At 47.8% G+C, this 234,991-nt stretch overlaps 6 protein-coding genes and 1 long non-coding RNA gene across 11 annotated transcripts; all 7 read right to left on the reverse strand.

Annotated features, from left to right (window-relative positions):
- Nucleotides 1-10,526: 10,526 nt before the first annotated feature.
- On the reverse strand, nucleotides 10,527-90,845 carry LOC149359165 (uncharacterized). 3 transcript variants are annotated; one of them, XM_089568987.1, is made up of 7 exons: nucleotides 90,786-90,845; nucleotides 57,336-57,579; nucleotides 18,322-18,368; nucleotides 18,135-18,175; nucleotides 16,208-16,472; nucleotides 13,989-14,281; nucleotides 10,527-13,103 (listed from the first exon to the last, which is right to left on the reverse strand). In XM_089568987.1, exons 3-7 carry the CDS (start codon nucleotides 18,350-18,352, stop codon nucleotides 12,144-12,146), a joined length of 1,590 nt encoding a protein of 529 aa, XP_089425113.1. In that variant the 5' UTR covers nucleotides 18,353-18,368; nucleotides 57,336-57,579; nucleotides 90,786-90,845; the 3' UTR covers nucleotides 10,527-12,143. The 3 variants fall into 3 exon arrangements, with proteins under 3 accessions (XP_089425113.1, XP_089425112.1, XP_089425114.1); XM_089568986.1 differs by lacking the exon at nucleotides 57,336-57,579 and having other exon boundaries at nucleotides 90,786-90,825; XM_089568988.1 differs by lacking the exons at nucleotides 57,336-57,579; nucleotides 90,786-90,845 and adding an exon at nucleotides 46,939-47,058.
- LOC149359166 (uncharacterized) lies at nucleotides 25,209-35,735 on the reverse strand. 2 transcript variants are annotated; one of them, XR_016288760.1, is made up of 4 exons: nucleotides 35,168-35,735; nucleotides 31,915-32,067; nucleotides 28,080-28,202; nucleotides 25,209-25,290 (listed from the first exon to the last, which is right to left on the reverse strand). It is a non-coding gene; the product is annotated as an uncharacterized LOC149359166 (long non-coding RNA). The 2 variants fall into 2 exon arrangements; XR_016288761.1 differs by lacking the exon at nucleotides 25,209-25,290 and adding an exon at nucleotides 25,377-25,818.
- A 3,427-nt stretch (nucleotides 90,846-94,272) lies between the features above and the next one.
- Nucleotides 94,273-103,242, reverse strand: LOC149359167 (uncharacterized). Its single transcript, XM_089571416.1, has 3 exons — nucleotides 99,884-103,242; nucleotides 95,337-95,656; nucleotides 94,273-94,537 (listed from the first exon to the last, which is right to left on the reverse strand). The coding sequence occupies exons 1-3, from the start codon at nucleotides 99,951-99,953 to the stop codon at nucleotides 94,310-94,312; spliced, it is 618 nt and encodes a 205-aa protein (XP_089427542.1). The 5' UTR covers nucleotides 99,954-103,242; the 3' UTR covers nucleotides 94,273-94,309.
- Nucleotides 103,243-103,354: 112 nt separating this feature from the next.
- Nucleotides 103,355-115,687, reverse strand: LOC149359168 (uncharacterized). Its single transcript, XM_089571414.1, has 3 exons — nucleotides 115,385-115,687; nucleotides 108,127-108,308; nucleotides 103,355-104,377 (listed from the first exon to the last, which is right to left on the reverse strand). Exons 1-3 carry the CDS (start codon nucleotides 115,685-115,687, stop codon nucleotides 103,528-103,530), a joined length of 1,335 nt encoding a protein of 444 aa, XP_089427540.1. The 3' UTR covers nucleotides 103,355-103,527.
- LOC149359169 (uncharacterized) lies at nucleotides 115,676-150,568 on the reverse strand. Of its 2 annotated transcripts, none has more exons than XM_089571413.1 (4): nucleotides 150,466-150,568; nucleotides 127,663-127,865; nucleotides 122,234-123,751; nucleotides 115,676-115,819 (listed from the first exon to the last, which is right to left on the reverse strand). In XM_089571413.1, the coding sequence occupies exons 2-4, from the start codon at nucleotides 127,785-127,787 to the stop codon at nucleotides 115,774-115,776; spliced, it is 1,689 nt and encodes a 562-aa protein (XP_089427539.1). In that variant the 5' UTR covers nucleotides 127,788-127,865; nucleotides 150,466-150,568; the 3' UTR covers nucleotides 115,676-115,773. The 2 variants fall into 2 exon arrangements, with proteins under 2 accessions (XP_089427539.1, XP_089427538.1); XM_089571412.1 differs by lacking the exon at nucleotides 150,466-150,568 and adding an exon at nucleotides 129,278-132,820.
- LOC149359170 (uncharacterized) lies at nucleotides 132,958-143,320 on the reverse strand. Its single transcript, XM_089567616.1, has 4 exons — nucleotides 143,231-143,320; nucleotides 143,019-143,189; nucleotides 138,848-139,032; nucleotides 132,958-136,360 (listed from the first exon to the last, which is right to left on the reverse strand). Exons 1-4 carry the CDS (start codon nucleotides 143,318-143,320, stop codon nucleotides 135,238-135,240), a joined length of 1,569 nt encoding a protein of 522 aa, XP_089423742.1. The 3' UTR covers nucleotides 132,958-135,237.
- On the reverse strand, nucleotides 144,718-162,585 carry LOC149359171 (uncharacterized). Its single transcript, XM_089571415.1, has 3 exons — nucleotides 162,177-162,585; nucleotides 158,690-158,865; nucleotides 144,718-151,288 (listed from the first exon to the last, which is right to left on the reverse strand). The coding sequence occupies exons 1-3, from the start codon at nucleotides 162,492-162,494 to the stop codon at nucleotides 150,484-150,486; spliced, it is 1,299 nt and encodes a 432-aa protein (XP_089427541.1). The 5' UTR covers nucleotides 162,495-162,585; the 3' UTR covers nucleotides 144,718-150,483.
- Nucleotides 162,586-234,991: the final 72,406 nt, after the last annotated feature.

Consider the following 234,991-nt stretch of genomic DNA (forward strand, 5'->3'; position numbering starts at 1 on the left):
ATTAATTACAATGAAGATTCGCCTAGGCGCATCCATGAGGCTTCAATGTCCTAGAATATTTCTATGGAGTAAAGTTGCATAGCTTGCATAGCTAAAGTTGCTTTTCTAGCCGTATGGCTGAGCTAAGTCATTTTCATGTCAGGAAGAAGAAAAAAAAGCATTTGCTGCAAGGCATAATAATGCCGCCGCCTTGTGAAGGATAAGCGCCCGAGCCGTACAATTTTCAAACGTGGTGTCTGTTGCTATTCCCTGCGATGCTTCATCAACTGGCTCGGGATTTTAGACTTCAAAAAATATTTTTTCTTCCGGAATGCTGATGCCTAAAAGTTGTTGATTTTTATAGAACCACCGTTGGCGCTTGCGGGCCAGATTCCTTCCGCAGCTCGCCGGCTTTGTAAATGTGCACCGAATTTTGTAACAATGGGCCCCATTTGCAAAGACGTTTTGCTAGAAAACAGAGGAATACTAGTTGGGTGTCCAACTTTCAAATATTGAATCTACGTTGATTTCTAAATTTGGTCTAAAAACAGTCGAGCATTGCTCTCTCTCTCTCTCTGTCTCTCTCTCTCTCTCTCTCTCTCTATATATATATATATATATATATATATATATATATATATACGAAGTATACGCTTCGTTAAAGGAAACATATTCGACTCGACGTTTCGATCGCAAGACCGATCTTCTTCAGGAGTGATTTTACTTTGTTAATGCATCCCCTTTTATAGGGGTGGGCACAGTACGGGTAAGTGAGAAACACAAAGCACATAGCAGAAAAATACACATAAAAAAAAATTATTAAAGGGAGTGCGGCCCACACGAGAAAAAAAAAAGAGAGTGTGAGGAACAGGTATACTCAGTAAGAAAATACAATAGTTTGGACAGAAACCGAGGACGAACTCATCCATTTTATCTCCTCATTCAACAAAATACATGCCAATATCTCTTTCACACACAGCTACTCAAACAATTAAATTAACTTCCCGGATGTTCTGGTTCGAGTAGAAGGAAGTACATTAATCACTAGTGTCTATAAAAACCCACAGACAGACAACAGTATCTTCATTTCAACAGCTGCCACCCACGCCACTGCAAAACTTCATTTCCATACTCACAGGCCATCAGATTCAAACGAATTTGCTCACGATCGGAAGATTTTCACGAAAATGCTAATCGCATGCGGGACACTGGATGGATAGGAGCGCCCCCTTTGAAACGGGGTGGTGGCAAATGCCACCATGTTCAGCTTTTCTTCTTTATTTTTTTTTGTTTACTGTGTTGGTAATTCTCATTAAGAATCGCCACCATCTTTACCTACGGTTTCCTACAATTCTAACCTTATGCCACATCTCTGCTTTTCAGCCACCAATCCTCCAATCGCTTTTTGCTGACTTCCACTGCAGATTTATTTACATGACCATTGTTATCTTTAAACCCTAGGGCCTCAGGAAGAGTGACTCCCGCGCGACGTGCGCGCCACTGGCGGCGGCGCGCGCGTCCCTGTCAGGAAGGCGGCGGCAGCCTGACAGCTCCCGCTGTGTTGCGCGCGTCGTCGCGAAGCAGTTGTGCGCCTCCTTCCCGAGCACAAAATGGCACATAACAACAGCAGGACACATTGCTGGGTTGTAGGATGCAATAATACATATATAAATTCGCCTCGGACAAGGTTTTATGGATTTCCAACGCGACATTCGGAGACGTACGGTCCACCCTTCGCGACGTGCAACACGCGCGTGCGGTTTCTGGTCAAACAATGGCCAAACCCGTGAGGAAGACGCTTACTTGACTCAAGCATTACCTCTTAGACAGGTTTTTGACTCATGGCAAATTCAGCGGACTCGGAGGAATGCTAATGGTTGTCTGGGAACCCTTCCCTTTTCTTACACCCACGATTTCCGGTCATTGACTTGGCTGTAAACAATATGTGGGCTTAAAAAGCCACGCCGAAACTCGCCCGCGGTCACACCTTAGGAAGGAGCCCAAATTTTGCGCTGCAAAGAATCGTTTACCTTATTTCCAGTTATGCGCGGAATCCTTGCTCGCTTCCACTGCGCCTTGTCGTCCAGCGTATTTTTCGACAGTAAAGGCACGTTTTCAGCGGCATTGGCAACACGCTCCTGATAATTATTTGCCTCCACGTCTGAACGACTGGGTGATAATTTAGTGCAATAATCACATATCCTAATGTCGAAGAGTCAGGGCACTTGTACTAAATACGTAGTAATTAAACAAACCTTGCAATGAAATTCCGTTTTTTTGAGCACAAGCATTCTGCAAGAATCCTGCATGAAATAGCCGGGATACTCCTTTTTTGCAGAATCGCAGTAAAAAAGTTTTATGTTTTCCGCAGGAGTTTCAGTGCGCAAAGGGGCTTCGCCGCACCTTGCATTCTCTTCTGCTTGCAAAAGCTCGTTCATTGGACATCACATATCACCAAAATACTGACGCGCGTGTTGTAGCGATAATGGCCTGGCAGTTGCTGAAAAAAAGAGAAAATATGAGTGGCAGATTACGCAATGGGCACATCATTGCAAGGCGTAGTTTGGACAGGGTATTCCACATCGAACACCGAAGGTGCGGCAAACGAGAATGTTATGAAGTCAGGTTTGCGCCGTTCGCTCAGAAACTGGAGTTTTCTAATTACCTTCAATGCTATGCCGCCTGGTCGTCTTTGAAAGTTCAGCGTAAGCTTTTCTAAATGCAAGAACACCCCAGGTTTGCGGATGGCTCGTTTTGGAGAGCGTTTCACACCGCTCCAAAAACACGGTAATGGCAGAACTTGATTACTTTTGTATTTTGTAAATAGTGTACAAAGCTCTCCCCTGTCCTTTCTTGCTGTCGCTCCTCTCTATACTTCTCCTCACTATCCTCTCCCTTTCCCTTTCGTTTCCGCCGGCTGCAGCTCGGGTGCTTAAGATATTAGATAGCAATTGCCGCGGCCGGCAACACTCTTTTGCTTCACTTTTTATTTTTTTTAAATAAACCACTACCACCACCACAAGCAGCGTGTTTACATTTGCCTGCCTTGCAACTGCAGCTCGCGGCTACAAGCTGTCTATTGGAAGATAGCTGCATAAAAAAAAATTGAGTGAGAGTGCAGCGCTGACAGGCATTAGATAGAAATGCTTCTTAGCGTTGATTTGATCGTTTTCGGTGGCGCAACGATGCTTGTCTGCGCAATGCACCGGGCTGCTACTTCGCTCCCGTCGCACGACACCACCTCTTTCACATTGTGTACATGACCTGCTGCAAGAAGCTTCGTTCCTTTCCTGACGTTCGCTCCTCGAAAGAATTTTTCCGACTCATGAATGAATAGGCCGAAATCCCGCCGCTACGAACAGCGGCAGCCGCTAGCAGACGCCATCCCTTCGCAGTCGCGGGGCAAGCCTTCCTGACAGGGACGAGGAACTGGCCGCGCGGGGGAGCAGAACGCAGCCTCTACGGTGGCGGTGCCTGGCGGGTGCAGGGAACCAATAATCAACGATGCCATTAAAAAGGCGGAAGCAACTAATATTAATCACGTCATTAAGGAATCTCAGCCATATCACAGCGCTCTCATACTAACCTTCTCAAGTAACCTCCCAAACATTAACAAAATCCTAAAAAAAACACTTTAATATCATAGAACAGAGTGACTGGCCTTCAAAAATTTTCGCAACGGTCCCCCAGGTAACATATAGAAGACCAAAAAATCTACAAAACCATGTCAATAAACCGAGAGCTGTAGGTTGCACACCATGCGGAAAAAGCCGATGCCAAGTCTGCAAACACATGGAAACCACGGCACTGGCTAAAAGCACCCATTCAAATTTCAAGCATTCTATCCGGGAAGACCTAAATTGCGATTCCAGCAACGTGGTTTACATGCTCGAGTTTGACTGTCGAATGCAATACATAGGCCAAACAGACAATTCCTTCCTATTCAGATTTAATAACCACCGTTCACATACTCAATCCCTCCCGAACCTCCCTCTTTCGAAACACCTCCGCGAGAAAGGCCACGAGTTTGACAAACTTAAAGTAACGGTACTACAGAGTGGCTTCAAAAACACTCGTGAGCGTGAGCAACGAGAATCATATTTTATTTTTAAATTTAACACAGTGCAAAATGGCATTAATTAAACTTACGGTACCCTCGCCTCTCTTCCGAGGTCAGAGGCCTACGAAATTAAACAAAGCACCACTGACTATGTCTTCTGCATGCCACATTTGTGCCGTTCCTTCTCCTCCCGGGTGTGCTCACCTTGTGGTCCCGCGAACGCCACATAATTTTTCTTTTTTCCTTTTTAATTTTACAATGTAAGCTTACATTTTTTACATTCCTTCCGATACTGCCGCTCAACCGGGGGTGGGTGCATTATTGCGGAGTGCGAAGAAAAAGCAGTGCTTTTTTTTTTTCCTTTTTTCGATGTTCTTTCCCTGCTTTTTTCTCTTCCCTGCTCTCTCTGTGGGGGGGTCAGATATATTTTTTTCCTGCCCTCGCGGCCAGGAGAAGGGACAAGTCCCCGCATTTTTCCACGAAAGTTGCCGCACGTCCACGCATCCTGCCGAGCATCTCGGAGCTGGACACGCCTGTCAATAAGCAAGCCTGGGGTGCTTAACAAAGCAGAGGCCGCATCTGGACGTTGTATTTTCTTACTGAGTACCTGTTCATCGCTCTCTCTCTCTCTCTTTTTCCGTGTGGGTCGCACTCCCTCTATTTTTTTTTATGTGTATTTCTGTGCTATGTGCTTTGTGTTTCTCACTTACCTGCTCTGTGCCCACCCCTATAAAAGGGGATGCATTAACAAAATAAAATCACTCCTGAAGAAGATCGGCCTCCGATTGAAACGTCGAGTTGAATAAATATTCAGGAGAATAAAATTTGTTGGAAGTTAGCGCTCGTGCTGTTCGTTTCTCGTCTCTTGTGTCCTCGTCTTTTGCTGCGCTACAGTATATTGAAACTATGTACCAACAAGCCCAAAAAGCCACGCTACTGAATAAATATGTATAAATATGTTTCCTTTAACGAAGCGTATACTTCGCTATATACTCCTGTAAGCAGTCAAGTACTTCATGCTCTCGCAATCTCTCTCTCTCTCTCTCTATATATATATATATATATATATATATATATATATATATGCTACCTACATTGCTTGTGTTTTCCTTCCCACCCCCGCATTTTTTTTTCGCTTCAGTCGTATCGAAAGTTGTCCTTTAATTAATTACGGCAACAGTTGAATGGACATTGCTGGTCACGTATCCTTGGCAGCAACCTCTTTGGGCGCTCATATCCAACCCTATACGCGCTTAAATATTTATTGCGATGCGGTGCTGTCGCAGTCTTACCGCATCGATCACTACCGTCGAAGTCATACAAATGACTTCATCGATTCGTTACGCGCTCCGCACTGGGCTACCAGATCCCTTCGACGCCCTATCAGCCCGTGTGGCCACATTCGGCAGTCGACGCAATGCGCGAAGAGGGAACACGCGAACAATCCGTTGCAGTTGCCGCACGGGGGCACCATCAGCGGGCCCAGCGAAACACCGCCGCGGCGAACCATAATAGCGCTTCCCCGATGCTATTCATTCGTCGCTCCCCATCATTAGGCCGCACCGGAGAAATCCGCTCGGCGTTTCACGCCGCGGGTCATGCGAGTTGTATACGGCACGTTGAGCCGTGAGAAAGAGGCCGGGATGGCCGGATACGCAGTGCGAGTACGAGGGCGATTTTTGGCTCGAGCGCCTCCTCGGGAGTCATCAGCGAGCGAAGGTGGCGCAGGCCGCCACCATACGCACGTTTGCGGAAGTGCATTGTCCCGCGTTGAGTCATGGCCTTGTTGAGTGGTGTACAGTGGAGTTTAATACGACAGGAAGCATCTGAATAGTTTGTATTCAAGGACCATAACTGAACTTACTCCTGCATGCGTCGGTAGAGTTATCAAGCCATAGGTAGTAATCACTGGCGCACGGAGTACCACTCGGGTGCTTCCGAACACCGTCGCATCTGACAGCACTTACAAGATAGTGCAGCGACGGGGCATTCACACGGCATGATACCATTACTGTGTGATAGCAGCTGTACTTTAGTTGAATACCTAGTAATTTCTGCCTAATTTAAAGTATAGCGAAATACCCAAAATCAATTATAAAGCCTAATGTGGTCGTCCTCCGAGTTGTTCATGAATAGTACGAACTGCCCATAAGTACACGTACCGTTTCTGTCAAAAGTGACGAGGTTATTCTCGCCCTCTTCTCATGCTATCAAGACTTGAATATCATCCAGAAAATGAGTGTTGACGCAGGTTCATGTCACAAAGTTTATCCTCGCAGTCGACGAGGGTTGGCGACCGCAACTGGCGACTGCTGCGGCACCGCTGCTTTTTCTGCGTTCATGGCAGCCTGGCTACTTTTGGCAAATGCAGCACGTATCGTTTTCACCCGCATTCTTTAGTGCTGTTGTCATTGTGAAAGAAATGACACAGCAGGCATTGTCATGTAGTTCAGCCCGTTCGCTTCCTAATTTATGCCCATGGTGCATGTACATATTCCGGAGTACCAGTTCTAATGCCTTGGCACGCTTGATTTTTCAGCTCTAACTCCATATTATATTGCTGTTCTTTCTGCCTTTACTATCGAGCATAAGTGTCCAGTAGAGCCTGATTTTTCTTTGTGAGCTTACCACTCGACGGGTGTAAAGGTGATCAATCGACAAAAAAAAAAAAAAGAGCTTACACACGCGTCAGAACCATCCTTTAGAGCTTACATGTCCGAGCTCTGCTTTCCTCGACGCGATCAATCGACAAAAAAAAAAAAAAGGAGCTTACACACGCGTCAGAACCATCCTTTAGAGCTTACATGTCCGAGCTCTGCTTTCCTCGACGCACTGCATTTACTCGTCTGAACAATGCGACTGAAAGAGCAAGACGCTATTTTGCTTCACCTTCACTCTCAGCACAACTATGCATAGGGTCCTCTACAATTCAACATCCCAGCTGGAAACTTTGCTTGATGTGGGTGGCTGATGAACGGCAGTAAAGCAAGCTACATCATGGTGGGACTAGCCCCCGTCCCTGGCATCATTACTCTATATGATCCATGAGTGAGCACATCTGCGACGCGCAAATTCCTCACCAAGGAACCGCCCGCCCACACAAAACGTGCGCGCTTGCATTTTGTCCTGCCTACGCCCATTCTCAGTATGTATCCGACAAGCTCAAACGCCTTCCAGCGCTCTCAGCCTTTCCACCGCAATGTAGGCAAAGCAGGCAGACAACGCCAGTGCCCCGGATACCGAAACTGCGGGCTCGCAATTTAGAGCACGCAGTTTCGGTATCCGAGCACGCAGTTTAGGGCACGGGGTTTAGCGCTGCTTGTTGGCCTTCTGTTCTTGAGGTTCCCTCTTATGCCTTCTCACAGCTGAACGCTTTCCAGGAGTTGGATTCACCTGCAGAACACCCGCGCATGCTTTTGTGCTCACCCTGTGCTCACCACGTGTGAAACGTCCCAACGTTTTTGGCCCATGGGTGCACAACCGTGGTCATGGGTGGTCACCCGTGAACTTTTCGTGCTTTAAGATGTAAAATTAGGTCAGGAATATATAATAATGATCTTCCTCTCGACGCTATTAATGATTGTCTTTGTCTATTTGCTTGTAATTCGCTATTTTAGCTCACGGCGCTCCCGAAAGAGTCATTGAGGAAAACAAAGGCTCATAACTGCCGCAGTCGAGGAGGGAATTAAAGAAGGAAGAAAGAAACAACAGCTAGCGCCGGGCTCCTGGCCTGGCAAAGCTTTGCTGGTCCGGGTGCCCTCTCTTTTTCTAAATGTTTTTTTTTTCGCATTTTCTGAGAGAAGCAATAAAAAGGTCAAAGGGATTCTTTACGCCCACACTCATCGCACAACACGCAGACCCCTTTTGCGTTTCGCCTCAACCAAAACGCAGCCACTGCGCCGAAATTTGATCCCGCGTCCCCTGGCTCAGCAGCCGAAAGCCGTAACCGTGCAGTGAGTCGCGAGTGTTTTCGCAGCCCGCTTGCTTTTCGGGACTAAGAAGGGCGCACTCCTTTGTTAAAGCAGTGTACGTTTGTGTATAGTTGAAGGAAGGAAGGAAGGAAGGAAGGAAGGAAGGAAGGAAGGAAGGAAGGAAGGAAGGAAGGAAGGAAGGAAGGAAGGAAGGAAGGAAGGAAGGAAGGAATGGAGAGAGAGAGAGAGGGAGGGAGGATTAAAAAATGAATAAATGCAACAGCGAGCATGCGGTGGTTCTTACCGTATCGATGCTTCCGAAGACGCCGACGAAACTATAAATGAACGAGTTACAAAACTAACGGCAGAGGAGGAGTTACACGGAGGTGGTACGACAGCACGCAGCGAGGAAAAAACAAGAGGACAGCGCCCTGTCTTGGCACCTGTGCCACAGAGCCCGCCCTAAAATTCAATCACAGAAAACGCCACAAAGAGCAACGTTGGTGGGCCGGCGTGCCGATTTGGCGCAGCGAGGCTACAGGAGCGAATAATAATAGCTCGTCATTATCCGGCGCTCCGAACAACCGCCTCGTGATTGAAAGTTTTGTGCAGGCCATATAGGCACCAGTGATGATCGGATCACAAGAATAGCCCTCTGCGTTCCACACATGCGGAGCGCAGCGGCCACACGCTTTAAGTCGAGGTAATTAATGTTTCACCACGTCTCCTCTCCACGCCGTCCGTGTCGCGTACGCTCGTGACAGAGACGAGGCCTGGTCGGGGAAGGAGGTGTAATGAGAGCTGCGGCGGTGGGATGAGCTGCGGAGAGGAGGACGGCTGCAGTCTGAGCTTGTCGCGGCTTCCTGTTCCTTTGTCATTCCGTCTTTCGCGGGACCAGCTCCGTGACAAAAGCAGAGGGGGAGGGAGGCGAGCACTGGCTGGGCCGCAACAAAAAGCGCAATTATTCGCACGACGACCCCGCCGGGGTTAATCAAGCTCGTTGAAACGCGCGCGCTCGAAAGTAGAACGGCGAAAGTGCCCCGTAGACGGCCTTTGTCGTCGCTGTCCACGCACGGGTCCGTCCCCGTGACGCTATGCGCTGCCCTCCCTCGCAGGCACCTTAATTTTTGAAGGCGAGCGAGAGCGAAGATATGCTACTGGAGCGTCCGTCGCCCACTCGCCGGTGTTGGCGACGGGGTCTCCGTCGCCTCCGGGAAGTTTCAGGAAGTGCGCATCACTCGAGCCGAATGCGGTGGACCCCTCGCCAGGCCCGCAACGGGGCTGTTTAGTAGGGCGCGAGCGGGCCCACACGTGGTCCCGCAAAGAAAGAGCTCGCTCTAGTTGGTTGCGGGCGTGATGTCATGGCGAGTGATTACAGCGCCTGCGTGACTGTATACGCTGGCTGAGTACGTGTCAGCGGAAGCGCTCGTCGACAAGTGGGATACACGTTCGCGCCCTCCTGTAGGAGCTGTGTACTGACAGCGTTTGGCTGTTGGCACGCAGCGTGAGAGCGAACGGCCAAGGGGCTGAGTGAATACGACGCTGAGTTCGCTGGGCTAATGTACTACTTGGATTGTGTAGTAGTGTATTAGGCTCAGTGTGCTATACTCTCGCCTTTCGAGTGTTTTTTTTTTTTTCTGCAGATGCCGCACAGATAGCGGATACTAGCCTGTTGGAACTTAACTGATGTGTAGCAAGTCTTTGGTTCATAGAATAGCAACGTCCATTATCAATAAGCGCAGAAAAGGAAGCTCTAATGCTGCACGCCACTTCCTAATACGTGTCCTGAAATAGGATGATGTTATCAGTGCAATTTCGGAGACAAATTTTAAGCGAAGGCCCGTAGACTTCGTCTTCGGGCAGAAACGACAGCTTGTTCGCATGTTCTCAGTTGTGGAAGAGGACTATAGTGGGATACAATTCAAAGACGAAGCGGCTTTTCCCAGTCGAAGGATCTCCTTCCCGCCAGTGGCGTCGGCTGGTTTCAAGACCCTGCTAACGTCACAATGAAGGGTGTGGCAGATGAAAGGGCATAGTCTCTTCGCTCCATCGTCGAGGATAGTTCCCGCCCTCCATCGTCACGCTAGCAGGGTCATGAGGATCAGCCGCTGCCATTGGCTTGAAGGGGATCCTTTGACGGGGAAAAACAGCTTCGCTCTGGAGTTGGTTGGTTGGTTGGTTGGTTGGTTTAAAGCGACTAAGGCTATGAGAGACGCCGTAGTGGAGGGCTCCGGAAATTTCGACCACCTGGGGTTCACTAACATCGCACAGTACACGGGCCTCTAGAATTTCTCCTCCAAAGAAATTCGGCCGCCGCGGCCGGGATCGAACCCGCGTCTTTCGGGTCAGCAGCCGAGCACCATAACCACTGAGCCACCGCGGCGGCTCTGTAGTTGTATCCGACTATAGCCTGAGTGGGCTTGGCACTCACCCACAAGCATGACAAAAACACGTTCCTCGTAACTGAATGAACACGCTGTGTGAAATTCTTGTCTCACAATGATACAATCTCACCATCTGTTAGCTCAGTACCACCTGTCAGTTAAGCACACACGAAAAGACGAGAAGATTTTCGCTTTATTCACAACACATATGAACAGAAGACCGAGGACACGATTTTTCCTTACCGCTCATTTTTAAACTTTTTTTTTTTTGCAGGAAACTCACAAACGCAAAAAACGAAGAAACCGCGGAGATCTCAGCAGTAGCGCGTCTTATGGCTTGACAGAGTAACCGCGACGAGAAAATCCACAAGAGAAGGCAACGAGATGATATTACACAATGTTATGACGGAAACGCACAGACACATTCGCACACGCACAATATACACTGTGCAGTCGAACAGCACTGACGACCGCACCAGAGAAAGAGTCTATTTCGGAAAACGCACTACCGCTCTAAAACTGATCCATACAAAGCATGCTCTCCTCATTAGCCGGGGGTAAAGATACTGGGATGAGTTTTTACACCAAACCAACGGCCGGCTTGGTCCGGTTGACAACAGCTTGGCGACTCGAGACAGCGAGGGGCGGAGGACATGTACAAGCAGATAAAATATTCGAACACGTAACAATTAAATACTGTTAGTAAAGGATTAGTAACGAAAATAAACAGAGAAGATTTTTTAACATTACGTAAACTCTGAAAATCTGGGGAGCAGATTTGAGTAAAATCTGCCCAGCGTCGCTGGCTGGCGCTGTTGAAAGACTATAAACATGAACAAACAAAACAGAAAAAAAAGAAAACAAAGAAAAGAGAAGGGGTTGGGTATCTACTTTTGGTCAGCACACAGGAATGGAGTGTTCCAAGCAGCACACAACAATGCGGGAAGGTAAAACTACACAGGTGCGACGTCAGCTGACCCGCAAGCCTGAACTACGCTGCCTGCGGACATTCGTGTTACTGTGACGCAAAAAAAAAAATGAGTGACATCGTCTCCACACATCACAAGAACATCAACGCTTAAGAGGGTTACCAAGCAAGCCCTTCGGTGCGGAACGCTTCGAAGGACTAAGCCATGGCGGCAACGCGAGTCGTTTACAGGAAGTCATGCAGTGATTTACGCGTAAATCGACAAAGTTGCGCTTTCGCTCTTTTACATGTGAACAACGATCAGGCAGAACAAGTGATATTGCAGCGGAACAAGGGATGAAGGGGCGCGGTTTTGGGCGACTGGGAGGACCAACCTGAACAGATACACGTTGGCACTCGCACCATTAACAACCACACATGAGACAAATGTAAAAAAAGACCCTTCTTGACCCAACAGGTGCGTGTTATTAGAGAAGCAGGTTGCGAAGTTTTCATTCTTCTTATTCCGATATCTGTTTATTGACTTCCGTAACTTTCGGGACTTCGAACGTTGTGAAGAGAAATTGATTTGTTAATCGAACCTGTTCCGTTAATTCTTTGCTCTTACTGGCCATAATCGATTCAATGCACACAGCCCGACGCGGAGCAAAAGCTTTCCATGGAAGCTCAGTTCGCCCATGGGAACCGCTGACACCCCAGCCGGAGTATCCTCGGTAACCTCCATCACAACGGCCTCACATTTAGCTGGACTACCCCGTAATGTGCGGTAAGGGGCACTGGTCACTTGCAGAGGAAGCCAAGGCTGTCAAACCCTGAGGGTTCTGCCATTCTCCGAGCCCCTGGACGCGACCTTCAGCGAGAGCTTTGAATTCGGTTCTATCCTACGGCTGATACTCTCGTTCCACGCTGTGTTGATGATCGCTAGCCGCACTGTGGTGCTGCTCAGGAGCCGCGCTGTGGTGCTGTTCGCTAGTTACGCTGTGATGCGGCTCGCTTGCTGCGCTCTGAGGGTACTCGCTGGCCTCAATGTGGTGTTGCTGCTCGGTGGCCGCGCTGTGGGCGTGCTCAGTGGCCGTCCTGTGGGCGTGCTCGGTGGCCGCGCTTGGGTGATGTTCACTGGCAGCGCTTTGGTGGTAATCTTGTTCCACGCTGTGGGTCTGCTCGGTAGGCGCACTTTGGTACCGTTCGTTGGTCACACTGTGCTGCGGCTCGCTGGCCGCGCTGTGGTACTGTTCGTTGGCCTCGGAGCTGCGCTGTTCGCTGGTCTCAACGCTATGCTGTTCACTGGCTTCGGCGCGCTCTTGTTCGGGTTGGTCGTAGTAGTACACAGCGTTCCAGTCGCTGGCCTGAGCCAGGTTGGCGCGCCGCCTTCCTCCTCCACCTCCGTAACCCCTGGCCGGAACGTCGTAGTCTTCCTGGTCGTAGTCTCCTGGCGCCGGCGCTGGTGCTGGTCCTGGACCTGGTGCAGGTCCCGGACCCGGCGCAGGTCCTGGACCTGGTGCCGGTCCTGGACCCGGCGCTGGTCCCGGACCCGGTGCTGGTCCTGGACCCGGTGCAGGTCCTGGACCAGGAGCAGGCCCAGGAGCGGGACCATAGCCTCCGGGTCCCGGAGCGGGCGCCGGAGCTACTGGTCCGTAGTCTTGGCCGGGTGGTGCGCCGCCATGGGGGCTCCACGACGGGCCCGGCTTATAGAGGTCGCCGTTGAGATTGTAATAACTGGGCGCCTCGTCGCAGTTGACGTTCTGCCACCAGTCGCAGACGAAGTATCGTTGGTTGAAGATGGTGCCCACGGGACATAGGAACGCATCGCGGCGTCCGTCCGACTGGCAGATGTGGAACACCTACGCACGTGCAGTGTGTTAGGAAAGAGTAGAGAGTTATTTCGCACGTCAGACAAGGCTATGATCATGACGCTTGAGCATTACTGCGTCCTTTAGCTGCTTAAAGAAAGTATGGGTCAATAACAGTCCTTGGTTTGAAAGCGAACGGCTCTACGTCCTAATCAGATGACCAAGGCTCAGGAGATGAGTTCAGATTCGATGCCCGATCTAGTGGTAATGAGTCCTTGCTGGCGATTCGATGACGGCGAGGAATAGCATACAAAGAAACTTGCGGTACTGTTTTAGGATTACAGCTACTAGCGCATGTAAGCACTTCTCTGGTGTTTAGATGCCGTTACAAGATCGGCACATGACATTTAATATCTATAGTGGAAAATGGCATGCGACCGTTGCTGAGAAGCGCGCTTTCTTCATTTTAAATACTGCAGACAATGTATGGTCCCAGCAGGAGGGGAACATTCAAACATTTTACGAGCAAGAAATTACAAGCTTATGCAGATAATATTGGCAGAGAAAAACAAGTAAAAAAACATTAAAGGGGGAAAAAATAAAGACAGGCATCGTAATATAAACTAAGAACAGATGAACAAGAAACTCATGAAATAAGGAGGTGACGCTCCGATTCCGTTGCAAAATTACCAGTCAGGAAAATGTGAGATGGTAAGGCACTCCATTCGGATACAGTTCTGGGAAAGAAGCATGCATTTCTGGCGCAAGCGGTTATTTCTGACCAGGATGTAAGACGGCGCGAAAGACGAACGAATGCACAGGGGACCAGTCGGCGCCCGTCTATTCTCATTTGCTTGTTCGTATTCGTCTTTTGTACCATTCTGCATTCTGTTCACAACGCAGCAGCAAGCCCGAAACCAACTTCTCGTCGTGTACCTGGCAGCGCGCCTCTACGTCGGCGTAGTATCCGGCCGGGAACTCCTGCGCGCTGCAGTCGAAGCTCGTCTGGGGTATGGTGGTGAAGGTCGGGTAGTCCGTCTCGGGCGTGCCAGGGATGGCGTCCTCGAGGCGCCACTCGCCGTGGTCGTCGTGGCCGTGGTACTGACCGTCGTCATGGCCTCCTCCTCCGCCTCCTCCTCCGCCACCGCCGCTGGGACCAGGACCGCCCGGTGCGGGACGCGCAGGGCCCGGTCCGGGTGCAGGTCCCGGAGCGGGGCCCGGCGCCGGCCCTGCGTATTGCCGGCTTGCTATCGCACCAGTTGCAGAAGCTCAGCGGACGCGGCGTTTCATTAAGCTTAACTTCTGTCAACGGGAGGGTATGTTAGTTAGAATCCTCAAAGAAGAGTTAGCTGTGAGTAGCGACTGTCCAAAGTCGTCTTGTTCTAGGGCCCTTGTAAAGTATTGCGTCGTTCCCAATGGTTTCACGAAGCGACACACTGACTAAGCAGTAATTCGAAGATCTATAGCTCTTCAAGAATGGCGAGAAGCGTTCCAGGAGTCATACGAATCCCCACCTTCCCTTTTCGTTGGCTCAGGAGTATGGCGTACTCTCACTGAACATGAGGTCACAGTTCCGTTCCTGGCTTCGAATTGCGAAAATGTGCTCACATTTTCGATGCATGTAAAAAAAAAAAAATGTATGCGGCGCTGGCTCTGGATCCGGTGCAGGTCCTGGACCGGCGCCATTCTCTGTCCACTCCCTCCACTACGTTGTCGATCCCTCGACTTTAGCACTTCAAGACCTCATTAATTATTATTACAACGGCACATTCATATTTCATCCACAGTAAAGGTTCGATAAAACAAACGTCCGGAGCACCGCTTAGCAAATAATAAAGTTATTAACATTGCTTTTCTTTTCAGAACAATTAAGGTCAACACATCTTCTGCCGATGACTGGCGCGTACGCCTGCATGCTAGTTATGCAATATATGCAAAGGGGAGCTGCCGCGCAGTTTGAAACGAAGCTCCTGTTCTGAAAAGCTGACGGCAGCGCCTTCCACTTCTTTGAGCAAGATTAGTCTTCAGTCCTCGTTGTACACGACACCACTGAAGCAGAGAGCAGCCAGACTGAAGTTTGGAAAGCGAACTTTCATCCATTCCGCCAACACGTGGAAAGATGCCATGTGACTTCACGTGTGCATGCTATCTGTACGTATCACCAGCATCAAGTGAAACGCGATTACGAGTACTCAAATGCTAACGATGAAAGGAAAACTTTTAGCACCTGGAGAAGAAATGCAAGCCAGGTTGATTAACGCTCCTAAAGGAGTCTCCGCGCTTTCGAAGCCAAATTAGCCTGCGCTGGTATGGGCTTCACCTGGTTAAGTTATTTTCATTTTGCTGTTCGTGCTTCAATTGTCTTGTTCTCATTTCATTTTATGCTGATAGTACGCTGCTGTGCACGCAAAGTGCAAGTGCCATTGCATTGCACTCCACTGCATTGCAAAGTATTTATGCGAACAAGTTCTTCGTTCTGTGTCAGGACCAGAAAAATGTATAAGGTCACTGACGAAGAGGAGGACAAAAAAATCATGTTTTCGTGCCTTCTGAATGCTTTGTATTGTCCATGCCCTTATCTTAATGAAGAAAGGCTGCAAATGCCTCATCGGAGTCATCAATGTTACTCGTTTTCTGATATCGCTTTAAAAGAGGGAAACAGCTGAAAGGAGAGGTTAAAGGGACGCTTAGGAGAAATAGAAGTTCGCTTGTATCGATCGGGTACGCGTTTTAATCACAAAGAGACCACCCTCATCGAAAACGGAGCTTTTATAAGATAGAAACTGCCAAAAAAATTAATACAAGTGCCGCCGTCACCAGCTCATTTCGCAAGTAAAATGCCTGCGCTGAAACGATTTTTTTTTTTTGGGGGGGGGGGGGGTTCCGAGGTTACGCTGTACTGTCCTTCGCTTCTCAACAGTGGCAACCCGCCCTTTTCGGTAACGGCGCCGCGGGTTGTGTTCGACTGGAGGGACGATTTTTAATTCCAGTTCTCTCGGACGTAAATGCGTCCATTGTTGCCAGGCAAACGTCAAAGCTGCCAGAAAGAGTCGAAGAATAAGTTTTTGCTGAGAGCAATAGTTCTATAGAGTAGCCCTCATTTTAACCAGTCATACATGTCGACAGCAAGCTGGCGGTAAATGTTAGTTACGTACCAGGTCCCGGAGCGGGTCCCGGACCGGGCGCTGGCTGGTAGCCCGGACCTGGAGCGGGTCCCGGACCGGGCGCTGGTTGGTATCCGGGGCCCGGACCGCCACCCGGCGCAGGTAGGTCTACGTCCGGTCCAACGTTGTCGTCAAAGATGACACCGGGTCCTGGGCCGTAGTCGGTGCCGCCGATGTCGCCTCCGCCCCCACCTCCGGCGTCGGGGCGCGCGTAGCTGCTCCCGCCGCCGCCACGGCCGCGCGACTGGCGGGCTATCTGCGATGCGCGATACCGGGCCGGCCTGTGACTAACGTAATCTAACGTAGCACATCCTCTATTTGCAGCGCTGTCAGACGTCACTTTCGGCCTGTGCCCTTTTGAGGAAACATGTGCAGAGCACTGCCGGCCCATCGGAAAGCAGAGCCCTTGCTACGCGTAGAGTCCATTGGGCACGAAGCGAAAGCTGGCGCCAAATGATGCAGTGCGGTTTTCGTTGTGTGCCGGGGCTCCATGTCTTTACGGACTGACTAGGTCATCCTTGTGGATCATCCAGACGTTAGTCACATCATATCAACCCTGCAGCACTGCTGACATCAGCTCCGGTTGGTGAGCGGTGTTTGACAAAAACTGCGCCTGACGGGATAACTTGCTAATGACGCAGAAGGTACTCATGAAGCGCCGTTTACAAAAACAGCGTGAAATTATGCCGCCCTTGTAAGCTTGCTCGGTTTGCTTGTTTCATGGCAAGGGAGCGTCTGGTCTTCACGGTCTTTTGCACAGGCTGCTTGGTTGAGGCTTTGAAAACAATTTTTTTTTCGGGCTTTCTCAAGGGAAATACAAAAACCTCTTGACTAATCGAGGTATATAGAATTCATTGTTTTGTGTAGATTTCGTTGTGTAGACTCGACAAGTTGCTGTCGACGTTCCAGCAATTTTCTTGACTGTTTCGCTTCAAATGCTTGCATTGGGGTTATCAGTTCTAAAGTATTGGCATATCCACGCCGTTAGGTGCCCCTTTGCTCGAATAAAGTTGTTATAAAAGAACTTAGCCCAGCGCAACATATTTCAGAGCCTTCGCGCCTCCTTAACATAAAAGAGCTTTTCACCAGCCCTAGCGACCCGCCAACCTGCGGATGTTGCTTTGTGGGTGACCTGTTTTTTTTTTTTTTAAACGTGACAACGTTATTTCTTTTTCCTCTGACCACTGTGACCGCGTTACCAGCAGTTAACCCCCCCTCATTTTAACCTTATGTTTTAGACACCTCTCCTTCCGGTCTTTCTTCCGCGTAGTATTTGCCCCAGCGCATACTTGCGTGCAACAAAGCCATCTTTCCAGGCAGTGTCAAACAAAGTACTCTTGTGGACAAAATAGTTCAACATCTACGTATGGTTGCACCCACTGTATTTTGAATTCCGGGGCCGTAGTGTGTTGGCGCGCACATGCCGCATTAAAGTGGAACACCCTAATTTAAGATACCGTGCCTCCATTACTCCACATGCTCACGGTTCACCAAATACACCGCGCTAGTTGCAGCCCAATAACTGGACCAAAAAACGCACTAATTACGCGTATCTGACGCTGCTTTTGTGCACGCGCGTTTTATATTCATATAATGGGTTCTGCTTCAATAACGTCAGTGCTGATGCTTTTAATATCTTCAGCTCCTCAAAGTATCAGCGCGATTGTTTTTAACATACCATTTTTTTCTTCACTTACTTTATGTGTTAGCTCTACAAATCTGAGAGATGCATGTTGGTAAAATTGAACATGGAAATATGACAAGAAGATGTGACCTCTTTTCTTAATTCACTCAGCGCTGCTCTACCGTCGTACAGTCACACCGTGGGCGCTTCACGAAGCTCAGAGTACTGCAACTTCTGCTCGAACGCGATTGAAGTGCTAGACGTTTCTAGAAGTGCACCGAAATCAGTCATTACCCTCCTTGGTGGCCGCGCGGAGAGGTGGACAGCCAGCGAAGCTGATGAAAAAAAAGAACAAAACGGGCGCAAAAACAGGTTTAGTGAGGATAACTGCCAAGTCAGTGGGAAATGGCTCTCAGAGAGCAGCGAATGTTAAAGAAGTCAGAAATAAGCGACAATAATGGACGAACGCACAGTTACTCACCAAAGAGGATCACACTCAACCAGAGTCTCATGTTGAGTGCGTGCACACTGAAAGTAAAAAGAAAAACAAAAGCAACCGTTAGTAACACAATATGCGCCCGTTCGCAGTACTTGAGGGAGATGATAAAGTGAGAGCGCACACTGCTAGTGCTCTCAATCCTTAGGCTTAACAGCAATTGTGTATTAAATGAGCATGTAATAAGAGTGAAACTGGACCTGCAACTTCACCATCTTTTACTAGCCATCGGTGCGTTGCATTCGGTGTACGGAAAAGATCGCCATCTTGTAAGTGCGTCATAAAATTTTGCAGACGTTCGTTTTTGCTGAGAGTTAATGCTATTGCCCTTTCAATATTTTAATTTGCATGCACAAAGAGATGGAAACAGTTTCTTCAGGCGGCTGCCTCGATTCAAAAGTGAACTGTGAAACGAAGTAGGATGGGAGAAACGCCGTCTTTCACTCTATGCTAGCGGACGACGGGGTCTGCAGACAGCACAGCTCGACAAAACGTGACGCTTTAATGCAATTTAATGCAATTAATGCAGCGACTCATCCATGTATCACCACACTAGCCTACAGAAATGTGAGTGAGTGAGTGAGTGAGTGAGTGAGTGAGTGAGCGAGTGAGTGAGTGAGTGAGTGAGTGAGTGAGTGAGTGAGTGAGTGAGTGAGAGAGTGAGTGAGTGAGAGAGTGTGAGAGAGAATGAGAGAGAGAGTGAGAATCCCAGAGAAACAACATTAGCGTTTTAAACATCGGTTATTTTACATCAAATCGCACGACTCAAATCGCACGACTCAAATCAAATCACCCATGCTTCTATGCGGAAGAATACTTCCGCAGTCATGCGAAAGGTGTTGGGCCAGCACTGATTCCTTGTGGAGTACGGAAAGCTGTGCGAGTTGATTATGAATTGCCATATTGAAAAACAGCGTGAAAAAGGACGGACGAGAAGAGGCGAGACAAACACAGCGCTGACTAACAACTCCGAATCCTTGGCTTCGTACCTTCACCGTGGATGACCTTTGCGGGAAACAATAGGAATAATAAGCCCCGCGAAGTCATACTCTCGGAAGTTACGTAAACAAGAAGCGCACTGGTGATCGCAGTGTTTCCTACGGTCAACACTGCGCGAACAATGATATGCGCTGGTGAGTGCACGGAGCGCACAAGACACGGTAAACAACAATAACGGCGATAGCGATCCTGCTTAAAATTTTCCACACGTTGAGCCGCAGTTTTCGCAGAGCTCACCATGGTCCTTTACGCGTTCCTCTAACACGTCCTCTTTTCCTCTCTCTGTCTTCTATCTTCACGTTATCTGGCGTTTAGCGTAAAGAAAAGAAGCACCGCCGACGACGCGCCTGGCCCAGAGGTGAAGGCTGCGGCCGCTCATTGCATGACAAGGGAAGGGTTACGCAACGACCGCGCCACCCCGCGAGTGGGCTTGGAAGCGCGAAAACGCTCTCGCGATGAGGGCAGGCATCTCTAATGACCCGCGTCCGGGGTGGCCTGGACTGCGGACAGTATTGTGCACGACCCCGGCGGGGCTGGCGGAAGTGGACAGCCGGAAACCCTGTCCGGCCGCGGGGACTTCTGTGCGCGCGTACGCGACGCGTCGCGCTTTTTCGCGGCTCTTTTGTCGTCCCCGTGTGCTCTTGTGTCGGGGCGGCGGCGATTGGGAAACAAAAGGGGACCTCCCTTTCCCCCTCCTGTGGTCCCCTCCTCATGTGCATCACAATGGCGGTCGCCTATGATAATCTTGACCCGATTCCGGCACTTTTGGGCCGTCCGCAGACGATTTGTACGGGCACGTCTGCTCGTCGGCGCTGGGGACCCGCTGGCGTCCGCTCGACAACGGGCACTCACTCTCGTCATTAACTTTTCTTTTTTTTTGTTTTCTCATAAGCTCTCGCGTTCTCTCAGATGGCAGATAAGAACAGGGAAAGTGCAATGGTTCATCTTGATGTCCTTGACAAACGGAGAGGGAATGGTTGATAGCGAAACTATGCGCAAATCATTCTTTGGTTCAAGGTAGGAATAGAGAGGTGCAAGCAGTAGTATAAACTGCGAGAAAATGTCGGTAATGATTTTTATAAAGGAGGTTTAGTTTAGTTTATGGGGTTTAACCTCCCAAAGCGACTCAGGCTATGAGGGACGCCGTAGTGAAGGGCTCCGGAAATTTCGATCACCTGGGGTTCTTTAACGTGCACTGACACCGCACAGTACACAGACCTATAGAATTTTGCCTCCATAGAAATTTATCCGCCTCGGCCGGGATCGAAACCGCGTCTTTCGGGTCAGCAGTCGAGCGCCATAACCACTGAGCCACCAAGTGGCATTTTCTAAAGGAGGGTTTGTCCCAAATTGCTGACTTGTCTTTATGGAAGTGCATTTATTAATGAGGGCTGTCTCTTCCGTGAAAGAAATCGTTCATCTGAAAAAAAAGAAAGCTCGCGATGGCTCAGTGATTACGGTGCTGGGCTGCTGATCCGAAAGACGCTGCCGGTTCAATCTCGGCCGCGGCGGTCGCTTTTCGATGGAGGCGAAATGCTTAGAGGCCCGCGTACTGTGCGACGTCAGTGCACGTTAAAGAGCGGCAGGTGTTAAAAATTATACGGATTCCTCCACTACGGAGTCCCCCGTAGCCTGAGTCGCTTTGTTAGGTTAAAACCCATAATACCAACACTGAAAAAAAAAAATCATAGGGAAGAACACCTTCAACGCTCCAAATGAATGCTCTCAACGTAGTGCCTGTTCATCAGTGGCGGTGTGCAGTCGTTTTCATTGCCTTTTTCGAGACACAGGAACATGTGCAGAGAAACACCTCCAGGCCTCGAGATTGGATCTTTTTAGCCTTGTGGTGGGGCACTTACTACAATTCTGAAGTCATAATCTTTGCAAGGTTTGGAGAAGGCTCGTCCTCAGTCGTGAGGACGTTGGTAGCCTCATGGGTGCCGCTTGTGCCAAAATATGCTAATCGAAAACAGACCCTGCGGCATCGGGACTTTTGACGTATCCTGTCCCTTTAATCTGCAGATTCATTTGTTTCTAGCTACATCCCTGTTTCGTCTATAGCATTCTGGATTGATGTCTAGCTTCAACTTCTGCGTCCAACCGCGGTGCCTTCAACAAAATGCAGAGGTACCGAACAACGAAGCATGAAAAAAAAAAAAAATGAGAAGGGTGCTCATGTAACAAAAAACACCTTAAAAAATCCGTACGTGATGAAACAAACGTGCAGTATATCTGGGTTTAGTCCCATCAGTTGTGAGGAATATCCTGAGGTGAATTATATTTTAAAGGAGGGAGATCTTACTGTCAACACATGCGGGATTGAAGCCACATGGGCCGAATGAAAGTCAATCTTGTCTTCTATACAGAAAAAAAAAAAAAAACAACCCTGGCCTGATAACCGAACCCCCGCAACCATCAAAAGAGTGGAGCTGATTTGCCACCTGATATTATCATTGTAAACCAGCATCGCTTCAATAACGCCTTATCGCCAAGGTTTCTACAGTAAGTAGGCTGGTTATTCGTGTCAGGGGAGGATCTGCGCAGGATCCTCGGACGAATGTGATTTTTTCAACTCCGGACGCCTAAAAAAGCTGCTCGGTTCTCCCTATAGTATTCGTATAACTGCACTCAAGCTGCTTTTATTGCAGTTACACCCTATAGTTAACGAACACCAATAAAATAGCTGCCAATCGAAGCTTGCAGAAGTGCCGAAGTGTCAGTTCCAATGCCAGTGAAACAAAAACAAACACATATTTCTTATCGGCCCCAATACACCTTTGTTCTTGCACGTACGAGCGAGGATTGCTCACTGGTCGTCACTTTTAAGCCACTGCGCACTCAGACGACGTGCTTCGCGTCAACAAGTGATGACAGGCTTGGGGAACACGGCAATTAACCGAAAACCCAATGAGGACGTTGGCACTTTTGTCACGTTCGAGATAGGAATTCCAAGTGCGCTTTGGCCGGGTAGCCGTGTGCATATATTTAGGAGCCCTGACAAAGACACCCGGAAGCCCCACTGTTTTTTGTGGCATTGTATACCGTGAGAAACTGAGACTTTTAACTCATTTGCAACGGCATCGCACGAACCGACCGCCTATTGCAATCTTTCGAGCATTCGAGCAGCGTGTTGAAAGGAAAAGCAGATCTCTGCATCTTAAGCACTTCACTTCTGTTACCGAGCGAGCGGAGGTCCCGAGGTTTCAGTGAGAAAGGCGCGTTTTTGCATTCACCGTGTGAAAGGACAGAAATATATATGTGCCATGTCCACCCAATGTGAGCAAAATTTTTTACACAGCTGCCTCATAGTCAAGCGTTTGGTACAATGATGTCAACAGCAAACCGCCTGCTTTATTCGCTCTGTGCTGCCAGTGGGATTTGCCCAAACCATGCAAGCACAAACCAACAGCAGTAATTGCTGGCAGAGCTCTATGACCACACCAGTGGAGGAGTTCCCTATAAAATCCGGCACTATGACTGGACCAAAACTCGGATATTAACAAGCTGTCACTCCACTTGCGGCGTTCAGACGCACTGTCTGGTGTGGTCAGGAGTGGATTGTTTATTGTTAAAGCATTCTGTACTCTTTATTGGGAATGTCAGGAAAAACAAGAGAAAAACGGCCCATTCCAGACGTCGACCAAACCTTACAATTTTTTTAGGCAGTCTATAAACTGTCCATAGACTTCTGTCTATAATGTCTGTAGACTCTCTACAAACAAATTCTAGAGAACAGTCTATAGGCAACACAAATACTGTGGAGAGTCTATAGACAATCTATAGATTTATGGCCATACACTTTCAGTAGACTTGTCTATAGGCAGTCAATAGACTATGATTAGACAAAAAGAAAGCTATAGGAAGGCAATTGAGTCTATAAGAAGTGTATAGACTGCCTATAGATCATTTTTATAAGGGAACACCACTTTAAATTTTAAAGTGCACTTCGCAGTCTCCTTAGTTAATGTCTCAACTGTTCGCGTCCAGGATGGGAGCCAGTAAGTATAAAAGAAGACGTGGCCTTCATCGAGTTAACATGTCAAACTGCTGTAGGCGGTCTGCGACTAGGTTTTATTCATCGAGGCAGTACGATGAACTTCGTCATGCATGGAAACCTCGAAATGGTACTGAGTAGCAGAACGCCACAGTCACTGAGCCGCCGCGGTGGTATCGAATGAAGGAAATGTAGACGTTTTTCAAAGTTGTATGTCGAATAAAATAATAAGGATCTATTCCTACATAACTCCTTGCTAAAGGTTACATTACGGGGTCACTTTTCTCTGCACAATGACAAAGCAAAGTGTATCACGTGGCGCGAATCCGCATATATTTCCCCGAATGTTCGCGTTTATCTACAGAGATGTAGCTACCGGCGTGTGCTCCTTTCGTATGCGCACTCAGTTTGAAATTTAGGAATGGGATGCGTTGTATATTCATCCGTAGACGCCTATCATGCAGCTGTCGTACTACCATTTTGTGATCCCCTAAAATGGAGTGCAAAAGACCAAATTAAAAAAAGAGGTTAATTGTTATCTTTCATTATCCGTTCCTATAGTTACAATTCGTCTTAAGTGACCGAAGAAGCTGTTCGAACGAGCCAGGCAGTTGTTAAGCGCTTTCATTACGTCTTGCGACCACTCGTGACACCGCCGATTGTGCATACCGCTGCCGTACAGAGGAGCCTGGCTTACGCAAACCGTTCACTCTACCATTAGACACAATGGCCGGTCGTTAACATTCAGCAACACCGCTTTTGCGGGTAAAACATGAAACGGGCTAATTGAATCCTCTTTGTATGGGATCGTGTCTTCTTTCTTCCTCGAGGAAATCCTCAGTGATGGAGCACCTCTCCTCGTTCCTTTCAACGCTCACGCCCGTCTCATCAAGTGGCGGGAAGCGATCCAACTCGCAATCCTTCTAAGCGATCGTCGTGCAAAGAAATTAACGAACAAGCCTAGCCAGCGGCGCGAGGATGCCTCGTTCTCACATTTTTCAGCGCCGCATTTCATCGTCCGCGGAATCGTGCGCCGCAGGATGATGAACGAGAGTGAAATGAAGCGACAGTGGACGTGAGCGCCAGCTAGGCAGCAACAGCAATAATAAGGACAGCGTACAGCTTGTTGGCGCCTTCTCCATCCCCGTGTGACGACAGCTCCGGAGACGACGTACACTGTAAAAAAAAATGCTCCTCAGTACAGAGAAACCCGCTGGTAATGCGTTGCCGGAGGGTTTTCCGCAACATGAATACAGCGACTCCGTCCGACGGTTGTCACATTCTTGGTAACGGAAAGTTACGCTATGCTATGAACGAGAATGAAATCGTTTCTTTGCAACGAATGCTTCTGTTGTGTTCTTATTAAAGGTCCCGTAATGTGTATGCATACTTCCTCCGTTCACTTGGAAGTCATCTGATCTAGAACGGAAATAATCTGCATTGTAATTATGTACTATCGAGAGCAAAAATAACAGACCCCTGCCAGCGCGTGCCGATCCGCGCCAAACTGCATGTGAGCACCGCCTGACGAAGCGCTCCTAGTGCCGAGACCAGCGCAGTGGCGTGCGCCCATCTCGAGGAGCGCTACGCATTGCGTGCCACTGCGCTCGTCTCAGCATCTGGAGTGCTTCGTCAAGCGGCGCTTGCATGCAGTTTGGCACAGATCGGCCCGCGCTGGCAGGGGTCTGTTATTTTTGCTCTCTATAATACTTTCAGTAGTACATGCACATGCATCTGTGTATAGCTTCTGCCCAGAACGTTCACTGCAGATATAGCAGTCCAGAGGCCGAGGAAATAAGTATTATGTACAAGACTTTCATGCATTTTATGTATTGCACACGTACAAAGAATGCAACTTAGAATGAAAGAGTGGCAAGTGTTTGGTTGAGTACAAGTACATACGTTTTATTTTCATGACAAATTGCACAGATTGTACCTCTAAAAATTGCTTTCGGATCCATCTGAAAAGATAAAAAAATCCTCATTTAGTAGCCACACAACACCTATTATAAATTTCACAAATACATTTGAACCATCCGCTAATGAGCAATCGGCTTTCGTAGAAGCTTGTAAAAGCCATTTACTGAGAACCAAACCAACATGATTCATTGCCTAAAATTTATTTCTCATAACAGTAAACAGCAGAAACCACAGGGCCAGGAAGAAGCAGACAAAATGCGCTTACTCGGACACCACTGTGTGCATGAAAGTCTTTACGGTTGTCTACAATTTTGTGCAAATATAAAGTAGCTAAGGATGGGTGCCAAATACAATTCAATGCAGATGCCTTTCATTACATAGTACCCAATGCACAACTTAGTGAGCAAGGAACATTGGTAACATCTGAAAAAGGCCAGACACTTGCCCACAAGCATGATGATGATTGATTTTTGATGGCGCGAGGGAATCTGAGGACAAAGAGCACCATGGCACAAGGTATTTTCTTCATCTCAAGGTGGGGCAACGAACCATTTGGCAGGCATTTCACCCTAAAGGAGACGAGCACCAGGTGAGGAGAAAGCTTGTACCCATTGGATTGGTGGTTACCCAGCACTTCCCCACAAGCAATCAGGAAGCATACTTCCCCGAAACCTTATGCTTTCAGTCATAGTTTCCATTATCTCAGCATCTGCACGAAAATGTACTAATCTCTGATGTCAGTGAAAATGCAGCCACAGGTGCTGGTTGCAGCTCACTAAGGTATTCAAATATCTCTGCAGTGCGCCTCACGAGGAACAGATGCTTAAGTTTCCACAAAGGGCTCCTTGCAGAAATTTAACCGAAGGCCGCTGCCATGTTAACCTTTTCAAAATGATGGCCCAGAAAGACAAAGTGTAGTCATGTGTCTGATGTAGAAAAAGGATGAAGGCATGAATCTTTCAGCTTCTTCAACAGCTGTGATGTGTTTGTAACTGGTATCGCTTGGTTTGGTTATTAGGGTTTAACGTCCCAAAGCAACTCAGGCTATGAGGGACGCCGTGTTGAAGGGCTCCGGAAATTTCGACCACCTGGGGTTTTTTAACGTGCACTGACATCGCACAGCACACGGGCCTCTAGAATTTCTCCTCCATCGAAACTTGGCCGCCGCGGCCGGGATCGAACCCACGTCTTTCGGGTCAGCAGCCGGGCGCCGTAACCACTGAGCCACCGCGGCAGGGCTGTTGCTGGTATTGCTTCGCACAGCTTCAGTCTTCCCTTTGACATTTCGTGAAATCATTCCATATCTGTGAAAGATCTCGCTCGCAAACATTTTGGTTCTAATGAAGGAGCAAAAAAGACCCATGTCCTAGGCCTTTTTTTGTGACACTAAAGGAAGGCTCGCTTTTAGGGTCATTATTACGAAGAGGTCCATGTGGCAACAAACTTTGAAGCAATTTCTGCAAGAGCTGAGTGTTCTGAAGCCTAAGAATTTCTCATGAGGCGCCCTGTAGATTGAGTGCTCTGAAGCCTAAGAATCTCTCATGAGGTGCCCTGTAGATGCATCAGAACACCTCAGTAAGCTGTTACTGGGTCCTGTAAGTGCTATGTCATTTGACATTAAGGGTATGTACTTTTCCTCGACACATGCAGTGATGATGTATATGTCGAGTGAAAGCATAAAAGCCTTCGAAGAGTTGCGCTTCCAGATTGCTTGCGGAGGAAAGCACAAGAGTCTGGCCATGCTCAGCTGTTACCTTTGCTTCTTTTTTGTTGAGTTCTGCAGTGAGTACTACGTAATGACAGAAGGTATCTGCATCGACTCATGTTTAACATCTGTCTGTGCGACCTCCATCTTGCACGACACGACAGGCAACTTCATAATGCCCTTCATGCACCGAGTGTCAGTGTGTTCTGTCAGCTTCCTGGTCCTGTATTTTCTGTTCTTAAAGTTATTACTGCCTTCATTCTCCACTCCATGAAGCCTGAATGTGCTACACTGGGTTGCTCCACGCGTCATGCAGTAACCTGGCCATTTTTTTCATACATCGGAGGCACTCAGGTCGCAAGCCATGCTTACTATATTCAGCAGATAAGTGTACATGTGAGACATATCATTTATAACCAATTTTAACAGTGGTATTTTGTGCAAGAATATCTAAATGCTACTCAATTTTTGCTCAAATTTTCAGATACACACTCTTATTCAGATTAAAAACATAATTTGGCTACTGTGCTCTCGTGATGCCACGTCTTGAGTTTGCATCAGTAGCTTAGAATAGTGCCTCTGTTACCTCTGGCGATGAAATCGAAAATGTTCAGCAGAAGATTGTATGCATCCTTTGTGATAGATATATTGAGCGCTGTCGTTTCTAAGACCACGACTTTCTTCTAGCAGACCTTGGTATGTCTACTCTTTATGACATGGATTTTCTACATAAAGTTGTGCTCGGCTCTATTGACTGTGAGCCGTTATTGATGTCACTGCAATTTCGTGTGCCTCAGGGAAAAACCACCAAATGCTATGATAGATTTTATCCTGACATGCATGCCATTTCACCAATGACTCGTTTGCAAATAACACAATTCAACTTTTTATGACACAGAAATATTTGCCTAATTTGCTGTTTTCATTGTTTATTCATTATGCTTGTTTTTCTTTACTATTATTATCATCGTATTTGTGACCATTTTTCTGTATTATGTCTGTTCACGTCATGGTGTTTGTATTGACTTAGTGTGCACTCGTTTAGGCCAATTGGCTGTTCAGGCACATTTAAAATAAAATATCTACCTATCTATTTAAGCAGAAGCACAGCACCAAGGTACTCACCAACTGTTTGAAGCACTGTGCGCAAGCTCTCGTGCCGACATGAATACAGGTACTTTGGAATGCACATTGTCCAAGTCTTCATCATGCCATGCCGCTCCGACTCTCTGGTAGCAAAATTTTCCACTAAAAAAAAGAGCAATTTTGTTCATGTTAGACTAGTAATATTAAATTTTACTATATACTAGGTACTTCTCATCATTCTACCCCAGACTAAACCATACACCAGTGATCATCATGTTTTAATTTTGTTGTATATGATCACAAAATGTGGTATAATTAGCATGTTAGAAATTCTGGTCAAAATAAATCTGACAAAGTATTGTTTAAAAAAATCTGGGCACAAGGAAGAAGAAAGCTAGCCAGATAGCCTGGACGAATGTTTTCAGTTTCATGCAAGCATCAGTACCCTTGCATACAAAATGTACAATTTAGTGGGTTTACCCTTCCAGAATGGAATTTCATGCTGCAACCATCTAGCAATGCGAAAAAAATTTTTAACTTCCATTCCAGACAAAGGAAAGAAAATTCCTCTGGTTTTTCTTCACAAACCTCTGCAAGTATACAATTCAGTGAATCTACTCTGCAAGTACGTGAACCTACCAGCACGAGACAATGACAAGAAAGGAGACAAAGCAGGCGCTGACTCGCAATTGAAGTTTATTGAAGTAAACAGGGAGTACATAGAAAAGCCAAACAACACCACAAACCACGCAGTTACAGATATGCTATACCACAACATGAGTAAAAGATCGCTCTTAACTTTCCTCTCATCTAGATAGTCCAACTCGTTGCATATGAACACGATGGACAGCACACTCACAGATTTGTCACCGAGTCATAAGATGTGTCTAGCCTCGATAATTTTCCGGTTAATCTGCTCCGAATGTATCGCCAAAATGAGTGTTGCCAAAAGGAATGGCTAGCAGCCTTCACATTCCTTGCGATGTACAGATAAGTTAGAACCCCTACCAATCTCCAAATATCTCTTGTGCTCCCGTAGTCTTACATTCACACACCTTCGAGTTTGACCAACATAAACCCAACCCCAAGATAACAGTATCCGATACACCACATACATTTTACAAGGCACATATGCTTTTCCCGGACCAAATTCACAAAATTATTCTTAACAATTTTACAGTTTGTAGACAACTTATTAGGGGCCAAAAGCACCATTTCTGCGTCATACATTCTGACCACATTTTTCAAATTGTGCGACAATCTACGTATGTACAGTAACACAGTCGATCTTTTGGTATCTCGATGGCTGGCCCCGGCCGTATCCTGCCAATCCCTGTGAAAGGGTTTCAGCTTTAACATGCTAAAGAGAAGAATGGCGCAGCATCAAGTAATAAGGTCAGCAGGACAACAAGCACACGCACAAGTGCCAACCTTGGAGTGTATACAGAATCCAAGAGCACGTGCTTGACAATCAGCACTAGCAGTCAAGGAAATGAGAAAACACTGATTTGAACATTCAAGATTGAATGAGCCCGACCCTTGACTGCCAACGCTGAATGTCAAGCACATGCTCTTGGATTCTGTATCTGCTCCAAGGTTGGCACTAATGCGTGTGTGCTCTCCTGCTGTCCTCGTTACATGATGCTATGCCATTCTTACCTTTAGCATGTCTGACCAACTTGATCAATCTTATATGCTCAGCTTTAACAATTTATCACACACTCCTGCAATAGCATGGTTGGGGAATAATGCTTTCGTAAGCCTTAAAATCTGCTCATGGAGACCACTTGTCATGCTGTGAAAGCATCACTTCATCAATACCGAGCCTAGCCTAGATGACGCAATGCTATCTTTCACTAGCTTAGAATAGTTCGGCCAATAGTCAAGTAGCTGCTTGACACTCCTGGGTGAATATCGGCAGCATACATGGCATGTGCAGAACATCAAGGTGAAGCCCAGAAACCACAGCTCTTTTTGATGGGACATTTCCTCTAAGGAAATGCTAAGTTAAAGAAAGGCCTTGCTCCTTAAACAACTTGACAATATGTACAGGTCCCACACTATCGCAACCTTTTGTAAAAGACCAGAAAATCAGACGCAGTGAAAGATTTTCCCCCAGCCCATGCAAGTTCTTGGCAATCACTCCATCCACCCTGCTTAAGAGAATATTACTTAGCCCAGAGGCATTCAATCGATACATATACTAGACTTTTGAACATATGCCGCACAGCCATACTCCAGAAACATGCTCTTCAAATAAAAGGAAGTAAGTCCAAAAAAAGACTACTACGCACCTGTTCCTAAACACAAGCTCATCATTGTGCTCCGATATACACATTCACAAGCTTTTCATAAGGTCCTCATACGGGATGGAATAAAATAGTTCTACATCGACACTAACCACCAGACAATCTGCTGGATTGCCATTCTTCAGATACTCAACCACGCTGCGAATTGAGTACAAGAAACCGATCTTCAAGATGCGAAGTAGACAAATGCTTTTGCAAATAACCAGACAAAATTTTGCAAGAACCCTTTTCTGAAATTCATCTGAAGAGCATGCTAGTGAATAGCATTTATTTTAAGAGCATGGCTGTAGAGTACTGCAGTGTGGTATGTGTTCAAAAATCTGGTATATGTAGTGGTTCGAAGATGGACCTTGTGCTAAGAGATATTTTAAGTAGGGTGTATAGAATGATTGTCAAGGACTTGCATGGACTGGGGGAAAAAATCTTTTGCTATGTTGATGATTTTCTGGTCTTTTACAAATGTTCTGATAATTTGGGATGTGAACATATTCTCAATCTGTTTAAGGAGCAAGGCCTTTGTCTTAGGTTTACCTTGGAGCAAATGTCGCCACAAAAGGAGCTGCGGTTTCTGGACCTTACCTTGATAAGTTGATCTGCACACACCATGTGTGCTGGTGATATTCACCCAGGAGTGTTAAGCTGCTACTTGGACACAGGTTGGCTATTACAAGCTAGTGAATGATAGCATTGGACTGTCAAGCCTGGACTCAGAATTGATGAAGTCATGCTTTCTTAGCATGACGACTAGTTTCCAAGAGTACATTTTAGGTTAATGAACGCAGGATTTCCTAACCATGTTATTTGCAAGAGCATACAATAAATTGTTAAGGAAGCCGAAAGCTTTTCACGGCGACCGGCGCAATCAGGCCGGGGCCAGCCAGCGAGATGCCAAAAGACCGGTTGTGTTACCGTACATACTTAGATTGTCGCACAAATTGAAAAATGCGGCCAGAAGGTATGATGGAAAAGCGATTTTCTTGGCCCCTAATAAGTTGTTTTAAATGTGTAAAATTGTTAAGAATAATTCTGTGAATGTGGCTAGAGAAAAGTACACATATGGAGTGAAATGTATATGTACCCTGTAAAATGAACATGGTATCAGACCCTGTATCTTGTGGTCGGGTCTATATAGGTCAAACTGGAAGGTGTATCAATGTAAGATTACAGGAGCACAAGAGGGTAGGGGTTCTAACTTTTCTGTATATTGCAAGGGATGTGAAGGCTGCTACCCTTTTCTTTTGGCAGCACACATTTTGGCAGTAAATTCAGAGAAGATTAAATGGTAGATTATTGAGGCTAGACAAACCTTAAGACTCGGTGACTAATGTGCAAGTGTGTTGTCTATCGCACTAACACGCAATGAATTGGACTATCTCGATCAGGGGAATGTTCAGGGGCATTGACTCATGTTGTCATGTATGCTTATTTGTAATTGTGTGGTTTGTGGTGTTGCTTGGCTTCTTCATGTATTCCCTATTCACTTCAATAAACTATGGCCGCGACTCAGCGGCTGTCTTGTCTCTTGTCTAGTCTTTCGCACTGGTAGATTCACCATGATGTCTCACCTGTGCAGAAATCCAACACGACATTTTCCTCTTCACACTTGAGGTTCAGTGCATAATAAGGCCAACGCCAGTCATCCGCAAGAAAAGTTCATGGCTCCATTAACACCGCCTCCTGCTTACAAGACACAGTGCGGCATTCATTGTAGATTCTACCTGCAACACAGAACGCAAAGTTTTAGTTTGAGTGGACTAAGCTAGGAAAGCAGCACAAAATATCGACAGCCAAACGGCCGAGCTGAAAGAAATAGAGGGTAGCGTAATAGTGAATATACTGATATAGTTTTGTGTAACATCTTCTATTCATATAAAATGTACACTTTTTTTTCTTATGTTGACGCCTGGGTACACTATATTGTGCACTTATTGCATGGGCCCGAACTAGCAGCTTGCTAAGGGCCCAGATGCTTTTATCACCCTGTTTGTATAACCTTCATCCAAAGTGAATAAACTGATACTGATATTGCATGCAAGATATATGCATGATATATTGTGATATTCAACACTGCTACCATTGGCTTAGCCAACTATTTATGCATAACAAAAAATGCAGTATCACATAAATACTGATACAGTACTATTAGCGTTAATATTAGCAGTGCAGGTTCAATGAAAAAAAAGGGGGCCTAGTGCTAGCTGCCATTCCCACAGTAGGCTTGTGACCAATCGCCAGTTTAAAGGAAAAAGGAATGACTGAAAAGGGAGAGAGCCAGTAGGAAGGAAGACGGGCATAAAAGGACTTAGGATACAATAGGCAGGCAAAGTTATTTAGACAGCAACCACAAAAGAAACATTAACACCCAAGTAAAGATGTACAAGACCAACCATACCATTGTGCACAGTGGATAACTTGTTAACCTCATTTAGCCCAAAATATATTTTCATATATACTTGTCCTATAAAGTGATTACATTCATTAATAGCATAACTGACCGACTGAAACCAAAACAGGGGTGAAGGGTGGTGAATGAGCCCTAGGCGTGATGCTTTTGCCTTCCTAGTGGGACACAGAAGGATCATTCAGTCGAACATCGGGTCTTTGAGATTAATATGTAGTTTAATATTAGCAGAAAAATAGAACAACAAAGCAAGCAATGTAGCTGATCACTGTTCTATGCACACGAGAAAAAAAAGCATTATGAATAACCAAGTATGCAATGTTTGTAGCTGCACATTTCTTCACACACGTGTCTAAAACATATGCGCATGATTTGCCACAAGACAGTGTCTCGTTTAGATAGGGTACCTGCTATGGCAGTAGTGCACAATCAGGCTGGAATGAAATGCAAACAGCGCCTATGAACAAGACAAAATATTTCACCTGTGTGATTTCAGCTTGAGTATGCAGCTAGCCTGATTCCTGTTTCTGGTTAAGAGATCTACCTAATACACATATATGAACCCTTTCTAAATGTATACCTCGCTGCAAAGTAGAAAAGTACTGCACATGTATGTTCGCATTTCGTTCCGGCCTAACTGTAAATGCATAATGTGTGTCTAATGCTCATCATTATCAGTCAAGGCTGTCACTTCCAACACCAAGCAGATACATGAAACCTGCAAAAACTCCTTGAAGGCAAGAGTCTGGAGACAAGCTTCTAGACCCACTCTGAAGGATGTAGATTTGGTGTTTAGTGTGGCATATAATTACTTCTGCATTAATAGCGAGCATGTAAGGCCAATACAAGGTGCTTCTGAATTTGGTCGCCTAAAATTTGCTTGGGAGAACGCAAAATAATGCTAAAGAGCAATCTATAGACACAATATTGCATGCTGAATAAACAACAAGAAAAAAAGAAGGCAATGCTCTGGAAGCACCTTCAGTCATTCAAGACAAAAATGATGAGGCATGCTGACACTGCTGCTTGAACAATAGAAAAAAGCCACTACTGCTTACTTACAATAAACGCTTTCTCTGAGCAAGCAATGAAAGAGAGCTGTAACTCATCAAACCTCTCGTCATTCTTTTTACAAAAAAGGAATTTAAAAGGTTGCAATGCAAGAATCCCTGCCATAATAGTATTCTCCTCACACTTGGGTTACACAAGCCGAGGCTTTTAACAGCATGGGTTTTTGCATGTGTTCATTCTGAAGCATTACCCGGTTGAAGCGACACAAAATATTTACTTCCCCATGAACCTGTGCGTGTAGCATAATCACAGAAAATATTTTTTACACTGGACAGAAATACAACAGCATAGTGGCGTAACTGACACACAACAGGCTTCGGGGACAGTGCAAGACAATGACCTGAAATCCTACACAACAGACCTGCGACATTACAATGGCTAAATCCTTGATAGTAGTATTTAACAGCCATCTAAATGCTCGTGCGCAACAGGTGGGAGCACTATACTGCGAAGCAACAGTAAACCTTTGCCACTAGTCTAAACAAAAGTGCGCCTCATTGCGACTTCCACTAAACTTTTTTGCTCGCAGTGCAACAAAGCAAGTACACAGGGGGCTCGAATGGCAACGATACGATGTGTTAGGCTATCATGTCATCATCTTAACATAAACAATGCATGTGGTCTCTGTTCCGGACTGCCAATCAGCCTCGAGAAGACAAAGATGCTTATAAAAAAAGAACAAAGCAACAAGCTCTCAAACCTCACAGTGAACATAGAAGTAGCAGAACCATGTAACCTAGCCAGTAGTTCGAAGCTAAGCAGCAGAAGAAAATATGTTAAGGCCAGGACTGAGCAAACAGAAAATCATGGAGGAAACCTAAAAGCAGCAATAAGCAATGAGAGTGGAGTTGCCTTGATGTTCATTGTCAATACCTACTGCTCAAAGTAAAGGAAACCAGGGTATAAGAAATACAAGATTTCATATTATGCTTTGAGCAAATGCAGTGAGAATGAAACAGGGTAGAGATTTGTCTTACAACATTTTCATACTTTACTTTGCACCTGAGGAAAATAAATTTGTGTGCAGTTCACCTACTGCTTGGCACTGTCCTAGAAGGAATGAATCCAGGTCTCGAAAAGTCTACAGAGAGAATACTGATGCTGCATGTGCATTTCTCTCTAGACTCCCTCGTTTATTCCTTCCCTTAGGTTCAGGAGTCCACCGAGAGAAGTGAGACAGCTACTGCCCCATTTTCTTTCCTCAAAAACCAATTTTCATTTCATTTCTCTGAACTGTCCTGAAATGTGTATAAGTTACCAATTTTTTTAGTGCCCAATTACATACTGTAATTTTTGCAAGGAATATGAGGTTGATGAACAGAAAAAAAAAATGTCTGGAATGGTACCTTTGGTAACTTGGCACCTGGACAAACAGCTGACCCACTGGGCGTCCCCAGGGGCTCTGCTGCGAGGCGTCCCTTGCAACAGTAGCCGGTAGTCCAGATCCAAAGGAACCATGCGAATGATTACCGAAAAGTTTAAGGACAGCAGATGCATGAACACAAAACAGCTTTTCAGCACTGTTGCAGTGGGATGAACGGTTCCAAATCTCTAGACTATACCTGGTAATAAATAAATTACCAGAAGACCATCTCGAGCGCAGAATGATCTCAAATAGAGTTCAGTAAAGCAGAAAGTTGGGCTAGTTGGTATCGATCCATCTAAAAACGGAGCACAGAAAAACACGCAGAACACAGGGAGAGCGGACAGGACAAGCACATTCAACACGCACTACCAACATGGACAGCTTGTGCTTAATTGAATCGAAAAGTTTACGCTGACCGACCAATGTTACTTCAAATAGAGACAGAAAGCGCATGCACGTTGTGCTGATGTTACAGTGAACATAACATGCGACGAGACACAGGGTTACAATACAAACAAAAAACCGCTTTCAAAATTTGAGACCAAATTGCTCACCTTCTCACAAGTTCACGAAACCGGAGACGATGCCGTGTGGCTGCCGCCAGTCACTCGTGATGCAATGCAATGCCGCTGACTTTCCTTGAGCAATTTTCAGTCGATTAAACTTCGAACTGTTCGCACCGACCACCGTTCACCTCACCAAGCATGTGTGCACGGAGGAAGTAAAATTCATGCGGGCAAGTCAGCCGCGCAAAACTCCGAGCACGATGCCATTTGCAGAGCTATGGTGTCTAGCAGAGCTGCACGGGAAATTCATAGCCCCATTCGCGTATTCGCGTCCGCAAAAGCGCACCACCTTGAAAACATATCAGATGTATTTAATTTTACCGTAGCTTTTTTAGCTGACAACTTGAATCGTTTTACATATTAAAATTTTCTTTTCGTTTCATGAGCGTTGTTACCACAAGAGCGCAGGGCATGCAGCTTGGCCATGACGAGTCGAAGCTCTAGCCAAGCCCGCAGTCGGAACCATGCGCGGAATTGCGGAGTATGTGTGGTGTTGAGTGAACAGGTGCTTTAGAACGGTTTTTGTTCTTCCGTGTTCGCTGCGTGCGTCCGGCGCGCTGTATTGTCGTTACGGTGTGTGTATGTGTGCGGCCCGGTGTTGAGTGAACAGGTGCTTTAGAACGGTTTTTGTTATTCCGTGTTCGCTGCGTGCGTCCTGCGCGCTGTATTGTCGTTACGGTGTGTGTATGTGTGCGGCCCGTACGCCGCATTGGAGTGTACGACCGCTTGCTGTCCCATGCGGCATCGATGCATAGTAAAACGACCGTGCAGAATGTGCGTCACAATGACAGTGGCCCTGCACTAAAGAGGAGACGAAGCCGGCGGAAAAGCTGCTCACCCTCGTGGGACTGCAAGAATCTGGCGAGGAACGGTCGACACGCGTTTCGGTGGATGATTTCGTTTATCAAGCTAAAAAATTCAGCACTGGCCAATAGCACTGATGAGCTGCTGCTGCGTCATGATAAACACCTGTCTAATGTTTATTACAAGCTTGTTGGATGTGAACGTGGCCATGAGTGGTATTCGTCGAGCAGCGGCCCTCAGGAGGTGGAACCAGTCGACACCTGAAGACGATTACTGTTTGCCCGCGCCCTGGCGCCTCGCTTCCAACCGCATGCGTTGGCGTTATTTATATCTGATTTTCACACGTAGTGGAACTGTCGCAAACATTACAGCCGCATCTTTCAAACGTGCCGTGTGAAGAGGACCATTTTTCATATTTTTTTGAGGGAGGGGGTGGGGGGAATGAGCGGCGGCTCAAATGTCATTCTTTATTATTTTGAGCTTATTTTCCATAAATGTGCCAGGTTGTCCCATTCTTGCCTCTTAGTTGCATGTAAGCAGTGCATTTATTGGGCATAAATTTCTTTGCTGTTGTATTTGCACAGGGTTAATGATTCTCATTGTATTGTGGTGACACATCATTGTATACACTCCTTGCAGAATGTCTAAGGGGGTAATAAATTACTGAGCAGAGAGTATGCCCTGTGATAAATGCGAGGAACATTACTGATTTACTTCACACTTGGCATGTTCTGTTGTCGTTAGTGGTTATGTATGCCTTGCCTGCTGCTTTCCAGTGCAGGGGCGAGAGGCATGTCAAGCTCCACTTAGCAGCTTTTTTCCGTCCACTCTTTACTGGTAAACATGGTAAAATAAACTGAACATAATGCATGCTTGCTGAGACTTAGCTTAGACTACAATTCATTTATTTACTCTCAGGGCCTATCAGCGCCAGATAGAGGAGTGGGTGGCTAACAAAAATACATGTGTAATAGGCAGATTAGTTAAGGTGATTATACACAGCATACTTGAAGGCGTCGGATGCAGTGATGGACATGACAAAGGCAGAGAAGACGTGACAGTTGGAAACGTAGAAAAGTAGAGATCTGCGTGAGCTTACACATGACTTAAGGTGAACACTAGCAAAAAATTAAGAAGGTGCAAAAGACTGAGGCCAGAGTTAAAGCTAGTTTAACAAAGAAAAGAATCTCTCAGCAAGCCAAAATGAGCACATGCAAGCAGTTACGTAAACATGGAACATAAAACTTTTTGGATGGAAGAAAAGCCAAGGCACATTGCTCATTGTGACGTTGCTTAAAAAGTGGGTGTCTAGTTGTTCACCGTCATATCTGGTCCTTCCACACCTAGCAACTGAAATGCCATCAATGAGGAGCATCTCCAATCACTCTAATTGCATGGGAGGTACACATCTCCAGATGTCAGAGGCTTGTTGTCTCATTTTAGTCTAGATAGTTTGGTAGATATAAACATTGCCACATCTAAGAGGCATGTGGTAGCCTTGTAGGGGGTGTATTTTGTAAGTCTTACAGCATGTTGTGCAATGCTGGCATGTTTCATTATTTACATTGCAGTAATATGTTAGCACAGGCGAGAAAGTTTGTAACTGAGCAGAAAAAAACAATATTCATGCCATGTCTTAGCCGCATTCTTAGTACCATATAAAACATAGTGCGTGTAAGGAACTACTCATTTTTTTATAATTTTTCTTTCTGAGCACTGGTTTTTTTGTAAGTTAGCAGGGTTCTACAGTCTTCTGTGGCTGTCGACTGGCCCGCATGTTTGTCAAAGCTGCAGAGTTCATGATGGGTCGTGTCAGTGCAAGCTAAATAAAGGTGGATAGGAAATTCATGCTTCCAGAGTACATTCCAGAAAAAACAGCTATTATTTCCTAGTCAGGATGAGGGAACAGCACCAACGGTGCACATCCTCCTTGTCACTGCAGCAATTATGGCTGCTCACTGCTTTTTTGCAGCGTTTCATTTATCCGCAGGAAGACCAGGCATGAATGGCCGGCTATAGGTACCTAATAAATTGAACATTGCAATTAGCAATATTTTGTTGCGCCTGTGCTTTTGTTATCCGTGAAGGAGTTAGCGTTTTTGATTGATGGTTGCGTAGCAAAGATGTGACTGCTACATTGCACTGCATTCACAAATTTGTTTGCCCATGCTTTGGGCTTTCTCAGTGGTTCGTTTCCTTATCAAACGGCAGACGGAAATTCGGCTTTCACCTTGTGCACTTTCATCATGTTTGTAATGTATTTTCAGCTGGTGTTCAGTTTCAGTTTAGAGAAGTTGTCTAACCATTGTCTGTGTCTAAATTTTTTTTAATCTCTTGACCTCATTAAGCTGCATTTCTAAATTATTTATTAATTGCATTTATTAATTGTTACCCTGTCATGTGGTTAGCAACATGGTGAAAATATTTTTTTATGAAGTCAACGTTCTTCTTTTAAAGTTATAGCAAAGTAAGTCCTTTGTTATTTAATGTTGCTTACAATTTGTAGCAATCCCTCAACGTTGAAACAACATTATGCGTCACTTGGGTGTCATTTGATTATCACCCCCCCTCGGATCTTCACCTTTGCACATGGGGTTAATCTCATTTTCGCCATGCTAGTTTGTGGACATTGTTGAACAAGAGTAAACCACACAGATTGGAAATGGGACGTCATGTGGTGCCTAGTCCGGGGGCCAACAGTTACGGCGAGTAATACGTTTCAGAAAATGCATAATACGGCCAGCCACCTTCACGAATGTGTTACGGATGGACCCTCCATTTCAGATGCAACAGAGCAAGCGTTCGTTCTGTTATGGAGAGTTTGTACGTAACATTCACGGAATTTTTTTGCAGTGTACGCTCGTTCCTGCAGCGTGAAGCTATTTAGTTCCTCGCATTTTTCACCACGCGCGTGGCGTCTACAGCCTCCGGCATGAGTCGTGTAGTGGGCGGAAGAAAATGAAGACGCAGAGAGAAAAAAAAATCGTCGCGCGTGACTGCGAAAGGAATTCGCTGTAAAGAGGGATTGCGACAAGTGGGATACGTTCTATTTATTTTTCTTTCTTTCTCAGAAACAGTGCGCAAAAAGAGGAAGAGGAACCGGAGAGATAGAGAGAAAGAGAGAGAGAGATACGTGGCTGCGAGTCGTACGTTAATTCGCGTCACATGCGTGCAGTGCAAAACGTGCAAAACAACGCACGAGGGACAGCCGCCTCTCCAGACACGCTTCTTTCACTACTGTCCGCAGCGCTACACTGCATGTACAACGACGGCGTTAAAAATTGTCTTCCGCACCAGTAGTGTTCCCCCCTCCCCCCCTCCATTATTCTTTGCTGTTCTTTAAAACTTTGTTTTGCCTGGCTCTACCTGTTCCGCGTTCTCTTGGAGAGCACGCAGACGTTTAGTCAAGCCCGACCTTCCACCCCACAATGCATGCATTGTCGCGAAACATGGCTTTCGCGACCCGATTCCGTGTTTTCAAGAAATCGTCGACCGCGTCATACAGACCTCCTAGCCCCCACCTCATCGCTCAGTTTCAACAATGCTGCCGCAGAGTGTTATGCACACTGCCTGACATTTGCCTAACGACCTGTGGCGAGAAGAGCCCAGTCGGAGTAGGGCAGTGGTGCGTTTGCCGGAACGTCGGCCGATTCGAACCGCACTGCTGCTTTCCGCGTCCAAATGAGTGTGAAACCACATACACTGCAATGGCACCAGACAACGACAAAGCGATGCATACTGTCCCTTGCCGCGAAGCTATATCGAACTGGCTGAGGCAGGAAAGGTAAGAAAAAAATCCATCTCCTGTTCTCCACCACCTGTCCTTCGCTCCCCTCCACTTTTTTACTGCCACATGATGCCATGTGCGATGTCCTCCTGAAATTGAGCAATCGGGCGTTTTCCTGTTTTAAAGTCATCCATAAACTGTGCTGTCTAATCGAAACCATGACTTCAGTTTCAGGACCAGACCACAGTAATCTGTCTTTTCTCCGTGCTAGAGTCTATAAGTGGATAACCCGCCAAACAGCAGAATTTAAGGTCCTTTAAACGAACTTCAGTAGTGGCAGGTGTCCGTACAGCAGGAGAGAGCACCCTTTTTAAACTTCTAATAACGGCGCCGTTTGTAGCTTTTATTATTTGTCAGCTATAGCTCGAGTATCCATGACAGCAGCGATGTGACCTAGGTACACCTATTGACGCGTGATCAAAGTGTACGCTATTTGACTATAAACGACGAATTTTTGTAGGATTTCAACTTGTCATTAGTATGTACAGCACAGCCTAATTTGGTTCATCGGTCTCAGATACAAAGCAATGCTTCTTCCAGGCCAACTTGCGTGACTTAAGTGTCAAATTCTAGTTTACAAAAGCCATATGGACGTTTCGAAAACAAGAACATTGTGCTTTTGGAAGTGCACCTTATTTTTGACCGGATGTATTCGCACTAGGGACACTCTCTCGGAGCACTTTTTTTCTCTCCAAATCCCTGACCTCTTTTTTCTAAACGGGGCAACGGCTGGCAACGCAGCTCGGCTGTGCGGCTCTAGCCACCTGCACGTCGACGTCATGCAGCTTCACGCCTGTCCGGACGCGCAGCCAGCAGGCAGTTCCTGTAGGCCTTCCTCTACGTAAAAGCAACCACCATGCGGTGTGCTCCAGTGAGTCGAGAATAGGCGCAGCATTGTTCCTCGACATTTCATCTACACGCCAGAGTCCCATCTGCCGAGTCGGCCGGCCTGTGCATACAAGCAGCACCGATAACGGGATCATCGCAGGCGGCCGCATGAGCAGATGCAAATGCCAAGGAGTCCACACAAAGGCACAGAGGCGACAACGCGCGAACGAGGACTAAGGCCCACTATATGGCTCTGCCTACACGCGTACGATATGAACAAGCCGCTATACGCTTCAAACGGCGTGCAAGTAGCGCTCATACTGATTGACGCCTGCATGCTTCCCAACAGGGCTGGCAGCTGCCCACAAAAGAGAGAGAGGAAAGCTTATCACATCATGGTTGCTCTGTTATCAGTGGGATGTGACAGAGCACTAGTCACACTGCCCACAAGCCAATTTTCTTCTTGTACTCCCGGCAGAAGCGTGGGCAGAGTCCGGCAAAAATAGAACGCGGCAGGGCTGCTATAATTCTCCCACAATATGCGCCCATGACGTTCGAATAGCGATGCGGCAATCATCCGGACCATAAGCGTCTGACGCCACGCTTACACGGTCACTGCCTCATTTATTCTTTGTCTTCAGTAAAGGAACATATGACGTGACGCTTTGTGACACACAAGCGTTGTTTAGTCCTTTGGTAACGATAATCTCGAGACGATAAAACTTAACAACAGCAGCGTGACAGTTGCATGGTTAATCGGGGAGGAGCAGGCACTGACGCGCACTTACGGCGAGCTACTGAGAAAGCGCACTCCACCGAGGTCCTGTCGAGCATTCTGAATACCGGCGTCATGCTCCGTGAAAACGGCCTCAGCTCCGCTTGAGGTCTACGTGAATAAAACGCCCACAAAAAAGTAAAGAAATGCGTGCTACGAAGGCCTCCATATACGAGCGTGGAAGAGGCCTCTGTATGCTTCTCGAGCACGCCGCGACCTTTCTAAACCTGTTAGCACGTTGTCGACGGCGCTGGCCTGTGTGCCGATCTTATCGCGCCTGCAGGGCTTTTACACGGGTCACCGGCCGTGTGATCGACATGAATGGGCTATTCTGAGTACATGTGATGGACGTTGACGCCGCCGCGCTGAGAAACGCTTTGTTTGCAGTGAAGGTATAACGTATACATGCAGAGCTGTGGTAAAAAGGAGAAAGCCTGACGCGCTTTTGCGAGCTCGCATCAATTAAACGCGTTTCCTTCTCCATGAAGTAAGCCTTCTTGTTCTGCGCACATGTATGGCGAGAGGTGTGAACACTCAAGGATGCGTACAAGGAGTTCCTTTCATCTTAACTTTCTCCTCTCTACCATTGTACTAGCAAGGTTCCTGTTGTCGGTCGTGCGACGGGAGAGATATTCTTGTGTTCACCTTTATCTTTGTACGTCTAATTCTAAGGAAGCGTATTCGCAAGCAAAAAGAAACGCTGTGAAGAAATATCAGTCAAGTTCGCGCTCTACAAAAGCTCTCACTCCCCCTCGCACCTTTCAGTAAGGGTGACAAGGTGACCTCTACACAACAGGACGGTAAGGAAAAGGGCGCATACGTTGATCATCCTCTAGAAACGTATCGATGCGAGGAGTTGTGAAAGCAGCGACAAATTATCCGAGAGCTTACCGAGCTGCACTGAAGAGTTCGTCAGGTAGGTAGGTAGGTAGGAAAGACTTTAATTGCTCTAGAAAGGCGCTAGTAGCAGACGAGAAAGAAGAGGTCCATCTTCCTTCTTCTCACAGGGTCGGTGCCCCTATTCCAGGGCTCCGCTGAGCTTCGCTGCTCGTTGGGCGTGCTGGATTAGACCTTGTTGGCAACCCAGATCGCCGCTGGAGAGCCGGCTCTCCCACTGTTCTGCACTCGGGTCTTTGCGAAAGTTGTCGTTTTTACTGCATTCCCACGTGATGTGGTACAACGATGGTTTGCTACCACACCACGGGCAAGTGTCCCGATATTGCGTCGGGTAAATCTTGCTAAGGATATGCAGGTTTGGGAATGTTCCTGTCTGCAATCTTCGCCAATACACTGCCTCTAGTTGATTTAGATCAGGATGAGGCGGCGGATAGCGGATCCGTACCCCCTTATAGTAGTTCAGAATGTGACTGTCAAGTGGTTACGACACTCGCGACGCAAATATATGGAACACTTCAATTCAATTCAAATGAAGTTGACAAGCTTTACCAGGTCTTCATCACTGCGACTGCACAAATTTTACAATGTGGAGTTGCTGTTTTACAATGCCGTGTTCGGCTGCACTACGAAGCGATTTTATTGGATACAGTGTCCAAATAGAATATGCAAGGTTGTCAGCTTGAGCTGCGAAGTGTTATGCGAAGTATAATGTGACCACCTTCAAGGCATCGCTCTTGCTCTGATTTGTTTTCTGCTCAAGGAACCTTTCTCCGACACGCATTACACTGAGGCTCCCGGCTAGGCACTGACAATTAGGGGTGAAATTAAGGAAGCTCATGGTTTTGACGTCTGTTGCTTCTCTTTTCATATATTTTACGATACAGATGGCGCATCTTCCGGCTCATCCACTTCCGGCGCATCACTTTTGTTCAAAATTTCACAAATAAAAAAATGACGTGGCAAAGGGGGACATGAGAAGCGAAGGCAAATTGAATGGAGATAAATATAGCGGCAAACACTGCAATAAATCTCCACAGGGACCAATCCACCATTATGCTTTCACCAGAAAAGGGCAGCTGAGAGCAAGAGTTCATTTATAGACGTTTTCCTAAAAAATTATTTTTAGGGAAATGGTGATGGAGGCGGAATATACGATCATTCAAAAGGTCAACCTAAGCAAGACTTCTCCGGCTGGCTACTATTCACTGGCTGAATGCGTGAAAGAAAAAAGTAAAAAAAAAACAGAATTAGAATAGGTATGAAATGGTAATAACTTGGCGGAACAATAAGAACACTATTTTTCGCAAGTCAATAATTCTTCAGTTTCTACACTCTCGGCCTATGCAGTGTTTCTACGGCATAGTTCTTAATTTATCTTTTTTTTTTTTTTTTTTTTTGCAGCGTGCCATGAACACTAGTCCCCTGTCGCGGTTCGTTTATCCGTACGTTCCTTCGCACGTCCATCTTAATGAGGTAAAATTTATCTCCGAGAGAAGGAACGTCTAATTGCATACATGTAGCTCCATACATACATGCAATACATGTAGCTCCATGTATACCTGGCCAGTTCTTTTGCAGTATCACCTCAGTGTCAAAGAAACAGCCGCCAAGTGGCTCGTGGAGAAACGAAGCAGCGAAACGGGTGAAAGTACGCACATGCGCGTAAAGTGCGTGCCGGTTACGGCTGTTTATTCGACAGTCGGGTGGTATTGCGGTGTACTTATGACCGCATGAAAGACCACCGCTGTAATGCCGAACTGAAGTGGCATCGTGGGCAGTGAATCTTGTCCTCGTACAGCTTTCCACGTGTGGATGCGCTCGACGCCTCTGCACTAACGAGACTCAGGTATTTCTTGCATATAGCGCATGCGCATTGGCAAATGGAACGTACGTATCCAAGGAAGTACGTGCACGCCGTACCGGAGCATTATTCAGACCCATCTGCCGGACCCCTCTATTTATCTAGCGTGTTTCCTTCCGGCCACCTCACCTTCTTCCGGCACGCTTTGATCTCTCCCGTGGGGCGTTTGCTGTACACCGATAAACACACACATGAACACCCAAACACGCGCACCTGTGGTGATTGCTGGTCCGTTCGGTTTTCTTCTGGCACCAACCAGCGCGCGGGGAAGCCAATTGAGAAGAAGACGTCCTTTTCCTGGCCGGCCGAATGCGCGTCGCTTATGGGAAGCGGAGGCAGCGGCGCGGCTTTTTTTCGTGTCCATCGCGCGGGGTCGCCGCCAAATTGCGGCGCGTACGCGGAGGAAGCGGCCGCTCCGAGGAGGACGCGCGGCATCGTTGAGGGGGGTGGCTTCCCTGAGGGGCGAAGGCTAAATTAGGGTCAGCGGCGGCCAGCTGTAGGCTAGGCCATTGTTGCTGCCTGCCGCGAATGTGAGGCGCGCGCGGAACGCGCGCTTATATACACGCTGACCGCGGATAATATACGGCGCCCCGTTTGCCTGCGAGGGGAAGAGGGCGCGCTGTTTGTGGCTGCGCACTACGTCGTGGTGGAGTCGTGTCCCGAGGTGCCTCCTCTTCCGCGATTCGCGTTGTCAGCTGACGCGCGGAACCTCAGCGAGAGGGCGTTGCGGACGTTTCAGGAACACAGAAAGGAAGAGGAGAACGCGCTATGCGGTTGTTTTTGAGCAGCGCATCAACTCGAGCGCGGACGCCTTGTCGACGAAGTTTCGTTATTAGTGAAGCTCGAAAGCATTCCCAAGAAGCTTGCAGGCATAGAGCATTTTCTTTTCATTCTCAAGATGATTAACGCACGTCGCCTCATAATTCCGAAACTTTGCGCGTCTGGAACTGGAGTCCCGGTCTGCGCTTGCGCTCTCATTTCTTTTAGGAAACCAGGCCGGTGTCCGTTTGCGTGCATGCCTTGTTAGTGTTTGCAGAACGGAGCTGCCGATGTGCACAGCGTACGGCCGGCATTATTTTCGCGTTTTGTTAATATATTTTGCCCTGGACACAAAAGCTACCGGAGATCCGACCTGAGCTGTGGTCCAGTTCCCTGGCAGTCTAGCGCTTCACTGTTCCACGAAAAATGAGAAAATGACTCATAATTAGTTGCGAATTGTTCAATTTTCGTTGTTCCATACGAGAATTCGTACTCACTGGCCCCATACCTCATAATGTCTCCCTGGCATTAAGTCTAATGCGTTCAGCTTTCTTAAAAGACGAGGCTGCACATAGGTGAACGCTGCTCAGCTTTTCTATAGTTGTCAACCGGGAGAATTACACAAAATTACACAAAAATACACAAGACACACTTCTGACCACAAGAAAAAGCAGATACTAAAAATTTTCGCTTCAGCTCTCTTTGTGAGCGATGCCACATTGAGTGCTTTAAACTTCAACTCAAACCAACTAGCCTACTCCTCGCGTCGTACTACTGCAACTGTATCCGCCACTGGTGCTGTCTACAAGAATCAGACGCAGATATCATTCCTTACTGCTCACGCACTGATGCCTTCAAGTAAAGCTTTCTGTTCCCCGAACAACTGAATATCGGAACCAATCTTGCCGGTGAAACCCAGCCTCGAATTCCATCAAACCAGAGACTGCTGTCGCCCCTGCCCTCCGTAACTGCTACATCCGATGTTCATTATATCAATGCTCTTAGGCTGTCAAACTTGTTTACCTCGCTGCTGTTATCACACTGTTACTGCAGTCTTTTTCTCTCCCACTCCTGGGATAGCTCTTTTCGAGTCCCCGTAGGTAAAATGAAGTATATTTCACTTCAAGATATATTAGTTGCGGCCGGCATGGTGCTAGATTATTCTCCGCCTACGTCCTTCCCCTGCCAAGCCCGTAGTGTGCCGTTCGTGGCCACCGCAGCACTCCCAAAAGCCGTCGACTCGAAGCCGCACGGGTGACCGAGGCACTTCCAAATCCCGTATCCACGAGAGCGGGACAGGGCGCGAACCGTCGCATGTCCGGTCGAGCGAAAGGGAGAAGGCGTCGCGTGCGATATCCAAACCGGCGCTGTTGCGTGGACGAAGGGAGGGGGGCGTGTGTGAGTTTTCGCGTATCCTGGAGCTTCCTTGCACACCACGTGTCCTCGGAGCGGGCCCGGACAGACCGGGACTCACCTGGAGCCGCTGGCGACGGTGGACTACGAAGGAGGCGCACGTTGGGGGGGAGTCCGCTGCGCGTCAGAGCCAAAGAGCTCCGCGTTCGTCGCCACCACAGAGGAGAAGATGAAGATGCGCCCGAGGATGGCTAAAAGAGAACTGAGGTGTCAAGCGGGGGCCATGGGCGGTTTTATACGAGGTGGGTGCCGGCACGGCCTTCTCCCTCGCCGGGTCATCACCGGTGCCATCACTCGTTCGAGAGGGAAGCGGCGTGGCATTGTTTTATTCACTCACGCTGGCGCCACGCACTGGAGAGCGAAAGGAGGGGGGAGGTCTGCTCGCTACCTGCGTTCCGAGGAGGTGGGAGAAGAGGCCGGCGAATGGTGAGCGAGTATGGTTGGCCAAAGCGTTGCGGCAGCCGGCCGGCGGTAGCTGCGGCACTTTCTCCGGCATTGTCTCTGGCCGGCGACCGGGCTTTCCTCAGGGAAACAGGCCACGCGGCGAGCCCGTCCGAAGCTGACGCAGCGTCCTTTCCGCCGGCGCTCACAGCCGCCGCTCCCGCGACCGCTTGTCACTCGTCGTCGTTTCTCGACGGTTGCCGCCACGCCGGCTGGCAGAAAAATAAAAAGTGAGAAACGCGAGTACACGTGCTCGGTGCGAAACGATTCGCCGCGGCAGTATGGATGCGCAGGACGCGCCTCTTTGAGGAGCTGGCCGGGGCGGACGTTTGCCGCGTGAGATGACCCGACAGATTGCGATGGGACAGGCGTGGAAGCGGCGCCGCTGCTATGTTGTGGCCCACTCGAAGTACCACGCGCGGAGTTAACAACAACCTGCGGCATGTCGCGGGAGCGACTGTGCGTCAGATGTGGTTCGGTAATTTCGACTGGCTGGCGGTATACTGTTTTGCGTGGAGAGTGGTGGCTGCCTGCTTAGACGTCGGCTTCCGCCTTATTTACAATCTGCAGGCGGATCATGGGTTTCCACCGCGTGCGTTCGGCAGTTGTAACCACGCACTGCTAGGGAAGGTGGCGTGGGTAAGTGAATGCCTCCGTTTTATTGGACGTATATACCAGCTAATGCGCTCACCGTGTTTATTTACTCTGTCACGTACAATCTCGAGGCGCCTCTACTGCTGTTTCCTGCAGTTTTTTTACTGCGTTAGCTGCTAAAAGACTTTGTTCCGGTTTTACGGCGTAGGTCACTCGAAAAAAAACACATTCCCCGCCCTCCCCTGGAAATCTCCAATTTCATTCCTCCAACATATGACTCTAAAAAATCTATGCAAAATCAACGAAATAGTAACCGAGCTGTACCTAAGTAAAATCAACGAAATAGTAACCCAGCTGTTATGAGCACCACGGCATAAATAAGAGGCAGTGGGTCGGAGCCACTGCAGATGATTGTGGTAGCCCAGTTTGCCGAAAAGGACATCGAACACATGAGCACTCTCCACCTCCCGCATGCAAAATATTTTTTTTAAAATGCCTTCCTTCCCCCAAGTCAGCCAGTGTTGAACATTCGCATTGCGGACTCGTAGCCGTGCTGTGAGCTTGTTCGTTTTTTTTTTTTCGCAGCTTCATCGTGCGTCAGTATCACTTGCTGGCTAGAGAAACATGTCGAAACACTGAAGTATATCAACACACATTTAAGATCGGGTCGTCTTTGCCCACAGTGGAGCGCGAAATCTGAGAAATGAAAAAAAAAAACAACCAGGAGTGCAAAAGCAAAAAATAGAAGTTAGCTCTTAACAGAATCAGATTAAAGCGCTTATTCCACAGCATATTAGTGCACCGTTGCTTGTGTTTGCTACTGAGCCACGAGGTCGTGGAATGGATTCTCGGCCGCGCAGACAGGATTTCGACGTAGACGGAAAGCGGGAACGCAATGTGAGCGCACGTTAGAAAACCCCGGATGTGGTTGATATAAATCCCGAACCCTCCACTATGACGCCTTTCATAGACCACGCGAAGCTTTGGGACGCTATGCTCCCCATGCCACGCGCACCGGAAACATGCCTTTGTTGCGTGCTGCCCAATCGACACACCAGTGCAGCTGTGAGTTTTCACTTCACTTCACTTCACTTCACTTCACTTCACTCTATTCACCTTAAAGACCCCCTTCAGGTGGTATTACATAAGAGGTGGGTTATATTATTCAACAATAATAAATACATGCCATTGCAGTACGACACCAGTGGTTTCAGCAGATGAGAATGTAGATGGGCACGTGATGGCGGCAACATCGGCGGGGAGGGCATTCCAGTCAACAATGTTGCGGGGAAAAAAGGAACCTGAAAAAGTTGCAGTACGCGATAGAGGCCGGGCGATCTGAAACGGGTGTGCAGTGCGGTGAGATATGCGGGTCGGATGAGAAAGGTAAGGTGTTTGCTTCAGAGTGCTATGGAAAAACTTGTGGAGCAAACACATGCAGGCGACGCGACAGCGAGCTTCGAGGCTTTCGAGACCGGAATTATTCTTTAGAAATGAAACGCTGATCGTATATGAAAATGCAGAATGAACGAAGCGAATGGCGTGGTTTTGAACTGATTCGAGTGCATTTGTTAGGTATATTTGACGTGGATTCCAGATGGGACTGGCGTACTCGAGTTTAGGTCTAATATTTCTATTAGACCTAACCTTGCGTAACCTTAGACCTTGCCCGGTTTCAGCCATAATTTTTTGCTTTTAATGTATGTTCTGAATAGCACTCGTACTCAGTGTTTTCAAAATTACGCGGAAGAAGAACATGAACGTAAGAGGGAAAACAAATATGTAATAAACACATTTCAAAAGAGGCCCAACATGACTTAATTCGTAGTTTGTGTAGAAGGACGCATAACGGGCTCTAACCAAATTTGCGACACATCCTTTTGGAGTCAGGTTCAGTTTTCACGCCATTGTCCAAAGTCGCGCATGAAGGCGCACTGCGGTACTTTTTTCTTGACCGCCTGGAGCCGTGCTCGCTGAGGAACGTAACTGGAGTCGATGTTACTCTCATATTACAGAGAGCGACTCGAAGCTGTTCAACACATTTCATTCCGTAACTAATCGCGAGCAATCACGTCACCCGGCGTGAAGCTCGATGTGGGCTAATTCCAGATTCCGTTGGGTGAAAAGAAATGTGCTATCTTGACTTTTTTACGAGTGCCTTTCATCCTGCCAAGGGTCTGAATCAGCTGCGAATCTCGATCGAATATGGGATGTCCCGCTTGAACAATTAACTCATCTGTCCCTTGCCAACTGCCTCAAGCAACGTAGAATAAACAGGGCTGTGTCTTGTCCCTACATCTTCGACTCCTTATCGTAATTGTTCGGTGCGTGCAATGTGCAGAGCGCTAACCTGCCGTATCTCCGAGCAAAATAGGTCAAAATTTAGTTCGTCTTTTTTTTTTTCTCTCCAACCACGACTTAATTCACGCTAAGGAAGGTCCCGAAAAGGTATGCAGTGGTTAAGACGTTCTGCTGTGGAACGAGAGAGAAGTCGATTTCTGTTCTGACTGAAAACGAAATTTTAAAAAGGCTCGTGCGGTGTCAACCCACTTTAAAGAAGCCCCACGGTCGAAATTAATCCCGAACCCTCTATTGCGCTGTTTCTCATAACCCACGCTCAGCTTCAGAACGATAAACCCTGCATATCGTACCAACACCAAATCTAAGTCAAAAACAATGTTTCTCTATGAATAGCATAAGCCCATTGAGAATGTTTCGAGTTAAATACCTAGGTGTCATCTTCTGATTTAACATGGAGGAACCATCTCGATGCATTCGTAAGAAAAAATCATTTAGCATACTTGGTTTGATCAGATGTTAACTGCACCAAGCTAACCCTACCACTAAACTTTTTAGCATCCTTGATAAACAGAATATGGTTGGTTTGTGTCGTGTCCGGTCGCTGTGTTGAATGCAGCGAAAGACGCACACGGTACTTTAAGACTTCGTTTATTTAAAGCCGATGAGGGTGCGACCAGCGTCGACCGAGGCAGGAGCCGAACTGGCCGCCCGAAGAAAGGAGGGAGCTGAGAAGCGTCCACGGGAGGGAGTGGCTTCCCAGAACAGGAGGAGGGTGCGGGGGCGCACCGTGGGGGGGCATCTGGTGACAGCGTGCGACGAGGGGCAAGTGTCGTTAGGAGGAGGATTGAGTGGTCGTTAGGAGGAGGATGCGAACTGTCGTTAGGAGGGGAATGCGAGTGGTCGTTAGGAGGGGGCGCACACACACAAAAGCAATAAGGGGACACAACACTTCCTTCCCCCTTAGAAAGTTGCCTGGTATCGTGCAGGGGGTCGGCGCTCACGCGTGGAGGCGCGCTGGCTTTGTGCGCTCGGGGGAGAAACACTTGTAGGCTGGCTGTTGTTCGCTGTGTCTCCTGGGTCTGTCCTGGGCGAAGTCTCTTCTTCCGGGAAGGGGTGCCAGGCTATGTGGGAAGATGGTGCACGTGCTCTCTCCGCTGGCGGACAGCTCTCAGACGGCGTCGTAAATCTACGCAGCTGGTTGAGATGTCGGCGTGCTACTGTGCCATGTATGTTGACGAGCCAAGAGCGCAGGCCTACGCGTCTGACAATTGTAGCTTCCTCCCAGCGTGGCTTTTTCAGAAACTGTCGGGCGAGGACGCGCTGCCCCTCATTAAGCGTGCCGCAGCGCGGAATTGCTTTTTCTTCCCGGAACGTCTCTGCCTTTGGCTCGGGGAGGATGGCTGTGAGCTGGGTTCGCATTTCACGCTCGAACATCATTTTCGAGGGGGTCTCGCCTGTTGTGCTCTGAACCGTCGTGTGCTGCTTGAAGAGAAAGCGCGCAAGGCGGCGCTGCAGCGAGCCTGTCTGATCTCTTTCAAGGGCGCGTTTTAGCTCGGCTACGTAGCGCTCGGCTTGTCCGTTTGTCGCTGGGTGGTAGGGGGCCGATGTAACTGATGAGATCCCGTTGTCGCGATAAAACTTGAGGATCTCCGCAGACACAAACGGTGTTCCGTTGTCCGACACTACCTTGCGCGGCAGGCCGAACGTTGCAAATAGTGATCGGAGGTTGTCAATGACTGCTGCCGAAGTCGTCTGTCCCATTTGCCTTATCTCAAGCCACTTTGTGTAGGCATCTACGACCACAAGGAAAGTGCAGCCCTCAATTGGTCCTGCAAAATCAATGTGCAGTGTGTGCCATGGTGTGTCTGGCTTTTCCCATTCTGGGACAGGAGCTTTCGGCGGGGCGCTCCGGCTGCTCTGGCAAGGCTTGCATTCTCGCACCACTGTTTCGATGTCGTTGTCAATGCCAGGCCACCACATGTAGCTTCTGGCACACTTTTTCATTGCAACGATGCCCCGATGTCCGGCGTGGATGAGAGACATAGCTTGTGCGCGTAGTTCTCTCGGCATCACAACTCGGGACCCAAATATGATGCAGCCGCGATGGGTGCTCAACTCTGTAGCTCGCCTGCGGTAAGCGTCGAAGTTGTCCCCTTTGAGTTTATGCACGTTGCCTTGTTGAACAGCTGTGTAAACTAGCCGGAGAGCTGCGCACTTCTGCGTAGATGCTGCAACTGTGCCTGCTGTAAGCGGAGGTTCTGGCAGTGCTTCGAACATCAGAACGTCTCCTGGTGGAAATGGTTCGTCAACAGTTGCGTCTAGTGGCAGACGGCTTAGCGCATCGGCGTTTTGATGTTTACCAACCATGTTCTGGCTCGGCGTCTGGTGTATGCCGCATATCATCACGCCTAGTGGAGAAAACCAGTTTCTCCCAAGAAGGCTTGATCCTGTGCCCTTCACAACAAGCAGAGGTAGCGTATGGGTCTGGCCGTTGTAGTTAACCTGCACGTTGGCAGAGCCCAATAGTGGCAGATTCTGTCCTGACCACGTTCGCAGGTGCGTGTCGTCTTGTTGCAGGGCGGGTGCGTCAGATGGCCATGAAGTTCGGAACGTGTCCTCACTGATCAGAGTACAGGCTGCGCCGGAGTCCACCTCGAACTTAATCAGCTGGTGATGTACGCTTACTTCTGTAAAAATCTTCGGTCGCGTGCCGAGATTCATGGTGTTCAGGTCGTACAACACAGATGGTGTTGCTGATGTTGCTCCATGGAGATCAGATAGCGGCGTATTCTCTGAGGCGTTGACGCTGTGATTAGGCTGGGAAGGTGACTTTATCTTGGCAAGTCTCCGTTTCGTAATGCATGCTCTTTCGATATGCCCTCGCTTGTGGCAAAAATTACACGTGGCTGACTGGAATCGACATCCCTGGGGGTTGTGTTGGTCGTCACACCGCCAGCAGCGTTGTGCCTTTTTGACCGATTTTACAACAACAGAAGGCTTGCGCACCTGGTTGCTTGTCTGGTGTACCGGCTCGGTGTTCCGGCGAATCCCTCTCTGCTGGTGACCGGCGCTCTCCGCTCGAACGGCGATGTCGTAAGCTTTGCTGAATGTGAGGTCCTTCTCAGCGAACAGGCGCTGCTGCAGTGACTCGTCACTCAGTCCGCACACAAATCTGTCGCGTAACATCACGTCCAAGGGAAGCATGGTGGTGTTAGCAGAAGAAGCTGCGTCTCCCTCCTGCCCGGTAGCTGTTGTCGACAGCGTTCCAAAATTGCAGTCGGCAGCGAGCTTCTTGAGCGCGGCTACGTAGGCGCTCACAGTTTCTCCTCCCAGTTGATCTCGTCGTTGGAAGCGAGCCCGGCTGTAGACCTCGGATGGCCTTGGGTCGTAGTGCTTTTGCAGCGCTTTTACGATGTCGTCGTAAGACACTGCCGCTGGTGTGCTTGGCTGAATAAGGGCGTAGACAGTATCGTAGGTCTGCTCCCCGCACAGCGTCAGCAGGTTGGCCCTCTTCAAGGCTGGGTCTGTGATGTTGTTAGCTTCAAAGTAGAACTGAAGGCGTCCAACCCACGATGACCACGATGAGCCGTTGAACTCTGGTATCTGATTGGGAAACCCTCGCGTAGCCATGGCTTGTCAATAGCGTTGCGTAGCGCGGGTCGAATCCACTTTCTCGTCGCCACTGTCGTGTCCGGTCGCTGTGTTGAATGCAGCGAAAGACGCACACGGTACTTTAAGACTTCGTTTATTTAAAGCCGATGAGGGTGCGACCAGCGTCGACCGAGGCAGGAGCCGAACTGGCCGCCCGAAGAAAGGAGGGAGCGGAGAAGCGTCCACGGGAGGGAGTGGCTTCCCAAAACAGGAGGAGGGTGCGGGGGCGCACCGTGGGGGGGCATCTGGTGACAGCGTGCGACGAGGGGCAAGTGTCGTTAGGAGGAGGATTGAGTGGTCGTTAGGAGGAGGATGCGAACTGTCGTTAGGAGGGGAATGCGAGTGGTCGTTAGGAGGGGGCGCACACACACAAAAGCAATAAGGGGACACAACAGTTTGTTTATGGGGTTTAACGTCCCAAAGCGACTAAGGCTATGAGAGACGCCGTAGTGGAGGGCTCCGGAAATTTCGACCACCTGGGGTTCTTTAACGTGCACTGACATCGCACAGTACACGGGCCTCTAGAATTTCTCCTCCAAAGAAATTCTAGCCGCCGCGGCCGGGATCGAACCCGCGTCTTTTGGGTCAGCAGCCGAGCACCATAACCGCTGAGCCACTGCGGCGGCGATAAACAGAATATGCACCTTTAATTTGGAATCCGTATCAAATGCACTACAAACTGTAGTTGCAGCGGAATAAAACAGCTAGATTTATAACTATAAACTACTCACGTCATTCAAGCATAACTGTCATCAAAGCATTGCTAAGCTTATAATCACTTGAAAAGAGGTTACTATTGAATAACACCATCTGCCGGGCTAGGTTACTATTGTCGGATAGAACTCAAGAACAACGGCAGACGCCCCCCAGAAGAGCCCCTCCAGCCAATGGCGTCGACCGATTCTCCACCTTGACCGATCCCCTTGGGCCAGCTAGCATGAAGTCGCAGGGAGTATGAAATGAAAGGGGAATGACCTCGTACTAATCGGATTAACCACCGCGTCGTGAAAATCGATCGAGGTCATTCGCTGGAGGGCATCCTTTGTGGGGCACCTGCGGCTTCGTTCTTTAGCTCTATTATCCCATTCTCGCAGACCGTATACAATCACTCCTCATTCGCTTCATGCGCTATCAGCCCAGCCCACCGTATATTTCCCTGTTTAGAAGATCCCTTCAAAATTGAGCCCACGTTTGCACGTAGCTACCTTTTACTCATTCACCGTTATTTCTCGCGATCCATCACTGAAACAAATTACCAGAAGACATCATTCCCACATAAAACCATGACGCCTTAAATAAGAAACTGAAGTTTTCTTTTTTTTTTGCAAATTATCACTAGGGAAGGCCAATTTGTGCGTAGGATCGATTTTGCATTTTTGTTGTTACTTTTAAGCAAGTTTGTTTCTTCATATTTTTGTAATCTGCTTTTGTATATGTATTACATTTCTATGTTCAGGGCGGTAAATTTGCTTCCTGCACAACCCCCTTCCATGTAATGCTCGAAAAGGGCCTCAGTGTATGTGAATAAAAAATAAAAAGCGAGGCATGGCTCTTCCTATGCATGCCAACAACAATATGCGCAAACATAAACACACACAGGCGATGACGTCGGTGGGACGAGCACAAACTTTGATTTTATTGCCTTCAAGTAAGAGCTTATATAGGCAGCGATAAAAAGGCCCCGACAGGAGGGATGGCAAGTCAAGCCTGTCAAGTGAAGCGCTGCAGAATTTTGTTCTCCAAATTATTCAAAGAAACTGATGTTTCACTGACGCAAGCATCACTGGTTTTCTTTTCTCCTTGTTTAATAGTTTCAGCTCACAGCCCTTCTGTGAATGTATTTTTTTGAGCAGACGGATAAAGCCAGCTACCCAGGAGCTCTTTGTAGAGTGAAGCGTCGACAACGGCAAAACTCGTTCGTGGTACACGTTGTCGCGGTAAGAACGACGTAATGGCGGGACACGGGGCGTCATCATCAAGGCAGGCGCCGTCGTGATCCTCTTGTCTCGGAAACAGGAACACAGCGGGAAGCGGGGGCCGTTGCCCGCTCATTCTCTTGGCCCAGACAGCGCAGGAAAAGTCTGCTTATAGGCACGTGTCTGGGCTGCTCACACTCGTGAGCTGTTATCTTCGTGCATGTAACTTCGCTGTGCCTCCTCTAGGGACACTGACCATAGAGAAATGCCATACATTTCTCTGCAAATTTGTCGCTGCTCGCCCGTAATGTTTCCAACACCAACGTTCATGTTAAGTCACAAATAGGCAGCCCTCTTCCTACGCACGTTTTATTCAGTACTTTGTGTAATGAAAAAAAAAAACGGAGAAAGCTAGAACTATCGGCTGATCTGCGTAGTTGGTGTGTGAGAATATTGGGAGCCTTCTTTTATGAAAGTTTCCAAGCTAACAATTGGGATGACTCAAGGGCGCCCTTAGAGATAAACTGTGATGCCACTTTGCATCATTTAAATTATTGAGTTTTTTTTTTTAGGGGGGGGGGGGGGGGGTGATGGGAAGGCGATGGGGTTGTGGGAGCGTGCAAAAAACTGCTAGAAGCAGGGGTGCATTTCACGGAGCGAAGAACAATGCCCAGCCTCCTTTGTATGCGATACTGCTCGAAAAATGCATATCTCTTCGCAACTTCTGTTTTACGATTTTTAGTGAGTGCGCGCACGCACGCACGCACGCACGCCACATGTGCAGGGAAAAACGTGGGGTATCTCCTTGAACAAGGCACAGCTTCAAGATGTGCCTCTGCCTTTGTATGGAAGTTATAAGAAAATATGACCGGCCTATTTATTGGGATCGGTGTACTCACTCTAGTATAAATTCTACCACGAGTTAATATTCCGTGCGGTACGCCAGGCTTGAGAATTTCGCGTTGAAATCCATCATTTAGGTTTTCCTGATGTGTAGTGTAGCCTCTGTTAACACAAAACAAATTGAACAAGGGCGGGGGAAGACTCAGGGTGCTTAGCCAACGTTTCGAAAAAGGACTTGTCTTCGTCTGTACAAGACATGTCCTTTTGTCGAAACGCTGGCTAAGCACCCTGAGTCTTCCCCCTCCCTTGTTCAGTTTGCGTTGTCAAGAGACATATTCCTGCCATGTCTCTACCATGGACTCAACACAGGGCGTTTTTTTAGCTGTAACAAATTTTAATAAATATACGGCTTTCATTAGCACATTTTTTATTTTGTAGTTAGCTTGAAGGGCATGGAAGCAACTTGAAACACGTGTGCTTGTACACTGACGTGGCTGATTAACAAACACATTATAATGATTTTAATTACTGGCTTTGAAGGGAACGGTGAAATACCGAAATTCAAGGGAAGCCTGCGTATGCGCTAGTTGCCCAGTGAAATGAGAGGGAAAGATTGTTGCGGGTTCTGCAGGTGAATTATTTCACCCACCCATCCCCCTCTTCAAACCGAAACTGGTCGGCAAGAAAGCGACGGTGACGTCGATGTACTCACCTTCAGTGGTGACGCAGCACGGCGTCACCGCCGGCGCTGTCAACCTGTGCTCCCCTCTCCTCTCCTGTCTTCTTTCGGCGGCAGCTTTCGATCTGCGGTCAACGCTAGCCCTGCGCGAAACTTCGCTTGCACTCATCGTGAGCACGTTTCTCGGTTACACAGCTGCTCATGAGAGGTGTCGTGCACATAGCTCACTCAGATGAACCGTTCTTCAGCAATATCGCTGAGACGAGTGCGACGTTTCCTGAATCAGCAAACAAGGGAAGGGGATGAGGAGCTCGTTATAAATATGACAGAAGGCAACAGCCACAGAAACCAAGGGGCACAGGGGATATTTTTTAAGTTATTTATTTTGTGGTGTTGATCAATTTAGAATATTACTGAATATGTTATCGTTTAAAGATAACTGATTAGAAAAGCAGAAGAAAAAACAACCACCTGCCGCCGGTGGGATCCGAACCCACGACCTCCGAATTACGCGTCCGGTGCTCTACCTCTGAGCTACGGCGACGGCTGTCAATTCTTCTGCTTTCGGGGGTATTTTATGTTTACAAGTAACCTAACCTTGAGAGTGTTCATCAGCGCCACCCACGTTCATAAGCGGCGGACGTAGAACGTCCTGGGTTACCGCAGGTGTGACGTAGAACGTCATCGAACGGAGAGGGTGGAAGCTGCGTGAGAACCCTCTTATGCTTCCTAAGGCGTCAAGGCTGCCAGAATCGAGGCCCTCGCTAAGCAAATAAGCAGGACGTTCTACGTCCGCCGCTTATGAACGTGGGTGGCGCTGATGAACACTCTCAAGGTTAGGTTACTTGTAAACATAAAATACCCCCGAAAGCAGAAGAATTGACAGCCGTCGCTGTAGCTCAGAGGTAGAGCACCGGACGCGTAATTCGGAGGTCGTGGGTTCGGATCCCACCGGCGGCAGGTGGTTGTTTTTTCTTCTGCTTTTCTAATCAGTTATCTTTAAACGATAACATATTCAGTAATATTCTAAATTGATCAACACCACAAAATAAATAACTTAAAAAATATCCCCTGTGCCCCTTGGTTTCTGTGGCTGTTGCCTTCTGTCATGTTTCCTGAATCAGGCATTCAATGAGGCACAGACTGCCATCTGTAGTGGACATTCTTGGCCGGTCAGATCGTTGCGAATTTTGCACATCTATTCTACAAGAATCAAGCTCAGTGTGCAGAACTCAAGCGTTGTCTCCCTGGCGCATGACATCAGCACCGTATGCCCGAAAATGCTGGCGATTAATTTCTTCTGCTGAGCTGCCCTCGCAGCAGCCTCGGCAGCACGACAGCTCCGGCAGCGTTGTGCGCGTCGTCACGAAGTTGCTGCGTGCCTTCTTCTTGGACATCTATCGCCCCCAGAAATAGCAGGACCCATTACTCTATTATCAGTTGCTTGGTGTGGTTTGGATTGGTTTATGGGGTTTAACGTCCCAAAGCGACTGAGGCTATGAGAGACGCCGTAGTGGAGGGCTCCGGAAATTTCGACCACCTGGGATTCTTTAACGTGCACTGACATCGCACAGTACACGGGCCTCTAGAATTTCTCCTCCAAAGAAATTCAGCCGCCGCGGCCGGGATCGAACCCGCGTATTTCGGGCCGGCAGCCGAGCACCATAGCCACTGAGCCACCGCGGCGGCTTTATTATCAGTTGCAACCACATCTTCAGAAATTCTCCAAGAAGCATTTATACGGGTTACTATGCGCGACAGTAGAAGACACATGCGAGGGCTGCATTCTACTCGTTTATCGTCAGAAGCAGTTTTTCGCTCCAATTTAATCCTTCATATCCTTTAAAGACATAGCTCTTTTGCTAGACATCTAAAATTTTCAATAAACAAGCTTCTTAAATAAACTTTTGTGGCACTACAAGGGGGAAGGGGCAACGTATCCTGGTGAGGAAGGGGGGGGGGGGGTGTAAAAGAGCGCGCAACGTTAGTTTTCAGCTGTATGCAGACAGCTTGTGCGCTGGATCCTCGATCCTTGCCCACAGGGATATCCGAAGGCAACATAAACCATTTTCTATATTCCCATTTTTTGTTCCCTTCTTTCGTTGTCGTGTTTTTCTTGCTCCGTATTTATACCGAGCGTGTGAACAAAGGCCACTGTTCTCGTCCCTTTTTTTGCGCTGTCCTTCCATCAAAATGAAACAATACCAACATGCCCAACTTTTCGCTCTGCTTCTAAATATCAAAAGTCAGCCTTCCGAGCATAGCGAAAAAGCAGCTTGACACAACTGCTTTTTTTCCCCCTTCGTCGCGGCTGCCATTCGGGGCCTAATCCCTTTACTAGACTACAATGCGCGGCAGGGATTTGCGTGAAATACGCGAAGCATATTGTTGCGACTCCAGAAGGATTCAACGCTGCCGCCATGATTTCCTCTTCCCAAAACAGGCGAGGTAGCCACGGTGAAGAAATGAAAAGATGGTGGCTCATATTGTAAGAAATGAGCATTGCAATATCCAAGAAAGGAGGATTTATAATTTGAATTTGACATTGAAAAATGCATAAAAAGCCATCTTGCGCTGAAACTCGCCATTATCGGTGTATCCCACCGGGTGACTACTTCTCGGTAATATATCGCAGATGTTGTTCAAGTGCACAGTTTATTTTTCAAGACTGTTTGTCATGTTTAATTATAGTTTGCACTCTCCAGTGCGCCCTTCGATGAAAAGCAACGCTCCCTTCCCATCGTCGACTACGTGCTGTTAGCTTTTGGCACTAGATGCATTTGTTGGATAAAAAAAATGGCTGAGGCTTAACTTGGTTAAGCCTGGAGAATGCGAAGCATCATCGTGTCGCGTAATTTGGAGGCGCACAACCACAGCGACGGCGCGAGGTGGGCCCCCGTTTCTCCACTGTCGTGACGTCATCGTGTCACGTGGTGTGACGTCATGTATCACGTGATTTGGAGGCTCACAACCACAGCGACGGCGCGAGGTGGGCCCCCGTTTCTCCACTGTCGTGACGTCATCGTGTCACGTGGTGTGACGTCATGTATCACGTGATTTGGAGGCGCACAACCACAGCGACGGCGCGAGGTGGGCCCCCGTTTCTCTAGTGTCGTGACGTCATCGTGTCACGTGGTGTGACGTCATGTATCACGTGATTTGGAGGCGCATAACCACGGTGAAGGGCTGAAGTGGTTGCTAAAGTAGTATGCTTCGCATAAAAGGCAGCCACAGTGCACTAAAACTTTCGTCAGCGGGGCGTACATCACTGTGCCGTAACAGCTCTGAGTGTGGAAACTAGAATGAACGCTTCTCTTTACTAAAAATGTCTAATTGCTGTGTGGCGGGTGATTTATTTTAGTTTTTGGTACAGAACTTTCGCCGACGTACAATCGCCATCGCACTCGTTGATCATGGTTTCCAGCTTTGGGACACATAAATAAGGGCACGTGCACTGACTCAAAAGTTCTCGTTAAAAATCTTCTGCGGTGTTTCTAACAAAACTGCTGTGGAATCCAACACGTAAGAGAGCAAGCTTTCCGTTGTTGCCAAAAAAAAAATAATAAGATGCTTAAATTTCAACGTTATTTAGTATTCCCTTTAAAAGCCCAGCTTCAGCACACCTACATTCCTACATTTCCAGCCGCGAAACACTGGAAGCCACGGCTATTTCGTCAACCGGGCAGGGAGCTCGCCTATTCATCCAGGGTTTACGAGAGACGGCATGACCTCTTTTCATGACATTACCCACCATCATACCCTGGGCAGGCGAGTTTATCCTCCTCCGGCTAAAACTTTGTCCAGAGCACAAGAAACCACGTGGAGACGGCTTCAGACGCGCTCCCTGAGGAACCCCGCTCAACTGTCACTCATGTACCCTTCGCAATACGAACCCCAATGTTTCCGCTGTGGCAAACGCGCTACATACGACCACATCTTATGGAATTGTAGGGAAGAGCCGCCTCCGGCGAAGCTATAGTACGAACCCCTTCTCTCGAGCGGTGAGAGGCTGTGCTGGCCAGCTCAGACCCGAAGACGCAAGTCCGGGCCGTCGAGTGGGCCAACCAGGTCGCCAACAGTCATGGACTAGCGGCCACCTAACACGGCCCTCCTATCACCAAGCTATTTTTGACGAAATAAAATGTTTCTTAATCCAACCCAATTGCCTCAGCACCGGAGAAACGACGGCTTTACAATTTTCGCATGAGATGCGAAAATATTCTCTTGAGAACCTCGAATAAACAGCCTGTGCTCCATCAAAGAAGCTCTTGCAGCGGAGAGAAAGCTATCCAAATGCGACGCAACAGGTGAGGTAAACACGACTCGGTGATGCAAGACGCAAGAGTGGACAGGACGAACGAAGAACGAATACGGACAAGGCGCTTCGTCCTGTCCACCCTTGCGCCTTGTATCACCGAGCCATGCACCAGCTCGCCCAACAGTCGATTCTTCTGAGGTAAACACGAATCAGCTATACTTCTCGAAGCAGGCGGCTTGTGCCGGCTTGCATATATTTCGCTGCCGAGCAAGAACTGGTTGGTTGGAGATTAAAGTGCCTGCAGAGGAGTAGATACGCAAATTTATAACTAGAGCGTATGAGCGCCTAAACACTGGCTATAAGACCTTTGTTGCAGTGAACTAACAGTCTTCGAAGTCACACTGTTGCGTGTTTCCACGACACAAATCGGACACATCACTCAAATCGCTCGATATAGCCTTTTTAAGGTCGCTAATATGGTTCATTTAAAAATGCCTTGCGCCTCTGGCAGTGTTTCACTTCCAAGCGGAACCTTGAACATCATATATAGGCTAATATCCCGCAACTATGAGCGCCGGAACGCCACTGATTGACGCCTTTCTTTCCGGCTCACCAGCGCGGAGGCGGGGAAGCTTTCCTGACAGGGACGCAGAACTGGCCGCAAGCCGACGGCGGAGGGGCCTGGCGGGAATTTCCACATTTTAAGATGTGTCTACAAGCGCAGCCGTCTTGTAAGTGATAAGCGCATGACGCAGCATACGCAGTATATAGCGGCTGTGCAGTAAATCTGTGGCTGGTATTCTGTTGCTGCCCCGGAAGGAAATTAGATCTGGAAGAGTATCACGACACGCGTGATGGCTTCTACTTATTTGCTTGTTTGTTTGATCTATTTTGATATTACTGGCGTGCACAGAAAGCAAGAATGCAGGTCGCAGGGGCAGCTTACTGGTATCAACGAAGAGGGAAAATGCGCTTTGGACGCCTGACCAGGCCTCGTATCCGAAAGCATTGAACCGCTGAATACATTATCGGCCGTTCGCGCGACGACCACCCAATATATACGACTTGTGCCAGTTGCATAACATCCTCTGGATCATTTAGCGAATTAGAAGCAACGACGTCAGAATACATTGGAAGGAGACTCTAGATACGTATCATGTATCGCAACAAAGTCAAAAGGACTATAAGGTACTTCATCTAGGAAAAGATGTTCTAATTCCATTTTATAGTTTGTTACTGATTTAGTATCAGAAGCCATTCCAACTAATACCCGAAACGTAGCGCAGAAATTTGAGAGTTAATTGATTGCAATCAGTAAGATGTTCGGAGCTTTTTGCAATGAACGTTAATGCCCTTCACACCGCCATCTAAATACGGCCTTGGACATATCAGGAGCATGGTATCAGCTCTCCAGAGCTGTGGCGGGCAGCAAACCGTTGTATCCGCTCAACCGTAACCACTCCTCGGTGCATCGTAGTCACCTATCGATGCACCGCCGCCTATCGTGCTCGGGCCGACCCTATGACGCACCGTTCTCCGTCGGGGCACGCGCCGTTCCCGCTCGCAGTGTCCACGACGAACTCACCGCCCATTGCTCAACAAACTGCGCGCCTCGCGAACAACGGTTGTTAAGGGGAGGAGTGTGAAGGTCGTTTGTCGTATCCGTGCGGCTCTTGCTGTTGACGGGTCTGCTTGCGAAAGTCACACAGCGCGCGACCCGTCGAAGAAAGAAGAGAGCTCTGAGAGCTTTGTGGAACGCACAATAGTCCCCGTGATTGCACGCTGGGAGACAGAAAAAGAAAGAAACGTGGAATGCGGATCAACAGTTCACGGCGCGACAGTGTAGCCGTTCCGCTCACGCTAATGCCTGCGCTTTCAAGGATTTCTGTGGAAAAAAAGAACTGCCAGTGAAGACGACGAGGATCTCATTCGTGGGGGCTGCAATCCGGCTTTCGATGGCTGCAGTGGCGAGGGAGCACACGGCTGGCTGCCTCATCCATTAGTCGCGAGACCGAGCCCCTTACGAAGAAGGCGCATTACTGGCGACTCCACCAATGCAAGGCACAAGTACGCGCTCATCGCGCTGAAGGCATTCATTTCTGCGCGTCGCTCTGCCAACGGAAGCTATTGGGATGAGCTGCTAACGGCCGTTCCTCAATCACAGAGCGCGCTTTGTTCGGGAGCGCTCAAGTGTATATTTAGTAACGAGACAACGATTACTATAGGCCTCTCTCGTCTGGACGCACGACATCCACCGCCGGTAATAGCTGCAAGTCCTTGGACACTTTTTCTTTTTGTTTAACAAAAATCAAAAACTTGGTGCAGGTGGCTTGCATCGATGATCAAATTGCGCAATTACTTGCGGGGAGGGGGTCCCTGTCTCATGCAGGCATATTCACTGAGGCAGGTGCAAAGGTGCAATGCTTTCATGCTTATAACGCAATGACAACAACAACAACAACAACAACAACAAAAGCTGCCTCAATGGCTGTGGTGCCCTGCTAACGAATATGGATTATCGATTTAGCTCTGGCTTACTAATATGGGGTCAAGTATCTTTGGGAAAAACGCAAGAACGACCGTCTATTCCAAGAGCGGCTTCTAAAAGGCTTACTGCGGGCCGTCAGCGGGCATGCGCAGATTCTCTCGGAACGGAAGGTTTGCACATAGCTGCCCGGCACCCTGTGCCTCGAAGCGATCTGCTCATGCGTGTTGGTGGCTGGTAGTAAGTAGTAGTGGTGGCGGTATACATGCTATGTTAAAATTCTGTGGCATTTCAGAATACATTCCAGGTGCCCCGATCTGCTCATGCGTGTTGGTGGCTGGTAGTAAGTAGTAGTGGTGGCGGTATACATGCTATGTTAAAATTCTGTGGCATTTCAGAATACATTCCAGATGCCCCGATCTGCTCATGCGTGTTGGTGGCTGGTAGTAAGTAGTAGTGGTGGCGGTATACATGCTATGTTAAAATTCTGTTGCATTTCAGAATACATTCCAGGTGCAAACAATCTGATCCGCCGCCTTTCTCTGCGCCTTATTTCTTATTCCCACTGTCGCTTCGGGGCTTTAAATTCTTGATACAATAGAGAGCACCGACGAAGGAACCCTGACAGAACGTACGACTTGCTAAACACACAATTGAAACTGCATAATGCTACCATGATAGAGGAACTTTAAAGTGCGCACTAGACGGCTGCTCACATTATTATTTAGGATTTAAAAGCACCCCAAGACAAAAGGCACTTACAGACAAGTTCCCTTCAACTGCTCTTAGTTCATGCTTCCATGGAAAAGTGTAACTCAGCAGGTCCTGTCCGCAAATGTCCTTTGTGCAGACATGTGTAAGATGTCGATGACGATGATGATGATTTATTATGGGGCAAGGGCATCTGTGGCCAAAGAGAGCCACGGCACAAGGTTTTTTTCTTTTACTCAAAGTGGGGTCAAAAACCCATTTCCCAAGCATTTCACCCTAAAGAAGCCGTGCACGAAGGGGGGGGGGGGGGGGGGGGGGAGCTTGTAACCATTGTATCACCGGTGGGTACCAGGTGGCAATGGAGATCGAACCCCGCACCTCCCGCATGAGAGGCGGATGCTCAAACGACTATAGCCCATGTGCTGCGATGGCCACATGTTTACATGCACAAACATGTGTGCAGTGTAGACATGTGTAAAGCTTCGGAAATCAAGGAAGCGCACCAAATATCTCAACTTCGAGTTCTCCTAGGATTTCCAGACAAGAAAATTACTAAAGGTTGCCTTTGCACAATTCCACGGCTTGCTGGCAACCTTTCCCTTTCTCTGCGCCAGTCCTTAGCAACTGATAGAGGCTGCTGACAGGTTTTGCGCCTACTGAAGAGTAGTGCGAACATCGCGACTGTCGTTGAAATGAACAGAGCACCCTTAGAAGTGCGCACCGGCTCTTCAAGAAACGCTCTTTCAGTTAAAAATTACAACGCTGCTTTTTTTGTTTTTTGCTGCGCTAAGCTAGATCACCGATACATTTATAAAGTCGTAGTGGCGGTCAAGCTTGAAGCAACACCGACGATCTGAACGCGTAAAGACGGAAAGGAAAGATAATACCCTTGAGGAAAGAGTCGCAAAGCGCCGGAGCTTGCTATCTGTTTTAAATGGAAAGTAAACAATTTTCGCACCGTTGCGTGGTGAGGTTGGCTATATTTAACGTGCAGCTGTTTCTCATCTCAGAATAAGAGTGCAACCAGGAGCGGAACTAACAATTTACATAAGAGACACTGGACAGTAATGCTGGGTGAACGGCGAAGAGGCCGACTGAGGGCTTGCAACGGTGCGAAGGATTTTGGCACCTGTTCACGAGCCTAATCCACGAAGCTGTTCGGTTGGTTAGTGCCAGGTTCCGTACATCGGACAGTAACCGCAGCTAATGACTCATGAGGTTGCCACGATGCAAGCGAATCGCTACCTTCTTTTGCACTTGTACAGCTTCGCAAATTCGTCGTCTGACGGTAAGGTTTGGTTTGGTTTTATAGGGTTTGACCTCCGAAAGTGACTCAGCCTATGAGGGACGCCGTACTAGAGGGCTCTGGATAATTTCTACCATCTGGGGTTCTTTAACGTGCACTGACATCGCACAGTGCACGAGTCTTCAGCACTTCACCTCAATCGAATTGCGACCGCCGCGGCCGGGATCGAACCCGCGTCTTTCGAGTCAGCAGCCGAGCACCCACTGAGCTACCGCGGCGGATGCCTGAAGATTACATTTTCTGCGAGATCGAGCTTATACATCCACGTGGACTATGTTAGACTGCAGCTCACAACCAGAGTAAACAATCGATGCGGCAGCAGAAGGTCGTCCCTAATCACAACCGCGAGGCCTGCGGTCAGCTCAGGAGCCTGTAGCATTCGGACCTTCCAAGAAGGCTTTGAATAGCCGTGCGCTGCCTCAATTTGAGACGACCATGCCACTTTACGAAAGAAATCTACGAGCACAACTGAGTCTTCTCTGTTCATTTAATACGCACGTGAAACCATCCGCGCAGAACCCTGAAATTCGAAGCAACACCACAATTAGGCCGCCATTGCCATTTCCTCAATTCCGCCCGTGCGGAATCTGTATTTGAGCGAGGGTAGCAGTCATACGGTCAATCCGTCAGCACCAGTCGTCGGAGGCCGAAAAGGGAAGGGAATGCGAGATTCGGCGAAAGCCTTGGAGGCATCGAGCAATTTCTGGACATCGTGCGGAGCCTTCGAATGCCAGATGGTGGCTGCCTCCGTCGAAGGTCAAGCGTAGCACGGTGAGTGAACATAACAACTTCCGCACACACGTTGCCCCGATCCATTCATCGTACCATTCGTACCACTGTTGCAGTTCGGTGCGCAAGAGGGGGCTCTTCCTTCAGTGTTCGATCGAGTGACTGGCTCCCCCAAATGACACCGTCTGCCGCCGGTAAGGACACAGAGCAGACAAGCACGCACACACGAGCTTCCGATATTTGCACACGGTCAGCAAGTTTAACAATGCGGAACCAGCAATCTTTACCACCTGAACGCAGTAAAAAAAAAAAATCACAAGGACCAGTCAAAGAATCAAGCTTCGTGTACTGTACCACAACGACTAGGGACTACGGAGGACGGAGTCGAGGCCATTAATTTGTTTACGAGAGTTGAAGAACAAAAAGCAGAATTGTTGAACGTTGTCAGCTAAAAAAAAAAGCTAGCGAACGGCGGCGATCGCTGCGTCGTCCTTCGTACAGTGACAAGTGCGGTGGCCTGTCAACTGTGAGGTTATTTTATTCCACTTCATTTCATAAACAATTTGTTTCTGTACAGAGCGTTTGTGATTAGGCGCCTCCGTTTCCGTTCACGTTCGATGTAGCGTTGGTGCTAAGTCATGGAATTCTTGAAAAGTCACAGTAATACTACGCAAGTGTCAAACACAGAGGAAATGATCAACGGTATTAGTGTGGATATTTACGAAACGATGTTGGCAAGATATTACCGAGAAACAGCCCCCCCCCCCCCCCCCCCCCCCCCCTGCTTGTAAAAATTGGCTACAGACTACATTACCCCGCTTTAGGTCATTTTTTTTTTGCATGTAGTTAATCTACAGGCTACCAGAAGATCAAGTTGATAGAAAAATCAGTTCCTTTCTTACTATTTAAGCGCTGCAATTTGTTTGCTTTTCTTCACTCGTGATAGATAGGCTAACTATAAACGCTTGTCATTCAAAGGGACGTTTGCTCAGTGCGTTTCCCACGGTCTCTCGATCTTCAAAACACAGACTTTAGATGAAATCGAGCTACGCACACCACAACGCGTGCAAACATGTGCCACTCCGTATCACCCTTTTCTCTTACGCTATCGCTCCCAAGGAGTCGGCAGACAGGCGAATTTCGCGGAAGGACCCGGGCCTCACGTACACACAGCCAAAAGACCAGACTCAATTTCGGCCAGGACAGGCACAATGCGGGCATTGTGTCCAGCTGCGTAGTCTGGTGAAGAACCTGCCACTAGGCATGCTGCCGCAGCCCGCGCGAGCCAAGTGGAAGTGGCCGGCATCATTACAAGAGGAAACGGCTTCCTCTCCCTCCTGCAACGCGCCACGGAAAGAGACTCGAGAGAAGACCTCCGGGTCGTCGCCGTCGCTTCCTCGAAGCTTCCCCCCCCCTCCCCCCTTTTATATAGAAGCAGCCCGGACGCACCGCACGTTGCGCTAATGAAAGCGCCAGACCAGACGACTCGTGTCGCATACGCGTCGTGGGCTGGGAGCCGCCTGGAGTACACGCAGACTCGCTAGCCTACATGAGCGTCCAGATGCCAAGGATGGCCGCTGTTTGTCGCTGCTGCTGACGCCAACGCTGGTCGCGAGAGGATAATTTCGTGAGCGGCACCGCGAGTTAGGCGCTGCACGGTGCAAGGGCAAATAGCGGGGATCGCCTCGGCCCTTTTTTTGGCAAGGTCTCGCCGACGCCGCTTCACAAGATTGAGGATGGAGTCGGCAGAAGGCGCTGACCATGGCGGCACTGCGCGAGGAATCATAGCAGTGTTCTGCTCTGGCAAGAGTAGCCTACGGGAGACCTTTATGCGCTCTACATAACGGGCGTAACCTGTCACGTGCTCCTTTAGGTCTCGAAACAAAGCAAAGGGGTCAAGGAGCGTGGAAAATGCCGAAGGGAAAAATCGCGTGTCACATGTTCGAGTGATTCGAAGGTCATTTAATTTTGTTCACATGAAATAAACTTCGATGACCATTTGGATGACGATGCTCAATAAAGGGGCCAAGGAGGGGAAGGTTGTATCCTCCAGTATTGTAAGCATGCTCTGGTCGGTAAAAAGTGCACATTTTTTCTTTTTCAGTGGAAATTGTAAAGATTGCTAAATTTTTCTAAAATATTTTGTAATGATGGTAGTGCAGTAAATTGTCGGTTTGATTTTTTTTCCTTTTAAACAATCTCTCAGTCGCAAACTGCTGTACTCTTTGCACCATATGCAAATTTCTCTTCACGTATATATTTTTCGAGTTTATAAAATACTGCCAACTTCTCACCACCCCTCCCCCCCTTGCAATGCCAAAATGGGCCCATAAGGTATGTTAAACATGCATGCAGTTTTACACAAGATTACACAAGTGTGTGTTTTACACAGGTCTCCCCATTTCCTCTAAAAAAACTTGTCTCGTCTGAAGTTTAGGAGTTGTAACGAGACTGGGACACTCTGCGCGCCTGTCAGACACCTAAAATACTTTATTAATTGTCTTTTGAATTTCGACGCATGTTTGATGTTGCCAACATATGAACAGCCAGCTATGTAGCTCCCTGCAGCTCTTAACGCTAGACGGTTAACCAAATTCTCTGCCAACAACAACGCGCAGTTATCGCAGCTGTCGCGCCAAGCAGCCCAATTTAGGCCTTAAGGTACACTAAAGAGTATCTTATCAGTGACGAGCTCCAGCAAGTGAATCCTGTGGATTTAGTCGACACCTGTAGCTCAGAACTAGAGATGAGTTGTTTTCATAAACATACATTGTAGAGCAGATATTTTTATCCGCCAAACAACACGATTTGTAGTGATATACTTCATGCGTCCTCTCGTTCGTGCGTGAAGGTGGCCCCAATTAAACCCGTCTATAAAATGCAAAAGGGTGGGAATCTGGGCGAGTTGGTAAGGATCCATAATGCTGTGGCACCAGAAGACATACGGGCCGAAGAAGGAAGGTCAGGACGAAGTGCTCTCTATAACTGAGCAAACTTTATCAGACGCGCATACAGTATATACCCAAAGCGTTACGTGCGCAGTCCGCGCCATGGTGCAAGAATAGACAAGCAAAAGTGCAGGTGATGCAGCGCTACGAGTCGAAAAGCGATCACAAGGGTAGGGCGTTTTATTGCGAAAGCAATACTACTAGCACTTCCAAGCCTTCGCGTGACCCGGCCGCAGTTATGTTTTACCTTTAGCGAAGTGAATATGGGCGACCAACTCGCTCCTTCAGATAGCCCGGCTGCAGTTACGCCGCGCCGCGCACCTGTGACGCTACTGCCGCTGTGACGTCATACCAGCTGTAGATTTTGGGCGGCCAACTCGCTCCTTCAGAGAGCCCGGCTGCAGTTACGGTGCGTGTTTGCCGCGCTGCGCACCTGTGGCGCTACTGCCGCTGTGACGTCATACCAGCTGTAGATTGTTTTCTTTCTCTCAGTCGCAACAACATCAAAAACAAAATAGAAAAAAATTACCGAAGACACTTTGAGTTGTCGCTCAGCGGCGGCCGGTAGCCACGCGTGACCTGTAGACGCGGCTCACTGCGTTCCTTCAATTGGAGGCGCTGCGCTTTTGCTTTCGCAACCTACCAGGCTTACCCAAAGCTAAGGCCCCGCCAATTTTTTGTTCTCTATTTTGGTCGTCTAACTCACCATCCTCCCTACTTTAATTGTTAATATAAACTCTTCATCATCATCATCACCATCATCATAAATTTTACTGCCTGTATTTTATGAACAAGTATGGCATTGAAGGAAACCTCATGAAAGCGCACTTTTTTAGTGATATCTTGCGTCACAAAAATGTCTCGAAAGCGTGGGCTTTTACTGCCAAGGCACTTAAAGCCGCACGGTTGAATTATCTCTGCCATCATTATTGGAGGTACTGGCCAAATGCGGAGACTGTGGTAGACCTCAATCGGCTTTCCTCCAGACGTAAGACCATGGCGCCATATGACTTGGGCGTCAGCCGTTATCGCGCCTGTCATCAGCAGAAAAGCCACATTGTTACAAACGCGCGGGCAGCTAGCTCCGGCCCCGTTTGCATCATCACCGTGTCGCTCCACGTTCGGAGTGTTGCCACCGGACAATGCGGCTTACATGGACACGCATTACCACCCTAAGTGTTCGCGGAAGTCTTCTCGCGTCCCTCCGACCCCATCGAAATGTGTCCTCCTGAGACGTGATTGCACTGACCACTGTGATTCCCGAAGAATTTGTTCTTGCTCTGCTTGTGAGCGCACTTTTTTATGACGACCGTTTGCCGGCCACATCGCTAACTCAGAAACGGCCGGGCAGCTCCCAACGCGACCTTTGTTTTGACAAGCGAAATACTCTTGCCTGACTCGCAGCTGAAAGTGAACAGCGATCCTGTGTGACAGGGAACGAGAGCTATAGAATTCAACCAACTACTCTCCACTATCCCTTATAAAAATGGTCTATAGACTTTCTATAGACTTTTTATAGACTCTATAGCCATCCTATAGACTTTTCTTTTTGTTTATAGACAGTCTATAGAAAATCTATGGACTAAAGTCTACAGCTGCTTCAATTTCCTTTTGTCTATAGACGGTCTATAGACTCTCTATAGACTAAGGTCTATAGCTGCCTCAATTTTCTTTCGTCTATAGACTGTCTATAGACCCTCTATAGACGAAGGTCTATAGCTGCCTCAATTTCCTTTCGTCTATAGACTGTCTATAGACTCTCTATAGACTAAGGTCTATAGCTGTCTCAATTTCCTTTTGTCTATAGACTGTCTATAGACACTTTATAGACTAAAGTCTATAGCTGCCTCAATTTCCTTTTGTCTATAGACGGTCTATAGACTCTCTATAGACTGAAGCCTATAACTACCTCCATTTCCTTTCATCTATAGACTAAAGTCTATAATTGCTTGAATTTCCTTTCGTCTATAGACGGTCTATAGACTCGCTATAGACTAAGGTCTATAGCTGCCTCAATTTTCTTTTGTCTATAGACTCTCTATAGACTAAAGTCTATAACTGCTTCAATTTCCTTTCGTCTATAGACGGTCTATAGACTAAGGTCTATAACTGCCACAATATCCTTTCGTCTATAGACGGTCTATAGACTCTCTATAGACCAAGGTCTATAGCTGCCTCAATTTCTTTTCGTCTATAGACGGTCTATAGACTCTCTATAGACTACAGTCTATAGCTGCTTCAATTTCCTTTCGTCTATAGACGGTCTATAGACTCTCTATAGCCTACGGTCTATAGCTGCTTCAATTTCCTTTTGTCTCTAGACGGTCTATAGACTCTCTATAGACTGCAGTCTACCTCAATTTCCTTTCGTCTATAGACAGTACACTATAGATAGTCTACTGCCTATAGACCAGTCTATAACAATCGTAATTTTATCTAACAATGTTCGATACACAGACTTTCGACTAAGTCCAGAACAATGTCAATTTCTTTTTGCACTGCATGTTGAGGGGACCTGCATCTAGTGACCGCAACTATGTCTGGAGTCCCCCACCTCCTTCGCTATTACGGAAATTAAAAAGTATTGCGTAAGGCCATTACAACACCCTCCTATATATTGTTTTCAGGAGCCTTGACAAGCTCCTTTTCGTTATACCGTGATATATTGTCAGTACAATTAGATATTGAATGCTAACAAGTAAGCCGAGGAAAGGCAGCCGTTCTTGAAGTAAGGGCGCCCGCAAACTGTACTACATCGAACGAATACGCTTTCCCTTAAAGGAATCGCTCTACACAATTCCATTCCATCTTTCGATCGTTACTGTCCAACGCGCTGAAATCAGAAACATTTCATCAACGGTTCTACATTTCTCTTTAAAACGTCCTGAAAATAAAGGGGGAAATACGGGTGTGAGAGTTCAAGGAAGCGCCCATCCTGTAGAAACATCTTAGATTAATCTTGAAGAGCCTGGTCCTTTGTGCGATTAACAACTGCCATTTCTACCTTTGCAGTTTGTATTCACGTGAATAAGTGCTGCGACGCAACAATCACAAAGCCAGTATTTTTTCGTTCCTACCCTTGCACCTGTTGCTTCGGAGCCGATGACACGCTGATGTGGCGCATATCAGTGTTCTAAACACGAACACACGCAAAAAGGACGTTATGCTGGTTGGTTGGTTTATGGGGTTTAACGTCCCAAAGCGACTAAGGCTATGAGAGACGCCGTAGTGGAGGGCTCCGGAAATTTCGACCACCTGGGGTTCTTTAACGTGCACTGACATCGCACAGTACACGGGCCTCGAATTTTCTCCTCCAAAGAAATTCAACCGCCGCGGCCGGGATCGAACCCGCGTCTTTCGGGCCAGCAGCCGAGCACCATAGCCACTGAGCCACCGCGGCGGCGGACGTTATGCTATGCAACCTTATAATTATTATTTGAGAATTGTACCACATACTATTCGGTGGGAGATGCGGCGCGTATACCGACAAGAAGTCAGATTTCGGTTCTGTTTTCACGAAAACAATAAGATTTTTAGAGGGTAAGCGAAGAACTTAACCTTATAAACCAATTGGCTTCTGTGGACTTGGATATCAGATCAAGCTGCACACGGCAAGAGTGCGAGCGATAAAGATACAACCGTGAAATGGTTTTCTGTTTCACGTTTTACCCATTTTACCGCGAGACGGCGGAAAATCATTCGGGCTGCAAACGACCCTGTGCGTGGCTGCAGCAATGGCGTTGGTGTGTGTTTCGCAGATTACGTTTTCTTCAAAATCCAGCTTCATCGTCCGCTTACGGTAAGTTTACACGTTTATATTTTATTAATTTGGTCTCCTAAACCACTCTAAGCAGAGCTGTGTGTGCAGAACAGATTATGTGCGCAGTTACAAACGTCCTATCTTCGTTTCTAAGGCGGAAGCCATCGGGTTCTCGACTAATGCCGCTTATCTCTGTCCCGCTGTCTTTACTAACGCGCGGAAAGGCAGTCTGTGCGATGCCCTTGATACGCCGCTCCTAGAGAGCTGTCTACTAGATTTTTCGTGTTTCAAAGTAGATGCGCGGCTAGAAATGTCGTTTAGCCTGTGAATGACGGCCGAAATGGAACTGTATGTTAGTTAGCGCCATGTGAGCTCAATTTACTTTGCACCTCCGAAAACGTACTTACATACAGTCTCGTTCAGTGGTGGATTACGTTAATTTTCTTATCTTTGTGTTATCGCCTGTCCGGACCATGGAGTGCTGTTCTTTTTGAGGTGTGCATTTCTTGCTACGTATGGACGCTCGCTTGGTGCGCGTCGTGGACGCCGACGTTTCAGCAAAGGTGCCTTGTAACGCTATAGACTGGAGCGCGAGACGTTTGTCAAAGTTGTATTCAAGCGGCGCTGGAGGAATGCTTGTAGTGTGATGGGTGAATAAAATTCGTTGCCGGCGCGAATGGCCGGCGTGCTCAAACACCGCGAAGAACCCACGAGCTCCATCCCATCTCCCCTTCTTTGCACACGTATGGATTCGTCCGTGTCTGTCATCAGAGCCGTTGGCCGCCGCCGCTGGCTTGCGGGCACTTCGTTTTCAAATCTGGGTAAAGGTCGGCTCGACAAGAGGTGGCTTACATTTCGTTCCGAGCGGTTCGTTCATGAATCCCACTCACGCGTGCACAGATTTCTAGAATACCATTTGCGCGAGAGGCAAAGTATGTGTTTCTGATTTCAGACTGCTATGTTACGAACGCGCCGATGTGACTCGCCGCTTATTAAATTAAGCTCTCATGTTATTATAGCTGCGCCTGTTGAAGGCGTTAATTGTTTCATTGAAATACTTCCTACTTTGAGCACGTTCAATGCTTTCGCTGATTTTTTTAGCAGCGTTGGGTTAGGCTGCCTCCATGCAAGAAACACCTGTTTACTGCGCTGTTGGAGCTGCACTTGAAGGAAAAACTAAGCGAATTTCAGACGGTATTTTATCGTGACAGTAATTTGCTTTCTCAACCTCGCGACTGCTTTTGAAACGGCGCAGCTGCAGCCTCTGTGTCCTGTATTAGTTTTCTAAATAATGAGCGCGGCATGGAAGCGCTGCAACCCGCTTGTTTCTAAGAGCGCGCGCAGATGTATGAGTATGCTGTTCCGTCTTTGTGCTTCAAGTTATGGGTGCAAATCTGTGATGAACTGGTTGCTTCTGCCTGCTGGTTTTGTATAGCTTGTGCCCGTTTGGGTATCGGCTTACGTACACTCGGCCAAATCTTTAACTGGCTTAGGTGTTGCATCGCTAAATGCACCTTGGAAAAAGGTGCCTTTTGGCTACACTGCTGGCATATTCATGTTGTAATTTGACGCGTGAGATGGCATTTCATAGTTTCTTTTTGTTAATATAATGTTTGAGTGGAGTACTTGCATGTTTAGATCAAAGTTATCAGAAATATTCATCGTCTGCCGCTACGAAGAGCCGAAACAAGCGGAATACGCAGCAATGGTTCTGGTGGCGCATTTGCACTAATCTGGGTAAACGACTTGTCCGCCTTGAAAGGAGTGGTATTTTACCCAGAGGATGAGGCCATATGGACCAGATCCATTGCTGCGTATGCCGCTTGTTTCAGCTGTTCGTAGTGGTAGACGAATGTTTCTGATAACGTTGATCTAAACACGCAAGTACTGCACTCAAAAATTATATGAACAAAAAGGAACCACGAAATCACATTTCACTCGTTAAATTACAGCATGAATATGCCAGCAGTGTAGCCGAAAGGCACCTTTTTTACAAGGTGCATTTAGCGATGCAACACCCGAGCCAGTTAAGAATTTGGCCGGGTGTACCAGGCTTAATTCACGCAGGGTATTCTGAAGCGCTTCTTCTATAGCGGTTATAAGAATAAATGCTGCAATATCTCCTTTTTGGATCCCTGTGTAAGGTGCACTGAATCTGTATTTTATGGAGATGGCATTCTTAACAGCTGCTTGCGAGTCAATGCAGATATGTGGCACAATTTTTCGAAGTCTTCTGTTACAAATAATGTAAAAGGATTGCCATAAAGAGATCAGTATTCGCTGTAACAGTATTGCCATACAGAAATCAGTATCAGTACTGGATTTAGAGTTAGAGTGCTCCAGGGATTAGGGGTCTTTGTTACAATGTTTTATGACGACGCTTACAATCTGTCGTGTATTTACTGAAATGATTGAGCCGTCGTGATAGCTCAGTGGCTATCATGTTCGTATGGCGACCTGAAAGATGCAGGTTCGATTCCGGCCTAGGCGGTCGCATTTTAATAGAGGCAAAATGCTAAAGGCCTGTGTACTCTGCACAGGTGACCGAAATTATTCCCCAGCCTTTCACTTCAGCGTCTCGTAGCCTTTGTCGCCTTGGGTCTTTGAGCACCATAAAACCAAACCAAAAGATCAAGATTGTCTTTCTAGAATGGCATAGCCAGGATATGCCTTGCATTGTAAAGCACATGTGTAGAGATGGAATGGGAATTTTTTTTTCAGTTCCTCATATTATTTTTTTCCTTTGTGCTGTACAGGTGAACATGCCCGGATGATTTACTGCAGACAACAGGCCACAAGAATGCTTCTGAGGAAACTAGCCGGACTGTTACTTTCAACTTTTATGTTACTGTGGTGCATTCTTATGGTGCATGTATAGCATATTCCCAGCCTGGATAGCTTGGAAATAAACTAAATTTGTAAGTATATTGATTGTTTCATGTGTGAACTCTGTCTGGTGACCTTTTTCAGTTATTGTAGACAGTCTATAGGCAGTCTATAGATAATGGTCTACTAATAGTTTAGTAGACAGAGGTCTATAGACTGTCTATAGACAAAGGTCTATAGCACTGCCAGGCCACACACCTATGGAATGTCTATAGAGAGTCTATAGACATATGTCTACTGGACCAGTAGACTTTTGTCTGTAGACTGTCTATAGACAGTAATCGACAGGAAGTCTAGGGCCATAAGTCTATAGTCCGTCTATAGACAAGTGTCTATAGACGGACCATAGACGACCTATAGGAAATGTATGACCATAAGTCTATAGATCGTCTATAGACTGTCTATAGACCTGTGTCTATAGACTTCCTATAGACCTATAGACTTTCAGTAGACATTTGTCTATAGACTGTCTATAGACAAAAGTCTACTAGAAGTGTATGGCCATAAATCTATAGACTGTCTATAGACCAGTCTAAAGGATTTGTCTATAGACAGTCTATAGACTTCATAGACTAAAGTCTGTAGACAGTCTATGGACTGTCTATAGAAATTTTTATAAGGGATAATTTGTGTGCAAACATCCCTTATCGACGTCTGGAGGTTTTTGCAAAATAATAATAATAAGAAAAAGTGGCGCTAGTTTTCTGTAGGCACGGCACAAAAGAAAGGACGACTTTAGCTCTTCATTGCCAGCTGTGTAGTTGTTTCCTGACTTTTTTGATCGGTCTATGTTATTGGTTTATTTGTTTGGTTTATTGGGGTTTAACGTCCCAAAGCAACTCAGGCTATGAGGGACGCCGTAGTGAAGGGCTCCGGAAATTGCGACCACCTGGGGTTCTTTAACGTGCACTGATATCGCACAGTACACGGGCCTCTAGAATTTCGCCTCCATCGAAATTCGGCTGCCGCGGTCGGGATCGAACCCGTGTCTTTTCGGGTCAGTAGCCGAGCGCCGTAACCACTGAGCCACCGCGGCGGGGCGGTCTGTGTTATTGAAGCAAACCAAAGGACGAGACGACCACGCGCTGGAGTGGGAGGATTCAGGTTGATAGAGAATAAATAGCAGTGAACTTAATTGTCACCGACGTTTTGAGCCACCTGTCTCTATAATGTCCAGTATACTGCACTATTAAACCTTCCTTTTAAGAAAATCTCGACTTTCGTTTTGCCTTTTCATCGGCGTTCGTCTCCTTCACATCGTTTGCCAAAGCTAGCACGTGCGCAGAAAGGCTGCAGGGTGGGTGTATGCTCGTCATCGTGTGAGGCCGACTGCGAAACACGAGCTTCGGCTCTTAATGAGTTGATCGGTCGGTCTGTCATGCGGGTCTTTGTTCCAGTACGGCGCCGCCACCATCTGAGCAAAGCGGTGGGGAGACGTGCCTCTGCAGACCCGGAGAGATGCTGCCTGCCCTGGTTTCCGGGGACTCTCACCATGCGCGCGCTATCAATCCGGCAGTCTCACGCTGCGCGACTGATTAATGTCCGCCGGCAGAGACCATTCGGCCACGCTTGTCTCATTTATGCGCACTCTCTCGCTCATTACACGCGACCCCGTTTTGCGGGTCCTAATCGCCGCGATGCTCGGGTTGCCACCTGCTCGTCGTGGCGATAGCGAACGGACGAGTTCATCTCGTGAAGACTCTCGACCCGCGGAAGAAGGGGTCACCGGGCGACAACTGGCGTCGTCAGAGCCGCGCAATCAGAGCGTGCAGGGTTGGACTCGAGAACCGCAGCGCCCCATGCGGACTCAGGCTGTGTACCCCACAGCCAGCGGGCGTGAACTGAGTGGAGTGAAAGCTGGGATCCACGCTTTCGCATCACCTTTGTGGTTTTGGGAACAGCTCGGCACGTACGTGGGCGAAAGGAAGACAAAAGTGCTGACAGGGGGACCAGAGTTCGTTTATTGCTAACGACAAAAACGTAAGATATTCACATCACGCAGAGGACGATGGGATTCACAACCACGCAGTGACTCAAGTAAAAATAAAAAGCCAAGGTTACCTCGTTTACGGAACAGTGTTACATAGGGCATTATATCGCTTAACGTAAGACATGCGTGCTTAACTTGAATAAAAAAAACATGGCACATGCTGCAGGACTGGAGCTAATGTACCGTACTTAACAGCGCCTGAAAACAGTCGAAGTATTTTACTTTATGAACCTTGTAAGTAACTGGTTAAAATTGACATTTTACCTCAGTGGTGGCCTATAGACAAGCGTCATGTTTGTAAACAAAGGTGGCGCTGCGGTCGGCAGCGACGCGGGGTGTAGGCAAAAACGCAGCATGCCTACCCCGCGCCAAGCGATGCTGCCTTCGAAACCAACTCGCGTGCGCGCATATTTCAAAGCGTGCGCGTCGCTTGTGGTTAGAAACATTTCTGTTGGTGACCGGACAGCAGTTCAGCACTTTGTCAACCTGTTCGCCAGACGGAATTATCTGGCGAAGCGCTGCATAGACTTCCTTCTGCGCTCCTATGTTAGGCAGCAACGGCGCGGCTACGGCGGTCGACTAGGTTGACTTATTAAATGAAACCGAGAAATCACGAGGTATACAGGTCTGCAGTATGAACATTTGGGGCGATACAGCATACCCGATCGCTAAGTGCAAGAAGGACGACGGGAGGCAGCTTTTTCCTATGACGAACCTTTGTGATGTGCCTGCTCTCGTCCAGCCACTTCAGTGCGGAGAACGCTGAACTCTACTGGACACTGAAGCCATGCAGTTACTTTAAATGAGTCATGCAAATGCGATCTCCACGGGTAATGTCTGAAAAAATGCTTTTTTATTCGCTTTGTTTTAAGAGAGGTGCACAGGCGAATGAATAGAAGTTTACCTCGACCTACAACGAAGTTACGTTTGCTCTGCAGAGCTAAATATTTTAAAGGTGCCCTGCGACGTAGATAAAGCATGGGGTCTTTATTCTTTGTATGCAGAGTAAGGGACATTGTGAGTCCCGAACGCGCAATGAGATCACCGAAATCATAATTGAGGAAGAGTTGAAATCTGGGTTAGTTGGTACATTATACTTAAGAAAAACCAGCCAAAAAGACGGGGACAAAGGAGAGACGAGGCACACACAACGACTGGACTATCAACTGTGCTTTATTGAAAAAACAGCCAGTCTCCAAGAAAACCCAACAGAGCATGCGCAACTCAACGGCACCGCAAAACCAGCACAAAGAACAACAACAGCGATCTCGTAAGATAGTCAAACTGCGGTGTCAACGGGACAAGTAACCTAATTCTTTCTGCATCAACGTGATAGAAGCCGTGCTGACACAGTTATCTCCATGATTGCTAATGTGAAATGCTTCGAGGATTTCCCGCTCAACCTTACCCTTGCCTCTACCGAGAAAAGTGACGTTGGAAAACAACGGGTAGCACCCGCAATCGCGGCAATGGCGAGGCAAGTTTGCTCCGTCAGCCGGAGTCAGAGAGTTATGGTGCTCTCGTAGCCTTTCATTTATACACCGGCCAGTTTGGCCGATGCCATGAGCTGGATTGCCATGAGCTGTTTTCGCAATGCTCTGCAGAAGAGTTGCCACCATAGCATGAAGTCAAGTTTCGACAACCAGGTTAAGCGTTTGCAAGAGGCCGGTTTCCCAAAACCGCTTTTGAATGCTGTGGCAGAGTCGTTGCTGCAAAGAATTAAGAGCCGTGACGAAAAGGTGGCTGACCCTACTAGGGCTGAAAGAAGGAAATTTGAGGTGATGCCTTATGTGCATGGGGCTTCCCACAATATCAAAAAAGTTGCTGCAAGACAAGTGGCAGAGTCGTTGCTGCAAAGAATTAAGAGCCGTGACGAAAAGGTGGCTGACCCTACTAGGGCTGAAAGAAGGAAATTTGAGGTGATGCCTTATGTGCATGGGGCTTCCCACAATATCAAAAAAGTTGCTGCAAGACAAGGTGTCAATGTTGTCTTTTCTGCTCCTTGCAAACTTTCAGGCCTTTGTTCACGTGTCGCGCGTGGCAGAACTAGACCACCTGTTTGTTCGACGCGGCATCAAAACTGCTATGTTCCTTGTGCGATACGGGTGGTTTATAAGATTCCGCTGACATGCGAAAAAGTTTACATCGGCCAAACTGGCCGGTGTATAAATGAAAGGCTACGAGAGCACCATAACTCTCTGACTCCGGCTGACGGAGCAAACTTGCCTCGCCATTGCCGCGATTGCGGGTGCTACCCGTTGTTTTCCAACGTCACTTTTCTCGGTAGAGGCAAGGGTAAGGTTGAGCGGGAAATCCTCGAAGCATTTCACATTAGCAATCATGGAGATAACTGTGTCAGCACGGCTTCTATCACGTTGATGCAGAAAGAATTAGGTTACTTGTCCCGTTGACACCGCAGTTTGACTATCTTACGAGATCGCTGTTGTTGTTCTTTGTGCTGGTTTTGCGGTGCCGTTGAGTTGCGCATGCTCTGTTGGGTTTTCTTTGAGACTGGCTGTTTTTTCAATAAAGCACAGTTGATAGTCCAGTCGTTGTGTGTGCCTCGTCTCTCCTTTGTCCCCGTCTTTTTGGCTGGTTTTTCTTAAGTAGAAATCATAATATTTGATATTTTAATCTTCGCTAGAAATGCTTGTTTCGAGCCGATGGTGTCGCAACGTGGCGGCCATTTGCGGCAGCGGAAATGAGGCGGCATCCAGATAGGGCGCTGCCTTTCTCATTGGTTGGGCGCCCAGTTTGCATATTGTTCCTTTATACTTGCGAAATGAATCCAAAATATTATGTCTCTGAGTACTGAAAGCTTTTCGCATGCCACAAAAACTGGAAAGAAGCAGGGAAAGCGAATGAAAACTAACAAGAATACAGCTAGGGGCGACACTTTCCATTCCGCTTCAAACCTTCGTGGCAGCCAGCGCTGTTCAAAAAACCTTGGCTCAAACCAGAAAGCGTGCGCGTCGAGACCGGCCGTGACCATACCAAGACGGCAGCGAAAAAAAAAGCCAGTCGACAAGAAAGGCCGGACAGGAGACCGGAGTCGAGTTTGGGGGGGAGGAGGGCTACTGCCCACCGCCTTCCAGCTTCCAGTCCGACTAAAAAAGAAACTTCGGGGAGCTTCCTTTGTTGTTTGTCACCCCTGCCCTGAGTACGGCGTCGCGTACACGGGGGGAAGACGCCGTCAAAATGAGCGGATGTCTACAGCCCCGACAAAGCAACAACTGCATGCACGCTTCCGCTGCATGTGCGCCAGGCGCGGTTCTGATTGGTAGCGCCCAATCTCGGTACTGGGTGAGTGAAATGGGCGAGTGAAGTGCGTTTTCGTCTTAGCTTTTCATTTCGAATTTTCAGAGTGGAATAACTTTCGTTTGCATGCTCCGATTTCAATAATTTTTTGCTCTGGTCTCTGGAAAGCATGATGAATCTATTTAATGATATTAACTGGTACCGAGGAAATCATCGCGGTGCCCCTTTAAGTCATGCTGATTACAGGCCTTATTCGGCATGATAACTGTTTTTTGGTCTGGTATTTGCTGTTTTCGCCAGGTTCTGATTGGCCAGTAATTGTAAAATTCAGGTAAAATGGGAAATAACTGCATGATTTTGCAAACACCTTAGCGACGTTTAATCGTTTTCTAGGATGGTGAAAAAACGTACAATTAAGTTGAAGCTCGTGGAAGCGAAAATAGAGAAAAACCTATGCGTCGTATATTCCTACTACCGGACTTACAGTGCTGCTTCAAACGTCGCGCTTAGTGGCCCGATGAATGCTGAAGGCGACTGGCAGCAGCTGTTTTTTTTTTTTTTTAAGCGCGAAGAGATTCCCGGGACATAGTCCGGGTGATTGTCGCCTGAAAACGGTTCCCTGCGTTCAATTTACGGTCACACCCACATGGAATGTCGAGTCCAGGCTTCTCATAATGAGAGCACGACAGAACGCAAACAAGCTGCAGACTTTGATTCTTGCACTGTTCGCCGCGCGACTGAAGAGCAAACATGCGGATTAAGAGACGAAAACTATCATATTTCGATGCAGAAATGCAATACTAGCCGCGCAGCCGATCCGTCACCGAACTTTTCCCGCTCCATGGCCGCTGCGCATCGCTTTGGCCCATATCTAAATGCGATAAACTTGTGGAAACTTGTGCCGCTGCCTTTCTTCAGCATTGCGGTTCTACCACCCGCACCACAGCTCGACGGAATATTGCAAAATGCGTTCAAGAACGCTCAAGCATGGCATACCCAAGGCACACGGTACCGGCTTTCGCCTACACAACGAAAGTCACTGCTGACTCCAGCGCCGCCGCATCTCCGTGACGTCACGGCCTGACGCTTGTGAATCCGGCTCGTGTGCGGGGCGACGGATGCCCACTGGTTTCCAATGGGCACAAGCTTTCTCCTGGCCTAGTGTTCGGCTTCTGCGGGTGAAATGCATGGAAAATTGAACCTTACCTTGTGTAGACCAAATTACTTTCTGTCATAGTGCTCTTTGGCCAACCTGCCCTTGCCCCCCTCCCCCATAAAAGTCATCATCATCATCATCGCAATAAAGCAGCTTTTGAGTCATTTCAGGTACATCAGAAGTGCCAATTAACTGAGAATTGCAAAACAGATGCCGTTATTTTTCACAACAGCTTCATAGCACCAGGAGGCTCGTGTGCTGAATAAAGCGAGGGACACAGGAAATGTGCCTGCAAGAGCGCAAACTTTGAATGCTCCGCCGCCCTTGGTAGCAGTCCTGTACTGGCCACAGACATGGCATATCAGACCGGTGCAACCGCAGTCGCTATCAGCACACAAGTGGCTCTAATCTCATCCGGTGTTTCGTACGACTCCTCCAGTGGGCGGGAAAAGCGATCGCATGATCACAAAAAACCCGCAAGATAACCAGAAATATTCTTGCCGCTTTCGACGTCGCATTGCAAAAATGAGCATTGATATAGAAATTTCTGCCTCATATGCTGGAAAGTAAGAGCAAAGAACTTTAAAAAGTAAGAACACTGGCTGTGACAAGTACGTGCATATGTTGCATCCGCACAGCAGTCATAGCTTGAGCAGTGACGAGGAGAAATGGAAGAGTCGAAGGAGCTCAGTCATCATTGTCTGCTCTTTTACTTTAAGGTAGGCCTGTCAGCAACCGAATCAAGCCAGGGAACACGCCAAACCTTTAGGAATGATGCTGTGATTGAATGCACTGCCATAAAATGGTTACAAGAGTTCAGCTTAGGAGATCTGCTTCTTTGTTATGCACCATGCAGCCGCGTGTTGGATGACGAGGTCCTGAAGACGGCCATAAACGAAGACAGCCGCCAAACATGTGCCTAGCTTGCCACACGCTTTTTTTGTTTGTGAAACCTTCAGAACTCATGTGCAAAGCATTGAGAAGGCGTTTGAGTTATGCAGCTGGGTACGCAACTGACTACCGGGTTGCCTATAAACAACGACGCGTGATAACACCCTATTTGTAGCTGCGCTTGCGGCACTGAAATGCATCTATATTTGATGAAGTGCTCACAAGTGGCGAAAAGTGCATCCTTTATTAAAGTTCCAAGCGTGCATATTGGCTGTCATCGCAAAACCCTGAGCCTCACAAGTGGGAAACCCCCTCTGCACGCTGTAAAGGGCCCCGTTCTCGCTATGAACGCTGTTAAGGTGCACCACGTGTGCAATAGTCGGATCGGGATCAATGTTTCTACGCACAGTCAAGCGCTTATAGGACGCCCGCGACACAGTTATCACCGTATCAATGTTAATTTTCTAACCCTTTCAGTCACTCATGTTCTGGCGTCGAGAAAAATTTGAAACCTTTTGTGTGTAAATATTTAAGAGCAGAAAACACTGCGCTACACACCAGGCGAGAAAAGAACAGCTGTTAGTCAGAAAACAGAACAGAAAAGAACAGTTGTTACTCAGCGCCCGTCCTGTCGTCAGTGTTTCTTCTCTTGTCTCCTGTTTTCGCGCTGGTCATTTCGAATCATGTCCCACCAACTCGCTCAATCAGCAATTTTGATTGTTCCGCCTATTCTTTTCTCGTCCCATGTGTTGAGCTTTGTTTTATATTTGCATCCAAAAACGTTCTTGTCGTTACTGATGTCCCGGTTAAAACATTTTTGTATCACCTTGCATATTGCAAGTAATCACCCTTTTTGGTTTCAGTTAACGCCCTAAAACTTTATAACTGAAAAATTCTTGCCCTGCTGCTGCGCTTTAAAGTTAATTGGATGATGTTACCGACCTGATCGCACTAGCAGGGCAGAAACGTTTCTGTTCCACGTACGCGGCGCAACGGCGACACCTCGCGGTAGCGAAGCGAGGGCCTCGTTCTCTCGGTAACATTGGGTGAGCGCCGCATAGCCTTGCATCGCGTGCCGGCTTTTGCCGCGCCAAAAAAAGGGTGCGAAGCGCTCTGCTCACTTCCCCTGCTATTTGGCTAGACGATGCATAGAGCCGCGTGCCAGTCGGTAACTGCTTGCAAATAAGTAGGACAGTTCGAAGCGGGGCCATAAATCAGACCCAACACAGGAAATAGCAGAAAGGGCCAGCCAAACGGCGCGATGTTGCGCAATTGGCGGCCCGACTAAATGGTCGATCGACGAGTATGTAACAAGCGTGTTCACGGGCCATCCATAGAGCTGCAGAGCGGAAGCTGAAAACCCAAACAGGTTCCAGAGTTGCCTCGACTGGAGAGTCTAGGTGCGCCTGGCAGTTACGATCGCCAGAGAAGCGATATCCTCGTATCATAATATGCAACGTAACGAAACACCCGCCGCGGCGGCTGGATTGCTTTTATTATTTATTTTATTTTATTTAAGCGCACTGCTGTGGTTTGGGTTTTGGCGCATTGCTGGTGAGGTCAAGGTCACATGATCGAATCCTGGGCACAGTGGCCGCATTTCGTGGCATAAAGCAAACATGCCCATGTACTGTGCAATGCCAGCGCTCGAACCACAGGTGGTCGAAATTAATCCGGCGCCCTCCGTAACCCATATACAAGCCCGGGACTTTAAACCGAGCAACTAACAAATCACTTTATGAAACGTCCTCTGTGATACAGACCCCGCCGTACTGAAATCGTATATGTCGTGAACTGGTTTCAGGGTTTGGTTTATCGGGATTAAGCGTCCCAAAGCGACTAAGGCTATAAGGGACGCCGTAGTGAAGGGCTCCGGAAATTTCCATCACCTGGGGTTCTTTAACGTGCACTGGCATCACAATGCTAGTACACGGGCCTCTAGAATTTCGCATTCATCGAAATTCGACCGCCACGTCCGGGATGGAACCCGCGTCTTTCGGGTCAGCAGCCGAGCGCCATAACCACTGAGCCACCGTCATGACTATATTCATATATCGTCATACTGTGACTGTATGCTCGGCCTGTAAATTTTGGCCGAATAAACGTCTTCTACTACTACTACTACTACTACTACTACTACTACTATATGAATATATGACTATAGTCCTATAGTCATATATATTCATTTTGTATGACTATAGTCATACAGAAAAGGAAACATTCGCACTGCTTCTTCAGCAATAAACGGTGAATTAGAAATAAAGCGGTTAAACAGGCACCTGAGGCATGGTGACGTGGCTGCTAAGAAAAATGTCAGTACGAAAAGAAGCGGACACCAAGCTAAATAAGACCGGAGTTTCAAATGTTCGGTTATTTCTATTTTGCTTGGGGATTACTATTGTTCTTCGTGTAGTAAGCGACCCACATGATTTTCCCGATCCAGTCCACCGTTGTTCAACAGGATGCGTTGTTGTAAAGTTGGTTCGCATTGAATACAGCGACATGGGTTGAGCAAAAGAGGCGCGCACAAGAAAGACAAGACGTCTTCCATCGCGCAGTCCGACCTTGTCGACTCCAACTGTTGCCCAAGAGCGTAAAATGCTAGTCTAGTTGGTTCACAATGCACAGAATGCGGAACCAGCGGAAACGGACGCAGGACAAGAGAGAGTAGGCACATACGCAGCATCACTTGACCTAATTATTTATCAGTCTACCCACAGCGCCAGTTCGGCATTACTATGAGGTGGGAGGTGTAAAATAAAGTTAAAAAAAAAACAGATGCAGGTGGAAAACATCAACAAATAGAATATGTTAAGATAAATCAATTCAACATATAAACAAATGAATCATTTGATACAAGTGCAACCGCACTATGGTGCCAATAGAAACCCCTGGTAGTTCGGTGAAAAAAATGACATTTTTAAGAAATCTGTTCTACGACATATTTTTTTCGCCTTGTTTATGTGATCCATACGTGACGAAATGTAATTGGGACTCAGCATGTGCCGACCGGGTACTATACCTCTATCGGAATGAACTATATTGTGCGAAATTTTCAGACGAAGGATTTTCTCCCGCTTTTCCCGCGTAACCCAGCCGAGACTGTCCTTTGCAGTTGTCACACTGAAATTATTCGAGTAGTTATTAAAAACAAAACGGGCTGGCATGTTCTGTATTCTTTTTAATTTACGAATATTACTCATTGCCCAGCGATCCCACAATGTGCACCCATATTCAAGCACACCTCACAGAAATCTGGTACAACAATGCTCTTGTTTCGGCAGGAAACCATCTCGTGTTTCTGCAGATGAACCCTAAAGCTCTGCAGGTTTTAGGTGCAGTAAAATCAATATGTCGATTACATTTGAGATTGGCTGTTACGTAAACGCCGAGATATTTGTGCTGAGTGAAAGATTATAAGTTCATTTCATTAATATTATAGGCACATTCATGTGATGTCTTTTTGCTAGTGAAGCACTTGCGTACCGCTTTGTTTAAGTTAATTTGCACATCCCGCATATCGCACCATGAAGCAACCTTGATTAATTCTTTTTGTAATTGGGTACAGTCGTTCAAATTACAAATTGGCCTGTACAACGCATAGTCGTCTACAAATAGTCCTAAAAAGAGCGCGTACCATCACAAATATCATTAATAAAAATACAAAAAACAGGAGCGGGCTCAGAACGGATCCTTGCGGTATACCTGAATACACATCTACACCATTTTGCTGTTCTCCATTTATAATCACCTGTTGACTTCTTAAATTAAAATGCTCTTTTTTTTCTATTAACAGCCGATGCATTTATGTTGTACCACAACAGCTTTTCGGTCAACAGTCAATGGAAACAACATCAAAAGCTGTTTAACGTCTAAGAACACAGTCAACAGCAATCCCTTGATCCAAAACACCTGCTATATAATGTACAAGAAACACCCCTACGAAAAACATGTTCTTGAAGACTGAGTAATGAGTTTATAGAAGTATTGTGTGGTTTTAGTGTAAAACACGTGCCCGAGAGCTTTACAAGCGACACTTTTCAAAGAGACTGGATGGTAATTGCTATCCGCATTGCGAGGTCCTGACTTGTCCAGTGGTACAACATTGGCAAAGCATTCCCTTGAGTCAAAGCGAAGGGTCAATCCCATCTGCCCACTGACGTCATCGGTGTATATAGGGACGCGCGGTGAGGTGTGTCGCCCTAATCGGTTGCGAGCTACTGCGAGCAGCGTTTTTAAAACTTATTTATAAATTATAGGGCCCACGCAGAGCTTTCAAATTTGACTCGAATAACCACAAAGACCACCTCTACAGGTCTGTCGCACTAGAATGTGCCCGTCGAAATCATTTCAGGGTCCCTTTAAGGAAACACTGAGGAGAAATTGAGGTTGTATCTATAGAATACCAGCTCCTAGCCACAAAAGCAACTCTTACTGAAAACAAAGCTCCTGTAAGGTAGAAAAGGGCAAGACAGGTATCGCCGCCACAGGCCAATCTCGCAAGTGCAAGCGTGATGACAACATAGGAGAAAGGACACCACAGATCTCCGAGTCTGACAAACTTGTATCAATATTACGCGTTTGATCAGTATTGAAGTATACAAGTTTTGTCTTCAAACCGCTAGTCCACTTTTATCATACGAGGAAGTCGAAAAAAAAACAACAATCTGAATGTTAGAAGCCAATGAAAACCTGTAACTGGCGGTGCAACACGCAGCCAGTTCAGTTTCGGTATGTTTTGGGGTGCTTCGCGGCTATGCGTTTTGCGTGCCCGCATGGTTTCGTTACGCGCGTCGATTTACAAAGGCGGAGCAGCAGAGGACCTCGAAATGCCTCTCTAAGCACTCATCGGACGAAGTTCGTGCAACCGCACACACCAGTAATCGCACGCACCAGTAACCGCACGCACCAGTAATCGCACACACCAGTAATCGCACACACCTGTAACCGCGCACACCTGTAACCGCGCACACCTGTAACCGCGCAGACCTGTAACCGCGCAGACCTGTAACCGCGCAGACCTGTAACCGCACACACCTGTAACCGCACACACCTGTAACCGCACACACCTGTAACCGCATACACCTATTATTACAAAATTTAAATATGCCCGCACGTACCAGTCTCTGTACATCAGTCGTTATGGTGGCTCGGCGGTGACATGTACGCGGCCGACTCCTCGGAGCTAGGACTTTCTTGCCAGACTCGCCACCTCAGCCCTCAAAAGCATCGCATGCTGTGTGGGGTTGAGGTCGCTAAGTGCAGGCCGCTGTTCTTTACGAACACTTCTTTGTCGGAATGAATCGGGAATGGGACCCAACGTAATGTTGGTGCAAACGTAAAAGAAGCGACGACGGCTGAGAGAGGCCTTCCACGTCCGGCCGGCGGTATAGTTTACATTTCGACTCCAGCTATAGACGGCAGCGCAGCGGTCACCGACAGCAATCACGGAGTCCCCGTTTCCGCCACTTTATGCCACTTTTCTCCTATTTCATCGTCACATAGTCAGAGTTTGAATCGGAGCGACGGGAAAAAAGTTTTTCAACTTTTAGTTCAAATTCCTTAGCAATAAATGCACCTTTCGCTGCCGGACAAGTTGCAACAAAGTCACGAAATGCCAAAGTATCTAATCTTGCTAACAAAAAAAAAAATGATAGCGTTGTCCTCAGTGTCTCTTTAAACTGTAAGGCGCGCGGAAGTGAAGGTAATGTGCGCCTAATTCCGGGCTCTTGATTCGTAGAAACCTGTGACATTCCTAAGATTGGAAGTATGCGCACCTCGGCAGTGACCAGTTCGATAACGTGCTTGAGCTGGTCTTCATCTAAGTGTACCGTGCGCGAGCGATCTTTTGCCAGATGCGTTTCTGCGCTGTGTTGAGTAGCACGGACAGTTTAGCATAAGACAGATGTATGCTTGCTTGCTTTGATGCAGTAGCAGGATGCTCAGAAGATGTCGTTACGGATAAAGAAGTGGCATTCCTTCGACTAATGCTCTCAGATTGAGTGCAGCGTTTGTGCGCATCTTGTCATTTAGTTTTATGTTCTTTGCCTCGTGCATTCGGTAAAGGCTGACTTTGTATTGGAGGGAAGTCCCCATTAACAAGCACAATTGGTTCCGAGGCTGGTTGCTGTGTACTGGCAGGGCTGTTGTGCGCAGTCGTCGACAACGTTTGGTTAACACGTAAAAGCTCGGTTTGTTGCTTGCGCTCCTTTCGTCGCGATACTCGGATACTGCCTACAATGCCCTTCCTCGGGGCTTGGGTAGCCTGTCGCCGAGCAGGGCACTTCGGGTCTGTGGCTACATGGTGACCTCTGCAGTTTCGGCACAGTGGTTCTGTCGGACAATTCTCGAGGTTGCCATGTGCGCGGCGACCGCAGAGCGAACATCGACGTTGGTCGACTAGTGAACACGAATTTGTCCTGCGTCCGATTTTGTGACAGCTATAGGCCTCACATATGAGCGATTTCGGATGATAAGGCAGGAGTATAATGTACAGATGAATTTTGCGGGTAAGTCTGGTGCTCTCAAACCTGATGAGAGCTGCTCCGTTCTTACCCATGGGCCTGGCGTTAATTATCTTACACGAGTAGCATATGCCATGAGCTGTTCGCTTGTTAACCCGTTGGCACGATATATGTCAGCGCGGATCTGGCCGAGGCGATTGGCTTCATAAGCCTGCATATGTGTCGCGTTTCCTGAAATTTAGATCGGCAATGGCTCCGTGCAGCTGCAGTGTGCAGGGAGTGTGCCTAGTTGTCCAGGTGAGGTTAGCGTAATTAGCACAGTTGGTTGAACACTGATTTGATCGGCAGCTATAGCTTTGTTCTTTCGCCTAACAACCTGGCAATCATCCTGCTCAGAATGGTCATAATCAGCAACGTGATCGATTCTGCCCAAAGTGGTGACCATGGGCGGCGAGGCAGAGCCCCGCGATCGAAAATACGCATCCGCGTGGCGAGCATTTTTAGCTGTCTTCGAGCGGCCAAGTTTTACGCCGTGCCGTTTGCTCACAAAGCGAGCGTTTTCTTGAGCTAATCTTAGAAGTGCCGAACCCCATCCTAGGCAGCTTAGGAAATTTCGAAAATGGAAAAGTGCAAGATCCTACCTGAGAAGGGCCATTTCCAGGCATGTTGTCAGTGCCTGCACAGAACAGAGAAGGGACTGGAGAAGGTATCGCCGCAACCACTTGGTTGGATTCGTCATCAGTCATGCTTGCGTCGGTCGCGAGCACAGCGATATAGATTGCGCTGCGTTATCTGCGCCGCTGCGGAGCGATGTTCTGGCTGCGTCTCGAAAACACTGCCCGGGAGCCATGTTGGCGGCGTCGGCGGCAGGCGTATCCTATGTATCCGGATGGTTTCCGGGGGTAGCCTCCGAGGCGGAAGCGTTGAAATAGTTGTCCACAGGTGGCGAGGAACACGATGGTGGTGATCCATCTATTTTTGGGAGCCTAGCACAAAAACGTTCCCGGGCCAAAAAGCTTCAAAAGGTCGGAGCGATACGAAAGTGCGTCTAGTCGAGACGGCTGCTTGCAGCGCCCCGTGAGACGTGAGCGTGGCCTGCTGGAAGCGTTTTTAGTCATAAAACTGCACAGAATGCTTACTGCATTCGAATAAGTGCGAAAGCACAGATTTTTGCTAGGTAGAAGACGACGATGAGCTGGCATTGCCGCGGGACGGAGAGCTCGCGCTAGCCGGGCAGACAACGCAACAACGGACGATTCTGCTCGGGGTTGGGACCCATAGGATTACGGCTTAGGCACTAAAATAATAAGCAGACATGCATTAGCAATCCTTCAGATTTTATCATCGTAAATGTATTTCCTTCACCTTGACCTGAAAGTGCGCTTGCGCAGAAAAAACAAAAGAATGTTGTTTTCTTCATCGGAATAAGTCCCACTGTGTTGTGTGTGTGCCTTCTCAGTTTTGTCCTGCGTATATTTTCGCTGGTTGCACCTTCTGTGCCTTCTGGTGTCAACGGTGGCAGTTATTTCTGAATCATTCAAATAATTTTTTTTTTTTTTTACTTCTTCTTGCCCAAAACTGTCACAGTGGAACAGCGTTCCAGCTTCCATTGCTTGCATCAAATACGTGCCATCTTCTGAGACGGCCATCGATGAGTGCCTCGTCAACAATAATGTACAGAATATAAATGTAAAATCGGGTTGCTTCTGCTGTTTGAAATGTGCTATTGTATTTTTGTTTAATTTTATTTTTCTCTTTACATTGGCCCTACCTTGAATGCTCACTGGGTACTGAAATAATTAAACAAATGAAGTGGTTCATATCTGACACCTGATATTCTCAAACTCATTCGCATTGTGATCTCAGTACTTTAGAAGCTGCAGCATCGCTTAAATTTAAGTGTTAGTCTAGTTAGTAAATAAACCCCCTGCTCCTCTCCCGGAGGCCTGCGTGCCGGTTGAAATAATAAAGTTATTCTGAATCTGAGCCTTAGTCAGTACTTAAAACAAAATATATAAAAAAATTATTCGCTTCAGAACAAGGTGACAAAGGTATCTGCGATGCAAGCTGCGCCTTTTCTTTTTATGCGAAGCGCTTGCACAAGCTCACGCGCAGTCGTATCCTTGATTCGCCTGGAATTATGATCTCGTGCATGAAGTCGAGGCTCATGCAAACGTACCATGCAACGCCCGGGCAAATGCGTGATGTCCTTGCTTTTTAACGACAGGTCATTCTCGCGCCGTCGTTGACACATCGTCTGCTCTGGCCTATATAGGAGTTCCCACGGGACAGGCAGGTTTCACAAACTACACCGGCTGCATGTTCCACTTAGGCCCTGCAGTGCACGCCACTGATGCAGCTCTTAAAAGTTCCATTTTTTCTCTAACCGGCGATGCCACAACAAACTTTAGTCACCACTCTAGCACTAGACTGTGGGAGATAGCAGCAGTGTTAGACGTGGTAGTTTCGGACAACTAGAGTCCACGCGTATGAAGTATGTTCTTGAGGCTATTATGTAGCAGAATTTGCGCCGAACATTAAAGGGACCTACCACTGTCCAAAACGTGTCATGATATTATGGCGGAAATGAAATACTCTAATGTCGAAGAAACGGGGGTTTACAATCTGACATTGAAAATTGCTTAAAAAGACATCTTGCGGTGAAACTCGCAATTATCGGTGTCACCCACCTCGTGACCGCATCTCGGTAAAATATCGCTTAATTGTGTTAAGTGTGCAGTGTCTTTCTTTCAGGAGCGTTCATGTTTTATAATAGTTTACACTCTCTCCATTGTGCTTTAAGATGAAAAGCCGCGCTGCCTTTGCATCGTCGACCATACGCTTGTTAGCTTTTGTATCTAGATAGCGCCACTGCATTTTGAGTTTTTGGATGAAGTGACAGCGCAGTTCTGCTCAAGCTTTCTTCTACGAGGCGTATATCCTTATGCCGTGTTGATGTGGAAACTACAATGGGCGCTACTCTATACCACCAATTCTTATTACTGTCTGGCGGCTGAGATTTATATTAGTTGTTCACACCCAACAGTTCTGGACCAAAACATTTTTCAACTGGAAATAGTGTGTCTGTGTGATTGCAATTTTTTTTCACCTTTTGTGAGATGTTACTGTAACAATGAATATATCCGCAGATATTCCGTCAGCAGGCTTGTATTTTTTTTTTGCTATTAACTTTTCTTTTATCATCATTAATGTTCCCCGTTGGTTCTTTAAGACAGTCTTAACTGCTCGATGCTAGCAACTGAAAACTTCACTGATCATGGTTTCCAGCACCAGGATACATAAAAACACTTGGTAAAAATTTTCTACATCCTTTAAATAAAAAAAAAAAACAATTGCGGAATCTAACCTAGAAAGCAAGCTTTTCTTACTGCTGAAAAAAAAAAACGAACCCTCAAAACTTAATATACGCTACCTTTAAGTCATTATGTCACAAAGGATAGGGTTGATTGGAGATAAAAGAGGCGCCTTTGCCCTGCAGTGGGCGTAATCAGGCCGTTGTTTATGATGACGAACCTAAATCCTACCATCACCTGTGGTTGCTTCCTTGAAGTTAATAAATGCCGGCACCACCCTGAAACCTTTATTCTCACGACATCCATGTTATGAGCAGCCCTGAACAGTTCTAAATGTCGTGAGTGGCGCGACAATCGGCCAACTTTCAATACATAGCCAATCAGAGTGCGCAAATTCCGATACATGAGCCCCTTGGATATATTCGCAGCTGGTATGATCGAACTGCGGTTAATAATAATAACACACTATATTTGTCGACGCCTTGAAAGTCCTGCTAATGATAATACAAAAAAAGTGAATGCTTGGCAAGTTTTCAGCTAGAAAAAATTTAATGACATGTTAATCCCGATCTCTTTATGCTATGACATGGGGTGTGGCGTTCCTTACAAAATCGCGCTCGCCTAATTATCTGCGACTCAGAATACGGCTACATAGGAATGATGATCACTAGCATACACCCGAGCGCAGCCGTATAGCTGCGTTTATTGGAATACGAATTGTATCCGTGTTTGGACACGCTTCACCTTCGGGGAGTTCCCCCATAGAGATGAACAATGTACACGCATCGTAGAATATACAACACTGGGGTTCGTTTATTGCGCATAAATATAATGGTTAGAGAGCACATCCGCTAGTCAACGAAAGGCAAGGATCTTCGCAGCGGCGAGTAGGCACACTCGGAGAACAGCAGGTGGCACCCGCGTCCGCTGAGACCCCCGAGCACGGCCTCCACGTAGGGACCTCCGGCGCTGCCCATCACGCTGACGACGCGCAGCACGAGCGCGAACATGTGGTCCCTCTCGATGGCCTTCTCGGAGACCTCGCACACGAAACGAAGCCGGCACTCGGGCTCTTGCACCTTGAGGAAGGATTAAAACAGGATGTTTATTTGATGCTAATTAAATTAACATCAGTGCAAACTGAAACGTAAATGCTAGGTCACATAGGATAAGGAAGCACACAACGAACTCCACCTGTGTGAAACCCGATTTCGGAGAATGAAAGATATAGTGACACCAAGGACGTTTTACAAGTAATTGTCTGCAGTCTTCGTACTTGATACACGCACCTCGCACAGAGCTTCATGCGCACAAAATAGGACAACCCCGTATGCGAAGCGCGTGGAGACTAGCATACACTAAATCACATACTACATGCATGCGCAAAAAAAAAAAAAAACAAGTACTTCACTCCATTTTACGTCCAACACATTTCCTTCACCGCAGCTTACAAGAGTGGAAGAGCGGGCTAGTTGGTAGTTCATCTTGGGGAAAAACAGCGCACTCCTAAGACAGACGAAGAAAGACAAGACGATACAGCGCTGTATCGTCTTGTCTTTCTTCGTCTTAGGAGTGCGCTGTGTTTTTCCCCCAAAATGAACCCCAGCTACACTTGGAAGAAAATCCCAAGTCTTTAAGTTTGCCAAAAAATAATTTTTTTAATAAATTGCAAGTTTTCTAACCTTTCAGTCATTGAGCACAATAACAGGGATTTATAGCCATTTGCTTGGCTGGTTTGGTTTATGGGGTTTAACGTCCCAAAGCGACTAAGGCTATGAGGGACGCCGTAGTGGAGGGCTCCGGAAATTTCGACCACCCGGGGTTCATTAACGTGCACTGACATGTCTCAAGCGGCACAAAATTGAAACACCGGCCTACCTTGATGTAGGAAAAGGCCGAGTCTGAGACGTCGGTCAGCGACACGCTGTCGACGAGCGCGCCCAGCGTTCGCACGCGGCCGGCGACGGTGCCGCTGAGGCCCAGGAAGAGGTAGGCGAGCCCGCAGAAGACCAGGTACAGCGCCGCGTACACCAGCACCAGGGGAAAGAGGAACCGCCGCGAGCGGCCGTCGCCGAACACGATGAACACCACGGCGCACGCGTTGATGGTGAAGGCGCCCACGAAGACGGCCAGGAAGGCGCGCATCATGCTGGTGGCCGAGTCCACCTGGTCGTGCAGCAGGCCCAGGAGTTCGTCCACTGCGCGGCAAGAAGCGGGCCGGTTAGCACAGCGGGCTAGGGGGTTAGCGCACCAACAGGACAAACACCGTTGTGAAAGGATAAGCGCTCACCCCATGTTCTTCCGCAGTATTTTTACCCTGTGTGCGCTTTACCACTGTTTAAAATTAGTGTTTAACTAGGCCGCGTGTGGACAGCATATGCAAATTTTCCTGAAGTCTGACAGCTGTCAACAGTCTGAACCCACGCAATTTGGTGAAAGTTACAGCTGATGTACAGGTGCGCACGATATGAAAGGGAACGCGCGAGTCTGCGCCGATACGGGCCGGCAGCGAGTATATAGCTCTTCTAAATGCTGAAGGCACACCTCGTTGTATGTACGATATGGGGATTGCTTCCAGTTTTATAAAATGGTAGTGCGCATCGAAAAACCGTTCCGGTGAATAAAGCCGTTCTGCTTTCCCATGACACACCGGCACGCAGGGACTCCACTACTTGGAACAGCCACAAGCGCACAACTGGCCTATGAAGCCGTACGCTCGCGTGTTCACATTTTGTATTGCTTACATGTATACGAAACCGCTCGCAGAGGAACAGTTGCTGACCGACCGTCGTGAAATTATTCGTCGAATAGGACACATTGTAGCAGGCCGCTTTGAACTACTTTACGGAGCGGCCCAAGCGCGCAAAGCGGATAGAAACTGGGGAAACATTTCAAGGGAAACATCAACATCAAGCGTAAGAAACTCATGGCATAGCCATCAGGTATTTCGTGTTAAATCTGTGTGCTGCATATACAGATACCGGATCAAGAGTACGTCAAGCCCTCAATGTCAGAGCCTGGCAAATATATGTTGCGTCATTGACCGCTGTTTTCCAAACCCCGTAACAAAAGGAACGCTTGCAGTCAGCTTAGGAAAGGCGGGAACTGCGGTTGAATATCTGAATGCCGTTTTAGCTCAGCGGAAACGAACTAATGTTACGTACAGCTCAAGAATAGAGAGTCAAATCCCCTCAAAGGACACCGTTCATCCAATGCCATGGACCAATTGCCATGACGTCCTGGTTTTACACCTTCAAACGCCGCTGGCAGCTGGGCCCCTCGTGGCCATCTGCGCTCTGCTGAAGTAGGCCATCTGCTGAAGTAGATCGCGCTATGCTATAACTTGCTGGTGCGGTATTCCGCAAATCAGATGTGCTATAGCGATGGCTTGACGTAACCTTGACGCCCTGTTGCGCATATTTGCTTCGGATAAACTCCTTAGAGGGTCCCGCCGCCTTGGATAAACTCGAGACCCTTGCTAGCAAGACTTTTCCAAATTCTATCAATTCGAATTTCTCGTCTTCGGATTACACCTGGCTACGGCCGACGCGCATGGCAGCCGTATTAATGCCGGTGCCGATACCCAGTTCCCACTTGCAACGCCTGCTGTCGCAATACTTCACCTCGCGCTAGAGCAGCCGTACGAAGGGAAGCAACTCTTATGCCTGCAAGATATCTTTCTCACATCATATGCCTCGGTTGAGGGCCGACTCTATTTGGTTTGGTTTATGGCGGTTTAACGTCCCAAAGCGACTCAGGCTACGAGGGACGCCGTAGTGAAAGGCTCCGGAAATTTCGACCACCTCGGGTTCTTTCACGTGTACTGCTTTTACGTGCACGGGCTTCTAGAATTTCGCCTTCATCGAGCTTCGACATATTGCCGCGCGAGAAGGTGGTCGGCGCATTATCACTGTCACCTGCAAAAATTCCGGTTTTATGAAAAAAGGTACCCAATGACACTTTTGCTCGATCCACGATAGCATTGAAAAGCAGCGTGTAATCTCAATTCAGTGAGCGCATGGTGGACCTGGATGGCTGTAAGAATGATGTGTTTCAAATTCCTGTTGCAGGAAATGAATGTGACTCTAAAAACGCCCATGGCGTGCCTGTAGCCCTTTATCCAGCACGTAGACCTTCTGCACTCCATAACTGCATCCCTTCACACAGATAGGCTGTTTTTTGTTGTTTAATCTTAAATAGAATGGTTATTATTTAAAAATTTCGGCTTTACCGTCCCCAATTGGCCCATGAGGTAAGAGGGACGCCGTAGTGGAGGGCTCCGAATAATTTCGACCACCTGGGATATTTTAACGCGACGTGATATCGCGGTTGAAATGAATACGAAACCTTTCGCTGCGAAGTCCCTCATGGCTAGGCTTCCGACCTTTATTTCTTTTCTTGGCAATTTCTTCCTACCAATTAATGCCAACTGTCTTGGTATTCATTTAGAACTTCCATTTTCTGTGCTTTTCGGCGAACATTATTTTGAACTGATGAATTCTCATTTTACTTTTTCGGTAAAATATGTGGTGCCTATCTACGGCCAAAGGTGGCGTAGAGTAATCGTTGCGTAATTTGAGCACGGCGAGCTCGTGAACCAGTAACTAACATACGAATTGCAGTGTTGAGAGCTGTCCTTGATGATGTAAACCGTACGAACGTATTAAAAGTAAGAATGTTGGAGCCAAATGATCGGAACGTCATGTAAAAGCGTAACTGGAGGATCGGTTTTCATGCTCTGGTTTGAGTACGCGTACAGTATGTGTCATACTTAAAAGAAACACAGTAACGCGTGGCTGCCGCGTTTCGCGAAACGCTGCCGGCGCCATCTGACGAAAATCGACCGCAAATGCACACGTGCAGTAAGCCCATTCTCGCCGGCTGTCGAGGGGCGCGCTTGTAGAAGCGCGGCGACCATGCGTTGCCGTGTTCCCTCTAACTATGGCGCATACTGTACGTGCTGGAGGCAGCGATGGACCAACCACTTAATAATCGCTGCGTAAGGCAAAATATGACCGTTTTCCGCCCCGCTATGCATGGTGTAACATTGACGGTTGCTTATTACGTTTATATATCCTTACATATAGTTTTGTTTACTTTACTATTATGAGACTTATTAAAACAAACAAAAATAAAGCGTCCTAGAAGGGGATGGCTAAAAGAAAACAGAATTGTGCACAACAGAAAACAGAGAAAAATAGCAAAAAGGTGATTGTAGATGATGGAAGGTAGGAACAGTTAAAGGGGACTCTAAGGGAATACGTAAGAAGAATATGTAGTAGTGAACAGGCTATTGAACAAAAAAAAAAAAAGACTTCTACTCCTGTCACATGGTCATTTCGAAAACCTTCCGAATTTTCTTCTGTTACCTACTGTGACTGGTACTGAACAGCCAGCTAACTGTAGCATTTGTACCAGAAAGAGCCTCCTCTTTCAGCTAAAATCGAATATTGAAAAATAGATTCCGGCGTACTTTCATCCACATTTTTCGGCTTAAACCGAACATCCCACTCATAGCCCAAGTGGCGCTATGAGTGAGTGGGCTCACGTACCCCACAATTTCTATAATAACCGCCGCATTAAATATTACAAGATGTAGAATTATCAGACTATGATAGAGCATCAGCACTCTTACTGGAGTGTGCGGACAAAATGCATTCAAGCTACAGCGAACAAATGGCTCGACATGCTACTTTGGCATCAGCCAGACCATTACAGGTGGAACCTGCAATGCGTCGCGTCAGAAAGTCACGAATTTATGTAACGTAGTAAATAAAAAGTTACGAAAACCTAATAGTACACACGTGTACAGACACTAGCCGGTGCAAAATTGGCACGTTTGAAAGGAATGGTCCAGAAGGGGCCGCGGTGGCAGCTCAACATGTCGGACACGAAACGTCAGTTGCGCCAAAGCTTCCACACTGAACAGCCGATTATATATTTCATTTATAGTCTGATGTACACGTATGATACACTGAGAACTAATTGATAACTCCAGCCAATACTGAGCTGCAGTCGCTTACATAACTGTCGTTTTCCCGTACGAAGGCGAGAATGCGATAACTGCGCACGCTACCCGGTTTGCTGGTTTTAGCGCTGTCTGCCTGGCTATGTGCGTGTTTAGCGCGATAACTGTTTGTGGCCGATGGTATCGCACGAGCAGAGACACTCGGCAAAAACCTTGTTACGGCTTAAAAGCATAACATACCACGTTAGGAAGACAAAAAGTGAGCGTGCTGTGTTCGCTTGCTCACTGACTGGCCAGAGTAGAATGAGAGCGCGCGCTCGTTAACGCAAGAATCCTACTCACGATACGGAAAAGGCCCGTATCACATGCTGTGATAGCTCATCGGTATCGCAGCTATATCAGTGAAGCGACTTGATAATACATGAGCGCAAAAGAAAGGCGAAAAAAGGGTACTCACTCCCAAAAGCAGCGTCGAAAAATCCTAGAAGCAAGACGACAAAAACGACGAGCACTGTCTGGATTCTCATGGCGCCGAGGGCCGAAGGCACGAGTACGAGCAACCGAGTCGCTCAGCGGAATGTGACTGCGCTGGTTTCACGTGCGTCGCCGTCCTCGTCACTCTCCAGGAGTCTCCGGAGCCCGAAGCACAAACACTGATGTGGAGATAAACGCACGAAGGCTTCGGCGGGAAAGGAGGGAAGGGGTGTTACGGAGAAGCGTACCGAATCGTCAAGTGGGGAGGGGCGACTCCTTCTCGGAATGAGGTCCAGGGAACGGTAGGGCGAAGTAGCAGGTGGCGGGGGAACAAGGCCTTTCACTCCTCCCCTTGTGCCCCGCTGCCCTGAGTCAATCCTCTTTATTCCGGAGCGGGGGACAGGTCCGGTTCGTTGTCCAGAGTACAATACAAGAAAGCAGAGAGAGGGAAGTGTTCGGTGTAGACGCCGCGCCTTTACCTCGCGCGGGGAGAAGAAAAGCGTCCGCAGGGCCCACTCTACTCTTTTTCTCAGTTACAAGGAGGCGTTTTTTACCCAACTTAGGAATGTGCATCGCAGAGCACAGCTGCGACAAAATTTCACCTTTTTTTCTTTTTTTTTTTAGTGCGTGAGCCGGCAAGCCAAATTCAGGGGCTGCTTTTCTGAGGCCAGCCGTGGAATGCGAGCGGGCGCCAGGCAGACTGCAAGTCACTTCATCGGACCTTTCCGCCGGTACGAGCCTAGTCGCCCAATCACAAGTAGATCTCGGAAACAATTTATCTTGTCCACCTAGGAAAGTTTCGTTAGTAACACACACAGAGATATGGCTGAAGAATTCAGCCCTACAGAAGCAGATAAAATGTGGCCAGGAAAAAACAATAAAAGAAACAAACATGCCATAACCTGCAAATATTTCCAAGCTCTTACGAAAGTTAGCGCAAGTAACGAGACGGTTTTTTTTGGTAGCAGGGCAACCAGCTTGAAAAGAGAAATGAGTGCTTGACACATACAATTACGAAGTAATTAACACAATGCTGAAACGTAAAAATATTGGAGGCGTCTGTACAGAAGAGACAACACGAGCGCTACTAGCAACCGAAGATCTATTACAAGCGGAGCAATAGATAAGAAGCGTTAAAAACAAATGCGAAGGTATCAGGTAGCAGATCAAAACGTTTTGAAACGTTAAACAAATTATCTAGGTAGGCAATATCAAAGACCAGCTAAAAACAGACAAAGGACCAACCAAAAAGAAGATGACACGGGCGCTGTGTAGTAAGCAGTGTGTGCATGCGCTGACGCAATCTGCGTCTTTTGTGCGATTGCAAGGGCTAACTTTTTTCGGGCGTGACGTGTCCCCAATGTATCCAGATGGACTGGCCAGTTTGGTTTTAAGACTTCCGGTTTGAAGATAAGCACTGAGAGCTGGCGCGTCACCTGCACCGTATCAAACACTGCCCGATTTGCTTTGTTTGTCGGGCTGCCTTTTCCAAACCAAGGCGACACATATCGTCTGCGCCAGCACTTATTCAATCGCTGCGTCACACCCGTTGTCTGCATCGGCGCAAACGTTTTCACAAGGCAGCGTCATCGGTACCGGAAGCCCTTTGGGGCTAGTGTCACCATCAGCACCCATGTTAGCTTAGAAACGACAAAGCTGATTCACGGCATCAATCCTGAAAAAGTGCTGCTGGTGCTAGCGCGGTGCTAAACCAGTTCCATGGTACAGCACGTCAGCAGTGCCACACCTTATGTGCGGAAATTTTCAATCGAGAGCGTTCAGTCACAGGTCTTTTCGTGTTAGCGGCTGTCTCATTTCGCAGAATTCTTCTACGTTCTACAGGTTGGTAGATACACGAGTACAATTCGTAGTGATAGTCTAGGCATCGTGGTCCTGCTGTTCCCCAACCGCTGTCTTGCCTTGGTACCGACGCGGCGACGACGGCGGTGTCATTGACCTGTGGACATCAACCTCATTGGGGCGGCAAGGAGCCACTCATTCATGTCTTTACCCCACAAGGGGACACAGAGACGCCAGCGAGGGGATCATCCCTTCTGTTGGCTTGACAAGGAGCGCTGACCAGCTGCTTTGTCGGAGGGTACCGAGGGCGGGACAAAGCCCCTTCCGCGAACTGAGTAATGAAGGCCGCTAACCCCGCTCGTGAAATGTCCGGGCAGGGGCTTTGACTTTCCTGGACACGCCATGGCGGGATATCTTAGCAGACGACCACTTTTCTCCCACTATCGAAATGAATATTGCTCACGTAAGCGTTAACATTCAAAGCATGAGTTATGGTAAACATATGTATCGTTCGCTAATTATTTTTCAATAACATAGCGCACAACTGTTGTAGAAGTAAAATACAAATAAAAACCGTTGTTTATTTTTTTGGTATACGGAAGTCTGTCCGCCACCCCTAGAACCAGTCCCCGGGGGCGCAACTGCTTCAGCTGGGATGAACCACAGCCATTTTTTTTCGACTCACCGGAAAGGGCACCCACAAACCCCCGCCGGGAACCCGCCTCGTTCATTTGACTCTTCATAACTAGTGATTAAAGGAGAAAAACAGTCCTCCGGCAGCTCCGGAGGGCTTCCTCGCTATCTAGCGCTGGACAAGACGTTGTACAAAGCCTGGGATGAAATTTCCTGTGTTGATCGGTGCGCCGTGACCAGAACGAATTGTTCTTCAACTACGGGTTTATTTGGAAGCTCTATAGGTTTACTTTGAAGCCGTATTGTTACGCTAAGGTGGATGTCACGTGAGTGATCAGTCCCTTACTGCAAGTAAACATACCGATGCTGAAGCGTGTGTGTCGAACTTTATTTCGTATTCTGTTGTAGCGATCGACGCGTTGTGGTCGGTAAAAGCACGCTACCAGTCGCGGTCTCCTAAATTTGTATATACGAGCTACGCTAACACTCCTCGAGTAATTCGGGCGAACGCTTGTCATCCTGTAGCTGTGCTCACTTTCCTTCATTAGCTAGGCGATTGCGCAGCAGGCGAAAAGTGGTGGTAATTGGGCTTTAACGACTCACATTTGCACATATAGACTGAGAGACGCCATAGTTGAGGGCTCCGGATTAATTTCAACCCCCTGGTCTCCTTTCATGTGCACTGAGATCACATAGTACACGACCGTTCCTCAGTTTCGCCTTCATCAAAATGCGACGCCGGCGCGGTCGAGATTCGGTCCCGCGAACTTAGGCTGAGCAGCCAAAGAGCACGGCCAGCACAGCTACTTGAGATACCGCGGCGGGTTGGTTCCAAGTTGAGCAGTGAGCAAATATCTGAACTGGCTTGTCGTGAAAAGTTTTATTGTCCCTTTTGGGCCTATCAAGTTTCGGTGCAGAATGCTTTTGTGTGATTTGTGTGATGTGTATGATACCGTTAGCCCGGCCGCCGGATCCGAACTGGACTGACACGGTGATATTAAAGAGGATGCATTACGACAACTCCATATGTTGCAACTTTATTGCTTTAGAAGACTTCCTCTCAGCACTTCCGGTGCACGGGGTCAATGCCGAGCGCGAGCTTCGCTTCGTTGCAAGGTATTCCTTCTTCCTGTGACGGTGCAGCATGCATTCAGGGCTGAAGCGACCTGGTCGCTATAGCCTATACAGCTCAGGCTAGACTCGTTCTTTCTTCACGAAGAAGTCATCAAGGCGGCGCCTGAGTAGACTTCCGCGAAGAACTTCAGTTTGTATCCTTTCTCTGACCAGATTCGTCTCGGCGTCAATGAGGCGGCGCATCTGGTCTAGGACGCCAGCTCGCACGTCCCTCTCGTTACTGTCGCACTTGCCGCAGCAGGTCATCTTCAACACCTCTGCGGGACGCACGTGGCGGCCGCTGCTCGGTATTACATGACTCCGGTCGAAGAAGACACTGTCGGCGACCTTGTACGACAACATCGCGGGGGTCTCGCCGAAGTTGGCGCCTGCAACTGACTTCTTTTCCCCGGTCTCGTTCATGTCTTCCTCTTCGGAGTCGGACAGATCAATGCAGACGGTTCCTCTAAAAAAGGGAGAAGCCTTGATTGGCTCTCGGCTCAGGCAGTCGAGATGGCTGTCAGCGCGACGGGTGGGACTTCCATGACGTATTTGGCCTCTGGCAGACACCGGATGCCTCGCCCACGACCGGTGCTTGCTCTCTGCATCTTTGCCGGTAGTGACGTCACCGACCTTGTCCGTGGTTGCAGATTCCGGACGGAAAGGTGGCGGTGGATCCGGCTCGGCGTCGGGCTCCTGCTTGACTGTTACAGTACTCATGGTGCCGTCTTCGTGCTGCTGTTCCAGCCGCTCTTCATTCTCCTTATTGGGCTCAATAAGGTGCTGGTATCTCTCCTGCCCCTCCTTCTGATGAAGAGGCATCATCCCAGTGGTAATTTGCACGCCTTCGCTCGCATCTGGCCGACGCGGTTCGAGGCCGAGTAGCTGATCGAGCTCCATGGTGCTGGACGAGTCACCGAGATTACCAACCCTGCCAGAAAAGAGGGAATCATTCACAATGCGTAACTCGTGCACAGTGCTCCGCTTTTTTTTTTCAAACAGCTAAAAACAAACACCGAGAACCGCTAACGCGTTTCAAAGCGAAGCCACGAAGCACCCGGCAGAAACTAACGAATTGCGCTTCAGAGCCGTTGGTGCTGTGGTGGGCATTGAGCGACGTCCCATGAGACTGAAAGGTACTTAACTCCACGCATATGTGGAAAAGCCTTTTTCTGGTCCCCTTGTAGTTTGTGTGGAACATTCGGCTATGAGCGGGCATCTGAGCGGAAGAAATGCTGAGGCACATTAAATGTTTGGTTTGGTTTATTGGGGTTTAACCTCCCAAAGCGACTGAGGCTATGAGAGACGCCGTAGTGAAGGGCTCCGGAAATTTCGACCACCTGGGGTTCTTTAACGTGCACTGACAACGCGCAGTACACGAGCCTCTAGAATTTCGCCTTCAAGAAATTCAGCCGCCGCGGCCGGGATCGAACCCGCGTCTTTCGGGTCAGCAGCCGAGCGCCGTAACCACTGGGCCACCGCGGCGGGGTGCACATTAAATGTGTTTTGCCATAGCGGCATGTAATGTGGGTAGCAGTAACCAACTTGGAGTGGATTCAAGCTTAAAGGACTATACGAGCAGACACCTAATTTTAGCTCCATGTAATCTTTCTAATCCTGATATGAACAGGTCCTCGGTGGCCGCGCTTCGATGGGCGCGAGACGCAAAGGGTGTTAGTGTGCTGTACGATGTCACTGCACGTTAAAGATCCTCAGGCGGTCGAAATGGTTCCGGAGTCTTGCACTCCCTGCTTCATCCGTCTCGCTTACGGCGTGGTTGAGGTGTCCATCGAGAAGTGAGACAGTTACTGCGCCCTTACCTTTGCTCAAAAACCAATCGTTATTTTAAATGGTGAGTTAGATATTAGAACACACTGATCACCACGTGGTATTCGCAGCTACGTTCGCTAAACAACTTAGGATTGAATTTCTTCTGGCAAGCTTTTTCGGTATCATCAACCGAACAATGGCTAGCTGTGACGTGTCAGAAGTATTAAGTTATGTGAAGCGCAAAAAAAAATTGCGATATAATTGGTGATACGTAGTTCTAATTCATCATAACGATTAAGCCAACCTGTTTCAAGAGCTAAAAGGAGAACAAGCGATGTATGGGCGGTTATATTGCGGTTGTTTTCATGTCTCGGATCACTGAAGCTTGCATCAAGGTGCTTGCCGATTTTTCGACAAGACTTGCCTTCGTCTGGGCGAAGAGTTCATAATTGTAAGGGCTTAAATAGGGCCGGTGAGAGGGAGGAGGGATCAGTGTTGAGATGGGGATAGTGAATCTTGTCCAGGCATGAAGGCATGCCAGGCATGAAGCGGCGCGAACTTGATTACTTTTGTATTTTGTAAATAGTGTACAAAGCTCTCCCCTTTCTTGCTGTCGCTCCCCTCTATACTTCTCCTCACTATCCTCTCCCTTTCCTTTTTGTTTCCGCCGGCTGCAGCTCGGGTGCTTAAGATATTAGATAGCAATTGCCGCGGCCGGCAACACTCTTTTGCTTCACTTTTTTATTTATTTATTTATTTATTATTATTATTATTATTTTAAATAAACCACTACCACCTAACTGGCTGACCTGCAAAAAGTGTGAAAAGATATAGGTCAACTCAGTAGAAAGGAATCCGGATGTGCCGAGTGTGGAGGGTTGAAAAGCAGTGTGTCTAGCTGTGAGAGGTGGCTTGGTATGACTACAGCTGCGTTGACCTGGAAAACTAGGATAAAGGAATTAGGCAGCACAGCAGAAGGAAATACCAGGAACAAAAAACAACAACAAGAAATTACAGGAAAAAGAGAAAACGGACCGGGTTCGGAGAAAGCGCGAAATGAAAGGAAGGGGGAAGGAGTCAAAAGCCAAAGATTCTTGGGAAATGGTGGCAGGAGTGGCAGGGCATGAGGTAAAAGTAGAATGATAAATTAAACAAAAACGAACAAAATTGAACAATGAATTAAAGAAATAAAAACTCGGTTTTCCCAGTATTTCATATCGCTGCTTTATCGCTACTTTCACCACAACCACTCGCCCCTTTCCGTCCTCTTTTTCCCTCTCCCTTCCGTTCCCTCTTTTTTCCTCTTTGTTTAATTTATCATTCTTGTACCATGTACCCTGGGGTATAAGGGGTATAGGGACCCTGGGCTTCCACACTCCTCCCTTTCCTTTCCTGATTTCTCCGAACCCACCCCCAATCTCTCTTTTGCCCTTAATTTTTTTTGTCATCGGTATTTCGTTCTGCTATGCAGCTGAATTCCTCTCGCCTAGTTTTTGAGGTCAACGCAGGCAGTCATACCAAGCCCCTTGGCGCACACAAAGCCTATAAATGCCATGTTCGCTACCACTCCCCACCCCGGATTCCTTTCTACTGAGCTGGCGTATTCCTTTCGCATTTTTGCAGGTCAACCGGCTAATCCCTTTTGGCAGCCATCATGCCTGTCAAGATCCACCCTCCCCATCCAAACACAGCTCCCACTTGACGCCCTCCTCCCCCTCACCGGGCCTTCCTCCTCGGAGATGAATGCGCTTTGCCCAGATAAAGGCAAACTCCGTGAGGCTTTCGGCTCCCTTGTTAGCTTTGTGTGTATCGAAGGATGGATGGGCGGATAGGAGCGCTTCCTTTGAAACGGGGTGGTGCCCATTGCCTCCATGCTCAGCTTTTCTTTCTTTATTTTTGTTCAACTGTGTTGTTAATTCTCATTAAAATTAGCCATATTTTTTAACTACGGTTTCCTACACTTCTAATTTTATGTCGCCTCTGCTTTTCAGCTACCAATCCTCCGATCGCTTTTTGCTAACTTCCCCTGCAGATTTATTTACATGACCATTGTTATCTTTAAACCCTAGGGCCTCGGGAAGAGTGACTGTGCCTGCATCGACATCCGGATGGATAACATCACATTTGAGTATCAAGAAACCACCTGCCTGCCCTCTCTCTGCCATAACTTAAGCACGCCTTACACGTCACAGCCATGTGACGGCGAAACCTAAACTGCGCCAAGAACAACGTTAGTTCCAAATTATTGATCTGTCGTACGCGAAAGCATGTTGATCCGTGTTTTTTATAATGTCTAATGTATAATTTGAAAGAAATAACCTGTAAGCAAAAATGTGGTGTCTAATACTTTAATTATCGTTCCGGAGACTCTGAGCCGAGCAGCAAGTTGGAGGAAAGTAAACAAAAACAAAAAACTGATGCGGTGTGGTTCAGTAAGAGGGATCAGAACAAAGACGACGGACAAGTGAAAGGAAAGATGATGAAGCAGCACTGAATGTGTCCGCCGTCTCTATCTGTGTGCTGTAGCAGACGTGAAGCTATCACGTGTCCCGTCTGCCGCAGCACTGTGCACCACCACGAATTCGTCACTGCAAAATGGCCGTCAAGGGCCACGGCTGTCGACGCGCAATTGCGCAGTGTAGCGAGCAAACAGAGACGACGCTCGGTCGATACTCTGTACGACAGCCATAAGCGCTATAGCTCTGTGTAAGTAAGTAAACGCTGATGTGCATGTGTGCGTACACTGTATTTATTCCGCTTGTGCGGAAAACGTCAGCGTTTTGACGTTGATAAACAATTGGGATCGAAAGCATATGTGACACCATGAAAGGCTCTGCAGAGGGAGTGTTCGTACGGGAATGCACCCGCGTCTTCTCGCAATACCCCGCAAACACCTATGTTTATACGCACGTGTCTGGCCGGCCTGCTTGGCCGTGCAGTTCCTTGAGGTGGTGCGATGGGCCGGCAACCAGGCGGAGATCAGGGGTGGTGCGACACCGTCCGGGGCAGCTCACGTACTCGCAGCGCCAGAAAAGCATGCTCCCCACCCGGTTCTCCAGCACGTAGCCGAATTCGCCGATCTTTGTCACGGCCTGCACCAGAGCGCACACGCGACCTTTGAAAGGGAACCCCGCTGCATGGCGCGAGCTTCTCAGATACGTACTGGGACTTTGCGAAAGAGAGCGCTGCTCATGCAAAGACGAGTACGAAGGCCGGGCTTTAACCACTTGAACAAGGCTTTTTTATCTGGTTGCCTTCATGTCGGAATCACTTGATCTGACGCTGATAAATTCGCGCCCATTACGTGGTTGAAGCTAGCTGCTTCGTTCATGGACAAAACTGTGATCGCAGAGAACACTTCACAAAATCAAAGGAAACTTTGTCGCAACAGAAATTCATAAGCAGACAGAGAGCAGCGTATCACATGGTCTGCGTGATCACTGAACCGTTGCGGTTCATGGTTTCACGTTAATGGTATCTTGCTGTGGTAACAAACTTTTCAGGGTCCCTGCACGCACTGGAAAACGGCGAGAGAACACCAAGCTTGAGGTGGAGGTGGCAACTCCAAATCTGCACCGCCGTGTGTCTGATATAACGGAGCAATGTCTCAAAATGTACAACCGTATACGGACTTCGGCAGCGGTCGCACAAAAGCTGTAAATAAAATAAGTCACACGTAGAACCGTGGCATATTGTCCAAATATCCCACTGTCTCGCCACAGTCCAGTCTTCCGGAGCTTTTTAATTTTCTGTTGAGACTGATTGCAACTCGCGCTGAATAGACAACAAGCAGTGGCTTGTCATCACAAGGGCACGCACCGTTTTTCGCCAAAACCGAATTTCAAAATGGAATTCGACGTACCGTTATCGGCATAAATACGAAAAGTTCAACCTCTCCATACATATACCGCAGACCGTTCTCGGACCCATGCAGAAGCGAATGCAGGATGAAAAATAATGAGAAAAGTACAGAGATAAAATCACATGGAAGGTGCACTGCGTAAATGTCCAGCATGGGACAGGACAACATGGCGTCGCACTTTGTTCATGAAACAACGCGACGCCAGGTCAGTATAAGTAACTGCGAGAAATCTACATGTAACTTTTCCGGCAAATATTTCTGCAGAATGAATGCTGTTGGAAACGTTGTAAGGTTAACTGTGGGAATGAAAAATTGCAAAAGAAAAAATTGCGATCTAAACTGTTCTACGCCTAGATTACCCCAAGGAGTGCAACATAAGGAAGGTTATCACTGAAAAAAAAAAAAAACTTCATGTACTCTTTTCGTTACCTCACTTGTAAGCACTAAAGGGGCAGCAGCGATGACGTAGCATGTACGGCATATTTACTTTGAATTCTCCCCTCTATCGGCGTCTTGGCACAGTAATTTGTTTTTGAAGAGAAAAGCTTCACTACCCGCACCACAGCCGCGCTTCGAGTGAGCCGTCAGAGCCAAGATTTCCCACAGCTGCGCATGCGCGAAACCAAGTGACGTCACGCGCAGCGCAGGTGGCCGCCGCCGCGCAGACTCCGCCGCTTGACCTTTCGGCGCAGCCGCGCGCTACTGCGCATGTGCGCCGCCTCCTCACCACCGCTACAACTGTACGCTCACCTCCTCGCCACCGATTGACCTTTCGTTGCAGCAGCGTGTTTACAACAGTTACTAAGCATGCGCAAGGAAGGCTATATAAAGCGCTTGCGTACACCGTTATCGTGGTGCTCCTAGTGCATTGTGCGCGAACTGCGACCGCCATGGCGTCAAACAAAGCATAACTGCAGCCTTTAGCTTCTATATCCAAGCTTAACTAGAGCTAAGCCACTGCCAATTTTTATTTCATTTACTTTCCAGTGGTGTCACGCGTTCCAGGTGAGGTCGGTCTGGCTGATACAGAAACGAGGACGCTGGCATTGGCATTGGCATATTTACAGGCGTTTTATGCACGCAACGAGCCAACCAAACACACAGCAAGTATCACACACGGAGAGGACAAAGTCAGATACTACAAGCACGTGCGACCGCGGACAAGAGCACGCTTGAGGGACGATAATTCACTAAGTAACTACTAACCATATCCTTGTCCCTCAAACCACTACCTTCTTCATAACTAGAGATAGCAAAAGTAGAACTATGGAATGTTACTACTTCAAGAAGCTAGAGAAGAGCATTATAATCACAAACAATGAGGTAGCAGTATTTGTCCATTGCATCCTTAGTACCCATTTCATGGCCGCATTTTATCTTCGTTTTTTTTTTACCTCTTCCACTCCGCTCTCCTTCTGTCTTTATCTCCCAAATTCCCCTCCCTACGCAGAGTAGCATGCCAGCGATTTTTAAACGCCGGCTAAATTCTCTGCTCTTCATTAAAGAGTCTCTCTCTCTCTCTCTTAAGAGAAGGATAGAACCGTTTCCGTATGCGTTGCTATGTTCTTAGTACGTTGTGTTGTGTCGGGTTTAGTGGCGCATAAGCAGGCTATCATGCGTCAAGCTTAAGGTATAGGAAAGTTGTTTTCTGCACAACTTTACAAACATGTGGAAAATTCAGGGGGCACATTGACTGTCTAAAGTGCGTAGAGGCGAAAGCGTTTTCCGCACCACTTTGGCTGCTTCTGTGGCACTGGTGGCGTCACATATAATTGAGCACTAATTACTAAGTGATGACAAATCACTAATTAATGGTTAATTACTGATTAATGCCTAAATATTAATTAACTACTAATTAATGACGCTTAAGCTTCGCCTTTAGGAGTGGAACGCGACAGCGTGTTGTAGCGCTGCCAAGCAGATCACGGAATGCCACCACCCGTTCAGCGCAGTGCCTTGCCCTTTGAACGCAACGCTTTTTGAGGAAAGGAAATGGCGCAGTAATTCTCTGTCATCTCGGTGCACACCTGAACCGTACCGTACAGGTAGGGAGCAAGTGGGAGTGAAAAAAGACAAAGAGGGCCCGTAATGAAGAAAATGAAAATTGTATTTGAGGAAAGGAAATTACGCAGTAACTGTCTGACATATCTCCGTCAAAATTCAGGGGGGGGGGGGCACTTTTTTGACCTAAAGTGTGGTCACTGATGTGTGGTTAAAGCTTCACCTCTAAGAACGCAACAGCGTCTTGCAACGCTGCCAGGGAGTCCATAGAACGCCATCGCCCATTCGGTTCTACGCCTCGCTCGTCGGTAAATTGGTTTTTGAGGAAAGGAAATGTATCTGTCTCTCATATCTCGGTGTACACCTAAACCTCGCCGGAAGGGAAGGGAGGAGTATGAGAGTGCGCGAAGAGACCATATTCACTAGACGCGCCTTTGTTCATTCCAAACCATCGAGCTGGCATGGCGGAGTGGATAGCATGCTCGTCTCGCACGCCGAAGACGTGGGTTCGATTCCCGAGTTCGACGAATTTCCTACTCGGTTTTATTTATATGCCTGACTAGAAAAGTTAATTAGACTAATTAGGTAATTAAGCATTAAACTAAGCTCAGTCCCACTTATTTGGAGCATCACTATACGATCCCTTCAATTGGTTGCATGGTTACTAGCCAAAGTACAATTAACCCCGTTTGAAATTCGCGCACTGTGACGTCACGACCGTTTCGACCAATTGAAAAGCGTGACATTTCTGTCGACAACTGCTCCTTACAACGATGAGACATTAAAGGCTTCCGCCTTAAAAAAACATCAGTGGTGTACAGGGCCTGAAACGTTCGTTCGTATTACTTAGTAATGACTAAGGAAAGAAACGTTAAAAATGGTTATTAGTATTTAAAAAGGTCAGATAACCTCCGCGACCATTCCTGGCTGGGCAAGGATCTCGAGGCTCAATTAATCAAATAAAAGTCTCAGCCTTCTTGTCAGGCATGAGAAAGTGGCTGAGGTTTGGTTTGGTTTATAGGGGCCTAAAGTCCCAAAGCGACTCAGGCTATGAGGGACGCCGTAGTGAAGGGCTCCGGAAATTTCGACCACCTGGGGTTCTGCACTGACATAGCCCCAGTCCACGGGCTTCGAGAATTGCGCCTCCATTGAAATTCTAATGCTACTGCCGGGATCGTACCCGCGTCTTTCGGGTCAGCAACCGAGCACCATAACCGCGGCGGCAAGTGGCTGAAGTGTATCGCCGTATGTAGCAAGGCGCAGGGTCAGAATTTAGAGCTTTTCAAGGACACCTGCTTCCCTTAAAAAAAGATAAAAACCTACGGCATATCAACAAGCGCATCTCCACCTAAAATCAAGGCTGGATGAAAAGGAATGTGTTCGTTGTAAAATGAAGATATTTTTTTCCTCACTGATTCAAGTTTTGTGCATTAGAATAAGTTGTGGTTTATTGTAAGTTCACCTCCGCATTTTTCACACATGGACTTGTCTTCTTTTGTTTGTAGGAAGTTGTGTGCAAGATGCGTATGTTCAATGCGGAGACTACATAAAATTACTTCTATGAAACGTTCCTGCTGCCTACAGGTTTTCCAATCACCAAGTATGGGCTTTACAGAGTAGTTTCTTATTCACTTCCCAAGTTTCTACTGTCCCAAGTTTCCTGCCATTTAGCCATCAAATTACTGTGTATTAAATTCATCGTCTCTATGAGGCATTTTCACTTTCTCGATTTCATGAGTGTGCGCTTGTGCACCACAGAAGTCGGCTATTTTATTTCCATCTATTCCACCATGGCTCGGCACAGGCAGAACTTTATCGTGTGTTCCGGTATTGTGGCTTTTTCTATGTTGTGTATTATGCTTCCTACTAATGGTCCGGCTGCATTTCTAGAATTTAATGTCGTGAGTAGGCTAAGTGAATCCGTGCAGATTATGCTGTTTTTATTACTGTTATTTACAGCTACAGAGACTTCATAACTTCCGACACTAAATATGGACGCACAGTTTGGCAGCCCTTTGCCAATTCCCTTGTACTACCAGGCTTCCGACGTAATTGCTGTTTTTGTGCCGTCAGAGTAAAATTCGGCGCAGTTCCCATATTTATCTTGAAGTGCAGGTATTCCTGCAATATGTGTTCGTGTGGTGTTTTTTTTTTTTCGAAAGTGTGTTAATGTAAAGTCAAATACAGTGGGAAGGCTTTACCATGGGGGCAGCGGGTCGTGCCTTGAGGTGACATCAGGAAGGGTGTCCAATATTTCTAAGTTTTGGCAACTATCCTCGAAGCGGGGATGTGAAAGTCTGATCGATTGAAGTTTGCTGTTGAAGAGTGTTCTGGAGGCAACGTTGTCTGGAGGTGCACTTCGTAACTATGTAGTCAAGAGTTCGACGAAACATCATTTGGTCAGGTGGAGGCATAATAAAAAATACAGGGTCACTGACCAAGTCAAAGTTTAATTAAACGTACTGACGTTTCGGAAGCCCTACGGCTTCCGTGTTCACAGTGGGGAAACCAGGCAAAAAGCATGCGTTTATGTCTTCTTCAAAATGCATCGTAATGATCTTGCGTAATCAGATGGCAGATTTCCTTGCGTCCGATTTAGTGTGCCGGGAGTGGTCTGAATCATCAAAGACTCTAGGTATACAAGCGTCTAGAAGTGATCCGTTCTCTGGCAAGCGCACGTGCTTGCCAGAGAACTATGGGATAACAGTGATGTCTCTGCAGTGAACGGATTTTCAGGACATATGTGCATGTGAGCATGGTTCTTCTGTCTGTAAAGGATGGTTCATTGGTTTCGACATAAAGAGAATTTATGAGGGATATTTAGGGGAGGGCTTAGAGGAGAATCGGTTTGTTGGCAGTAATAGTTCCGGTACTGACAAACAGATGGCGTAACTAGGCTGAGCTTATCATTGCGTGTCTGTTTGCATACGCTGTACGCTCGGGTCCGCGGTGATGCACTGCTCACCAACACCCCCTGCAGAGATGTCACTGCGGGTATTATGTAAACCATGGTGTCGAAACTCACCATCACCTGCATGTTGCAGATGCCCCACCAGTTCTTAGTACGGTGCGTTGGTGTGGCTGCCGGGGCATGCTGCGCCAGGAGCGGTATGAGGACTCCTCGCGAGCTATGGATGTAAAGCGGAGAATGACCAATTCTGCACATATGTACCTATCAACGCTTTCGCGTCATATCCTTAAGGCGGAGCTCCAAGGGCCACCTAGCACGGACTCAAGACCATCCACACCAGCTCCACAGGCTGACGAAATAATATCATCCTCCCTCTTCCCTGCCCTGATACTCATCTCTAGGATGAAATGCTAGGGAAAACGGGTCTCCGACATCAGCTCATACAAAATGAACATAGTGCATGGAATAGAAAAACCTAAGGAAGGGGCATCAGGCTAGAATTTTGAAACCTACTTGTAAAATATTAATCCGGTCCCATAAAACAGCCCAAAGGGAGGCTCGATTGACCAGGGCTTTCTCAGACTTTCTCGGAGGCCACTGGGACCGACTTTGGCGTGCCCGAGATGGAAAAAGGAAAGGGAGCAGCTTGGTCATAAGGAGCAGCTTCAAGAGCGATAGCGCAGGCCGCATGGCCGTATGATGCAACGCTCCCCTCAAACCAGCTTTTTCTTTTCATTCTAAAAACAAGAAAAACAGACATTATGATGATGATGATGACGATGATGTAGCCTTCCCTTTGTAACGGGTGGGCGCCTACCAAAGGTGCCCTGGCCATGTGACGCTGGCGCCATCTAACGCACAGAGAGAGAAATAAGGCGATCAGTCTCAAGCCACAGCCGCTTGAGGGCGAAACTGACTGTTCTGTTCTGAAGACCCTTATTCTTTTTCGGGGCACTGACTCTAAAGCTCGGACTGTTGTGTTTTCTTTAGGAGTCACTGGCTCTATGTTGTTTGCAAGATATTCAACGCTCGTAATGCGGTTAACCCATGGAGCAAGGAATCCGTGGGTTCGCCATGCCGATGTTGTTGATCTGAACGAGCAACTATACCGGGTTCGTCGCGCACGGCTACAGTGCGTAGAGCGCCTAGATACACTCAAGTGGCTGCCAGCAACGCACTAGCCCATAAAAACGACACTACAACAGAGGGCACGTATGCAAGGCGGTGCCCGTATGTTGCTGCGACGTTAGTGTATCTTTACAGGCCGTGGGCTGAAATCGAACACGAATTAAGAGGCGCTAGGATGCAGAACGGCGCAGCGGTTATGCTCGGGCCACCCACACACGCTGATTAGATAGAGCAGGGACAAAGCACCAGACCGCTCGCGTACCCACCTGCTTGAAAGTTGCCTCGGAGCGCCTCTTTTTCCTGGCTGCTTCTCGAAGGTGGACGTCTTCGTCGTGGGGACGGAAGGCGTACACCATGTGTACCTTGCCGTACGCGTCGGTGGTGAGCCGCGACCTGCACGGGCGTACGTCGCATCTCCAGCGGTAGCGTATGCCGTTGTCCGTCTCCAGAGTGAAGGTCCGGCCGCCGTACTTGGCCTTCGTGCCGCCGCGCACCGACCGCACCAGCTCGACGGGGCCTAGCTGGGCCGGTGGTGAGCCATCGCCGGTGGTCCCCATGCCGTGCACCATCTCGACGACTCGTTCTCTCACTGGGCGGTGTTCACCGAGTGCCGTCTCATCGGCACGTGCAGCGTGGTCTGGCTGCTATCCTCTTATCATGCCCGGAGAGAGAGATTAGAGTGCGGCCGCGGTATGTGGCCCCTGTACAGACAACGAACGTCACTTCCGGCTGAGCTGTCGGGATGCAGCGAGTTATCGTGCAGCTCTGCATGCGCATTGAGATATCATTGGAAGCAAAGAGCAAAAAATGCGCTCATTCTCCTTAGGAAATTCCAATAAATTTCTAGCCATAGGTAATGTGGGGAGCAGCAGATGAGAGGATTTAGCTATATACTGCAATGCATTTTTTTTGCCAAATCTTACTACGGTGAACACAAAAGTATACCATATCATAAACGAAGTGTCTGGAGACACATCTGACGTTTCCAGTCGATTTCCGCAGTCAGTTTCCGATTTCCGCTGGTACAGCAGCGATTAACAGGCCGGAGAGCCTGCCGAGGCGAATATGTGCTCCACTGCAATGTGCGGAGGACTGACCGGAAAGCCAGTAGCGTGAACGATCCGCTTCCGGATAAACACTGAAGCGTTGTGTAGTTTGGGAAAGTTTCTAGTGCGTGGAGTTTAAATTCCCCCGCGGGTTCGAAGTTAGCGCAAGCGAAACGGACTCCGTTCAGCCGTTGCAGACGCGAGCAGGGATGCGGCATGCGCCTACTCAAGATTCACTGGTGAACACGGCTCGCGAACAAGGAAAATCTGAGCGTTTATGAAGCAGACTTTGGGACACAGCAGAAAATCCCATGTGCCTCACGAGTTTGCATGAAAATAGCCAGGAGTAATTTTGCAGCTCGCACGCTGCAACCAAAGACACGTACCATATCCGGAAGCTTGTCCGCTTGTCATGAATTAAACCATCGACATGAACGAAGAATCCGCGATAATAAATGCACACGATTATGTTCTGCCATAGTGAAAGATTCGCAGCTCTCTCAAAAATCGCACACATTGGCGTCTTCACGCCATGTCGCTTGCAAGCGGCGGCGACCATGTCACACCTACAACACACGCCGAAGCAGTGGCCTTAGGCGTGTTCGGATAGTTTTGTTCCTTGGACGGAAAATTACAGTTTGTTTTATTTGCATTTACTTTTAAGCAATTCTTTTCAGAGAATTCGCGTAAATATTAAATAAACTGGTTGCTTTGCGGCAATAAATCGCGATCATTTTTACCCGACAGCAGCACCGTGAGATCGTCGGCGTAAGCCATTAATAGTGACAGGCAAGGATGAGTAATAAGGTTATTAATATAGACAATGAACAATACAGGACTTCAAGTGCTATCCTGTAGTAATCCAGACAAAATAAGTAGTGAGCCGGTTTACCTATGGTTACTAATCCCCATCTGCATACGCTGTTTCAGATAAGATTCTATTAATGATTTTGATAAGAGAGCTAGTCGCAAAGTGAGTATGTGGGAAGAACTAAAAAAAAAAAAAAAGTTACCCGCCGCGGTGGCTCAGTGGTAAGGCGCTCGTCTACCGAGCCGGAGTACCCGGGTTCGAACCCGACCGCGGCGGCCGCGTTTCGATGGAGGCGAAACGCAAGAGGCGCCCGTGTGCTGTGCGATGTCAGTGCACGTTAAAGATCCCCAGGTGGTCGAAATTATTCCGGAGACCTCCACTACGGCACCTCTTTCTCTCTTTCTTCTTTCACTCCCACCTTCCTCCCTTCCCTTACGGCGCGGTTCAGGTGTCCGCCGAGATATGTGAGACAGTTACTGCGCCATTTCCTTTCCTCAAAAACCAATTTACATTTTTTTTACTAAAAAGAGCGCTCTAGAACTATGCAGTCATGAATTCACTCTGATATTCTGTGCCAACACATGTCATAGAATACAAATACCTTAACAGCTGTCACTGAATCTCGCGTTAACCAGTGGTCACCATCCTGATAATCTTCTTTTTATAATTATAATTTTTCAAGTAATTTTTTGCAAGGTCCCGAGATTTCAGAAACTTCAGGAATATTTCAGTAACTCTATTTCACCATCGTACGCCCCTTATCATGCCTTTTTTTTTATCTTGGCATCCACTTTGACTTTACAGTATACCAGTGGTTGTCGACTCGGTGCAAACCACACGATTCTTAATTGCCTGCTGTGTTCTCTCTTGCAATTGACTGTCGCCTTTAGTCTCGAGTCAGGAGATTCCGGTCGGTAATGTTGTTACAGCCATATTATTTTACTCAGCCATGCATGGTGGCCTCGTGGCTAAGTGCAAGCAAAAGTCATTCATGCCTCTTATAAATGTTGAAAGGAAACATTGGCCACTTTTATCTAACAAACGCATTGAAAACGTGCTAGCCTGTTAGCAGTTTTCGCGAACAAAACCGTAAATATTTCATGCTCAAAGTTCGCTCGCTGTGAAAGAAGATCTCAGAGAGCTCAAAGAGCCCACCAAAAACCAAGCCCTGCCCAAAGCAGGCAGTCCTGATATACACTTTGGGGTAACCTTGTACGTTCATGCTGTCTACCTTAAAAAAATAAAAATGAAATAGGTGACCCGGTGAACCAGCTTGCGTTAAACTAATGTGTCCTATCTGGAACGGCTTAGTGACAGCGCAGACTGATGGATGTTACCAATCCATCACTCCTAAGCGGACGGAAACAATATATGATTGATAAATGTGTAAAAAAATTCCAAGGACGATTACAGTTCTCCCTAATGCGAAATTTGTGCGCAGCTCTGTCGAAGTCACAGACCCTCTAGGCTCATTGTTTTGATTTGCTTGGTCGTCGGCACGTCTGGCGACGATGTTAGTTCGATAGTATAGTATTAGTGGAAGAAGACGACAATGTGCAATGCACAGCGCAATAATGTGTTGCAGTTTAACACAACAGGAGTGATTGGCAGCGCCGTTAGCCAGTGCTCGCAGTCTCTGTAGGCTCACTGTTATGCTTTGTTGCGGCTTCGGCCCGTCTGGCGACGATATTATTTCGATAGTAGCATTTGTTGATGGAGACAAAGATGTGCAATGCTCAGCGCGCCTGAATGTGTATATTGGTGCGGTATCAGTATCAGTTGAAGAAGACGATGCCGTGCAATGCACAGCACGAGAATGTGCCGCAGGTTGAGCTTTGAAGATTCAATCCTTAGAGTGGCAATATGTGCCTGCTCTTTGATTTTGTCCAGTCATATTTTGGGCGCTTCTGTCTTAGAGACAAGCCTCCATAGGTTAACGGAAACCGTATGGGATGTAAGCAGAGACACCATCTGACATGCATAACCTGAGGTTGGTGGAAGCATGTGCCGGAAAAAAGGTAAGGTTACATGGACCGCACAGGAACCATTACTTACATGAGAAAGCAATCAGGGCTCCAGGCTGGCGAAACAACCCTCTCGGTGTTATTCACCACTGTGGGGACGCACTTGTCCCCTGTGGTTCGCTTTCCCGCATTGCACCCTCAACTCGTTCTTTGCGGTTAGCTTCCCCGCAATGCACCTCCCTTTGTGTTACTTTCGCTAACAGGGGAGGGCGCTCGCGTCGCGGCGACACCAGCGCCAGGGATGGCGTGTTTGCTGCTCGCGCGCGGGGGAGAGGCCGTTCTCTTCTGCTCGGGAACGGAGAAGCGCGTGGACGTTCACGCGCAAGGCTCCGCTCTTCGCCGGCGGGCGACCTCGTGTGGAAACATGTTCCCAACACCTCGTCCGGTCCGGCCTCGGAGCTTCCCTCTTGCCCTAGCGTGGGGGAACGTTCGCTCGTAACCGTGCTGGTGAGTCGGACGTCCTAGATTATTCAGCGAATTTTGTTGCTAGCTGGCGTTATTGTTGTTGTAGCAATAAATGCCTTGTTTGTGTCAGCCAGTGTGTCGTTCCTTTGTTCCCTCAGAGCAAGGCCCGCCGTGGTCGGCGTGCGCTCGGTAGCGTACGCGATCACGGGGTGGGGTCCGCGTGGTTCTGAGCTGTGTCAGCTGCGCTTAAGCGGCGAAAACGTGTTTATCTCGCCTATTAAAACCCCACACCACATGTCTAGAAGAAATGTTCAGGGGGTTGGATTTGAAATAACGAAGTATGAGCGTTAATGGTGGACATCTCAGCAACCTTTGAATCGCTTATATCATCGACTACAAAAAAACTCAGAGGATGAATTGCAGCAGGTTTCTCAGGATCTATAACGGAAAAAACACAGCGGTCATCATTATCAACCTAACTACGTCCACACCAGGACAAAGGCCTCTCCCAGTGTTTTTCATTAACCCTCCCATGCGCCAGCTACAGGCAACTTATCCTCGCAAACATCCTAATTTCATCCGCCCACCTGTCTCTCTGCCGCAGCTTGCAACTTTCGCCTTCTCTTGGAATCACTACGTTACCTTAACTGTCCACTGCATTACATACCCTGTCCATGTTCATTTCCGGATAATCTGCTTGCTTTTAGCGAGAATATGAATCACTTGCACCGATTCCCTAAAGAGTTCTACTCTATATTCCTTATTCTTTAGCTCCGTGCACTGTCCATAGTAGCCAGTCAAGAGGAGGAAATGCACTTGGGTAGAGAACGTAGTGCGAAGAGAAGATAATCGATGGTCCCTTATCGTAACAGACTAAAATTAAAAAAAATTGGGTGGATGAGATTAGGAAGTTTAGGGGGATAATAAGGGGGCAGTAGCTGGCGCAAGCACTTGAAAAATTACAGGCCGATCAGCTTGCTGTCCGTTGCATATAAGGTATTTGTTAATGTAATCGCTAATGTAGTCAGGACAACCTTAGACTTCAATAAACCAGATAATCAGAGAGGCTTTCGTAAAGGCTACTCGACAATAGACCATATTCACACTATCAATCAGGTGACAGCGAAATGAGCAGAGTACAATAAATCCCTATAGAGCCGTTATTGATTAAGAAAAATAATTTCACTCAGTCGAAACTTTAGCAGCCATGTAGACATTGCGTAATCAGAATGCAGAAGAGCATCACGTAAAAATACTGGTAGGTACCTATAGCGGGTGCAAAACTACCATACTCCTCCATAAAATCAGCAATGAAATTCCAATAAGAAAGGTTGTCAGACAGGAAGACACCATCACGCCAATACTATTCACCGCTTGTTTACAGGAGGTATTCCGGGGCTTGAAATGGGAACAGTTAGGGATAAGAGTTAATGGAGAATACCTAAATAGACTGCGATTCGTTGGTGACATTGCCTTCCTGAGTCAGTCTGGAGATGAACTGCAAAGCATGATCAATGAGTTAGACAGGCAGAGCAGAACTGTGGGGCTAAAGATTAACACGCAGAAAGCCAAAGTAATGTACACCACTCTAGCAAGAGAACAGCAGCTCGCAATTTGTAGCGAGGTGCTGGAAGTAGTAAGAGAATATGTTTACTTAGGGCAGGTAATGACCGCTGATCCGGATCATGAGAGGGAAATAATTAGAAGAATAAGAATGGGGTGGAGCGCATATGGCAGGTTCTCTCAGATCATGAGTGGCAGTTTACCAGTATCCCTCAAGAGAAAAGTATATAACAGCTGTATCTTACCGGTACTCTCCTGGGGGCTAACGTGGAGGCTAACAAAGCGGGTTCAGCTTAAGTTAAGGACAGCGTAGCGAGCTACGGAAAGAAAAATGATAGGTGTAACTTAAAGCACCGGAAAGGGCAGAGTGGGTGAGGGATAAAACACGGGTTAATGGCATCCTAGTCGAAATCAAGAGGAAGAAATGGGCTTGGGTAGGGCATGTAATGCAAAGGCAAGATAACCGATGGTATGTGATTCTGAATAATTTTTGGGGTCGCGCAGGGGGCAGGGAGTATGGGGGGCGCAGCGCGGTTATAATCGATGGTCCTTCAAAGTAACGGAGTGGATACCAAGGGAAGGCAAGCATAGCAGGGGGCGGCATAAAGTTAGGCGGGCGGATGAGATTCAGAGCTTTGTGGGCATAGGGTGGCCGCAACTGGCACAGGACAGGGATATGGGAGATGCTTTTGTCTTGCATTGGGCATACTCAGGCTGATGATGAGCTCGCGCAAAACAGGGTTAACTGGAGGTCAATGAAAGAGGCCTTTGTCCTGCAGTGGACGTAGTTAGGCTGATGACGATTACGATATCTATGACAGAGACACTTCATGCGAGTGGACTTCATCCGCTCGTTGGTGATCATGTCTGAAACGTGAACCACATTTGAAAGGTGATTAATCTGAAATGATGAGTGCGTCATGTGTGAAATATTATTGCGTTAAGCTGGTAGTATTTACAAGCAGCAGGTGTGTGTTCGATGACACAAAAACTTTCATGATCTAGGAAGAACTTTGTATTCAAAATACCCGAAAATGGAGTACGTGAAAATGGTAAGACATTCTGATGATTCAGGATTCCCCAGCAACAGCTAGGTATTTCTCGTTAGAGTGGAACACGAGCGACGCAATGCAGGGTGTTCTGCTCTGTTGTGGATGTAGCTCCCGGGAAGCCTGTGACATCGGATTCTGCATCGAGTGCGTAGTACAAGTGCTGGCCCACATGGGTTGGGGTGTATACAAGAAAGGCAGCTGGGATTTGACTCACGGGAGGATCCCTGTGAGCTGTTCCTCGATCAGCATCGCGCGTATAGCTTCATTACGCCGCTCTTGGTTCGCCAGTTGCGTCTCAGCCTCGAGAAGAAGGTGCATCCTGATCAGGATATCGGCTCGCAGCTCCCGCTCGCGGCTCTCGCACGTGACACACCCCCTGCGTGATGGTTGCGCGCGGTGCCACCCGTGACTGCTGCTCATCGCGGGGTACCGGAGGCCAGAGAACCAGCGGCGGGAGCTTTTGCGAGGCCTCTTGTCGTCACCATTTCTGCGTGTTTGAGCTTCGAGGATAGCTATCGTTCCAGACCTGTTCTGGTCGCCGTTGTCCCCAGATCTGCTCTCGCAGTTGGCGCGCGCCTGAGCCGCTTTCTGGTCGACCTTGAAGAAGCTACCGGCGCTAGCATGGGGTCGCCTGTCGAAATATTTGCCTCTTGTTTTGCCGCCGTCTTCAGTCTTTTCACATGCCCGCTCCTCAACGGCCTCGTCCGCGTTATTGGCTGTGGCCTCCGGGCCTGAGGTAGATCCTTTGCCCACGTTGTTCCCTTCCCTTTCCACGCTTACAGTAGAACAATCGTCGTGACTTTCAAACGCGTTGTCTTCTTCGCAGTCAGAGGACTCCATGTCGTTTTCTTTTTTAATGGCACTGGAAGCCTCATATGACTTTGGAGGTGAAGCGGGTGGTAAGGATTCTTTGAGGGGGCTATCGGTACGAAGGCCTCCTCCCGCCACCATGTTTCCCGGAGATTCCGCGTGAGCAGTGCCGGTCCGTTGATTCTTTTGGGCATCGTTGTAACTGCGGCTGTCATTGGTGTCATGCGTGACCGCAGACACGCGAAGGGATGGAGACGACGGCGCCTGCTTGACCAGCCGATCCGGCGAGACATACGGATCGGCATTGCTCAGACAGACGGCCGACTGCTTCCTGACAGGGCTGCTGAATAGGCGATCCCGCTGCTGCTCTCCCAGCCTTTCTGTCTGCACCTCCTCATGATGTTGCTTCCGCTTCTTACCACTTCCTTCTTGGACCTGTCCCAGCTCCTGATGGGCGGGCATCCTTCCAATGGTTTCTTGCTTACTCGCTTCGATGTTTACACGCATCCATTGTTCGACGAGATCCGAAATTCTAGAACGTTGCGTCTTCTGGTTGCCAATGTAACTGGGGGCTTTACTGATGTCATTCGTGGCCCCAGGTGCCTGAGTGGACGGAGACGGCGGCTCCTGCTCGGAAAGCTGGCCCGACGGGACATCGGCGACAGTTGCCGCTGTGGACGGCTGCAACTTGACAGGGCTTCCAAATCGGTCATCACTCGGTCGCTGCCCTCCAGATTTCTCTTTCAGCGAATCCTCATGGTGCAGCTTCTGCTTCTTCTGGCGACATTTCTGCTCCTGCTCTTGTATCTGATGAGCATGCACGTTCTGAATGGTGCCTTGCGTGCCCCTTTCGATGTCTGCATGGTCGGTGTTTGTGCTGTCGAGCTGCATAGCAGTCAAACCGTCGGCGCTATTACAGGCCCTGTTAAAAAAAAAAAAGGTTTGGTTTGGTTTGGTTTATGGGGTTTAACGTCCCAAAGCGACTAAGGCTATGAGAGACGCCGTAGTGGAGGGCTCCGGAAATTTCGACCACCTAGGGTTCTTTAACGTGCACTGACATCGCACAGTATACGGGCCTCTAGGATTTCTCCTCCGAAGAAATTCAACCGCCACGACCGGGTTCGAACCCGCGTCTTTCGGGTCAGCAGCCGACCACCATAACCACTGAGCCACCGCGGCGGCAAAACAAAAAAATAAGGAGGCACAATAGAAGGTTCCACATTAATGTTGGTAACTGATCTAGGCGCATGCAAAAAACCAAAAGACCAAACACGAAGCGAACTTCGGTACTGCCACGTAGCGCATGACAATAAACTATCGGCGGTATTTTTTCTTTAAAGGGGTGGAGACACCAAATTTGTGGTTCGCGCGTTCTTAGTTTCAAACGTTTCTTATGGCTCCAGGAAGCATGATACACACTCAAAGATTCATATATTCACAGTGAATAATTTATTATAGCATTTTTAGGTGAACGATTTTCGGTTTCGGTTTCGGAACGCCGAGTTGTACAGTGACGTCACAGAGGGGGAAGATCAACTGCTTCGCTTGGTCACGTGGGCCCACAAAAGTTGTGACGCACCTACTGCTGCATCGTCTGCTTTCCCACACACGTGCTGACCAGCGCATATGAAAACAAACAACTGCACGTCTAGTCCCAGCAGCTCGGATTCTGACAGATCTGATTCCAACGAGTGAGGACATCGACTTTTTTTTTTGTTCGCACGCTAATATCGCCTTCGCGGGTTCGCGTGAGGATGCGAAAGGAAGGAAAGAGACTTTAATGGATAATGGAGAGGTCTGCCTGGTTATAGGCCTGGCATGCTACTCCAGGAGGATGCGAAACACTTTGCAAAATGCCAGTAAGCATCGCTGCGCCGCTCTACCCAAGCTGCGCCCACAACCGGTGTCACACTTCGCTGCCGTGCAGCAGTACCTGAGCGCTGTTTGGGATGGTGTACAAATATCACAAGAAAAGACAAGATCGCCTTGTTATCAGAACTGCCAGCTATACTCGAGCAGAGACAAAGCATGTCTGCTTATGTTGGGAGCTTTCGGCAACGGCACCGCTCGCGGGCGCTCCAGGCGACGAGCTCTGCTGCTGCCTGGCTGCCGTGGTCGTCGCTAGGCCTATAGCCTTAGCAAGCGGCCGGCGCTTCGGAAGTCGCCTGCGCTATAATAAAAGGCCTACTTTTCACAAATAGCTGTAGTGTTAACAGCATCATCTCACAATAAAATAATAGTATGGTCAATCTCCTCGACGCCTTCGGCAGCGGAGCTAGCGGGCGCCAGGCGAGCCGGACCCTGACGTCGCGCCAGCGGCAGCTGCTAGGCGCGGTTGTGAGAAATTTGCTCGTATCACAGTTGTTACCTCTACTAGCAGCTCAGTATTGGTCAGCGATCCTCAAAAATGACACTTTTTTCACAGTTCTTGTCCCATGGTTTATTATTTACGTCAAGAACACTCTTTAGCTCGCTTTTATGACGTCGGCAGACGGTATCCAGGCTGACCTACCGGCCGGCAGACTCGGCGTACTTCACGTCAGCACAAGAAAATACAAAACAGCCATGCTACCAGAAAGGATGCTTTCTAGATTCGAGATACGACAGCATGACTGTGCTAAAAGTGGATCTTTCGGCAGCGACACTGCCTGCGGCAACGCCGGCCGACGACCTGCGTGCTGGTCCCAGACTGCCCTAGTCGTCGCTAGGCCTAGCTGCTTTCGCATATCGACTCCGCAGCTGAGGGCGCTTCGGGACTGGCCAGCGCTCAGAAACGTGCTCCGCTCGGCACCCCTTTACTGTGAACTCGTCCCATAATAAAAGATATGCTCGATTTCCACGACGTCTTCAGCAACAGAGCTAGCAGACGGCAGGCGAACCGCACCAGGTAGCAGCAGCACAAAACCGGCTATGGGATGAAATTTGCTTGCATCGCAGTCATCACTTCTACCAGGAACTCGGTATTTGCCAACGATCGTCAGAAACGATGCATTTTTGATATTCATATATCACAGGGTTTGCTATGAACGTGAACAAACAATACTATCGCGTTCTTCAGATGCCGGCGTTCGACACGAAGACTGGCGCAGGCCGCCCGGCTCCGAGTGCGCCCTATGTCATCATGACGCTGCCGCTCTCCGCGCTCGCATTGGCTGCCGCTTCCCGTCGTTGTTGCCGCGAGCGGCCCGCCGTTGACATCTAGCAGGCCGGACGCAGGCAACGAGCTGCAATCGGACGTTGCGACGCTGTTCGCAACGACGCGCCGCAAACCGAGCGAGTGGCGGTTAGCAGCAAACGCGGCTCGCTGGTGCGTCGACTGCGCTCACGCGGCTGTGCCCCGATCATCGTACGTCACTGTATTTTGGTATGACGTCACTAAAACTTTATTTTTCTACACCCCTTGTGACGTCATGGTTGATGGCGCTAGCGATGGGTCTAGATGGTGAGAGTGAGCATTTAGGTAATCTTTGGAACCGAATTAAAATATTTTTTAAACGTTTGTTGCGTCCAACACTTGGCTGTGACTGCCCTTGCATACATAGGAATCCCATAGCAGGCTTTTTATAGCTTCAAAATTTGGTGTCTCCACCCCTTTAAGCAATACTTTAATAAAGATACTTCTCCTTCAGAAAACTTGCATGGTAGTTGCGATGCTTCGATTTAAAATAATCTTTACCTGTGCAGTACAGCATGGCGCACTCGGCACCGGTGCGACACATTCCTACTTGTGGACGAGCCCTGCAGCGTGAGATGGGGTAACCGTGTTGTGAAAATACCAGTTTTGGACCTTTTCCTGTCAGTTTATGTAATATCGAATAAAAAAACACCGACTATCTCGTCGTCCAGAGTACAACACATGTAAGCATGAAATGCACTGCAGGAAAGGCGTACTGTTTTCTAGGACGGCTCATAGATACCGACAGCAGCACACAATCGAGTATAGGGGAGATTCACCAGCCCATTTCTTTCTTTTAGCTTTTATTCACGAACGACTGCGCGCCCGGCTTTCTTTGCCGCTTTTATGTATGGCGTCCTGCACGACCAGCGCTCGTCACGTGCCGAAGAAGGTAGAATGGTCCTGATGAGCCGGGGACCAAATCAGTTAAATTTGCTCGGCTGGTACTTGCCCTTCTCACAGAATTTTGGCGGCTGCAAGAGAGGTTTTGCCCATATCATGTGTGTGCTGCCCACTACCGCTGATAGCAAGGCAGCAATAGCAAGAATACGATAGCAAGAATACGCTGATAGCAAGAATACGATAGCAAGGCAGCACACACTTTGCCCACTACCGCTGTGTGTGCTGCCTTGCTATCGTATTCGGCTGCGTCCGTGTAGAGCACATCGGATCTACCTTCAAATTTGACCTGTAGGGCCACTTCCCTATCGTTGCGTCTGCCTTCGTGAAAATCTGTCCGCTTTGAACACTCCGAGGGTTCGAACCCCAGGCGCTCTATGATTTTTTTTTTGATGCAAAAAAGTCTTTGATGCAAAAAAGAAAAGTATGATAAATTTGCGAACGCTTCTTAAGAAAGGAGAGGTTCGAAAGAAGGCGTATATGCGTAAGTATTGTTTTGTTTAAACAGGAGGACAATGCTGGCTGGAGAGCGGCAACCGTTAATAGTGGTAATCTAACAGTAATTCTTAAATCATTATATCTGTTCTCATTGATCGGCATCGGCACCTTGACGTACCGCTGATTGCCGCGCCCAAATAATGAGCCCTCCCGAAACGAGAACGACTGGGTGAATGAATGATTTCCAACGGGTATCCTGACTCCTGAACAACATTCAACGCCAGCTCCCCACAAAAAGGAGACGGCTAACGGAGGCGTACTTAGTTCCATATGAAGCCGCTGAGCAGAGCGGGTCCGTCTCAGAGTGGAGCTCTTGAAGGTGGTACGAAAGCACTGCCACCACTCGGGAGTCGTAGTCGGTGCGGCAGCATCCTGGGCAGCTCATGTATTCGCAGCGCCAGTGCAGCAGGTTGTCAGCCTCTTTGTCCAGCACGTACCAGAAGTTGCCGATCTTCCTCGTAGACTGCACGGACGCAGAACCACACATCGCTTGATAAACGTCACACACACTGTCCCGTAGCGGAAAGCTCGCTATTTGCACACACTGCGGGACATCATCATTTGTGAATGCAACGGCGCACTCCCGCATAGACATGCCTGCAGGCGTATTTACAAAACTTGGCACATCTCCATAACGTGTGCCCTTGCAGCTGCCGGAGTGCTCAAATGTTCCAGCTCAACAGATCACGAGCTGGGACGCAAAGAACACTACACGCACAAATAATATCTTTATTTAGCAATTTTAGTACAATTAAAGCAGGCCTGACCCATATTCGTTTAAGCGTAACTCCGCTCCTCACCAATAGTTTGGGCAGCTCAGCGCTTCTCTCTGGCAGCTCATTCGGGCGTTTTGAGCGTTAAAACTCTTTACTTGCGCTACATTCCACTGCCACTCCGCTGGGGGGCTCCCAGAAGAGCGGAACGTAAATCCGCTCAGCTAAAATTCTCCAATACCTTCCTTGAAGTGCTTCCTTTCACTCCGCTGAGGCGCTCCACTCCAGCGAACTACCGTAATTTATGGTATACAGTCCGCATACGTGTGTAATCCGCTGGGCTCAGTTCTCGTTGAAAAAATAAATAAAGAAAGAAATCAATAGGTTGTACGCAGCTGGTATGAAGACCGCAGCGTTAAAGTTTTAGTCCGCAAAGCTGCAAAGACGCCCAAATACCAACAATTTTCTTGCTTCCTTTCGGGACTGTGCTTATTTTTTTTGTTTCAATTTACTAAAAAAAACTACGCAGTCTAACAACTCGCCATGATTTGCATCATCCTGGACGTTAGAGCAAACGCTGGCTGCCATTTCTGTATTTACGGACTAGTTCTTCTTCGCTTAGATTTAGTTTTGAGCAGAATCTGTAATCCTGACTTCACGAACTTCTTCCTTGCGAGGCGAGACGAAGCAGAGCATTGAGATGGTCGCTTGCGATACCGCGCATTCCTTACGAGGTAAAGCACCGATGATTAGTCATGTGCTGCATTTTTCACAGCGGGTGAGGACAACCGATACTGTTCGAAAGGAGGTAACTGCTGCTGCTAGTTATCACGAGTAAAACTCGTGCGCTCCTCTGTAAAAAGCAACATAAACGCAGCGTAAGTAAGACCGTAGGAAAATTTTCGATAGCGCGAATTACGATATGATCGGCACAATATAGCACGCACAGCGTAAAATTGACGTTTCGACATTTACGGTTTGCGGGCTGTAAGCAGGGTTTACGACAAATGGTCACCACGCAGCATGGTCGAAATTAATCGGCAGCTCTCTACTACGCCGTCTTTTGCGGCCTATTAACAGATTTGAAACGTTAAACCCCGGGTAACCCCGAAGAACATAACTTTAAAGCGACACAGCGGCAGCTGTCGGGAGCAGGACGCACCTGGTTCCCGTCGACTGCATCGTGGTGCCTCTTCATCGTGTTGTTCCTCTGCGAGTCTTCACTGTTCACCTTCCGATGTTCCTCTTCGTCATGTTCCTTGAACTGAAACACCACGTGCTGGTGCTCGATGACAGTAGTGGAGAGCCGCGAAGGACAAGCTCTCACAACGCAGCGCCACATGTGGCGCGGGTAGCTTTTGTGCTGTAGCCTGAACGAATGACCGCGGTACACGGCATGCAGCGTGCCATGGTGGTCCTGCAGAACGTCGACGACGAATGAATCTTCGCCTTCAGTGGCTGCCGACGTGCCAACAGGGGCCTCCCTCGCGGTCCCCATTACACTCACTGGGGCACAGCCGCCCGGCAGAGCCTGTCACTTGCCCAGCAAAGCGTCGTCGGCGCATTGGATCCCTCCGGTACAGAAAAGCAGAGTGAAGCTTGGAGTAACTGAGCTTCCGCATACGTAACTGCGTCAAAGAATGCGTTTTCAGGTGTCCCTCGCGAGATAAAAGGAACACGACGGTATGAGGGCTCCGCCCACTTTGTAAAGCAAACCTCCTTTCCCTCTCCCCACACCCTCTCAACGTACTTACGCCGGACGAGTCAAGGCCATCAAGATAAACTCTACGCCGAGCCGCCTGCGCCACTGATGGGCCGGCAAACCGAAACTTTTCGCCCCGCTGCAAGGAGTGCCGAGGAACATCCAGATTGGAAGCGAGCACTAAACGAATGGGCCCGCCCAGCCGCGGTAAAGACAGCCTGCGCTCAATGCGCTGTAAGCGACGGTAGGCCGATTCACCTCAGGAGGACCAGCCAGAGCAAGAAACCAGCTTGAGCTCCGTGCGCTAGGACAGCGTTTCTGATGTCTCCGTGCTTCAGTAGATGGTTCACTATAGGCAACTTTTTCACTGCGAACGTGAAGCGCAACGTCGCCGCATTTCTGTAGCAACAGAATTGGCCACTTGCACCAAGAGCATTTTTCAGTTTGCTGCCTGTGGCGGTTGCTGACGTGAGCACAGGAAATATCAGGCTGAAACCATATGCATGGAGAGACATCCAAACACATGTGGACAGCTTCCGATGATTTAAGACGAGCGAACGTGGTCGCCAACAAAGGGCAAGAAAGAACGGCAAACATGGCGGCCTGAATTCCAAAAAAAAAGAACAATGGATTTGTGTCACATGCTCCTATGGACGTCCACGGTATTATCCCAGATCGGACAATCATGAAATCCTTGATATTACCCTTTCTTCCAGAAGCAATCCGTGATGAAAAACATCGACCTGCGTGTCCGTCTTTGCCTTGGAATTAATCATACAATGAAAAAGCTTGTCCACTTTCTCAATTCTTTGTTCGTTGTTGCACTTCCTCAAAAACCTCAGCGAATAATTAAGAAATCATAACATCCTAAGTGCGAATTATGCACTCTCAATAAATTGGACTTGCTCTGGAACAAACGTGCTTCGGATGGCGCAGCATATCTTTCAATCGACAGGCTATATATTGCCATTTTTCTTTCATTTTTAAAAGGAGCAGCTATCAAGAACTTTGCCACTTATGCACAGTGCGTGCAATGCAGTGTAGGACTTCGTCTAGAGTGTCGCCCATGCCGCTTATCTCTGTTTATTCTTTTCCTTTGTTTATCTCTGTTCTCGCTCCCCTCAGGTCGAGGCAAGCACTAATCTCTGGCAACGCTGATGTACTTGCACACTTAGACAAAAGATCGATAGGCAAGCGCTAATCTCTGGCAACGCTGATGTACTTGCACACTTACACAGAAATTTCCTGTTGATAAGGCACAATTGAAATGAACGGATTCTGAATCTGCCAGCCTGATCTACTGCTATCACATCAGGACTTGGTCTGGTTTTGCGTTCAGATCTTGAGCTCCTTTGGCTATCTGGACAGTATTCGAATAGGCAGCTATAGGGCCCAGCCTCAAATAGTGTCGCCAATGTCGTTTCTCTCCGTTCATCATTTCCGTTTGTTCATCTCTATTCTTGCTAGCCCCAGGTAGATAGGCATGCTCTGATCTCCGGAAACACCGACAGGTTCACACAAAAGCCTGCCTATTGATAAGGCATGATTGAAAACAAAAGATTCTGAATCTACCAGCACTATCTATTGCTATCAGGGGTGCTGCTGACGCGCGCGGAAGACTCGTATGCGAAAACTACTTGATTTCGCCGTTACGGAAACATGGCCGCCACGGCCGGGAATCGAACACGCAAACATGAAGCCGGGAGCATAGAGCTGTAGTCACCGAATTATGCGATCAGCCCATTAGAAACCGATGTTATATTTGCCCGCAGGAGAGATGTTTGTAAGTACAGTTTTTAGCACTTATTTGGAACGGGTATAGGCCGCGGCGCTCACAGCTGGTGGCGTGACGCTGTCATCTGATGATGATGATGATGTCCTCAGGTTTAATGGCACATACCCACGGCTGGGGATTGCCCAAAGTGCATAGCGGCGCGCAAAGGAGATTATATATGATTTCGCCATCTTCTACTTCAGAGAGCGCTGCCTGTCCCCTGCATAGCTCGGACAGGAGAGGTGCCACCAGAACAGCCGCTGCGAGTTCAACGCCACACTACGTTCGAAGCCTTGGGGTTTCCAGCTGCCTCGAGCACTCATAATAACCTAGCCGCGTTCGCCCAACGTCTCCAGGGTGCATTGTATGAGTGCTTGATCAAACAGCCCTTTCCATTAGAGTGGGGTCCGGTCTTGTTCCAGAAAGCAACAGCGCGACTTTTGAAAGGGACTAAAGGAAAGACACACGAGGACAGGTGCTGACTTGCAACAAAAGTCTTATTTCTTGGAACGAGGAAATATATAGGACGCTCCAAACGAGGACGGCCGACGTGTGGAATCCGCGGGAGTTGATCCCACACGTTGTAGCATGCAGTAGAAGAGGAGCGCTCTTGTGTTAAAGTAGACACACTCAAGACTCCGCAGACGAAGGTTAAAAATTGGAGGGGGCACTTAGCTCCGCCTTAAAGGTATGACGTAATAGCGTTAATTCTCATAGATGCGGAATTGGTCATTCTCAACTTAACATTCGTAATCCCTGGGAGTTCACATACCCTTCCTGGCGCAGTGGTGCAGCGGTTAAGCGATGCGCCACTGCCCTGCGATGGCAGGTGCTCCCAGAGGTGGGGCCTTGTGCGGCCCAAGTTGCTCTTCCCGAACGGCCAATCATTCATTCAAATGCCACGTACCTGCCACGGTGGCCAGTTTGCTCACTATCCGGTGGGCAGGTTTTGACGACCTAGGTAGCCCATGTAGTCGCTATTACGGGAATTTTTCGTTCACAACGCCGGCGCAGACGACGACGCCGGGTTTTATGTCGAAAGGGAGCAAAGGGAAAAGCGGCGCGCAAGTGCGCACGCGCAGGACAATAACCGGACAGGCGTTATTGCCCTGCGAACTGACGCGCTGCTATTCCCCTAACCGATAGAATCATCCTACCTTAAATGTCTCGAATATAGCTAGCTGCGCCGCGAAGCGCAGCTCTACTGGCCGGCCTCAATGACTGAATAATAACTGTAGCACACTAATTCTTTCGTTCAGTTTTATTTTTAAGACGTAAGCCTTTCTTGGCTCATGAGTGGCGTGGACAGAAGTTGCCCGCACGAACTGTCAATCATAAGTTGTGCGGTAAGTAAAATAAAATGTAAAAGTTGATATAAGCAACAGTTGATAAGCAACATATATGTAATGAAATAAAAAAAAGCAGATATGGGAAAAAATCAAAAAAGCAAAAACAACAACAAAAAGAAAAATGCAGGGAGAAAGAGAGGATGGCGAAAGGCTTTCGTATTTCCGTTCTTAAGCAGACGTAAGTGCGATTGTGCAATTTTTTTCTTGTATAGCCTCGGCATTGCAAGCGCCTCTGACGTCCGCATGACGGCGCACAGCGGTCCGATGCGAACTATTCGGCCGTATGCTACAACACCGCGCTAGGGCTGTCTTGCATACCGCTTCATCTGTAGAATCCGCTACGTTGAACTGTTGTAACGCGCAGTCCCGCCCGAAACCTTCGTAGCATCAGCCTATTCGGGATACGACAAGATGCTTGGTTTGGTTAATTGGTTTATTGGGGGTTAACATCCCAAAGCGACTCAGGCTATGAGGGACGCCGTAGTGAAAGGCTCCGGAAATTTCGACCACCTGGGGTTCTTTAACGTCCACTGACATCGCACAGTACACGAGCCTCTTGAATTTCGCCTCCATCGAAATTCGGCCGCCGCGGCCGCGATCGGACCTGCGTTTTTCGGGTCAGCAGTCGAGCGCCGTAACCACTGAGCCACCGCGGCGGGGCACAAGATGCACTCGTGCAGATGACACAGCGCAGCGTGAAGAGAGCCAGGTTGGAGATTGTTAGGCGGGCGGGTATAGTTGGTTGTTCATAACAGCTGAACAGCGCAGAACCCCAACGGGGTAAGACACAGAACACACAGCGATGCGAGCGCTGCTTCCCGCTGGTATTTCTTTTTATTCCTTTATTAATGGCGAAACTGAGAGATGTTCACCTCTTGCCGATGCACGCTATACATAAGAGCATGAAATGTACCTACAGAAATGTGAAGGGCATACAGAAAAACACAGAGTAATGGAAGGAGTGCGAGGATCAATTATCCGTTAATAGCTATTCATTAAAAAATATGTCCACTCTTCTGCATAATGCCAGCGATGTCTCACCGGCTCGATGATTTTTGGAATGCTGTGGTGGGCGATAACATCATTCAAATTCACGCATGCATCGCCTTGACCGACTCACGCATTTACGGCAATGCATGCTGAGGTGATCGTAATTGCCGCTATTAACATCACACTCCCTTAACCTGCTGTTTACGTATGTGCTTGTCTGACTGATATATTAGTTTCCACAAGACAACAGTACACGATTAAAGGACAACGTCATCACAAGGGACAATTCGTTTTTCGTGGTCAAATTTACCTGATTTTTTTAATCGTTTTTAATCAGTAATTTTAGCATCGCCGAAAAAAAAAAAACATTTAAAGCCTACGCATTTTTTAATCTGTTTGTTCCCAATATCCAATTTTTCCCGATTCTCCTTTAGTAAATGAATGGAAAGCGATAATGCGAGCGCTTTGCCTTGGGTAAATTCTGCACTTGATAAAGCCTACATGCTTTCGAAGACGACCAGAAGCATTCCAGTGTAAACATTGTCTACAATTGTCACCTAGCATTAAATACGTTTAGCGGACGCTTAGCCAAGTATTTCGGTCGTTTGCCTCTAGCGGTGCCACGTGCCCACCCTGCCTAACAATATTTTGTAGTCTAGACCAAGGAAAACTGCTTTGAAAAGCGCCACGAAAATATGCAGCAATGTTCTATAGAAACGACAGCGATACGCAGTAATGAAGCGATTTCCTTACAAACCGAAACACGAGTGGCAGCGAACGGCGACTCATTACGACCTGGCGACTGCTTCAAATATTTTCGATATTATATAAAAAAAAGTGCAAATCACAGGAGAGATATTAAAGCGAAATGTGGTGTAACTCTGCTCCCCTCTCTTAATCGTGCTGCTGGTCGACTTGAGAACAAAATAGCGTCTACGATGCCTTTTGTGAGTATTGCCTTGAGGTTCATGTCAGAGTGCACCGGCAACGGACGTTGCTTATATCTCGAAGCAAACGCCGAGGAAAGCGAATTCACTTTGACACGACAGCGATGAAACGTACGGCGAGCGGCGGGTGCGGCCGGCCCCTTCTGTTATATTGTACTTCGCAATACCACCACCAAAGGGCGGTCTTGTTTCCGGGGCGGCACTAATAAGGTGACGGCTAGTACCGCATTCTGGGAGCATTCCTTTTCCGGGCCATTGCTTCGCCTCTTTCCCGTTGGTCAACCTCGCCTTGATGCCAGAACATCCGAACGGCTTTGTTGGCTAGCAGATGAAAAGAATGAATGGGGAAATAAATAGTTACTAAATACGGCCTCTAAGAAGCCTTAAGCGCAGTTCACTGTTCAACCTATCGTTCGCCAGCTTCCGTTTAGCCTCGAGTAGACGACGCATCTGGACGAGGACATCGACTCGCAGTTCCTGCTCGCGTCCGTCGCACGCAGTTCTTGTCGGGTGCAGCAAGTCTGCCCAGTGGCTGCTACCTGTCACCTGAACGTTGTGGTCCTGGACGTTGTCGTCCTGGACGTTGGCACTGCCCTGGAACGGCTTGTCGTAGGCCTCTTTCACTTTCCAGCTGTTGAAGCCTGCGAGTACGCGAGACCTTGCTTCAGCATCGTCGTCCGTTCCTATGGCTTCGGAGTTGGGAATTGCTTCTAAGAACTTCGGCCTCGTCTTGTAAATGCTTTGCAGTGTGTGATCCGCGTTTACATTTGAGGATTTTTCATCTCCGCCGTCCGAGCTTCTGCTTTCACGCCCGTCGCTTACATCTGTATACCTCCATTCTGTCTCACCCATGTTCGGGTACCTCAGGCTTAGTGTAGAACGCCCGCCATGGCTGTCAACCGTAGGGTCGTCTTGGCGGTAGGACAGCTCGTTGCCTTCTTCTGCTTTGATGCTACTGGTGGCCTCGCACGGCTCCCACAGTTGCCAGGGTCTTTTCGGTTTTATGAGGGGACTGTCAAGGTATAACGACGGGCCTCCTGACGCTGCCAGTTTGCCTATCGTTCCTCCGTGTCCTTTGTCAGAGAGATGCGTCCTCTGGTCACGACCGTAGTTATCGAGAACGCAGAAGTACTCCGTGGCCAGTGGTGCCTCTGGAAACGGTGGCTTTGGTTCCCGCTTGAGATGTCGGTAGGCAGCCAGTTCTTCTTTGGTTGACGACGGCGAACTGACAGTGTTGCTGGAGAGCCAGCTCATGTGTTGTGCAGCTGTCGATGTTAACCTCAGCTGAAATGGCGCGTACCGTGTCGTACTGTCCGCTTCTCTTCGCGCTGCAACTTGCTCCTCTTCTACTCTTGGCTCATTTGTTCCTTGCTCTGATTCCACTGTGCGAACAACTCTCGGCTCGTTCTTTGCATCTTGGAAATTTGGTTGCACCTTGACCAGGCGTTGAACCTCACTCGATGTGTCGTTGTCTTGACAGGTCCTGTTAAAACAGAACGCAAATAATAATACTCGTATAAAAAAATAATTAACAGAAATCATTTAATGTAGGCCACAGCAGCCATATAGGAAGCACTTAGAACAGAGCAAACTGGGAATCGCCATCCGGGAGACTAACACCCATGTTCCTGGCAGATGCGGTTATCGTTGCGTGTTTCAGGCCTTTTTAAGGATGAATAAAAGCGCCATTGAATAGATTCAGGCAAATTCTAAGCAATAATTCATCACAGGTTAGGCAAAAGTGCACGTGGAGTAGCCCCAATGGTGAGACTAAAAATGAAACGTACTTCATACCGTACGCTTACCCTGACATCGTTCAGGATTAGGCGGTCCTTGCAAATGTGCGTTGTAGCGAACACAGGTCTCGAATTAACCGCGTTGCGGCTATGGTAAGGCAGTAGCGTGGCTTTAAGGCCTCGGATTAACCTAGACTTGAAGAGGGAATGAAAGAAATTAGTGCAGTAAGTTAGCAGTAAGAGGAAAAAGAGAGAAACTGAGGATATCGCTGCAGAACAGATATTCGCCCTTAACTTTGGGCCTTTACGTTCAAGCAAATAACGGTAATCTCAAAGCTACAATCACGGAGTGCGCTGTAGAAATAGGCGGTTGGATGGTTGGACAGGATACCGGCAAGCACTCTCAGAAGACTAAAGATCTGATTAAGAAACGCCAAATCATGACAGACGCTAACCCCACAAACAGAATAGAACTGGCAGAGGTATAAAAACTAATCAATAAGCGTAAGGTAACCGAAATAAGGGGGTATAACATAAAAAGGATTGAGCATGCTCTAATGAACGGAGGTAGTCGAAAAGCAGCGAAAAACAAGAAACTAGGCATAGGCAAATATCGTATGTATGCGCTAAGAGAAAAAGAAAGCAATGCCATTAGCAATATGGGTAAGACTGTTAAAGCGACCGAAGAGTTCTACACAAATCTATATAATCGCCGATGTAATCAGTACGTTAATGAGAGAGGCAGTAGGGCACAGCAATGGGACATCTCGCCAGTAACGAAAGAGGAAGTAAAGAAAGCTTTAGGAGCAATGCGAAGGAGGAAAGCAGCTGATGAGGATCAGGTAACGGCAGATCTGTTGAAGGACGGAAGGGAGACCGTGCTAGAAAAATTAGCCACCCTGTGTACGCAGGCAGTGCCTTGTGACCTTGAGCGTACCAGAAGCTTGGAAGAACGCTAACATTATCTTAATTCATAAGAATGGGGACGTCAATGACTTGAAAAATTACGGACCGATCAGCTTACTGTCCTTTGCGCTGAGAGAGTAGGACAATCTTAGATTTTAATCAATCAGATTATCAGGCAGGCTATCGTAAAAGCTTTTCAACATAGACCATATTCAAACTGTCAATCAGGTGATAGAGAAGTGCGCAGATTATAACCAACCCCTATATATGATTGGTTACGAGAAACCATTTGACCTCGACTAAACCGCAGCAGTGATGCGGTCATTACGGGATCAGGGTGTAGATGACCCTAATGTAAAAATACTGGAATATATCTAAACCGCCTACACAGCCACCACAGTCCTCCATAAAGTCAGCAATAAAATTAAATTAAGGAAGGGTGTCGGGCAGGGAGACATGATTTCACCAGCGCTATCCATCGCCTCTTTACAGGAGGTATTCAAGAGCCTAGACTGGGAACAGTGGGGGATAAGAGTTAATGGAGAATGTCTTAGTTGTCTGCTATTCGCTGACAATACTACCTTGCTAAGTCACTCATAGGATGAATTGCAAAGCATGATCAATGACTAGACAGGCAGAGCAGTACAGCTTCGGAAGAAAATAGCAGTTTACGACTGGTAGCGCGGCCGTGAAAGTGGTGCAGGAATGCGTGAACTTAGCGTAGATACTGACTGCAGATCCAGGTCACGAGAATGAGCTAACTGAAATAATATGATTTGTGTGGAGCAGGTTCTCTCAGACCATGAATTGCAGTTTACAAATATTCCTAAAGAGCAAATTATTTAACAGCTGTATCGCACCGGTACACATCTATGGGCAGAAACGTGGAGGCTAACAAAGAGGGCTCAACTTAAATTGAGGACAACACAGCGAGCTATGGAACTGAAAATAGGAACCTATGGAAAATAGGTGCAACCCGAAGAGACAAGAAGAGGGCAGAGTGGGTTAGGAAGCAAACGTGGCTTAAAGACATTCTATTCAAGATCAAGAAAGAGAAATTGACATGGGCAGGGCAGAACATATAATGGGAACGCAAGATAACCGACGGTAGTTCAGGGCAACGTACTGGATTCCAATCGAAGGCAAGCGTAGTAGAGGGCGGCAGAAAGGTGAACGGATGACGTTAAGAAGTTTGCGGCGATAGCGTGGACGCAGCTGGCACAAGGCAGAGTTATTTGGAGAGATATGGGGGAGGCCTTTGTTCTGCAGTGGGCCTCGGATAGCTGTAGCCCCGCCAGAGAAGGAGAAATGACGTCTTCTCAACGAACCTGTCCGGCTGCTGCTCCCTCTCGCCGTGCAGCTGGGGCAGGTGCGGCGAAGGCCCGGCCGCCAGCTTAAAGTCGGGCGTGGTGCGGCACCTTCCGGGGCACCTCACAAACTCGCAGCGCCAGAACAGCAGCCTCTCGGTGCTTCTCTCCAGCACATAGCGGAAGTCTCCAATCTTCCTCACGGCCTGCGAGAATGAACGCGTCGATGGCCATACTTCGTGTCGGGCACCGCTGCGTACCAGGCGCTCCATATGTGCATACTAAATGGCACTCGTAGTGGGTGCACTCGAAGACGCATTTTAGTAAGAGAGTGCGTGCAAGCAATGTCTCGCAGATTCGAAATTATATTACTTAGCATCTCAGCAGTTGATGTAAAGGGCTCGTGGCCACGTTTGTATGTCATAAAAAAAGGCTCATTACGTGTATCGGGAGGTTACAAACCTCTTCGCAAAATATTCGCACCATTCGCACAACTAAAGACAGTAAAATTCCACATCTAAGTCCGCTCGCGCTCACTGTGGGCACAGCTCTTTTCCTTCGTTGGTGGGAGCAAACGCGAATCCAAGCTGCGTGTTAGGCCCCGGAAATTTCATTGGCCGGCCATCCTGACCAATAAATGACGAGCTTCTCTGATGCCTGGTGCCCTGCGCTCTGCCTCCCGTGCTTTTCCTTCCCGCTGCATTTTTTCGAGCTCAGAGGCTATTATCTTCATTACAATCATCGGTACCGTCGTTATCAGTCCAGCGCGGGTTTAAGTACAAGACTGACGCTGAAATACGCAGCAATTTGGATGCTCAGCTGTTAATTTTTGTATCGGAGCTTCATCGGGCTTGCTAGCTCAAGGCTGTGGCGAGCACTGCATTCTGATTCTTGGCTTGCTCTTTACCATGCCCTATACAGGTCTGTTGGTGCAATCGTGTAACAGCACAGCGCGGAGCACCGTTGTGATTTGCCGCGTCCAGTCGCCGGGTGTAGATGCGCACCTTCCATAGCGTATACAAGGATTGCGCACCTTCCATAGCGTATAAGATCATACGAAGTATAGACGTGCGCCGTTGCTTCGGGCATCCTGCTCGAGAGGAGGAGAAGGGGAAATTTCGGCTGTGGAGGCTAATGATTACAGCGTGCGGGAGAAGTGACATTCGGACAGGTCATCGCTTACAGGACAGCGGGCAAAATTGTTGACTACGATTAATCAGTACTTGCAGGAGACTTTTGCGGCAGCTCGTTCCTTGCATGATGCCTCACAGCTACAGGAGTACGGCAAATTTTCGACTATGGGATGATCAGCGGCTCTTTCAAGAAAAAGACGCACTGCAGATGAATTGTGGCCGCGTGTATATACCAGGTTATTTATTTCACGTCTGGGTTTTTATTTAAAAAAAAAGTGAGAGATACGTCGGTGTGGTCTATGCAACTGGACTGTACAGCTAGGCGGGCATTATGAACGTGACAGGGCTGAACTGAAAGACTGTCCGAAATTTAGGGATCGGCCTATACGCGGAGCGGGTCTATCATTTTCGCCTGAGCCGCGGGTGGTATACGCCCGGTGCTGGCGCCCGGAAGGATGCAGAGAGCTCCATGGCTACCCCCCCCCCCCCCCCCCCCCCCCCCCTGTTCTCTAATTCGTCATTAAACTGTTGTCGCTAAAGAAAATGCGAATTACATACAGTTTATTTACCACGCTCGCTCGCGCCGCGTGTGTCGCGCCGGAATCCGATAATAGCGAACCGCTGGCTGTTCGGTTTTGCCGTTATATTAGCTACTTTCCCTCTCCGATAAATAGGCCTTCGTGCCAACCCCATTTCAATACAGTATTACTCTCTCACTCACCAGCCAGGCCGCACGCGAGGGCGCCGTTTTACCGCCTTTGATCTCCATTTGCCTCTGACTCATCGATGCGCGTTAATTGCTTTGAGCTTGGCCCACACGGTCATGCCATCCCACGGGGAACTATGTGCGGAGATGATGCAGGACGGGGTAAGTATTTGTCGACTTATATTTGCAGCACTTTTTTCTTGGCCAGCGAAGGGTGTGAGTTTTGAGGTAGACTTACATTCTGAGCCGACTTATACGCGGTGATATACGGTAATCAACTTTTAACCTTTTGTTTTAGGGCTCAGGATTATATTGCGAAATTGAAGGCTGTCAACATCGCCTACGAGTCAAGTTTTTAAATAATTTTCTGAGTCGACATTGAGGCTCGATGTACTGAGTGACAAAATGCTCTTTTGTAAGTTTTTTAGCTCGCTTTCCTGCATTGTATGTTTACAAAATGGCGCCACTCGCACTAGTAATACGACAGATACAGACGTAGTTCGTGCATTTTATGATGTAGAAGAAAAAAACGAGATTTCGGCGAAGGTATCACGCGGAACAACGCCATTTTGTAAATGTGCAATGCGCAAAATCCAGCTCCGCGAGTTGATAAAAGCGTGTATTTGACGCTCGATATTTCGAATTACAATATCCAATCAGCAAATACTAGGTTTGCTTTCGATGCTAATATCCTTCGATTTCGCCCTACAGTCTTGCGTCTTGGAATCACATATTCAAAAATTCATTAATTAATCGTCTCTTAGTTGTCTATCACGTACTGTCACGAGGAGATTTCGACGCCAGGAGTACATTATCAGGTGACGTCCGCATACAGTGCGGCACGACTCTGATCTTGTAGGGGCAGGGGTCAGTTTTGTCCCTAGTAGTACGCAATGTCCTTGCTATTCAGTCCAACTTCAGAGTCAGCAGCCATGGATCTCTAATTTTTTTTTTTTTCAAAATAAAAATCCGTAAGCGTAAAGAAAAAAGAACACCGGGCATACCCGCCGGATCCTATGCATCTGCCCGCAGACGCTTTGAAAACACAGGTGATACAAAATAGCGTTTCCTCATTACAAGCACAAACGAGAACCTTACATACACCACTCACACAGCTATGTTAGATTCTCTGCAGAGCCAACCGCCAACATGTAAGGTTTGCATTGAACTGCCCTCCACATCACATACTTCATAGGATTGGCCGGAGTTAGCAAAAGTTAATCGCTGTAAGTAGGAAAGGAAAACGAAACATCTGTATCCTTTAGAACCTGTGTGAGCGACTCATGCCACAATTTTAGCAGAACAGCAAAGATAAGAGAAAATAAGCGTAGCAGGCGGTGACTCAGAGGACGGTGCGCTGGTGAAATTAGGAAGTCTGCGGGGATACGGTGCTGCTGCAGCTGGCACACGACAGGGTTAAATGGGGGCTGACGGGAGAAACCTTTGTCCACCAGTGCAGTACGTAGCTAGGCTGAAGACGCGGATGGCGGTGATAAAAAGAGGCAGTGCAAAGTTAAAACATTACCTTGGCACCAATTTACCTTCTTTTGGTTCTCCTCACTGAACCCTGGCCCATCCTTCGTCGTGGTTATGTGCCATGCCACCAAGCCAACAATAACAACTACATCGAGGCTAAAACTGCGGGACGGAGGGTATAATTTGCCTTAACGTCTCTAATATGCAATGCGGCCTTTTAATTTGAGCACTCAGTCGGCGTTACTATATACAACAATACTATATACAACACATAATGCATGGTTAGCGGGCCCCCGCGGCCATGCAGCATTTGCAGGAAATGAGCTGATCTCACGACAACACGCACAAGGCATACACGTAATTCACTGGCCTCTCCCACCGACATGACATGGAACCCTTTCGCACAAAGGCAAGATTAGCACCTTCTATGAAAAGTTCAGGTAGGCCCTCCAAACACTTTATTCCCACAATCTCTCGCACCATCACTCTTTCGTGCTGCAAAATACAACGAAATATAGTTACACAGAACACCCGGCCGTACCTATGTCACTTCCGAACTATCCCAGCCTACCCGAACCACCGTTAATCCTACGAAACATTGAACATTGCCTTTCACATGCTCAGTCGCCATACCATTCCCTCACTTTCTTTGCCCATGCCTTCTCTCTTGGAGAGCCTGATTGATCTCGGGCCAGTTCGAACTTGGAATGGCCCTGGTGGGACAAGCTCGTTCCCTTCTCGTCCACCAAAACAAGTTTGCCAGACTACGTGCTTTTCCCGCTTTCCTTTTCTCAGACAAGTGGACTGCACAGGCGGCGCACTCGACTGCAGTCTGTGCCACACGACTGCTCCCCAATGGCTCAGACGGCCGGTTTACCTGCTTCTTGTAGACGCGGTCTGTGCGCTTCCCTCTGTCGTCGGCCGCCGGCTGGTGCGCGCGCTCGTCGTGCTCGCTGAAGGCGTACACATATGCACGCTGCCGAATTTGTCGGTGGTCAGTCGAGACTTGCAGGTCCGCACGTCGCAGCGCCACCGGTACCGCTGGCCGCTGCACGATTCCAGGGTGAAAGCGCGCCCATGGTGGAGCACCTTCGGCCGGCCACGGCGCGACGACACCAGCTCGAGGGGACTGGCGAAGACCGCAGCCGCGCGCTCGTCCACAGCCGAGTCAGCGGACATTTGATTCACGCACCTCCCTGCGACCGTACGTAAAGCCACGCACTGATCGGGCGCGACCTCAGCGCGAGATGAGAGTGGATGGGAGGAGATAACGGAAATGTAGAGAGGGTAACCCGATGCGATTCTGGTTGGCAACCCTGGCTGCGGGAAGGGAAACTTGGGCAAACATGCGAACGAGGAAGAAGGATAGTAGTTGGATTGTTCTAGGCTTATCTGCACACTAGCGGAAGGGGAGTCGAAGCAAAGCGTTCCTTGGTGCAAGCTAGCTGAGATCAGTTCAGCCGTACGGAGCGGTTATATATCCGACGGAAATAGCGGTGTAACCGTGACATCGTGACGGCTCGTCCGTTCTTGAGAAACGAGCAAAAATGGAGGCTGCAGGAACAGCAGCCACATTTATTTGCATTCCTTGCTGGGTAGGAACATAAAGCAATGAAGAAAGTCTATGCGAAAACATCATGCGTGAAAGTCCAGGTTCAACAAGGGAAAACCAAGGAAGGTCAATAAATGGCAAAAACGTGTGCTTGCCGTACCTTTGCCTGCTGGGTTCCCGCTACAGGGTCTATGCGCGTCGACACCCGCGACGAATTCCAGCTCCCGTGCAGAAGGATGGATGCAAATTTTAGATTTTCGTTGACGACAACAAAGATCATGCCACAATGGAAATGCGACGCGTAAGACTTTCGCTGCTCCGTCGCGCTCACACCGAGAATTTTTCTGAGGAAATATGTTTTCAATAGAAATTGTTCGCGATACAAAATTCGATAGGGCGTCATGCAAGATCGACGCTAAATACAACGTCAGAGGGAGAGCTGGAAATTTAGCGCCAAAACAGTGAAGACAACCTCCCAGTTCGTTTTGGGTCCAGATTATATACGAATGATTGAAGCGAAATGTTTCTTAATTTCGTGTACGGACGCCGTACTTATGCTTCTACTGTCGTGCTTAATGTTTCTCGCAGAACTAAGATGGCAGCAAGCAAAAGTAGTGCATCGATAAGACTTTCAGTGCTTCAGAACGCGAGAGGTTTGTAAGCAGAACAAATCAGCTTAAGAAAAATAGTAGTATATATGCTGTTTTGTCTGAATTACTTTGGGTCTTCGGCATAACTCTAAATTTTTTTTTGCATCCTCAACGTATGACATAACGTATTTTCGAAGATTAATAAGTTCGTAGTGTGGCATGCCCAACATTCTTGCACATATTTGAAAATTGTAAGGTGCTACAAATAGAAATATTTAAAGTAATGATCCATTCTTCCGATGTGTCGCAAAAGATTTTAATCTTTTTTTCCATCGCTGTCATCGAGCAGTCTATACTGGCATAAAAAAGCAATAGGCAACGGTTTTATCGATAAAAAAACGTTAATAGCAAAAAAATGCTGCCCAGCACCTCCACCAAGTGAACAGTGGATTTATTAGTGGGTCACGGCGACCAGCGCACGAAGCGGTCAGGTCGTAGCAGGACGGCAGAACCAGCCGAAGGAAGCAGCTCCAGCACGAGACTCGCACCCGAACCACCAGCGATGAAGACGAAGTGCGCCACTGCGGAGTCGTCCTCTTCTTCTTCTTACAGCTTGTTGATGGGAGATTTCAGAGTATATTTATTGCTATAGTGAAATATTACAATATATGCAAAACTTGGGTTCATAGACTACTTGTCATTCAAGAATGCTTTTGTCCAGAATTGTTAGCATGCTGGCGCTATAATTGCCTTCACTTGCCGTTTGTTAACGCCATGAGTACATAAAATGTGGGTATCAGTGAAAGTACCCGGTCACTACACAAGTCCAAGCCCGGCCCAGCAACCCAAAGCCAGGGACTCGGCCAGGCACGACAAAAAATTGCTGCCCCCCCCCCCCACCCCCTTCCCTTTACTTACGCGGGCCGCGTCGGGCCTGTCCCGGGCTCACAGATCACTTTACTGATTACCAATCACCAATCATAATTATAGAGCGTCTCTCATAGTCGCTTTGGGACGTTAAACCCCATAAACCAAACCAAACCATAATTATAGATTACAGAAAGAGAGATAGAGAGAGAGAGAGAGAAGCCCTTTAATGAAAAATCAGATAATTTAGCCGGCGTCTGAAATTCGCTCTCATGTACTCAGCGTGGGGAAGGGAATTTGGGAGGTGAAGGTGGAAGGAGAGCGGTGCGGAAAAGTTAAAATGAAAACAAATAAAATGGGGAGAAGATAAAATCCGGCCATTAAATGCGTACTAGTGCGCATCGGCAATTAATGATGTTTCGTATGAAATGATGAAGTGCAGTGTCCGACATATGAGCTAACAAAGCTTACTGCGTGAAGAATGGTGAGAATAACGTGCAAGGTGAATTTAGAGCTTGTCAGTATGTTCCATTTCCTTTAAATATACAAATAAAAAGTTCACTGCACGTCTCTGTTGCCTCGGCCAGGCTAGGGGACCCAAAACACTGTCCACTGTTAAGAGGCAGAGCTTCTCTATGCAATGCTCATAGTGCGCACGCCCGTCAGCATACGCAGGCCACTCAAGCAGGATATGACCGACAGTTTCGATCTGGCAGCTATCGCAAGGCGTTTGTAAATGCAACATTCAGGTGAAGTGCATGATAAAATGTTTCAAGATGGCGAGGAATTCTGGGTGGGAGTCTTGATCTGAGGTGTGGGTCGACTGCATACAGAAATTGCTAGTGATGTGTCGGCAAGCTCCTGAGCCGAGACGCTTCTCCGGAAGCAAATATTTTAGCCATTTGGGACGCATCAGATTTCGTGAAGAGAGCCCAATTATATCTCCGATGTTGGTAATCTTTACGGGCTGCTTCATATGGTTTTTCATTGGCCAGAATGCCATAGTGTGCTGGTATCCACTGAAATGTTATGCAGTGTCCTGCGACAATAGCCAAATGATGTAGATACCCGATGTCAAGGGAAAGGGGCTGACGATTGGTGTTCTTCACCAGGTTCGACAGGATCTGCAGAGGTGCTTTGGAGTCGGTAAAGATAATCCATCGGTCGGGGGTTCGGCGCAGGATATAGGAAACAGCCTCTTAATGCCGTGAAGCTCAGCTGTCGAAGAAAATCTTCCGCTGCAGCCGGTAAGTAAGCCCATGGCTTGTTGAGGGCATGTAAATGCCACAGGAAGAGGTTTCTTGAGTGGTTTAACCATCGGTGAAGATGAGGGTATGCTGCGTATATTCCTCGTTTAAGTAGTCTAACGTAGCTTGCAAAAGAGCTGCCTGTGGCATGCGCCTCTTTGCATTCACACCTGGAATAAACTGCTTCACCTTTAGAGGCAAGAGTGTCCGGAGGGGGTGGGGGGGAGGGGGGAAAGGACAGAGGTACTAGTTTCTGTGGCTGATTATTAGCGGGGAGGGGCAGGAGCTGCACAACTTGGCCAAAGCCAGAGTTGCAGTGAGTTAGGTGGACATGGTGTAGGAAGTGCTACTTCCCTTGGATGACATGGCGGAGGTGGGTACGCACAGTTTCCTGGGCGGCAATCACATCTAGTGGGAGACAGCCTGTTTCCGCTACTGTTCCTGATGCAGAGGATTCATTTGGGAGGCCAAGGCATATCCACAGGCAGTTGTTCCGCGCGACCTGAAGAATCTTCTTGCTAGTTGGAGATAATCTTTGAAGCACCGGAAGACAGTAGCGCAAGGTTCCTTCAACGTAGGCTTTTCGAAGCAGAACTATTGAACGGCAGTTGCCGCCCCACCGTGTTCCCGCCATGAACCTCAAAACTTTCTATGCTGCACTCATCCTCTCGCGAAGTTTCTTGATCTGAGGTCACCACGAGAGATTACTGTTCACCGCAACACCTAGGAATAGCTTTGACCGTACATGAGGTAGTGGCCATCCACCTAGGAGGAGCGGATATCGAGTCATCGTTTTCTTGTAAAAGCCAATGCAACACTCTTTTCTGGCGAGAGACGAAGACGTTGGGGGCAGGTATATTGAGGTGTGCAGTAGCGCTCTCTGAAAACATTGCTGTGCAATATAGCGCGAACGTGACGCGTTCCAGACGCAGATGCCATCTAGATAAATCGTTATGCATACTCCTCGCGGCAGGTTTCTTGCTATGTGTATAAGGGTAATATTGAACAGGTGAGGGCTGAGCACCACTCCCTGAGGTACGCCGCTCACCACTGCGTGAAAGTGTTGGACCATTTGGATGGGTCAAAAAATTTTACGTTGTTTTAATAGTGTACAATCCATTTGTACAGCCTTCCGTCGAGGCAAAGGCTCGCCAAGGCTGCGAGAATGGTATGGTGATAAACAGAGTCAAAAGCGGCGTTGATACCAAGGAAAACGACTATCGGGATGCACCCAGCGTGAAAGTACTTTTCAAGTGATGAGACGAGGCCAATGACATTATCAGTCGCAGGCATATTTTGACAGAACCCGTTCATTTCTAGGGGGAACTCATTTCGGCTTTCGAGATACCAAGTGATGCGTTTGCAGATCGTTCGCTCTGTAAGTTTACCTACGCAATTCAGGGCGACGGGCCGGAAGGATGCGTAGCTTGTTGGCTGCTTACAAGGCTTCAAAACAGGCACAATTTTCGCCAACTTCTATCCTGTGGGGACCTCACCAGCCAGCCAGGAAGAATGGTAATATTCCAGGAGTCGAAGACGCGAGTTGTGAGGTAGCTTTGCGATGGCGTCATAGGCCACTTCATCATGACCAGGAGACGTGCGCCTGTATGACTCAGCAATAGCTGTGGATAGCACTTCAGTTGTGAAAGGCAGGTCCAACGCTGGCACAGCCGCCTGTGGGATGCCTGACTGACCATCTGCGGAGAGTGTCGAAGGCGCTGCCCCGCTGACAGTAGCCTGCAGTATTCGTCCAAGACTTCTTTAAGGAATTTTCGTTCATGTAGAGACTGCAGCGAAGGGGTGAAGCTGTTGGAGTGGCGTATACTCATACCTCGAACAATCCGCCAAATTTTTGATGCTGGTTGGGGTACATCCAGCGTAGAACAAAAGACGCGCCACCTTTGCCGACTGAGTTTGTCAAGATAGCGCCGAATGTGACGTTGCGCCCGTCAGCAGGCACGGAGGTCTTCAATGTTTTTTGTGCGTATAGCTTTCCTTTCAGCTCGCCTGCGAATAGCGCACCGCCTTTGAAATGCCTCATGATTTGAAGGTTGCCTATCATTTTTAACTGCAATTTGTTCTCTCCGGCAATGAGTTATTGTTGATGCTAATTCTTCATTGAGGGTTGCGGCAGCAATTTCTCTGCTTGTAGCGTCCTTTTATGCATCCCAGCCTGTAGATTTTACAAGAATTTCTTTCGCGTCGGCTGCGCGGGACAGCTGATATGAGAACTGGGTAATGGTGACTTCCACGTGTTTCCAAATGAATGCACCAGGCAAAGTTGTGGGCAACTGAACTTGTTAAAAAGGTCGCGTCGATGCTGTGTCGTCCTGTGGTCCTTACTATAACTTAATTTACTATAATTCCCTCTCCATTGTCAGGCGCCATTGTCTCAGAAAAAAGAGTATTAAACTTATAACGGCCGCAGTTAAAAGGAACGCTCACTTGTTACGGACGAAGGCGAATCTGCTGTCAAAATGTGTATTAGGGCAATGGCATTGCACCTCAGATGCAACAGACAAGTTCCCTCATAACCTGAGTCGCTTTGGGACGTTAAACCCGATAAGCAATGAACAAGTGTGGCCGCAAAACTCGGTTACACCGAACGAGGAGGCGCTGTAAACTCGGGCCTAGCAAGGCGCGCTGGCCACCGAGGCACCCTGGTCCCTGGAGTAGAAAATACCCGTTTCTCACAGAAGCGAGAGCGAAGAGCATCTCCAAGCCTCCGTGAGACCGCCTAGTCCCATTTCTAAGAAAAAAAACGCGAGCTATAGACCAACCGTGTGTTTAGAAACAAACCGGGGGTTTTCGGCAGGCAGTTCCGAGTGAGGGTGAAAAGTAGGCTTAATGGACATCATGGAAGCAAAAATTTTCAAACAAGTTTTCTTATTTCACAGTGCACCTTTGATGTCGTCCCTTCGTGAAGAACAACGGAATTCATCCTAGAATAGGTTCTGAAAGTATGAAGCATCATTTCAATGCGATGTATTTTTGAAACACCACGTCAAGTTGGCGCAGGTTGTCGGATTTAGGAGCGCCTCCTAGGCAGCTGGGCAGCTCATGTTCCCCAAGGTTGAAAGCAGAAAAACCGTGCACGCGTAGTGTTCAGGCAATGTATAAAAAACGCTCCTCTCGTGTAAAAGAAAAAGCTGCCGGTACAAAAGTGTACGCCTTGTCCGATTATCCACAATTACTAATGCTTGAGAATTAGCTGGTCGTTCTCAATAAAAACGTACATTGCATTGTGCGGTTCGACCTTTACGGCTTTTTTTTTTTTTGTTTTCCGCCGAAGATATCCGCCATTTTTATTGTGCTACCCATACTGAAAAAATTTGCGCAGAAAAAACGAAATTGTGCTCATCCAATGATTATGTGGTTTTGAGAACGCCCTCGACATTTGAAATGTCTAACAAAATTGCATAATCAGCCCTCCGCGGGGCCGTGAGTTATTCTGGACTTTCTGCTGTATTCATCGGACTTTATATTAGATCTCATATCAAGACAACGTAAAAGGTATTTGAGGAAGAAACCAGCAGACGGCACCCTGCAAGCGATCATTTGCCAGAGAACATAGAGCCGAAACAAGGCGACTGCAATTTATGACCTCGTCCTGGTTCAAACTGAAATATTTCGGCACTGCTCAGCTTCCAATAAAAAAAAAGAAATATCTGTGGTGGCGTGAACTAGCTGATGATCCGGCCATCAGAAAAGCACTGAAATAAGGTATGCTTTATGGCTCATCTCGGCACACACATATATACAGGCCATTTGAGCAAAGCGATCGAGCCTTGCATCTCATTCTATGACCAACAACTTTACCGTTTTATGTTGTTATTTTCGTCCCGTTTTCCCATTCCTTAAGTGCCCAGTGTGAAGCATAGTGCTCTTACAGACAGTCTCGCGGACGTAGAATGGACAATTGGGCTAGTGCGTAATGACTATCGCAAGCCTTCTCGCTATGACATTTTCGCGTTCTCCTGGTGGTCACAAGTGCACAGCGATGAGTGCTAGGTGGTGGTCCCTGAAGGGTGCAGATCAGGAAGACGCTGCATAACCATGGGGCCGTACCACGACACCTGCCGTGCGTCATGTGCTCGGCGACATGTGAGGTTCCCTCTTCGGCACGTGTTCCCTCAACTGCCGCTCGAGCAGCTCGCCTCGTCGAGCCTCGTTGCGCAACTGTTGCCTCAGCAGCTCCGCTTCCAGTCTGAGTATTTCGGAGAGCTGGTCGTGGATTCGGCGCCTCTGTTCGCAGCACGTGCACGTACCGGAGATTGAATTCAGTGCGTCTGCGAAGGTGACTCTTCTCGCACTCGGCGCGTTGCTCGCACCACCGCCGTCGGAGTCCATGCGAGAGCGCTGTATTTCGCCCGCGCCGCTGCTTTGGTGTTCAGCGTACGTGGCTGAATGGTCGTCTTCAGTGTTGTCCATGGAGCTGTCTTCGTACTGAGTGAGATCAATTGAGTTCGCGTCCTCCATGGTGGAGTTAGCCGCGTGCTCTTTTAGTGGCTGCTTGCGCTGGTCCGCACTTTTCAGGGGGCTGCTGGTCCTACAGGCGTTGCCCATTCCCTCGTGCCCCGGATTAGGCCCACGTGTTGCCTGGCTACTGCTGTCGGCAGCACTTATACCATTCGAGCTAGCAGGTGCATCACATTCCTGAGACGACGATTCTTCCAAGATGACCTCAGGGATGATGTGATATTCTTCTTCCAGTTGCTCGACCCTCCCTTCGTCGTAGCTCTCGTCTTGACGCTGCTCCTGTAGATGCTGCGACATAAGTCCTTGGCTGGCGCTACCTTTAATGACGTCTCGAGCATCCTGCCGCATCGCTTCACTGTCGAGCAGGTGGCCTCGCTTCTCAGGAGCGGGAGCATCGTCACCGTCCTGCGCCCTGCCGAGAAAGAAGCACTGTGTCCTTAATGGCTCTAAGAAATTCGTTTTGGGATGGCACGAAGCCCAACGACAAGCCGAAGAGAAAACTATGTGTCAGAGGGACGACGATGAGCTTCACGGAAACAGAAGGCAAAGGGAAGCGACTAACTGCGACGTGGTACTGTACGGCCAGAGCTGCAGCCGGGCGCGAAGCTCCATTTTTAGCCTTGTTTAATCCCCGCAGAGACGATACTGAACAACTGCATGTGCAGAAGACAAAGGCAGCCTGTGGGACGCTCGTGGCGTGGCTAGGTTTTGTTTGGAGAGAGCGCTGAATGCGTGAGACGCGAAGCGCAGAAAGCGCCGTGAAGCAGCAGCCGTTCAGAGACTTTGTTGGCAAGGGAGGCTACACAAACCCGAACAGCGCCCATGAATCGCAGCAGCTGCAGCTTCATGCGGCTGTTCCTGCTCACGACCGCAGCGGCGCGCTCTGCGGAATGAGTGCCACCCGGCTTGGCCATAATTCGATGGATGCATATGCTCAAGGTCAAGTTGACTTGCACTGCATCGCCATCGTATTATGCCGTAACCGAAATTAATCGTCTTCACCTGCTTGTACTGAGGTGAACGAGGACGTGCCCCGTGTTGCACGTTGTTGTACCGTAATTTGAGTTGTAACGCAGTTGTTAATACTAAAGAAGTCGGAGCGCAAGCGGAAAAAGAAAAATTTGCATTTAGAAACATTTAGTAGCAATTAGCACTGAACGCACCAGTCATGTATAGATCCGAGGCCTGCTTGCAGGCACATTTGACCTTGATGCTTAGTAATTTTGGAGTACCGAATGCAATCTTCTGGAAACAGGCGGATCTTATTAGTTGCCTACTTGAATTAGCATACCGTGGATGGCATGTTCGTTAATGACACTGATCGGTTATTTAATGGCGATGACTAGTCACCAGATTCAAAACATCCCTGTAATATTTTCGATTTTCCATTCGGGCGGCTAATGACATGTCGCTAGCCATTACGCGTGCAGCAGTGTAAGGGTACCCCCGGTTATTTTTATATTTCGCCGTTAATATTGCTAGCACTAGCATTTGCCGATAGCCTCATGTTGATGTTTATGATTGCTGTTAATCGTGGTTAAATTAACTGCTGCCTCATTGCAATGGCTATTTAATCTGCGGTGAACGTACTCCGAAAAATTGCCATGGTTCCTGTTCAGCACGCTTGCGAGGGTTGTTTCAAAGAATTCTCGCTCTGCTGTTCGAAACAATTCGACGCCTTTTTATGGGCTTGCCACAAGGTGAGTGTGCTTCTGATTTACGCTATCTTGAATAGGCGCTTTTTCTGACTGCTCAGGAACGCCGCAATGCTACCAGGCGAAGGCAACGCGCCGAAGAATCGCCAGAAGAACGCGCACACCATTGCTTACGCAATTTACCCGGTTTAACCACAGCTAAACCACTGCCAATTTTCTCTTTTCTACATCTAATTACTTTGTAAAACCGCGGAGCACATTCGTTAATTTTAAGCGTAATTGTTGGCATAAATTTTTCGGTAAGCTCACCTAGCTTGTTGTTGAACATAAACCAATCCTGAATTGCCTGGTAGTAAAATTCGCCTTAGCGGAACTGACGCGATGACTTTTTTAACCTTTAAAGATTTTTTATATTAAGAACTGATAGAGGTACGTCGCTGCGCTCTGTTGAGCTGGATTTTATAGCAAGGTGGCCATTATGTACCCCCATATGATTCAATAAGTAAATGGTTGAGTAATGAAAATTAAATTATTAACTTTTTATTTTTGGTTTTAGGGGGAAGTATATATATTGAAACAATTATGGCCGAGAACATCGAAGGTGGCCTGCATTCTTTATTTTCTTAATCGGCAACGTGGTTTGAAATATCGCGTATCATAAATACGCATTAGAAAGCTCCTTGAGCTGGCTTTCTTGCATTGTATACAGTCGAGCCTAGTTATAAAGTACCTGACGATCACGCGGATTCCGTTCGTTATATCCGTAGTTCATAATAGATGGACTTGCTGTATTATATCTAAAAGGTACAGTCAGACAAAAGGGGAGTTCATTCCTCTAAACAAGCCCATTATGCAGGTCTGTTTAATCCAAGCAAGCGTTATAAAACCTCTTCCTAAGTTCTCCAGCGCAGTCATGTGCTCCTGGCTGAGACCCGTGCTGCGGTAGAGCTTTTTCAGGGACGCGATAATACAAATAGCGATTGAGGTGTTCACAACAGCTGCTGTTAAGTGAGCACACAAGGTTTTCGATCCGCGACAAAAATGTAAGGATGCAGTGGTGAAGCTCCCACATCACATGTGAGCGCAGAACATAAGTACAGTTGCGCTACCCTTGTGTAAATTGTGCTCGAGCAGCGCACTGGGCTTCAAATAAAGCGACACTTCGCCGCAGCTACTATAGGTTCTTGAAGCAATCTTCGCGCAGGTGGGAAATCAGGTGGGAACTAGCGCTTTACTCGAAAACCACAGGTTGCAGTTTGATTTGAGTTCTCATTGATTTGTGCGCACTGCCCCACTGCACCACACTGGTGTGACGTAGACTGTCTGCCCTATGCGCTCTGCCTGCACGCGACGGCAGTCCCGAAGGCGAAGTTTGGATTGAGCAGGCGACGCACTCCACGTGACCGAATCGGTCAGCAAGACTTGAGTCCTGACTGGTGTTCAAACTCCTCGGATCGGTGCAACAGGTTGATCACCGGCAGTGTACATTATAGTTTCACTTTCGAAGTTGCCGCTCTCATGCTTGACATATGGTTCTGCTTCCATTTAAGACGTTTTCCCAGCCAGCACATATGCGCGATGCGATTGAACTTGCAACCTGTCGAGGTGTCCATGACCGGCGGCAAATTTCAGTTTTAATTCCAGCCGCCGCGGTGGCTCAGTGGCTATGGTGCCCGGCTGCTGGCCCAAAAGACGCGGGTTCGATCCCGGCCGTGGCGGTTGAATTTCTTTGGAGGAGAAATTCTAGAGGCCCGTGTACTGTGCGATGTCAGTGCACGTTAAAGAACCCCAGGTGGTCGAAATTTCCGGAGCCCTTCACTACGGCGTCTCTCATAGCCTTAGTCGCTTTGGGACGTTAAATCCCACAAACCAAACCAAACCAGTTTTAATTCCGCTGTTTTTATTGTTTTTGAGGCATTGGCGCCTTCTTCGACATGGGAACTGGGAGACGCACTTTCGCCACCGCCCTGGCGGGGAGCGCGGCTTTTTCGATTACGGGGGCGCGAGTTTATAGCGCCTCTCCGTTCGCTATAACCGAGTGGTACGGTCATGGTTGTTCATTTATCTGAGAAGCAGGGCCATAGCCCTAGAACATATTTTGACGTTAGCTCCCCCTTGTTCGTATTAAGCGCGCGTTCGTTATAAATCAAGCCATTATAAATGGGCCCGACTATTTTTAAAATAGCGTCTCTCGCTTTCCTTATGCGTCAAACAGACGCAACTGGTGTAATTGATGACATAGAAGAAGTTAACTTGACTTCTGTGGCAATACGTCACGCAGCGGCGTCATTTTATAATTAGGTAATGCGGAAAAGCTAACTTAGTAAACTATCAAATGCGTATATTTGACATTCGGTATTTCAAACTACACTGCCAGTTAACAAAATGTATAAAGGGGCCCACCTTCGTAGTTGACCGCCATTAAGTTTGCAATAGAACCTTGTCCCTAAAAAATAAAATGTTCATTAGTTGAAGTTAATTAATCGTCTAATTAATGATCCATGTGAGGTATATAATGTCCACCTTGCTGTACAATTCAGCTCGACAGACCGCACCAACGTGTCTTTCACAGTTTTAAAAATAAAAATCTGTAAAGGTAAAAAAAAAATCACCGGGTATATTGTCAAGCGCACTGTCCACTGCCACGGTCGTACAGTTTGATTTTCAGCCACGATCTTCAGTGACTACCCAAACTCATGATGCGCACCTTATATCTTAATTCATAAAAAAAGAAGACGTCAAAGATTTCAAAAACTACCGGCTGATCATCTTACTGTCCATTGCCTACAAAGTATTTACTAAGGTGGAGTCAGACAACCTTAGACTTCAATCTACCAAATCATCGGGGAGGCTTTCGTAAAGGATACTCGACAATAGAACATACGAGGTCTGTTAGAAAAGTATCCGACCTTATTTTTTTTTGCGAACACCTGATGGATATGAAACAAGCGCGCTTGCACCAGCAGACCTTGAACCGTCGTGCGCATGCACGAATTTTTTTCCCGCCTGCCGATAGCGTCAGTCGCTGGCAGGCAGCGTTTGAGTGAAGTAGTGCGCAGTGCTATCGTCGGTTTTTTAGTGCAAGCAAAATGGCGGTGCGACAGGAGCAGCGCTAATGCATTAAATTTTGCCAGGAACGGGGCGACAGCCAAGTGGAAACCATTCGGAATATTCAGACGGTTTTCGGTGACGATGCTTAGAGCAGCACACAAATTAAGCAATAGTACAACTGGTTTAAAGATGGCCGCACATAGGTGGAGAGTGAGCCACGCTCCGGTCGGCCATCAACATGCCGAAATGGCCAGGTCACCGCCGAAGTGAACGCTCTGGTGATGCGGGACCGTCGTGTGACTATCCGAGAAATTGCGGAAGAGGTGGACATCAGTAGTTTTTCTGCACATTCCATTATCACCGAAGATTTGGCCATGAAGAGAGTTGCGGCGAAATTCGCGCCGAAGCTGCTCACGGTGGAGCAAAAGCAGCTTCGTGCTGAAGTCTCACGACACGCACAAACAGTGACCCCGACTTCATCAACACCACAATCACTGGTGACGAGTCTTGGGTGTACGGGTACGACGCGGAAACCAAATCCCAGTCGTCACAGTAAAAACATTCCACGTCCCCAAGACCAAAGAAGGCCTGCCAAATGCTCAGCAACGTCTAAGTGATGCTGACTGCTTTCTTGGACTCTCGCTGTGTGGCACACCACGAGAACAAACGCCCCAGGGTCAAACAATGACCGAAGAGTAACAGAGATGTCCTCCATCGCCTACGTGGTGCTGTGTGGCGCAAGAGGCCGAAGTTGAGGTCAACAGGAAATTGGCGCATCCATCACGACAATGCGCCTGAACATTCTTCGCACTTGATTCAGACTTTTTTGGCGAAAAACCAGATCCCTGTGGTTCAATAGGCTTCTTAATCTTTTGATATGGCCCCCTGCGACTTCTGGTTGTTTCCCAAAATTAAGAGGCCATTGAAAGGGGCGCGATTTCAGACAAGAGAGGACATTATGGCTGCAACGACAGCTGAGCTAAACTCCATTCCGAAAAAGGCCTTTTCGGAATACTTCCGACAGTGGCAGCACATCTGGGAGAAGTGTGTGGAGTCCCAAGGAGACTACTTTGAAGGTGATTAGGTTTCCAACGCTCCAGTTATGTCATTTTTTTTTCTTCGGCCAAAGGTCGGATACTCTTCTAACAGACCTCGTATTTACACTATCAGTCAAGTGATAGAAAAATGCGCGTAATATAACCGACACCTATATATAGCATTCATTGATTACGAGGAAGCATTTGACTCAGAGGAAACCTCAGCTGTCATGCAAGATTGTGTAATCAGGGTGTAGAGGAGTGTTATGTGCAAATATTGGAAGATATCTATAACGACTGCACAGCTAGTATAGTTCTCTATAAAGTCAGCAATAAAATTCCAATAAGGAAGGGTGTCAGGTAGGGAGACATGATCTCGCCAATGCTTTTCACCGCCTGTTTACAGGAGGTGTTCCGAGGCCTGAATTGGAAACAGTTGGGGATAAGAGTTAATGCAGATTACTTAAGCAATCTGCGATTCGCTGATGACATTACCTTGCTAAGTCAGTCAGGACATGAACTGCAAAGTATGATCAATGAGTTAGACAGGCTGAGAAAGCCAAAGTAATGTCCAACTGTCCTCCAAGAGAACAGCAGCTCATTATGGCTAGCAAGGTGCTGGAAGTGGTAAGGGAATACGTGTACTTAGGGCAGAGGTAACCGCTGAACCAGACCATGAGAGGGAAATACCTAGATGGATACGAATAGGGTGGAGTGCATATGGCAGGTTCTCTCACATCATGAATAGTAGTTTACCGATATCCCTCAAGAGAAAAGTATACAACTGTATCTTACCGGTACTCACATATGGGTTAGAAACGCGGAGGCTTACGAAGAGGGTACAGCTTAAGTTAAGGACAACGCAGCGAGCTATGGAATGAAAAAATGATAGGTGTAACGTTAAGAGATCGGAAGCGGGTGGAGTGGGTGTGGGTACAAAAGCGGGCTAACGAGATACTAGCCGAAATCAAAACGAAGAAATGGGCTTTGGGGGGAGGCATGTGACGCGAACGCAAGATAACCGCAGGTCCTTAAAGGAACCCTGAAAAGCTCTTTGCCAAGGTTAGCAAAAGCCCACGAGAGATCGGTATTCCATCGCTTGTCACCGCACCGCAAAAATTGTTAAGCGAACTTCATCAACACTGAAGATATCGCCGATTAAAAATGATGTTCCTCCTCTCTCCCACATACCACCCTCAACTCATACACGCGGGGCTCACCGAAAAAAAAAAGAAGAAAAGACGGACCGATGCTCCGCCCATGCATACGTCAAGCAATGGCGCTCTGCTTGTTTACTTCCGGTGGTCGCAGACACATGTGCGAAAAGTGAGTGCGATTCACTGCGGTGCGCTGTTGCGAACGGCGTCGCAACGTCCGATCAGCTCGTCGCCTGCGTACAACTTGCTAGATGTCAACGACGAGCCGCGCGCGGCAAACGCAACGACGGGAAGCAGGAGCCAAAGCGAGCGCGGAGAGCGGCAGCGTCGTGCACGACGTAAAGCGCGCTCGATCCTCAGGGCGCTCGGGCCCTAGCCACGCCGGGCCGGCCTGCCAGCCTTGATGCCGGCCGCCGGCGACTGAAAAACGAGCTAGTATAATTCGTTCACGTTTATAGCAAGCCCTGGGATAGATGCAGTGGAATCCAAGAGAAGGCAAGCGTAGCAGGGGGCGACAGAAAGTTAGGTCGGCGGATATGGTTAAGAAGTTTGCGGGGACATGATGGGCGCAGCTGGCAAAGGACAGGGTTAATAGGAGAGACATGGGAGAGGCCTTTGCCCTCCAGTGGGCGTAGTCGGGCTGATGATGATGATGACGTTTTCCGCGATTCTGGCCACATGTGACATGTGACTACACGTCTCAATTAAAAGCGACTTCATGCGCACTTTCCACGGCGCTCTACGGAGACCCGTTCGTCGAAATTTCAATATTTTACAACGCGCGGGGTTTGCTCTCAGCTATGGCGAACGGGCAGTACACACGCCGATTATTACAGCAGGATTCAACACACGGCTTCGAATAATCTCCCAAGGTTAACGCAGTGAGCAAAGCAAAAAAACGAGGACAGCGCACCTGGAGTCCTTCTTGGCGTGCAGTTCTTGCAGGTGCTGCGTAGGTCCAGCCGTCACCCGGAGGTCGCGGTCGGTGCGGCACCGTCCAGGGCAGCTCACGAACTCGCACCGCCAGCAGAGGTCGTTCCCGTCAGATGGCTCCGGCACGTAACGGTAGTCGCCGATCTGCTGCACGATCTGTGCGAAGTTGCGGCAGTCAGGCATCCGGACCGCGTCAACCGGGGCTGCGCGTCCAGGGAGATTGCAAGCCCAGGAGAGAAACTTCATAAAACCACTCGGTTGCTTGAGGCAACCATTAGATATAGAGACGCTTGGCTGCGAACGCATTCAAACGGCGCACCGAGGATCCCCTGATAGTTTCTTTACGTACCCGTGCTTCTTTTTAGTTTCCGGCAATTCTTCTGTATAACCAACGGCCTCTGGGGCGAGTTGGTGTATGATGGAACGAATGGCGGCGGAACACGACAGCACAAGAAAAGGACAGCCCATGCGCACACTACCGACTGTTTATTACACGGAAAGGAGGCATATTTATAATACACTGCTCAATCATGTCACACAGCGCATTATCGCTCCGAACCCAACCAGTCACAGGATAACAGCATGAAATTGTCTCCTGCCCATAAATTACAGCTCCTGATAAATGGTTTCCGAAACCAAAGAGAGGGAAAAAAAAATTGTTAGCAAAAGCAGCGTCGAGCATTCGTAGCAAAAGCAGTGCCATACATTTTAAGCAAGAGCAGTCAAACGAAGCACTAAAATCAAACCACCAAATTCAAAACTAATAACCGCCCTCCCCCCTCTCCCCACAAGGAAACAGCAAAAACAGCCATTATTTAACGCCCAAAACGCTAGACATTTAAGAAATCTCGAGCGGTACATGCCTTCATAAAAACTTTTAGGGTAGAAAATTCTATTTCTTCGAAGCGCTACAGAGGCGTCGACGTATGATTTCTTTCTTTTTAATCAAAAAGGCCTCAAGTATCTCATGTGCCACCTGATCGCGACTCCTGCATAGGGTCCTAATACTGCTAAGCTCTGGCTCACACTTGCATTCTTTACAGTCCTTACAGTGGGGTGGCAAATTCCACGCCCTCCATTTCCTAGCGATTTCTCATGCTCCCGTGCACTGTGATTGAAGCAGCGACTAGTATGGCCTATGCAGACCCTTCCACACGTCAGTGGGATAACGTATATCACACAAACGGCGCAGGAAACGAAAGGCCTGTCATTCCTCTTTTCGCACTGATCTCTTTTCCTTTTTCTGCCCTATCCGCGAGCATAACCCGCTCAGCTTTCTGGGCGTGGAGAACACGACATCTATGTCGCCTGAAGAAGGTTGCCTGAAGAAGGCTGCAAGCCGATACGACGCAGTACTAGCGCACTGAAACGGCTGAAAGCAGCTGGGGAGGGCGTGCACGCTGCCCCGGTCGCAGAAAAAAATTGCGTCTCTCCCGTAACCGAGAGTAGAGTAAGCATGAAATGTTTACGGGCCTAACACAGGCTCCATTGCTCGGCTTAAGCAGCTGTGACGTTGGCGGCATTGAAATCCTTGGGGAGGGAGCGAAAGTTTTCCGCCGAAAGCCCTTCTCGCCCTCGAGCTCCCCTCTTTCTCTAAGCGGCCTTCTCTCAAAGCCCCTAACAGATCACGTATGACAACGAAGTGTATTGTGGCATGTATGTGCTTTTTCCACGCGTTATTAGAAATCGGAAATTATAATTCCGTGCGTTATCAAATGCACAGCTCGACTGATATCTTGATAAACATTGAGAAGACACTGGCAGCAGTTATTTTTTTTTACTCGTTTGGCGAGCAACCGGCGCTTGTATGCCGGTCCCGTAGGAGGGCTTAGAGAGCCTCGTTGAATCTCGTTCAGTCTCGTACGGTGCCCGGATGTTCTCGTTTCAGAGCCCGGATGAGTGGAATTCAGTGCCCGGATGAGTGGATTTCAGTGCCCGGATGCTGGCTCTCGGTCTAGGCGTGACGTCACCACACTGCCGACAACGGGAGCTAAAAGCATTTCATGCTTAAAAGCAGGCGAAGGAGGTGACCCATACCGCAGCTAATACATCAGTCAGACAGGATGTCGCTACGTCGCACAGGGAAGTTCGTATGGCTTGGTTAAAGCGGGGCTTTATACATATGTTGCATTGCCTCAAACATAACGATTGTGACTGTGAAAGAGGGAACAGTGTGCGTGTCTGCGTGGGCAAGAGGAACCGCTGTGCCCCCGGACGGAAGAGAGGGAGATTCCCAAGGATAAAATGTGGAGCAAGACTCGCCGTCAGTCTCCCCAAAACGGCGTTTTTAATCGCGCAGTTTGAGTGATGGAGCAGTGACTGGCTGGAATTGACACTTGGAAAGTCGTGCCGGCAGCCCGAACACAAGGCATCGCGCGCCCAGTAAGCCGAACCCATAATTTCCTACGAAAGGTATAAAAGGGAAGCCTGCGTACTCTACCTGCAACCAGAGAGCTTTCTGACTAAAATTTTCCACTGTTGTGGCTAAATTTTTCTCTTTTTTTTCCTTAATCACTGCACTGTCGGCGTGAAGTGTATCCAGCCCTTCCCGAAAAGCTTATCTGGCTACGCCACAGCATCATTGCATTTCATGGTTGCACCTACTCCCGGAAACGATGTCGACTACAAGTTTTGTCTGTTTTTATTTACAGTGCTGCTAATTCCATCCCGGGTTACGGAAGAAAGTTGATATGACGGCTTGACAGGTACACACAGTACAGAGAAATCAGGCAAGCTTAGCAACATGTTTAGTGTTATTAACAAATTGCAGCGTATATAGACACGTAGTAATGAAATGCAATAAGGAAGATGTTTACTAAGATGCACGTCATATCCATAATTCGCCTTGTTGCCAATAAAACTCACCTGCTACCCTCCCGTCTTAGGGCCGTTTCACATGCTGCGACTAGAACGAAAATAGTCGGCCTAGTCGGTGACGCCGCAGCGCGATTTTCGCACAGTGCTTTCACATGCAACGCGTACCCAGCGAATTCGGTCGGAGGGACACGCAAGGTTGCTCGATGTTCGCATAGGCAACCCACGATTAAACGCGACAGAAACGCTGCATGGAATGTGTTGATGACGTTATGACCAGCGTGTTTTTAGATGCAAGGCAATATGTCGTATGCTTTGATTAGAATAAGTAGTTTTGCTTACGCCGCGGCAGCAGCTCCCACGTGACGTCACTTCACGTGCCGTGTCGGCGCTGCCCATTGGTCAGTCGCAGAGCGAACACACCGACGCTGCGACTGAATTCCAACCGGACGGAACTTGGTCGAAGACCGTCTGCGGCTAGACCGACGGCCCTCCCCAGTTGCAGACCGACAGAATTCGCATGCGAGAATCGCATACATGTGAGACGGCCCTACGGCGGTTTTCATGCGTCGCCCGCAGGCTCCATTCCCGTTACATAATTCACACACTCTGCTTGCTGCGGCAGTGGCGGCCGCTGTCGGAAACACACGCACCTGATTCCTGTAGACTGCGTCGGAGCGCCTTTTTCCGAGGGTGACCGTGGCATGCTCTTCCTCGTTGTGCTCTGCGATCTTGAACACCAAGTGCTCGCCGTCGTATTCGTCCGTGATGAGCTTCGATGGGCAATTTTTCAGTGCACAGCGCCACCAGTACCGCGAGCGGTTCTTCCGAATCAGCAGGAATCGACGGTCACCGTACCTGGCGCGCAGGACGCCTCGCTCGTTCCTTGCCACGTCGACCTTGTTCGAGAATAGCTGCGCGCCTTCACTGTCAGCTGACATGGCATAGTTCGCAGCAGCCATTTCACTCATCAGGCTCGAGTTCCATGCGTCTGCACGTCACTCGCCCCGCTCAGCCTCGTCGCCGTGTGCCGACGGCGGACAGAATAGCGTCGCACCTTATCTCCGGTATCGCACGCTCCGAGAGATTAGGCCCCGCCGCGGTCGGCTTGCTCCAGGCGCAAACTACGTCGGCGAGGGCAAGATGTAGACACCTACCGCCGGGAAGGCATATATATATATATATATATGGATTATGGTTTATGGGGTTTAACGTCCCAAAGCGACTAAGGCTATGAGAGACGCCGTAGTGGAGGGCTCCGGAAATTTCGACCACCTGGGGTTCTTTAACGTGCACTGACATCGCACAGTACACGGGCCTCGAATTTCTCCTCCAAAGAAATTCAGCCGCTGCGGCCGGCTTAATATATATATATATATCGAAACGTCGAGTCGAGTAAATATGTTTCCTTTAACGAAGCGTATACTTCGCTATATACTCTTGTAAGCAGTCAAGTGCTTCATGCTTTCGCAACCCATATACATATAAAGTCACCACAAATTGAAAAACATAACAGGATATAATTCACAACGTTTCGGCTGTAGGACCAGCATTTTTCGAGTGTATTACAGTATTCGAAACAAACAGCTTTTATAGCATTCGCGAGGTACAGGGAAAAGCGTAAAGCACAAATGTAAACAATGGTGAGGGGGGGATGAAAAAAGAGACGAGAGAAAAAAAATCGGTTACTACTTGAAAAGGCGATCCCCTAACGTGGATGCAGGTGTTCGGAAGGAGGGAACGAAAGAAAATAAAAGCGGGGGAAAGGAAAATTTCTTTCCCCACCACCTCATGCTTTCTCAGAAAGACAAGGGAGTGCCCCTCGAGGTGTCGCTCATTACCCCATGTCGGTGACAAGCGCGACGCGCTTGACACCTGCACAGCGAGGAGGCAACACTTCAGGAGAAATTAGTAGGGATGGGGGTCAGCAGGAATGCCAAAGAAACACCTCCGAAAAGAAAAAAGAAAGAAAAAATTGCTGAGGCTCAGCTTGGCTAAGCCTTGGGAATGGGAAGCATCCCACGGCGACGGCGCGAGGTGGAGGCCGGCTCTCTCATCCGATGTCACGTGGTGTGACGTCACGGTGTCACGTGGTGTGACGTCACGGTGTCACGTGGTGTGACGTCACGGTGTCACGTGGTGTGAGGGCTAGGGGTCCCACGGCGACGGCGCGAGGTGGAGGCCGGCTCTCTCATCCGATGTCACGTGGTGTGACGTCACGGTGTCACGTGGTTTCACGGCTAGGGGTCCCACGGCGACGGCGTGAGTGGTAGCTCTAGCAATATGCTTCGCATAAAAAAGGCTACAGCACAAGACCTTGCAAAATCGCACTCGGAGACGGGTTGTGGCAGGTCATTACGCATTTCGGCGACAAGCGTGAAGCGCTTGGCAGCCGCACAGCGAGGAGGCAACATTTCACGAGAAAGTAGGAGGCATGGGGGTCCACAGGAATTTGAAAGAAACACCTCCGAAAAAAGAAAAAAGAAAAAACGCTACTGCACAAGAATTTGCAAAATCCCACTCAGAGAAGGATTGTGGCAGCACAACACGATACAAAATAGCGAAGTATACGCTTCTTTAAAGGAAAGATATTTATTCGACTCGACGTTTCGATCGGAAAACCGATCTTCTTCATTAGGGCTCCTGAAGAAGATCGGTCTTCCGATCGAAACGTCGAGTCGAATAAATATGTTTCCTTTAACGAAGCGTATACTTCGCTATATACTCCTGTAAGCAGTCAAGTACTTCATGCTCTCGCAACCTATATATATATATATATATATATATATATATATATATATATATGTAAAGGTAGAAGTAGTGTACCTACTATATATGGGCCTGTGTAGTAACTCAAAATGGAGGAATGTGATGACATCTGGAGGACGAGAATTGGAGTTTGCCGGGATGCGACGTAAAAAGAAGTGCCTTCACAAATACGTACGACTGGCGCGTACTATGAAATGCATTTTACAATACACTATGCTCGGACCTACAAACCGCCCATCAGGTTGCTTTTCAAAGTAAGGCCCGTTCTCGCGCTCTAGCTCACATAAACGAGCTTGTCGCAGTCTAGGGTTGACTGAACGCCGCTGGAAACATTTGCAAATAGAGCAATGAAATTTCCGCGATAACTGGGACCCGTTGCAAGCGGAAACCAGCTGTTACCAATTACTACGGGAAACCAAACAATACCGGACGGCGACGCTGGAAGAGAACGCGGAATATAAAAGCTATTAAATTGCGGCGATAGAGGAGAAACCAGAGAGCTAGACGAAAGCTTCTGAACTGTTGAATTTCATCACACATGAACTGAATTTGCCCACTTCTCGAATGTTACACTTGATGACGGCTGCACGCACCACATGCAACAGCATCAAGGACTGAAAGCTCGCACTAACAATGCAGAGGTGATTGTAGACGGGAACTGCGTAAAATTAATGAAAAGAGAGAATCTTTGAACATATGAACAACATGCACATGTCCAGTTAAAGCTCTATGTTGCCTAAATTGTGTAATAAGCAGTAATTGTAATTTAATAATTTTACAGTTTGGTTTTTGAGCCCTCTGCTAGTCATGTTTCCTTGGCACAGTTTCCAGGCTTCCGCCACTGTCAGGACTCGGGAGTGTGTGCACTGCATTAGGGAGTGGGTGGTAGTGGTTTATTTTGAAAATAAAAATAAAAAAGTGAAGCAAAAGGGTGTTGCCGGACGCGGCAATTGCTATCTAATATCTTAAGCACCCGAGCTGCAGCCGGTGGAAATGAAAGGGAAAGGGAGGTGATAGTGAGAACATGGGGTTATTTAACGTGCATTGACATCGCACGGTACACGGGCCTCTAGAATTTCGCCTCCATTCAAATTAGAACTCCGTGGCTGAGATAGAATCCCGGTCTTTCGGTTCAGTATCAGAGTGCCATAACTACTGAGCCACCACGGCGGTGGTAAGGTAAGGGTAGGGTAAGGTACGGTAAGGTACGGTAAGGTACGGTATGGTACGGTATGGTACGGTATGGCATGGTATGGTATGGTGTGCGATTTAAAGTCCCCAAGCTGCACGTGGAGCGGAATGCTATACGCATTAATTTCGACTACCTGGGGATTAAGGTTGGTTTATGGGGTTTAACGTCCCAAAGCGACTAAGGCTATGAGAGACGCCGTAGTGGAGGGCTCCGAAAATTTCGACCACCTGGGGTTCTTTAACGTGCACTGACATCGCACAGTACACGGGCCTCTAGAATTTCTCCTCTAAAGAAATTCTAGCCGCCGCGGCCGGGATCGAACCCGCGTCTTTTGGGTCAGCAGCCGAGCACCATAACCGCTGAGCCACCGCGGCGGCTGGGGATTAAGGTTTACTCAGGTCACGCAGCACGCGGACATTTTTTGCATTCTGCTTCCATTGAAATGCGGCCGCCGGTGCCGGAATTCGAGCCCCTGACCTAGGGATCAGGCCGAGAGTGCCATGATCACTAAACAGTTCCAATGAAGATTCTTAAGGGCAGATAGCAAGGATACGAATATTAAGGAGAAGTAGGCTTCGAGCGGGTGTAATGGCTTCCATATTTGCGTCATAATTTCGTTTCATTCTGGTGCCCTTTCCATCGGCTTTGTCCATATTGCATGTGTATGTAGATCATGGTACCAGTATTGTTTAGAAACGGAGTCCCAGATTTCTGAACATCTTCGCTTGCACTGCGAGCTTGAGGAGAGGATACACTTCCTCAGCAGGTGGACTCCTCCTTCCTTGGGGGTTGCAGTGCCCGAAGAGGTACACCTGACGGCGCGGCCGGACATGACTCCCGAGAAGCTGCCGGACTTCGGCGATGTGCCCGCGGTGCTCACGTGTGCCCAGTGCTTCCGGCGGGTCAAGACCAGGGTGGAGCTCGAGAACGGCCGCTTCGCCAAGTGCATGGCCTGCGCCACCTGAGCCTCCACCGTGTGGTGAGCGAGAGTAGTCGATGCTGCCCCTACGGCGACAGACGCGTATACTACGCGTGCAATTTTATGGCGAGCAATGTAGCTGGCCCGCTTCACTGATCCGGGGAGAGTGAAACGGTGATGCAGTGAGAATTGATGCGACCAGCTGGGCTCTGGGTGAGACATGCCGTCGGTTAATTGCATTGGTTTGGTGGCGGGAAGGCGCGAAAGCGGGGCTTTGACAAATACCCTGCGTTCATCTGGCTTTTAATGGACTCTTAAGTTGTTTATTTATTCATTTGCAAATACTGCACGCAGCAGTGCTGCCCTGGCAGGCGAGGGCTACAAAGAATGAGTTTGCAAAGAACGCTCAAAAATATTAATGTTAGCACATTGAACAATCAAAGCAGGCAAGTGGTTTCCATTGTTCGATTGTGTAAGGAAAAAAATGATTTCTGAAATTGTTCTGTCCTGGCTTAATATGGCCGTATAACTTTAGTGTGGGTCAATCTTGGTGATTGTTGATATGCAGAAAAGACGTATGATCCGCATTGCGATCCTGTTTTGTTGTCGTACAGCAAGTGAAAGAATTTTAACCTGGCGATATGTCGGCGCAACTGTAGCGGCTTCAACTTATGCTGCCTCAACATATTAGTTCTATGGCAAGCACATTGCTCGTGTAACTTTTTTATCCATGACATAAATGCATATGCGAATTTTTTTATACCCATTAAGTTGGACTCCTAAAAGGAAGTAAAAATAAAAGTTCCTGGCCCGCACAGCCATAGGACACTTTTTGACTAAACAGCCCGTGAAGCTGGTGGTTGCCTAAAGCTGCGCTGCAGACTCGTAGTGCTTGCTATAATGCTTGATGCGGCCCCGTTTTAAAAAGAAGAGGAAGGCGTTTAAGACGTTCCAAAACCCCTATACCATGGCTTCCCAAAAGTGCACATGAAATAAACGTCTTAATTGGTATCAGTTTTAATATCTCGTCGAGCACGTGCCTTGCATTTGGCAAAGACTGGGCAAAAAGACGCAAGTTGCAAAAACTGGGCTTCAAAAACACGCAAGTGCAAATGCACTTTCGCGTTATACGGTTTGCGTTGGCATTGTGTGAAATTCTAAAAACGCTCAAGGCCACACTAGTAGTGGTGTGCAAGCTACGCAATGCGAAGTAAAATACATACATGCAAATCTGCAAGAACGCCAGGCGGCCAAGTAGTCCGTGTAATACTGTTTTATTCATGAACACAGCGCTGACGTAGCACTTCGTACTTTAGAATTAAACCAAATTATTTAAGCTGCAACATGCAGTACGTCGCAGTGACACGAACTGCTTGTTTCGTTACAGGTGATACTTTTGTAGCTGTTCTTCTGCCTGCGAGGCACTGATCTTGACGTACTGCTTAGCGGACCTGACATCCTGAGTTGTTTACTTTGTCCAACGAAGTCTGTATTAAGGCGAAAGCCTGTAATGCCTCATGCTGTCGTGGCCAAGACGTGTTAGCAAATGTGTCCGCGTTTCGGATGGGTGCCTTATATGGGCATATGCCAATCAATAGCCAATCGATACTTAATCGGGTGCAATCGAAAGACATCGGAACATGATATAAAGTGATTTCATGATTATATCACTGTACTTAATGACTAATTAAATAATTGGTAATTAGTAGTAGTTAAGAAGTGGCGTGTCTGACTGTGCACTGTTCCTGTACCTTAACTAACACTAATTAATCAGTGTATTATTTAAGGTCACGTTAACTATCACTAACTGTACATTAACTAGTACCACGAAGTGTGCAAGTTATGCTTAACTATAACTAACCATCATTAATTGTTCGACGTTTCTAGACGTTTCATAGACATTATGTCGAACATTCTAGAAAGTTCCATCACTTGACAGGTGAGTGACAGGACATGATGGATGGCATTAGAATAATGATAAAGACCAATTAGCCTAATGAAAATTTCTAGTCAGACCCCGTAAATAAATAAAACCGAGTAGGAAATTGGTAGAGTTGGGGAATCGAACCAGGGTCTCCGGAGTGCGAGACGTGCACGCTAACCACTCCGCAATGCCAGCTCGATGGTTTGGAAGGAACAAAGGCGCGTCTAGCTAAGGAAGGAAGGGGGAAGGGAAAACTTTATTTACACTAATGGTTTTTCCTGCGGTTTGGGGGCATCTTCAGAGACGTCTTGGTTCTAGCCCCAGGAGCCTTCTCTGTCGAAGTCGTCCGCCTCTAATCAGTGGTCGGTTGCCCTCAGTCCAGGGCTCCGCTGGCCACTGCCGCCCGTTGAGCTCGCTGTACCAGACCTTGTTGGTCTTCGCAGCGGTCGCTGGACAGCAGAGTCTCCCACTGCTCCGCACTCGGGTTTTGTATTTTGGGGACCACGTCTATGTTTTGGCAGGCCCATGTGATGTGGTATAGTGTAGGTTTTTCGTCGCACCAGGGACATTTGTTCGTGTATATCGTAGGGTGCCTTTTGTTTAGTATATGTAGGTTTGGGAAGAGCCTGTTTGTAATTGTCTCCAAGTGACAGCTTCCTCTCTGCTGAGAGATTTGTGCGGTGGGGGATATCGCATTCTTCTGCCTCTATAGTTTTGTAGTATGACCGAGTAATCCCTGGGTGCTGGCGCGAGTTCCGCGGTCTCGCCGGAAGCTCGGAAAGTAATGTATCCTCGAGCTATCCTGTCGGCCTCTCGGTTCCCTGCCACCCCCGTGTGCCCCGGTACCCACACAATTTTGTGTCGGATCTTGTCGTTTTCTTCTTCCCGGTTTTTAATTCTGTCACTCGCTGCGAGGAGTATACGGAGCGCGTGACGACCTATCCTGCCATTCATGTAATTTCGGCAGGCTGTTTGAGAGTCCGTAAGTATTGTTAGTGACCGCCCGGTTCTATAGCCCTCCGCCACCGCTAGAGCAACGGCTACTTCCTCGGACTCTGCAGCTGTGCAGCCTCGGAGAGACGCGCTGGTCATTTCGCGTAAAGACGAATCGACCACCGCCGCTACAGCGATTTTGGTATCTCCTCCTCTCCAAGACGCGTCTGTATACACGGTCGTGGCTTGAGGAGCGTATGTTTTCTCGATGAATTCGGCCCTCGCTTCTCTTCTGCCTCGATGGAGGTTGGGATCCATGTTTTTTGGTATTGGCGCTACCTTGAGGGTCTTGCGAAGCTCGTCGGGGATCGTTGCCGTCCTCGACATTTCTCGCATCTGCTCGCGGTATCCGAGCCTCTGCAGGAGCGCACGTCTAGCTAATACGACGTCTTCGTTCACTCCCGTCTTCCTCCCTTCCCTTACGGCGAGGTTCAGGTGTCCACCGAGATATGCGAGAGAGATACATTTCCTTTCCTCAAAAACCAATTTACCGTCGAGCAAGGAGTAGAGCCGAATGGGCGATGGCGTTCTGTGGACTCCCTGGCAGCGTTACAAGACGCTGTCGCATTCCACTCTTAGGGGTGAAGCTTAACATCTTAACCACACATCAGTGACACAGGCAGCAACACTGCGCTTCAGGCTTTCGCCTCACCGCACTTTAGGTCAACAAAGTGCTCCCCTGAATTTTTTTTAACTGAGACGTAGTCTACCGAGCGGATCGTGTTTTAACACTGTTCCCACTTCGAGTTATTGATCAATTCGCTCTCGCCCTAGCATCAGCTTGCCGTCCCGGTTAGCTCAGTTGGTAGAGCGACTGCTCCGGTGAAGCGGCGGTCCCGTGTTCGAACCCCGGACCAGGACGAATTTTTCTTTAACTACGAAGTTTCTGAGAAAGCTGTATAGCTTTCCTTTATAGCCGTATGGCTGCGCTTGGGTGGATGCCAATGAGTAATTACTCCCTTATTACAAATTTACTCCACCTTGGGGGTTTCCCCTAAACATCTGACCAATACGATGCATCTCAACAGTGGACCGCCGTTATAATGACCAAGCCAATCGTAAAATTAACCTACCGTGAATGAGACAGTTTGGAGGCTGTCATTTTAACATTCTTATCGTGTCAACGCACTGAGCCCAATACATAGCTGGCTGTCTGCGATACGGCGTATCCTGTCACTTTGGTTTGGTTTGGTTTATGGGGTTTAACGTCCCAAAGCGACTAAGGCTATGAGAGACGCCGTAGTGGAGGGCTCCGGAAATTTCGACCACCTGGGGTTCTTTAACGTGCACTGACATCGCACAGTACACGGGCCTCTAGAATTTCTCCTCCAAAGAAATTCTAGCCGCCGCGGCCGGGATCGAACCCGCGTCTTTTGGGTCAGCAGCCGAGCACCATAACCGCTGAGCCACCGCGGCGGCTCCTGTCACTTTGGCAATAGCTACCGGCCGCATCTGATACCTCTGGGCGAATTTTAAACGAGCGTTTCATTTGAACCGCGCTTTGAGGCTCAACAAGACAGCAATAGATGGCGTTAGCGGTGCACGCGCAGCAAGCAGGTCTTTAATAAGGAACAAACGTTCGAAGCGAAAATTACTGTTTTGCTTTTTATTCCATCTTAGGCGTCTTAGGGAGAGAGGTTAAGCACCGGATTTACAAAATACGAGCGTTCGTAACAGATTTGAGCCACGCTTCATTTTCAAGAGTTCGCGCAGAACATAGCGAGGTAGGAAAGATGCTTTAATTGAATTAGGAGTGATGCAAGACAACATGAATTTACTAATCTCAATGAAAAATGGGTCAAACACAATGTTTTTCGTGGAGCTCCTCAGAGCACAGTCGAGTGCGGAAGCAGACGCACAGCCTGCTCGGGGATAACAGTTTAACTGGTAGGGCATGTATAAAAGTAACGGTCTGTTTTAATGGTTGCTTTCTTTGGGTACAGAGCTTTACTGCCATGATTATTACTACTGTACTAAAACTGAAATTACTGCAGCGCTTTGAACATTTATATGTGCTGCAGTAGTAACCGAGAAAAATTCTTTCAGGGCGCTCTTTGGGCATCACGAAATGGCACGCGCAAGCATTAAATGTAAGTGCCATTTGGAGATATGCAGTGTTAAAATCGCTTGTGGCACAAACTTCGAGCTACGTTTTAAATGGTTGTGTCGGCGACGAGCAGCAGCAAGGTAATCCCGCGCGTTTCCTCCTAAAATGGTTCAATTCCTAAAAAACGCACCTTCCTGACACAAATCCTTGTAATAGATGTCTGTGCTTTTCTGGAATCATCGGCTACTTGCGTCAATCGGCAATGGAGGCTACAAAGAGAGTAACGACGCGACCTCCTCTTCGTATGACAGCGGATAGAAAACAGTTTTATTTAAAGAATGAATTGTACGCGTTTGACAACTGCGTGCAGCTGATGGCAGGTTGAAAAGTGTTGCAAAAGACAGTGGCATGACTTCATCCTGAACCGTTATTTTTTTTTTTTTGCTAGTTTCATCCTGAAGTTAAACTGCAACATTCTGGTTCAGTTAAATTCCGCGAGAGAATAGCAGTTTCTTCTCTAATGGTTCTGTTCCAGTCCGACCAGGGAATAACTTACGCTATAAGCTTACTACGGAACAGAATAATTTCACACCAAATCTGCATCCTTAGGCTCCGTAGTACTGCAATGCATTAAACAGGTTTTAGTCCACGCCTCACAAGTGTGCATGCGTCTCCACGTTTCTTCACGTGTAAACTCATGTACAGACCACGCTAGGGCAATACGGATTTCAATTCTCGATCGGTAGGACACCGCTGCAGTCTTTTAACAAATGACTGTAATGCACGCAGCGGCAACGAAGCACTGAGATGCATTTTATGCCGTTTTTCAAGATTGCACTTAAGTTCTACAAGGAGGCATTCTGACTGAGCCTTTTGCTGTCAATCAGACTTCCAAGTAAACACAAAACAAAACGAACAAGGGGCGAATACGGAGTCCGCTAGCCTGAGACTTCCGTGTTTGTTGACTCAGACTATTAACCCGGCCTGTACACTCGATACGTCGCCAGGGAGACGGGAACTACACTTCCGACTTCATTCAGGACAAGACCGCTGCGCGTTGCCCCCCTTCTGCCGGGCATGTCACCATTATTAAGCCGAGCGACACCGCCTTCCAGGCAGGGCTGACGAAGGATTGTATACTTTCGCTTTTATACAGGATACATGCACACAGGCTTAATGAAAAAGGAAAAAAGACTGCACGATAATGACAAAATGCACAAACGAACGCGACACCACGGCCGCATTCACTTCTTCACCTCAAGGCTTGCTAGACTCAGATTCCCGCCAGCAGATAAAACGCTCTCCAAACGACAGACCAAAGGCGTAAACTTCAAACTAACACCTATCCAAATCCCAAATTGTGTAGATTCTATTAGGAAGGACTGTACTCAGACAAATGCAGTAATTGTAATAGCAAAGCTAATCTAAATTATACGATCTGGAACAGCCGTCAGTCCATACCCGCGAGTCACTTCGTTACCGACTCTGATCACTGGGAGGCTCTAATGCTCAGCCCCGACCCGGAGACACAGATCAAGCTCCTCCAGCTGGAAATAAAGTTCCACCACCACCACCCAAGTCTTTGTGTCATATTCGCGCAGTCCTAACTTTCCTCGAAATGAACCTACTGTACACGCACAAAACGTTCTACCAAAGAAAAAGGGCCGCGTGTGCTAAATACGAGCGTTCTCGAAGCGATTAGGGCACGCCCAAACGCTTTTACTGCGCAGTGGACAAACTCTGCTAAGCGAAATGCCCTCGGCAAAGCCTTTCATCCTAAGCTATAACGGTCTAGCCTGATGCGCGTAATACAAACCGTTGCCCCCGCCATGGGCCCATCTTTCGCTGCTGCCACTACGTCTTTTTGTCTTTACTAGGATGATCGGAAGGCTGAAGACCGTTAAGTGCCGCTGCGCATGTCCGCCTTGAACGGCCCAAGAGCACGCAACGTGCCGCTTTTCTTCGCCGCTTGCGCTTTGTCATTCGCCCCGGATCTTGTACTGAGCCTTCCTCCTGGACGACCATGTCCCGTCGTTGTGGGTCTCCCTAAATGTCCCAGGGCACAAACAACATAAGTGGAGAGCGCTTGGCACCAAAAAGAACAATTACGGATGTACTCCCAAGGATATTGATCCGAGTGTTTGGACGCTTAAATTGCTGAATCTTCAAATCGCGAATGCCGTAATCTGAGATTTCTCATTTGTCGTCATGCTTCTCTTGTTTCGCTTCTATTTGACTCATTCGGAGTGCGCCAAGTGTGTACAGAGGGCAAACAAGTGCTCGAAACTAAGCTACTTACAAGAAGCTACTTGACCATTAGCCGAAACTTACACCAAAGCTGTTTTTTTTTGTCTTTAAACATGGCTTCCGAGTAAGCTGACATGCTGCCATGGCTCATGTATTTCGTTCCTATTCCGCTATTCGTACCGTCTTTGACAAAAGTAACCAGGAAGCATGGTTCCATATGAGCACTGAGCTCTAAATCTATGTGAGGTAAGGAGAACCATTGCCCACACCTCTCAATACCGTTTGATCTTAAGGGAAACCATAAGGGCTCTTACATACGAGTGAGAAGCCAACCATGCAGTCTGGTTACTTTTGAAGTGCTAGCTTCACTCTGATAGGTAAAGCCGGGTATTGCCGTGTGTGAAACATCACGAGCATGGCTGGCAGACGGCGCCAAGAGAGCAACCCTGGAGGCAGGTTGGCCACCTAGGTCACGTGACCTTGAAGCGCCATCACAAACTGCCCGTCGGATAGTGAGAAAACTGCTCACCGTTGTAGGTGACCATTAAATTAATGATTGGTCGCTCGGGAAGAGCAACATGGACCCCACAAAGCACACCGCTATAAACGCCTGCCATCCCCTGGCAGTGGAGCATCGTTAAACCGCTGCAACACTGCGCCAGGAAGAGTATGAGGACTCGCAGGGATCTATGAATGTATAAAATAGAGAATGACCTGCTGCATATACGGAAATAACCCCAGTACGCTACCGCGTCATGCATTTAAGGCGGAGCTTTGACATTTGCACGTATGCACGCATGCTTGCAGATACTAAACTGCAAGCGTGGCCTCTGAGAAATGGCTATGCTTACAATGCGTTGCTCGCCGTATGTTTGCCAGCTTGGTGCCTGTGTGAAAATCCTCTCAGTGCGCGTGTGTGCTATTTCCACAGCATCGTCTCCGGTAAAGCACATGAGAAGAGCGCATGCACTCATGTGGCGCAGGTGGCGTTATCCCGGCGGCGCGATTTAGCATGTACGAGCGCGTGATGTGCGGGTATTATTTAGATGCCTGCGATTGTGAGGCCTGCAGCATGGCTCGTTATGCATCCTCGGCGACAGTAATCCTTTGAAAGAGGAATGGCTTTGTGTACTCAATCCTCCCAAGGTTTGGGCTGCTTGATGTGCTAGGGAGCACCGCTAGACAGCTTAGAAGCAAACCCCTTGGGCTGTATACTTTTGACAGGGACTGTACCTCTTTTTTTTTATGCGCTCATAGCTAGAGCTATGGCAGATGCAGGAGGCGCATTGTGATAGAAGTGAAAAACAGGACAAACAGGATATAACATCAGGACACGCACTTAAGCGAGACTAGGAGTAAGAGCAGGAAAATTCTTTCAGCTGTTTGACACTATAATGTAGTTCAAATTGTAGTTCAGTATTGTAGTTCAACGGCTGGAGCAGCAATTTCCGCAAGCGTGTTCGCTCGCGTATGCCTAAGAACTCTTAACGCTGTCAGGAGAGTGCACCCTGGCTTTCCGAAGATGACTGGAAAGATACTTTCTGTCCCAAAGGATGTCGCTATAACGTCAATATCTCTGGCCAGCAACTCCTGTCAATAACGCTACAACGTTGATCTGATAGAGAAAGCGAGCAATTCCTTAGCTTCGTCACAACATGGAGCGGGTCTTAACACATGGCCTTGCCGTTTACAATTCAGCACCGCGCATCACACTTACAGTAATCGCTGCGGGTTCAGTGTCTTTGGCGTTCAGCTGCTGATTCCATGGCCGTGGGATCCAGCCTGTCCACGGCGGCCGTATTTCGAAGAAGGCGAAATACAAAAACATCTAGCGCGATGTCAGTGCACGTTAAAGAACCGCAGGTGGTCTAAAAAACTATTCCGGAACCCTCGACTATACGGCGCACCTATTAGCCTTTGGGACGCCTCAGGACAATGAACTTCAATATTTTTTTTTTTTAGGTGTTGATAGGAAGATTATAGACCGGCTGTACTCAAGTGCTAAGCAACGGTGTTTTCGTTTCATAAATCACAGGTCGACTCTCGTTACACCGTTGCCCGTCAAAGTACGGCCACTCACAGGCGCCTTGTCGAGACAGGCGACCACGGACAGCACAACCTTGAAAACTCCCGCGTTGTCGTTACGGTTACGCTCCACGCGCGAAACGCTATAGGCGGACATCGCTGCAGCCAGTACGGTAACGCGTTGCCTCAGCCGTGCTTGCACAGCCAAATCTGGCATACGGTCGTATTTGCCGCACAGTTAGCGTATTAAAAACTCGTATTAAAAAAGCGTATTAAGTTAGCGGCTCTAAAACTCTCTATTTCTGGTCATCAGGGAACATCTGCGGTTAGGACATATGCCGACACCGTTTACTCTCGAAAATCTCTACTTGGAAAATGCACTCGAATCATGTTTCCGTTTTCTGCCCTGAAATATGGGTATTTAGCGAGAAGGTTAAGCGCGTCATTGTGATTGATGCTTGTGGGCTGTTACTATTCGTCGTTTCCACTGTTACAGCATGATTGCGCATTGTTGTGCAACTGTGATATTTTTCACCTAAATATTTTTCATTGCTTCTGCCGGCAGGCATCGATTTGCAGTTTAAAGCCACGGGTAGTCAGTATTTTCTTGGCTCTCTAGCGATTTCTGAAGTTATAGTGGGTTACTTTCACTGTTCAAAACGTTGCTGCGTCCGTCTCTATAAGCAAGCTAGGTTTAATAAAAAAGTGGAATCCGGGGCCGTTTCCCTCAATTATGATCGAATGCTGCTGTTCCTTGTACTCGTACAATCTTCAGTGATGTATATATCATAGTTTAAGAGGGAGCGCTGTTTGGCGAGTCGGTCAGACATTTCAACAAGGGGTACTGCGCGCATGCAAAAAAGGACGAGAAGGTTAGCACAACAAGAGCTTGTTGTGTTAACCTTCTCGTCTTTGTTTGCATGTACGCAGTACTCTTTGTTGAAATGCATGAATCACGTGATTGACCGGGCCTCTCTCTCTACAGTTCTGTCCACAACAGTTGTGGAACATGCATTTGGCGCCAGGCAGCGCGTTAGCTGCTTGCGTGTCATAAATTCCAACACAACAAAGCACAACTCCTGCGGCCGGTGCGGGACGAATGTTTACGAGTGAAGAAATAAAGCTGACTGCCGCAACTAAAAGATACATATTTTTTTTCATTTTCAGAACGTATCGGCGCTGTGTACGTAACGTGAAGTTTTCTCTTTTTCGGGAGCATCATCGGGCAAAGCTTCTCGGCCCTCGCGATGTCCCGCAATCTCAAAGGAGCCCCTTTTTTCTATCTTGCTGGGCAAGTCAGTTGTTTGACCCGATGCCTTCAGACCCCAGACGGCTTATGGCCCCAGGCACTCGCGCATTTTTCAAAGACTGTTGACTTGCAGGGATATGTTTTCACTGCAAACCACCAAACATGTTGCTGACCGAGCACTCATGCGCGACCGTGGTTTCGTTCTGCTTGCCACCCCCTTCCCCCTCTCATGCGCACGCACGCACGCACGCAAAAAACAAGCGAACAAACAAACAAACAAACAAACAAACAAACAAACAAACAAACAAACACGAACAGACTGACAGACAAACAGACAGACACAAACACGGGTAATTTTTTCGTAGTGCATTCAGTTTTCTTTTGCCTAACTATACGTAGCCATCCTGGCAGCAACAGCCTAGAGAAATATTTTTTTTGCGTGTGTGTAAGCGCAGGAAACGACCCGGTTGTACAGAGCTGCCTTCGCTTTCGCTGAGCGAGCCTCTCACTGTGTGGTCGTGTGTTCAGCGAAGAGGCAAAGCTCGCCAACCAAAGAGCTGGAACCTCTCAAAAAACAAAACAAAGGCAGGAAACTAAACGGCATTCCCAAGACACGTCGACAGGGTCGCAATTGTTTTCCGGTAGAGAAGCCCGTAGATACGTGACAATCCGGTCTCTCTGCTTTTCATTTTCTCGTTTCATTCTTTCTGTCCTTCTTAGATCTTTCTTGTTCACCACGAAAATATACCGGTGCGGTTGGGGTCGCAATGCGACCCATGTGGTCTTTAGGCCTTTCGCATCCACCTTTATTTACTTTGTTGTGGGATTTTCGTCCTCGGAAATCCGCCTTTAAGCTTCCTGTAGGGAATTCGTTTGATCAGGCGATACACTACGCGGTTTTGCTTGCGGTGTTTTTTGTTACTGGTTGTAGCTTCCCCTTCAAAAGAACTTGGCCTTTAATGACATATTTGCTGCTAATCATTCTGTGCAAGGCTTTTTTTCTTTTGTGTTTATCGTTTGGAGGATGCTCGCTTTCATTCGTGCATGTTGTGCGCATTAAAAGTTTGGTTTGATTTACATGTTTAATGTTTCAAAGCGACTCAGTCCATGAGGGATGCCGTAGGGGAGGGCTGCGGGTAATTTCGATCATCGGGGGATCTTTAACGTGCACTCACACCACACAGCACACGGGTTTCTATCATTTTGCCTCCATCGAAATGCGATCGCCGCGGCCAGGATCGAACCCGCGTCTTTCGGGTCAGCAGCCGAGCACCACAACCACAGCCACCGCGGCGGCTACATTAAAGGTAGCCGCATCCTTTCGTTTCTTCCTTCCTCCACTATTCGACTTTTTAGCATTATGGGCATCTTTGCTTAATCTTTCCCGATGCTGAACGCTGTCTCCTGATCGCTGTTACGACACGCTTACGCCGTCAAGATGTACAAATATTTTACAGAAATTTTATGATGTCTAGTCGTCGAGAGTACATGCATGCATGGAATGCATTGCCCGAAATGCATAGCACGTGGCAATAGTTGCACTCGGGTATTGGCCACTTCCTTTGGTTGCTGGGCATGCGGCTGCTTTCGCCCGCTTTTATTATCCTCTACAATGTTCTATTCAGCATAGGGCATGGTTTCCCCGGCTGCTTTCATGGCTTGAGGAGCCGCTGCTATCAGCCGCTCCTCATCCTGCTGCAGAGCGCACTCGGATTGATCGCCACTTGTGCTTTACGTGCCGCCGCGTTCAGCCGCTTATACTTTTCCAGCCAAAGAACATGCTTAGCGTTTCTCGCTTCTTTCGCTGCTTGACGAGACGGAGAACCAACCCTCTTTGACCTTAACGACGTGTTCGGCCGCTTTCTCACCTTCATGTGCGGGAACGGCCGCTTTATGTCGCACCTAACGATGCCGTTGCGCTCAAAATCGAGCCTTTCCCTGCTCTTTTGCCAAGTACGCATAGATTCCTCTGATTAGAAGACGCTTCCAGTCACTCGACTCATCGAGGTTCATTCTATAGTTGCAGCACTACGCTACCGAACATCCAGAAGGGAGGAACGAACGGATGAAAGACGACGGTGACATTGATGACGGTCCGTGAGATTACGTTTTGTGTCAATGTGGTGGGTATGCCATCACTAGTACTTTCACGCACCAAAGTAATGAACGAGAACAACGTCCCCATTGCGTGCCAGAGCATTTAATGTGCCACCATCTGTTAGATACACGGCAAAAATTTAGCCGCTTACAAGGCGCCGTTCGTGTCTCACTAGAGTCAGTTGTTCTAGCAATAGCCGAGTGGTCTGAGGAGCCGGGAAGTACTGGTGCTTCGAAACCTTAAACGGGCGCTGAGACAGTTTTTTTTGCTGGAATATTCGTCAGGATTTTCTGCCAGACGAAAATTCGCCTTTGGAAGATGTTGGTTCGAGCGCTGGTGTCAGTTTCGACATTACGGCAACTACAGGACAAAGTTCAAGTGGGTATGCCTAGAATGCAAGCTTAATAAATGTTTGGAAGAAATAATATCGTGTGACAGCAGGAAATATGAGAGGTACGACATGCTGTGATAGAAAATTTCGAAAGCAAGATAATCTTATGCTTCGCAAAATGCAAAAAGAATGCATAGTTCACTGTCTGTAATCCGGAAAATAAGGCTAATTACTGCTGCATGCCAGGCACAGTTTAAAAACTCAATGACAAAGCATTCCCAGGCTTTTAACGTTCCTTGTGAACACAGCCGGATTTCTTTTCCTCGGTGGAAATACATTTCATGTTTTGCGGCTGCATAGAGTACAGTCTGGCGGCCATTTGCGTCTTCTCCCCCCCCCCCCCCCCCCCCCTCCGCTCCTCTCCTCTCCCCTACCGCCCTGCCGCGTCAACTCTAAATGGAAACACAAAACTGTAATTTTACTTCAGATTAGTGCTTTTCGTTTGTCCTTTAATTTTTTCTTTGGATCCGTCGTAAAGAAACGCAGAACCGTGGCGTAGGCAATCCCAGATAGCGCGCCATATAAAGGTTGTACCCTAGCCTCAAAAAAAGTTGGCCAGGAAAGGCAAGAAGGAACAAGGAAGAAGCAGAGGAGCAGAGCAACGCTCGGAATCTCTTCTTAGCGCAATCTGGCAATGCTGTTTTGCTTCCCACAGAGGTCGGCGGGTAACGAAGTGTTGTCGGCTGTCTTGCCTATCACTGTCCTTCACCTCTCGTTGCCTTCGATGGCATGCGCGGACTGCGGTCATTTGGTGAGGATTAACCGGAGCGAGCTCGAACCATCATTTGTGCGGAATCCGAGGACCAATGGTCGGAAATAAGGGCAGAGTTCCTGTCTGCGTCTTTCGCTCGACAGCGATCGCTTTCACGTCTTGTTTGCTTTCGCTGCAGTTTATTCTTGACACATGTGTTGGTCTATCGGGGCTCTCGGTTTATTCGAGGTCTTCCGCCTTTGACCACATATATGACTCGGCAACACGATACGGTAAGCCACGAGGAAGGCACGGTGTGAAGTAGTACCTTCTAGCACGTAGCGGCAAAAGTCTGTAGAGTTAACTATTCTTCCACCTTGGAAACGTTTTCGAGGGTGGTTCCATGGAATGTGAGCTGCTTCAGAGAAACGTGAGCAAGCATGCACATAAACAAGCCACGTACACACACTGGAGGATTTAAAGCGGAAAGTGTGGCGGGATATCCACGCGGTGTTGCCTAATGTTGGAAGTGTTACCTTTAGAAATACGCAGCTTTCGCTAGTGTTGTGGTTGAGGAATCCTTTTTGAGCGTATTGTGGTCGTCTTAAATTCGTCATGGACGGCGATAAAACATAATCTTCGTTTACTTTTCGATTTCGGTCGGTATGGTTAATCTTAAAACGTACTTTGGGGGGGGGGGGGGGGGGGGAAGCTCCCGTACGATAGGATATACCATGTTAAGTACATTTCCGTCAGTATGGCTTGTATTTGGTGACATATAAGTTTCTCTTTCACAGCAGTTTGCAATTTCATCTCAAGCAGCTTATCATTACAAGTGATTTTTCACTGAGAAGCTGTCATTAGGACAACCGAACCCTTTCCATCTTTTTCCCACCTCTCCTGTCGTGCACTTCTACTGATTTATCATTATGGCTTTCGGGTTATGTCTCTCGACTAGCCACCACCGCTGTTCAATTATAGAACGAGGTCAGCTTGAGTGCGGGGCTTAAGAGGAACCGTAATTACTCCCTTTGCAATCCGTCGACCGAGCTTGACGACCGAAATTGCCAGGCCGCTTCAGTTCATAGACCCGATGGATCTATAAATGGGGATCTAGTGGTACGGGTGCCGCTGAAAACCCCTAGTTGCTCGTCAGACACAGGGGACACGATGGGAGATCGCGGCTAGAAAAGTGGGAAGCACGGGGTGAAGAGCCCAGTGCGACTTCCGCACTTCCCATCCTGCAATCAGAACCTCAGGGTGTGAAACCCTGAGCGCTCACAGACGCAGGGAATTGGTGGTGCTTGGAAATGTCTTTCCGAGTTATTGGAGTTTAGTCTAGGTGTATATCCTCAACAGCAGCAGGTAATCCGAGTCTAGTTCGTTGTCCCTTAAATACAACGCGAATGGCGCCATCCGTGATGACACTCACCACCATCGTAGCGCAAGAGGTTGCGGTGACGTTCGAGTGGTCTAAGACGCCGGAGAAAGAAGCTGCTCTGGATGGGCGGCCGCTGGTTGAAATATCGCTTGGAGCTATGGTAGGGTAAATTTTTTTTTTTTGTAGTGGATTCAATTCGAACGGCAAGTTTTGGAGTGGTTCGGATGAGGTCACTTGCGTGTTTGGCTTCAGGCTCGCAGTGTTTTCCGTACGATTTCCGCTTGAGGTTGTCAAGAAAGCATTTAACTAAATAGTCCTCCTTAACCGCCTACACAGGCCCGATCGCAAAACAGTATAACGTCCCGCACTCATTAGTTCAGCTGGGGAAATGAACAGATAGCTCCGGCACGGAGCACTTAGGAGAAAAATTAACTCTCCGAAAAATAAAAACAAACGAAATGAAGAAAGAGAAAACGAGGGAATCAGAACTAGATACTGGAGTCATCTTTCAAATCGGTTTCGCGCCAATTTTTACGGGTGCGACGAAGAAAATGCGTTCGTATATGTTCGCGCGTGCGTGTACGCAGGAAATAAATTACCCGTGCGATCATTTGAGAGCCATCGCGGCAGAGGTGCCGACAGCGAGCCGCGAGAATGTGTGCGCATGAGATATTGCGGAGCGCGCAAACGAATGGTCATCGAAGAGCAGCTGCACGGTACGGCGAAGTCTTTATCAAAAAAGTCTTCTGTGCGGCGACTGCTACAGTTCGCTGCCTTCGAGTAGGATTAATTGGGTGCTTGCGCTTTTGTTGGACAAATTTTGTCGTGATGACTCCTCTTAATGAATGGCCAATGCTACCGGACTGATAGGAGCACCCAAAGCGCCTGTGGGAAGCACAGTCAGCGCAGCGTTCACGGTATGCGAACATTACTGAAAGCATCTTTGAGCGAGACTGATTAGCGTTGACTCTATATGAATGGAACCTGATAGACAGAAAGATCGCTAATTCTTTGCTGTCAGTTTGTTATGCTTTTTTTTTTTTTGCATAGGTAAGACAATTTGCTACAACCAGGATATTGCGTGTGAGCATTTTGTGCACTAAAAGCTTTAAAATTCACATCCCACACAGCGGCTAAATCTCCTCTAAGCTGTCCACCTACCCGTACGGAAACCAGCATTGCGGGGGGCGAGGTATCCTGTATGCTCAGCGCCGTGGCCGGGCCTTGCCGGAACCTAGGTAGGGCCCTCGCATGCAGTGTCTTCATATATTCTTCGAGAGCCTTGTGCTTTGAGTAAGTTTTGCCGTCGTGAAGAGTGACCGTCACTGCATCGAGCCTGTGGTGAGTCACTTAGGCGCACGAGGAGAGCACTAGAAATGCGATGGAGTAAAGGGCGAGTGTAAGCTGCTCAAACAAGGACTAGAAATCAGCGAATGCTATTCAAGCACGCCCGTGCTCTGTGTACAAATCCAGCGCTCGCGAGAAAAGTACTTCTAGGTGTGAACGACCTCCGAAGTCTTCAGAGAAAAGATTTGCGTTCGCAGTCTGCGTGCACAAAGTATGTGTAAGGAAGGCCAAGGTGCAAGCGAATTTCTGGCTCCGCGACAATGAAAATCATACTGAGAAATTCTGAACCTCATTTTTTTTTTCAACGGGAAGTTGCTTATTAACGGCGGTTTTCTGCGTATTGTAAGATCACAAAATAATGAGTATATCCCCAGATGTCTCCTCGGGTCGCTTGTAGTTGTCTGCAATTTATTGTTCAAAATGCATCCCAATTTTTTTCTAAGGCAGCCTTAACTATTCTGTGGGATCGCAGGACATACCTTAAAAGAGACGAGCTTTTGCTACGCTTCGAAAGGTAGACCATTCCCATCAATATGTTCACAACAGTGTCTTACAATATTCCACAGTTGCCTCACAATTAAAAGTGGTGGCCAAGAAACCTGGACTCTAAGCGAAGAGCGGAGCATTGTCGAAGATCATTGATGCCTCAATACGGCCTGGGCGGCACTCAGATCTGGTCCTTTGTCGGCATGTTTTTTACAGCTATATTCGTTAATACAATTCGGGTGTCCCACTTGACAGTTTGCTACTGTGTTCGCGCGTAAAAGGGGGAGGGGGGAAGTAGCGGCATTGGCGAAGTATTTCTACTTGACCAAGTCCTCGATCAATAGCAGTCTGCTGTGTAATGCTTCAATTCGACAGCACTGTTTGCTTTATTGCAACACAAAAATCAAACTTGCTGTGTAGCTGTGATGCCGGTAGCGGTAAAGCATCGCACCTGCATGGCTCAGCGCATCAGCGTGTACACATCTCGAGGTCTGAAGCCTTAGTTCCAAGGGAGAGAGAGAGAGAGAGAGAGAGAGAGAGAGAGAGAGAGAGAGAGAGAGAGAGTATTTCGCAGAGTTCGCGGTGGAAATGTTTGCTGTTTTGCTTACTGTTTTACTTATATTTGTCTTTACTGGGCGGCTCCTGCAGTAATGAGAGTTGCATTGGGGTTACATCACGAGGTGCGGCTACTTTTGTCATAGCAAAACCCCACTACTGATGCAACTTTTCTTGAAATTATTCCTTTGGTACTGATATGCACCGAATGAGAAAATCTAATTGATTAATCAGCAATATTGCTCACTTCTCGCGATGTGCTTTTCGTCGGCCAAGGACTGAACGACTATGCGCTAAGGTTTGCCACTGACACGTTGGAAAAATTAAGCAGCGTAGAGCAATGGAGCCGCCGTTTCTTATTGGTAAACTACGTCATTATAATATTTCACAGCTACTTGCAGGATTCTTTCTTAGGGCACATGTGAAGGGCTTTCAATTTTCTAAGCCTTCTAGATCTAAGAGCAGTATTGTCTGACCACCTCACAAGCAACTAATCTGACCCGTAGCCGCAATACACTCTAGGATACCCTGAAGTCGGCTACGCCGTCTTAATGATTGTTCCTATCGAGCTTCTTTCTAACCTTAAATTCGTCATTATGTCTGGCTATTCCTACAAGTGTGCCGTTTGAACGCTCGTTTCGTGATTTGCTTTGGCTTTATGATTTTCTACAACTCCGTTCCAGTATAGTTACATGCGCCGAATTCAAGAAAAGAGCTGGGTTTGAAGGAAATGTTCCTAAAAGGAACGACGCTAGATGTTTCTGGGACAGCCGACCGACGACATCCCTTCATGAGCTGCTCGTTGCGATTCGAGCCGCCGTTCGCTCTGTTCGGCGGTCTGTGAAGCCATCTGTGCACGCCTCTCGTCTACACATTCCTCCGGCGACTTCGTAAGTCGCCTCTTCTTTCGCGCTTTTCTTCGAATCTCTCATTCTTTGTCTATTTCTGCATCCCGTTTAGCAAGGCTATACTGCCTTCGGCGCTCTGCTTCGGCCTGCCGCCCCGCTATATCCACTAGATCGGTTGACTCAAGTTGGCACTTTATTATTTTTCGTTGCTGTTCAGCTCGCAGTGCACGTCGTTCGGCTTCGGAATCTGTCAAAGAAGCGGCTTCATCCATTATTTAACATTTTCTGCACTGCACGTTACTCCGGCGACTGCATCCATCGCCTTAGCCGCCGCGGTGGCTCAGTGGTTATGGCGCTCGGCTGCTGACCCGAAAGACGCGGGTTCGATCCCGGCCGCGGCGGTCGCACTTTGGAGGCGAAATGGAGGCGAAATTCTAGAGGTTCGCGTACTTTTTGATGTCAGTGCATGTTAAAGAACCCGAAGTGGTCGAGATTTCCGGAGCCCTTCACTGCGGCGCCCCTCATAGCCCGAGTCCTTTCGGGACGTTAAACCCCCATAAACTAAATTAACCTTCTTTCTGCTATTTGCATGTGCACGAAACCACGTTTCTCTGTCTTCATCTTGACACCCTCTGGCTGCATCTGGCGCGATGCTCCTCCGAGCTTACCCGAGTGACTTCGAGGCTTCATTCGCACGTCACGATTTCGTCGCTAGTGACCCATTTAGTGCTGCGCACTAAGAGAGGTAATCGATGGAAAATGACATAAAGAGGTCGAGGCGGAGAGACACTCCATCAAAAGTGTTGTTTCTCAAACTGCCTATCACGAGTGAGCAGCTGGCCGGTGTCGATATCGTAACAGGAAAGAAAAAGTGCCGCCTGCCATCAACGACTTTGCGTCATAAAGTGCGTCACAGCCGCAAACTGTCTTGACTTCCCCGCGGAGCAGCGAGAAACAATGGCATATATTTGAATCGAAAAGTCGATTTTTCATTTTGGAATGTAGGAAGGGTTGGCTATCTGAATTCTTACCGGACGTCACAGAAGCGACTGCACGGCAAGCGACGGCGGTATTGTTTGGTCAACACACCCAAGTGGCCCTTAACACGCACGCACACGGTGGGGACCTTACTTTGGTCGGCTTCAAAATGTTCACAGCGGCACGAAGTTGCTCAGAAAGGGTTGCAAAAAACGTTAGCAGGAGAAAACGTGGTTGTGAAGCAACGGAAGTGCTCGCGGTAGGCACTTGAAACGAACGTTGTCTCGATGGGCCCATGCGAGGCTCTCGGGACTGCCTGATGCCTGTCATCGATGTCTCACGCAACCCAGAGCGCGCCTGCTGTTGGTGTCCAGAGGAGAGTTTGATCGACGGCCGCCGACGCGGAGCACAGCGTACAGGGTCTTCGCCAATATGAGCGTTATTGCCGGACCATGCCTCACAGCGTCAGAGAGAGAGGAAAAAGAGCATAAAAATTACGCTCTGCTTCCTATTTTTCTTTTTGCACGAATCACAAGCACATTTCTCTGCCTCCCGGGTGCAGTCCATTCTTCAACATATTTTCCTTTCTCCGCCGTTTTGTACTTTCGTGCGTGACATTTCTCCAATTTTGTTCAGAGTGATGGCCGTCAAAGCCAATACACTTCTCTCTCACACTGATCCGTTGACTAGAGCTTCGTTTGATGCTCCTCACGCATTATTGCGTTGCCCTCGGCCTCTCATTGCTTACCCTGTATGCGTTTCTTCGTTCTGAAAGCATGTCGCCGGCAATCCGCCTTGTCCCGACGACCATTTAGAGCGTGTCGCCGAGAGCCCATATCGTGGAGGGGCGCCCATGTCGCCCGTCGACGAAAAGACGATATTTCACCCCATGCTGACACTGTGCCGGCCCGACCTGACCCAACTCAACTCAGTGCAAGAAGCCAACTACGCTAAAGCTATAGTGCGCGGCATTTGGGAGTAGGGATGGGCCTACTAGCGGCAAGGCAATAACGACCACGCGAGCCTATTCATTCGGGAAACCTGCATTGTTGGCTGTAATACGGCACTGCTCTGGCGACACTGCTGATTATTTCTCATTATTCAATTCATGGACTGCAAGTACTTGCGTAGGCACTCGTTTACGATTTATGTTGTGATTGCAAGTACTTGCAGTGCAAGTACTTACGTAGGCACTGGTTTACGATTTATGTTGTGATTGAGCAACGCCGTGGCTTCGTTTTTAGTGGAAGAGCTGCCGTGAAAGTGCAATGTTGATGCGCGTTCTTGTTATTACGGCGTGTTGGAGTTAATATTGACCATAAAAGATAAAAGTGCGCGAATAGGAAAGGAGAAAAGACCAGTAGGGTAGCAAAAAAAAAAAAAACTGAAAGCCCAAACGCAGCCGACGTCACGTTCGTCAGCAAGGAGATGAGCCCCACAGGGGTTCTTCTGGTCATGCGGCAAGTCGACCACGATGGCCACATGGTTGTTGTGCCAAAGGAAACAGAATATGACCCGTTACCGGGACTTTATCTATGCAGTATAGCGACAATATGACGCGCAGAATATGTCGTCGCTATCGCTACACGCACAACTTATGCTCGGACATACACAGTGGGAGCCACTGTCACCCGTGTATAAAGCGAAATTAAGCCCTCTTATTCACCCTTTTAGCAGCTGAAAATCTTCAGCAGCGTTGGTGAGCGAGTTGGGGAGTTTTAGTTTGTGGGCTTGTTGGTGCATGACCATGGCGAGAGAATATAGCGCAGAGTAGGACAGGACACAAGAAGACACGAACAACACGAGCGCTAACTTCCAACACATTTTATTTCACACATGCAACATATTTATACGCCAAAAACACGTCAGCACTTGTGCTAACAGTAACGCTGCCTGAGAAACGAGAGTTTTTGGTGTATAATTATCTTTCATGTGTGAAATAAAATTTGTTGGAAGCTAGCGCTCGTGTTGTTCGTGTCTTCTTGTGTCCTGTCCTACTCTGCGCTATATTCTCTCGCTACATATGGCTGCTGTGCGGTCACGTGATGCAGACCTCGATACCTTGGATTGGTTGCTATGGTGGACGGGAAAGTAAGGCGCGGCATTTTTTCGTTCCTATGTGAAGGCGAGAACTTTTCGATCATGCGTATACCCGAGAACTCGTTCGAAAGCGGGCAAGATTCGCCCGCTCGGTGCGCCTAGACTAGACGACATGATAGCAAATAGACAAGACAGGAATTAGCAACCAGACGAGATAACGACAGCATGTGATAGTACGGTAATCTAACTGAACCGAGAAACCGCAGCACTGCCACATCAAGTGTTCTGCAGTTGGACTCCTCATTCGGCTCCGAAGATGGCACTCTGAAAGTAGATGCTAATAATTTCATGCCTCAGAAAAACACACTCCCAGAATACGGACCCATGAGTCATTCTGTACCCGTTGAAATAAAATTAATCGAGTAAAACTGTTCCCTGGGTTACATGACGCATTTTTAAAACATAGGCTTATTTTACGTACGCAAGTAAATGCAAACAAACGTAACACAGAAAGCATGTATAACATACACGCTCAATGAAGACATACGCAACTAGCGCGAACTTACTTGCGGGTATTTGATGCAACATTCCTGGAACGATAGGAACTTACGTGCAGGTATTTGATGCAACACTCTTGGAAGGATAAAAATAGCAGGATTTACCAATCTGAGGGGTTACGTGACGTATGCAACGAGAATAGCGGTTTGATGGCTTTAAGCTGACGAGTGTACTGTTCTGTTGTGCGTATTCATCGAACGCCTAGCTACGCCACTGCATGACAAAGGCCTCTCCTATATCCCACCAATTAACCTGGGCCTGTGCCAGCTGCTGCCCCCGTATCTCCGCAAGCTTCCTAATCTCATCCGCGCGCATTATTCTCTACCGCCACTTGCTATGCTTGCTTTCTCTTGAAATCCAGTCCGCTGCCATTCGTGATTATCGAGTTATTTTGCCGTCTACCAGCTCTTCTCTTTTCCTGTCATCTGCGTTGTCCTAGCTCCATTCATCTTCAACCGTTTTCGTTAGCCTCTACGCTTCTGCCCCATAAATTAGATACAGCTGTTGTATACAGCTGTTGTCTTGGGGAATACTGGTAAAATGAGACGCATGGTCTGAGAGTACCTGCCCATCGCATTGTTATTCTTATAGTTATTTCACTCTCTTGGTAGAAATTTGCGATGCTGAGGAGAGGTATTTCGCAATGCTACGATTTGTTTGCTTCATTACATTTTCAGAAGACCACTGACCTTGCACGCATGGCTTTATTTTCTGCCGCCGCCTTTATTGCTGGTCGTTGGCAAGCACTTAATGGCTTGTGTATTCCCGAGCAGCTTCGCTGTTCAGGGTGGAGCCTTTATTAATATGAAGCTGCCTCTATGGCTTAGTCAAGGCAGGGTTCGCTGCTATGCAATAACACTAGGCGTACAATTATCTATTTTAACCATGCAAACATTTGCATTGGCATTTAAAGCTAGGCATTATGTGAAACGCGAAATGTTTTCGCAGTTCTCTTGGGCAAAATCTGCTCACTGCTGGGGTGCAGCGGATGCGCAATAGCCTTCATGTAAATTCCTTACATGTACTATGAGCAACAAATGAAACGTGAACAAGAGAATTGAAATGCCAACACAGGAACACAAACATACTCGCTCTCGGAGAAAAAATAAAAGCGAGGTTGATTAACAGTTTGAAAGGGCAGTGTTCACGCCTTTTGACTGAAATTTCTGTGCTTATGTAGTTTTAAGGTTCTTCCAGCTAAGGTATTATCATTTCGCTGTCCACGAATCATTTGTTGCTGATAGTATGTTTAAAAATCGTTTAATGTAGCGAGAAGAAATTATCCAAACAACTTCATCATGCATACAGGGGTCCAAGAGAATAGCCCATTCAAATCGCATTCTGTTTGGCAGCAGTCTTCAAGCCGACTTGTGTGTCACTACCTATCGGATCCCAAACAAGCGACGAAAATAAACAACCGCTGGGCGGCTGCATTAATTTTGCGTTGACACGGCACCTAACGCCATCATAGCTATGTTTGAGTCACCGCGCGGCAAATAATATGAAGTGCCGAAGATCGACAGGGAATGTCGATCCAGCATGACATACTCGATATGGATAATTATATTGTCTTAATTGGAGCCTAGGATGATAGCGTGTTCACATTTCTTTCGTGAGATGCAGTCAAGTAAATAGGCACGCACTGAAACCGCGATACGCCAATACGTAGTGTCTGATTACGTCCTAAATACATGACACAATTCCCTCATGAAATTAGTCTTCCCATCTTTCGTTTTTTTTTTTTTATCGCATGGTCAATCGGTGCTTTTCCGTGTCCACTGGTTTGTCGTATCGGGTGCTGCTCCACGTGATCCTTTTATAGGTTCTCGTCCTGACTCAGTCATCCGAACCAAGCCATGGCGAACCTTGCCGTTTTGGTGTTAAATACCTCGCTCTCTCCGCCTCGTACCAAGTGACCAGTTCTTCGTCATAGCGGACCAATATCGGGAGAAAAATGCTACGACGCCTCCACTGAGCTTCACTAAAACCAGCCAGCACTGCCGAAGCTACCGACAGCGCCACTAAATCAGGGGCCGACTTACACAGACGCACATTATGAAGCTGCTCGTTATTCACCGGCGCGAGTCACCGTTCTCCAGTGTGAAGAACATTGAGTTATCGGCCGCTAATTTGCTGGCGCCAGCTCGAGTGTTGCCAGATATTAATGAGACGGGGCAGGCGACGCTTCCGCTCCGTTAATCAACCTGCTTGGTCCGTGCGGAGGCACTTTGTCCTTCAATAATTTCTGCAACAGCTGTGCCCTTAGCTCAGAGCGGTAATGGTCACTATACATCTACGTCCGACACCATGTCAAACTACTCTCTAGACGCCCCCTCTCCCTCTACTTGACATCTTGCTGCGGTGCTGGCCTGCGCATGCTGCAGTAAGGCTGAGCATTTTTATAATTTCGTCTGTTGCTGTATCTTTGCGTTGCATCGCGAAGAGAGATTAATGCGGAGTAGGCATAGTTTCGAAATGTGTTGGGTCGCCGCCGTTTTTCCGCGTGAGTGGCTGACTGAGCGCAGCCTAAATAAAGCATTTTAGGCTAAGCCTTTATATACTTTTTGTTCTGTTTAGCTTGAGGACAATTATCGTGCAGTGTCGCTGGACAGTACTCGTTGGTGGTAGGTGGGAATGGTGCCATAATTCTAAGAAAAAGGAAAAATTGTTTACATATTTCAATAGTATCACAAGCCCGGCAACACTTCAAATTTGGATTTCTATTGGAACACCTATCTAGGATATGTCCATGCAAATTGGGCAAACTGAATTTTAAGGTTTTTAAGGAAGTCAAGATCACACGTTTACAAAGGCGTCTCCTTAACAGTGACTTACAGCCACTTTTGAATGACGGTGTATATGTGAGCGAGAAAAACGCGGAAACTCAAAAACTACCATGCTCGACGCGCCCTCCGTCTCCTCCACCTTAACCTATAGAAGCTAAAGATGGAGAGAGTATATAAGAACCTAGGAGAGGCCTGCGCATTCGAATATCTAGGCATATGCCCAATAATGACCGAACTTGGCAGAAGTAAATGGCGTTACGAGCGACCCAGCGTGGTCCTTAGATTTCGCTGTAGAATGCCAGCAAGAATACTAATTCAGCACAACTAATCATCCAAATGAAACTCTCACCATCGCAAAATCAGGCACTCCTTCAAGTGCAATCAATTTGCTTGTGTGCACGTGTGTTAAGGAGTGTACCAGGCGAAAATTTGCATGCATCGTGTTCAATGGCTGGGTGGAGCTGCACGAGTCGCGCGTGCACTATTCGCGAATGTTTGTGCTGCCGAGTGGGTCCTCATTAGACTTTTTCGAACTAGCTGCTATCCGATATATGCCAGCGGCTTGCTGTGAAAACTGCTCCAGCACGTCGCTACCAAGTAGGAAAAATTTCGCTCGATCGAGCCCGAATTGCCGAACAGAAACTGGAGCAGCAGTTGCTGATTGTCAAAAAAAAAAAAAGCTATTTCAGGATTCAAAGGATTTTCACGTGCCGTGTAGTATCTGCCACTATAAAGGCGAAGTGTGGCTTGTCATGTTTTCGTTTGCTATTCGGGAACTCCAAAATAATAGAGGATTATGATTGCCCTCGGAAGTTTCTCTCTCGAAAAAAAAAAAGACTATGAAAATGCGTGATCTGGCTAGAGAGTTCGAATGATGTATAGGCACGCCATTACGAGAGGATTACGCTTACGATGACAACGTTGTTCCGGCAGATTTTTGTTTCTATCACCAATATGCATGCCCGCAACACCGCGGGAACACAGGATTACTGTGTGGATGTTGCATCATAACGGGCTGTCTCTTTTGATGTATGTCCTGAAGCCGTTATAAATAACGTCATTTTCAGCAAGTCGTATCTTCGAGTTGTGTAAACAATCCGGGAAAAAGGGAGCGAGCAACTGAAAGATTACTTGAGCGACTTAAAGGGTTTGTACACGGTCGTGGTTATAGCGCCAAGGTACTGTCTTTTCCAAAAGTAACCAGAAAATAGGTTTGTTATTCCTGTATTGGAGCCCTCATGGCACCCTTAAGGTCTAAATCTGCATGTAGTAACAAGAACCCTTGCGCTCCAAAGAACGCACACCAGGCAACGGTCTTCTTCGACGGAATACACGCATTGTCTTCTTCGCTTAGGCTGCCCTTGTGGTTATGTATCTCGCTAAAAAAGCGAGCGAAAGAAGAGAACAAAACGCGCTGGTTTTAATAAAAACACCTTGTGGCTGTACCGGTGGAGAATCCACGACGTTCGACAAAGCAACACTTTAAATGGACGCGAAATGGCCTCTGCATCCCCCTTTTATGTCTCTCTCTCTCTCTCTTTCTCACTGTATCATTTCACGCCTCAAAGCGATCTCGAAATGCATAGTTACCGAGGGATCTCAATCCCTAAGAAGACGGCATTTTTTTCAAAGCGGCGTCCTCTGTACGTACTTTTTCCCATTTCGTCCCGACCTCCTAAAGCCGTTGGACGTCTCTGCGAAAGTGAGTGACCCAAAATCGCAACCATCGTGCGGCAATACTCTTTCGAATCCGGCGACGCGCATTGTAGCCAGCCTAGAAAGACGGAAGCGCAGCGTTGATTTTCGTTTTCTCTGCACATGAATTCAATAGAAAGTTCTACGAGAGCAAAGAAGGGGAAAAAGTAAGCGAAAAAATGAACACACATCTGCTTTTTAAGGCGATGAGTATTTCGGTGCTCTGGAAAGTGTAAGAACTTCCTATTCTACCTTTTTAATGCTTATTTTTTGCTGAAAGAAAAGCAGAGCTTAGCATGTTATGCAGTGTTCTCGTCTGCATTTTGTCTTCAATTTTCGTAACATTCATAATTAAGGCTTGAAGTTTGTTAGTTGTCCAACGGTTCGTCTTCTAAATTTTTCTTTTAATTACACTCAGAGCCTAACGATGTTGCACAGAAAAGTGGACAAAAGACAATATACCTACATGTGCACCAGTACACGTGGGCATCGGTTCCGACACACGTTTTGGCTACCTAAACCACTGACATTATTTTCCCCTTGTATTGGCAGCGGATCTTGCTTGTACGCACCCTGATATTATCGTCACTGCCACATTCGATAAATAACTTAATTTTTAAAGCCATTTAGTAAATCCAGCATGCCATTCAGTACACTGACTGTCAGCTGTACTCGATGCTTTATCACGCGAAGTCTACTTCTGTTATATATAGTTAGGTAGTTATATGGGGTTTTATGGCGCATAAGCAACTGTGGCTACCATGCGCCAAACATAAGCGCGGCTAACAAGAAAACCACAGGAACAAAGAAAAAGAAAACACACAGGGCTTGTGCTGACATCCGCACAAGCTCGCTGTATCATTCGGCGTTACGAACAGGGCACTATTATTTTTCTTTGTTTTCCTAGCCCTTCCTGTCGCGTTTGTTTGAACAAGCTTAAGTTTAAGTTGAATAAAAACTTAAGGGGCCATCTCTTGAGCCAAACCTCTCACCTCTCGAAACAAGACACCGGCCCGCAAACTGAGAGCCAGATCCAGGCCACAGCTCGGCGAGACTTCCTTATCTGCATCGCATGTTTTTCTTCTGTTTGGCTCCTTTGAAACTGAATAAGCAATTCGCGTTTCAGTACCGAGCCGTATCTTTTTTTGACACGAAAGCGACTGTTTACGAGACGCAGATGAGCACAGAAAAGACGCCGCCTATCGAGTGAACGACGGATCGAAGAAAAGGGGATGGTCGCTCTCAAGCGCTTCTCCGCATCGCCTTTTGGATCCTTGGTTTCAGTAGGTCGAGAAATATCCACAAGCACTAGACGCACTTTTGCAGAGAATATGCCCCACGAGGTAGCCGTTTTTTTTTTCATTTCATCTTTTATTTTATTCCTTTAATAAAATATGGCTTCAAGTTAAATTCCTCTTCGTCGAGCCGTCTTTTGGGCGCGGAAGAACGTTTCTTCCAGGCGGGGCCAAGAAACGAAGAAAAGGTAAAAGACAGGAACCGAGAAAACGATGTCCTTGCTTTGTGTTTCCGGCCGTCGCTTTTCAAACTTCTGTGGCACTCTTCTTGTTCTCTTTCATTCACTCCGAAAGCGACTCGTCCGCCGTCTTCAGACATCTTGCTTCTGTTACCCGCAAGACATTTTCAATAACGTCCTCCCTCAAGAAAACGCACGCACGCCGCTTCCTACGGGCGATTGCCCCTTAATATTAACGATGCAATAACAACTGAAGCGAGCTTTTAGTGCGCCTGTCCCTTTAGGGAGTTTTTGTTTTCGTAGGTGTTGATGATTTTTTCAATCGGACGGCACAGGTTAAATTTCTGATCCGAACGGCAGCTGCGGTTTGCGAATGAATCTCGTTTTCAGGAAACATTTCCCTGCGACCTGGCACTGCATTGAACATTCAGAGCCAACTCGTTAGCGACCTGCAAAAAGATGTGCGGTAGTGTCGTCGAAGAGACACTGTCTGATGAATTCTATGTATGAAATCGAGAATCGAGTCTACGTGCGCATCTGTTCTTTCCGGTGTAGCATGTTCGACGAGAAAGCACAACTGTGTCGATATTCAACTCAGTCTTGGCATCTGAAGGTTCAAAATGTCATTTTGTGTACGAGGACGCACATACGAGTGCTTCATCAAAGGAGCATAACAAGATCTTTGTTGCAATGTGCTGCCTACTCTGGCTAAACGCTCCTATTTCAATTGACCGACTGTGTGTTGGCCACTCCCTCGTAGTGGGCATGTGCCATCTTTATTTGCGACCGACCGACCGGTCGACCGACCTCGCCCGACCCGACCCGACCCGACCCGACCCGACCCGACCCGACCCGACCCGACCCGACCCGACCCGACCCGATCCGACCCGACCCGATCCGATCCGATCCGATCCGACCGATCCGACCGATCCGACCGATCCGACCGATCCGACCGATCCGACCGATCCGACCGATCCGACCGATCCGACCGATCCGACCGACCCGACCCGACCCGACCGGACCGACCATTCATACAGGGGCTCTCTTAAGCAGTACCATCGCTGTGTCTCAGAGCTGTCTAGAGCCGGAATGGAAACCCCAGATCGGAACCGAGCTCTCGACGCTGCTAGAGTTTACAACGGGCCGTTACCAGCTGGAAGCTCAGCTACCGTACGCCATGACATTAGGAATGCCGGAGGTATAGGCTTGAGATAGCCACGAGTTTTTTTGTTTTTTTTTTGCTAGCGCGTCGCTTTTAAAAATCCGATCCCTGATTCGAAAATTATAAAGCAGGCTGGAGTAATCGCCTAGTCTTAAAACGAGTGAAGTCTGCGAAGCGAAGCAGCTGGAAGACAAAATATACACTATAGAATTATCTAGGTCTTCGCGCCACTGCATTGTGGTTTTTCTATGCTGTCAAAAAATGAGCATTGCGCCATAGTATGGTCTTGGTACTGGAGTTGCTATTAACAGCATCGTTTATTAATGTTTGCTTAATAACAGCTAAACAAGGATAGTAGTCAGAACGACAGTGACGTGAAAACGACATCCTCGCAGCGTTGTGTTTGTCGTCAGCCACGTGCTTTCATTCTGCGTGCGGTTTTCATCGAGCACCTTTCTTCGTCGGGGCATGCCAGAGCAACTAGCCCAGGCTTTTACGCCTTAAGGCAGGTAATCATCTAAAAAAATTGGCTGTGGCTTAGCTTGGTTAAGTCCGGTAATTGGGAAAGCAATATCCGTAGCTACGCCATGGTTCAGCTGGTAGTGTAGCTGGTGGTGGGGCTTGTGGTTAGACTTGTGGTGATAATACAACATTCATTATTACAGCGCAAAGACGGCACAGAACAAGAAGGGGACACAACAGCGCTGCGGTGATGCATCGGTTGTGGTGATGCATCGGTTATACAATCCAATCCAATCCAATCCAATCCAATTCAATCCAATCCAATCCCGTATGCTAATATGGTAGCTACCAGCCTCGCTACGCGACGGGCTGAAAGTGCAACTAGTATTGCTTTCGCAATAAAAACGCGCATGCATACTGTTGTGCAGTTTTGTAGTAATAACTGGATCACTGCTGGATCGAGAGCAGTAGCGCTGCATTTCACCAGACCCAGTTATTCGCGTTTAGGTGACGACGCAGTAGTGATGCATATCAGCTTTGTATGACCAAAACTAATGAAGACGATCATACTGTCATGGTAAATTATTATTCGTTAAAAAAAGTAAAAATGGTAAATACCATCAAGGAATAAATTTCAAGCCATGAAAACTAAAAGCTGCTTTCTGCCGCTGGACTTTTCACCCTGGATTCTTGGCTGGTGTAGTGTAGAAATTGTACACTGTGACATTCGGGATGCAAAAAAAGCCAAATAGAGGCGAACATAGGCGACAAGGCTCAGTGGAATACGTTTTCTTAGAGGCTTCCAGAAGCAGAAATCTTGTTCAGGGCTTCGCATTATTGCATGCGTTAAAAGAAACGGAGAAGTCGTCGGAGCACCACGCAAGGTAAGGGCTAAACTCATTACCCGACACTGTGAACTTTTCCCGGACTCAAAGGTTGGCAATAAAGTTTTCATGCACAGACGAGGCAGTTTCTAGTCCAGCCTACCCTCGACGTTGGAGAAGGGATAAATGTGCAAGTGGAGTATTCTCTTTTCCTTTTTTCAAACGAACTTGAACGGATTCGCCTACAGTCTCAACGTAGAAACTGCGTCGTCGCATTAAAATAAATTAATAGTGCACGAGGAACCTGGAAGAGACACGTATTCAGGCCACCATAATGTAGTTTTCCTATCCAAGGGCCTTCTGGAACAGAACGCGTTGAATTTTAAACGGGCGCCAGGCTCAAAATCTTTCATATTTAATTAAACATGTGCTTAAAAATACAGAAAAGACGCGAACCCCACCACACTCATTTGAGCTGTGAACACAGGGCTGGCGTACCCACAAATTATTTACGCATAAAAAGGGAGCTTACTCATAAAAATCACTGCTTGTTAGAATAGCGAGAATTTCTTGCTATTCCCGCAGACACCTTTTTAGCTATTTTGGCTTAAACGGACAGCTTGAAAGACGTGGACACGGAAAAGATAGTACAAAAAGGAAAAAAGTTTTTCTGGTCTCAGACCGAACCTTGTGTCAGACCGACCGAGAAAAGAGACTTAATATCCCGGCTTTAGCTGCGGATCGCGAGCAAGGGTGACAAATCAGGATCCCAGGTGGACTCGAGTTCGTGGTCCCTTGAAACCACTAGGGCTGAAATTTCGGCTTCGCGAAGAGTGATAGCATCGCTCTGAGCCCTGCGTTACTGCATTGGAATGGACGTTGCTGCGTTTCTCATATTATTTTCTATAAAGTTTACAATGCATTTCTCCGGACGAGTACAGTTAACATTTGCCACTGTCTTCTTGTTGATCTGCTTTTCCTTGAGATGATGACGTTCATCTTCCTGCAGAGTGTACAGCTCGAAGGGTACACACAAGTTTCCTGGCTGCCACTTAAAACTGCAGAACAAGAATTTTGGAACCATCACGCACAAGTATACCCTGAAAGCGGCCAGTTAGTGTAATCAGGGGCAGTAACCAGTCGATTTCGAAACGGCATATCTTCCGTAACTGGTGCTGTGCATATAATTCCAAACCTGGCTCGCACTTGGAATGGTTAGTGTTTTGGTACTGCTCTCTTTAAGATTATGTCAACTGCATATTATGCTGCTCTCAGCCCGGCTCAATAAGACCTTGTTTTTATCAGCTGTCTGCTCTCATCGCGTTGCTTTGATACGGTCGCGTCTGCTCTGCATTCCGTTTCCATTTACCGACTTCGTGCCTGTATAGAAAGTGAGGCCTCAATTTTGCTGAAGCTTTAACCATCAGCTCTAAATTGCAGCACGTTCATTTCACGCATAAAAGCGAATTTCATCCCGCTAAGACCACAGGCGGAGCTGCTAAAACAGCTCCGTTTGCGAGAAGTCGGAGGAGAGATTATCGGAGAGCCATGTAGGACCAAGGGTCTCAGAAGATCCCAGGCCACTATACTACATCCATTTCGAACGGACTCTGCTCGTACTCCTGTCTGGATGAACAAGACGGGCGCGGCATCGTCTACGCTATGTACTGTATGGGGTGTGTGCGGGGATATAGAACATTATATTATGTACTGCCCAGAGTGCAACGCGGAAAAGTCTGTGATGTTCGCTTCCTTCAAGAGGACAGCAGCCCTTCACAGTACAGTTCAGGACATTGTCTACCCGAGTGGAAACCAGACATGCAGAAGAGGGGCTTCACGCCTTCTTTTAACATCCCTGCAGGACACTGATCTTCACTGTTGACAGCAGGGACGGCCTCTTCTGTGATTTATAGTGTGCGTACATGGTGCCTTTTGGAGTGGTCTATGTTATTCTCTGAGTGAGTGTGTGCATGGATGGTGGCTCTGCTATGGACTATGTTCTATTGTGAATGAATATGTGTATAAATGGTGTCTTCTGGAGTGGATAATGTTATACTGTGAGTGACTGTGTGCATCGATAATGACGGCGGGAGTGGGCTATGTTCTATTATAAGCGACTGTGTGCATAGCGGGGAAGATTTGACTGGTTTTAGGACATTTTTATCATATAAGTGAAGCTAAGGTGGAGCAATTGCCGGCAGAATAACCAAGGCTAATTCCACCTGTAGCTTAAAACAACTCAACGCAACTCAGAGATTATTTTGGTAGACGTTCTTGCGGTCTAGTTGGTTCGTGTCGAAGGAAGCTAATACTGCTCGAATATGACAATGACAAAAGGCAAAGCATCTGTGGTGTTGTATTCATTTCTATGCCGCTTGTCTTGGTCCTTTTCGCGCAGTCATAACTTCTCTCGAGATTGTTTTATTCCGTGAGTTAAGTTGAAACTGTGATCCTCCTGATCACGGCACCAGTTAATTTTCTCCTCCGGATCGTCGTCGGAATGGCCGGTTCGTCTATTATCGTACGTGGTTAGCAGTTCGAAGGGCACTTCGCACCTTCGTCCACTCGTCCGGCGACACGTTGCCGGTTAGGGCAGCAACTCCAAACTTCTTGAGAAGCAAAACTAGTTTATTCAAGACGAGACCAAGAATAAAGGCAACAGGAGAAAAAGGCAGTTAAAAGAAAGGCTGTCTAAAAGAAGGGATGTAGAAAAGCGGCCGAGACTGAGACGCGCTGTCACCATTCCTAACCCCTTCAGACTTCCGACGGACACGGTAGTTACTGCCGAGAGGGGGGAAAGGAGCAACTGGCGCCGTAGGCTTCTACCTTAACCAAAGCGGAAAGTTGGGCAAGTTGGATAAAGTTCATGATGTAAAAATAGCGCACAGGGAACACAAGGGACGGAAAGTAAACGACGCAGCGCTTGTCTGCGTCGTTTACTTTCCGTCCCTTGTGTTCCCTGTGCGCTATTTTTACATCATTCTACCTTAACACCGTGCGACTACCCCAAAGGACACTCTATTGCTGGCTCTTGTACGGAAGACAGATATAAAATATCCGGCCACGAAAACTGCTATTCATGCGAGACTAAATGTTATTCATGATGACGCTTCCTGCATATTTTACTCTGGCTATAAAATACGGAACAACGCACACTGAAGTGTGTTAAAAATAAATTTAAAAAGTAGACTGCTGGCAGCCGGCGCACAAAATCGCCTTCTTGCGCAGCAGCCACGATTATATTTAAAGTACTTGATTTGACACTGAGTACTTTTTGTGCCGACAGCTGGTGGCTCAGACATCACGCTACGCCATCTCAGCAGTTTTAATGACCCTTAACACGACCAAAATGAGCCGGAGCAATGGATCCACATTCATAACGACGAACACGCGATGATTGCGATAATGTGACACTCACCGTGTACGGAACAAGCGCGATGGAATCATCCACTTTCAATGAGGCCATCATTAGCACTGGAAAAAGAAAAGAAAAAGCCAGGTGCGCCCACCTATTTATGACGACACGCGAATGAAAGGCTATACAATGCCGCCGAGCGCTGCATTGAGTTACGCGTTCCGTGACTCACGGTGTCAACCAGAAAGAAGGGAGTAGGGAAATAAAGTTTAGCTCTGGCTAAAGGGGCGTGACCAAAAAGAACTCGGTTGTGAATTTCCGCTGTTTCTCAAAAAGGGGCATGTAAGGAATCTTCGCGCTAATTGACTCCCTGCTTGCATATCGATCACTCAGCTTGCTGTGAAACAACATCTAAATGAGGAAAGGCATAACGGGCTTCACACAGCAGGCAGTTGGGAGTAGAGGCAATTGAAGGTCAAAGTGGTAAAATGCTTAACGCGTAAGAAGACAGGGCCGCCGCTTAAATGAACGGCTGTGCCAATGAACCAAGTTCCAACGACGGTGGCCGGTTCAAAAATAGTGTCGTTTATTTCAACAGAACCTACAAAGAATAGAAAGGGAGCGATAGTGGATCTTTCGGCGTCTGTTAGCAAACATATACATCACCATCATCATAACCATCATAGGCATAATATAAATCAGTCCTCTTATGTCTATTAGAGGGTTAAGTTAGCCCCCATGTTTCTTTAACGAAGCGTGTTTTGTGCCAGCTGCGGCCATTTTATTGCTGCACAGTTATTAATCTCACCCGCCCACCTCACCCTCTGCCGCATTTTTACCTCCGCCTCGAATCCACTCCGGTTAGCTGAACAAACATCGAATGCCTGTTTTTCGCGTTAGGTGCCCTACCTATGCCCATTTCTGCTCATTTATTTTATCAGAGTCTTTCAATAGCGCTTTATGATCATGATCGAAACTCTATCGGAAGACTCCGCGCCCACGCGGAGGCGCTGGCGTCAATCGATATATGATAAATATGGATATATGATATCTGTTAAATATGTATATATATGGTAGATGATAAATATGGAACGAAGGCTACAGGAAAGCAATTCAGGTTACAATTTGTCGCACAGACTAGGCGGAAAGTCATAGAGCAGCTGCTACCCGGTTTCATGCATGCGGACAATATTGCACCGTTAGCTGATAGCTAGGGAGATTTGCAAAACTCTGGTTAATTCTTGTGGAGACGAATGAGACGCTCTAGGTTTCAGTTTTAGCGCAACTAAGTCAGGTGTGATGATTTTCAACGATTCATCGAATCAAGCGCTTACAATACAAGGCCATGAAATACCCAGGACAGAATACAAATATCTCGGGGTATAGGTAAACGAAATATATACGTGAAAAAGCACGAACAGTCTGCTAGGGCGAAAAGACGAAAAGGTTCCGCGATAATGAAATATAGGGCATTATGGGGGTACAAAAGTATGAAGTACTGAGAGGTATTTGGAAAAGAATAATCATGCCAGAGCCTACTTTCGAGAATGCGGTTTTGCGCCCAAGGGCAGAAGTTCTATCGCGATTAGAAGTAAAACAGAAAGCTGCTGGAAGATTTGCACTAGGTACCCACGGAAAGACCACAAACAAGGCAACACATGGGGACATGGGCTGGGCATCATTCGAAGCACGGGAAGTTCAGAGATGCACACTCTGCGCTCTTCTCATCTCTTAACGTTATCTTTATTACTTCCTATTCCGTTGCTCACTGCATTCTCCGCAGTTTATTACAATTTTTTTCGTTGGCCTGTACCTTCGTAGTGATTGGTTTTATGGGCTTTAACGTCCCAAACCAACTCAGGCTATGACGGATGCCTTAGGGGAGGGCTCCGGATAATTCTAACCGCCTGGAGTTCTTTGACGTGCACCTACATCGCACAGTACACGGGCCTCTAGAATTTCGCCTCCACCGAAATGTGGCCACCGCGGCCGCGATTGAACCCATGTCTTTGCGTTCATCAACCAAACACCATAGCCACTGAGCCAAGAATAGCTGCAAACCGCTACTAATGATGTGAGAGCGGCTGTAAACTGCAAACCAACCGCATTGAGTTGAGTTGAAAGTCTTTTATTAGGTAAGGAAGGCGCATAGCCATGGGAGGGGGTGACAAGAGTAAGCAGAACATACAATGATTGCACGGTCGTAAGTCATCTCGCATTGCTCTAATCAGGTCAGTAAGGAAGCCATATCTTGCAAACACCATTGGGACATTAGAATCCCTTGCTGGAAGAAGGCTGTAGTTCAAACGGTAGGGTGCGATCTCGGAGTCCCGCAGAAGGGGGGATATTGCGCCGCGCGTTAGCATCTTACAGTGAGGGCACGTAACCATTTCCTCTGCGCAGCGACCCCAGCGAGCCAGAATACGGGGCGTATAAGCCGCATAAGCGTTGAATACATGCACACAACGCGTCGTGCGTGCATTAAACGTATTGTGAGACAGCTCCGTTGCACGCAAGGAGACCCGGAGGTGTAATTGCGCGCTGAGCCAGTGTACTAATTGCTCTCCTTGTCTCCACTGTAATCACGCATGCAGCGCTCCGAAGTGACGACAGAACTTGGACGTTTCGGGCTGAGCTGCTTAACGAGGACTCACTCGATCCGGAACGCCCTGCGAGGAACCACCGCGACAGCTGTGCTAATGCGTTACCTCGTCTAGAAAAGTTATCGTCTAACTTTCGATCAAAATTTAAGTTTAGAAAAGTTAGTTCCTTGAAGTATAACCATGCAATGCATTCTTTGCAGCATACGGTGCTACAGTTGGTAGTCACCTCCCGTGGTGTGTTGTGCGCCTTCTTGAAGCGCGATGCGCTGTAGCCAGGGGCTCATAAGCGAAGATGTGGAGAGCCGAAAAAGCGTCAGAAGGACGGAAAAAAACTCCGAGGGCACTGAAGTGTGCTTACGTGGAGGAATGCGAATGCATGCGTTTTGAGGAAAGGAAAGAACGCAGTAGCTTTGAAATCTCCACATCTTGGTGCGCACCACAACCGCGCGCGCCTTAAAGCATGCAATTGAAGGTGCATATGTAATCGGTCCGAGCCCCTGTCGGAAGCTAGCCTTCAACTTGACTACAACATGTAAGCTATATGCAAAGAGAAATGCTATGACATCCCTGAATGGTGCACAACAAACGGTTGCTCAAAATTTTGGTGAATGTATTCGGGAACACTGCCCCCACATTGAGGTCAACCAGTGATTACATCGCTGACACTTCGCTAACCAACCAACCATTTCTTCGGCACCTACGATGGGTTGTCTGTTTTAACATAAATACTTGAGTGCAGTGGGGTCGTGCGGGGACCCTGGGGCGTGCCCCGAATTCCTGTTACATTAAAGTTTTTCTCTCTTTCTCAGCCAGCGTCCGCTTCGGCGGATGCGGTTGTTGCGACGCGCGTCTTTTTTTTTTCTTTTCTTTCTTTCCACTTATCTTTGAACTCTCTTCTATCTGCACGTGGCCGCGGTGGTGGCTCGGCTTCAGCCAGTCGGCAGGCCTGTGCACTTTCTTTTTCATCCTTCTCTCAGTCGCAACAACAACAACAACACACCTACGACACCTGCTGCTCAAACCAGCGTCGTCGCTTCGGCGCACGCGGTTTTGCGCCCCGCGTTTCTATCATTCCTCCTCTGTGCCGTCTGCACGTGGCAGCGATTGTGAATCAGGTCGGGTGTGACGTCATCACTGACTAAATTTTGCTTCATCGTGTCACGTCATCACGCTCGCCGGCGGCTCGGGTTCGATTTCCACTTATACCCCAACTTTATTCTTATTATTATTCTAATGACTCACGACTTCTAATGACCGATGGCGTCACAGGGGCCAACTTCCAGCGAGACATTTTGCGGACACTTCCGTCGTCAACATAGCCTCTAAAACTCGCGATCACACAGAGAATTTAACACGCTGCCGTTTATTCTTTAACTTCGGACGGCTAGGTCAATTTCCCTTGGAGAGATTAGGTTATAAATGTTAGGCAATGTTCAGTCAGTTCTTTTTTCACTGTGCGAACGTCTGGCTTTGATATGGGCCGGTCATAAATCATTCCAGCTGAATTTTTTTTAATGCATCCGAACAGCGCTCTTCGCATCAGGCGGCCCGATTGAATTAGCAAGCCGGGATTTCAAAACAAGAAAAGCGGGCCACTTGTTGGCTTTTCGGAACGTAATCACTCTATTGCGGACAAAATGGCCGTCGAAAGAAAAAAATGCCCCGAGACATTTCTTTTTCGCAAGTAAGCTAAAACAGGTTGCTTGGCGGCGCGAGGGCTCATCGGCCGCGTCCCTCCGGTTCCCCCCGCTATCGAGTACAAGGATCAATTATTCACCTACAACGAGCTCACTAAGCACTTTTATCTAGGCAGACGAGCGTTTCCCCTCCCGGATAAGAAATTAACCCGCAGCCAGTCGGTCACGTTACGCTTGCTCCAAACGAACTCATACCCCAACCCCTGGCGCATGAAGCACACCGACCCAGACTACGACGGACACCATGTGTGTGACCAGTGCAGTGAACGTGTAGACTTGACCCACATGCTGTGTGGTTGTGCATCAAGTGACGCCTACGCCCAGAACAAGGAACATTGGGACAAAGTACTAAAAAGTGCTTCACTTCACGACCAGCTTCGGGCTGTCCAGGAGGCCCGCGCGGCGGCGGAGAGCTTCGGGCTCTCTGTGCCTACGTGGGAGCTGCCCTCTACACCCGGCGCCTAGCCGAGTGTCCTTCAGGACCCCTGCTATGGGAAATAAAGTTTTACCACCACCACCACCACTGTGCCATGTGATTGAATGTGGTGGTAGAAAGAAATCGTAATGTATCAGAAAAAAGGAACCATGAAAACTGATTTTAGAAATGTGCAGTTGGTGTTGCATATCCGGTTCCGTTGACGTGACGGAAAGTGAGCACCGGCCAAACAGGATTAAGCATTAATGCCGGCTTGAGAGAACATCAACTAAAAATGCAGAATGGCACGGCGTAGCATTTACCGCACTGTATGGAATGCGTTAAGGAAGAAAAGAAAAAAATGAACCTGTGATTACTTCGTTAAACTAAATTCGACGTAGATGGGATAGCACAATATGTATGGACCCTTAGCACAGGTTACATTTGACGGTCTTAGAGGCAATGTAAGCGGCAGCTGGCGCGACGCGGCTTCGGCCTTTGCACTTAGCTGCAGCTGGCGTGCAAGGGTTTCGTCCTATCCACATGGCTGCAGGTGCAGCGAAACCGGTTTTCTCGTTTCACCAGGACGCCACCAGGCTTCACCAGGACACACAACGGTGTCTTCGTTAGTGACCCACCTGGTGCTAGTGCACGAAAAGGAAAAGAGAATTTCCCCCTTTGCTTTTCGTGGCCCAAGCATTATAGCTTGTGGCTATGTGCTGTTTAGGAGAAAGATTTCTTCCCGAGTAAGCGCCACTGACTAATGTCTACTGCAAAAAGAGGCTAACTACGAGAAGTAACCGGTTTCCTATCCTGCACTGAGTGAAAGAGATGGACATGAAAAGGGAAAAGCCTGAGTTAAAAAAATATTTTACTTTTTGTTTCATGCCAAGTACGTAGTAAGTTTTAAGCAGTGTAAGTATACTCTGAGCGCAGTAAAACCAAACGATTCTATGACGTGATTTACAGCTGTTATCTAACTCTTCTCCCACAGAACGGAATTCAATTTTCATCTCCGCTTATCCGCGAGCAAAAAACTACACGGTATTTTTCATTTTTTTTTTCGCATTGATTTTCTGCTTCGTCCGATCTCCCGCGGAGACTTTTGACGCGTGGCGGAGCGCTGGCAGTTTCGACATAGCTGTAGGATCGATAGAAAGTCGGTGCGGTGGTTTTAAACTAGGAGCCCATGGTTTCCTCCCGAGTCAATATCTGAACAGAGGGTCGCCCCAGGAGAACTGCGGTAAACGCTTCAGTGGTCTGCGCTGTGATGCGATGAACACCAAGTGAAAACTGACGCAAGTGAAAATATGAACACAGGGGATTTGCGTCAAACAGATTTGGTTGAGTTCTGGTTACCAGGGATTAATCCCTCCAACCCTGAAATTTGTTTTTAGAAAAATATACGTAAATCATGTCCACCTAAATACGAAATGGTGCGGATATGGGTGATGTGGTTCTGCAGAACTCCCTGTTAGATGCACCTTTTACAGTATGGCTCTTGACTCTTAATTGCCCGAATTATAACAGAATCCAAGAAGAAATTATTACCTCCACATTAATTTACCTAACGTGCCCATATCCAGAAGCCAAATTCATTATTTTTAGCGCGGCTTCTGCATGGGGCAAATGAGCGACATTTGCCATTTGGTTCATTTTTTTTTTAAACAAAATTAGAGCTATCAACATAAAAAAATTTTTCATCAAACAAAATGTCAAATGTCTTCTTACATTCCTCGAAACATATGTCTGAAAATGAGACAGGGAATTTCTGGATGAGGGCTAGAAGTCTCACTTTTGACTCCCCTTTTTTATCGCACACATTGTTCACAGTAGTACCAAACAATCTGAGAGTAAAAGGCTGGCTGCTGATTGTGAGCCTGAAACTATCCAAGCTCTCTCCCCGATGACTGCGGCGACTCGTTGAACTACGAGCGCCCCACTTCAAGACAACCGCGCTGATGAAAGAAGATGAAAAAGAAGTCACAAGAGGCGAAAAGAGCTTCTTGGAGTTAATGGACGCAAGGACTACGCAACAGCGGGTCAGAACTGCAGTTGCGAAGCGATAGTTAGTTCCCTTAAACTTTGGGTGAGAGCCAAGAAGCGATGAAGATCTTACTGAGTGGTGTGACAGCAACGTGGATTTCTCGAATTGGCCTCCAGCAAGCGACCATGCCTACAACACGCTGCGCAGTCTTTTTACGGCACCAACCATTTTGCGCCACTTCGACCCGCAAGCTCCAACCGAAGTACACAGGGACGCCAGAGGTATTGGCCTCGGCCCAGTGCTCGCCCAACTCAAGCCTGGATTCCACGAATATGTAGTTTACACCAGCCGCACCCTCACAAATGCCTAATTCAATTACTACGTGAGCGAAAAAGAATGGGTCCTTGCCAAGTTTCTCTCTTACCTCTATGGGCGTCCTTTTGACGTGGTCACGGACCGCCATGCCCTTTATTGGCTTTCTTCATTAAAAGACCCTTCCGGTCGCCTGGCCCTGTCTACAAGAATATTGCATAAGCGTATTCTGCCGGTCGAACCGCAAGCATCAGGACGCTGATGCCCCGTGCTCCGCTCTCCCGGCCAAGATTGCCAGTCTCTCCGCCCTCGAATCGGCTGCGGCCTTCGCCCATCACCAGCGACATGCTTTCCAAGCAGCGTAAAGATGCATGGATTGTCTCTCTCCTAGACTGTCCTCCAACCCACCTGCTGTTCCAGCACACCGCCCTCTATGCAGCGAAGCTTCACATTTTTCACTTCGCGATAATCTCTTTTATCGGCGTCGGACAGAAATGGCTTCTCGTCATTCCATGACATCTACGGTCCCAAATCTGCACCTATTTCCACGCTTACTCCCAATGTAGTCACGCAGGAGTGTTCGATACGTACACTCGCATCCGCCTTGGGTACTACTGGCGCGTCATGTACATGATTTATCCTCAAGTACGTCCGCTCGTATCCGGTCGGCCAATGCCGTAAGCAACTGCTTCATCGCGCCGCTGGCGAATTGCAGCCACTACTTTGTCCTCCTCTCCCTTTCGACCACATTGGAATCGATTTATACGGCTCTGTGCCGTACACCGTTGCTGGCAACCGCGACGTAATTGTTGCCATTGATCCTTTTGCCAGGTATGCTGTAACCGCCGCTGTCTCGGCTGCTACAATTTGCGATGCGGTATCCTTCATTTTGCAGCGCTTCATTCTTCGACACTGTGCTACTCGTGAACTCCTCAATGACAGAGTACGCGCCTTCTTGTCTGACGTCGTTAAACCTTTGTTCGCCAAGTAAAATATAATTAATCGGACTTGTACAGCCTACCATCTTCAAACAAATGGTCTAGCCGAACGATTTACTCGCACCCTGGCCTATAGATATTACGTACGCCTACATCACAGCTACCCAATCCGCGACAGGCTTCTCGACATTTTTTTCTGCTTTACGGCGGCATCTATCCGCTCCCATTGACGCAGTTCACTGCGGCCTGCCCTGCCTCATCCGAGTGTACAACTGTTTCTGAAGCTGCCCAGCACGCAGAAGACTAATGCCGGATTGCAGGGTCGCTCACGACACACATTCAGGGGTGCCACAAACATCGTCTTGAAGGTCGGCTTGGGTGGCTGTGGATCTGCTCCAGTACTGTGGCTTCTGCAAGAAACTTCTTCCCAAATACCAGGGTACCTATCGCGTCCTGGAGCGCTCATCTCCAGTCAGCTACATTACTGAGCCACTCACGCTGTCTGCCCATCTCCGCCGACGTGGCCGCGAGACTGTGCATGCCCAACGCCTCAAGCCGTACTATGATACGGTTGTGTTCTTCTCGGTGCCATTGTGAAGAAGATGTACATGTCCCTGTTACAATTGTGTCTGTGTGTTCCTTGGCAGTGCATGATGTTCTGGACAACTCACGCCTCTTTGCCCTTTTCTTCCCGGCAATATTTTCTTCAGTGTCTTCGCCTTAAGCCCAACCGTTGCTTATTCGGATAAGACGATCACCACTTCACACATACAAGAAACAAGCAAACACATATTTCATTCTGCTTTTCTTGACGTTTCTCCACTTTTAGAATACTTGCCTGAGTTGCGTGCCGACCAAATTGTCGCGAAAATTACAACTTTGCAAAATGTTGGCAGTGTCCGCGCTCATCTGACGCAAGAACTCGAACACTCTTGCAATGGTCCCAAATCCCTATCGCTGGCGACACGAATCCCCAGCTTACAATTCCAGATGATCGCCGCACGTAGTCGGTTCAGGCCTTTATCTGGCCATTGTGTTCTTGCTACGGGTCTTTTCTCTGAGGGTAGGGAGAAAAGGGGGGATGCATTTGCATTGCTTTCAAGATGTCTCCACGCTGGAGAGGCGTCAGCTGTAATACGTGTGGAGGCTGTATAGAGAGGAGCCCATCTGTCGCACCGAGCACGCACAACCCTCAAGAAAGTTTGTGCTTGTTTTGTAGCACGCTACGCATCACTAAGCTTGATTTTAGTTGGCGCTGCTCAACCCCCGTAAGCGCCATCCGAGATTTTTCAGCGACCTTTCTCCGAGGCTTTTATGGCTTCGTGTCTGGCCCTTTGTTATTGCCGCATACTTCCCAAGCGAAAAAAATGGAGACTTATTTTTCTTCACCATGTTTCACTGAATGCTTCATTCTGTAGCTTTCGTTTCACGGTGGATGCTGTGTTACGCAATTATTGTCAACAATGTATACCGCTGGGTTGCGTACCGAGCGGCAGCGACAGCTTGAAGCGGGCCGACGTTGCTCTCTTGCGAAAGAGTATACGAGCTTCTAGGAGGCAAAAAAAAGCTCTTGCGTTGCACATCCCTGCCAGTATGCGACGCCCCGCTGTTTAACACAATGCCTGTTGAGTAGCTCTTCGGCACAGGGGACGAGTTTACAGCACTGTGACGTAAAGCGGCAGCAACACTAACACTGCTGAGTTTTAACTTTTCCCTCCTCCTTTTCTCTCCTGCCTTGCTGCACACTGAAACATCGCTTCCCCTCAAAGAACAATGAGCTCATATTCGCAGTAGACAACGCCGGGACAAGATAGTGACACCGCATGTTCATTAGGGCATCTATCTGTGAGACGTAGAGACTTCGTCGAAAGTTGAAGATTCGGCTGAAAACATCGGACAGCCAGTGTGTATATTGTTTTGGGCACGCGTAAAAAAATAAAACGCGGCTTAATCGTCTGCATGCTCATTTCTAGCATTCTTTTACTCTATGTTGCTTCTTTAGTGCTTGCTGCGCGGTCGGGACGCCTCGTGTTTAGATACGTACGCACAAGAACATGAATAAACTCAGAAAAGGCTCGATTGAACAGCCAAAATGAACAGAAAATGCCTGGTCTTCACTGCTGCGAGGCGTATGTCTAAAAAAAAAAAAAGACACGCAAGACACTTCGCATACTTTCTGGCGGGTTACCCTTCACAAAGACAATAATAGATACGGTTTCCTCGAAACACCATGATCCCACACCTCCCGTTTCATCGTGGTTCAGCGGCTTCTCTTAGAAGCACAATACACGATGCCAACAAATGCGAGGAATAAGAACGAAATGAAATGTTTTTTTTTCTTTCCCGTGTCACTCTGTTTGTCTCCCTGTATCCGTGTCTGTTTAGCGCTATGTGTCAAGTGAGCATATTTTCCCCCTTCGATTGCACTCGAAAAAAGCATTTTCCTCTCTTCTTGGAGAAAAGACCCAATTTGTCACAATGAAAATGTAGTAGACCCCATCGCATTTCAAGCTATGCTTTGCTCACTCTTCTTTCTGCACAAGAAAAGAGGATATTTATTATCCTTTTGCCATTTTAAAGTATCGTCTGTGATTAGATACGTAAAAATGCTATCCACATTACTATCCACAAAGCTGTGCTTTAGGACTTCCTGCTGAATATCTGTAACAACGTCTCTATTATTATGTAACAATTCTGTTTGCTTGACTGACTGAGTGATTGACTGACTGCTTGTTGATTGATTGCTTGCTGATTGATTACTTGATTGATTGCGTGATTATTTGATTGATTGATTGATCTATTGACTGATTGATATGCTTATAGGCTTGTCGTCGACAGAGAAGTAATGCAAGACACTAACCGGAATGTTGGCATACTACGCCAGCGTGTCTGCCTACACTAAATTGAATTCAATTTATTTATTTCTCAGAAACTATATAGTAGGTAAATTCTACGAAAAGCTCTTTGGAGAAAGCTGTATCTAACAGCTTGGCGGGGCCTGTAGAAACTCAACCAACATTCGCTTGTTGCTGAAATTCTCCGAGTTCGTAGTATTTTTTCAGCTCCACGCTTTTTCAAGAATCAAGGCGGAAAGCTGGGCTAGTTGGTGTGTCATCGTTAGTTAAAAGACTAGCGCATAAAACTAGGACAAAGACATAGAAGGAGACAGGACGAGCGCTTTCAAGAAACTGATAATGTGGCGCACGAATCACTGATGGCAAACCTCCTGCTAGCCCTGAAATTGCGAGAATGTTTCCTACAATGATTGTTCTCTGGCTTGCAGCAGACTTTCATTACGCCTGTATTGAGAGTTAGACGAATTCCGGCGAACGATGTAGTGGAAGCTGCGGCTCCTCGTTGTTTATTTGCATTCTACGAACCAACTGGAGGCTTGTGGTCTTTTTTTTTCTTTCCTATTCTTTCTCACTCAGACTGGATTTTGTTGTAGAAGTATCCAGACTTCTGAGACCTGCGAAACGAGAAGAGCACCGTCGTTTTCCAGGAAATGAATGTGTGATGTTTTGCGACGCTGTTTTGGGGTGCTGTTTCTCACGTCACCGCATAACGAACACCGGACGGCTATAGCTTGCGCACGTTCAGTAAAGAGTGTAAGAAATGTACATAGCAGGAAAGAAGATTACACACAGCATATCCAGGTTTCTTAAAAAGCTCTTCGTACACAATGGGAGTGCCGGGAAATGTGAACTTGACATTTCTGCTTCGCTAGGTTTTGGCTCAACACTTGGACTAGGCGATACAAATATTGCTGCGAAGCGATCGAGCTGATCGCAGATTTTGAAGTTCTATGAATCAGAAAGTACGAATACTTTTCTCGCCTCCACAACGCATGTAATTTATGGGTGCAGGTTCGCGAATATAGCGGAAAGGCGAAGCAGACCTGATATTGTGTACGAGTTACATATCTTGATTGGTGCCTGTTTTACCACTTAATCGCACTTCGTGCATGAAAAATCTCGCTCTTGGGTATGCTTAAAACACCTTTAACCACCCAAAAATGTTTTCCTTAAAAAATGCGATACTTCTACAGGTCAGTTCTCGCTAATCCTGCGCTTTTTGAAATATCGCAATTTCATTTGTTTCTGCGGGCAGCTGAATGGACTCTGTTATTGTGAGCAAGGAGTCAAAGCAGCGTTTGCGACAGCGACTGAAATGCCATCATGGCTGTAGTTAGAGCGTTTTTAGTTAATCGTGTGGTGAAGCCGGAAACGGATGCTTGAACTATAGCTTTTTCGCCACGCGATGAAAATCTCTTGAAGGTGAACGGGCTCTCAGTGACAGGAAAGCAAAACGAGGCTACCTGCCAAGTGAAAAAAAAAAAAAAACAAGCAGAGAAGAAATAATGTAAGTGTTCAAGAAGAAAGGCGGCGCAGAAAAATGGTCACTCATAAGCGCATGGAAAATAAACGCAACACTGTGGTCATATTTTTGTTTCCTGTAACGGCGAAATTTTCAGTCCTTAATCTATGCTCACGCTATTGCTAATACATGTCTGTTTTGTCATTTTCTGTGATAACGACTCTGCTGGGTGATTTCGTTATGCAATGCTATTTGAGTGTGCAGAGATACCACTGGCAACCCAGAAGCACATTCTATATTTCGCGAATATTACAAGCTACATTATTTTTTGTTGAAATCATTCGTGTTTTCAGAGCATAGTAGAGCTCAGGTGTGCTTTACAGATGCGCAGAACTTTTGAATTCGAGTACTTAAAATAGTGTCAGAGTCACGGTTAACGGCTTTCAAGATCCTGACTCTCGCAAAAACTATTTTCTGGAAAAGATGCCGAGTTGACTCCCTACAGAAACGAAAAGCAGTCCAGATGTGCTTTTCAAGCACTTATTTTTTCCTCGAAGGAAGATTGGAAGCAAAGTAAATCGACGCGTTAGGCATGTGAGAATCATTTTTTTTTGTATTACTAGGATTGTGCTTTTACAGTCCGTGATAACTATTTCAACATTTTGTATCCTCCAAGATTTATGTTGCAAGCGTTAATGGTGCAAGCATAATTGCGCTTCGCTCTAAGAGATAATACTGGAAACAGTTGTATCACCAACGAAGGATAGCGGTCAGTGGCTTTTCAGAGCTGTGGGAGTGAGTCGAGTATTACAGTCGGAAAAATATTAGATACAAATCTAGTATTCAATTTGTTTCTTGTTGTCCGTTTGCACTATTAAGAATTGTGCAGTTTGTCTTGATCTCTTTGTTTTCTAGAACTGCTTTTTGTTACTACTTGTAGTATTTACAACAAAACCACGTGTGGTCTGCATGCGCATGATACTTTCTTGTAATTTTTGTAGTCGCAGGGAAGGAGCTCGCAGTAACGTACTTTGATTTGTACTGGTTGCTATATAAGTATAATGCTTCGAGCTGTATAAAGTGCACTGAAGACGATGCTTGTGGCAATCATTAGATCTTTCGAATAACCCTTCACGTTGCCATATCCTCTTCAGCTATTGGAGAAACCGGTGTGTCTTTCCTCTCTGTGACACTGGAGTCTCGCAGTACAGTGACACTCCACTGCTCATTATAAAGTCTAATTTTTGCACTGCAGAAACAACGCCAGTCTCCAAGTGGGGCCCGTTGAAATGTGGCGGCTATGTCTGAATCGACAAAAAAAAAAAAATTACCTGATTGTGAAACGCGTACGGAAAGTGGCCATTTTACAATTTTTCCTTCTGTATAGAGTTGAACGTACTCAGGTCCTCGCCTGCTGTGTATTGGCAAGCGCAAAGTAGTCAAGACACCAGCCAATCATAAGTAGACCTAAACTACGACTGCATTTGAGAATGTGGCCCCTCGTTTACTGGGGCAAGTTGTGGCTTCCACTGCACTTGACATCTTTCACTGAGACATTGTTCGGTACCATTCGGCCATTTCGGCTGCGCCGGATGAGGCCATTCCTAGCTATAGGCACGTTTTACGAAAACTACCCGCAAGCGAAGCAATGCGAAGTGGAGATTTGACGCCGAGGTCCGGAGCAATCCACTTTCGCCTGCATTGGTGTAGCTTCAAAAAAATGCCGCCTCCTGGTTTTTGACTGCTTCTTGCTATCCTTACCGAACCCTGGGCCTAACCCGCGCATTGGTTCAAGTGCACGTTGCCTGTGCGGAACGCATCCACCGTTTTTCTCGCACGATGTGATTTCCGGTGGCAAATGGCAAAGTGCGATTTATTGCAGAGACTTGGATTCGGCAACACTTCCGGCTGCAGGTCCCGCCACGTATACGGTCACTACAGCGATTACGTTTACTGTTTACCTGCAGCAAACGTCTAAATAATATACGCGGCGCAAAAAAGTTAAGGTGAGCGATGCTGTTCCATGTTATGGAAGCGAGAACTTAACAAGCAGAGATTGAGTGCGTGAGTAGATAACGGTGGTCACCGCAACAATGATAAAAAAAAAAAGAAAGCGAAACAGAGTAGAGCGGCAGTCGGTTTCTCGCTTCCTCCAGCATCTCTTAGACAAGAGAAAAAGGAACAGATATAAAAGATAAGGAATGGTGGTATGTTTGCAGAGGTTTCTCTCCACGCAGCTCGCGCACTTACACCACGCGTATAGCGGCGCGAACGAACATATATCTTAGCGGATAATGGTGACATTATTTATTCGTGTTGGCCTGAGGAAAGTGCACCCGATTCTGCGTTTCCCCTGCACTTACACTCTTGTGTCGATGCGTCGCCTCAGAGCTCCAGAATCCGCGCTCTCTCCGGGGGAAGTGCAGGTGATCTCAGTTGGCGTCTTTTTCGCATCGCTTGAGAGGTAACGCGATAGAAGCTTCTTTGCCCTCTCAACCGATCTTGCGGCAGCTTATAAGCTGCGTTTACGCAAGGGCTATATGTAAACGTCCACAGCGGTTTCTCGCGGAAACGGAGAGCTTCGTGGGCACACATGCTTTTGTTTTTTTCGTTTTTTTTTCTGTTTGCCCACGCATCCAGGACATGATCTTAGTACGATCGCCTCATGAAAAAAATTTTCCACATCTCGATGCCGTTACTTTTTGGCGCCCTTTTCTGAGCTTGTATGTCCTTTCGCATGGTTCTCAAGAACTTCCGAAGCCACGGAAGCTCCGCGTCAGCTACCGTCAGATTGCGATCCTCTTACCTTGCATTCGTTTCTTTTATAGACAGACTCTGCGCAACAATTTTGGGTGCACGGTATTTTGCGAAACCGCAACAATAAATGAACAGGAATTTTTGCAACTAGAATATCTAGTTTATTTTCCTGGCTTTATATCCTCGCATTTCGTTTCATGATTTTCGCCTGTTTGGTCATGTGTGCAGTACTGCATCTCGGTGCAGGATGGCAAAAAGGTTCTATCGTGACCAGTCATCCTAACTTGCACCTGCTTTCATCTCGTCCCGCCAGGTTCATATTGCAACGTAACGTCAGATTTGTGTCGCATTAGCGATCAGTAGTTTCTTCGAGCGACGTGCAGATAGTAGCTCCTCAACTGCGGCGCGGTGATAAATAACTCCCTCTATCCGTCAACGGCCACGGTGGTGATTTTAAAATTGACCGCACCCTCCGCCATTTTTCCCTGGACGTGGATCTTGCGTCTCTTGGGCTTGTTAGGAAGGCGGCGCAAGCCACTGGTTGATCTCACCTCTCCTTCGCCTTGTCGCACAGCCGTCAGCTTAAGGAAACATATTGGAGAGGTTACTAATACTTTCTATTAGCGCGAGAACAACGTAGCCCAGTTATGAGGTCGAAGGCTCTCATTGCTGACGGAGCGGCAACACCTGGGACACAGTGACCGGGCCGCGTCACCGCCAGCGATAAGAGACTTGCGCAGGGCGGAACAAGCACGCAGGAAAAGGTCCCCACGGGGCTTCGAAAGCGCTTTCCAACTCCCTGAGTAGCTGAAACCCTCCCCACAGCCATTCCGATTGGTCTAATGCTCGCGGGGCGTTCGCACTGTTCAGGCGATGGGGAGTTTCGACGAAAATGTTCCTAGCACAGGTGCGGTGCTCCCTCTAACGCACGCACTACGTAAAGAGGTGTATATGAACCCTCGCTGCTTTGTTCCTCTGCCCAGTCACCACGCTCCCATCGATTACCTCACGCTCACTGAGACAGTCTTTCCTCTCGTCATACCCTACGCTGTATTTAATGACTGCAGCCGATCAGTGTACACAATGAGACCTGCACTGAAATACCGTGACAGTGGCCTGTCAGCCGACCAGCAAGACAAGTGCAATTGAACGTCATAAAACCACTGAGCGTAACGATATGTATACGAGCAGCACTATGACGCCAGTCCCAGGGTTCTGCTGTAAATTAATACTAGCACAACTTTGTGCAACGTTGTCCCGCGATACAAGATCAAACGAGTGTTTGGAGTTCCACGCAAAAAAAAAAAAAAAAAACACCTGGTGTAGGACCTACGGCTCTAGGTGAATTAAATATGTTGTGTGGCTAACGGCAGCGGCTAAGACAACAGCATTGCAATCGCATGTTATTCGCATTCAGAATATTAGGGATTATGGTCTGACATTTTGGCGGTTTTGGAAACTACGACACAATAAAACGGCACACAACACGGACGTGCAACCGGACATTACATATTCTAGCAACAACTGCGTGTGACATGGCCGTTTCTCAACAGTTGAATTTTGCCTCAAAACCTTACTCCTTTGTAGCCGTACTTAGAGTGCCATTATTTGTTTTCGGCCTTGGTCTCGAAATCGGGCCAACTGCCATGGCGCCTGCGGTATACAGCGGCCTTTGTCGGCGTCGTATAGCTGCACCTATACGACGCTATCAACAATGCTGCTCCATTGTCCGAGCCACGAAGCAGCGCCCGTTCCAGCTGCGTCCCAATGCTGGGAGCCGAGCGAACAAGGGAAAGAAGTGAGGAAAAATTTCGAACCAAACGCAGATTACCCAATCTTTTCTATCCCAGTGCTCAATGGAGCATTAATGTGATTGAGCTTCCGCTCTGGACATGGCGGTAGCGTGATCTGACAACAGAGTAGAAAATCTGTGTGCGTTTGTTCGGAATTTTTGTACTGTCACTCGCCGGCTCCGTTTGCACGGCAGGAACGGCTCTGTCGCGCACACGCACCGGCTTTCTTCGAACAATGGGGAGAGCTTGAGCCGACTGCCTACAAGAGACCAACGACGCATACAGACTTCCTGTCCAAACGGTAGCGGTCGCATGCTGTGTGCTACGTTATCGCAACTTTCCTCCTCAGTGGAAGCATCATGAAAGTCAGGCTTCTGGGCGGTTCACTCTAGAATATACCTGCGAGTCACTTCTGCGCTTCTAGATCAAACTGCACCTCGGGGCACTCTACCTCATGTTTCCGCGCACAGTTTTCTCTCTTTCGAACGCTGGTAGTTACAACCGCGAAAAGCCCGGTTATGTCCAGGGTGTGGGACTATCGGTGAGCTTTCTTGCGCGGTAATGCACTGTATGTCTGGCCGCGTTTAGGAAAATTGCGATCTTTTTGCCTTGGTACTGTCAAAAGAAATTTGAGGTCTATCTCGTTGCCGCAGAAGCAGCCTTGTGGCTCGACGCCACTTTCCAAAAGATGGGTTAACAATTTGCTTAACACAAACACTGCAACAAAAAACACAAGAACAAACAGAGACTTTAATGGACATAGTCACAAACTACGAGCCACATATAAGTAACTCAAGAACTGACTGTAGGTTCAAGAAATAAAAAAGGTAAATCAATCAAGGAGTCAAGTTTCGTGTCACCGAAACATTGCTAACTTATTCACTATTTGCAAGAAAAAAGAGCACCCAATGTCGACCCTGAAGGCAGACAGTTACTGTGTGATTTGTTTTCCTTAAAAAAAAAAACACAAATTTTTTGAACACCCGACAGCCACCATTAGGAGAGATCCTCAGACATAGCGCTCAGCTATCCGAGGTGCAGAAATGATGGCTGCGACACTCTAAGTCCAACCTAAGACTTTCAGCATGCGCCACTCATTGCACTGGGTAAAAGGCAGTCTACTGATAACGGAGTAGAAATGTCACTAAGTCCTCAGTTTCCACATAGTGCTACTGCAACCATCGCCACAAATACGTTGTGCTACTGCTTTCGCTCCGACTACTACTACTACTGCTGTAATTACTGCAGCAACTGCAGGCCATAACTGCCTCGAGTGCCACCATTAACTGTTTACCACTACTATTATTGATAGCAGTAATAATAACGTTGCTTCAGAGGCAACGACAACAACAACACTATAGTGTTGTCCGCCGAGTAGTGAGACAGTTACTGCGCATTTTACTTTCTTCAAAATCAGTTATCGGTTTTCCTTGAAGCGCGACGAACTTAAGCGGATAAGAACAACAGAATAGAGCAGGTGCGCGATTAAACTTTGCCCAGATCATTTCTTAAAATCATCTTTACCTACGTGTGTTATCTTGCGCAATGCACCATTTTCGCGAACTCTTATTGGAACCTCAACGCAAGGTCATCGTCATTCCACCGGCTTTATTCATCGCTTAGTCGAAGCCGCGGCTATTGGCTGGGACTATAAAAAGCCCGCGGCTTGCGACACAGGACTGCGCGCGTCATTTGCGAGCAACGCCCATCCGAGAGAACCTTGGCGCGTACGTTAACGCGTCTTCGAATCACCCCATAAAGGAAATGTGCGACGCCGAACTGGCAACGGTGCTATAAAATTAGCTCCCAGGCCGCGCTGCCACAATACGCTCAGCATACGCAATCGATCCGAGGCAGAGCGTTGTTCTCGCGTTGAAACCGCGCTCCACTCTCAGTGGCATACTGGCCATTCGTCGGCACTTAGTCTTGAAGTTCATTCCTGATTTTGTTTTGCTTCTTGCCTCTTTTTCCTTCCTCTCATCTGTTTTTCTTTTTCCGTGTTCGGCAGCGACGCAACGGCGCCTAACGACTTTTTTCTCAGCGTCACGTAGCTTGTGGCTGGCATCCGCAGTACGGTTACGGTCCTTCTGGAGAAAGACTGAAACAGTGAAGATCCTCTTTGTTTTTATTCGGTGATTTCGCGTGGCTCTGTGTTCTCGTACACTCGCTATAGCGTGTCGACGAGCGTTCACACAGGGCCTTTAATGGCCATCCGAGTACGAAAGCTCATGAGTTGCGCCTCCATGCGGAAACGCAGAATGCTCATGCGCGGTGTCGATTCCACGCACGTCCGCGGCTGTAAGCACGCCGACGACCAGGGACAGAAGAAAACGGCTGATGGAATTTTTGGGTATTTTTTTTTCTCGGAAAACTGGCGGCATCTAGAGTTCTTGAGCGGAACTGGTCGCCAAGGAGCAACTATTTTAGTAGTACACGACCTGGATGGGGCACGAATTGAAATAGACACGAATTGAAATACTTGACTGCACAAAAAATTGCAAACTAAACAGATGCTGGTGTTATTCTTTTTTCCTTTTCCCGGACACGTAGTTCGCAAGCATGAGGGTACCACCCCTTTAGGACGCCACAATTTTCTCCCAGAACCGCTATATCAGCCAGTAGGAAGAGCTGGAAGCCGTTCACTGGTGTTTGCCTCTTTATTGACTCCATGGTAAATAAACGTTGGCGTACAATATCCTAATCTCGTCCTTTGCCTTGGGGAAGAGGGGCCGCGTTTCGCTGCCGAATAATCCTTCGATTAATAGTTCTCTCCAACATCAACGCCCAAAAGCAGAGCATAAAGAAATAAGCAACTATGTAAACGAACAAAGCGTAACAGCACAAGTTGTGCGCGTTCTTGACCCCCGCGCTATTTTTTGGTAGCGGCACTAAGTTGCTCGCGGTTCTCCGCGCAGCCTCTCGCGCATCGCTTCTCCCAAAGTGCCCATAAGAAGCCGCGTGCCCCTGCGAGGCGTGCTTTCCAGTATGCAGGCCCCGTAACACGGCGCGCGAGCAGCCGCGGTGAATAGCCAGCGGTGGGCTGTCACTTTCAGGAACCGCCTCCCCATGCGCGCCAGCTATAGCGCGCTCCCGGATTCAAGCAACTGCGTCAAGCCCGCCCATGCACAGGGCTTGGCTACCCAGCGATGCATGTAAGTGAACGGCTGCTGGAAAAAAAAAAAATCTCTTTGTGTAGTCATCCAACCATCCCTATAACTATTCGCACAGGCGTCGGTGAAAGTTAGCACGGGCTGCTTGACGATGGGGCTCTCACGCCGGCGTTTGGGACAAAGGACAGAAATCCGGGAGGTTAAGTTTGAATACAGTAGTGACTTGTTTTTCCTAATTTCGCTCAAAATCGAAATTGTTAACAAAAGGTTTTAATGAGAACACGACTTCATGAAATCTTTTTTCGCTCTTTACGTTCTTGTGTTTTTGTTTGTCGGGGAAAAAATTAAGCAGCTACAGCTTGATCTTTGTTTCTTTTTTTTGTTGATGCTGCTCAAGCTCCAAATAAAGATGCTGTTTCGTTACTGACTGACACAAAAAATGATTTGTAGCCGCTATAAGCAGGTCAACTCTGAGAATGACTACACTGGCTCGCGATGCCTCCTGACGTTCTTAGGAAGCGCTTGACCCGTCAAAAGTGGGGAAAGTAAATAAATTTAGAGCCCGTCAGTGTCCTTGATATTGCGAAACGCGCCTAATAACGTGAGAAAAGTCGCTTAACAATCGTGCGTCCTCAACTAGAATTTGCTTCACCTACGTGGTCCCCTTATCAAAATTACCTAATCAACATGCTTGAATCCGTATAAAATAGAGCCGCTCGTTTCATCACACAAAAGTACCACCCCCAGTCCAGCATCACTAAGATCAAACTTGATATCTCCCTCGAACCATTACATATTCGCCGTTCCACCGCTCTTTTATGCTTATTACATAAATATCGTCACAGCACCAGGCCATCTCCCTTGCCCCTCGAAGAGCCTTCACGCATTTCACGCCACCTACATAATCAGTACAGCATTAAACGAATTTACGGAAGAACCCTAGCCTTCAATTCATCTGCACTTCCACGTGCCATTGTTCTTTGGAATGATCTCAACTGTATCGCATCTATCGGCAACTACCAATCATTTCAAGACCAGCTGCGCAAACATTTTCTTTAACGACATTGTGTCTTGTTTCAGGTTGTTCTGTGTCCTTGGTTCCCTTTTCTTCTCGTTGGTATTGTATTAAGTTTTGGTTTCTTGTGCAATTTCAACCATTAGTATATTTTTTATGGCTACTGCTTTTTCTTTCGATGTGTACTGGGCGCATGCGATGCATTCTTGCTACTATTTTAATTTTTGTTGCTCGCGGTGATGTATGTCTTGTAGTTACGTTTTGCCCTGTATATTTATAATTGTGTTTACTTTTTGCCTTTTATCACGCGTTGTTTTTAACTCATTGTTCCTATTTGCTTAATCTATTGTTTTTCCCCCCTTACTCAATGCCCTTCTGGGCCCTGTCAGGTATTTTGAATAAATAAATAAATAAATAAATAAATAAATAAATAAAGCCCTGATTCACCAAGAACGCAAACAAAATGAAAATAAATCGAAAAATTAGATCACTGCGGTGACTTGCCGAAGTCAAGATGAAATGGGCTTGGGTCGGGCGCGTAATGCGAAGGCAAGATAACCGCTGGTCCTTAAGGGTAACGGAGTGGATTCCAAGAGAAGGCAAGCGTAGCAGGGGGCGGCAGAAAGTTAGGTGGGCGGATGAGATTAAGAAGATTGCGGGATTACAGTGGCCGCAACTGGCAAATGACAGGGTTAATTGGAGAGGCATGGAAGAGGCCTTTGTCCTGCAGTGGGCGTAGTCAGGCTGCTGCCGATGATGCGGCGACCCAAATCGGGAGAATGCGAAAGCATTGACGCCTCCTCGGCACTCGTCGCCTCTCTTTGCCTCTCGTTATTGATTAATTATAGATGAATTGATTAATTACAGCTCAATTGGCCCAATCCGATCAATTAATTAATTATATGTTAACGATTAATTATTGACCAGCTAACTAATTATAGGTAAATTGATTAATTATCAATAGGTTAATTATCGATTTTATAACCTTATCGTTCTATGACTGCTACCCCTTTTGTTGTTCAAATTCGACGTCTGAATTGCTTTTCCTTCCACTCACTATATAACCATACAAACCATTCTGCCCTCCAAAGTTTTTGCTTCTAATTAATTAACTAAGTACTACAAACCAATTAGGTGTTCTTAACTGATTACTTTGGATTTCATTCACCAAAAACGTTTCAATCCATTTCGAAACTATATGTCTTCACCGATTTTGTAGACTTCCCTGCTATTGCTTGCCGTCCACGCTATTTCGACATTTTAATTTAGTGATTGGCTCTAATTAATTGAAATCATCCTATCGACATAATTTTTTTTCTGCGCATGATCCCCACATCGTCTTCCATCGATCACAACTATCGTTTAATGCTACCTCTTCTGAGAACGTCACAACTGCTGCGGACACGTTTTGCGGACACGTTTTGCGGACACGTTTTGCGGACACGTTTTGCGGGCACGTTTTGCGGGCACGTTTTGCGGGCACGTTTTGCGGGCACGTTTTGCGGGCACGTTTTGCGGGCACGTTTTGCGGGCACGTTTTGCGGGCACGTTTTGCGGGCACGTTTTGCGGGCACGTATTGCGGGCACGTTTTGCGGGCACGTTTTGCGGGCACGTTTTGCGGGCACGTTTTGCGGGCACGTTTTGCGGGCACGTTTTGCGGGCACGTTTTGCGGGCACGTTTTGCGGACACGTTTTGCGGACACGTTTTGCGGACACGTTTTGCGGACACGTTTTGCGGACACGTTTTGCGGACACGTTTTGCGGACACGTTTTGCGGACACGTTTTGCGGACACGTTTTGCGGACACGTTTTGCGGACACGTTTTGCGGACACGTTTTGCGGACACGTTTTGCGGACACGTTTTGGTGACATGACCCCGCCGACAAAGCCTAGAAATGTTTTCGCATTAATAATATTTACTGTAAAAGCTTTCGCAGCTAAATTTACTGGAATCTCTTGCAAAGAAAATGCGCCAGGAATATTTTACAACACGTACATTGGCCGAACCAAGTACCCAGGATCACCGCTCCGAACACCTTACAGCGCGTCCCAGTGTAAAGGTTGTCGCGAAAAAACACTTAGGCGTTTTTGGTACTCATCACGTAAGCTCTCGGTAAGTTCAGAACAGCCAGGCAAGCTCGCAGTTTCTTCTTAGAAATCGAAATGCGGGCATAATATTTAGCGTACTGTGGTTTGGTGGTATCACTGCGAGCAAAATTACTTCAGAAGAAGTGTTTGTAGCTCATAGTAGTTGCTCTGTTTGTGAAAAAAATCTGGAGACAAGGTGACCAAGACAAAAGCACGAGCGCTAATTTCCAAGACTTTTTTTTCTTATCTCAAGCAGCTTATTTATACTCCAGAACTTGACCACATGTTATCACATGAGCAAACAGAATCAATATTTTAGAAACTTGAGCTCTTAACCAAAGGAATATGTATGGACTAAGGCACATCTGCGTCCTGATCTATTAATATCTTTAGCTCCAGTTATATTATTGTCCTATCTTTACTTGCTTCTGTTGCAACATATTTCTCAAGACAAAGCTTCCAGTTCCGTGATCCACATGAAATAATGTGATCTACAAGCGATCCTTTTCGCCGATTCGTAACGTTACACGCGTGCTCCATTAGACGCTCATTTAAACATCTGTCTGGCCGCGCATATGGTAACATTTGGCGACGGTCTGGCGTATAATATGCTACTTAAGAAAAATAAAATCTGTTGGAAGTTTGCGCTCGCGCTGTTGTGTCTTTCGTCTTCTCCCGCGGTGACGTTTTTCTTTTTGGTGAACCATGCATAAACAATCTACCCTACTCTTTTTGTAAAACAGCCTCCAGCTCCAAGATTGAACATCTAAAGGCGGCATCTGTTTGTGCGGTGAGTTTAAAAGCCCACGAGACAAAAATGAAGTAAAAAGAAAAAAAACACAGCGCTCACTGAAAGCAACCTCGCGCTCCACAGGTGCCATGGAGAGCGTGTGCTTGGATGGAATTTGCATACATATGGAAAAACTGTGCCAGTCCTTTGAAAGCCGTCGGGGTTTTTAAAACAGCGCGTAAAGAATATTGCAGCATTTTGGGACTAAGAAGCATCAATTCTTGGTCATCTAGTTAACCGGCTGACAGTTCAAAGCTGCTGGTAATAACCGCAAGGAATCTGTGGCATAAACCTCGATGTGGTCTCGAGCGAATGGCTGACGCCGCGAATGCCTTTTGCGCTGCTTGAACACGTGTCTTTACTCTGAGCTGCACTTAATACTAAAGCCCATTCGTCGCCCTTCTAAAATCCCATGACGGGAACGCAGCAAATCTGTAGCTAAAAATAGATAAGAGAATGCTGCTTGGTTGACCATATCTTTTCGAGGCTCAACTCAATGAAAAAAATTCTCCGCTAGCACTGCCTCAGTGTTCGACCTAGCAGTGTTAGATACGGGAGCTTCAGGTGTTTACATCGGTGTGCTCAGCAAACGTGGAGACGACCACATCCAAACATCCTCGGATGTTTCCTTTCCGAAAACATCCCTTCAAAGACACAAGCAGCGCCATGTACCTCATAGATTTTGCATAGCTATTGCGATTTCTAGCCACCTTTACTACATCCAGTATATTTTCTCGTTATATCAGGTTAAAATTTTATAAGTGCGCGCATCACAAAACGACGAATCGTTTGACACCATCCAAAACCCCCTGCGACAAACGGCTCGGCCGTAGTGGCCGTATGAAGGTGCTCGGAATGCATGGTTTGGGGGCGGAAAGGTCGTCGTTGCGAATCCCACACATATTTTGGACTCCATATCAATTACAAATTTTACCCTCAGGAACATGCCAAGTCATTTGACACCACATCGAACATTCTGCGTCAAACGGGTGTCGTCCAAATTTTATGCAAATAGTGGTCCCAGAAAGGGGGGGGGGGGGGGGGGGGGTCCCACTTCGATGGCCGCTATACTGGCACATATACATGGTGTTTCACCTTAGACATTACACAATTTTTAAAAGTAGGCTTTTTTAGTTAGAAGAGCGCTTTTTTCGGCATAGCATTCTCAGCAGTGTACTACAAGAGAATACAGCTCAGACGTGCTAATTATAAGGCTGGTTAATTAATCTTGCATAAATAAACTTTTAACAATTACTGCTAGGCTCTTTAATTACTGAAAAGCGTGTCATGATCACCACCATCATCAGCCTGACTACGCCCAATGCAGGGCAAAGGCCTCTCCCATGTCTCTCCAATTAACCCTGTCCTTTGCTAGTTGCGGCCACCGTATCCCCGCAAACTTCTTAATCTCATCCGCCCACCTAGCTTTCTGCCGCCCCCTGCTACGCTTGCCTCCTCTTGGAATTCACCCAGTTACCCTTAAGGAGTAGCGGTTATCTTGCCTTCGCATTACATGCCCTGCCCAAGCCCATTTCTTCCTCTTGATCTGGACTGGAATATCATAAACTCGCGTTTGTTCGCTCATCCACTCTCTCCGCTTCCGATCTCTTAACGTTACACCTATCATTTTTCTTTCCATAGCTAGCTGCGCTGTCTTTAACTTAAGCTTTCCCTTTTTGTTGGCCTTCCCATCCCATTTCTACCCTGTATAGGCGAGTACCAGTAAGATACAGCGTACATACAACGCTGTCATGATACTTCTTAAATGTCAATTGAATGCTGACGTACACTTCTCTTATTTTACGAGAAGCTTTGGTTTCTTATGAAGAGAGCCATTTTTTTTTTCGCACAATTGTTTGCATTGCTAACCGGAGCGCTGTGAGCGATCAGAATAAAATGGCACCCAGGAGTGCAGTAAATGGCTGCTTGTAGAGCTCAGTTTCGCCTCGGCTTCCATTGGCGGTAATGTGAGCTTTACACTAGCGACAAATTAATTACACCTTAGTACATGATGCAGCATCGAGTGCTCAGGCATCTCCAATCAAAAGAAAGTCGATCGTGGATTCACCACTTGCGCCACATCAAGAAGCTTCTGTTCTGTACTCGCGACGCTGCTTTTGTGGGTGGGTTGGAAAAAGCAGCCAAGTACGCAGTTTTGCTCTCAAGAAATTGTCGCTGTTCATCAGTTGCTCGTTATATTTTTTTTTTTGTGCCGAAAACAAGTGAGATACCAGAAACGAAAGTTTCTGATCGAGACCTGGGTTCGAAGGAGCCCGGCCCACATCATCGGCTCTTCGCGGCTTGATGTCGCTGTCTTGTAGTTACGGGAAAGCGTATTTTGTTTGAACGTTTCCCAGGCCCGCATACTGCCTCCGTAACCGGCACCGACCAATTACGTGCTCGAGAAAATAAACGAAGTGCTCAGGAAAACCGCGATTCAGCCGAGCGAACTGGCAGCAGATTGATATAGAAAAGGTTCCGACTGTCCAAGACAACTGACATGCGAGTAAACATGGCAGGAGGAGCGGCTTCAACGTAAGAGGACTGTTGGTAACGGTTCTACTCCGTAGTCGGGTGAGGGTGCGTTTTCTGGAGTGCGGTGCAGACGGTAGGAAGGCCGAATATCTTCCTCTTCTTCACTGAGCTGCTGGTGACTTCACGCACGTGCGCACACATATATGCGGGAGCGCGGTGGTGGGAGTAGCTCAGATAACGACGTCAGTTCCTCTCGCGTGATGCGCCCCTGGGCTGTGTCCCATGCACTTGTTTAGACATCTGTGTATTGAAGCTAACCATCGAAGTAGGTGATGGATCATTTCAACTTCAATAATCATTTGTGAATTTTTTTGCCTCTGTTCTTTTCTCGCAAATGTGTGAGTATACAAAGTTCTGGTAGGAACTAGCAGTTCAATCATGTGAGCCACTGACCGCAAAAAGGGCCTCTGAGCCGAATAAATCTCCAGCAAATGTTAAGTTTTCTGAAAATAGGAACTTTTAAGAACAAGCTTTGAAGCATTCCGCCTTCACCTTTGACTTATCTTTCTTTCTCTCTTTCTCTCCTCATGTCAGCTCTTGCCTCTCTTTCCACTTTGTTTCCTTCACCCGTTAGGGCGTTTCCAGCAATCCAAGAGGCACCGGAATCTGCTCGTAAAAGAAAAAAAAAAACAATAAAATTTGGCTCCGCTAGGCACTCATTTGAAAACGAGCTGGTGAAAGCAAGCGGTAATTTAGCGCGTGCAGTAGGCTCTATCGATGTGCTTTGGGCCACCGAAATTTCATTTTGAACTGCGCGCTGCGTTAACAAAGGACGACGCGAAAACGTTACGACACGGACGGAGCACAGTGCAGAATGAACGACACCCAGCTAGCCCAATTTATTGCAGTGTTAAGCGAAGTTTCGTGCGCCACCAAACGTGATGGCGGGAAAAGCCGCTGTTTGTGTACCAAGCAGGTTGGGCAGGAGTGGGATGGTAAAATGCATCGAGGAGAGAGACATTGTTTCTTGGGCTCGTTAGTAATTAGCAGTGAAAAGCTAAGGTGTCTTTAAGAGGTCTTCTTGAGGAAATTGGTCTGCATTAACTTGCGGCTGCGAAAGGGTGAAATGGAGTCACGTTATCGATATCGTAGCTTCAACGCACTGATGCGCCGTTTTTTCTTACTAAATTTTTGCTTTTTCAGGCTACGCTGGAATGCAACGCGACATGCACCGTGGAAAAACCGCTGCAGCGATACAGCTCACGAAAAGTGGTGCAAATGTGGCAGAAAAAATTGCGCTTTCCTAGGAACGCGGTGAGGCTTCAGAATTGCTACAATCTGCGAGTGTATAACTACTAGAAAAAGAATTTGTTTATGCTTACAACGACAGAAAATCTACATACTTGTATTTTCTTAGCACTGATAGGTGGTCGGTTGAATAAACTAGAGCAGAAAACTACTAAACTTCACCAATGCGCCTCCGTACCGCCACAAAGAAACCTTAGGCACTGAGGAAAAGGAATATTTTAAAACACAATAAGTAGCACGATAGCGCTGTCGAATGAAGTAATGCAAGGTTAGAAACAGGAACATTGATTGAAACAAAACTTCAAAAAAAAAAAGTGGTTAGGGCCGATCGTATCTGTGTATCACTGACGGGTTGCGCTCGTGATTCAAACTGGCGTTTTATCGGGGAGCCAGTCTTGTACGCGTCCATTTCAAAACACGAAGCAAATGTATCCGAGTCGTAGCTAGACCACGTAGCAGACCAACTGCGCGTGGCAGTGCAACTGCAAAACCTCCTGCATGATGCAAACCTGCAATCGAGATAGCACGTTTAATCACATTACTTTTTTTTTCATGAAAAATGCTACTACACAAGTTCGAATTGTTGCTTCGAAATTGGAAGCCTCTGCGGTGCAGTAAAAGGAGCTAAGCATTTTTCATCAGGACATGCGCAATATTACGAGAACTTGAAAAATGACCCCTGCGACTATCGGTTTGCAGAGGGCGTGTAGGATGCAGGCAGTAGCGCCGTCTTCATGTGTCGGACATTTAATCATTCAGGCAGTTACCTCCTGTCGATCAGCCGAGCTGCGCTAGGACTGTGATGAATTACAGGGATACATTATTTACTCGCGACACGAAATTTGCTGCTGGAGCACTTGATACACCTGTGAACGGCCCCGCCACGCCGTTAATCGAACCACCGCGAATCGTTGCGCTGGAACGAGCAGTTCATATTTCTTGCAACAGCTGCCCGCTCACGCGAGACGTATGTAATTCGTTTCGGGTTTTGGGCTGCAGCCGGAGAGTAAAGTGATATAAAGGACGCATATATCACTCTTGGCATTACTGGCCTCATGTGCGGTAAAAGCTGTTGTAGGGTCTCATGACAGCAGAGTAGAGATTTATTTTTTTTACCGATTTCGAAGCTTACGCAGTATGCACGTGGCCGTAAAAGTCGAAATTGAACGCAAGAAACTGATTCCTGAGAGTTGTTGCGGAATTTTTAGAAGTTTTCAGCGGAACACGTCATCGTGAACAATAAAATCAGAAGGCTTGTGATGTAATTGAGTAAAACGTGGGCGAACGTTCGCTCACGCTACGGCAAAGGGATAAACTCCGAGGCCGAGCGGGACGGGTTCGGCGCGAGCAAGTTCCGACCAAGAGGCGCCCGTCGACGAAGAGCGGAGCGGCGCTCGGAAACGTCCGCTTGCTATCCCGGTGCCGAGCAGAAGAGAGCCAGCTATCCCTCGCGCGCGCGCAGCAAAACGCCATCCGTGGCGCTGGTGTCGCTGCGACGCGAGCGCCCTCCCCTGTTAGTTAAAAGTAACCGAACCGAGAGGAGTGCTTTTCGGGGGGAGCTAACAACAGTGGGGTGTGCAATGCGGGAATGCGAACGCAGGGGACGAAGGCGTCCCCTCAAATGCTAAAGAAACAACTGTGGAACAACGGTGAAGAAGTCAGCGACAACTTACATCTCTTTTTTTTTCTTATATAGGGGCTTATTATTCATGAGGTTTAGCGTCCCAAGGCTACTTAGGCCATGAGGGACACCGTAGAGGATAATTTAGACCACCTGGGGTTCTATAGCGTGCACTGACATCACACAGCACACGGGTTTCTTCTTATGGGGAACAGCGCAACAAAGGCGGGAAACACACACAGAAGACAAGCGCTTGTCTTCTGTGTGTGTGTCCCGCCTTTGTTGCGCTGTTCCCCATAAGATGAATACCTACCAACTCGCCCAAATTTCAGCTTTACGCACGGGTTTCTAGCATTTTGCCCCCATCAAAATGCGAGCGCCACGGTCGAGATCGAACCCGCGCCTTTCGGGTCAGCAGCCGAGGACCATAATCCCTGAGCCACCGCGGCGGCTCTCTTATGTAGAGGAGATGTTAAAAAATAAAACGAATGCAAAATAAGACAGAAAGAGCGATGGGAATAAGATTTATCAAGACCACTGCTTCTTCCGTTTTTAGCTGCACGTCTGAGAACACGCATTATTCGCCGTCAGCAACAGGCCCCGGGGACGGAAAGCAGTCTTTTATCACGAACCAATACGCGGTCTGCACTAGAGCAAAGCACTTCGTGACCATTCCAAGTTGTAGCACGAGCGTAGCACAATCCTGCAAATATAGTTCTTGTCCTGACGCGCAGATGAAAGCCTCGCAACACCCAATCTCCCCATGACAGCTTTCCTGTGCAGCCCTCATGGCTGGGCACTTCCTCACACAGGCAGCCATCACACCGCGCAGCCTGCAGCGCACGTCCGTGCTCGCAAACATTGGATCTAGACGCTAATGTCGCTCGCGTAAGGGTGTGGGAAGAGCGTCCGGCACTGCGAAAGAGACAGCCGCTGCCCATATTGACGTGTAGACAGCGAGCAGAGACTGGCTGATTGTGTCCACTCCGCCACCAATATTGGGTCAGGGCGGCAGTCGCCACCACTGCGGGCCAACATTGCTGAAATACTTCTCTTATCTCCTGCGACACCTCCGTCTGCTCGGAGGGCGTGCAGGCGGCACGAGGAAAGCCAGACTGATGGGGTCAACGCGGGAGTGGGCAGCCTTCGCTTTGTTCCTTTTTTCTGCGAGGCTTTTACGTCCAGGCTGTGTTTCATTCTTTGTTTTGCCTTTTCCTCCGACCGGCCAATGCTTATGACATTGCGCAGAGGAGCTATGGCACGTCGCTACCGCAAGACAATCTTTCTGTGGTCGGCAGAAGGAACGTACAAGAATGAGAACAAACAGTAGCTGACTATGACGAACACCTTTCGCGCTCAATTTTCCTTCAAGCTTGTTTTCGTCGGGACTGCCTGCAGCTTTTTCTAATGGCTAAATATTGAAATGAGCGTAATTCCAACATTTCTTGAAATCCCAGAACATTGCTGCTCATGCCTCTCTAGGTACCGCAAGGGTGCTTATACTGATTAACGTTAATCAATAACCAGGCTGGCTTTTGTACATAACTACAGGAATGGAGAATTTTGTAGCTGATGCAAGTGTAAAGGACGGGTTACGACCTGAAAGGCAGATGAAGGAACGCTGTTTATGAAGAACATAGTTCGCATATTCACATGACGCTGGTAAAAAGCAGAAATAACTAAATCAAGCGTTTACATACACCTAGGCTCGCCCTGTGCAGTTGACATCTCAAAGGTGTTCCGATGAAATACAAGTGGTTTTGCTGCGCATAAAGGAGCACAAAACAGCGAAGCACGCCAAAGTGCCCGCATGAATTTGTGTATGCTCCGAGGGTAACTGCCGACCTAAGCCGGTCCTGGCACTTCGTTCTCCTCACAGTCAACACATGGCCAACACAAGAGAAGTGCAAACACGAGCTATAGCTGCAATCTCAGTCGTGTAGGATTTTTCGCCTGCCTTATACGAAGAGCTTTTGCTGTAGAGTTCAACGACAGGAGCAAGCGATGCGAGCTGTGTTTATTCACGCAAAGCGAATCGGTTTAAGGGAAGCAGCAGCCTCCTTGAGAGAGCGAAAAAAAAGTACCAAAAAGGACTAGGAAGTGCTTGTTTGCTGACAGGGGCAACGAGTGTGTCGTCAAAGACGCTAGTGCCTTCCGGCCGATTTTGCTCTTACACGTACTGTTTGAGCTTCTGCTCACTGCGTTATTGTTTGAGAATTGAAACAGGCTGGCGCTCACGAGATTTCCAATTCAGTTTTCGGTGGTTCATCGAGACAAGCTCCAGCAGTGAGCGGTGGACACAGGAGGAGACAGTCACAGATTGCAACAAAGTAAAGCTCCCCCCCCCCCAAAAAAAAACTTAGGCAATCTTAACCTTAGGGTCCGTAATGGCCGCATGACTGCTGAAGTTTTGGACCGACTCAAATGCTTTCTCGCAATCTATGAAGGCTTTACATAGAGGTTGATTGTACGCTGCTAATTTTTCTGTCACCTGACTGATAGTGTGAATGTAGAATATTCTCGAGGGGCCTTTATGAAAGCCAGCCTGGTCTTTTCGTTGGCTGAAGTCAAAAGTTTCTCTAATTTTTTTTAAAGCGATTACCTCAGTAAACACCTTGTAAACAACTGAAAGCTTGTCGGTCTGTAATTTTTCAAGCCTTTGACGTTCCTTTTCTTAGGAATTAAATTGATGTTAGCGTTCTTCCCAAAGCTCCAGCACTCTCGAGGTCATGAGGCACTGTCTAAAGAGGGTGACAAGCTTTTATGACACATCCCCACTGTAATTAACAAACCTGCAGTTACCCGATCCCCACTTGGCGGTTTTCACCTTTTCATTGCGCTCAAATCTTTTTTTCTTGCCGTTTCTTTACATGCGAGAGGTCTAATTCCTCCACACCACTGGCTTCATCATTAGTGAGCGGTGTGGATGAATTGAACATCTCTGTCTAGACTCATATGCACACAAAGGATGACTGCCTTCACTTGCCTGGAGCAATTCTCGCCTCACAAGCATCCAGAAGCGCCCCCCTCCCCCTTCCCCCACAAACACACACAACGACTCTTTCATTTACTCGGACTGTATAGCCTAGGATGTTTTCGAGAGCACTGCATTTGTATCGGTGTGTCTGTACGAACCTGTATTTACGCGTTGGAATCACGACCTCTGTGCGAGCTGTACTAGGTAGGGAGTGTCAGCGGGCACAGCGCGTGGACCGTATACGTATGCTGGGCACGTAGACAGATATTCTCTCCCAGCCTCTTGGTGGTATAAGAAACATGCGTGTCCCACAGCTAACTTTCCCGGACGTCAGTGGACTTGAGAAAATTCGCTAGCATTTTTTATGCATGGGAAACAAGCAATAGTTGTAAGTCGGGTTGAGCTCTTTTTTTTTGTTCAGTGGTTAGTAATTCAAACGCTGCAGTGCGAAAGAGTATGACAGCACCTTTGTTAGTTTTCAGGGATAAAGAGGACAAATTGAAATTGGTCTGTATCAATAAAATTCCACATTATAGAGACAAAAACGCGGCTTTAAATAAAAACAGAGCTTTTGTTATCTAGCAATCGGGAAAAAAATCATGTTTAGGTGTAGCTATCACTTGTGAATTTCGCAAGTAAACTGCAGCGCATCAACGTTTTTTTTTTTTTTTTGCACGGGTCGTATAGCCGCTAGGCAGCAGCGCCATTGCCTTTAAAGCGTTGATTAAGGAGTCTTTCTCATTGTAGAGGTCACAAGGTTTTACCAAGTTGCGGGAAAATTTGTAAATGCCATTTTCACAACAATGAATTAACGCTTTGCTGCCGCACACACGTCATCATAGCGAGAAAGAACGTCAGAACTTACACAAAGAAATGTAGTTTTGCTCAGTGCCACTAACCGGCGACAGCGGCACAGAAGAGTGTGAATAACCTTCTCAGGACCACAGCGGCCACTCGGAGTGGCGGGAACAGGATTTTGTAAGCGATACTGTAGTCAGAGTTCTATGCCTAGAATTGTTGCTCTGTGGCTAGAAAGTCCTGGAGAGAGCTCGATGTTACCGTGGGGGGCCCAAAGAGCGCACCCGACTGTTATGATTCCACGTGTGCAACTCCGCTGAAGTGCGCTCCGGAACATGAATGTGAAGTCGGCTGATAGCGGCCCGCCTTGAAAAGTGGACAGGTGGTTTTCCTCTCACGGAAAGGTAGGCAACGTCGTCGTGATCCTTTTACCATCCATGTGCTAAGATGGAGAGGTAGGCCCCTGTCAATACAATCTAGTAGAGACATGGCTGTTTGCGAGACTGGGAAAACAATGTCGAAATGACGTCCATACAACCGACCGACACTGCGCACACCCACGACCCTCTGAGTATACGTCACGGGAAAATGACTTTCTCAGCAGTAGACTGTATCGTTCGGGAGAGTGGGCGCTTGTTGCTGGGCGACAGAGGACCCCTCGAGATTGTTCTGAAGAGTGCTGTTCTCGCTCCGCGTGGCGGTCTCGGCAGCATCCAGGTCACATATTGACAGTTGCACGGTCCGCATCGTCCATAAAACGTCCGGAGGTGATGCCTGACTGGGCTCCCTCGTGGTGCAGGTGAAACTTTAACGTCGATGTTTATATTTGCTGTTCTTTTTTTCTGGCTACAGAGCAAAAGCTCGCGTATAAATTACTCGGCGTCTTGCTCGGCGTGTGTCGCTCCACTGCACTGATCGTGTTTTCCTGCGCCTCTCACGGCGGTTCCCGGTCATTGTCGTGCAGTGCACGTTTCTGAGTTTGGGAAAGAAACTGACAGAGCATGCGCCAAAAAAAGAAGATCTATAACGTGGCATCGCTGCTCATGGGTTCCTAGTTCTAAAAGCAAATACACGCACACAAAATGTTTGTGGTTGATACCACTTTCGCGGAGTTACAGCGCTCAGAATTTAGGAGCAAGTGCGAAAAGCAAAACTAGAGTCGTTTCCCGCGTTTCTTTTGGCGCCATCTAGCGACGGGTCTCTCAGGTGCAACACAGATTAAAGGGAAGGGAGAGCATGGCCGAGTAATGTGAATTATGATTGCCTCAATAGGCTGTCCATCATGGTGCCAAATATTAGGTGGACTTGTTTTGTTTGTATGAATACACTGCTGCGAATATTTCCACTGCTGCGAATATTTCCACTGCTGCGAACATTTTCACTGTTTGCTCATGTTCCGTGCTCGAGGCCGCCGGCATCCAGCCTTATTACTTCGTCACGCGAGCGGCCGCCAGGTACCTCTGGAATGACTAAAAGTAGTGTTCGTTCGGAAAGGACAAAACGAAGAGGACACCACATGCGCGTGCGGTGTCCTTTTCGTTTTGTCCTTTCCGAACGAACACTACTTTTCGCCATGATACACCAACTCGCCCGAACAGCTAACATTAATCTCGGAGTTCTTTTTTGCGCACACAGAGACCACACAATAAGGACTAGGAAGACAGATCGGGAGCGAGGAGCGTTCTTTGAGCAACACCCTGGGCCATGCCATAGATGGCATACATTTAAACTAACTGGCGAATGGAAACATAGCGGGCAGAGGCGCCCAAGCGCCGATACTTTTCGACTTTTCGACTTCGAAGACCCGGTGGATAGGCTCAATAAATCCGCTTTCCCCGTCGTTGCAGCTCCGGATCGAAGCTTTCGTCACAGTATCGCAGCACGCCTGCGCTGAGCTCGATGTGAGTGGCCTCGAAGAGCGCGCCGCTCAACCATGGCATCTGAAGGACCTTCTGAGAAAGACGCGGACC

This window comes from Amblyomma mixtum, chromosome 2, assembly GCF_055824585.1.
Source record: "Amblyomma mixtum isolate Tamu chromosome 2, ASM5582458v1, whole genome shotgun sequence".
Lineage (NCBI taxonomy): Eukaryota > Metazoa > Arthropoda > Arachnida > Ixodida > Ixodidae > Amblyomma > Amblyomma mixtum.

Excerpts from the sequence above, each read along its gene's own strand:
- LOC149359165 (XM_089568986.1), bottom strand. Across the intron at positions 16,473-18,134 it reads CCGCGCGGCCACCAAGGAGG|ATAGCCCGCCAGTCGCGCGG; the intron begins GTAATGACTGAT and ends CGCGCATCGCAG. Across the intron at positions 13,104-13,988 it reads ACGTAGAGGCGCGCTGCCAG|GTGTTCCACATCTGCCAGTC; the intron begins GTACACGACGAG and ends GCACGTGCGTAG.
- LOC149359167 (XM_089571416.1), bottom strand. The coding sequence starts at position 99,953 with ATGAGAATCCAGACAGTGCTCGTCGTTTTTGTCGTCTTGCTTCTAGGA. Across the intron at positions 95,657-99,883 it reads TTTCGACGCTGCTTTTGGGA|TGGACGAACTCCTGGGCCTG; the intron begins GTGAGTACCCTT and ends CTTGCCGCGCAG. Across the intron at positions 94,538-95,336 it reads CGGCCTTTTCCTACATCAAG|GTGCAAGAGCCCGAGTGCCG; the intron begins GTAGGCCGGTGT and ends TCCTTCCTCAAG.
- LOC149359169 (XM_089571412.1), bottom strand. The coding sequence starts at position 129,613 with ATGGGGACCGCGAGGGAGGCCCCTGTTGGCACGTCGGCAGCCACTGAA. Across the intron at positions 123,752-127,662 it reads GCGGCTTCATATGGAACTAA|GGCCTGTAATAGCGCCGACG; the intron begins GTACGCCTCCGT and ends TTTTTTTAACAG. Across the intron at positions 115,820-122,233 it reads CAGCTCACAGGGATCCTCCC|GGGCCACATACCGCGGCCGC; the intron begins GTGAGTCAAATC and ends TTGTCTGTACAG.
- LOC149359170 (XM_089567616.1), bottom strand. The coding sequence starts at position 143,320 with ATGTCCGCTGACTCGGCTGTGGACGAGCGCGCGGCTGCGGTCTTCGCC. Across the intron at positions 143,190-143,230 it reads CGCGCCGTGGCCGGCCGAAG|CGGCCAGCGGTACCGGTGGC; the intron begins GTGCTCCACCAT and ends GGAATCGTGCAG. Across the intron at positions 139,033-143,018 it reads ACCGCGTCTACAAGAAGCAG|GCCGTGAGGAAGATTGGAGA; the intron begins GTAAACCGGCCG and ends TCATTCTCGCAG.
- LOC149359168 (XM_089571414.1), bottom strand. The coding sequence starts at position 115,687 with ATGGTGCACGGCATGGGGACCACCGGCGATGGCTCACCACCGGCCCAG. Across the intron at positions 108,309-115,384 it reads CCGAGGCAACTTTCAAGCAG|GCCGTGACAAAGATCGGCGA; the intron begins GTGGGTACGCGA and ends GCTCTGGTGCAG. Across the intron at positions 104,378-108,126 it reads CAAGCAGGCCGGCCAGACAC|GGTTGGTAATCTCGGTGACT; the intron begins GTGCGTATAAAC and ends CTTTTCTGGCAG.
- LOC149359171 (XM_089571415.1), bottom strand. The coding sequence starts at position 162,494 with ATGAGTGAAATGGCTGCTGCGAACTATGCCATGTCAGCTGACAGTGAA. Across the intron at positions 158,866-162,176 it reads ACGCAGTCTACAGGAATCAG|ATCGTGCAGCAGATCGGCGA; the intron begins GTGCGTGTGTTT and ends AACTTCGCACAG. Across the intron at positions 151,289-158,689 it reads CACGCCAAGAAGGACTCCAG|GGCGCAGGACGGTGACGATG; the intron begins GTGCGCTGTCCT and ends CTTTCTCGGCAG.